Source organism: Carcharodon carcharias, chromosome 3, assembly GCF_017639515.1.
Source record: "Carcharodon carcharias isolate sCarCar2 chromosome 3, sCarCar2.pri, whole genome shotgun sequence".
In the NCBI taxonomy this organism is placed as follows: domain Eukaryota; kingdom Metazoa; phylum Chordata; class Chondrichthyes; order Lamniformes; family Lamnidae; genus Carcharodon; species Carcharodon carcharias.
The window spans coordinates 75,258,567-75,546,924 of NC_054469.1; the positions used below are offsets into that span (position 1 = coordinate 75,258,567).

Consider the following 288,358-nt stretch of genomic DNA (forward strand, 5'->3'; position numbering starts at 1 on the left):
AATCAGAAGATGCAGCCCATTGAGTTCAACAACTTCAGACTATGAAACCTCTCATCCACCTGACCCCTGTTTCAATTCAATATTTATTTATTCATTTGTGTTTTAATTTAATTCTTTTATTTATTTGTTAATTTTTAAAATCCTTTTCCCCAAATCCCCCTCCCCCCACAGAGCCATCTGTCATTTGTTTCTATACTGTGCTTTCACAGAGCACTGACCCATGTTCTGCATTTAACACCTTCTGCTATCTTACCTTAATGCCACCATCAGCACCTTCTTTACTCTTTACCACTACCATTAACACTCTGTCTTGTGTCAATGACATCCTTGTCAATCTCTCCTTAGCTGTCACCTATCCCTGACCTTCTATCTTGCTCCACCTACTCCACACCCTCTTAAACAGTATAAAATTCATCACATCACATTTCTACTTCTCTTTATCCCTGAAGAAGAGTCATGTGGACTTGAAATGTTAAATCAGTTAAAGCTAACCTGCACTGCATGAAACAAGCCTGCACCTCTTAAAGATGAGATGCATTGTGGTTGGTGCAAGTGCTGGCAGTTGTGCAGGAAAGTGAATCTGACCTGTAAAACATTAAATAACAGCACGATGTGGAAGAGAACAAAATCCAAGGTTTTTGGATGCTGCACTGAAAAGCCTTGGTGATGGAGGTGAAAAGGAGATGAGATGTTCAGAATCTGGAGGAAGCCCTCCAGAAATATGCTCAACAGGCAGTGGGAGCAGGGAACAATGGAGATAAATGCCTGGAGCCAAGCCCTGAGAACCTAAATGCTGTACCGCATGATGTTCAATGACAGCTCACGAGTGGCCAAGGTCAGTGAATGCATCTTCAGATGCCATTTCGGGGATACAGGGAAACATAGCTAAAGAAATGGGGAGCCCCACTGGAGAGAGGGGCTGAATGGCTCCCTTTATTGTAAAAATCTATAATTCTATGTAAATCACTTTTGAAGGGTATCTTGCTTCAGATTCACTGTGTCTGATTGGGTCTCCACCAGCTGCTGAAGTTGATTTGGGAAAGATAAATGCAGGGAATCCAATTGATCTATGGAAGAAAGTATATGAGAGGCTATTTCCAACGGAGAATACCAGTGAATTGAAAGATATAGGGGATCCTGCTAAAGACCCACAATATGCTGGACCTAAAGAGGATGCAATGAGGACACAAAAGGATCAGGAGCTTGAGCAATATAGAAGAAATGCTTCCAAATCTAGGAAAGAGATGTAGTTTGACACACGGAGATAATTTTACCTTAAGAATTTGTATGCAGTTTAGAAACATAAGTTGTTGTTGATGTAAAGCTTCTGCCACAAGAAAGAAACTGGATGCCAGATTATCACAAACATCCTTAAGGACAGAGAACAATTTTCAAAAATAACTTGTCATTTCATTAAGCTAATCACAGGCTGACATTTGCAATTATGCTCACATTATTTTACAGGATGCAGACATCTTGGTGAGAATCACAAAAAATGCTGAATACTTTCATTTTAAATGTTTGACTACATTACTTTTTCCATTAAGAAAAATCTACACTGTTTACTCGTAATGCACCTGATGAATTATGCACTATCAATGATTAATACTTTTAATTTTGATGCTTCTAAGCATGTAGTTTATTATATTTCTGAACATTGAATAATGATATCTTTTTATATCATAGCATTTTAGCGTTCCTACGTAACAAGAAATATTTGTCAATCTATTATTTGCTGAGTTATTTTTTACATATGTCTGTAAATGAGAAGGGAATGAATTTATAGCCTGCTCCTTTGTAAAACTTGTTTTGAAATTCCACCCTGTAAGAAAAAAAGGGAAAATTTTGTTACAAATCCAGTAAAAGTGTTTACACATAAAAAATATCTTCTGTAGAATTGAACAGTAACCTTTAGGAGGACTTTCATAGGAAGAAAAATCATGAAAATGTTTTCAAGCTGCATTCCTGATGTTTCCAAAGTTTGATGCTGGGTCACTTTCTGACATGTTTCATATTGAAGTTGAAAGATTTCCTTAGGTGAAGATGAAAGATTTCAAAATAACCTTTTGTGTATACATAATACTATAATTGCTTGTGGTAATTATCTTCATTTAATTGTATATTTTTATTTTGCTTCCATTGAGATCTGTGATCTTAGGGTTCCTGTCAATGCAAGCTGCATAGATGATATGGTTTAATGGAACAGTCTGGTGTATCCTGGAGCTGGGAGTCAATGGTTCCAACTAGATCTGAGGCCTCACTTCACGCATATTTAAGATAACAGAGATGCCAGGAAGTACATTTTAGACCCAAAACATGTTAACCAGTGCACCATCATTTAGTTCTTTTTTCTTTCTAGCAGCTTTGGCAATGCTAACTGATACAATGTGAAAACATTGTGAGTTGAGGTAAGGGAAATTTGCTGTTGTCTGTAGGATTTCATGCTTGATATTTGAATCTGTCTATAAAGTGAGGCACAGATGTAGATCATTGGATTGTGCTTTAGTGTTGTTAATTTGAGTGCAGGAGAAGAAATCCAGCAATATTGTTAAAGTCTTGCTGAAGGCAAGCCATACCTTTTGTGATTTTGGGTACTACAGGTGTCTCTCTCAATTTAATGTAGAGCATCTGTCATATCCTCAATACCATTTTAAATTGTCAATTTTGTGCAATGCTACTATATTCCCTTTGGGGTGACTGAAGGAAATCGGTGACAGAAATTAATTAAGACTGTCATCTTCACTATAACTAGTAATGCTGCTGCAATTAGAGATAAGATTCCACGTGATTAGCCTGAATCACTGCACATATTGCAGTTTGTTGAAAGCTGAGAGGTTTATCCTTGGCATGAAATCAAGAATTCTGTCTTCCCCTCTATACTCTACCTACTCCTTTGTCTGAACTGTGAGGTGTAGCATCAATTGTCAAAGCAAAGCCTTTATTAATTTAACATATTTCTGAACTCACCAATATGCTAAGGATAGGGTATATCTACTGGGTTAATTTTCTGCTGCTAGTGCCCAAGGAAAATGGCATCAAAAATGGATATAAATTGTAGCATCCCCAAGTGATTTTAGTGCTATTCCCAATTTTCTAACGTATTGTGCTGAAGATTGTAAAGCAGGTCAGATTTATATCTGTAGCGTCAGCTTCAGCTGCTTGCCACAAAGAAGTTATTCTTTAGATACAGCAGCTTTCTGCAGAGAACACATTTCATTGTTGCCAAGCTACCTCCTCAGATGCAACTGTTCTTCCTACAACAACAGCATCGGGATTAACACTAACAACTTTATTTATATAGTGTCTTTAAATTATTGTCTGTAATGTAGAAAAATGTTTTATGGTGTGTCACTGAGATATATTCAATAAAACAACCACTGAGCAAAAGAAGAAGCTATTAGAATGGGTGACCAAATGCATTCACCTCAAAGAGGTGAATGTTAAGTGAGCCTCAAAGCAGGGGAGGGTTGTAGGGAGGCATTGGAGTTTTGAGAAGGAACACTTGAATGTGGGATCCAGGTGGCTGCAAACATGGCCATTAAAGATAAGACCAAGGGAGGGGGATGGGATACACAAGAAACCAAAGGCAGATGAACAGAGAGTTTGTGGGGAGGATGTAGTGCCAGAGGAGGTAATAGAAATGGTGAAAGGTGAGACCATGAAAGGGTTTATAAACAAGGATGAGAATTTTAAATTTGAGGTGTTTGGGGAATTGCAGGAATGTTAGTCAGTGAGCACAGGGGTGAAAGGGAAGTGGGGATTTGCTACAAGTTACAATAGAATACGTAGCATATGTAGAACAGAGTTTTGGATGAGGTGGAGGCTGGGAGACTGGAAGAGAGCATTGGAATTGTTGAGTCTGGAGATGAGAAGGCCATGGATGAGGGTTTCAATGGTGGATTGACTGATAAAGTGGCAAAGATGAACTATGGTGTAGAGGTGAAAATGGGTAGCCTTTTTGATGGAGATAATAACCGATTAGAAGCTCAGCTCAGGGTCAAATAACCAAATAATCAAATAACTAGGTTGCATACAGTTTGGCTCAACTTTTGACAGCCTGGAAGGAGAAATGATGCCTGTGACTTTGGTAATCTGTTTTGGTATGGTTGGAGAGATCGAAGCTTGATTGGATGAATGAGCATGGATCCGGGAAGTGACAACACATTCAAGGAGATGAAGGGAAGCTTGAAGATGCAGCATTTGTTTGTGAGAGTAGAGGGATTGATTGAAGGTGATTTTCTTGTGGAGCAGGATGATGACAGTGCCTTTGAAAAATGTGTTGGACAGTCCCTTAGGTGAGGGAACAAATTACAAGACAAATGGGGTAGAGTAAGTGGGAGACCTTGGGGTGCATGTCCCCAGATCCCTGAAGGTGGCAGGACAGGTGGATAAGATGGTAAAGAAAGCATATGGAATGCTTTCCTTTATTAGATTGGGTATAGAATACAAAAGCAAGGATGTCATGATGGAACTGTATAAAATGCTGTGTAGGCCACAGGTGGAATTTTGTATACAGTTCTGGTTGCCACATTACAGGATGGACATAATTGCTTTGGAGAGTACAGAAGAGATTTACAAGAATGTTGCCAGGACTTGAAAATTGCAGCTATGAGGAAAGATTGGATAGGCTGGGATTGCGTTCCTTGGAACTGAGGAGGCTGAGGGGTGACCTGATTGAGGGGTACAAGATTATGAGGGGCCGAGATAGACTAGACAGGGATGCCCTGTTTTCCCTAGCAGAGAGATCAATTACCAGGGGGCACAGATTTAAGGTGATTAGTAGAAGGATTAGAGGGGCCATGAAAAAATACTTCTTCACTCAGATGGTGGTGGGTGTTTGGAATTCACTGCCTGGTTTGATGGTGGAGAAACCCTCAACTTATTTAAAAGGTACCTGGATCTGCATCTAAAGTGCTGTAACCTGCAAGGCTACAGACCAGGTGCTGGAAGGTGGGATTAAAATAGGCAACTTAAAAAATTTTTTTTCTTTTTCAGCCAGCACAGACACAATAGGATGAACGGCCTCTTTCTGTGCTGTAACTTTTCTATGGTTCTATGGTCCTTTTTACAAATAATTGAGGGGTATACTTACAATTTATCAATGGGGTATAACCACATTCTATAAGTACAGCCAACCAGGGAACTTTCAGAAGTGGCAAGATGTCGCCATTGATGATAGTTTCAGTCAAAACCAGGATGTTGATGTTGACATCTGTATTAAAGTCAGGATGGCAAGGGCCTTATTTGTAAGTGAATGGCTGTACTGAACAGACACGTGGAGAGAGGTGGCAATTGTTTGTTTGACAGCAGAATCCACAGAATCAGTGATGCGTGGAGTTAAAGGGATGGGAAGGAGGTTGGCAAGCATAGCCCCCAGTGGGCATGCTGCCGGGGAAGATGTTGCAACAGGTGGACGTGGCTGTTGGGATTGCTGCTCAGTAGGAATTAGCAACGGATACCTTGATAGGCCTTTTAAAGAATGCCAAACAAAACACAGAGAGTAGACATTGGCTTTTCCAGAAGGATTTAACCTCTGATGGTGGCAGGGAAGTATGAAGGCAAAGGATAATGTTAGGTTGGGGTAAGGATTAGCAGAGCAAAGAAGAAAGAGCTGACAGTTGATGTGGCTGGAAGGGGATAGAATGGACAGAAGGAAAAAAAAAGATTTGCATGTAGTATCTTTCACAACCATATGATGTCCTGAAGCACTTCACATTCACTGTTGTAATATAAAAAACACAGCGGTCAATTTGCACACAGTAAGCTCCCACAAACACCAATGTGATAATGTCCAGATACTTTTTTTTGTGATATTGATTGAGGGATGAATATTGGCCCGGCACCAGGGATAACTTGCCTGCTCTTCAAAACAGTGCTGTGGGATCTTTTACATCCACTGAGAGGACAGACAGGATCTCAGTTTAACATCTCATCTGAATGACAGCACCTCTGACAGTACAGCACTCAGTCCCTCAGCACAGCACTGGAATGTCAGCCTAGATTTTTGTGCTTCCAGTTCTGGAGTGGGGCTTGAACCCACAATTTGCTGACCCAGAGGCAAGAGTGCTTCCAACTAGCCCAAATTGATACACACATAAGAGTTTATGAGGAGCTGAATAAAGGAAAAATGGCAGAGATGGAAGGAATAGGTTTGGGACCAGAGCAGCAGTGAAAAGGCACATGCCAATGTATAAACAGCGAATTTAGGTTATGTAGCAATGGCAGAGTTTAGGAAAGACGACATTATTGTAAACAGAGAACTTAATACTGAGGTGCAGAGGGATCTAGGTGTTCTAGTGCATGAGTCACAAAAAGTTAGTATGCAGGTACAGCAAGTAATTCAGAAAGCTAATGGAATGCTATCCTTTAATACGAGAGGAATTTAATATTAAAGTAAGGATGTTATGCTTCAGTCATATAGGGCATTGGTGAGACCACACCACGAATACCGTGTACCACTTTGGTCTCCTTATTTAAGGAAGGATGTAAATGCATTGGAGGTGGTTCAGAGGAGATTTATTATACTGATACCCGGAATGAGCAGGTTGCCTTATGAGGATAGGTTGGACAGACTGGGCTTGTTTCCACTGGAGTTTAGAAGAGTGACGGGTAACTTGATTGAAATATATAAGATTCTGAATGGTCTTGACAAGACGGATATGGAAAAGAAGTTTCCTCCTGTGGGTGAGTCCAGAACTAGGGCACTGTTTTAAAATTAGGGGATGCCCTTTTAGGACAAGATGAGGAATTTTTTTTTCTCTGAGGCTTGTGTAATTTTGAGATTCTCTGCCTCAGAAGGTGGTGGGGGTGGGGTTGTTGAATATCTTAAAAGCGGAGGTAGATAGATCCTTGTTTTGCAAAGAAATCAAAGGCTGTTGGGGGTAGATGGGAATGTGGAATTCGAAACACAAATCGGCTAGGATCTTATTGAATGGTGGAGTAGGCTCGAGGGACTGAATAGACTTCCTCTGCTCCTATTTCATATGTTCGTATGAACAGGGAAGAGATGGCATGGAAGAGTCCAAAGTTGATTCCTAAGGCTGTGGTTTTGAATCATCTGCAAATATAACAGGTTTACACTAAGCTTCAGAATGCAAGTGGTTAATCAAAATTATAAAAAGGAGGTACTCAGCACTTTGCACCATCTTAATGTAACTCCTTAACATGAACATAAATAGATTCAGAGGACGCTGCCTGAACTGCTGTTCGGATTTTGTAAAGATAGAGCTGGGTCAGGTCAGCAGTATCGGTTGGAAATCTTCATCTTAAATTGATGGCATCAGCTCGTTGTTGAAAGCTGCCCCATCTGAAGATCTGTTTAGAATGCGGAACAGCAGTAATTATTTTAACTGGTGGAATATTGCCATTAATGAATGTACGATAACCATTTCATTGGATTACCTGGGAAACTGTGGGGTAGATTTTCAATTTCCTGCCCGGGTATAAAATTGGTGCTGTTAATTGGCTGCCCATTGAAGAAATCGACCAATGGCATTAAAACTTGGGTAGTTTCTATAAGGGGCAGACAACTTACAACACCTGGTGGCAACCTGAAAATCAGCCCAGTTACTATGAACTCTGTACAGAATTGGTTAAAATTAGCTTTTGAGCAGAACTGCTCTGACAGTCTGAAACCTTGTTAACTACAAACATTTTGAAAGATTTCATGGAAGTGCAGTATTTAAATGAGTAGGTTAATTTTGTCACGTGAAAATGACTCCCATCTTCATCAAATCTAGTTTCTAAAAATATGTAAATACTAGTCAATTTTCTGTGGTGTTGCTTATGGTGATCTGGAGGATACATTGCTTTATGACATGCAATGCAGAATATATTATCAGAATTACTGATTTATGCTGATTGAATAAGTGGAATTGCATTTTATTATGAGGTAGTATGGGAGTGCTAATAATATTTCTGGTATAAATTTTGATTGTGCCGACATTTCCCAAGAAACCATAAATCAGTGGCTTTGATTATTATCAGCTCCTTCAACTTTGTAATGACTTTATAACTTGCTCTTGTTTGAAATCTAGGATCCCAAAGAAGACAGCAGAGAAGATGCTTGAGTTTGCTGGCAGGTAGGGAGTAATGAAGAAAGGGGTTGTGATAGGTTATTGGTAGATTTGGAAAGGGAGGTGTTTACGAGCATTAGAGCAGTGAAAGAGATTATATGGCAGGAGCAGGGGATTGGAGTGTGTGATTATTGAGAGGGAGATCCCGAACTGCAGGAGGAGCGAGAAACGATTACTAGGTCTGCCAGTACTGTGGTGTATTCGGCACGTGGAAGTAGGGTGCTGCGATGTAACAATGGTATGATAGCAATGGCGAGTGTCATTGAGGGCTGGCCGCTGGAATATTGGGAAGCAGATACTGGAATGGCCTACTCCTCCTAATTCTTGTGTTCTTGTGGGTGAGAACAGTTGAATAGGGTTGTGGGGTGCAGCTGAGAAAAGTGCTGTCGCCACATTCATGATTGTGACTGGGGAACTAGGTATAAGCTCTTTAAAGAATCTGAAACTGGTTCTTGGGCCATGGTCTGGAAATGATGTCAGAGGATTTTCTTGAAGTTGGGTATGCAGTGAAGAGCTAGATTGGGGTATGGAATGGGAGGGAGAAGGAATAGGCATCCAGGGTAGGGAATAGAACTGAGAGACAGCATGGAACAGAGAATGGGGATCATTGCAACAGTAAAGGCATGGGCAACCAGGTGGCTAGGAGCAGGACTGGTGAGTGGTGTGAGACATCAGGAAGGAGAAGGTAGCAAAAAAAGGTGAAGGGTTGGTGGATTGAGAGGATACTGAATTTAGTAGACAGGAATAGGTAGTGGAAAGGTTGAAAACTGATGGATGCTTAGAGTTAACTTACGGAGGTGGTTCTATCTCAGTGCTCCCATCTCCATGCTACATTCACCTATTACTTAAATTTAACACTGTAGATAATCACTGTCTGCTGTTAAATAATACAGTTTTACCCAGCTCAACCATGGGGAAGCCCATTAAAGAATTTTCTCCCCACACCACAAAACCATGTTCTTTGCCCTGATGGGAATGCCATGATAACAAAAGAGCAGCAAATGCTTAAGTAATTTAAATCCTACTCCTGGTCAGTGCTGAGAGTAAGGTTTTTGCAGTGTGGCGTTGGGCAACCAGATCAAATTGTGTTTTGGGGCCATAGCAACACAGAGCAAGGAGGCAAGAAATGACTACCTCAGGATAGACTAGATATGGGAAAATATCAGCTCAGGTTTAGGACAGTGAAAGACAGAAACCGTCAATGGCAGGAATCACTGAGGAGGCTCATGTCTTACTTTAATAGGCCTTACCTGGGTGCACTATAGACACCATTGCCACAGAATCACCTCCCTTGGGAGGTAAGTGTGTTTTTAAGCGTGAACAAGGCATGACAACAAACCATGACATAAAGAGCATGGTTGCAAAGTGTGACTCTTACAGGAAATATATGATATATGCAAGTCTTAATATATAATAAATATTTAAGAATCGAACATCTGTTTCAGTTAGATAAAAGCAAAATACTGTGGATGCTGGAAATCTGAAACAAAAACAGAAAATGCTGGAAAAACTCAGCAGGTCTAGCAGCATCTGTGGAGAGAGAAACAGAGTTAATGTTTTGAGTCCATATGACCCTTCTTCAGAGCTGAAGAGAAGTGGAAATGTGATGAAATTTATACTGTGTAAGGGGGGGCGGGGCAGGTGGAGCTGGATAGAAGGCCAGCGATAGATGGGGACAAAGGACAGCTTGATAAGGATGTCATGAACTAAAGGACAAAGTGTGTGTTAATGGTAGTGGTTAGTGCTAAAAAAGGTGCTGATTGAAAACAGAATGTAATAATAGCAGAACAAGGGTAGCATTGTATGAAAGAGCAACATGGAAATAACAGATGGCCCTGTAGGGGTTGGGTGGGGGGAGGGGAAAGGGGCAGTGGTGGGGAGAAAAAGGATAGAAATTGAGATAGAAGACGGGATAAAATCACGGATAAATGAATAAAAATAAAAATAAGTGGATAAAAAATAAAAATGAATGTGGAAAAAGTGGATAAAAAAGTAGGGGGGGGGGGGAGGAGAGAGTTCATGGTCCGAAGTTGTTAAGTCCAGAAGGCTGTAAAGTGCCTAATCAGAAGATGAGGTGCTGTTCCTCCAGTTTGCATTGGGCTTCACTGGAACATTGTCGCAGGCCAAGGATGGACATGTAGGCATTGGAGCAGGATGGTGTGTTGAAACGGCAAGTGATCGGAAGGTCTGGGTCATGCTTGTGGACAGACTGGAGGTGTTCCGCAAGGCGGTCATCCAGTCTGCATTTGGTCTCCCCGATATAGAGGAGACCACATTGGGAGCAGCAGATGCAGTTGACCAAATTGAAGGAGGTGCAAGTGAAAGGAGTGTTTGGGCACTTGGACAGTGAGGCTTGAGGAGGGAAAGGTGTTGCATCTTCTGCAATTGCATGGGAAGGGGCCGTGGGAAGGGGATGAGGTGTTGGGGGTAATGGAGGAGTGGACCAGGGTGTCCCGGAGGGGAGAGTCCCTATGGAATGCTGACGGGGGCTTGAGTGGAAGATACGTTTGATGGTGGCATCATGCTGGAGTTGGCAGAAATGGAGGAGGATGATCCTTTGAATGCGGTAGCTGATGGGGTGAAAAGTGAGGACAGACATGGCCCTATCATAGTTCTGGGAGATAGGGGAAGGTGTGAGGACAGAGGTGTGGGAGATGGACTGGACATGGCTCAGGGTTCTATTAATCACAGTGGGGGTAAACCTCAGTTAAGGAAGAAGGAAGACATGTCAGAAGTGCCGTTTTGGAAGGTGACATCATCGGAACAAATGCGACGGAAGCAAAGAAACTGAGAGAATGGGATGGATTCCTTACAGGAAGCAGGGTGTGAGGAGCTGTAGTCGAGGTAGCTGTGGGAGTCAGTAGGCTTGTAATGAATATTAGTGGACAGTCGATCACCAGAAATGGAAACAGAGAGGTCAAGGAAGGGAAGTGTTGGCGATGGTCCATGTGAAGGTGAGAGCGGGGTGGAAATTGGAAGTAAAATTGATAAATTTTTCCAGGTCCAGTCAAAAACATGAAGCGGCACCGATACAGTCACTGATGTACTGGAAAAATAATTGTGGGAAGGGGCCAGAGTAGGACTGGAACAAGGAATGTTCCACATGCCCCATTAAGGGACAGGCATAACTGGGAGCCATGCGGTTACCCATAGCCACACCTTTTATTTGGAGGAAGTGAGACAAGTTTGAGGAGAAATTGTTTAGTGAGAGAACAAGTTCAGCCAGGCAGAGGACAGTGGTGGTGGATGGTGATTGTTCGGGCCTCTTTTCAAGGAAGAAGTGGAGAGCCCTCAGCCCATCCTGGTAGGGGATGGAGGTGTAGAGGGATTGGACGTCTATGGTGAAGAGGAGATGGTTAGGGTCAGGGAACCAGAAATCGTTGATATGACGTTGGGCATCAGAGGAGCCGTGGATGTAGATAGGAAGAGACTGGACAATGGGGAAGAGAACGGAGTCAAGATAGGAAGAAATGAGTTCTGTGGGGCAGGAACAGGTTGACATGATCGGTCTACCGGGACAGTCCTGTTTGTGGATTTTGGGAAGGAGGTAGAAGCGGGTTGTCCGGGGTTGGGGGACTGAGGTTGGAAGCTGTGGAGGGAAGGTCTCCAGGGGAGATGAGGTCAGTGACAGACCTGGAAACAATGGCTTGATGTTCGGTGGTGGGGTTGATAAAAGCAAAATACCATGGATGCTGGAAATCTGAAACAAAAACAGAAAATGTTGGAAAAACTCAGCAGGTTGATAGAAGCAAAATACTGAGGATGCTGGAAATCTGAAACAAAAACAGAAAATGCTGGAAAAACTCAGTGGGTTGAACTTTCCCCAGCACGAAAGAGCGCACTCATCTCCCTGAGGCTAAGTGCTGCCTTAGGGAGATCGCCTCTAGTTTCAAAAATATTAAAAATAGAAAATAAACATTTCCCTTACATGTCCCCTCATGTGACAATGTCACATGAGTTGGGACATGTTCATAATTTCCAAAAAACTTTATTAAAATTTTTAAAACCCTACATGAAACCTCATCCCGTCTGTGGATGAGGTTTCATGTTTTTTCTACTTCCTGCCGGGTCTCCTGGCCTGCCCGCCAACCTTAAGGTTGGACGGCCAGGTCCACTAATTACTTTAATTGCTCTGTCAATGGCCTCAATTGGCCACTGACAGGTCGGTGGGCCCACAGCTGATTTTGCTGCGCCTCCGCCTTCATGAAAATTTAAATGGGGTGCGGCGATGTCAGGAGTTCTGCCCAACATCACCGCGTGTCATTTTACCCGTCAGTGAGCGGGCCCCGTCCCCACTCGCCAACGGTAAAATCCAGCCCAGTAGGTCAATAATAGCAAAGTACTGTGGATGCTGGAAATCTGAAACAAACAGAAAATGCTGGAAAAACTCAGCAGGTCAGTCCAGCTCCACCTGTTCCCACTCCTTTTACACAGTATAAATTTCATCACATTTCCACTTCTCTTCAGCTCTGAAGAAGGGTCATACGCATTTGAAATGCTAACTCTGTTTCTCTCTCCACAGATGCTGCTAAACCTGCTGAGTTTTTTCAGCATTTTATGTTTTTTTTAATCTGTTTCAGTTAACCTGCTTCTCAAGCTTTTCACAAAAGACCAAATTTTAAAACAAGTAGTTATATTAATTCATTGCCTGTTATTACAATTATTTCGCCATGTATCCCCGCGAAATGATTTAACTCTTTCTTCCAATTAATTTGTAGGGATGAATTACTGAAATGGAAAGTTATTTTCTCTAATAATAAAATCAGATTATTTTTGTTATTTAATCAGTGAACAAAAGTTACACACTGCGCTAAGATTGTTTACAATAATAGGGGCAACATGTAACTTATTTTCTAGGGCAGATCCCTTTTAATAACTTTTCACACCTTGCAATTGTTTCTATGTACCCACCAGTGTAGACGCAGGGCATGCAGAAATGCAGAAAGACCTTCCATGACGAGTAGAATGGCTACACTGAGAACAGCAAAGACAGCAAAGATGATTGTGAGCCCAATAGCGCTTAAGCCTTTATTTGCTGTGAAGCCATTGTGTAGAACCATGTGCCACAACACCTCAGAAAGTTCTGTAAAAAAAAAATGGATTGGTTAGTATTTTCTAAATGCACACTGATTTCATGAAGTACTGGCCTAGATGATCTAATTGGTGTAAGCTTGACTGGAAGTTGTTTTAATTGGCAGGCAGCCACCAACCTTTTGATCCTATGGATATTTTTTGAGTCAGCCTTATTATTGTGGGGCAGAATTTAATCGGAAGAGTGCATCTCCCAACGTTGGGACCAGGAGTGGGTGCCACTTAACAAACAAAGAACAAAGAAAAGTACAGCACAGGAACAGGCCCTTTGGCCCTCCAAGCCTGTGCCGATCATATTGCCTATCAAATAAAACATTTTGCACTTCCGGGGTCCGTATCCCTCTATTCCCATCCTATTCATGTATTTGTCAAGCTGCCTCTTAGACACCACTATCGTACCTGCTTCCACCACCTTCTCTGGCAGGGAATTCCAGACACTCGCTACCCTCTGCATAAAAAACTTGCCCCGCAACATCTCCTCTATAGTTTTCTCCTCTCACCTTAAATCAACGTCCCCTAGTAATTGACTCTTCCACCCTGGGAAAAAGCTTCTGACTATCTACTCTGTCCATACCACTCATAATTTTGTAAACTTCTATCAAGTTGCCCCTCAATCTCCGTCGCTCTAGTGAGAACAATCCGAGTTTCTCCAACCTCTCCTCATAGCTAATAACCTCCAGACCAGGCAGCATCCTGGTAAACCTCCTCTGCACCCTCTCCAATGCCTCCATATCCTTCTGGTAATGTGGCGAACAGAATTGCACGCAATATTCCAAGTGTGGCCTAACCAAGGTTCTATACAGCTGCTGCATGACTTCCCAGCTTTTATACTCAATACCCTGCCAATGAAGGCAAGCATGCCACATGCCTTCTTGACTACCTTATCCACCTGCGTTGCCACTTTCAGTGACCAGTGGACCTGTACACCCAGATCCCTTTGCCCGTCAATGCACTTAAGGGTTCTGCTATTTACTGTATAATTCCTGCCTGTATTAGACCTTCCAAAATGCATTATCTCGCATTTGTCTGGATTAAACTCCTTCTGCCATTTCTCCGCCCAAGTCTCCAACCGACCTATATCCCGTTGTATCCTTTGACAATCTTCTTCACTATCTGTAACTCCTCCAACCTTGTCATTGTCAACCCAATGTGTCATGAGCCACAGTGCATGCAATTGAGATACAAATCATAAGTGCGTTTGACAGGCATATGCCTCATGTACAATGATGTGGCATGCCCATTGGCAGAAAGTGTCTTCTCCTGCGATCAGCTGACTCAATTTCAGGTTGGGATGAGCTATCAAAGGTTTACCTCTGCAAGCGTCTAGCCTCTGCAGGCAGGGAGAACTGGTGCCAAGATTGAATACAGATCCTCCACCTGCAGGATCATTTAGATTTTTTTCTTTGGGACTCACAGCCTCCAGGCCCCCTTAACATCTTCCAGCCACCTTGGCATCTTCCACCAATTGTCCCCTATCATTCCCCCTCCCTCCTCCCCCCCAACTTTCATCTGGAAATTCATCTTCTTAGACCCCCAAACTCCCTCCCCTCCTTTCAGTCACAAGTCTGTTTACATACAAAGAGCAGCCCCACACTTCATGTTCTCTTCCAGGCTGTCTGGGAATGGCGGGAGGTGCTCCTCCCCAGGGATGGCAATAGGAGATCCTCCCACTTGACCAAGGGGGACTGGACAGAGATTGCGGAGGATGTGAGCAGTCTGGGGTCCAACTATGGACTTGGATGTAGTGCCACAAAAAGATGAAAGACCTCCTCCAATCATCCAGGGTAAGTGGCAATGTGGCATTGCATCAAAAGAACCCCTCATGACAGAATCAAGCAATGGAACTTTGCAAGTGGAGAGAGAGGGAAATATATAGTCACAATCAGAACCACATGGCGAAAGAGGCCAGATAGTGTGACAGTTGTGCATGATAAGGCAATTAGATTCCAGTTAGAATATGTGGCTAGTATGTGGCATAGGATACATGGGAACAATAGAGTTAAGTATCCCTTGACATGTGACTAAGTCTTCCCTTTGTCATGCAGGATAAGGAGACCTTCAACTAAGGGAGAGGGCCAAGACTGGATGAGGAGTGGCTGACCTCAATGTGCTAATGCCATGGAGATTGTGGGTGAGCAGGATAGATGGTCTTATTAAAAATCTTTATTCATTTATGGGATGTGGGCATGCTGGCTCGGCTAGCGTTTATTGCCCATCTCTAATTGCCCTTGAGAAGGTGGTGGTCAGCTGCCTTCTTGAACCACTGCAGTCCATGTGGTGTAGGTATACCCACAGTGCTGTTAAGGAGGGAATTCCAGGATTTTGACCTAGAAATAGTGAAGGAACAGAATACATTTCCAAGTCATGATGGTGAGTGGCTTGGAGAGGAACTTCCAGGTGGTGGTGCTCCCATGTGTCTGTTACCCTTGTCCTTCCAGGTGGTAGTGGTCGTGAGTTTGGAAGGTGCTATTCAAGAAGCCTTGATGGTGAGTTCCTGCTGTGTATCTTGTAGATGGTACACACTGCTGCCACTGCGCATCAGTGGTGGAGGGAGTGAATTTTTGTGGATGGGGTGACAATCAAGTGGGCTGCTTTGTCCTGGATGGTGTCAAGCTTCTTGAATATTGCACCTATCCAGGCAAGTGGAGAGTATTCCATCACACTCCTGACTTGTGCCTTGCAGCTGGGATGGACAGTCTTTGGGGAGTCAGGAGGTGAGTTACTTGCCGCAGGATCCCTAGCCTCTGACCTGCTCTCGTAGCCACAGTATTTATATGGCTAGTCCAGTTCAATTTTTGGTCAATGGTAATGCCCAGGATGTGTCTCGTGGGGAAATTCAGTGATGGTAATGCCATTGAATGTCAAGGGGTGAAGGTTTGATTGTCTCTTGTTGGAGATGGTCATTGCCTGACATTTGTATGGCAGAAATGTTACTTCCCACTTGTTCGCCCAAGCCTGCATATTGTCCAGGTCTTGCTGCATTTGGACATGGATTGCTTCAGTATCTGAGGAATCACGAATGGTGCTAAACGTTTTGCAATCATCAGCGAACATCCCAACTTCTGACCTTACGATGGAAGGAAGGTCATTGATGAAGCAGCTGAAGATGGTTGGACCTAGGACACTACCCTGAGAAATTAGGACATTACCCTGATGTCCTGGGACTGAGATGATTGAATTCCAACAACTGCAACCATCTTCCTTTGTGCTAGGTATGACTCCAACCAGCGGATAGATTTCCCCCAATTCCCATTAACTCCAGTTTTGCTAGGGCTCCTTGATGCTATACTCGGTCAAATACAGCTTTGATGTCACTCTCACCTCATCTCTGGAGCTCAGCTCTTTTGTCCATTTTTGATTCATGGCTGTAATGAGGTCAGGATCTGAGTGGCCCTGGTGGAACCCAAAGTGAATGTAAGTGAGCAGGTTATTGCTAAGCAAGTGCCGCTTGATAGCACTGTTGATGACCCTTTCATCACTTTACTGATGATTGAGAGTAGACTAATGGGGGGCGATAATTGTCGAGGTTGGATTTGTCTTGCTTTCTGTGTACAGAACATACCTGGGCAATTTTCCACATTGCTGGGTAGATGCCAGTGTTGTAACTGTACTAGAACAGCTTGGCTAGAAGTGCGGCAAGTTCTGGAGCAGTAGTCTTCAGTACTATTGCCGAAATATTTTCAGACGTCATAGCCTTTGTAGTATCCAGCCTTTAGCTGTTTTTTGGTATCGCATGGTGTGAGTTAAACTGACTGAAGACTGACATCTGTGATGCTGGGGACCTCTGGAGGAGGCTGAGCTGGATCATCCATGTGGCACTGCTGGTTGAAGATTGCTGCAAATACTTCAGCCTTACCTTTTGCACTAATATGTTGGGCTCCCTTCTCCTGCAGTAAGTTATTTAATTGTCCACTACCATTCATGACTGGATGTGGCAGGACTGCAGAGCTTAGATCTGATCTGTTGGTTATGGAATTACTTAGCTCTGTCTATCATTTGCAGCTTATGCTGTTTGGCATGCAAGTAGTCCTGTGTTGTAGCTTCACCGGTTGACACCTCATGGCTACTCCTGGCATGCCCCGCTGTACTCCTCATTGAACCAGGGTTGATCCCTTGGCTTGGTGATAGAATGGGGGTTATGGTGACCCATGAGGTTCCAGATTGTGGTTGAGTGCAATTCTGCTGCTGCTGATGGCCCACATCGCCTCATGGTTGCCCAATGTTGAGTTGCTAGATCTGTTCGAAATCTATCCCACTTAGCATTTTGCTAGTGCCAAACAACATGATGGAGAGTATCCTCAATTTGAAGACATGAATTCATCTCCACAAGAACTCTGTGGTGGTCACTCCTACTGATACTATCATGGGCAGATACATCTGCAGCAGGCAGGTTGGTGAGGATGAAGTCAAGTTTGTTTTTCCCTCTTGTTGGTTCCCTCACCACCTGCTGCAGACCCAGTATAGCAGCTATGTCCTTTGGGACTTGGCCAGCTTGGTCTGTCATAGCGCTACTGAGCCACTCTTGGTGTTGCACATTGAAGTCTCCCACCCAGAATACATTCTGTGCCCTTGTCACCCTCAGTGCTTCCTCCAAGTGGTGTTCAACATGGAGGAGTACTGATTCATCAGATGAAGCAGGTGAGGAGGGTTTGGGGGCAGTACATGGTATTCAGCAGGATGTTTCCTTGCTCATGTTTGACCTGATGCTATGAGTCTTCACAGAGCCTGAAGTCAATGTTGAGGACTCCCAGGGCAACTCCCTTCCTGTGCTGCCACCTCTGCTGGGTCTGTCCTGCCAGTGGGACTGGATGTACCCAGGGATGATTAAGGTATGTCTGGGGCATGGGGTGGAATTGTCCCAGATTTGCATTAAGTACGGTAATGGGTGGGAAAAAGGACGTTTTACTTGCCTGCTGCAGGTTTTCCCAATCCTGCCTCATTAATCATGCATTTCCAGGAAACACAACGTTTCAATGGCGAGCAGACTTCGATTTGCCTGCCGCGCCATCACCTGGCCTCTTAATCACGCCAGGCACCACATTTAAAGTGCAGCCATGTGCACACCTCTCAGTGCTTCCAGCCCAGGTCTGCTTCAAAGAAGATCTGTCCCTGAAGGGCAAGAAGACTGAAGCCCACCTCCCCCCCCTCCGCCCCCAGTTTAGTGTCGTGTCACTTGAGTGCCTTTTGGATACCATGGTGTCCTCTACCCCTGCTCTAGCCACAGGAGAGGCATCCACTTTACCATTCTGGCTTGGTAGGCGATGGCAGTGGTGATCAATGCCAGTGATGCACAGAAGAGGTTGACCATCCAATACAGATAGAGGTTTTATCACCCCACCTGTGCTGCCAGGGTAAGGCAACCATCTCATCACTCTAAGCTCATTCACTCAAGCTGATCACACATTCACTGACATCTCACTCGCTGCCAGCTCAAGGAACATTGCCACCCATTCTCACACACATCCTCACATCTCCATCTGTCTCGAACTCCTCTGGAGACTGCCTTCTCAGCCCTCACCATCTTGAGGCCACTTGCACAGATCAACTTGTGGCTCCACACACACCCTGGGATACTCCTTTCCCCAGTACAGCCCTCGCCCTGCAGCCTCCTCCCTTGCCTGAGGCCACTTCTCATCCTTCCCCAAGAAAGCCCTAGCTCTGCAGCCATTGAAAAGCCACCCCTGCCTAATGGCTGGTCTGGTAGGTAGAGACCTGCCTGTGAGCCCCGCTAAAAGTGATGTGATGCTATCTGCGAAGCCTGGCGCCAATGACTGCTAGTGCTGCCCAAAGCAAGGTAAACAAATAAACCTTGAAGTCCTGAGTAAAGTGCAGCTTGCTAGGTGCATGTCATTTATGTACAGTTGGGAAATGTGTCGGCATGGTGCCCAGTGTGGGGGGAATGATTCCAGCGAGCTGGGCTTATAATGATATATAAATGTGTTACAATGAGGTTCCCGACATCGGGAAATGCATCCTGCCATTAATGGGCACAGCGGACAATTGCAAACTGGTTTCACAATATTTTGAAACTGATGTTTGGCCTTCTTGCCATATTGTCCGCTTACGCTGCCAAACACACCTGATACCAGAGGTCACGAAAAATTCCACCCATTATCTTTAAGGTATGATTCCATAAGTATGACTATGTCAGGTTGTTGTTTGACTAGTCTGTGAGACAGCTGTCCCAATTTTGACTCAAGCCCCCAAATGTTTGTAAGGAGGATTTCGCAGGGTTAAGTTTGCTGTTGTCATCTCTGGTGCCTACATCAATGCCGGGTGGTCCATCTGGTTTCATTCCTTTTAGACTTTTTAGTGGTTTGCTCAGCCATTTCTAAGGGCATTTATGAGTCAACCACATTGCTGTGGGTCTGGAGTCATAAATAAGCAAGACTAGGTAAGGATGGCAAGTTTCCTTCCTAAAGGGCATTAGTGAACCAGATGTGTTTTTAACAGCAATCAACAATGGTTTCATGGTCATCATTAGACTTGTTTGAAAATCTATCTGCCATGGTGGGATTCAAATCCAGGTCCCCTGTCCATTAACAATACCACTATGCCACAATCTCACCCTTGTTGCAAATGGCGAGGCTGGACTAGCCAGCCGGCAGAGTGTTAATGCATCCAACCTGGTGTTCAGATATTGGCACATTAGTGACATGTGAGACCATAGTTTCCTGATAAAATGAGCTTCTCCTTTAATTTTTAAAAATTAAATCACGGGATGTGGGCTTCGCTGGCTGGGTCAGCATTCATTACCCATCCCTAGTTGCCCTTGAGAAGGTGGTGGTGAGCTACCTTCTTGGACCGCTGCAGCCCATGTGGTGTAGGTACACCCACTGTGCTGTTAGGAAGGGAGTTCCAGGATTTTGGCCCAGCGACAGTGAAGGAACAGTGATACATTTCCAAGTCAGGATGGTGAGTGATGTGGAGGGGAACTTCCAGATGGTGGTATTCCCATCTATCTTGTTCTTCTAGATGGTAGTGGTTGTGGGTTTGGAAGGTGCTGTTGAAGGAGCCTTGGTGAATTCCTGCAGTGCATCTTGTAGATGGTAAACACACTCCTGACTTGTGCTGCTTCTTGTGTACAGGATATACCTGGGCAATTTTCTACATAGCCAGTGTTGTAGCTGTACTGGGACAGCCTGGCTAGGGGTGGGCAAGTTCCGTAGCAAAAGTCTTCAGTACTATTGCTGGAATATTGTCAGGCCCTATAGCCTTTGCAGTGCCTTCAGCCATTTCCTGATATCATGTGGAATGAATCGATTTGGCTTAAGACTGGCATTTGTGATGCTGGGGACCTCCGGAGGAGGCCGAGATGGACCATCCATGTGGCACTTCTGGCTGAAGATTGTAGCAAATGCTCCAACCTTATCTTTTGCACTGCTGTGCTGGGCTCCCCCATCATTGAGGATGGGGATATTTGTGAAGCCTCCTCCTCCAGTGAGTTGTTTGATTGTCCACCACCATTCATGACTGAATGTGGCAGGACTGTAGAGCTTAGATCTGATCCATTGGTTGTGGTATCACTTAGTCCTGTCTATCACTTGTTGCTTATGCTGTTTGGCACGCAAGTAGTCCCCAGAGCATTACTCTGGGTCCCTGGATTACTAGTCCAGCAACAATACCACTATGCCATTGCCTCCCCAATGTCTTTTAATGTCTTTCGTGTTGTTTTCCAGTCCATGTTGTCGCCATAGCCAAAGAAGGCCAAAGCCCATAGTGGAAACTGAGAACTCCATTTCTGATATAGACCAAGAATGCCCATAGGATACCCCATCATCTGCTTCTCCTCATTCTTCACCAGCGCAGTTACACCCTGCAGCTTTCGGAAGGTTTGTGCATAGAATCAGGGGCACGTGTTGGTGATCGCTGAGGGAGTGTCAGCAGAGGTCCCTGACAGTGGGAAGACTGTTGGGGATCAGGTGCATGCTGAGTCCCAGGCCTCTGGTCTCAGCCACAATAAGCCTGCTGGAGATGCAGAGACATGTAGGAGAAAACCTGACAGATGTACCAGAGACTACATGGAATCTTGCGTGGATGGCCGAGGAACCCATCCAAGCCTTGAGTTCTGCTATGGCCCCAGCAAGTGAGCGCATGGCTTCCTTCATGGAAAGGTTGGTGATCGATATGCAGAGCAAGGTCTATCATACGACCCATATGTGCGAGGACCTGCATCTGTTGTTTTGGTCTTGGGCTCAGTACAGCAGTGATTAGACGAGAGAGGGTTAAGGGTACTGGGACCCTTCAGGTGCCCCTTCTCTTCAGGGATACAAGGAGCTGCCATTGTGCACCGAGAGGGTGGAGGAGTGCCAGCCACAACTCCAGGGTGGAGTGTCCTCTCAATGCGATCCCAGTGTGAGCGGGTGCTCTTATCCCATCTGCCAGTGACCCCAGGTTTAATAGCCCAGGCACATCTCTCCATGGCCCTGGCATCTTGAAGAGGGGTAGTGATACCTCTGTCCCCTTCTTCATATTCCTCTCCATCACTGTCACCTGAGAGGTTAGCAGCTCCTCCATGTCATTTCATGACAGTTCCTCTCCCTTTGCATTACAATGCCATGCAATGCACAACAGACTACAGCAATCCTCTGTTGGATGTATTGCAAAACTTCGCCAGAGCAGTCAAGGCAGTAGAAGTGCATTTTCAGCAATCCTATGATCTGCTCTATAATTGCTCTGGTCAATCCGTTTGCTGCATTTTAACACTCCTCTGTGGGGTTGCAGGGGTGATGCATTGGTATCATGAGCCATGTCCTCGGACGGATAGCCCTTGCCACCCGGGATTCAACCCTGCACTTGGACAGAAGTGTTAAAGAGCTATGACAGAGGGGAGATCTGTAAAATATACGAGTCATGAGAACCCCCGGGAATCAAGCTGAAACCTGCAAACTTTGTTTTCTGCGGTCTCAGCTAACTTGAACATTAAGTAGGTGAAACTCCTTCCAATTGACAAATGCAGCTGTTTTTTCCCAGGGAGCTCTAATGGCCATGTGAGTGCAGTCAATTACACGCTGCACTTGTGCAAACTAGGTGATGACCCCAAAGCCAACTGCTCTAGCGGCCTGGCTATCAGTATCAGTTGTAAACTGTAAATGAATTTGTGGGCTCTCTGAACAGGGCATTTACAGCAAAGGTAAAATTCAGGCCTTGGACTGTTAACTTGCCATGTGTGGTACAGCTGTGTCCGTTGGACACACAGGACAAGATCACTGCAACAATGGACCTCACCCTACAGGCCAGGGCCTGATGCCCTTTGGACAATTCCTGCCTCCCCCCGTCCCCCTCTCCCGCAACACCTGACTTGCTGCACTGCCATTTGAGTACCCAGCCACCACAACCTTCTTGCCAGCCCAATTGATGCACTGTTTGAGAACCTGATCACCATCACCCTCTCCCCTCTCTACTTCCTTGCCACTAATGGATGATCCAGCTTCTCCTCTTCCTCTCCCCTGTGCTGTTGAGTTAGACAAAGACAAAACCTCACTTCAGATCCAAAGATTGAACAACCTCGCCTGTACATGCCACCTTTAAGATGTTGGGAAACAGGAGGCACAAGTTTCCCATGTGCCATTGACTTAATCTTGAAGTAGGATTTAATTTGGTGAAGTTCCCTTTTAATGAGTTTTTTATGACACAAGAACAAAGCTGCATTGACAGCAATGCATAATAATTTAATTAAGCTGGGGGATGCATTTCAGGCAGTCATTGCATTTCTACATTAGGACACTCTGCACCAGCAATGTTACACAAAGGCTTCACTTGCACTGGGAATGATATTTTAGGCCCATGAGTTGATAAAAATCCTTAAACTTGTCAGCTGTATAGCTTCAATTACAAGCAGTCAGACTGCACTAAGGATGGGTCTATATTTGGAATTAATAATTGAGTTGTCTGTTCAGAGGATTTTCAAGGATCTTTGCAGTTTCCATAGCAATTCATATTGAGTGGGAATATCTATTTGATTGCACTGACATTTGATTTATGACTATCTTCAGCTACGTGGGCTGCATTTGGTAACTGGTTCTGAATGCTCTGTATTTAATTACCTGTCTTCCATGTTTAGTTATACCTCTTAAATAATGGAAGTTATGTTAGTCATTTTCCAATCCTCAGGAATATTTATTGAGTTTAGTGAATTTACAAGAATGGAGGTTAAATCTTCCCTTGTTTCAGTCTCCAACTTCTTTGAGGTTTGTGGGTAAAAGATGTCTGGACCAGATACTTAATTTTTAAGCACTGAACCTTCTGGGCACTATTTCTATCATAATTTGCCTGGTATTAAGCTCCCAAAGAGCTGAAGATTTGGCACATGCCTATGGTACATAGTACGAACATGGGTGTGGAAATTTGAGTTCATTAGAACAAATCAGAGGAAGGAAAAGTAATGTTAAATGATGCCCTTTTAATAAAGCTTAAGCCAACCAGGATTGCCTCCCTCTTTGGTCCCACAGAATGGTCTTTTTCTAGCTTTCCTTTACTTTCAAGAATGCTCAACATTTGTTGAGTCATTTAATTTAACTTTTATGGTTCTATTATGTTTCTCTATTGAGAACCTGATCACCATCATCCTCTCTCCTTCCCACTTCCTTGCCACTACTGGGTGACATTGTTCTTTTCTGTATTGTTTTATCAGTAAGAGGTGCTCGGTCACAAAGGGGAGGCTTTGGCCTGAGTGAGACAGAGACAGAGACTGTGAGTATATTTGGGAATTTGGTTCAAAGTGAAAATTTGATGCATGGGAGAAAAAGGTGCTTTAGGTAAAGTTTACTGCAGGAAGTAAAGTGTGCTGAATGGGGAGTTTGGTTGAAGGGCTGGGAGAGGTGATTTTTTTCCTTCAGCTCTTTTTCAGCTTCCAGTATTTGAATTCCACTTTGTGCAGCAGAAGGAGCAGGTAAACCAGTAACTGGTATTATTAGTTTTATCATTCTTGTAAGTACTGTATAGTTTTATTATTATTGTAAAGTTTACTGGCAGTGCCAAAACCTACTGGGAAATGTGGATTGGGAGGATGTGGGAGCTTCTGGATACCGGTGTAATGCAGGGCAAACACATCTGCATTAAGTGTTTGCGGCTGCAGGGACTTCGGCTCCGAGTTATTGAGCTGGAGGCCGAGCTACAGACACTATGGCATATCAGGGAGGGGGAAAGTTACCTGGACACTTTACTCCAGGAGACGGTCACACCCCTTAGGATGGAGTCTTCTGATTTGGTCAATGGTCAGGGACAGGAAGGTGTGACTGGAAGTGAGGAAGGTAAGGGGACCTAGAGGACAGGAGTGCAGGAGCCTCAGCACTTGCAATTGACCAACAGGTTTGAGGTTTTTTCAGCTTGTTTGGATGAGAGTGGGGGCTGCAGGGTGGATGAGCTAACTGGCCATGACTGGTACAGGAAGCTATTCAAGCGGGGGTGGGGAGTTACAAAGAATGTAGTGGTTTTAGGGGACAGTACAGTTACCATTCTCTGCAGCAAAGAGCGTGAGTCCAGACAGCTATGTTGCCTGTCTGGTGCTAAGGATTGGGACATCTGCTTGGGCCTGGAGAGGAACTAGCAGCGGGATGGGGAGGATCCAGTTGTCGTGGTCCATGTTGGTACCAACGACATAGGCAGGACAAAGAAGGAGGTTCTGTATAGTCAGTATGAGGAGCTTGACACCAAATTAAGAAGCAGAACCTCAAAAGGTCATAATCTCTGGATTATTTACTGAGCCACGTGCAAATTGGGATAGGACAAATCAGATTAGGGAGATGAAAGCGTGGCTCAAAACTCAAAGAAGTGGGTTGCGGTTTGTGGAGCACTGGTACCAATGCTGTGGAAAGTGGGATCTGTACCGTTGGGACGATCTACAGCTGCACTGTGCTGGGACCGGTGCTCTTGCGAGGCACATAATTAGGGAAGTAGGGAGGGTTTTAAACTAAATAGTGTGGTCAAGGATACAAATTTGGGAAGATGTGATAAATCAAAGAGTAGAGACAAGGCAAAAGAGAAAGGTATTATTACAGGAAATGAAAAACAGACCGTGACAGGAAGGGATGGAGGATACAAAATCTAACAGTAAATCAACAAATGAGGCCAGAGTTTATCAAAAGAATAAAAGGATAAAACTAAGGGCTCTGTATCTGAATGCACAAAGCATTTGAAACAAAACATGAACTGAGAGTACACATAGAAATAAATAATTATGATTTGATAGCCATTACAGAGACATGGCTGCATGAAGACATGGATTGGGACCTGAATTTTAAAGGGTATAGGACATTTAGGAAGGACAGGAAGTGAGGAAAAGATGGAGGGGTGGCTCTATTAGTTAATGATGGTATTTGCACAATAGAGAGGGATGACCTAAGTTCAGGAAACCAGGATGTGGAAATGTTTTGGGTGGAGATGAGAAGTGGTAAAGGCAAGAAGTCACTTGTGGGAGACAGGCTCCCTAATAATAACCATATGGTAGAATGGAGCATAAAGGAAGAAATAAAGGGAGTTTGTCAGAAAGGAACAGTGATAATCATGGGAGATTTTAATCTGCAAATAGACTAGAAAAATCAGATGTGCAATGATAACTTAGATGAGGAGTTCATAGAATGTTTCTGGGATAGTTTCTAAGAACAGCATGTCCTGGAACAAACAAGAGAGCAGGCTTTACTAGATCTGGTACTGTGCAATGAGATGGAATTAATTAATGATCTCATAGAGAAGGCACCCCTAGGTAGCAGCGACCATAATATGCTTGAATTTTACATTCACTTTGAGGGAGAGAAGTGTGGGTCTGAGACTATGGGCGGAATTTCCCCAAATTTGTGCTAAGTGCAGTAGTGGGTGGGTAAAAGAATGTTTTACCCACCGGCCACGATGGCAGGTTTTCACGCCATATCATCCCAAATCCGCCTCATTAGTTATGCACTCCCGGGAAACATGCTGTTTCTATGCTGAGCAGGATCTCATTTGCCCGTTGGCCAAGACCCTGCCAACGCATCATGCCGGGCGCCATGTTTATTATCCAGCCGCAAGCACAACGCTCATTGCTTCCAGCTCACTGCACGGAAGACATGGCCAGCAAAGGGAAAAAGACCACAGCCTCCATTTCAATGACAGGTCCCTTGAGTGACTGCTGGATGCTGTGGAGGCCCACCGGGATGTCCTGTACCACCGCTCTGGCCGCAGGATGGACAGCAAAGTGACCAATCCAGTTTGGAGCTTGGGAGGTGGTGGCAGTAGTGGTCAGCGCCAACACCCTTCAGAAGAGGACAGCCATCCAGTGCCGCAATAGGATGAATGATCTCTTCTGTTCTGCCAGAGTAAGTCACTCTACTCATTACTGTCAACTCAGACACTCACAAACCCATCACACACCCACAGGGCCCTCACTCACTGCCAGTTCAAGGGACATTGCCTTTCACTCTCTCACATACACTGTCATTGTCCTCATCCTGTCCATGGGACCATTCACCACCCACACATGCCAGGCATACTTATCATCTGGCCTGGCAGGCGTCCTGCTTACACTTTCTCCATATCTATCCATGCAGGACAAACTGGCACACAACAAGAGAGAGATGTCGCAGACGAATGGTGGAATGTGTGAAATCAAGGCCCCCCCAAGACTTTGAAAACAGCCATCCAGCTGGCCGGCCACGATCTGGATCGGTCCTGTGCTAATGGTGAGCTCTACCAAGTGAGGATCCAGCAGTGCCGCATCTATTATTGATGTGTCCTGTTTCATAGGCTGCTGCCATTCACTAATTATCTCTCCTTGCTTTCGCAGGCACATCTGCCAAACGGCCGACAGAGTCCATGATCCAGGGCCTCCAATCAAGCCCCAAAGAAACCTCTGGAGAGGAACCTGGAGGCACCCTCCCTGAAGTCCCGTCACACTGCTCACAATGCAGAGACACACCTCGGTGGGACCTAGCTTTAGAATAGTCACGGGATAACAATCTGCTGAGCATATCACACTGTCTGAACCACAGCAGGTGGAGGCAGGGACTTCCCAGGTCTCTGGCATTCTGACAATGGCTGGAGGCCAGAAATTTGCTGAGTCTGAGTCACATGACGAGTCCCTGGACTTGGTCATGTCACAGTTGCTGGAGCTGCAAAGGCAAGCTTGGGGACACCAGGAATGGATGTCCACTACACTCCTCAGATTGCATTGCACGAAGGAGGAGTCCGTCTGCCTTCAGGCTGAGGTGATAGCACTGGCATGCCAATGCACCGAGGTCAACACTGGTAGGATGGCGGCTGCCATGGAGACCTTGGTCCAGGATGTCGCTCCTGCATTGCTGCATGGGCTCAACTCCATCGCTGACGCCATAGTTGTCCGACAACAGTGTGTACGCGAGAGGGGTGCAGGGCAGCTTGGTCTCATTGCAGCTACCCCTTCCCCTCAAGGAGTCAGCCAGGGGCCCGCCGGGTACCCACAAGAAGAAAGATCAGCAGCTGTGCACTCCGGGCCCATCCATCCAGGTGACTCTGGAAGTGACCGGCCATCTGAATCCCCTCTTCCTGCGACCTCAGTAGCTCCAGCTCCACAGGCTGAGGAGGATGCCACTGCCACACAGCAGGACCCTGAAAGAAGCCCGGGGCCATCCAAGTCTCGGCCCTCCAGAGGACGCCTGCCAAGGTCATCACAGACAGGGTGCCACCTCCACTGTGGATGTCCAGGGAGCACCAAGACGTAGTGGCAGGGTTAGGAAAGTTAAGGAGAATCAGCTGCATAGCCTGTGCATGGGTGTTAATCACTTGTACATACTGTTCATTGTTATCAATAAACTCTTAAGAATGTCTTCCTGCCTTTAGCTCCTTGTTCTGATGAGCAGTATTCTTGTCACTCAGAAGTGAAACCTTTCTGCACAAGATAAAGGCAGGTGTCTCAGTCCAGGGCCTCTTCCCTGTGTTCTGTGCAGCCTTGTCTGGCTGCACACTCCCTGGAAACGTTACTGATGCCTGCACCTCAGCGGTGCTTGTCATTGCAGCCAGAATGCAGTGGGCAGGTGCAACAGAGTTCTGTCATTCTCTCCATGTGCTCTCAGAGCTTTTAAGGAGGGGCTGGCCCCCATCTCTTCAGCACCTGGGACCACTGATACTGTGCTCCAGTTCTTGAAGGGCTCAGGTGCTGAAGGCGGACAAAGCATCAGTTGCTTCTAAAGTTTCTTGGCTGCGTGTCTTTGATATGACCCTGATCACGGAGGGCAAACAAGCTGCCCTTGGGCAGTCAGCGGTCAGACATTCTCAGAGGCCAAGTAAAGATTTATGGTGTGTCCTCACTGCATGTCATCATTGTCATGAAGAGATATTAATGTATATAAGGTTATTGGAATTTAAAAAAAAAAATAGAGGTTTAGTCTGTGGGAGACTTATAAAGACGGCAAATGCACATGGGATACAGGGTAATTTGATAAGGTGAGTTCAAAATTGGCTTAGTTGTAGGAGACAGAGGGTGATGACAGAAGGCTGTTTTAATGACTGGAAGCCAGTATCCAGTGGCGTACTACAGGGATCTGTGCTGGGTCCCCTATTATTCGTCATTTATATAAACGACATAGATGACTATGTGGGGGTTAGGATTAGTAAATTTGCAGATGACACAAAGATTGGCCAGGTGGTTAACAGTGGGGTTGAGTGTCTTGGGCTACAGGAAGAGATAGACGGGATGGTCAAATGGGCAGATAAGTGGCAGATGGAATTTAACCCTGAAAAGTGTAAGGTGATACACTTTGGAAGGAGTAATTTGACAAGGGTGTAGTCAATGAATGGCATGACACTAGGAAGTTCTGAGGAACAAAGGGACCTTGGCGTGTGCATCCATAGATCTCTGAAGGCGGAGGGGCATGTTAGTGGGATGGTGAAAAAGGCATATGGGACACTTGCCTTTATCAATCGAGGCATAGATTACAAAAGCAGGGAGATCATGTTGGAGTTGTATAGAACCTTGGTGAGGCCACAGCTGGAGTACTGTGTGCAGTTCTGGTCGCCACATTATAGGAAAGATGTGATTGCACTGGAAGTGATGCAGAGGAGATTCACCAGGATGTTGCCTGGGATGACACATTTAAGTTATGAAGAGAGGTTGGATAGACTTGGTTGTTTTTGTTGGGGCAGAGAAGACTGAAGGGCAACCTGATCGAGGTGTACAAGATTATGAGGGGCATGGGCAGGGTGGATAGGGAATAGCTGTTCCCTTTGGTTGAAGGGTCAGTCACGAGGTTCAAGATGAGGGGCAGGAGGTTTAGGGGGGATGTGAGGAAAAACCTTTTTACCCAGAGGGTGGTGATGGTCTGGAATGCACAGCCTGGGAAGGTGGTGGAGGCGGGTTTCCTCACATCCTTTAAAAAGTACCTGGATGAGCACTTGGCATGTCATAACATTCAAGGCTCTTTGAATCCCTCTGGGATTTTAAACAACAGTCTTTACCAACTGCTGTGTCATAACAACTGGGGGCTCATCTGGGATAATATTTATAATTCCTTGATTGGTTTGGAATTGGTGAATCTTAAGGTTACGAGTATGAGAAGCACTTTGAATTTAGAAGTTGGTGAGGTATTTTAGAAGTGGTGAGACTGAAAGGTGGCTTTGGCAAATGCTAAGACTTGTCTTGGAGTAGAAGATAAAACTGATTAGATTGGAAAAAGCAACCAAGAGTAAGTTAACAGAGTTGGCAGATAAGTTAAAACTGGGGCTACCTGCGGGGGCTAGGAAAGCAGATATAACTAAAAATATAGCACAGCATCTACACCTGGAAGTGAAACTTGACACTAGTGAGTGATAGCTGGAGGTCATGAGACTTCAGTTTGAACTGAAAAAACTTGAATTAGAAGGAAAGGACAGAGAAAAGATATTTAAAAGGGAGCAAGCAGAAAGGCAGGAGAGAGAAAGAATACAGGAAAGCAAATTAGAAATTGTGAAGAAAGAGAGAGAGAAAAGAGAAAAAGAGAGAGAGAGAATTCCAACTGAAAATGTTGGCAGTTAAAATAGACGCCAGTAGGTGAGGAGGGACTTATCCCCAGAGTCGAACCCAGTGAAGAGATGTTTAAATTTGTACAAGCTGTTCCAAAGTTTGATGGAAAAGATATTGAAGCATTCTTTATTTCATTTGAGAAGCTAGATAAATAGATGAAATAGAACCATAGAACCATAGAACACCACAGCACAGAAAACAGGCCATTTCGGCCCTTCTAGTCTGTGCCGAAATATTATTCTGCTAGTCCCATTGACCTGCACCTAGTCCATAACCCTCCAGACCTCTCCCATCCATGTATCTATCCAATTTATTCTTAAAACTTAAGAGTGAGCCCGTGTTTACCACGTCAGATGGTAGCTCGTTCCACACTGTCACCACTCTCTGAGTGAAGAAGTTCCCCCTAATGTTCCCCCTGAACCTTTCCCCTTTCACCCTAAAGCCATGTCCTCTCGTGTTCATCTCTCCTAATCTAAGTGGAAAGAGCCTATTCGCATTTACTGTGTCTATACCCCTCATAATTTTGTAAACTTCTATCAAATCTCCCCTCATTCTTCTACGTTCCAAGGAATAAAGTCTTAACCTGTTTAATCTTTCCCTGTAACTCAACTCCTTAAGACCTGGCAACATCCTAGTAAACCTTCTCTGCACTCTTTCAATCTTACTGATATTCTTCCTGTAGTTAGGCGATCAGAATTCCAAAGTTGACCTCACCAATGTCTTATACAACCTCACCATAACATCCCAACTCCTATACTCAATATTTTGATTTATGAAGGCCAGTATGCCAAAAGCTTTCTTTACAACCTTGTCTACCTGCGATGCCACTTTCAGGGAATTATGTATCTGAACTCCCAGATCCCTTTGTTCCTCCGCACTCCTCAGTGCCCTACCATTTACTGTGTATGTCCTACCTTGGTTTGTCCTTCCAAAATGCAACACCTCACACTTTTCCCCATTAAATTCCATCTGCCATTTTCTGGCCCATTTTTCCAGTTGGTCCAGATCCCTTTGCAAGCTTTGAAAGCCTCCCTCGCTGTCCACAACGCCTCCAATCTTAGTGTCATCAGCAAACTTGCTGATCCAATTTACGACATTATCATCCAAATCATTGATATAGACAACAAACAACAATAGTCCCAGCACAGATCCCTGAGGCACACCACTAGTCACCGACCTCCAGTCTGAGAAGCAATCATCCACTACCACTCTCTGTCTTCTCCCACACAGCCAATTTCGAATCCAGTTTACAACCTCTCCATGGATACCAAGTGTCTGAACCTTCTGAACTAACCTTCCATGTGGGACCTTGTCAAAGGCCTTACTAAAGGCCATGTAGATAACATCCACAGCCTTTCCTTCATCTACTTTCTTGGTAACATCCTCGAAAAACTCTACAAGGTTCATTAAACACGACCTACCACGCACAAAGCCATGCTGACTATCCTTAATCAGCCCTTGGTTGTCCAAATAATTGTTTATCCGATCTCTCAGAACACCTTCCAATAACTTACCTACTACTGACGTCAGGCTCACTGGCCTGTAATTACCTGGTTTACTTTTGGAGCCTTTTATAAACAACGGAACAACATGAGCTACCCTCCAATCCTCCGGCACCTCACCCGTGGCTAAGGACATTTTAAATATTTCTGCCAGGGCCCCTGCAATTTCTACACTAGTTTCCCTCAAGGTCTGAGGGAAATGGCTACAGGAAATCTGGACGTTATTATTACAGTCTAAGTTAGTCAGTAGAGCACATCGAGGTACATGCTTTACTATCAGAAGAAATGTTGGTGAATTATGATGTGGTAAAAAAGGCTATTTTGAGTGCATATGAGTTGGTTTCTGAAGCATACAGGCAAAAATTTGGGAATATGAGAATACAGCCTGGGCAAACTTATCAAGTTTGAAAGAGCAAAACAAACTAATTTTGACTGATAGATATGGGCGTTAAAAATAGAGAAAATGTATGCAGCTCTTAGGGAAGTAATTCTTTTGGAAGAATTTAAAGATTCAACCCCTTCGGTAGTGAGAACGTATGTGGAGGAACTGAGGGTTGATTCTGAAAGACAAGCAGCAGAGATAGCTGATGATTATGAGTTAGTTCATAGATTTTTGTTGCCACCCTTTCAAATCGGAAAAAGGATAGAAAGTGGGAAGGTGAAAGGAGGGTAAATAGTCAGGGAAGCAAAGAAGTGGCTGGGAAGTTCCCATGAAGTTTTTTCTCAGAATAAAAAGGAAGGTGCTGAAGGTAGAAGTGACATTCTGAAATTGACGTATTTTCATTGTAAAAGTGGGGCATACGATGTCAGAGTGTTGGAAATTACAGGAAAAATCTGTTGGAATTATTGGGGTACAGAAAAGTTCTGGAAGTAAAATTACTGTGGGTTCTGAGGTTTAGACACAGGAGAAACCAATGGTTTGTGTACAGATGAAACATGGAGAATCAGTAATAGGTGAAGAAGTGGGAATGTGTTCACAGTATACTCAAGAGAATTCTGAGGAGCAGGTTGCAGAAATATTTAAAGATTTTGTGTGTGCAGGGAAAATCTTTCCATGCGTACAGGATGGAGTAGGTAAAGATCTTAAAAGTTTTAAGAGACACAGGGGCTAGTCAATCTTTAATGTCATGGGATAGTGATATTTGTTGTTCAAAGAGAATATTGCAGGAGCAGGTAATAATAAGTGGGGTTCATGGAGATGCTAAATCTATTCCATTGTGTAGGTAAATTTAAAGACCAATGGAGGATGGGTGAAGTTATTGTTGGAGTGGTGGAAAACTTGCCCATTGCAGGGGTTCAATATATTATGGGTAATGATATAGCTGGATAGCAAATGTGTGTGATGCCTATGGTAGTTGAGCAGCCTGTAGAAGTTTTTACTCTGAGGTGTCCTGGATTGTTTCCTGACTGTGTGATAACGAGATCAAAGGCTCCACATGGAAGAACAAGAAAAACAAGAAGGGCAGGCATAAAAACAAAAAAACTGCGGATGCTGGAAATCCAAAACAAAAACAGACTTACCTGGAAAAACTCAGCAGGTCTGGCAGCATTGGCGGAGAAGAAAAGAGTTGACGTTTCGAGTCCTCATGACCCTTCGACAAAACTTGAGTTCGAGTCCAAGAAAGAGTTGAAATATAAGCTGGTTTAAGGTGCGTGGGGGGTGGGGGGGGGAGAGAGAGCGAGAGAGAGAAGTGGAGGCGGGGGTGTGGTTGTAGGGACAAACAAGCAGTGATAGAAGCAGATCATCAAAAGATGTCAACAACAATAGAACAAAAGAACACATAGGTGTTAAAGTTGGTGATATTATCTAAACGAATGTGCTAATTAAGAATGGATGGTAGGGCGGGCAGTTCAAAGACCAGAAGAAAGTGTTGAAATCCAATTAGCTGGCACTGTGTTTGATAACATTGTCCAGGAGGAAAGACTACAGGACAATTCAGCTGAAGTGTTTAACTCAAGGAGGTTACTGAAGTTACAGAAAAATGATTAGCAATTAAAACAGTTGTATCAGAAAGCTTACTCAGAAACTGAAGCAAAATATATTCCAGTATGTTATTACCTTAAGGGAGATATTTTAATCAGAAAATGGAGGTCAGATCATGTCTCAGCAAGTGAAAGCTGGAGGGAGGTGCATCAGATTGTTATCCCATTGGGGTATAAAAATGAGATTCTGAAGATTGCTCATGAAATTCCAATGGGGGGACATCAAGGAATTAGGAAAACACAGGAAAAGATACAGAGGTACTTTTTGGCCAGATTTGCATAGGGATATAGTCAAATTTTGTAGCACCTGTCATACATGTCAAGTAACAGGAAAACCACAAGACGTGATTAAGCCGGTGCCTTTAATCCCAATACTAGCATTTGAAGAACCTTTTATCAAGGTCATGATTGATTGTGCAGGACCCTTCCCTCAGACTAAAAGTGGAAATCAGTACTCACTGACAATAATGGACATGTCTACCAGGTTTCCTGAAGCCATACCTTTAAGAAATATAACAACTAAGAGGATTGTCTAGGAATTAATTACATTTTTTACAAGATACTGTTTACCTAAGGAAATACAATGATATCAGGGTTAAAAATTCATTTCACAGCTGTTTAAGGAAATAATGAACAGTTTGGGGATAAAACAGTTTAAATCAACAGCTTATCATCCTGAGTCATAAGGAGCTTTGGAAAGATGGCATCAAACTTTAAAAACTATGATGAGCGTATACTGTCAGGATTATCCCCAGGATTAGGATACAGGAATTCCATTTCGGTTGTTTTCTATTAGAGATGCTCCTAATGCACCGACTGGTTTTAGCCCTTTTGAACTAGTTTATGGTCATGAGGTAAGGGGACCATTGAAATTGATTCATGAGAAATTGGTGGGTCAAAATTCAAAAACTGTTCTCCTGGATTACGTATCAAATTTCAGGGCAAGATTGAACAGAGCATGTGAGTTGGCATTTAAAGGCATCTCAGCAAGTGATGAAAGTGAAGGCAGATAAGAGAGCTAAAACTCAGAGTTTTGTTTCTGGAGAGAAAGCACTAGTTTTGTTACCAGTACTAAGTGATCAATTAAATGCAAGAATTAGTGGGCCTTAAAGGACTGAAAAGAAATTGAGTGAAGTAAATTATGTGATAAATACTCCATAAAGAAGCTGAGGATGTGTCATGGAAAAAAGCTTAAAAGGTACATTGACCGGGAAGAAGAACAAAAAGAGATATTAGTGATGGTGGATGATTAAAAAGAGGTAGATGTGCAGGACTCTGAAATTGATTTTCCTCTACTCAAATTGGATAAAGAGGGGGTGCTTAAAATTTAAATTAAATATTGAGTTACCTTCTAAACAAGTGTTAAGTTGATTTGGAAAAGCTATTACAGTCACACAAACCTACTTGTGGAAATAAGTTGAGGAAGGCAGATTTAGCTATACATGATGTCTCTGTACAAGTTTCATCTTCAATAAGGCAACATCCTTATAGATTAAATCCAGCAAAGTTATCACAAGTACAAAAAGAAATTGATTTCATGCTTGAAAATGATCATTCAGTCTAGTTGCAGTAACTGGAGTTCGCCTATTTTATTGGTACCAAAACCAGATGGAACACAAAGATTACGTGTGGACTATCGAAAGGTGAATGCAGTGACAAAAGCGTATTTATATCCCATACCATGGTTGGAAGATTGCATTCAGAAAGTGGGACAATCGAAACTTATCACAAAGATTGACTTGCTAAAAGGATATTGGCAGTTACCGTTGTTGGAGACAGCAAAGCAGACATCAGCTTTTGTAACGCCAAGTGGCCAAGTCATGCCATTTGGTATGAATAATGAACCTGCAACATTTCAAAGACTGGCAAATAAAGTAATTGCAGGTGTAATTGTGCTGTTCATATTGGTGATCTAATAGTTTTCAGTCAGACATTGGAGGAGCATTTACAGAATCTGGAAGAATTATTTACTTGACTCCAAGAAGCTAATTTGGTGATGAACTTGGCTAAAAGTGAATTTGCAAAAGCGCAAGTTATGTATCTAGGCCATATCATTGGATATGGTAAGATGGCTCCGAGAGATGCGAAAGTCAAGGCTATTGCGGATTTCCCTGTGCCTACAACAAAACAAAATGTTTTGAGATTTTTGGGCATGAGTGGGTTTTACCAGAAATTTGTACCATATTTTAGCTGAGTGGTTGCTCCACTGACTGGACTATTGAAACAGAACAAATGTTTCAATGGATACTGGAGTGTCGGAAGTCATTTGATAATTTGAAAATTGTATTAACTACGACACCAGTTTTGGCAGTACCCAATTATGCCAAGCAATGCAAGTTGGCTGTTGATGCAAGCGATATAGACATTGGGGCCATACTGTTCTAAACGATGACACTGGAATTGAAAAACTGATAGTGTATTTTTCACAGAAGCTGAATGTGCAACAGAGATCGAAAAAGAGACCTTCCATGCATCTGGTAATGTAATAGGGTAATTATAGAAGAAAGTGTGAGATGGGTTATTAAAAATGAAGCCGTCTTTTAAGATTATGGCGGTTCATTTTTCGATAGGAAGGGGGAATGTCATAAAGAGATGTTAATGTATATAATGTTATTGGAAATATTTTTTTTAAATAGAGATTTAGTCTTTGGGTGTGTGTGTGTGTGTCTTAATTGCATTAAAGCCAGCTAGTCTGGGTGCTTTGATGTGTAGTAGTTTTGAGATGTAAACAATAAGGTAAAGAGTACATTTGCATTTTGTTGAATAACCCTTCAAAGACAGGGGGTGAAATCTTGCACCTAGCTAAGAGACACCAAGCAATGTTTATATTACTAATAAAATTGGTACTATGAAAGGGGTTTTATTATTAGAAGAGATGGAGTTCAAAGGGCCTGGTGATACAATGAGAATTTGCATTCAAAGGGAAAGGATGGGTATAACAGAAAGGAGTTTGCGTGTGCAGGGCAGAGGCATGTAATATCTAAGCAGCTGTAAGCCTTCAACTGTCTGAAAAGGAACCAAATTGAAAGGAACTTCATTTTGAATTTGTAAGGTGAAAGATGCTTTGCCTGGTGTCCGTTTAAGCCTATTGGTTATTGTTGCCTTCGTGGAGATTAATTTAGGAATTTGTTAAAAGTTCTGATGGTTGTAATTTGTAGACGTGTATGTGATTAATACCTTGTTGTAAATTAATAAATGTTTCATTTAGTTTGATATAAAAACCTCGGGAGGTGTGGTGGGTTGATTTCTGAATTCAGAGTTACATCTCAAACATACCAGTTGAAAATATAGGTTATGCCAGTTGTTTAAAGTTTCCCTCTGGGATTTTACATGACAGCCTTTACCAACTGCTATGTCATAACAGTCATCATCCTCCCGCAATCAAGCGACTATTAGGGCCTCCACTGCATTTTCATGACAGGAGCATTCTCACAGAGGTTATTTGTGCTGCCGTAAGCCAGACTGGAGTCCAACGTTCACAAATGGGCTGTGAGAATCTATGGGGTCACCTCACTGCGTATTGTCATCATCCTCCACAAATCTAGCAGCTATGAGAGCCTCTGAGCACGTCTGCCTCGTCTACCTAGTGCAAGGGCCTCATCCCTGCCATCGTCACCTCCGAGGACCTCCTCACCCTCACCTTGTCGGCGTCCTCCTCATCGGAGCAGATGTGCAGCTCCTGCTCAGCCAACTTATCTCCCTGTTGGAGCGCCAGATAGTAAAGGCTGCAGTAGACACCACCGATGCGTGACACCTCTTGTATACTGTATTGCAGGGTCCAGGACTGGACCCACATCTTCAGCATCCCGATGGTCTGCTGCACCACATTGCAAGCTGCATCATGAGCCTTATTATACCGTCGCTCTGCTGCAGTCTGAGGCCGCTGCTCGGTGTCATCAGCCACGTCCTCTGCAGGTAGCTCCGGTTCTAACTGGCTTGCTAAGATTGCAAGGGGCAGTGAGTGTGTCCAGCAGTGACTGCTACATGGCCAGCATTGTCGAGGAGATCGTATAACATCTGCAGTGCAACTACACTGCGGTCCAGAAAAGTGCTCGCTGACTCGCGGTCTGTGCTGGTGGAGGGGGGTGGGGGGGGGTTGGGAGGTAGGGGGGCAGGTGGGGTAAGGTCTGGAGTGCTTGGTGGCACATCAGTGTCGCCGCATTGCTTGCGTGGGTAGGCAGGCTAGGAGCCTAAGCCCAATCATATCACTGTGGCTGTGCCTGAACTGTCTCAGTTGCAGAGGAGTGGTCAGTTTATACAGGTATCCCTACTGCCTGGCCATTTCCCTTGCCTACCCTGCCTCCCACCTTGATTCCTTGTGCGTGGGATCCAACGCCAGGGCAGCCATTGCCCCCCACCGCTGATGTCAGTAACAGTCACCTCTGAGGCTGGGCAGTAGCTGCTCCTGGAAACCACCCTCCCCCAAAAACATTCACCTCTGAGGCAGGGCAGCACTTCACCCAGGCCCCCAAGCACCCTTGAAGCCTGCAAAGCAACCAGCGACCCTGGCAAGTTGTGGAAAATGATGCTGTTCACTTACTTGTGTTCCCCCAAAGTGAAGGCCACGTTGCCTGTGTGTTGTTGTGAAACACATTGAAGTGCTTTCCCACCGATCTGGACGGATGATCCAGTGTGGTCCAAGAGCCTGGCTGGATGGCCTTTTAATGATATGCTGATGTATTACAATGAACTCCCTGATGACTGTTGGTGGGAAATTTGGCCTGCCATCGGCGGGCTAAGTGGATGATCACAGTTCCATGCCAGTGGGCATGGAAAAGTCCGCCCCTATTCTCCAGCAGCTTTTTTGGGGTCTTGGGGCAACAATTAATGAAAAATAATGGGCTTCAAAATCCTTTTGGCAGGGAGGGCCAAGATGGCCATTTCTTTAAAGTGGCCATTGGTGAAGTGAAATTATTCCTTGGAAGGGAACCTGGCACATCCTGAGCCAGCTGGTGTTCCCAAGATATTCAGCAGGGTGATGCAGTGGGGTAAAAGCAGTGAGGCAGTGGGGTAGTGGCATCGATATAATAATTGTTTTATTATTGGTTATAGTAATCCAGAGACCAGGGTAATGCTCTAGGGACCGGGGTTCGAATCCCGTCACAGCAAATGGTGGAATTTGGATCCAATAAAAATCTGAATTTACAAGTCTAGTGATAACCACGGGACCCACCTGGTTCATTAATGTCCTTTAGGGAGGGAAATCTCCTTACCTGGTCAGCCTACATGTGACTCCATGTGGTCAATTGTTAACTGCCCTCTGAAATGGCCAAGCAAGCCACTCAGTTGTATCAAAAAGCCAAAAAGGAATGAAACCAGATGGACCATCCGGCTTTGACCTAGGCACTGGAAATGATAATGGCAAACTCACCCATGTTGACCCTGCAAAGCCCTGCTTACTAACGTTTGGGGGCTAGTGCCAAAATTGGGAGACCAGTTGCACAGACTAGTCAAGCAACAGCCTGACATAGCCTTACTCGGGGAATCATGCTTTACAGATAATGTCCCAGACACCACCATCACCATCCATGGGTATGTCCTGTCCTACTGGTAGGACAGACCCAGCAGAGGTAGCAGCTCAGTAGTTTACAGTCAGGAGGCTGTTGCCCTGGGAGTCCTCAACATTGATACCAGACCCCATGAAATCTCATGGCATCAAACATGGGCAAGGAAACTTCTGCTGATTACCAAGTCCCACATACACCACTTGGAGGCACTGAGGATGGCAAGCGCACAGAATGTACTCTGGGTGGGGAACTTCAATGTCCATCATCAAGAGCGGCTCGGTAAGACATCTACTGACCGAACTGGGCGAGTCCTAAAGGACAAAGCTGCTAGACTGGGTCTGCGGCAGTTGGTGAGGGAACTAACGAGGGAAAAACATGATCTCATCCTCAGCAACCTGCCTGCTACAAATGAATCTGTCCATGACAGTATTGGTAGGAGTGACCATTGCACAGTCATTGTGGTGATGAAGTCCCATCTTCACATTGAGATACCCTCCATGGCATTGTGTGGCTCTACCACCATGCTAAGTGGGATGAATTTTGAACAGATCTAGCAACTCAAGATTGGACAACCATGAGGTGATGTGGGCCATCAGTACAATCTGTAACCTCATGGCCCAGCATATCTCCCACTCTACCATTACCACCGAGCCAGGTGATCAACCCTGGTTCAATGAAGAATGCAGGGGGTCATGCCAGGAGCAGCATCAGGCAAACCTAAAAATGAGGTGTCAACCTGGTGGAACTACGACGCAGGACTACTTGTGTGCCAAACAGCATAAGCCACAAGCAATAGACAGAGCTAAGTGATTCCACAACCCGTGGATCAGATCTAAACCATGCAGTCCTGCCACATCCAGTCATGAATTATACAACACACTGGAGGAGGAAGCTCCACAAATATCCCCATCCCCAATGATGGGGGAGCCTAGCCCATAAGTTCAAAAGATAATGCTGAAGCATTTGCAACAATCTTCAGCCAGAGTTGCCAAATGATGACCCATCTCTACCTTCTCTGGAGGTCCCCAGCATCACAGATGTCAGTCTTCAGCCAATTTGATTCACTCCATGTGATAACAAGAAACGGCTCAAGGCACTGGATATTTCAAAGGTTATGGGCCCTGATAATATTCTGGCAATAGTACTGAAGACTTGTGCTCAAGAACTTCCAACAGTACAACCTGTTCCAGTACAGCTACAACATTGGCTTTTACCCTGCGATGTGGAAAATTGCCCAGTTATGTCCTCTACACAAAAAGCAGAACAAATCCAACCTGGCCAATTACCGCCTCATCAGACTACTCTCCATCATCAATAAAGTAGCATCATCAACAGTGCTACCACATTACAGCCTTGGTTCAAACATGGACAAAAGATCTGAACTCCAGAGGGGAGATGAGAGTGGCTGCCCTTGACATTGTGGTTGTGGTTGTTGGAGGTCAATCATCTCAGTTCCAGGACATCACTGCAGAGTTCCTCAGGGTAATGTGCCTGGCCCAACCATCTTCAGCTGCTTCATCAATGACCTTCCTTCCATCTTAAAGTAATAAATTGGGATGTTCGCTGATGATTGCACAATGTACAGCACCATCTATGACTCCTCAGATATTGAAGCAGTCCATGTCCAAATGCAGCAAGGCCTGGACAATATCCAGGCTTGGGCTGACAAGAGGCAAGTAACATTTGCACCACACAAGTGCTGGGCAATGACCATCTCCAACAGGAGAGAATCCAACCAATCCCACTTGACGTTCAATGGCATTACCATCACCAAGTTCCTCACTGTCAACATGCTTGGGGTTACCTTTGACTAGAAACTGAACTGGACTAGTCATATAAATACTGTGGCTACATGAGCAGGTCAGAGGCTAGGAATCCTGCGGTGAGTAACTCACTTCCTGACTCCCCAAAGCCTGCCCACTATCTACAAGACACAAGTCAGGAGTGTGGTGGAATACTCTCCACTTGCCTGGATGAGTGCAGCTCCAACAACACTCAAGAAGCTCGACACCATCCAGGCCAAAGCAGCCCACGTTATTGGCACCCCATCCTCAAACATTCACTCCCTCCACCACTGACGCACAGTGGCAGCAGTGTGTACTATCTTCAAGATGCACAGCAAGAGCTCACCAAAGTTCCTTAGATAGCACCTTCCAAACCCACGACCACTGCCATCTGGAAGGACAAGTGCAGCAGACACATGGGAACCTCACCACCTGGAAATTTTCCTCCAAGCCACTCACCATCTTGACTTGGAAATTTATCGCCGTTCCTTCGCTATCGCTGGGTTATCCTGGAACTCCCTCCCTAACAGCACTGTGGATGTACCTACACCACATGGACTGCAGTGCTTCAAGAAGGCAGCTCACCATTACCTTTACAATGCCCACATCCCATGAATGAATAAAAAAGAACACTGATGTGTCCTCACTTTACTGAAGGCCCATTTCTTCTGTCTCCATGCACTGATCACTCAAACCTCAGTAGGGTAAGTGGTGTGGCTGTATTTGGGCACTTATATCTAGAAGTGGTCTCTGGAGATGTTCTAAGGATCTGAACTTATGTGAATTTGGTTTATTTCTATCATTTTTTGTTTGTGCAAGTCCATGGCACAAAGTAACATTTTATGCAGAAGGCTGCAAGGATGACATGGGAAAAACAAATACTAGACTGTTGCAGGAGTGAATTGCCTTTTGTAGCACTGTGTATTGAACATTTAGCAGGAAGTTTATTTTCTTATTAATGTCTGGTGAGGATTTATGTAAATAAGCATCAATGGTAATTAATGCCCTCTTCCTATTTCCTATATCTCATTCTTAAGAATAAGGCAGATAAATTGTTAACACTGTTGTATTTTGCATTATTTTACATTCAAAACTTGCTCTAAGTTAGAACTGACTTCAGTTATGTTCTCTCCCCACAATTAGGAGCAGTATACAATTATTAATTTTCTGATTTTGTTCTCTTGACTCAAACGAGGTTGATGCTGGCACTGGATCCTACAAAATTAAAATGCTCCACTTCTCAGTCCTGATATCCTTCAGCCCATAAAAATCACTCAGATTCCCAACAATTGGCAGTTGAGATGTTATCAGTGACACTACTAGGTAACGGGAAACTTATGCTATAATACTCACCAGCATGAGCCAAGCTTAAGGCCCATAAGCGAAGGTATGAGGCAGTGTTTGACACACAGCCTAGGCAGTATTCAATGGTATGGATAGCCTGTTGTACAAAGATATCGCCAAAGCTGAACTGTTGAGTTAAATGTAATAAAAATGCATTCATATCTCAATATGATCAATGCAGCAAGCACTTTAAAACATCAGTAAATTAATATGGAATACGTGTAGAATTTTATAACTTTAATATTACATGTGAGTGATCTTTTGGAAGTTAATGATATAGTTGCACATTGGGAAAACTAACTTTTTAAAAATAATGTACTTACACTGTATTGCAAAGTGGCCTTAGATGTAGAAGAGATTAGTTAGAAAATGGGCTTAATGTGGGAAAAGTGTTACCAAATGATTGACTAAAGTCTGAGCTTTTCACAGAAACATCTATATTGTGAGTATCCATTAACGTTTAGTAAATGCTAATAAACTTACTATTGATTCATATGACCATCTTACCTTACCCTTCCATTAATATTTACCTTTTCTTCCTCCCAATGGCTCTTGTCTCTTCTCCCATTAATTTCTGCCTCAGTGTGCTCAGACTGGAGGATAGAAACTTTTGAGTTGTCACACAGGAGTACCTTAATAGGAGAACCATTTAAATTCTCAAAATTTATTAACAATTTGTACATTTACTCATAAGGCTGCATTAAGATAAAATAATGTAATAATATGAGTAAATCAAAATGAATTGATAAAAGAATTTTACTTATTGTATCATTGTAGTTTATTCAGAAATTATTCTGGGCTCCTTCAATTGCACAGTAGCGTTTGTGGGTTTCAATCTCCGCTAAAACTATGATCAATCAGAAATGTATGGCAAGGGGCCAAGGGGAAGGTGGGCTGCCTGGCCAAGCGTGTAGGTTTGAATTACCTCAGCGGTGTTTAGGTGGGAGGGCCACAGGCTGGTTGGCACCTAAATCTTACGTGTGCTCAGTGGAGGTGGGTGGGTCGGAGGGAGGGGGCTGTTGCGATTACTACATTTCTGCTTAATGCAGGGTGTAGTTTAGTGTATGTTGAGAAGTTCCTTCCCTTATAAGTGCTCATTGTGGAAGGGTGGCCAAGGACTGGTGGGAGAGGGGTGAAACTGGGGCAGGTGACACAATGGTCCTGTTTATTGTAGGTTTGTGGTGTGACCCTAGAATTTCTGCTGAGGGGCAGGAATGCATCTTTAGTTCAATTCAGTTTCTTGCTTTTTGGGTTTGAAATTATGGTGAAGTATGGGTTATGATGGGGGATGGTAGGAATAGCAGAAGGCATGGCTGCTAATCTGTTCTTTTTCATGAATAGCAGCAGAACATCTCAGTTGTTCAATATTGAGATCCAAGATTTAGGGTTTAGTTTGGCCCTTGCCTATGTGACATTTTGAAGTTACTTTTCTGTTTAGCGATGTTGCAAGTGTAAGTAAACAATTAATTCTTAATTTTAAGCTTTGCTTGTTAAATAAGTTTCTGAAGAATAAATTAAGTTAAAAGAATTGCAATAAGTAGGCTTTAACTGATAAGTTACAACAAAGACACAGAACAAACAGTGACTATTTAAGTTGATAAGGTTGCAGCAGAGGCAAAAACAGACTTCCTTGATTAGATACGATAGCTGTATAAACCTTTTTAAGCCATGCAGCTATGAGATAGTTGACAAGTTGATGGTGCTATCCATTTGAAATTAGGATAGCCGACTCCTCCAATAACATTTCTGAGTAATTTTGTCAAGTGATATCCAAATATTGAGCCCCTGTAACTGTCTCTAGTTGAATGACTTGATTGACAGCACAGAAAAAGTGAAGGATTGGGAGTTATTTTTTCTTACACTGAAGACCAGTGACTTGGATGAGGTTATATTTTGAAATTTGCAGTTTCCCACATAACCAGAGTGAAAAAAAGGCATAAAAAGAGGCACTAGAATAGATAATTCAGAACTCAACAAGTCTTGGCCAGCTGTTTAAGCTTAAAGCTCCAAAACTTGTGACAGGGTAAATTCATCAGCACCTTGTAAGTCTGGCTCTTTGTATATACAGTATGTAAATATTAATAAATTATTGTATGTGTGTAATTAATTATAATAATTATCATTGACTGCTTAATTCCCATGAATGCCAATAAATGCCTTTAAACCCTCCTATCTTGTGGAATAGCATAAATTTATAAGTAGGAACATCTATTCCCTAACAAAAGGATAAAGGAATGTTTAGGCCCTTGAGACACCTACAATTGTTGTGATTAAGAAAATTTAGAGTTAATTTGTGCTTCTGATTTCATGTCTTCCCAACCTCAATGATATGCAGGAGCTGACAATCAGACAAACAGGATACCTGAGGATCTGCCTATTAGAAGCAATTAAATCTTGTGGCTTTAAAAGGACAGGCTAATTAAACACAGTTACTTACATGTTGTTATGCCAGTGAGCTTATAAAGCAATGCTACTTTTACCTTGCTGTGAGCAAAACCAAGGGCGATTCATCAGTTTAAAATAAACACTCAATGTTTATGTAAAAGACCAGACAGAGGAAGGTCACTTGAACACATTAAGCAATCATCTGCTAATATCACCAAAAGTAACTTCTAGACTCAAAAAATGGTGACAAGTAAGATATGTTCTTACCTTATGCTTTGTTCTTTGGTGGTCACTGTACAGCAGATAGGGCTTAATAAGGAGCATCCACGGAACTGCGAGCAGAGCAATGAGAACCAAAAATGTTTGGACACTCCTCTAGCAAGGGGAAAACATTGTTTTAGGAAACTTCTAGGATGCACAAAAGAGGTTATCATAGAGAAAAATATAAGAAAAACAATAGAAACGTTCATATCACCAGCTTCAATTCTAATTTTGTTAATAACGGCTACAGAACTTCATGTTATCCTTTTTTTAAGTATGTGTTCACAAGGCAGATGCTAAACATTTATCTGTGTGTTTGGAATTCCTGTCGATCTGTTAGAGTTATTAGTGGTGGACACCATTATGTGCAAACTAGTTTTCTTACTAATTCAAAGTGTTCAATCACCCTTTCTTGTAGTGTTATTCAGGAGTATACGCAGCTCTAGATGGCACTATATCAAGGTTCATCATATTTTCTCTGTCTCTCTCATAGCTCTGATTCCTCCTCATGCATCATGTCTAATTCCAATTGCTTCTTGGTTTTTTGACACCACCTCCTGCCTTTATCATCAAGAAGAACAAGGGCAGCAGGCACATCGAAGTTCCTCTCCATCCTGGCTTGGAAATATATTGCTGTTCTTTCGTCATCACTAGGAAAAATTCTGGAACTACTTACTTAATAGCATTATGGGTGCACCTATACCACATAGACTGTAGACAAGTAGGCGGCTCACCACCATCTTTTCAAGGGTATTAGGGATGGGCAATAAATGCTAGCTTTTCCATCAATGCCGACATCCTACCCCATGAACAAATAATACAATTCTTTAATGATTATCTTCAGGGCAAGTAGCGGGAGCCGGGAAATCTCCCGGCTTGAGCCACCCATCTCGGAAGTTGTAATGACAAAAGTAAGTCCCTCTAGCCCTCACCTCTCTGACCACCTTACTCCATCTATGCCACCTTATGCCCCCACCTACCACCTATGGCCCCTCATGCCAAGGTTTGCCCTCCATCCACCCCCATGCCACCTCATGCCCCATGCTACGGTGTTTTAGTACTATAATGGATGTCTGGGTCTCAGCCAAGAATACATAATGAGGCTTGGCTGAGAACCCAGAAATACATGAGCCTGTTGAAACACCTGACCCCATGAGCCCAGGGAAAGCATTGCTTGATAGACAGCTCTGGCTCTCTGATCTATGCTGTCAATTGCGCAATGTTTATTTATACAAGATAAAGAGTTTTCAAGCGCTTGCAGTTTTAGCTATTGATACTATAAAGGGTCTGGATGATTGACACTTTTATTGACCTGTAGTAAAGTGGAGTTATTTTTTAAGCAAGTGGAAAGTTATAAAGGAATGACTGTTTCTTATTAAACTTTTTAAAAACATACTATTGTCACTATAGTGTTCATTAGTTCTATACAGTATGAATAGGCATGGGAGTGTCATCGCACAAGGAGCCATGAGAGTTGGGTGGGGAGGGTACCCTGGCATGGGGGCATGAGGGGCCATAGGGGATAGGTGGGGGGCATCCCTCAGCATGGGGAGCATGAGGGGCCACAAGGGGTGGTAGGCATGCCTTGGCAAGGGAACTTAACTTTCAAAAAGTTCCCTCATGCATTCTATGGCTTGTGACACCTCTGCAGAGCTGTGAATCACGTCTCTTTGAAAAACTGGCCCAACTGCGTGAAAATTGTAGGTGACTAGGATATGTTTATCCCTGCAATAGAGCTGGCCAGGTTGGGAATGCAGAACGTGAACACATGCCTGAATCAGCTCACACTCTTAAAAGGCCATGGTAAAAATCAGAAACTCTGGGAATGGGATCGTGAATCAGGTCCCAGCCGCCATTTTGAAAGGCCCTCAGATCCCTCCAACTCAGCAAAAATCCAGGCCATTATGCTTGATGATGTCCCCCACAAGTGTTTATACTTCTAGATTCACTAAGGTCTCAAAATATTTAACTTTGATCTGAATGCTCAGCTTTTCTGCTTCGAAATAGGCAGGACAAAGAAGAAGGTTCTGCACAGTCAGTATGAGGACCTGGGCACCAAATTAAGGAGCAGAAGTTCAAAGGCCATAATCTCTGGATTATTACCTGAGCCACGTGCAAATTGGCATAGGACAAATCAGATTAGGGAGATGAATGTGTGGTTCAAAGCCTGGTGTGGGAGAAGTGGGTTCCAGTTCATGGGGCACTGGCACCAGTACTGGGGAAAATGGGATCTGTACTGTTGCGATGGTCTACACCTGAACCTTGATGGAACTGGTGTTCTTGCAAGCCACATAACGAGGGAAGTGGAGAGGGTTTTAAACTAAATAGTGGGGGCAAGGGATCAAATTTGGGAAGATGAGGTAAATCAAAGAGCAGAGAGAGAAGACAAAAGAAAAAGATATTATTGCGGGAAATGAAAAATAGACTGTGACAGGAAGGGATGGAGAGTACAAATCTAACAGTAAATTAACAGATGAAAATAGAGGTTATAAAAAGAATAAAAGGATAAAACTAAAAGCTCTGTATCTGAATGCACATATCAATCAAACAAAACAGATGAACTGAGAGCGCACATAGAAATAAATTATTATGATTTAAAAGCCATTATGGAGACAGGGCTGCAGGAGGACATGGATTGGGACCTGAATATTGAAGGGTACAGGATATTTAGGAAGGAAAGGAAGCGAGGAAAAGGTGGAGGGGTGGCTCTGTTAGTTAATGATGGTATTAGCACAATAGAGAGGGATGTCCTAAGTTCAGTAAACCAGGATGTGGAAATAGTTTGGGTAGAGATGACAAATGAGAAGTCACTTGTGGGAGTTGTGTATAGGCCCCCTAACAGTAACCACATAGTCAGGTTGAGCATAAACGAAGAAATAAAGGGAACTTGAAGGAAAGGCCTGGCGATAATCATGGGAGATTTTAATTTACACATAAACTGGAAAAGTCAGATGGGCAAAGATAGCCTAGATGAGAAGTGCATTGAATGTTTTCGGGATAGTTTCTTAGAACAGCATGTTCTGGAGCCAGTGAGAGAGCAGGCTATACTAGACCTGGTATTGTGCAATGTGATGGGAGTATTTAATGATCTCAGAGTGAAGGCATCCCCAGCAGCAACCATAATATGCTTGAATTTTATATTCAGTTCGAGGGAGAGAGGAGTGGGTTTGAAACAAAGGGCGGAATTTTCCAAGTCCACTAATGGCAGGCGCGATAGGTGGCGTGCGCTGAAAATATGGTGCGACCTGCTTCACGACGGCATGAATCATCGTGATCGTTTGCTCAGTCCACCAGCAGCAGGCCGCATTTCCCATCATCGGTTGGTGGAGAGCTAATTGTAATACATTAGCATATAATTAAAACGCCATCCCGCCAGGCTCTTGGAATCCGCTGTCTCATCCGTCCACGTAGGTGAGAAAGCACGCCGAGTTGTTTCACAACAGCGCGCAGGTGATGTGCACTTGGCGGCCTTCACTTTGGGGGAACTGAGGTGAGTGAGCAGCAACATTCTCCACAACTCGCCCATTGTTTACAGGCCTTGGGGGGCAGGGGCAACTGGTGCCTGGCCCCAGAGGTGACTGCTGAAGGGGGTGGGGGTGATGGTGTCTGAGGACAAGAGCTGGCCAGCCTCAGAGGTGACTGCTGAGGTGGGCGGTGGGGGGGGGGGATCAACTGCTGCCCTGGCGCTGCATTCTGTGCACAGGCAATCGAGATGGGGGGCAGGGTAAGCGAGGTGAGTGGCCACGCATTAGAGACATCTGTATAAACTGACCACACCTCTGCAACTAAGACAGATCAGGCACAGCCACAATGATATGATTGGGGTCAGGCTCCAAGCTTGCTCACCCATGCAAGCAACTCGGAGGCACCAAAGGGCCACCAAGCACTCCATACCTTACTGCACCCATCTCCTTGCCAAAGCTGGTCATGTAGCAGTCACTGCTGGGGGCACTCACAGGCCTTTGCGAACTCAGCATCCTGGTTTGGACAAGTGTCCCACATGTAGCAAGTTGACAGGGCAGCTATGCAGCACACTCATCTCTGGCCATCCAAGGAGTGACCAGCACACTCTGGGAAGTATTAAGGGGCAGACACACAGGGCCAGGAAAAGTGCTAAGTACAGCCATGATAACCTTGTCTCTTTCTCTTTCATGCTGCAGGAGGGCCACGTCAGGATTATGGATCCTGGTGAACTAGCTGGATGCCTGATGGCCTACAGAGACCATAGAAGACAGAGGAGAGAGTGACTGACACACCTGGCCATGAAAAGGCAGGAGCCACAGCCTCACGAAGGAGGGGCAGCAAGAGGGCTCCCGCACACGCTGCCCAGGAGCCACAGCGAGCCGTGGCTGGTCAGTGCCTAGCGACACCCAGGGTCTATACATGCTGCCTGCCATTCCTGCAGATGACTGAGAACCAGTGTCGCTGACGACTGCACATGTCTAGAGACCTGGTGGCTCACATCTGCCACTTACTGTAGGAATTGGCGCCATGGGGAAATGGAAGGCATCCACTGCCAGTGGCTGTGAAAGCGACTGCGGCGCTCAATTTCTATGCCTGTGGTTCCTTTCAGGACTCCACAGGTGACCTCCTGTGGGATTTCACAATCAGCTACCCACAAATGCATCAATGAGGTCACGAATGCCATCTTCTCCATGGCACACAACTTTGTGCATTTCGCCTGTGATCGGTACATCCAGGATGCAAGGGCCATTGGATTTACCCTGACCTCGGGATTCCCATAGGCGCAGGGTGCGATTGACTGCACTCATGTGGTGCTTAGGTCTCCATCGCTACAGTCAGTAGACTACATCCACTCACTGAACATGCAGCTAGTATGTGACCACCAGAAACGCATCCTGCAGGTGTGCGCACAGTTTCCAGAGAGTGTGCACGACACCTACATCCTGAGTTGCTCGCAGATCCCTGCAGTCTTCCAAGGTCCACAGAGGTTGCAGGGTTGGCTCCTTGGTGACAAGAGCTACTTGCAGAGGCTGTGGCTGATGACCGCCTTGCGGTGGCCTCAGACTGCAGCAGAGCGACGCTATAATGAGGCTCATGCTGCAGCTCGTAACTTGGTGGAGCAGACGATTGGGATGCTGAAGATGTGATTCCGGTGCCTGGACCGGTCTGGTGGCGCCCTACAATACAGTCCACAGAGGGTGTCATGCATTGTCATTGTCTGCTGCGCCCTTTAGAACCTGGCGTTGCAACAGGGTGAGGAGCTGGCTGAGGAGATGGAGGAGTTGACATCTCTGATGAGGAGGACGCCAATGGGGATGAGGGTGAGGGGGCTCCTCGGTGGTGACAATGATGGGGATGAGGCTCTTGCACTGTCTAAACGAGGCAGGCGCACTCGGGAGGCCCTCATAGCTGCCAGATTTGTGGAGGATGATGATGACACGCAGTGATGTGTCCTGTAGATCCTCACATTGCAGTTGCGAACGTTTGACCCCAGTCTGGCTTATGGCGGTGCCAATACCCTCTGTGAGAATGCTCCTGTCATGGAGATGCAGTGGAGGCCCTAATAGTCACTCAATTACAGGAGGATGATGACAACATGCAGTGAGGACACTCCATAGATCTTCACATAGCCTCTGAGAATGTCTGACTCCTGTCTGGCTGAGGGCAGCTCGCTTGCACTCCATTATCAGGGCCATCTCAGAGAAGCAGCCATGAAACTTTAAGTGCATCTGATGCTGTGCTTTCAGTGCCTCAGCCCTTCAGGAGCTGGTGCACAGCATCACTGGTCACAGATGCTGGTGTGATGGGGACCAGCCCAACCTTAACGGTTCTGAGGTCACACAAAGAGAATAAGAGTGGTGCCTGCCCACTACATTCTGGCAGCAATGACCAGCACTGCTGAGGTGCAGGCATCAGTAATCTTTCGAGGTAATGTGAGGCTGGACCATCACTTTGGTCTGAAAGCCATACAGAGCACAGGGAAGAGACCCTGGACTGAGACACCTGCCTTTTATCTTGTGCAGAAAGGTTTCACATCTGAGTGACAAGAACACTGCTCATCAGAACAAGGAAGACACTCTTAGGAGTTTATTGACAATAATGAACAGTATGTACAAGTGATTAACACCCATGGCCAGGCGGTGCAACTACTTTTACCTAACTTAGTTTAATTGTTTTAACTCGAAAAGAGTTACTTTTACTTAACTTTCCTAAACCTGCCGCTACGTCTTGGTGCTCTCCAACATCCACAGCTGAGGTGGAGGCAGCCTGCTGACTGTGATGCTGTCTGTGATGACTTTGGCAGGTGTCCTCTGGAGGGCCAAGACTTGGATGGCCCCAGACTTCTTTCGGGGTCCTGCTGTGTGGCAGTGGCATCCTCCTCAGCCTGTGAAGCTGGATCTGTGGTGGTCACAGGAAGACAGGATTCGGATGGGCCGGTCACTGTCAGAGACACCTGGGTGGATGGCCCTGAAGCGTGCACCTGCTGATCCTCCTCCCTATGGGTGCCTGAGGGCCCCTGGCTGACTTTGTGAGCGGAAGGGGTAGCTGGAGTGAGATCAAGCTGCCCAGCACTCCTCTCGCGCACACATTGTTGGAGGCCACCTATGGCATCAGCGATGGAGTTAAGCCCACTCAGCAAAGCAGGAGTGACATCCTGGACCAAGATCTCCATGGAGGCTGCCATCCTGCCAGTGTTGACCTCGGTGCGTTGTAATGCCAGCGCTATCACCTCAGCCTGAAGCCGGATGGACTCCTCTATCGTGCCTTGCAATCTGAGGAGCACAACGGACATCCCTTCCTGTTGTTCCTTAACTTGCCTCTGCAGCTCCAGCAACTTTGACATGACCAAGTCCTCGTCATTTGACTTGGACTCAGCAATGTTCTGGCCCCCAGCAGTCCTCTGAGTGCCGGGGACCTGGGAAGTCCCTGCCTCCACTTGCTGTGGATCAGAAAGTGTGATGTGCTCACCAGATTGTGATCCCGAGGCTACTCTAAGCTAAGTCCCACCGAGGTGTGTCTCTGCGCTGGTGGAGGGTGTGGCTGAGCGCTGTGATGGGACTTCAGGGAGGATGCCTTTAGATTCCTCTTCAGAGGTTTCTTCGGAGCTTGATTGGAGGTCCTGAGTCATGGACTCTGCCGGCTGTTTGGCAGATGTGCCTGCACAAGCAAGGGGAGATAATTAGTGCATGGCAGTGGCCTGTGAAACAGGACATATCACTCACGGCATGGTTGTCTGATGGATGTTGCACTGCTGAATCCTTACTTGGTAGAGTAACGCTGACCTCAGCGTTAGCACAGGATCGGTCCCAGTCATCGCCGGCCAGCTGGGTGGCTCTGTTTTCGAATTCTGTCAGAACTTTGATTTCTAGCATCCCTCCACCTGTCTGCAACCTTTCCCTCCTATTGTGAGCCAGTTTTTCCTGTATGGATAGAGATGGGGAGAGTGTATCAGGACTCCTGCCAGGCCAGATGATAAGTATGCCTGGTTTGTGTGGGTGGTGAGTGGTTCCATGGACGGGATGAGGACAATGACAGTGTTGTGAAAGAGTGAATGGTGATGTCCCTTGCACTGGCTGAGAGTGAGGGCCCTGTGGATGTGTGATGGGTTTGTGAGTGTGTGCGTTTGGAGTGATGAAAAGAATGACTTATCCTGGTGGAGATCATTCATCCTTTTGCGGTACTGGGTGGCTGTCCTCTGCAGGGTGTCCGCACTGACCACTGCTGCCCACCACCCCTCAAGCTGGATTGGTGATGTTGCTACCCATCCAGAGCAAGGGTAGAGCAAATTCTGTAGGGCCTCCACAGCATCCAGCAGCCACTCGAGGGACCCATCATTGAAGTGGGGAGCTGCAGTCTTTTTGCCTTTGCTGGCCATGCCTCCTGGACTGTGGTGGTGAGCTGGTAGTAATGAGTGCTTTGGTGTTGGCTGCCTTTAAAGGTGGCGACTGGCGTTATGCAACAGCAGGGTAACTCGAGCGAGCAAATGAGAGCCTGCCCGCCATGGAAACGGTGTGTTTCCTGGGATACATAAATAATGAGGCGGGCTCGGGAAGATACGTCGTGAAAACCCGCCATTTTCGTTGGCGGGTAGGACTCCATTTTACCTGCCCGCTACCACACTTAGTGCAATCCTGGGAAAATTCCGCTCTAAGTTTTTAAACTTAAATAAGGGCAATTATGAGGGCATGAAAACTGAGCTGGCTAAAGTGAATTGGCAAATTTGGTTAAGGGAAGGTCAATAGAAATGCAGTAGCTAACATTTAAGGGATATTTCAGAATGCCCAGAATAGCTATATTCCAACGAGTAAGAAAAAGTCCAAGGGATGGATACACCATCCGTGGTTAACTAGAAAGGTTAAAGATAGTATCAATCTTAAAGAAACAGTATATAATTGTACAAAGACAGGGGGCAGGTCAGAAGATTGGACAGAATATAAGGAACAGCAAAGAATGACTAAAAGACGAATAAGGAGGGAAAAAATAGAATATGAAAGAAAGCTAGCCAGAAATATAAAAACACATAGTAAGAGCTTTTATAAATATTTTAAAAACAAAAAAAATGTTAACATAGTGAGCATTGGTCCTATAGAATGTGAGGCTGGAGAATTGATAATGGAAAACAAGGAGATGGCGGATGAATTGAACAGGTATTTTGCATCAATTTTCACTAAAGAGGATACAAGTAACATCCCAGAACCAATTATCAACCTGTAAATGGAAGTGGGGAAGGAAGTCAGAAAAATTACAGTCACCAGAGAAGTGGCACTGAGTAAATTGTTGAAGCTGCGGGCTGATGAGCCCGGGTCCTGATGGACTTCATCCTAGGATGTTAAAAGAAGTGTCTGGTGAGATAGTTGATGCATTGGTTTTAATTTTCCAAACTCCCTAGATTTGTGGAAGTTCCCATTAGATTGGAAGATAGCAAAAAGAGAGGGGGCAGAAAGCATGACACTAGAGGCCAGTTGCCTTAATATCTGTCATAGGGAAAATGTTAGAAGTTATTATTAAAGAAGTTAGAGCAGGGCACTTGGATAAGCTGAAGGTCATCAGGTAGAGTCAACATGGTTTTGTGAAAGGGAATTTGTGTTTAACCAATTTATTGGAATTCTTTGAGGAAGTAACGTGTGTTGTGGATAAAGGAGAGCCGGTGGATGTACTGTACTTAAAATTCCAGAAGGCATTTGATAAAGTGTCACATCTAAGGTTATTGCGGAAAATTAAAGCTCATGTTAAAGGGGGTAACTTACTGGAATGGATAGAAGATTGGCTGGCTAACAGGAAGCAGAGAGTAGGCATAAATGGGTCTTTTTCAGGTTGGCAAAATGTAACAAGTGGTATGCCACAGGGATCAGTGCTGGGACCTCAACTGTTTACTATTTATGTGAATGACTTGGATGAAGGGATTGAAGGGATGGTTGTCAAATTCGCTGATGACACAAAGATAGGTAGGAAAGTAAGTTGTGAAGAGGACATAAGGAGGCTACAAGCAGATATAGATAGGTTAAGTGAGTGGGCAAAGATCTGGCTGATGGAGTATAACGTGGGAAAATGTGAAATTGTCCATTTTGGCAGGAAGAATAAAAGTGAAGCATATTATCTAAATGGTGAGAGATTGCAGAGCTCTGACGTGCAGAGAGATCTGGGTGTCTTAGTGCATGAATCACAAAAGGCTAGTATGCAAGTACAGCAAGTAATTAGGAAAGCTAATAGAATGTTATCATTTATTGCGAGGGGAATCGAAAACAAAAGTAGAGAGGTTATGCTTCAGTTGTACAGGGCACTAGTGAGACCACATTTGGAGAACTGTGTACAGCATTGATCACCTTATTTAAGGAAGGATGTAAATGCATTGGAAGCAGTTCAGAGAAGGTTTACCAAACTAATACCTGGAATGAGTGGGTTGTCTTATGAGGAAAGGTTGGACAGACCAGGCTTGTATTTGCTGGAGTTTAGAAGAGTAAGAGTGACTTGATTGAAACATATAAGATCCTGAGGGGTCTTGACAGGGTGGATGTGGAAAGGATGTTTCCTCTTGTAGAAAAATCTAGAACTAGGGGTCACTGTTTAAAAATAAGGGGTCGTCCATTTAAAACAGAGATGAGATTAAATTTTTTCCCCTCAGAGGGTTGTGAGTCTTTGGAACTCTCTTCCTGAAAAGGAAGCAGAGTCCTTGAATATTTTTAAGGCAGAAGTGGATAGATTCTTGTTAAGCAAGGGGGTGATAGGCTATTGGGGTAGGAGGGATGCAGATTTCAGGTTACTATCAGATCAACCATTATTAAATCAGATCTTATTAAGTTGCAGAGCAGGCTCAAGGGGCTGAATGGCCTAATCCTGCTCCTTGTTCGTATGTTCTTTGTGTGTAATGCCAGAGGAGGTTGTCTATTGCAATTGTTTAATCAAAATTAAAGTGCCAAAATATTTTGTAGAAAAATCAGGACAGAATGTGTGACTTGTAAATAGGAATTGAACTACATTTGCACCTTATGATTTAATTATCCCATTCCCTCCAATTCTATATTGCCTGAAGATGACATTTGATTCTGACTTTCTTACTGCAAAGGCATGGACGGTCAACTAATATTAATAATAATTACTAGTATTATATGAACATGCAACATTATTTTGGTGTTCAGATTGAAGTTTCTGCAGCCACAATAAATCTTGGAGCTATTTAGTAAGTAGTGTGATCTGATTGTGTGACATTTATTTTAATACTCACATTGAACCCTGATATTGCTTATAACTACTGGTGAAATCAACAAGTCTGTTATTGTTTTAAAACATTCAACAACCCCCTAAATTGTTAATAACAATATTACTAAGAATGATTGAGGTATTAAGATGTATAAAATTACTTAAAAACTCAGTAACAACAATTTTCCAAACAAACCGAAAGTCAAAAGGCCACACTCAGATTTCTAAAGTGCCCACCTGCTTACAGTAGAAAGGTGTCATTGCTGGACCGCTGTAGGTAAACATTAACATGTTGATAAAGTGAACAAGGATGCTGGGTGCAATTTCAGACTCATACACGGTGAAAATGCACCATTTGAAGATTATCAAGAAGACCAAGTAGCCAAACAGAGCAGTCAAGAAAATGACCTCTGGGATAAACTCCAGGAAAATGTTGTTAAGTTCCTTAAAGTAACTGAAAGTAAATGCAGAAATTCTTAAGTGAACAAATTTGAATTAGTCAGAATAATCCATTTTACTACAAAATTTGAAGAGAATGCTTATGAAGTGGTATCTTGCATTACAGTCAATGTATATCTGTAAAAAATCTATACTTTTAAAATTGTCTTTAAGAATTAATAAACAATAAAACACAATTAATTTCCAAACTGAGGGAAGATTTTCAGCATTACCACCTGGACATTATGCATTGCAAAGGCAGACTGCAGAAAAGAAAATATGGTGGAAGATTGCAAATTCTTTACAGAAGCTTCTGGATGTTTCTTCCTTCCATGATTTACAATGAAAGGAAAATTCACACCTGTTCAACTCCTCACCATCAGAATTTCCTTTCTGTGCTTCACTCTGTTGACGTTTAATGCTTGTGTGGTATAGATGAAAACTACTCTTAATGACCTGAATTTTATCCTGATGGCATGGGTTGTGGCAACACTGGAAGTGGATGCTATTAGCATTTGTGCATTAGGTAGCCAGCCAAATAAGCAGTGCGAGGTGAGGGGGGAATCCAAACTCGGGCCCATGGCAGCAATGAACTGTGGCAGGCCATATTTAAAGGGCTATGAGCCCTGCATTCTTTGCTGCATGAAGAGAGGACTACATCCTACTTCTGCTTTTAAGCTGTCCTGTTCCTGCTGCGTTGGGAGTTGTCCTTAAGTCATTTATTGCACAGAAGAAAGCCGAATCCATGTTGGCTCCTCATGGAGCATTCCAGTCGGTCTTACTCCCCAGATTGGTCTCTGTAGACCTGGAAGTTTATTTCCTTCATGTGCCCATCCAATTTCCTTTTGGAATGTTTGATTGTTTCTGCTTCCACCACCCTCATGATCAGAGTGTTCCAGGTCATTACCACTCGCTGTGTAAAAAAAAAAGTTCTTCATTACATTCCCCCTGCATCACTTACCTAAAATTTTAAATGTGTCCCCTAGTCCTTATACCAAGGTTTTTCCTCATCTAAACCTGTCATAATCTTGTACACCTCTATCAAATCTCCCCTCAATCTCTTTTGCTCCAAGGAGAATAATCCCAGCCTTTCTAACCTAACCTTGCAATGAATGCCACCCCCACCTCCCTCAATCCCTGGAACCATTCTGGTAAATCTCCTCTTCACCCTCTCAAGGACCTTCAGATATTTCCTACAATGTGTTGACCAGAACTGAACACAATGCTCTAGTCGGGATCTAACCAGAGCTTTATAAAGGCTCAGCATAACTTCCCTGCTTTTTTACTCAATGGCCCTATGAAGCCCAAGATCCCATATTGTTTGCCAAGCATTCATTATGTCCTGCCACCTTCAAAAATCAATGTACATACATCCCCAGTCCCTCTGCACCTGTTCACTCTAGAATTGTGCCATTAAGTTTATATTTCCTCCCCACATTCCTTTTGCCAAAATGCAAAAGCTCACACTTCTCTGTAATAAATTCCATCTACCCTTGGCTGCCCATTCTGCTAGCCTACCTATGTCCTGTTGCAAGCAATCCATACCATCCTCACTGTTTGCCTTTCCTCCAAGTTTGGTATCATTGGCAAGTTTTGAAATTTTACTCCGTATTCCAAGATCCAAATAATTTATATACAGCAAAAACAGCAGTGGTCCTAGCACTGACCGTTGGGAAATACCACATTCTACCACCGACCTGTCCGATAAACAACCATCTACCACAATTCCCTTCTTCCGGTCCTTAAGCCATTTTTAAAAATCCAATTGTACACTGGTCCTTCAATTCCGTAAACCTCAATTTTGTTGACCAGCCTTTTATGTGGTATCTTGTCAAAGGCTTTCTTAAAATGTCTATAGACAACATCCACTGCATCCCCTTCATCAACCTTCTCTTTTATTTCATCAAAAAATTCATTGAAGATTAGTCAACATAATCTGCCTTTTACAAATCCATGCTGACTCCCTAATTAACTCTAACCTCACCAAGTGCCTGTTGATTTTTTCCCCTGATTAGGGATTCGAAAATTACCCATCACTGATGTTAAACTAACTGGCCTGTAGTTGCTTGAACTCTCCTTGCATCCTTTCTTCAATAAGGGCATCATATTTGCCACTCCCCAATCCTCTGGGACCTCCTAGGGAAGCTTGAAAAATTAAGGCAAGCCCTTCTGGTATCTCCACCATCATTTTCTTAAGCAACCTGGGATGCGAGCCATCTGAACTTTTTCCTGCTGCCTATAGTTCTCCTGATACTGCTGCCTAGAGAAATCCTGCTGCTGCTCCCCTCATTGAAGACTCAAGGCAACCAAGGAATACACCAGAAGGCAACACCCACAATGGCAGAAGGTGGCTTCATTGTTTAGCGATGCCTCCCTCTTCCAGGCTACAACGGCAAGGCGGGTGGTCCACTTCCCAAGTGACTGGAAGAGTAATCCTGTTTGGAGATTTCAGAGGAGGTCAACAGCCATGGGATCACCCCAAGTACTGAGATCCAATGCTACAAGCACATCGAGGACCTCTTTCACTCTGTCAAGGTAAGTACTCCATACCTCTTTTCATTTTGGGGTTTGTAAATGGAAATGCAAAGGGTGCGTTTAGCGGAGAGGAAATTACTCCCCAATTGGAGGCAAGAGAATCAGGCAGCAGCATATCCTGTCTGAGGCATAGCTGCGTCTTGGCGAAAGGCACCTTTCAGGAGCCAGAAAAGCTTTGGCACCTGGGACTGCCTTAATATGTGGTATTATGGCTGATTCCTGGGAACTGTGCATTTACCGGAAGAATCCACTTTTGGTGGTAACAGACCAGTTGAACATAGATCAAGTGGAAGCCCTTGCTGTTGATGAAGGATGGTTGCTAATATGTGGGACGCTTGATGACCACATGCGTGCAGTCAATCACAACCTGCACCCAGGGGGATCTGGTATTGGCCCTGAAGCCAGTAGACCTCTCCTCCTGACTGTCTGACTCAATGCAGTAGCAAACACAGCCACTGGCCCTCTTGAACCTGGCACTAGTTGCCTCCTTGATGTACTGAAGGGCTGCAGACTGAGATCCCACTGTGAAGATGGATGTAACTTTTTAATATTTTTGGGAATATGGTGGTATTCTGTAAAGAAGGCTGTGTGTGTGTTTCCATGATTAAAAAAACTGGGGGAAGGCTCATAGTGACAGCTTGTCATTGGGAACTGAGAGATGAAAGGTAAAGGGACTAGATGCAAGCATTTGTAATGAGATGCTATGGTAAACTTGGAAGTACAAGTAATTAGGCTGGGCTTTAAATTTTGAATTAGGTGGTAGGTAAGGATTTGACTTTTCAGCTGCTAAATCAAAGGGAGTTTAAGAGACTTTTACAACTTACAAAGATTTCATAAGTAAACAAAGGAAGGTTATTAAATTTTATTTGACCCGAAAGTGGAGGCAATAGGGAGATGTGAAAATTTTTTATATTTTGGAAAAGTTGAGTTCAAAGAGGTGCTTAGGACAATGGAGTTTAGGTTGAAAGGGAAAAAAATATTTAAAGAAAGATGTTTAGTTGAGCTGAAGTGGCTGTGTGGGGGAGATATCCTGGGATCAGCTCTGTGCTGAGCAAAGTTGAGGATTTGAAGCAGCCATCCAGTTTCAAGCCAGAGAAGTCTTTGTTTTCAGGAAGCTGCCTGTATCTGAACTTCCTTCGGATTTCCACAGCAGAATAGAAGAGAGTGAGAAGTCGTGTGGTATACTTTATTAAAGTAGTAGCAGTTTTTGCCTTGGGTAATATCGCTGGATTTTTACGGTTAAAAATCAATAAGTGAGCTGTTGCCATGTAGTTTACTTGTGGGTTTCTTGGGAAATGTTTTGTAAAACTGTTTCAACTGTGTAAATTTAATTTTGTATGTTTTTTTTCCTCCTTGTTAATAAATCTTTTAATTTTAAAATCCTAAAAATGTTATTGGGATTCTATGCTTCTGTGATCATTAGTTTTCCCCTTGTTGTCAAAATACAAAACAAAAAAAGGTTATGATCAGTGAGACAAGTTTCCCTCTGGGATTTGGCTTACTCAGTAAATAACATCGGCTACGGACCTAAAACTCACGTATTTCTCCAGTGCAACCCTGATAAAACCCAGAGGCTTAGAAGTTTGAGAACCACAGTGATCTTCAGCTCTACTGGCATTGAGTGTCCATCAACTCCCATGGGTCTCAGCTCTTCCTGCAGCATGGCATAGAGATCAGTGATGCCTCACCAGAGAGCCATGGACTGGGATTTTCCATGTCCACTGGTGTCAGGCGTGTTTGGTGGCGTGAGCGGACAATATGGCGAGAAGGTAAAAAATCAGTTTCATGACGTCATGAAATCAGTTTATGATCGCCTGCTCAGCCTGTCGATGGCGGGCCACGTTACCCACCATTTGACTTCGGGAACCTCATTGTAATGCATCAGCATATCATTATAAGGCCTGCCCAACGGACACATCCCCCTAGCCACCCCGTTGGATCGTCTGCCCACGTCGGCTGGAAAATACAGCGGTGCATAACACCTGCTGACAACTGTGATGTGCAGAAGTCGGGACTTATGGTCAGGGCCTTGCTAATACTGTGGACATCCAAGGAGCAGAAGATGCTGGAGCCCAAGCAGCAACAGGATCCTGGAGGAACGTCTGTTGGGTGGATTTTCATGGACATAGCTGTGCTGCAAAGCAGCACATGGAAATTGGAAAGCCACCTTTGATGCTCGCAACTGATGATGGTCAAGGGGGTCGGAGAGGAAGGTCTAGGATTGATTGGGAGAGGAAGAGGTGTCGGGTGGGTGAGGTTGGGAGTGGGGAATGAAGGTATCGGGGGTTGAGGTTGGGAGGTGGCAGGGGGTACGGGTGAGGAGGTTGTACCAAGGAAGAAGATGGCAACTGGGGAGGTAGGTGTAAGGGGGGTGTGGGGTAGAAGGTGTAAGGGAAGGAGTTCAGAGGGAGGAAGGAGCGTGGAGATGGGCGGGAGTCCTGGGAGAGGAAGAAGTGCGGAGAGGAGAGGGAGTCTGGGGCGGAGGAAGGAGTGAGGAGGGGGAGGGAGTAAGGTTGGAGGAAGGAATCGGAAAGGGGGAAGGAGTAAAGCTGGAGGAATAAGTGAGGGAGTCAGGAAGGGGGAGGGCCTAAGGAGGGGAAGTCCAGGTCGGGGGGGGGGGGGGGGGGGGGGGGTGGGGGCGGGGGGGGGGTGGGGGTGATGGGAGGACTAAATTGGGGTTCTGCTCTGAAGAAGAGCCATACGGACTCGAAATGTTAACTCTGTCTTTCTCTCCACAGATGCTGTCAGATCTGCTGAGTTTTTCCAGCATTTTTTGTTTTTGTTTCAGATTTCAAGCATCCACAGTATTTTGCCTTTAACTGAGTTGAGGGAGTCTGGGGGGGGGGGAAGGAGTTCCAAAAAGGGTGGGTGGGGGGGGGGGGGGTGGGGTAAAGGGGTTACACTCAGTAAGGGAATTGAGGGTTATGGGGAAAAGGCAGGAAAGTGGAACTGAGGATTATCAGATCAGCCATGATCTCATTGAATAGCGGAGCAGACTAGATGGGCTGAATGGCCTACTTCTGCTTCTACATGTTATGGGTTCCGGGAGAGGGGGGAAAGGCATCTGGAGTGGGATGATATCCAGGTGAACGTGCAAGGGAGGGGTCTGGTGTGTCCATGACTGCCTCCTGGGGATTGAACTGAGGTTGGGTGTAATATGAGGGAATGGTGAGAAAGATCGAGGGCAGACTGAGGCTGTAGGGTGAGGGTTCAACGGTAGCAGTAGGAGGGACGGCGAGGGTTGTTGGTGGGGACTCGGAAGTAGACACGGACCCTGGGGGTGGGAAGGAAGAGATGAATGTGGGCGGGGTGGGAATTTCAGGAAGGAAGAGAATGTGCACATTCACCTGGACATCCCCGAAGGGAAATGATTGTGGCTGGCAGGTCATGGAGGGGAGATGGAAGCCGAGCCATGGACAGGATGAGGCCGTGAGCTTGAGACGGTATGAGTCTTGAAGATTTGTGTGTGTGTGTGAGAGTTAGTGGTGTTGTCACTTGAGGTGCGAAATCCCTGTGGATGTGTGATAGGTTTGTGAATGTGTGAGTTGAGAGTGACGAGAAGAGTGAATTACCTAGGCGGAACAGCTGAGGCTATTCATCCTGTAGCAGCATTGGGTGGCTGTCTTGTTTTGCATGGCATTGGTCCTGACCACTGCTGCCACCGCAGGCCATGCCGGTTTAGTGAGGTTGCTGCACTTCCTACGGCCAATGCGGGAGTAAAGGACATCACAGCAAGCCTCCACTGCTTCCAAAAGACGCTCGAAGGATGCTTTATTGAAGCTGGGGGGTGACAGTCTTTCTGTCTATCAGGGCCATGTCTTCTTTGCAGTAGTCATGGGAAGCACTGAGAGGTGTGCGCATGGCTGGACTTTACACATGGCATCCGGCATGCTGAAGTGGCGAGGTGATGGCATGGTGGGCGAATGAGAGCCCGCCAGGCATGGAAATAGCGTGTTTCCCGGGAATACATAATTAATGTGGCGGGTTTGAAACAATAAGGCGTGAAAATCTGCCATTGTGGTCGACGGGTAAAACATGATTTTACTTATCCACTACTGCACTTTGTGCAAATCCAGGATGATTCTGCCCTGTGGTCTTTGCTGACAATACCTCTTGGAATTTGGAAATACTGTTGCCTCAGGGGCCACATTCTCTTATGGGAATCAACTCCTCTGTGCACACATGGCTGTTGGCGTGCCCCTCTGTGCCTTTCTATCCATTCCCACCTCTACGCTAGCCCTCTTGCTGGTTGTGAGGTTGGTGATGTGCTCCTGCCAGTGCTTGGACCTGCCTCCACCTGAGCTGCCTCTTCTCCTCAACAGGGGCCACAAGGACTGAGTGAATGAAGCCCAATGCAAGTGGCTTCTCTTAAAAATCCTGGACCTTCTACCAGGATAGCCCCCACAATCCCTCAAACATGTTGTTGAGTGCCACTAGCCCTATGTGACCCTGGCCACCAAGCCCACAGTCCTGGCACTTTCTCCCCTCTTTTGCCAATATCTGCCAGTTAATTTGTGCACAACTGTTTCTGCCACTGTACACTGGCTCTTCCAATGGCTTTGTTGGAGAGCCAGTTAGAGACCCTGCATCCTTGCCATCCCCCATTTTGGTGCCTCTATGTTTCACCAGGTGGGACTCCAAAGATCCATGGTCCCCATGCACCATTGATAAAATCCAAATCGCCTGTAAAATTTCAGTTAATTGGCCCTTTAATACCTCAATTGGTGTCACACTGCCTCGAGTCAGAAGTTCACCCTCTACGGTTTTCACAGCTGGTAGAATCTGGAAGCGACGTCACAAGGCCAGACTTCTAGCCAAACATAGTCTGTTTCAATTTTACAGCACTTTTTGTTTCCGATCTTGCACTTAGTAAGGTGGTAAACATTCTGACAAGAGACTCAGAATAATTACCATTCCAACTGAAATGCAGTGGATACTTTGCTTTATGGTGTCAGTCTAATGACTTAAAGGTCCTGTTATAAAACTAACTGAAATGCATTGGGTTGTCAAATGGTACTTCTGATATTTGGCTGTTCCTCTTTGCTTCTGGGATGATAAATGGACAGTCCTGGTAAGTGGCCATGTAGACCAGTGAGTCAAGACATAAGAAGTTACCTATATTGTTTATAATATCACACAGTTGCTACACTTCTGATAGTTATCATGTAAGCATTAAAATTATTGTTGGCAATACCAGTAGATGAATACATGAAGTGTTCATATGATATTCATCAATATATTTTAAAAGGCATTGTACCAATTATAAAATCCATTTATATGCTTTCACCAAAATTTTGGGCAGCAGAATGTTACATGAACATTTTGAGTATATGGCTGGTGATATTGTGGACAATTTCTTGTTTATTTCTAGTCCATAATTTTCTTCCACATTAATACAAATAGATAGATAGGTGGATGAATGCAGAGGTTGCTATGAGCACCGTGTGGATAGACATCAGAGATGCAACTGTAATGGTGCTTGTGTCTGCCGAATTCTAGGTTCCTATAATCTGCTGTTAATTCTCAAATGAATCACCATTGTGAAAATTCTAGGTCAATTCATAATTCACAAAGAGCAGTGTGGTTAGAGGATAACCATTCCACTGGTGATAATTGCTAATTATTTTCTGCACTTCTGCAGTTTTGCTAATGAACAATTTGATGAATCATCTGTCCTTTACTGGAATTATGCACTTCTAAAAAAATTACTATTTCTTGGTTTCCCTGACCAAAGCCATCTTCATGCCTCGATCTTAACAAGGCTATCTGATTTTTTTTTTTCTCTTAATCACACTATCAGCTGTGGTTGGTAGATTATTCTTTGATTATTTTTTCTGTGAAGTCACAGGTTCCACAATCACTGACCCTTATTCAAACCTACGTTTTTGCTGATGACTTAACTTTATGTTTCTTACTGATAACATGTTCTCACTACCTCCAGTATACTCCATAAATAGCTGAATCAGTACATCTTGATCCCCTCCATGATCTTCAGTGGGACAATGAAAATGTGCTTTCTTTCAGCTCTTCCAAGACACAGTTTCCTTGTGTTTCTCTAACAAAAACTATCATATTTTGTTTCTGATGGTACTGCTCTTAAATGCTTACTAACGTTCGTGCTTTGCCTGTCTCTTTGGACCCCAGTTGAAACTCTAAGTAACATGGTTCCTACCATCAAATCAAATATTTTTTTCCTTCCCACAACTCATAATTCTCCATGATGTCTTAGGGCTGATTTTATGTTGCAAAAGCAGGGTTTTCATTGTCCCGCGGAAGCTTAACGTCTGGCATGATGACATTGAGTCACAAACCTAATGTGGCCATGCATTAGGGACACTTTGTATAAAATGACCACTCTCCTGCAGCTGAGACAATTCAGGCACAGCCACGATAATACGGTTGGTGTTGGGCCTCTAGCTTCTCTGCCCACTCAAGCAATGCAGAGGCATCAAAGTGTCACCAAGTGCTCCAGAGCTTTTCGCCTCAGGCACAGAATGCAAAGTATTGAATGTTTAGTGGACGGCAGAACAGTTATATAATCCCCTTGCTAAAGCTGGCCTTGGAGCAGTCACTGATGGAGGCACTCACAGCCCCTTGCAATGTCATAAGAACATAAGAAATAGGAGCTGGAGTAGGCCATTCAGCCCCTCAAGCTTGCCCACATTCAATAAGATCAGGGCTGATCTGCCCCAAGGCTCATCCCCTCTTTTGGGCCAGTTCCTCATAATACTCAACTCCCCGATATTTCAAAACTCTACCTACCCCCTCTTCAGATACTTTCAGTGATCTAGCCTCCACAACTCTCTGGGGTAGAGAATTCCAGACATTACTATCCTCTTAGAGAAGAAATTCCTTTGCATCTGTTTTAAATGAGCGTCCCCTTATTCTGTAACCCTTCGTCGAGATACCCCCTCTAGTGGAAACATCTTCTCAACATCTACCCTGTCAAGCCCCCTCAGAATCTTGCACATTTCAATAAGATCACCCCTCATTCTTATAAACCCTAATAAATAAAGGCCTAACCTGTTTAGCCGTACTTGCTAAGTCAGCCCCTTCATCCCAGGAATCAGCCTAGTGAATCTCTTTTGAACTGCCTCCAATGCCAGTATATCCTTTCTTAAATACGGGAACAAAACTGTACACAGTACTTACAAACACCCTGTACAGTTGGAACAAGACTTCCCTATTTTTAATCTCCAACCCCCTAGCAATACAGGCCAAAATTCCATTTGCCTTCTTAATTACTTACTGCACTTGCATGTTAACTTTTTGTGTTTCATGAGCAAGAACACCCAGATCCCTCTGTACTGCACTTTTTTTGCAGTCTCTCTTCATTTAAGTAATTGTCTGCCTTTTGATTCTTCCTACCAAAGTGCATGACCTCACAATTCCAAAGGTAAACTCTATCTGCCAAGATTTTGCCCTCTCACTCAACCTATATCCCCTTGCATATTCCTTATGTCCTCATCACAACATGCCCTCACACCTATTTTTGTATCATCATCCTGGTTTGGACGAGTCTCCCCTATGGTTCAAGTTAACAGTTCAGCCATGCAGCGTGGGCTAGGAGAATACCTGTGCCTGAGCTGAGACCACAGCATGCAGTCCAATGGACAAAGCTGCCGCGAATCGGACGGGGGGAGTGGGGTGCAGGTGGGTGGGGTTTTGGGCAGCCATGCAGTGCACTAATCTCTGGCCATCCAAGTGGTGGCCAGCACTCTCCAGGATGCATTAAGGGGCCTTCAGACTTAACCAAGACAGGTTCTTAGTATACTCAAGCTAACCCACGCATCTCTCTCCTCCATCTTGCAGAAGGAGTACATCAGGATAATGGAGCCTTGATGACCTAGCTGTATATCTCATGGCTTACAGAAAGTGAATTCAATGGAGAAGAGAGCAACTGGGGCACCTGGCTGAGCAGAGGGAGGAGCAGCTAGGGCTCCCGCACACACTGCCGCAGAGCCACACTGAGCCATCACTGGCCAGTGCCTAGTTAGACCCAGGGTCTATAGACACCACCTTTCATTCCTGCAGGTGACCAAGAACCAACATCACTGAAGACTGTGCATGTCTAGGGAACTGGCCCGTCACATCTGCCAGCTACTGCAGGATTTGGCGCCACAGGGACATGGAGGACATCCACTGCCAGTGGCTGTGAAAGTGACAGTGATGCTCAATTTCTGCACCGGTGGCTCCTTTCAGGGCTCCACAGGTGACCTCTGTGGGTTATCACATGCCTTCAACCACAAATGCATCCATGGGGTCATGGATGCCATCTTTGCAAGGGCACACAACTTTGTGTGTTTCGTCCGGGACCAGGACAGCCAGGATGCAAAAGTGACTGGATTTGCCCCGATCTTGGGTTTCCACAGGTGCAGGGTGCCATGGACTGAACTCACATGGTGCTCAGATCTCCGTTGCAACATGCAGTCAACTATGTCAGCTGCAAGGGATTCCATTTGCTGAATGTGCAGCTGGTGCACAACCACCACAAATGCTTCCCGCAGGTCTGAGCATCGTTTCCAGGGAGTGTGTATGACTCCTACATTCTCAGTTGGTCACAGATCCTTGATGTCTTCCAGGGTCCACAGAAGCTGCAGGGATGGCTCCTTGGGGACAAGAGCTACCTGCAGAAGATGTGGCTGATGACACTCATGCATCGGCCTCAGATTGCAGCAGAAGGTATGCCGCAACTCACAACTTGTTGGAGCAGACCATCGTTATGCTGAAAATTAGGTTCTGGTGTCTGGACCGGTCTACTGGAATCCTGCAATATAGCCCACAGAGGAAGTCAGGCATCGTCGTTGCTTGCTTCGCCCTTTACAACCTAGTGGTGCAACAAGGAGAGGAGCTGGCTGAGGAGGAGCTGGAGGTTTCCTCCGATGAGTACACTGACTGGGATGAGGGTGAGGAGATCCTCGAAGGCATTGATGACGGGGAGGAGGCCCTTACACTGGCCAGACGAGGCAGGTGCACTCAGGAGGCCCTCATAGCTGCTAGATTTGTGGAGGATGATGACGACATGCAGTGAGGAGACACCATAGACCCTCACATTACATCTATGAACATTTGACTCCAGTCTGGCTTATGGAAACACTCATACCCTCTGCGATAGTGCTCCTGTATGGAGATGCAGTGGAGGCCCTAATAGTTGTTAGATTGCAGGAAGATGATGACCACATGCAGTGGACACTCCATAGATCTTCACATAGCCACTGAGAATGTCTGGCTGAGGGCAGCTCACTTGCGCTCTGCAATCAGGGTCATGTCATAGAAACGCAGCCATGAAACTTTAAAAACATCTGATCCTTTGTCCACCTTCAGCACCTGACCCCTTCTGGAGCACAGCATCACTGGTCACAGATGCTGAAGAAATGAGGGTCAGCCCCACCTTAAATGTGCTGAGAGCACACCGTGAGAATAATGGAACTCTGTGATACCTGCCCACAATATTCTAGGAACCATAACAAGCACCGTTGAGATGCAGGCATCAGTAATGTGTCCAGAGAGTGTGAGGCCGGACCATCACTTTGGTCTGAAGGTTGCACAAAGCACAGGGAAGAGGCCCTGGACTGAGACACCTGCCCTTTATCTTGTGCAGAAAGTTTCACAATTGAGTGGCACAAAGACTGCTCATCAGAACAAGGAGCCATAGGGAGACTGACATTCTTAAGAGTTTATTGACAATAGTGAACAGTATGTACAAGCGACTAACACTGCTGCCCAGGCTGTGCAATTACATCTTCTTAACTTGGTGTTCCCCTGACATCCACAGTGGAGGTGGAGACAGCCTGCTGACCCTGTCTGTGCTGACCTTGGTGGGCGCCCTCTGGAGGGCCGAGATTTGGAGGGCCCTGGCCTGCTTTCAGGGTCCCACTCGTTGGCAGTGGCTCCCTTCTCGAGCTGCAGAACTGGAGCTGCTAGGGTCACAGGACAGAGGGTATTTGGATGGGTCGGACACTCCCAGAGTCACCTAGATGGATGGCTCCAGAGGGTAAATCTGCTGACCCTCCTCCCTATGGGTGCCCAATGGTTCCTGGTTGACTCCTTGAGGAAGAGGGGTAGCTGGAGTGAGACCAAGCTGCCCTGCAGCCCTCTTACGTACACACTGTTGGAGACCAACTATGGCATCAGCAATGGAGTTGAGACTGCGCAAGAGTACACGAGCAACGTCATAGACCAAGGTCTCCATGGCGGCTGACATCCTACCAGTGTTGACCTCAGTGCATTGGCATGCTGGTGCTATCACCTCAGCCTGAGAGCGGATGGACTCCCCCATCATGCCTTGCAACCTGAGGAGCACGGCGAACACCCTTTCCTGGTGTTCCCGAGCTTGCCTTTGCAGCTCCTGCAACTGTGACATGACTGAGTCCAGAGGCTTGTCATCTGACTCAGACTCAGCAAGTTTCTGATCTCCAGTAGTCCTCTGAGTGCTGGACATCTGGGAAGTCTCTGCCGCCGCCTGCTGTGAATCAGACAGTAGCTCATCAGATTGTGATCCCGAGGCTACTCTAAAGCTAGGTCCCACCAAGGTGTCTGTCTCTGCGCTGGTGGTGGGTGTGCATTTTAAAATAACAGCAAAAGCTATTCTGCAGACACAGTTCCAGCAGAAAGCCATCGAACCAGCTGCAAGTCACCAAGCAGTCAAGGAATAAAGAGCTATATGTTGAAAATGGGAGAAGGACCCCCACCGTTCTGTCCAACCTGTTCCAACTTTGAGTTCACCTGAGAACCAGCCTCCTGGAAATTGAAAGCCTTGCAGCTTACCAAGAATCCTCTGCTTTACAAGACCTGCACTTCAGCTAAAGCATCAGCTCATCTAAGAAACTACAGAACTGCCACAAAAGAGACTGAGAAGATCATAAATTGTAATTGATTGTTTTACCTTCAACTGTATGTAATTTTTGCCTATGTGTGAGTTAAGTGAGTGAGGTGTCATGTTTAAAACCTCAGGAGCAAGTGTATGATAATAAATAACCTTATTTTTTAAAAATCACAAAAATCTTGCTGCTGAGATTATTTAAATTAGGACAGTCACTTTGAGGGTAAGAAAACACAAACCTTTTACATACAAACATATGGACAGTAAAAAGGAACACATAAATTCTGTCCGTAACAAAATTGGGTGCGGCAGTCCGGAATAAAACCCATTGCAAATGAACTAAATCTGAATTTAAAGGAGTTGGAAGTGGAAGGGAAAAGTAACATAGACAAAATTGTGAAACAAGAGGGATTACAGCAGTAAGCTTTTTGAGCATTAACAATAGAAAATAAGATGGCTACTTTCGATGTAAAAGTATTTATGGAAGAGGAGGACTTAACTTGGCCTAAATTAGTCTCCCTTAACATAGAACAGCTAAAAACCATTTCTAAGCAGGTAGAACTTAATATACATAATGAAGCATGGAAGTCCGAGGATGTGGAACAGGTAGAAGGCACAAAACCTGGAAAAGGCTAGGTTATCTTAGCCAAAATTTGCCAGGAAGAGTGAAGGCTGGAGTCAGAGTTTCAGGCAATGGAATTCCAAGAGAGATAGGAGGAGTGTGCTTTCCAGCTATAAAATCTTGAGAAAGAGAATTACAGTCACAAAAAGATAGGGAATTGAGACAGATTGCAGCAGCTAGGGAGAACCTGACTTTACCCAGTGGTAATTTAAATACTCTGAACCCAGAGACACATTTTGATTTTCTAAAGTATTCCTGATTCATCCCCAAGTTGGAAGAGGAGGATGCACTGCCTTTGAGAAACTGGCAGCTCAGTTACAAAGGCCAGCAATGTTTTTGACACTCCTGATACAAGGTCAGCTGTAGGAGAGGCCTGTAAAATTTCTTCCATGCTGCCTGTTGAGAGCTCTGCCAGCTATGATCAGATAAAGGCTACTGTTCTCAGTGCTGGTGAACTGGTACCGGAAGCATACTGTCAACAATTCTAGAACTCCCATAGAAAGCTACACAGACATTCCTGGAATTCAAGAGAATTAAACAGACAACAGCAGTTAATTGGAAAGAGCCAGAGGCTTTGCAGCCAGGAGTGGTTTCCCACAAATGCAAAGAGTCATTGGTAGCCATCAAAGCACCAGCAGGGAAGCCAGGGTTTTTTAGAAACTGCAAGGAATACCACTCTCAAGGAATACCACTACATAAACGTGCAGATTGTGTGCAACCACAATCAACAAATCATGCAAATTTGTGCAAGATACTCGGGAAGCAGCCAGGATTCATACATCCAGGTGCCGGGGATGTTTACGGGCTCAGACACTTTGGATGGATGGCTGCTTGGAGACAAAGCATACTCCCTGAAGAAGTGGCTGATGATTCCAGTTTGAAGATGGAACCCAAACACTGTTACAACGAAAGCCACGTAATGACAAAGTCCATCATTAAGCAGACCGTCGATCTGCTGAAGATGGGTTTCCAATGCCTGGATAGATCAGGTGGGGTGCTCCAAAAACCAGTTCTTTCTCATGGTAGTAGTCCACTTGGCCCTCCAGAGAGGGGAAAACCTTTCAGAGGATGAATTGAGGGAGACAGCCACAGGAAGAGGAGGGTGAGCCACAGCTGGCAGCTGTCCATTCTGGCCCCAGAGAGTGTCTGAATGCCCGTGACACATGGGAAGCTCTGATCATCAGGAGATTTCAGCAGCTGAGTCTCTTCACTCTATCAGCTTCATGAGCAGCGACATCTTCTCGGTGCAGCTCCATGACATGAACACCAGTGCTGTGTATGGGCAATGTTACTCAACCAAACAAAGTCAATTGGAATGTTGCACATAATCAGAGGATCAAATAAGACCATCACTTGAATCCTTATCCATTCATTTACCCACAGTTAATGAACGAATGCAGCCAGAGAAGATTTGGAAAACGGCAATCATTTATGTACCCAAAAACTCATAAAATATACAAATCTTAAAAATAGGAAATGTCACCCTTGTGCACCCAAGTGTGACTAATCTGGGATTTTCTTTATTCTTTTGTGCGTGCTCCCTTCTCGCTGCCAGCTGTATTGGAGATAGTTTGCTGACCTTTATGTTCCCTTGTCTGGGATAACTCTTTTTCTTGGTTGCCTGAGGCCATGAGGCTCCTGACGTGGTGGGAGCTCAGTGGCTGGACATCCATCTGTTGGCAGAGCACTCAAAGTTATCTGTGCCTTGGCAGAGGGAAGAAGAAGAGGCTGTCACCATCAGAAGTGCCCTGAAAGGTGCCTCCCACCATGGCATCAGCTGCTGCTCACCTTCCAACATGAGGTTCATTTGGCTGTCCCTGCTTTCTTGAGAGGGACCAGGAGCTGGATTTGACTCCAGACTCCTCACCCCACTTGCCATTGCACTGGACCCCAGAACTCAGAGACAAGGTGATTGAGTGCAGATCAAAATACACACCCACTATTGTATCAGTGATCTGCTGGGTTTGACCCTTCATGACAGTCTCTCAATAGAGGAAACCATGTGTTCTGTAGACAGTGCATGATTACAGCATCCATGGCCTGGATTGATTGTTTAATGTTTGTGCCAGAAAACGCAACCAGTCTGGATTTCTGTCACATCTTCAGGAACCTCGCACTCCAAGTCCAGCATCTGCTGCCTGACGGATGACTCCAGAGGTTCATCATCAGCTTGGGGGCTCAGCATCTAGGTCAGCTCCAGCACTCTTCTGATTACCAAAGTGTCCGGCAACTGTGATGGTGTGCTTTCTTTCTCACAACTGAAGTGCACTTACCCATTGAGGTGCATTAGGGACATCTTCAACCATTGAGGTGAGTGTGCTGAGATGCGCTTCTTCATTGCAAAACAAAAACAGAATTACCTGGAAAAACTCAGCAGGTCTGGCAGCATCGGCGGAGAAGAAAAGAGTTGACGTTTCGAGTCCACATGACCCTTCGACAGAACTTGAGTTCGAGTCCAAGAAAGAGTTGAAATATAAGCTGGTTTAAGGTGTGTGTGTGGGGGGGCGGAGAGATAGAGAGAGAGAGAGTTGGGGGGGGGGGTGGTGTGGTTGTAGGGACAAACAAGCAGTGATAGAAGCAGATCATCAAAAGATGTCAACGACAATAGTACAATAGAACACATAAGTGTTAAAGTTAAAGGTTGGTGATATTATCTAAACGAATGTGCTAATTAAGAATGGATGGTAGGGCACTCAAGGCATAGCTCTGGTGGGGTTTTTTTTTAATTTTTTTTTTAAATAATGGAAATAGGTGGGAAAAGGAAAATCTTTATAATTTATTGAAAAAAAAAAGGAAGGGGGAAACAGAAAGGGGTGGGGATGGGGGAGGGAGCTCACGACCTAAAGTTGTTGAATTCAATATTCAGTCCGGAAGGCTGTAAAGTCCCTAGTCGGAAGATGAGATGTTGTTCCTCCAGTTTGCGTTGGGCTTCACTGGAACAATGCAGCAAGCCAAGGACAGACATGTGGGCAAGAGAACAGGGTGGAGTGTTAAAATGGCAAGCGACAGGGAGGTTTGGGTCATTCTTGCGGACAGACCGCAGGTGTTCTGCAAAGCGGTCGCCCAGTTTACGTTTGGTCTCTCCAATGTAGAGGAGACCACATTGGGAGCAACGAATGCAGTAGACTAAGTTGGTGGAAATGCAAGTGAAATGCTGCTTCACTTGAAAGGAGTGTTTGAGTCCTTGGACGGTGAGGAGAGAGGAAGTGAAGGGGCAGGTGTTGCATCTTTTGTGTGGGCATGGGGTGGTGCCATAGGAGGGGGGTTGAGGAGTAGGGGGTGATGGAGGAGTGGACCAGGGTGTCCTGGAGGGAGCGATCCCTACGGAATGCCGATAAGGGGGGTGAAGGGAAGATGTGTTTGGTGGTGGCATCATGCTGGAGTTGGTGGAAATGGCGGAGGATGATCCTTTGAATGCGGAAGCTGGTGGGGTGATAAGTGAGGACAAGGGGGACCCTATCATGTTTCTGGGAGGGAGGAGAAGGCGTGAGGGCGGATGCGCGGGAGATGGGCCGGACACGGTTGAGGGCCCTGTCAACAACCGTGGGTGGAAAACCTCGGTTAAGGAAGAAGGAGGACATGTCAGAGGAACTGTTTTTGAATGTAGCATCATCGGAACAGATGCGACGGAGGCGAAGGAACTGAGAGAATGGGATGGAGTCCTTACAGGAAGCGGGGTGTGAGGAGCTGTAGTCGAGATAGTTGTGGGAGTCGGTGGGTTTGTAATGGATATTGGTGGACAGTCTATCACCAGAGATTGAGACAGAGAGGTCAAGGAAGGGAAGGGAAGTGTCAGAGATGGACCTCGTGAAAATGATGGAGGGGTGGAGATTGGAAGCAAAATTAATAAATTTTTCCAAGTCCCGACGAGAGCATGAAGCGGCACCGAAGTAATCATCGATGTACCGGAGAAAGAGTTGTGGAAGGGGGCCGGAGTAGGACTGCAACAAGGAATGTTCCACATACCCCATAAAGAGACTCCATCCCATTCTCTCAGTTCCTTCGCCTCCGTCGCATCTGTTCCGATGATGCTACATTCAAAAACAGTTCCTCTGACATGTCCTCCTTCTTCCTTAACCGAGGTTTTCCACCCACGGTCGTTGACAGGGCCCTCAACCGTGTCCGGCCCATCTCCCGCGCATCCGCCCTCACGCCTTCTCCTCCCTCCCAGAAACATGATAGGGTCCCCCTTGTCCTCACTTATCACCCCACCAGCCTCCGCATTCAAAGGATCATCCTCCGCCATTTCCACCAACTCCAACATGATGCCACCACCAAACACATCTTCCCTTCATCCCCTTATCGGCATTCCGTAGGGATCGCTCCCTCCGGGACACCCTGGTCCACTCCTCCATCACCCCCTACTCCTCAACCCCCTCCTATGGCACCACCCCATGCCCACGCAAAAGATGCAACACCTGCCCCTTCACTTCCTCTCTCCTCACCGTCCAAGGACCCAAACACTCCTTTCAAGTGAAGCAGCATTTCACTTGCATTTCCCCCAACTTAGTCGTTGCTCCCAATGTGGTCTCCTCTACATTGGAGAGACCAAACGTAAACTGGGCGACCGCTTTGCAGAACACCTGCGGTCTGTCCGCAAGAATGACCCAAACCTCCCTGTCGCTTGCCATTTTAACACTCTACCCTGCTCTCTTGCCCACATGTCTGTCCTTGGCTTGCTGCATTGTTCCAGTGAAGCCCAACGCAAACTGGAGGAACAACACCTCATCTTCCGACTAGGGACTTTACAGCCTTCCGGACTGAATATTGAATTCAACAACTTTAGGTCGTGAGCTCCCTCCCACATCCCCACCCCCTTTCTGTTTCCCCCTTCCTTTTTTTTCCAATAAATTATAAAGATTTTCCTTTTCCCACCTATTTCCATTATTTAAAAAAAAACCCCACTAGAGCTATGCCTTGAGTGCCCTACCATCCATTCTTAATTAGCACATTCGTTTAGATAATATAACCAACCTTTAACTTTAACACCTATGTGTTCTATTGTACTATTGTCGTTGACATCTTTTGATGATCTTCTATCACTGCTTGTTTGTCCCTACAACCACACCCTCCCCCCCTCCACCTCTCTCTCTCTCTAACTCTCCGCCCCCCCACACACACACCTTAAACCAGCTTATATTTCAACTCTTTCTTGGACTGGAACTCAAGTTCTGTAGAAGGGTCATGAGGACTCGAAACGTCAACTCTTTTCTTCTCCGCCGATGCTGCCAGACCTGCTGAGTTTTTCCAGGTAATTCTGTTTTTGTTTTGGATTTCCAGCATCCGCAGTTTTTTTGTTTTTATTTCTTCATTGCAAACATTGGAACCATTGAGTGATATGATTCAGTGTTTGAAACTTATACATTCAACTTTCCTCCCCAATGCATATAAGCCTTCAAAGTCCTCGACCATCAATGCTTCATTGTTGACAGCTTGCCAAGCATTATGCACCCTCCCCTCCCCAACTCTCTTAACATCTGTTTGCTGGAATAATAAAAATAGTCCCATTGCAATCTCACCACTCTGGAGCCTTCCTCCTATTTTGCCTCAACTAATGGCCCAGCGCCACTCATTGGCAGACAACTGCAGCACGTCCTCTTTGATGGGAGTCCTTTTTCTCACTGGCATTATGCATCCTCTTCTCCCACAATTAAAAAAGGTAAATTGTAATGATAATGATATTGTGCTACAATCATGCCTTCAACTGCATGGCCATATGTACTCTGTCGGCAGCACACTTTTCTCAATGTTCTTTGCTGACTAATATGTGTTGCATCCCCCCGACTTTCATAATCTCCATGCGGAGTGTCATGTGCGCATCATGTCGCCTTAGCCACTTGGGCAACAAATAAGACAATCCCATAATGAAGCCAGCACCTTCCATGTATGTCCATCTCAAGAATGGTGATACACTCACCCTTTTAGACCTCAGAAAGTCATGGAGGTGTTTGCGGCACTGAAGCCAGGTTTGCTGGATGACCCTGAGGCTGCTCACGTCTGCTGCGACATCTGTCCAGGCTGCTTTGGTCAGGCTGGGACGTCTCATCTTACTGTCAGCAGGCATTAGGACCTCCCGCCTACCACTTAGAGCCTGGAGGAGGGCTTGCAGGGAGTCATCATCAAATCTTGGGACCATCCTTGAGCTTTGGTTCTCCTCAACTCTTGGCTCCATTCTCTTGGCTAAATGCGAAGAGACATGGAGATTTATCAGCCTGATGTTCAATATCACAGAATCCCAGAATTTTAACGGCACAGAAGGGGGTCATTCGGCCCATCGTGTCTGCACCAGCTTTTCAAATTAGCATTATGACCTAGTGCCATTGCCCTGCCTTTTCCCCATTCCCCTGTACATTGTTTCTATTCAAATAATCATTTAATACCCTCTTGAATGCCTCAATTGAACCTGCCTCCACCGCACTTCCAGGCAGTGCATTCCAGACCCGAACCACTCGTTGTGTGAAAAGTTTTTTCTCACATCACATTTGCTTCTTTTGCAAATCACTTTAAATCTGTGCCCTCTAGTTCTTGATCCTTTCGCGAGTGGGAACAGCTTCTCCCTATTTACTCTGTCCAGCCCCCTCATGATTTTGAGCATCTCTATCAAATCTCCTCTTAACCTTCTTCTCTCCAAGGAGAACAGTCCCAACCTCTCCAATCTATCCTCATAGCTGAAGTTTCTCATCCCTGGAACCATTCTAGTAAACCCCATTTGCACTCTCTCCAATGTGTTCACATCCTTCCTATAGTGTGGTGCCCAGAACTGTACACAATACCCCAGCTGAGGCCTAACGAGCGTCTTATATAAATTCAGCATAACCTTCCTGCTCTTGTACTCTGTGCCCCTATTAATAAAGCCCAGGATACTATATGCTTTATTAACTCCACATTGAACATCATCAGCCACCTATCTGCCCAATCCGCCAATTTGTCTATGCCCCCTTGAAGTTCCACCCCGTCCTCCTTGCAGTTCACAACACTCCCAAGCTTTGTTTCATCCACAATCTTTGAAATTGTCTTCTGCATACCAACATCTAGAACATTAATATATATTAGGAAAAGCAAGGGTCCCATTACTGAACCCTGGGGAACTCCAGTACAAACTTTCCTCCAGCCTGAAAAATATCTTCCTAAACACCTGATATTCATCAGGATTATGGGTCAGCTGCATTCCAATGCTATTTCTTCCCTGCAAAGTTTCTGAATGCCTCCCAAATATAAGAAGTCATACACATTTATAAATCACCACTTACCTTCTGCAATGGTTTGAATAAATTCAAATTCTGCACCATAAAGTTCTGATGTGCCCAAACAATATTTCTTGGTGCAGCTGCCATGGTCCATGACAGGGATCCATTTGAATGAATGGCTGTGACCTCCTGTTGGATCACTGCCTGCCCCCTCTGTCCCTGAACATCCCGCCTTCAGTAGACGATTGGGTACACTGCCCACCATTGCTTGAGGCTGTTGGCCAGTTCCTTGTCAGGTGGCTGTTAATTAGCTGCATGAATTATTTGCCATCTTTCAAAGGCAGGGGTGGAATTGGCAATCCACTGACTTCCAGAATGGACTCCCACTTACTGCTGAGGTACATAAAATTCAGTCTTAAATGCAGCTTCCAGGGGTTGAATTTTCATTGAGTTGAGGAGGTTGGACCAGGTGTCTGGACAATTTGTGTTGCCCCTTCACTGATGTTGAAAACGGACTGATGGATGGAGGTGGCCTCAGCAAACCCGGGGGAGTGGTTAAGGGGGTGCAATGCTCTATCATGCAATTTAACCCCCTCCACAATGACAAGGCCTGGAAGCTGTGATCTCTTTGTTTTTTTAAAGTTTGTAAACTCATCAGAGAACATCTCATCTGGAGGTGCCCTCTTGTCTGCCTCCCTAATTGGCAGCTCCCACCTCTGACAGTGGAGCTCTCAATCTTTCAGTGCTGGAGCGCCCACTATTGGCCTTCCAGCATCGGCAGCATGCCCTGACATAAACACCATCTGATCACTAATTGGATATCTTCTTGAAAATTGTGTCGGCTGTCGGGCACTAATGTGGTGTGGGGTCGCGATCCGGAAATGCTGCTGATATCTGGGTCCTGACCCAAAAACAAAAATTCAGCCTTATACGTTGGAATTCTGTTCTCTCACACACTTGCACAGGAAACAAAAAAGGTTAATTGTCTTCCTCTGTTAGCTTTCAACTATTCTTCTCCATTATACAACTATGGTCTCTATTTTATTGTTGGTGCTGTAGTCCGTGCTCTACTTAACTAACTACTCTTATTTCTACCAGCTGTAAATATACTATATGACACACTCTTCTTGCCCCTTACATCTGCCCTATGATGAAAACTATACTAATAACATTGGGATAAAAGTTCCTGTGTGGCGGAGTGGGAGGTTGAAACTCCTGGTATAGGTATGCCCTGCCAATGGTTCTACCTTCATTAAGGGATGAGTGGAGGTTCCACCCCATATCAATTATGATGGAGAAAGAATTCAGAGATAGAATAAAGGTTGTATTAGTAATAATCTGATTGATAATAATTCTGAGGGCTCTGTGCTATTGATGTTTATGTAATACTAAATCCTGTAGGCATGTAGATTACATTGAATTAACATTTGTATGTAAAATAAATGTTTACTTACTTAATAATTGCTCAGTGTGGAAACCATAGCACATGAATTAAAGGAGTTAATTATAACTCAAGCTGCGATTAAGCAAAATCAGCATGTAATACAATGTCCTTCAACAGGAATGGCAGATAAATAAAAGGAACTTTTGAAAAATCTGCTTTATCAACACTAGGTGGAAACCATGCACCACAAGTACACAACAAGTTTTAACTGTGATAACAACAGCATTATTTTCTCTTCAATTAATTTGTGTGCTGATCAAGGTAAAAGAGGTCAATGCTGCGGAGTGAAACATTTTCCCACAATTGTTACCCAAGTCAGTTTTAGGTATTAGGTGTAAAGTAAAGCTCCTTCTATTCTATCTCAGCACTGTGCCTCTAACCCTTAGAATTGCATCCCTATCTATGGGACCAGTGTGAAACATTTTGTGTTTGAATTGTGCCATCCTTGTGATCTGACATAGAATAGCAACCAATGATCATTTTTGATATGCCAATCCATATTTGGACTGCTCTAACTCATTTGCTTAGGAATTTGCTAGGCATCAGGGTGTGGTGATTTTTGCTTAGTCTGTTGTCAACTTAGATCTAGGCCTAAGAGATGAAAAGAAAGTTTGTCACCCTTTGTGCAATTTGGCAATTTCCTCTTTCAAAAATAAGTATTCTGAAAAGAAAATTATTCAGCAGCTTTCTTCTTCAAATAGCACTTCATCATTATCTTTAATTTTTTAAAAATTTGATGTTTATAGACCAAGAGGTGAGAATTGGAGCAGAATTTCTTCGTCAGGTTCTCCTGATTTCCCACTGTAACTTTGATGGAAGAGCAATGGTATTCCTGGTAAAATGGGGTTTAATGATGGCATTCCAGCATTTCCGCTGATTTTTTGCCAAAGTTACAGCAGAGCATTGGGAGAATTCTATTTCACGATCTTAACTATAGTCATGTCACCATTTTTCACTAGTATGTGTAATAACATTTTTAATATTTAGAGAATTCCAATATCAACCAAGAAAGGTTTATACCATGATGTGTAAATTTGAATTTGACAGTATTCATTCAAGTAAGGAATCTCTTTACATCTGAATAAGTTCAGATACTTTTAACAAAGAAGCAAGGACCACAGAAAAGTCAGAATTTAAGTTATTTTTAAATGCAACAGTGTTTGGACAACTGAAGCATGAGATTCTTCAGCAATCACTTCATTTTCTATCTACTTTTTACATGTTGCAGCCAGGGCTGTTTACTTACATGTGGTTCAATAAACTTAGTGTGACTCCAAAAAGCATGTGAATAACCCCCAGGATGACTGACATCTTCATCTTGTAGGAGTTCAGGAATGTTAGCTTATTTACAGCAATGTTCCATATCTGAGAACAAATAATGATGAGGCTTAACATCTGTGTTCAGAGCATCAGTAGATTTTGGGCCATAAAGAATATTTGGATGATGAAAATATTTTAAAGAAATGGATGGGAGTAGCAGTTTTTAAGTGTTGGAGGATACTACCAGAATTGAAAGCAGTTGAGGTAACTAAAGTGGCACTGTTTAGGTGACATCAAATTTTAAAAGATGTTGAAGGAATGTGTTAAGTAATGAAAACAAAAATGCTGGGGACAGTCAGCAGGCTAGGCACCTGTGCAGAGAAGATAGGAGAATTAACATAAGGTGACCAACCATACATTAGGGATAGTTCCTGGATGAAATATTGTGTCCCTGGCAAACAATGCTCCATAGAAAACATAGAAAATAGGAGCAGGAGTAGGCCATTTGGCCCTTTGAGCCTGCACTGCCATTCATTATGATCATGGCTGATCAGCCAACTCAATAGCCTGCTCCTGCTTTCTCCCCATATCCTTTGATTCCTTTTGTCCCAAGAGCCAAATCTAACTCCTTCTTGAAAACATACAATGTTTTGGCCTCAACTACTTTCTACAGGCTCACCAGTCTCTGGGTGAAGAAGTTTCTTCTCATCTCAGTCCTAAATGGTCTACCCCGTATCCTCAGACTGTTACCCCTGGTTCTGGACTCCCCCACCATCGGGAACATACTTCCTGCATCTACCTAGTCTAGCCCTGTTAGAATTTTATAGGTTTCTATGAGATCCCCCCTCATTCTTCTGAACTCCAGTGAATATAATCCTAACCGACTCAATGTCTCCTCATATGTCAGTCCCACCATCCCAGGAATCAGTCTGGTAAACCTTCGCTGCATTCCCTGTACAGCAAGAACATCCTTCCTCAGATAAGGAGACCAAAACTGCACACAATATCCCAAGTGTGGTCTCACCAAGGCCCTGTATAATCGCAGCAAGACATTCCTGCTCCTGTACTCGAATCCTCTCGCTACGAAGGCCAACATACCATTTGCATTCTTTACCGCCTGCTGCACCTGCATGCTTAACTTCAGCAACTGGTGTATGAGGGCACCTAGGTCTTGTTGTACATTCCCCTCTCTCAATTTATAGCCATTCGGATAATAATCTGCCTTCCTGTTTTTTGCTACCAACGTGGATAACTTTATATTTATCTACATTATACTGCATCTGCCATGCATTTGCCCACTCACTCAGCTTATCCAAATCACACTGAAGCATCTCTACATCCTCCTCACAGCTCACCCTCCCACCCAGCTTTGTGTCATCTGCAAATTTGGAGATATTACATTTAGTTCCCTCATCTAAATCATTAATATGTATTGTGAATAGCTGGGGTCCCAGCACCAGTCACTGCCTGACATTCGGAAAAAGACCTGTTTATTCCTACTCTTTGTTTGCTGTCTGCCAACCAGTTTTCTATCCATCTCAATACACTACCCCCAATCCCATGCGCTTTAATTTTACACGCTAATCTCTCATGTGGGACTTTGTCAAAAGCCTTCAAAAATTCCAGGTGCATAAAACTAGTCCCTGAATACTCTAACTTTTAATTTCTTGTGTTGGAATTTGTCCAATGCATAATTGATGTCCAGCACCGAGTACCTCCGTTGAGATATGTGCTAAGTGTCTAAATAATAATAATAAATGTACAACAATGTCAAAATGCACTTTAATAGTGTGACATTACATTTGTGGCAATTATATGGAAGGTTAATCCTAATTTCAAGATTGTGGGTGGGGGAGAAAGGGCATATAGAATAGCATTCTTAGAGTTTAGAAAAAATAAGAGAGGACAATTCAGAGACTAAAGTAATAATGTTAGAATAGAATGATTTAGAAAAATGTTGATGGAGGAATAGAGATTGGAAGCCACTTACTGGGTCAATGCCGAATGGATAGGGTTTTCCTGAAAACACTCCTAGCACGGCAGGATTCAACTGGAGTATGGGTGACTTCTGTAAAGTTTCATTACTGAAAATAATTTATAGACACAAACATCATCAAAATCAACACCTGACATTGTAACTACTAAAAGTGCACTAACAAAGGCTTTGGTTGCATAGTGGTTATGGTACTGGACTAGTAATCCAGAAACTTGGTCCAATGGTTCAGACACAACATTCAAATTCCATCCATGGTAGCTGGGGAATTTAAATACAATTAATTAAATAAATCAGGAATAAAAAGCTAATATTAATGGTGACCATGAATTTACTTCATTGTCATAAAAACCCATCTGGATCATTTTTGTACTTTAGGGCAAGAAATCTGCTGTCCTAACCTGGTCTGGCCTACATGTGACTCCAGGCCCACAGCAATCTGATTCTTAACTGCCCTCTTAAATGGCTTAGCAAGACAGTCAACAATAACAGCTATGGAAATGTCACTGTGGGAGTAACTTCACCACACAGACTGCAACAGTTCAAGAATGTAGCTCATCACCACCTGCTCAAAGGCAATTTGAGATGGACAATAAATACTGGCCTTGTCAACACCCACATTCCATGAATAAAACAAAAACCTCAATTTATTTGCAAAATATTATACTTACACATTTGAATTTTACAAAGGTTTATAAAAATGTTTTTAAAATAGTTTTAGTAACTGATAGAGCCATAGAACCATGGAATTCTAAAGCATAGGAATATATTTCCCCCATGTTAAGCAAATACATGTATGTGTGTATATATAGAGAGAGAGAAAGAAGAAAGAGAGAGAAGGAACACATAGCAATTTGCTGTTTACCTGTATTGCCTGAACTTGAATTTTTATTTTATAATATTTCTATGATGTTAAATTCAGCTGGTTATTCAGCAGTGCTCATATTGTTGAAACCAGACTGGTTGCCACGGAAATCTGAAGTAGTATTTAACTACCTCATGAGATAAGCCAGTATCAAAATTACTGTTTATGCATGTTTCTGTAGTTTTGAAACAATGGAAAGATCTAAGGAAGTTGAAATGGCCAGAAATTAACAGGTTCAATGACTATCAAAAGGTTGAGGGGTGGTCTTATAGCTTAATAGCCCGTTATTTTCTGCATTAATCAAACATTGAGAGATATGTTACTTGTTCACAGTTCTAAGGGTTGGCACAAAAATGAGCCCCTGGTAATTGACAGTTTATCAGACTGAGATTGACCAGAGAGACTTGAGGCAGGACACAGAGAAGATTCTCTCTGTTTCTCTCTTTCTTCCAGACACAAAATAAACTGTGAAGTTAGCAAAAAGTTTGCATTTTAAAGATGAGAATTAGCTCACTTTGAAACAATTTAGATTGAAAGTCAGCCTGTGGCTGATATGTTAAGTAAGTTTGCATCTTTGTTAGGAACATTGGAAATTGACTGATTTCACTGTGAAAAAGGTATTCTATTTGCTTGGGAACCTAACAAAATATACATATAGCACTGTGCCTAAATGTAGGCACCAATGTTACAGGGAGCAAGTTGGATGCTTACAAGCAATCTGAAATCCTACTTCCAGACCTGACTTTTCTGCCCCTTTCTAGAGAAGACAGTATGTGGCATTGTGAACAATAACACACCGGGAAAGAACTCAATGTTTCCTTTTGTGGTAGGAAATTTACCTGTAATGCCCACCCAAAATACCTGGGCGTCACCTGGACAGGACTCACATCTACTGGCCTCATTCCATCAACACCAGCCAGATTGTTGATACCAGGGTGATCCTGATCTGGAAAGTTGCTGGAACATTATTGGGGAGCACAGCCAGAGCACTTCAGCATTGCAACCGGGGTCCTGGTCTACTCTGCCTCAGAATACTTCTCTGCCTCATAGTCCAGCAGCCACCACACAAGGGCTGTGAATGTGCAGCTAAATGTTGCCATGAGGATGCTTAGGTCCACTCCGACTGTGCAGCTGTTGGTGCTGTCCCACAATGTCCTGCCTGCCATTTGGTGCAGTATCATCATGCTTTGCAAGATGGAAAAAGTCCTGAACAACACTGACCTTTCCACTCATGAAACTTAAAAAACCCATCAAGAAAGTCCTTAAAATAGCATCTGGCATTGTGGGAAACAGCAGCTAATATTTCTGTAGCTGGTATCAACCAAAATCAGATGAACAGAATCATGAGACTCATGCAGTATAAAGAACCAACATTTCATCATTGATCCAGCAACAGAGGTCCCTGGCTTCAACCTCCCTTGATGACAGTGAAAAGGGTTCAATTGAATCCACATTGGGCATGGATGATATGGCCACCTGCTCCATAGGTGGAAGATGAGGGACACTCTGAAGTGCAATTGTAGCCATGAGTCCCAGACTATGGAACACAGGAACACAGCGTAACAACCTGCCCACTAAAATTTGTTGCGGGAGGCACCTCATTTCTCCACTTGACATCTCAGGAGGCCATCAAATGGATAGTCAAAGATATTCAAAGCTCTTCCTGTCATACGAAAGTAGCAGTAAAAAAATAAACCATTTGCTGGCTTGAAATTGTCCCTCAGGAGGTGATCTAATTGAAATGCTTAAAGGATTTAATCAGGAGATAGAGATAAACTATTTTCTCTGGTGGTGGAGTCCAGAAAAAGGAGTCATAGGGTGGAATTTTATGCCAGCAGGATTTTGCAGTCCAGCCAAAGTGAATAGAGTTTAGAATGGCTTGCCGCATTTTGCAGCCCCGTCCCCGCTGCTAGGGGGCCTAAAATTCCGGCCATAATCTTGAAATGAGAGCTAGGCCATTCAAGGAAGCACTTTTTCATACAAAGACTAGTGGATCGCTGGAAAACTCCCCCCAAAAGACTAGGTCAATTGAAACTTTCAAAACTGTCATTTGGATAGGGTATAATGGGTTTCGAATCCAAGGCAGTTGGATGGGTTTAAGATGCAGCTATTACTTGATTGAATGGCAGACAGACTCAAGTGGTTATAGCCTATCCCTGTTTATATGTTCCCTTTTTTGATATACATTTTTCAGTATGCTTTCCCTGAACAGAGAAGAATGAATAAAGTGTAATATTTCAGTAGTTGATCAAGGGTTCCATTTGGATCATCTAATTGTTTAACAAAATAGTTTCTCGTAAAGGGCGCATGGCTGTAGGTGCTCTTGCAGGAGTGATTGGTGAGGCTGAACCTTAGAAAATAACTCACTGATGTCTAAAAATTGTGACCTCAGTAGTAGTAAATTTTGAGTGACTTCGTAAGAGAAAATCAGTTTGTTGATTTATGACTAGGTTTTACATTATTGTGCAAGAATCCTTATACAGTTCAAGGGCATTTCCATGTAAAAAAAAAACTCACCTCCAAGGTCCATTAGGCTGGAACATAGCTCTGACATTCCAGGCTGATCCAAAGAGGTTGAAAGTTCTTGAGAAGCAGTCATTGTATATGAGGCCAGTGTAGATTGAGAAGAGTCCCATTAGCAGAATAATGTAGCGTCCATGATACAAAATACTTAGAATCTAAACAAAATAAGAATTATTTCAATCTAACTAATGTAATGCAAATAATGAAAAGATTCAGTGCACTATTTATAAATGTTAACAGATTAGTTATACTTAACTTTTTATGAAACAATGTTATTTTTAAATATTGTACTTTCCTTTTAATTCATATATTTTGGATCACTTTATTCAACATTTAACAAGTGTTCATAAATTAAATATTTGAGAACTGTGAAATTAAAATTAATTACAAATTAAAAATCTAAACATTTTAGATTTTGACTTCCTATGACAGTGTGACAGGGTGAATGTTCCTTATTCCGTTGTGGAGACTCCCTTTTGTTTTTACATTTGTCAGGATGATTACTTGGTGAAAGAAACACTTACCTCATTATTCATCTCTATGTTTCTATGGTATTTTTCATACAAGATCATCCCCAGAGCCATCATTGCCATGATTAGTCCATGTCCACAGTCACCAAACATGATAGCGAAAATGAAAGGGAAGGTGATGATGCTATAAGGGGCTTCATAGGGACAAAAGAGCAACTTCAGTACATGAACATTGTTAATCAGCATTGTTTGAAGATCAATTTTTGAGGTCTGTCTAAAGAGAAAATATTACCTATATAGCATCTTTCTCATGCTCAGGATATCCTAAAGTGCCTTACAGCCATGAATTACTTTTGTAGTGTGGTCACTTGCTCTGTAGGCAACACGACAGCCAATTTTTACAAAGCAATGAGATGAATAACCAATTTATCTGTTTTTGGTGGTGTTGGTTGAGGGATAAATGTTGAACAAGTTAACTTCCCTGCTCTTCTTCAAATTGTGCCACAGGATCTTTAATTCCATCTGAGAGAGCAGATGGGACCTTGGCTTCAAGAAGACACAACCAAAATTATAATAATGATTCAGTGACAGCCTAGATTAATCGTTCAGATTTTGGACTGGGACTGGAAACCATGACCTTCTGACTGAACTGATACAAAATAAGCAGATGACATCTGCCATTTATGCTGTTTGCAGTATTTTTATAAAGCTGACATCATCTATGAAAATTACAACCTAGAAACAATTGTTGTTGGGTGAATGACATTTCTTTGCGCACAATTTAATTCTGACACTAATTTTCTTATTTCAAATGGTTTAATATCGCTGCTAAAACAGCAGGAAAAGGAATGTTGTACCAGTTCATTAAGTATTTGTCAACTAATATTAGCAATGGTAATAAATATGCTACAGAAAATAACCTGGGATGATTTATTCATTGGAGGAAATTGCTGTAAAAAAAATACCACCTTTAACCAAAGCAATGTCCCAAGATGTTTCACAGATAGGTGTAAGGAGAACAGATGCTGAGCTAGTAAGGAAGATGTTCTAAGGGTGACTGTAGGGGCTCAGTGGTTGTTCTCTTACCTCTGAGATAACGGTTTGACTCGAATCCTGAGCAGACACTTCAGAGTACTGAGGGAAAGCTGCATGGTTGAAAGTGATATTATAAATGCAAGTTCTTCCCTTCTTTGTTTAATTGCTGTTTATGGATCTTTCCAAAGAAATCTATTAGTGTTGAATACAGCTGACAATGGTTCACCCAGGTTCTTAGCAGCCAAATCAGTGGTCCTTAAAGGAACCACTAAAGGCTTGCATCAAAAAGTTAAGGCAATCTTTATGTGAAGCTGGAAGAGTTAAGTGCTCTTCCCAAATCTACTGCCCTACTGTGAGCCAGTGTTGGCCTATGTTAGCTCCCCTCCTATTCTCCTTTCCTCTGGTTTAAATTGGTCCTGGGGCAATCTGCGAATTGGCCTCAGGATGTACAATAGACACTGGCAGGGATACGGGATCAAGGCTGGTGAATGAAGTTAAGGAAATCAACACCCTCCTAGGACTCAGGTGGCTTATTTAAATATTTTATTGAGACTGTCTGGTTCAGATTCTTTCGCCAGTTAGGTTTAACTCTGGTCGGCTGGGTTCTCATTCCTTGGGCAAAAGGAGGATCAAGGAATGCTGTAAGGAAGATAGAAGAGCCTTTATGGCACTGTCGGAGGGCTAGGAAGAGCAGGAGGTTTGCCATAGGCCCTCAGTCTAAGTTGGTGATTCTCCCTGTGATTGGACCCCTTACGCAATGATCCATCTCCCCCTCTTGTTATCCAATCTCCTTCCTATACCATGATGTCTTCCGAAACCAAGATTTCCCATGAAGATTAGACAGTGGGGAATGCAGTTATGAGCGGGTTGGGAGGTGACAGGGTTGTTGCGACACTGTTGCAGCATTTCAAAAGTTAAAAGTGATGGGATGTGGGCTTCGCTGGCTAGGCCAGCATTTATTGCCCATCCCTAATTGCCCTTGAGAAGGCGGTGGTGAGCTGCCTTCTTGAACCACTGCAGTTCATGTGTGTGTAGGTACACCCACAGTGCTGTTAGAGAGGGAGTTTCAGGATTTTGACCCAGCGACAGTGAAGGAATGGCGATATATTTCCAAGTCATGGTGGCGAGTGGCTTGGAGGGGAACTTCCAGGCGTTGGTTGCCCCATGTGTCTGTTGCCATTACCTTCTACATGGTATCAGTTATGGGTTTGGAAGGTGCTGTCTAAGGAGCCTTGATGAATTCTTGCAGTGCATTTTGCAGATGGTATATACTGCTACCACTGTGAGTTGGTAGTGGAGGTAGTGAATGTTTGTTGGTGGGGTGCCTCTCAAATGGGCCGCTTTGTTCTGGATGGTGTCAGATTTCTTGAGAGTGTTGTTGGAGCTGCACCTATCCAGGCAATTGGAACCTTTTTATCATATTCCTGTCTTGTGCCTTGTAGTTGGTGGACAGGCTTTGGGGAGTCAGGAGGTGAGTTACTTGTCACAGGATTCCTAGCCTCTGACTTGCTTTTGTAGCCACAGTATTTATATGGCTGGTCCATTTCAGTTTCTGGTCAATGGAAATCCTCAGGATGTTGATAGTGGGGATTCAGTGATGGTAATGCCATTGAATGTCAAGGGATGATGGTTAGATTCTCTCTTGTTGGAGTTGGTCATTGGCTGGCACTTGTGTGGCGCGAATGGTACTTGCCACTTGTCATCTCAAGCCTGAATGTTGCCCAGGCCTTGCTGCATTTGAACATGGACTGCTTCCGTATCGAATGGTGCTGAACATTGTATAATCATCAGTGAACATCCCCAACCTGACCTTAATATGGAAAGAAGGTCATTGATGAAACAGCTGAAGATGGGTCGGCCTAGGACACTACCCTGAGGAACTCCTAGAGTGATGTCCTGGAACTGAGATGATTGACCTCCATCAACCACAACTATCCTCCTTTGTTCTAGTTATGAATCCAACCAGCAGTTGGGAGCTGTGAAGATTACTTTGAAGAATTGCATCAGTGAACTAGACTGGTTGACTTGTCTTGTTTGTCTGTTACTGTGTATTGATGACCACTGAATGACTAACTCTTAAATTATAGATTATTTTAAGTGATCACTATTGGTGACTATTTCTTTTGCTGATGAATTGCCCAGTTTGTGCTGCAGATTGCATCTGATAACATTTCCATTGACCAGTAGTTAGAATTAAAAGGGCGGAGCCCATGTGAGTGTCGATAGAGGCAGCCATTCCATTGTTATCGGCACTGCTTTGCTCCGAGATACAACCAGGCAACTACCTCTTCCAATGGCAGTGACTATTTTTACCTTACAGCACTGTCTCTGATGCACTCTTGCCATCTGCAGCAATCCTGTAGTGTAAAGGGGTGTGACATAGGTGCTGAAATGAGCGGATGATGTACTGATAATGACACTGGCCCTGACACTGGCCTTGACATTACCACTGCTCCAGCTCTCTTTGCCATGACTGGAATAGCTAAATTGTGTGTGCTGGTTTCAAACCCCTAATTTTTCTGCAACTGTTAATCATTTCTTTTTTGATCTGTTTGGAACTGAAATATTTCATCAGCTATTTGGGAAAGTAAAGCTTTTCAAATATGCCTTGATGAGAAAATAAACAAAAAACATTGAAAGAAAAGAGGATTTGAACATTACACTGGAAACCATCTCCTGCTCTAAAGCCTGAGAACAACTTATTCACTGTAGCTATTAGTTTAAATTGGTTTCAGTCAGTTACTTAATTACAAATCTAGCAATTGACTGATTCAGTTCAGTCACATACAATTTGGCTAATGTGTGTTTTTATGACTGGTGGCACCATTCAGAGAAGCTAGTTAAAATTCTTTGATTTATAACTAAAGTGCTTTTGCATAATACTTGCTAACTTGACTCCATAGTACAAAAAAGAAAAATGAACTTACATGTTCCCATTAACCATTTTCCAACAAAAAGCAAATCAGCCCTTATTCAATTTGTGACCAGGTTGTTGTGATTATTAGCAAAATGTCATAATATACAACAACTGTAATTATGTGCTACAATACAATGTACTGCAAACATCTATTCCAAATTCTCTGTCTTGCTGCTGATTACATGGGTTCACTTGAAATCCTTCTTGGCCTTGTTCAAGTTTCCTACAAGAAATGTAACACTCTACATTTTTTTCTATTCTTTTTGTGGGTGTCTGATGTCAAAAGTAAAAAGTTGATACATATAAAGAGCTGGCAGAAGTCTGCAATTCAGCATTCCTTTCTTGACTTTGTATTATTGCATTTATTTTCAAAGAAATTAAATACAAGCAATAAAATAAACAGACTGTGGGGATATTTTCCAAGGTTTGCACAAGATCACATGGACGCAGTGAAGATGGGAAAATCAGACAGCTTGGGGCCTTTGCCTAAATCAGTGGAAGATGAATATGGTGTGTACGCAGACCCACTGATTGTGGTTGCACCCATGTGATCCACATGTCTGGATGCAGACCCAGGAAAGTCTCCCCCTTTTCTGCATAATCTAAGGTACAAGAATGACAGAAGTCCTTCATTCCACTTGACCATTCAGTTTTGAGATCACAAACAACTGTAAGTCATTCCGCCTATGTGAATGGAATATTCATGGCACAGTGTTGCCATTGTTACCCTATTCCTGCTCTATTCCTGAAGCACAGGCAGAAGCCTTAGTTAATTATTTAAACTGAAGCAATGCATTATCACTAGGTCTCCATCACCATTTTCAGGACAAAATGTGGACGTAATGTTCACTGCCAGACCCGTTTAGTGCTATTGTGCAGAAAACAGCATTTGGAAAGGCTTTTTAAAGCAGGCATTCACCTGCAAGTTCTCAGATCATTGAAATATTTTTTGCAGATCAACTGGCTGGATTTTCTCAAAAGTGTGTGCCTTGGAAATTCCCTTATTCCTGCTTCCTTCTGCTTCAAAGCCTTCAAAAGGTTGCCCTCCACCCTGCCAGGGGACTACATAGTACTTGAGAATCAAAATGGAAAGCATCATGGCTGCTCCACTCTGGTTGGAGGAAGAAGAAGAGCAGCAGCAATTTGGGAAACTTCAGGGAGCTGCAGTTACAGCTGAAAAGATACCTCAAAGGAGGAGAGCTGCTTGCATGCACCTTTGCCCTGCCCATATGGACTACAGACCTAGAGTCACTTACCTCCAGCTATCCAAGAAGTAGAACAAAGGAAGGCTGTACTTCTGCAGGGAAATCTCACAGATTTGTGCAGCCACTTAAAGTGAGAACGACAACTCACTATCCCAACTTCTGAATTAAGAATGACTCTTAATTTTTCCCACCTTGAAGTCTCTCCAGATTGCAGCAGGTACCAGAAAACCTTTTCTTTTGAAGGTTGGCTGCCCAAAATCAGCATTTCTGTCTTCTCCAGCAGAGCTAGGAGTCCAGGTTGCCCTTTAGTGAGCCTTCTTCTGGCTTGTCCTTTCCACTAGATCATTGTTCACTTGTGCTTTGTTTTATGCCAGGTGCAGAGCCCTCTAATTCACTAACCATCCCACTTGGGATCCTCTCAGATTCTGTGCTGGGCTTTGAGAGGGATTAGGCAAGTACCAGTGTTTCTACGGGAAAATTGACCCCTCTGCAGGGTCCAGACTTTCAGAGAACCTAGAGAAAGGGAGATGGACAAGGGTCAGCATGGCATAGTATGGTTATACACTAGCAGATGATTGACAGAACTTTGCAGCATCAGATTGTCATGCTGACTGTATCTGTGATATCTTGAGAAAGGAAAAAAGGTACAAATAATAGGCAGGCATGCTGCTGAGTGTGGCTTCTGTTGTGATATGACGACAAGCACCTTTAAAGGGGCGTATCTTAAACTGCCATCAGTCATTACCCACCTTGACAGAATGTAATGTATTAGTCCCATGATGGCTTGTGTTCAGTCTGCAAGCAGCAGTGGTAGAAATTAGATGTATTATACTTAGCCACCTAGTTAATTCTATCTGTATATAGTCTTACCTTTAAATAAAAAAAATTGTTTCACCAATCCTTGTGTATGATCGGTACGTTTACATCAAAGAGGAGAAGAATGTAACAGCTTCCGCATCTCATTGCCAGAGTCATGACAATGTTGCATGCTCTGCTTGTTTCCTCCTCCACGGCTTCCTCCACCGTTCATTGACCACGTGGATGGAGGCTGACTACAGCTCCCTTCCCCTGGCTGTTGCGAGTCAACTTCTTTTGCAAGAAGAGAGGGAATGAATTAATGGATGATGGAAAGGTTGTGCAGATACATGACATTAATTCCTATAGTGTGAATGCTGCAAAGGAGAAGCAGCAAGTTGTGAGCATGATGGGGAGATGGTTGTGCAGAAGAAAGTGGCCCCAGTGTGAAATGTGACAACACTCAGCCGAGGAGTAAACTATATCTCAGCTGCTGCCCAGATTGAGCAAAGTGCTGTTTGTGCGTGTTGAGGCCACACAGCAACAGGTGAATGTGCCATTATAAGGAGAAGGAGAGTTGGTAAAATATCCTATTATGTTTGAAGTGTTAGGGAGGGGAGAGGGGGTTTTGGTTAGGAGGAGTGCTGTGACAAGGTCCCATCCTGAAAACTGAGATAGCAAAACATATTCTTACCCTTGTTGTTCGGTCAGTCTGGTTGTTGAAGTGCTTGTGACACTGAACCCATGTTCCAGGGATGATAGTATGGACATGGCCATTGCGTGCCACTTCCCTCCAGGCCAGCTGCAGTGTCTGCTTGACCACCCTGTTGCCATACGATTGGAGCAGGAGCTGCCTATTTGCCTCCATCTACTCTACAAACACCTCCATCACTGCCTCAGAGAATTGAGGTGTTTTAGCCTGCGATGTGCTGCTTTTGTAAAATGAGACTTGTTTTGAACTGGACTACATGACACTCTGCATTCACTCTTCAAATAGACATCGTAGTTGTGGAAATTCTGACCTCCAATTTGCTGCTCGTCACTGGTGGAAACATGGGCAGCGCCAATAATATATAAATAAAGCTCAACCATTAAAATGGTTCAACCCTCCTGCTGATTCTATCAGACAGATAGATGAATTATGCTGTCAAAATCTGCCTGAAAGCCACCGGCAGTGAACATCCAATGACTTATTTTGTCATTGTAATTTTATAACCATTCTAAATTAGAGATGTTGGGGCTAAACCTGGGCTGCATAGCACCCATTTTGCATGTAAAATTAGATTAGTCTCTTCCTTGGGTCCAAAATAGCAGGCCAGAAGAGTGCCACCAGCCATATTGGGTAAGGGCAAACAGGAGGCATCCTTTGGCCTTGTGTAAAGCAGGCACTGGGCCCTTTGCATTTGAGAATAAGAAACCTAACTCCCCCTTTAGGTCCCCCCTGCAATGCTGGTCAGCACACCTAACTAGGGAAAACCAACACTAAACATCATCTATGTTAAAAAAATCTCTGCAGAATTCCCAGCCTCTGACCTGTTCTTGTAGCCACAGTATTTAAACCGTTGGTCCAATTCCGTTCAACATGATACTAATTGTCCCCAATGTCCCACTGCACACCCTTCCCTGGCCCAACCTGGGGTTGCTTATCTTCCAGTTTATAATTCACTGAAGATACTACACATGAAACATTTACTTTTCAGATGCTGATGTGTTTATATCAAGCATTTACTATATTCAGTTCTTGTATTATGCTACTTAAAACAAGAAAAGACATTAAAAGCTGTTTCTATGTAATGAATGGTATTGCAGTAAACTGATTCTCACTGCGGTGCCAACGTGCTGTAGGGAATTTCAGGCATATAACCCAGGTCCAGGCATCTGTAACACAACATGCCAGTTCACTAGTTCATTATGTCACCAGGGAATCTGCAAAATATCACTCATCTTAAGTTTTCTTTTCGACTGAATTGACGATGGAGCACTGTTGCTGTTAGAAAATTCTTTAAGGTGCTTTGAGGTCTAATGTTGGGTGGAATGTGATAACACCAGGAATTTTAGCAACCTTCAGACACTAAAATGTTCACTACTTCACTGATCTCTTAAAATAAGTGAGGTTTTACAATGGAAACAAAAACACGGAACCTTCTTTCTTCTGTTCATTGAGTATAGCACATCAAAATAATTTTCAAAAATGATAATGAGGGATATTGCCAAAGAAAGCTATTTGGCCAAGCTAAGTACATGCTCTGTCCCAGTCAAAGAGGAGCCCAGAAGTATTTCTTTATTTATTTTTGCAGGATCAGGCAGGGCAGGAATGTTCCTGTGGGCTGCACAAAAATTAACCTGGGCCACTTCGGCAATGGGGTCCTCCCCAAATGAACACCCTCCCGTTCCTATTCTCTAGGCTGGTCTGGCCCCAGTCCTGGCTGTTTGATATTTTTTGTATTTTTTCATGGGATGTGGGCATTGCAGGTAAGGGCAACATTTGTTGCCCATCCCTAATTATCCCTGAGATGGTGATGCTGAGCCATCTTCTTGAACCTTTGCAGGCCATGTAGTGTACAAAGACCTACAATGTTTTGTGAAGGGAGTTCCAGAATTCTGATCCAGCGACATGAAGGAACAGTGATATATTCCGAGTCAGGATGGTGTGTGGCATGGAAAGGAACTTGCAGTTGGTGGTGTTCCCATGCGTTTGCTACCCTTGTCCTTTTAGTTGGTTGAGGTCACGGATTTGGAAGGCACTGTCAAAGGAGCCTTGGTGAGTTGCTGCAGTGCATCTTGTAGATGGTACACACTGCTGACACTGTGCATTGGTGGTAGAGGGATTGAATGTTGAAGGTGGTGGATGGAATGCCAATAAAGTGGGCTGTTTTCTTCTGGCTGTTGTCAAGCTTCTTGAGTGTAGTTGGAGTTGCACTCATCCAAGCAAGTAGAAAGTATTCCATCACACCTCACTTGCGCTTTGTAGATGGTGCCCAGGCTTTGGGGAGTCGCGAGGTGAGTTACCCTCTGCAGAATTCCCAGCCTCTGACCTGCCCTTGCAGCCACAGTATTTATATGGCTGGTCCAGTTCAGTTTCTGATCAATGATAACACCTAGCAAGTTGATAGCGGAGGATTCAGCGATGGTAATGCTATTAAATGTCAAGGAGAGATGGTTGGATTCTCTCTTGTTGGAGATGGTCTTTGTCTGGCACTTGTGTAGCATGAACGTTACTTGCCACTTGTCATCTCAAACCTGAATGTTGCCCAGGTCTTGCTGCATATGGACGTGGACTGTTTTAGTAACTGAGAAGTTGTGAATAATGCTGAACATTGCACAATCATCAGTGAACATTCCCACTTCTGACCTTATGATGGAGGGAAGGTTATTGATGAAGCAGCTAACTCTTGCAGCTATGTCTTGGGACTGAGATGATTGGCCTTCAATAACCACAACCACCTTCCTTTGTTCTAACTAGTTGTGAGTTTTCCCCCTGATTCCCATTGACTTCAATTTTGCAAGGGCACCTTGATGCCACACTTGGTCAAATGCTGCCTTGATGTCAAGGGCAGTCACTCTTACTTCACTTCTTGAGTTCAGCTCATTTGTTCTTGTTTAGATAAGGACTCTGATGAGATCAGGAGCTGAATTGTTTGGGTGGAATCCAAACTGAGCATTAATAAGCAGGTTATTGCTGTGTAAATGTTGCTTGAAAGGTTGTTGATGACACCTTCCATCATATGGCACTGACCTGGAGCTGGAAATTTGCCATGGTGGACCTGCTTTCTGCCTGAAACCCATTGGGCACATGGTAATGAGACCCAGCTCTCAAAATGAACTGGGCTTCCAATTGACACTATCAGATGACAGGTGGGCAGCCTCTGTCAGTTGGGTGCCTGTTGCCAAAATCCGGAGGCCAGATATAAATGCGTGTGTTTAACATGTTACCAATTTCCTTTGTTAAAATAGTGCAAAAAAGAATTTGTTAAAATCAAGTGTATGTACAAGAACAGCAATTTATAGGCTCATGTTGCTTATGTGTTCATTGTGATAGAAGTTTCATGAGCCTCTTTCCTTCCCTAAAATGCAAGTGATCTGTTAATTAGGTTGAGGTTCTGGAGCAGGTCTTCTTTGAAAACAGTGCTAGTGGAGAAAAGCCAACTTTCAGCTAATCACACACATCAGGTAGACAATAGGAGGAACAATCGCATTGCCTGACCAATGTCTTCATTTAAGTGTGATCAGCGAGACGCTGGAGTTTAATGATTGTTGACAGGCAGCTCGCCGATCAAGAGGGTTAGGGAATCTGGCAGGTGCACTGCGGACCTTGGCTAGAAGCCATTGGGCAGAATTTTACATCCCATGGGTGAGTGCGTGCCTGACCCGATCAGGCGTAAAATAGTGCGCAATGGCTTCAGGCGAGTGTCCCAATGTCATCACGCACTCGTGTGATATTTCAGTTGGCGGGTGTGCGCGAGAGTCAGCAGCGCACCTGCTGACAATTAAGAGGTCTATTCAAGCCCTTAAAGTATTAATTGAGAGAGAATCTTCACTGCCCATCCAGCATTACGGTTAGCAGGCGGGCGAATCGGTCAGACAGCCTTTGCATTTTTGAGGAAACCTCCTCCACGTGTGGGATAAGGTGTCTGACATTAATTAAGAAAAAAGTTTTGATTTAATTTTTATTATGTGTATGTTCATGTGAGTGAGTCCAATGTAGGGACATTTTTTTTCAGAAATTCCAAATCTTTATTTTTGATTTTCAAATTCTTCAGCTCCCTGAGGCAGCTCTGTGCTCAGGAAGCTGTCAGTGCACGCTCCCCCATGCCTGCGTAGATTTCAGTGCTTGCCCTTCTCCCACGCCACCCTGGCAGCACTGAGCATTTCAGCGTGCGTTTCACGCTGGCTGGCCATTAATTGACCAATGCCACTTGCCTGCCATACCCTTACAATGACCTGAAAATCTGCCCATTGTTTCAATGAGAGTTGAGGGGTTGGTGGTGGGTGGGGAGTATTGTTGGTGGTTGCCGTGGGGCGGGGAACAGCAGCAATCACGGGGCTCTTGGCCCCATGAAAATCAGGACCACAGGTGCTCCTTTAATATTTGTGGAGTAGCCTGTAGTGGCCCATTTAAGACCAGTTCTTTAGGACACTTAACATTAATTTCCTCTGGACAAAGTGTGCACTCCACCCTGTGGAGCATGAAAACCGGTGGAGGACACAGTTAATCATTTTAATAAGGTTCCTGCATGTCTTGGGAACGCTGGCCAACCAGGGTCTAGTCCTGCTTGAAAATCAAGGTGGGTAGGCTTACTGTGGCTTGTAGTGTTAAAAAAAATGTTTTCCAACTTGAAGGGAGCACTAGGAAGACAATGATTGTTCCTAGTTATATTAGGCAGAACAATAGGATTAAGTTAGTGTAACAAGAGTGTTAAAAAGACAGAGATAAATTGCAAGATACCCAGACTAATCCTGACAAGACCCTCTAGGAAAATATTCATGGAAGACTGATTGCACCAAACCTAGAGACTGAAATTGCTGCACTCCAAATGTATTCCATGGGAAGCTTTCACAGTTCTAATGAAGTTGTCATGTTTTAATGATAAAAGGTGATTTTTTTTAATCTATCATATAATTTGATGCTTATGAACACCCAAATTATTCCTCCAACAGAGCTGTGACTAAAATACTTTTTCTTTGTAGGCACAGTTGCTTGTACCCTTCTGAAATAGCTTAACCACACTTTCTGAGAATAAAGCAGAACACAGCTTGTCGGTGTTGGCAATTGGGAATTGTAGTCTCCCAAATTCTCACTCCCGATCAAATGTGATGAGTTTAGCAATAAATCTGCTGACATCAAACCTACCCAGAGATGCCTGCATGATACCAAACCAGAAGCCTATATTCTTAAACACTCACAATAATGTCATACAGGGCCACAAGTTACTACTTTAAATGAAAAAGCCATCAGTCTGGGAAAAAGCCATCAGGCTGGAAAATTTATAGCAGACCAAAGTATGATACAGTATCACTTGCCAGCAACCTCTGGAGCCATGCTATGTTGTAAATTTTTTACCGTGTGAGCAACAAAGTGATTGATACATCAGTTTATTGTGTCAAGTTTATTGTATGAAGTTTATTTAACGGAGTAAAGACATTTGAAATTAATGCCTGGACAATCACTATCCTTAACAAAAACAGAATTACCTGGAAAAACTCAGCAGGTCTGGCAACATCGGCGGAGAAGAACAAGGTTGACGTTTCGAGTCCTCATGACCCTTAAACAGAACTATTCTTGTTTATGACTGCCTAGGGACAATTAACATAAAACTGCTAGCCTGGTTGCTAATGCAATTCTGCACCCCCCCCCCCAACTTATGTGCTAATTAAATGTGAATGTGAAAGCAAATTCTCCTTTCATTGAATGTAAAACATATAATAACCTGATTCTTTACAAGAATTCAGGTTACTTCACCATGCATATAAATAGAGTATTTGAAGATCACCAGAATAATTAAGAACTGCTTTGAAAGTTAGCTGTTGATAGCACAATTATCAGAAAATTGTCATGCTCATCAGTTTGATCTATGGCGAGTTTTGTGGGAGGGTTTTGTTTACTACAGGCTTGTCCAACCTTTATGCGTGGGAGCCAACGATTCAATTTTTCTCACAATCAGGGTGCCAATGGGCAAATTTCAGAAAGAGAAGGTTTAGCACAGCATTAAACATAAATTTCATGATGTATGAAAAGAAACAACTTGCTGAGCAAGAAACTTCACAACAGTAAATTGATAATTTAAAAAATATATAAATGATAAAAAAAATAAAAACATTCATTAGAGTGTGAAAGGATAAGTGTGTGTGTGTGTGTGTGTGTGTGTCCAGTTCACTCCCAGTCTCAGGGGCAGAATTGTCCCTTCAGCGAGCAGGGGCAGGGCCCGCTTGCTGACATGTAAAATGATGCGGGGTGATGTTGGGTGGGCGTCCCGACGTCACCACGCTTCATTTAGATTGTCAGTTCGACGGGCGTGCAGCCGAATCCCGAACTGTCAAAGGCCTATTAAGGTCATTACTAAAAGCAAAATACTGCGGATGCTGGAAATCTAGAACAAAAACAAAAAATACCTAGAAAAACTCAGCAGGTTTGACAGCATCTGTGAAGAGGGATACAGTTGACGTTTCGAGTCTGGATGATCCTTCATATAGACCCAAGACATATAGAAATGAGATGAAATATAAGTTGGAAGAAGGGGATGGGACTGGAGAGCTCGATAGAGGGCCAGTGATAGGTGGAGGCCAAGAAGAGACTGCCAAAGATGTCATAGACAAAAGGACAAAGGAGTGTTGATAGTGGTGGTATTATCTAAAAGATGTGCTAATGGAGACATTAAGGGTAGCAAACAGGGCAAGCGAGTGGCAGATGGCCCTAGTGCGGGTGGGGTGGGGGAAAGGGATTGAAATGGGCTAAAAGGTGGGGAAAAAACAATAGATCAAAATAAATTTAAAAATAGCAGGGAAAAGAAAAAATATAGTGTGTAAAAAAAGAAAGATAAAAATAATTAAAAAAAACCATAAATTATTGGAAAAAGAAGAATCGGAAATGGGGTGGGGATGGAGGAGAGAGTTCATGATCTGAAATTGTTGAACTCAATATTAAGTCCGGAAGGCTGCAAAGTGCCTAGTTGGAAGATGAAGTGCTGTTCCTCCAGTTTGCGTTGAGCTTCACTGGAACATTGCAGCAGGCCAAGGACGGACATGTGAGCATGAGAGCAGGGTGGAGTGTTGAAATGGCAAGCGACAGGGAGGTCTGGGTCATGCTTGTGGACAGACCGAAGGTGTTCTGCAAAGCGGTTACCCAGTCTGCGTTTGGTCCCTCCAATGTAAAGGAAACCGCATTGGGAGCAACGAATGCAGTAGACTAAATTGAGGGAAGTGCACGTGAAGTGCTGCTTCACTTGAAAGGAGTGTTTGGGCCCTTGGACGGTGAGGGGGGGGGAAGTAAAGGGGCAGGTGTTGCACCTTCTGTGGTTGCATGGGAACATGGGAAGGTGCCGTAGGAGGGGGTTGAGGTGTAGGGGGTGATGGAGGAGTCGAGCAGGGTGTCCCGGAGGGAAAGATTCCTGTGGAAAGCTGCCGGGGGGGGGGTGAAGGGAAGATGTGTTTGGTGGTGGCATCATGCTGGAGTTGGCGGAAATGGTGGAGGATGATCCTTTGAACGTGGACGCTGGTGGGGTGATAAGTGAGGACAAGGGGGACTGTTTCATGGTTCTGGGAGGGAGAGGAAGGTGTGGGGGTGGATGCATGGGAGATGGGCCGGATACGGTTGAGGGCCCTGTCAACCACCATGGGTGGAAAACCTCGGTTAAGGAAGAGGAACTGTTTTGGAAAGTGGCATCATCAGAACAGATGTGACGGAGGCGAAGGAACTGAGAGAATGGGATGGAGTCCTTACAGGAAGCGGGGTGTGAGGAGCTGTAGTCGAGGTAGCTGTGGGAGTCGGTAGGCTTGTAATGAATATTGCTGGACAGTCTATTACCAGAAATTGAGAATGAGACGTCATTATTAAACTAATTAAAGTTGTCAAGAATGCTGCCTGTCTAACCTTAAGGTTGGCGGGCAGGCGAAGAGCCCAGGCAGACTTCAGAAAAAACATGGGTGGGATAAAGTTTCATGATGGATTTAAAATTTGTGTTACATTTTTAATAAAAGTGACCGTGTCACATAAGGTGATATGTCAATAACATTTTTCACATCGTTTATTATCTTTTTAAAAGTAACACTGATCTCCCTGAGGCAGCACTTTGCCTCAGGGAGATCCATGTGTTCTTTTGCGCATGCGTGAAAGAATGCACTCCTGGCTCAGGGAATACTCCCCTGCCCGCACAGGGAGCGCATAGCGCTTCCTGGCACACATCACACTGGGCGGGCCTTAATTGGCCCACTACGTAAAATGGCAGTGTGCCCCCAACTGGGGGTGCCGATCAGGAACCCACCCGCTCGCGGCCTCTCCCGCACAATCCCACTGCTGGAAGGAAAACGCTGCCCCAGGATGCTCATTCATTCACCCTCACCCACTGTGCCCCCTTTCTCTCTCACACACACACCCACCCCTTTCTCCCTCACACTCACTCCTCACACAGATACACACACATACAACACACACACCTCTCTCTCACACACACACTCACTCCTTACACAGATACACACATACATACAAAACACACACATACACATACACATACTCCCCTTTCTCTCTCACACACACACATTCACTCCTCACACAGATACACACACAACACACACACACCCTTCTCACTCACACATACACACATGCACACACGATCACCCCTCACACACACATGCATGCAAAATTACCCTCACACACACAGACACACACAGACACACACACACGCACATGCCTTTCTCCCTCACACACACATACACTCACTCCTCAAACAGACCCACACACATTCACCTCTCTCACACACACTCCTCACACACATGCTCATCCCTCACGCATGCGTACACACACACACACACCTCTCATACACACCCCTCACACATACTCACCCCTCACACACACATGCACATGCACAAAAGAGTGCAATCTCGGCTCAGAGAATCCCCTCCACCCACACAGAGAACACATAGCGCTTCCTGGCGCATGTCACACAGGGTGGGTCTTAATTGGCCCTCTAGGTCCCTAAACTCAATAATGATAGTCTCAAGTGCTCTGTAATATAACTTGTACACTAAGTCGGAAGCTGTCCCAATATTCTTCCCGTGGCTCAGTAGCTGATCAATTATAACAATATAATCCAAGCTTGAAATATCAGCTAACACCTGAAAAAAACAGAATTATGTATTGCCTTGAGTAAAATAAAACGTCTGTTCTGATGGAAGATCTCAACTGAAATGTTAAGCTGCCTTATCTCTTTGGACCAAAATCTATTTCCTGCGTTTCATTTCAGAATTCAAGCATTAAAGTTTTTTCTATTTGTCTTTACAATCTTTTTAAATAGCGGTTCAATTACAACTAGTTGTTGTGGTTGGTTTGATGTACAGGGTGCCTTTTTTTACAGAGAGCACGACTGAGGCAGGTCATTCCACAAGGAAGGACTAAGTGGTATTTGTGTTTGGTCCAAAAGCAATGGTAGTTTCTGTCAACTGATCAAGGAAAGCAACAGGCAATTGTAGTAAGGGCATGCCAGCAAAAGTACCCTACCTCGAGAAGCTCACATGGAAGTTATAGAGCAAAACAGGGATAAAAATAATACTTATGGATGTAATTGTTGTGGTTTTTAAAATTCAACATGGCCACCTCATGATCAGTGATGGGATTGATATTAAAAATATATGACTAAGAATACTCCCTACTCCCACCCTGCTGCTGTAACTTGGCTGGAATGGCTGATGGAACTTCCCTTTGTGTTAATGTACCCTGAAAGGTGAAGTGATAGTTTGTAATAAATGTTGGATATGCTGTGGAGGCATTTATTCATTCATGGGATGTGGGCATTGCTGGCTAGGCCAGCATTAATTAACCATCCCTAATTGCCCTTGAGAAGGTGATGGTGAGCTGCCTTTTTGAACCGCTGCAGTCCACGTGGTATAGGTACATCTACAGTGCTGTTACAGAGGGAGCTCCAGGTTTTTGACCCAGCAACAGTGAAGGAATGGCAATATAGTTCCAAGTCAGGATGTTGAGTAGCTTGGAGGGATACTTCCAGGTGGCAGTGTTCCCATGAATCTGCTGTGCTTGTACTTTTAGTTGGCAGAGGTCGTAGGTTTGGAAGGTGCTGTCAAAGGAGCCTTGGTGAGTTGCTGCAGTGCATCTTGTAGATAGAACACACTTCTGCCACTGTGCATTGATGGTGGAGGGAGTGAATATTGAAGGTGGTGGATGGGGTGCTAATCAAGGATGATGTCGATCTTCTTAAGTGTCGTTGGAGCTGCACTCATCCAGGCAAGTGGAGAGTATTCCATCACACCCCTGACTTGTGCCTTGTAGATGGTGGACAGACTATGTGCAGCCAGGCTGTGAGTTACTCTCCGCAGAATTCCCAGCCTCTGACTGCATTTGTAACTACGATATTTATGTGACTGGTCCAGTTCAGTTTCTGGTCAATCACACAAACATATGAAATAGGAGCCGAAGTAAGCTATTCGGCCCCTCGAGCCTGCTCCACCAATCACTAAGATCATGGCTGATCTGTTTGTGTTTCGAATTCCACATTCCTATCTACCCCAAATTACCTTTGATTCCCTTGCCTAACAAGAATTCTTGCCTTAAAATATTCAATGACTCCACCTCTACCATCTTCTGAGGCAGAGATTTCCAAAGCTGCACAGCTCTCTAAGAGAAAAAAATTCTCCTCATCTCTGTCCTAAAAGGCGACCTCTAATTTTAAAACAGAGCCTCCTAATTCTGAACTCACCAATAAGAGGAAACATACTTTCCATGTCCACCTAGTCGAGACCATTCAGGATCTTCAATCAATCACCCCTCGCTCTTATAAACTTCAGAGTAAACAAGCCCAGTCTGTCTAACTTTTTGCTCGTTCTAGGTATCAATCTAGTAAACTTCCTCTGAATCGCCTCCAATGATTTACACCCTTCCTTAAATAAGGAGACTAAAACTACACACAGTATTCGAGATGTGGCCTCATGAATGCCCTGTATAACTAAAGCATAATATTCTTACTTTTATGTTCAATTCCTCTCGTAATAAAGGATAGCATGCCATTAGCCTTCTGAATTATTTGCTGCACCTGTATACTAACTTTTTTGCCTCATGCACTAGAAAACCTAGATCCCTCAGCACCTCCGAATTCTGAAACTATTCTCCATTTAAGTAGTACTCTGCCTTGTTATTCGTTCTGCCAAAGTGAACAACTTCACGTTTTCCTACATTATACTCCATCTGCCAGCTTTTTGTCCACTCACTCAACCTACCTATATTGACAGATAGAAACATAGAAAATAGGAGCAGGAGTAGGACATTTGGCCCTTCAAGCCTGCTCCACCATTCAATATGATCATGGCTGACCCTCTCTCTCAACACTATACTCTTGGTCTCTCCCCATACCCTTTGTTTTTTTTCATTTTTTTCTAGGTACAACAGGTGCAACCTCCTTATGTCCTCTTCACAACATATTTTCCTACCTATCTTTATGTCATCTGCAAATTTAGCTACCATGTATTCGCTTCCCTCACCTAAGTCATTGATGTAAATTGTAAAAAGTTGAGGCCCCAGTACAGACCCCTGCAAGACTCCGCTTGTCACATCCTGCCAATCAGAAAATGACCCATTTATGAATACTCTCTGTTTTCTGCCAGCCAATCAATCCATGCTAATATGGTACCCCCATACCATGAACATTTAAATTCTGCAATAACCTTTGATGTGGCATCTTATCAAATGCCTTTTGGAAATCCAAGTGCAGTATAGGTACAGGCTACCCTATATGCATGTTACCCATTCAAAGGACTCTAATAAATTGGTTAAACATGATTTCCCTTTCACAAAACTATGCTGACTCTTTCCTATACTTTGAGGTTTTCTAAGTGCCCAGCTATAATTTCCTTAATGACTGATTTGAACACCTTCCCCTCGACAGGCGTCAAGCTCACTGGTCTGTAGGTTTCTGTTTTCTACCTCCCTCCCTTCTTTGAAAGAGTGGTTACATTTGCTACTTTCCAGTCTGATGAAACATTTCTAGAATGTAGGGAATTTTGGAAGATTAATCCTAATGCATCTACTACCTCACTTGCAACCTCTATTAAGACCCTAGAATGAAGTCCATCAGGACCTGGAGACTTGTCAGCCTGCATCTCCATCAGTTTGCTCAGTACCACTTCCATTGTGATTGTAATTTCACCAAGTTCCCCTCTCCCTCCCACTTTCTGACTTACAGCTATTACTGGAATGTTTCTTGTACCTTCTTTAGTGAAGGCAGAAGCAAAATATTTGTGCATTTCATTCACCATTTCCTTATTATCAACTATTAACTCCCCATTGTCACTCTCTGGAGGACCAACACTCACTTTACTTACTCTTTTCCTTTCTAAATACCTGTAGAAACTCTTGCTATCTGTTTTTACATTTCTGTTTCTATCTGTTTCTAGCTAGTTTCCTCTGATACTCTAATTTCTTTCTCCTGGGGCAGAAATTTTTGCTTGGCGGGCGTGCGCCCAACCCACTCGAGCGTGAAATGATGCGTGTTGACGTCGGCCGAATGTATTTGTGTCAATGTGCAGTTGCGTGATAGTTCGGTCGGCGGGCATGCGCCACGGCTTAGCAATGCCGTAAGAAAAGCAAATCAAGCAGTAGGCTTTATTTCTAGAGGAGTATAAATGAAAAGTAGGGAAGTTATGCTAAATCTGTATGAAATCTTACTAAGACCACATTAACAATACTGCATGCAACTATATTATAAAAAGGATATAGAGGTACAGGAGAGGGTACAGAGAAGATTTACAAAGATGATACCAGAAATGCGTGGGTGTACATATCAGGAAAGGATAGACAGGATGGGTCTCTTCTATCTTGTTGTAAATATCAAGTTCATAATTCATATGTTTTAGAGTATAACACTGAGTTTTAGGAATATAACACTTATTTCACTGAATCACAGAATCACAGATTCATAGTGCAGAAGAGGCCCTTCCGCCCATCGAGTCTGCACTGACACGTGAGAAACACCTGACCTACCTACCTAATCCCATTTACCAGCACTTGGCTCATAGCCTTGAGTGTTATGATGTTCCAAGTGCTCATCCAGGTACTTTTTAAAGGATGTGAGGCAACCCGCCTCCACCACCCTCCCAGGCGGTGCATTCCAGACCGTCACTACCCTCTGGGTAAAAAGGTTTTTCCTCACATCCCCCCTAAACCTCCTGCCCCTCACCTTGAATTTATGCCCCCTTGTGACTGAGCCTTCAACTAAGGGGAACAGCTGCTCCCTATCCACCCTGTCCATGCCTCTCATAATCTTGTACACCTCGATCAGGTTACCCCTCAGTTTTCTCTGCTCCAACGAAAACAACCCAAGCCTATCCAACTTCTCTTCATAACTTAAATGATTCATCCCAGGCAACATCCTGGTGAATCTCCTCTGCACCCCCTCCAGTGCAATCACATCCTTTCTATAATGTGGTGACCAGAACTGCACACAGTACTTCAGCTGTGGCCTCACCAAGGTTCTATATAACTCCAACATGACCTCCCTACTTTTGTAATCTATGCCTTGATTGATAAACGCAAGTGTCCCATATGCCTTTTTTACCACCCCACTAACATGCCCCTCTGCCTTCAGAGATCTATGGACACACATGCCAAGGTCCCTTTGTTCCTCAGAACTTCCCAGTGCCATGCCATTCATTGAATACTTCCTTGTCAAATTACTCCGTCCAAAGTGTATCACCTCACACTTTCCAGGTTAAATTCCATCTGCCATTTATCTGCCCATTTGACCATTCCGTCTATATCTTCCTGTAGCCCAAGACAATCAACCTCACTGTTAACCACTTGGCCAATCTTTGTGTCATCTGCAAACTTACTAATCCTAACCCCCACATAGTCATCTATGTCGTTTGTATAAATGACAAATAATAGGGGACCGAGCACAGATCCCTGTGGTACGCCACTGGACACTGGCTTCCAGTCACTAAAGCATCCTTCTGTCATCACCCTCTGCCTCCTACAACTAAGCCAATTTTGAATTCAACTTATCAAATTACACTGTATCCCATGCGCATTTGCCTTCTTTATAAGTCTCCCATGTGGGACCTTGTCAAAGGCTTTGCTGAAATTCATATAAACTACATCACCTGCACTATCCTCATTTACACACCTGCTCACCACCTCAAAAAATTCAATCAAATTTGTTAGGCATGACCTCCCTCTGACAAAGCCATGATGACTATCCCTGATCAAACTTTGCCTCTCCAAGTGGAGGTATATACTCTTCTTCAGAAATTTCTCCAATAGTTTCCCTACCACTGATGTGAGACTCGCTGGTCTGTAGTTCCCTGGCTTATCTCTACAACCCTTCTTAAATAGCGGGACCACATTAGCTGTTCTCCAATCCTCTGGCACCGCCTCCCCCCCCTCCCCCCACCACCAAAGTGGCCAAAGAGGGATTAAAAATTTGGGTCAGAGCCCCTGCGATCTCCTCCCTTGCCTCCCTCAGCAGTCTGGGACACAAATCATCCAGACCTGGAAATTTGTCCACTTTTAAGCCTGCTAACACCTCCAATACCTTGTCACTCCCTATATCAATTTGCTTTAGAACCTTGCAGTCTCTCTCCTCGAGTTCGATACCTTCAGTCCTCTGGCTCCACCCATAGATTGCCCCCTTAGTCCCTTATGGGCCCTACTCTTTCCCTGGTTATCGTCTTCCCGTTGATATACTTATAAAATATCTTGGGATTTTCCCTACTTTTACCAGCCAGAGCTTTCTCATATCCCCTCTTTGCTCTCCTGATTGCTTTCTAAAGCTCCACCCTGCTTTGTCTGTGCTCCACTAATGCCTCTGCTGATTTGCTTCCCTTGTACCTGCTAAAAGCCTCTCTTTTCCTTCTCATCATAACCTGAATATCTCTGGTCATCCATGGTTCTCTGAGCTTGTTACTCCTTCCTAACACCCTAGAGGAACATGTTGAGCCTGTACCCTCCTCATTTCCTTTTTGAGGTTTGGAGGTTAAATTGGTAAATGTATCTTAAAGGGAAACATCTGACTGTGAAACTAAAGTAAATGCAATTCAAACAAGTTTGGACTTAATTACTGTTAAAAACTAACCTCTGTTTATCTTCAAGGTCAGGGTTAGAAGTCTAAACACTGAACAATGAATGGCGCATTTCTGGACCTCTTGGTAGAGCAAGGTGTCAATCACTAACTCCATAAAAAGCTAAAGGCCAGCAATTCTGAGAGAAAGTGTCATATAACTCCATTAGAGGTAGAAATTATTTATATGGGCTACAGAATCAAAGAGTTGTATTGAAAGTAAAATAATTTGTTTACATTCCTGTTGGAGAACATCCCAAAGCATGCCACATTGTCATAGAGACGAACTGTGGGCCGTGGAAGGTTCATTTGTTTAAGTTACCTGTGTGTTTGCTGACAAAAGTAGGTAGTTGCAGCTTTGCTTTGGTGTAGACTGCATCTTACCAGAAAGAGACACCAAACAGCAAACAAAAGTCAGTTAGGCCTGCACTTCAAGCAGAAAAAATACTAACTTCATCATTCACTGCATGGAATGCAAGTAGGGCTTTATCGCAGTTTGGATTTCATGTGGAAAACCAGCTGGAAGATTTTCTCCAGCTTGCAGCTAGTGGAAGAAATCTAAATGGTCCTCACAGAGCCTTGTGGCAAAAAGCAGTCAGCAGAGTTAGCTTAGAAAGTTTTGGGAAGGCAGTTAGGTACCTGCAGACAACCAGAACAAGGAGCTGAGACATCCACAGCCATGAGACCTGTAAAGAAAAGGTGGAAGGGAGCTTAGCCAAAAAACTGATGGAAGGACTCCCATAGAATCTAACCTCGGAGGGTAGCTGGAACCCTGAGGAGAATTAAAGGGAATTCCAGAGGCCTGTGACGTACCTTGTGGGTTGGTCCTGTTAGGAGGATGTGCTTTTTTTTAAAAGATACCATTTCTAATTTTTATTTTTCTGGCTGGAGTTTTTAAAAGAAAAACTGAAACCCTCTGAAGATGATGGAGACTGCCCAGATGGCTACAATATACAACTTGCATTCCATCAAGTGGGATGGAAAAAAAAAAGATACTCAACCCTATCTCCTGTTGGCTTTACACTATCCTAAAACTTTGCAAATATTTCTGAGATAAGACATCAAAATGCAATTACCTGTTCTAAATCAATGACTGTAGCAAAGATGGACTGATAGAATTTCTCTGGAATATACAGCCAACAGGGTACTTTAAGGCAAAAACAGAATTACCTGGAAAAACTCAGCAGGTCTGGCAGCATCGGCGGAGAAGAAAAGAGTTGACGTTTCGAGGTACTTTAAGGGACTGTTTACAAAGCAGGAGAGAAATCAAGACAAAGCTGTAGTGAAACAGGTTTCTGAAGCTGTTTTCCCTCTCTCTCTCAGAAGCATTGTGCCTGGATTTGCAAAGTAACCACCCTGAGAAGAGAAATCCACTATAAAGCGAGATCTTTTGGAAATGAAACATGGGAATGTATTCCATGTTGTGATCAAGGTGCTATAAGTTTTCGCTTGCAGGTACTATGTCCAGGGGCTCTCCCCTTGCTGGCACTGGCATTGGAGACAGCCTGCTCACTCGGCTGTCCTGTTGGCCTTGATAACTTTGGCGGGCGTCCTCTGGCTTGTGGAGCCTGTGCTAGCCCTGCCTGGGAGGGACCGGCCAGTGCCATGGTTGACATCTCCCCATTTGCTGCAGCCTCATTGGGTGCCACGGTCACTGGCAGAGGGGTGGAGGAGTTGCTGCCCTCATCCGGAGTGCCCTGAGAGGAGCCTGTAGAGATGACAGGCAGCTCGTGCTTGTGAGGTTCCTCTGGACCTCCCTGCTCATCATTGATGGACGGGCACCTAGCTGGGATACTGGATGCCCAATCCATCTTCCACACTGACACAGACCATTTGAGGTCATTGCCGGTGTGAGGACTTGCAGGTCTGAGCACATCCCCAGGAACTCCTGATTCAGCTCCAAGAGGAGCCTCTCCATGAGAGTTGCCACTCTCTCCATGGATGAGGCGTTGCACTCGGCCATGAAGGTCAACGGACTGCAAAGGCTCCTCCACAATGGAGACCATGGCACGCATTCCGTCATGTATCTCCGCCAGATCCTCCTGCACACGCTGCTGGATGTCCAGCATCTGCTGCCTCATGGACAACACCAGAGGCACATCATCAGCCATCGACTGAGCATTGGTCTGGTCCCCAGCAGTCCTCCAACTGCCAGCGCCCTGGGCACTCTCTGCCTCTGCCTGAACCTCAAGAGAGTGTGAAGTGCCCTCATCAATGTGCACTGAGACACTAGCCGGTGATTTAATGCCCACTGAGGTGCTGGTATCTGCGCTGGTGCCTGCTTGAGAGAGCGGGTGTGATGTAGGTGTGTTCTGATCGGTGTTGTCCTGAGGGGTCAGGGGTGGGCCTTCAGGCTCTTCATCCTGAAGGGTTGGTGATGAGCCTACAAGCAGCAACAAGGACATATCATTAGTTTAAGTCATCACACAGTTACTGTGCATGCCCGGTGGCCTCATGAGACAGAGATCAGGGTGCCCTCATCTTTCCATTATCAGTGGGGATTCCAGGTTCGAGGCTCACATCAATATAGAGATTACAGTGGAATGGTTGCAATTACCGACATTCTCACCTCAGTGCAGTGCACTCTTACCTCCCTGTGGCACCCCAACCTCTCTGTGGCCACTTGACCTAGGTACATGGTGCCTCTCCAGCTTCAGGGCCTCCTGCTCATAACCAGTGAGGATTAGTAGGTGCGGCGGTCCCCCATCAGTCTGCGACCTCTCAGTATTGTTATGGGATGTTTTCTCCTGAAAGGATAGAGGAGCATTGATTAGTCCACTCTCTACCTGAAGCCTATTGCAGCCTGGCCAACCCCACCTGAGGAAAACCTCGCAGGGCTCAGCCAATTTGTGACTCTGGAGCCACAAGACACTCAGTCCAAGCAGCTGCGGCTCACCCACTTGCCCAGATGTTGCCTCATTGACATTTGCCACTCACACTCTAACATTTTTGAGGTCCACAGGCGGATTAACTTCTGCAAAGTGACTCATACTAACACAGTCATCACCCTTCCCCATCGCAGGAGATCGTTGAAGTGCTTCTGACGCTGCACCCATGTGCGCCTCAGCACATTGTGGCTGCTGACCCTGGATGCCACCTCCTCCCAGGCCTTTTTGGTGAGGTGGGAGGGGCCTCCTCCAGTCCCCGGGGACAAGGGTTTCTCTCCGCATGGCCACCTCCTCCAAGAGGGCAGCGAAACACTCATTGGAGAAATGCGGGGCCGAATGCCTCGCCAACCTGCCCTCCCACCTGCTGTGTCCACCCACAACGCTGTCCATCATGGTTTCTATGTCCTTCAGTGGCAGCCTTCCAAGGGCTGCCAAAGCTGCATTTAAATCAGCCGCTGGATTGCCATTGGACCCGGCGGACATTGAGTACCCGCCCTCGCCCGCTCCTTCGTGTTCATTCCGCAGTTGTGTCTCACGCTGGGTGGGCCTTAATTGGCCTGCCTGCGTAATATAGTGTGCGCTGCCAATTGCAGGCGTCGGTCGGCTTCCCGACCACCCTCGCTCACCGATCCCACATGCCAAGGGCAAAATTCTGCCCCTAGGAAGACAACTGAACAAAATGGCTGCAACGTGGAATCACTGCATCGAGACCAGCCAAAGAACAGCTAACCATCTATTCCTTTGTTTTATATTCTTCATGAACTGTAAAAAATCCTTAAGCCTATCCTCTTATCCTGCCACTTGTACTGGTGGTGTGTGTGGGGCCAGGCAAGTGCGTGTGACATATGAATGCGATTTAGCTAGTATTTCTTTTTAATTCAGGAAATAGTTTCAATAAACTTATCTTGTTTCTTGTTTAACCTTAGAAAACCTTTTTTACTAATTCTTTACAGTCTGAAAGTGTAACTAGCGGGATTCCTCTAGCATCGGCAAAGCACATCCTCTCTAAATTCACAAAAAGTCCTGTTACAGTTGGACCTGGAGACGGAGAATAGGGAAGTAATTTCACCCCTCCTCTTGTGGTCGTACCAGTTCACGGAAGTGAATGAACTTTCAAGATGATTGTAATGTATAAGGGAATTATTAGGAGGAAGTAAAGGTAAAATTGAGTTCATTCCTTAAGTAATTATAAACTATAATGTTAAGTTAATATTGCTTACTTTGTTTAATTATTTTTGATATACAATAAAGTTTGTTTTTGTTGAAAAAGTTTAAATCTTGAGGTATAGTTCTATAGTTAGTTGCTGTGTGTTAAGATTTCTTCTTTAAACATTAACGATCCCAAACAGGATCATAATACTCTTGAAAACAGAAGGCTGAGGGGTGACTTAATAGGTGTCTTTAAAATTATGAAAGGTATTGATAGAGTGGATATAGAGAGAATGTTTCCTCTCGTGGGGAAGAGCAAAAGCAGTGACTATCAATATAAGATAAGCGCCAAGAAATTCAGTAGGGAATTCAGAGGAAACTTCTTTACCCACAGAGTGGTAAGGATGTGGAATTCAGTACCACAGGGAGTGGTTGAAGCAAATAGCACAGATGCATTTAAGGGGAAGCTGGATAAGCATTTGTTGGAGAAGTGAATAGAGGGTTCTGATGGTAGATTTAGATGAGAGAAAATGGGATGAGGCTTGAGTGGAGTGTAGACACTGGCATGGACTAGTTGGGCTCAATGGCCTGTTTCTGTGCTGCATATCCTATGTCATGCAAACTGAGACACTGGGTGCATTGGCTGCTCTGCCAGACAACCTCCTGCCACTGTCAAGGACAAGGAGATCAGCTGTAACTTGCCAGAGGCATGGTGCAGAGCTTGTCCTCAACCACAGCCTCTGCTTCATCTCTCTATTGTGCTGTAGACCCAGAGGCACTGCTACTGCTGTCTTCCCTATTTGTTGTGGCCTTTGTGTGGACAGGTCTACTTCTCACCCTGCCTGTGAGGATGCAGCAACATACTACAGCAAATCAAGCTCAACACAAAAGACCTTCAGAAAATTTCCAGAGTATCTCCAGGCACTTTGCAACAGAAAAGTTGTCAATAATGACCTTACCTGGAATTTGAGCGCTGGTCCTTTAAGGAGCGCTACGTCAGGTCCCATCTTTTTACAGCAACATACTGGATCTATAAAGAATGGTGAATGACTATGTACACAGGACCGGCATGATCCAAATTGGGAAAATGGGTTTCACATCAACTAGATGGTCTGTGTGCTGTTAGGAAAGTGCCAATTCAATACTTTCCAGAATAGGCAGGGGATGCATCCGGGTATGTCTTTCTCCTGATGCAATGCCAAGTAGGAAATGGCTGGTGGCAAAGGGTACATGACAAAAGTGGCATCAGGTTTTTGTTGTACCTCTGGAGGCAGCACCATACAAGGGAATTCCTAGCCTTAGGTGTCTCAACATCCCAGTTAGGAGTGCTCCTGGTGAGACCCAGTCTTGGGCCATAGCTTGAAAACCCCAAAAAAGCTGCATGGCATCAGTGTTTCTGTTCCAAAGTTCTTTTAATAGTTGGTGGCATCAGTTATTGCAAAAATGATCCAGCCAATGCTACTTTTCGCAACCTTACGAACATACACAGATACAAAATAGGAGCAGAATTAGGCCATTCTGCACCTCGAGCCTGCTCCGCCATTCAATAAGATCATGGCTGATCTGTTTGTGTTTTGATTCCACATTCTCATCCATCCCTGATAGCCTTTGATTCCTTGGCTAACAAGAATCTATTTATCTCTGCCTTAAAAATACTCAATGACCCGACCTCCACTGCCTTTGGAGGCAGAGTTCCAAAGTCACGCAACCCCTCTGAGAGCAAAAAATTCTCCTGTCCTTAAAGGGCAACCCTTAATTTTAAAACAGTGCCCCCTAGTTCTGGACTCACCCACCAGAGGAAACAGCCTTTCCACGTTCACCCCGTGAATACCATTGAGAATCTTATATACTTCAATCAAGTCACCCCCCACTCTTCCAAACTCCAGTGGAAACAAGCCCAGTCTGTCTAACCTATTTTCATAAGGCAACCTGCTCATTCCAGCTATCGATCTAGTAGTTCTAAACTGCCTCTAACACATTTATATCTTTCTATAAATAAGAAGACTAAAACTGCATACAATATTCGAAATGTGGTCTCACCAATGTCCTGTATAACTGAAGTATAACATCCTTACTTTTATGTTCAATTCCTCTCGTAATAAAGGATAGCATACTGTTAGCCTTCTGAATTACTTGCTGTACCTGCATACTAACTTTTTGTGCCTCATGCACTAGAACCTAGATCCCTCTGCACCTTGGAATTCTGCAGCCATTCTCCATTTAAGTAATACTCTGCTTTTTTATTCGTCCTGCTAAAGTGAACAATTTCACATTTTGCTCCACATCTTCGTGACACAAACATTGCTTAAAGAACATGGAGCCATAGGCAGGGAGACATTCTTGGGAGTGTATTTACAATAGTGAACATTACGTACAAGTGATTAACACACGTGCCCAGGCTGTGCAACTGCATCTTCTTAACAAGTTTGTTGCACTCATTGTAGCCTCAGTTGGATCTAGGGAGTGAGGAGAGGAGGCTGTGTGCTGCTATTGCTCCTGCTGTCTCCTATGTGCTGTTCCTGTGCCCTTGGCTTCATCTCATCACCATCCTCCTCCATTGCCTGGGGGAGTTGGAGGGCCTTCTTTTGGAGGGGCCAAAAGAGGAGAAGGAGAGAGAGGGAGAGGAAGAACAACTGCTGCTGTTGCTGCTGCTACAGGACAGGAAGGCCAGAAGGCCAGGAGGCCAGGACTGTGATTTATAACATCCTAGGTGGGTGTCTGGACTTTCTATTTTGTTCAGGTGGGGGCTGATAAGGACTACGTTTTGTAGGGGGAGGGCAGAAGACTGCCCAAAGGACTTGGGGAAGAAAAAGGGGGTGTGTGTGCCTGTATTAAAAACATCTTGCTGCTACCCCTCCCCCGCCCAGCCTCTTCCCAGTGTTGGCTGGTGAAGTCATGGCCCTCCCCCTAACGGAAGATCATCGAGGCCCCCACCCAACGTCCATCCTCCATCCAGAGACACCCACCTAGACTTTCCCCTTTCCCTCCTGTGCCTCCCTGTCCTCTACCCCTCTCTGCCTCCTCTCCTCTCCCTTATTTTGAACATCTCAGAGGGGGAGGTTATTTCCTCCTTTCCCCCCCTTTCCCCTCCTCAAGGAGGAACTTTATTTAAAATATATATATATATATATATATATATATAAATAAATAAAAAACAAACAAAAAATAATGGCCAACCTTTCTCGGGGTGGGTGTGACTCAGGCCCAAAGGCCAGCTCACCATCGCCTGTGGCCGGGCTCTCAAGGTCAAATGTGGGGGCGGTGTTGTCTAAGACCTATGCGGGTGTGGCTGCTTCTGCAGCTCCTGCTGCTCCTGTGGCCCTGTCACCATTCCGCCTCCACATGAGGGCCCTGGGGGTAAAGAGCTATGATCACCCTGACATGACAATCGAGGCCTGCGTAAAGGCAATGGCTGGGGTCGTCAGCCCTTCGGCCGTAGTCACGGCCTCGAAGATCATTGGGAAGGCCATATATTTCTTGAGGTCCGAGCGGGCGGTGCACCTCGTCCTGCCAAAAGGACACACTGTGGGCAGGACCTTTCTGGCACAGCCCAGAGGATCATTATTTCGAACGTCCCACCCTTTGTATCCGGTGAGCTCCTCCTCCCCCACCTCTGTAAACTGGGGGAGGTCAGATCGGGGATAGAGCCAATCCCGCTCGGCCTCAAGGACGTGGCCCTCCACCATGTGTACTTCTTCCGGCGTCAAGTATTCGTCTGCTTGGCCTGGGAGGAGTGCCTGGAGGGGGCCTTCTCAACAAATTATGAGGGGACCGCCTGCCGGGTGTTTTGGACCGCAGAGGGCGTGTGGTGCCATGCTTGTAAGGAGGTGGGGCATTTGAATAAGAACTGCCCCGCCTCCAAGGCCGCCGATTCCATTCAAGCGGCCGCGGCTGGCACCGCCCCTCCTCCCCCCGCCACTAGTCCATCTCCCTCCCCGCAAGGGGAAGCGTCGCCGGCAGCCACTGCCATCTCGTCTGCAGGTGAGGTGGGGGGAGAGCCCCCGCGCTGTAAGAAGGCGTGGAGGAAGACCTGCAACCCGGGGGCGGCCACTGAGACAAAGCCCCCATACTCCACAGGATCCCCAAACCCCTGCAGACACTGGCTCGGGGGAAATATTAACATCCGGCCCCGGCGTCGCCTCCCCGTGTGCTCCTGGGCCCGTGGACACAGAGGCGCCATGTGCTGGGCCTGGTGTCGTCCCTGCGCGGATTCCCGGGGCCGGCGGGGGCGAGACTCATGACCCCGAGCCTGTAGAACATCCCAAACCCCAGAGGGTGGGGCGTCCAGGAAGGCTGGACGAGGTGGAGGGGGCCTCGCAGATGGAGGTCTTCCTAGCCCCCAGCCTATCCCGAAAGAGAAGTCACTCCTTGGAGGAGGAAGAGGAGGGGGAGGGCGACTCCCAGGCTTTAGATGTTGGGTGTGTCCCCTCCACCGATGAAGAGGTGGTGGTGTCTCTGCCTAATAAAATCTGGATCTGCCCTCTGGGGAAACCCAAGCACCTACCCCCACACCTATTCCCACCACCCCCCCCCACCCCCGACTTCCTGCAGTCCCCTGAGCAGGGCCCCTCGGGGGTCGCTGAGGGCATCTCCCTTGTGGGGGTGCCCATCTTGGACACACTTAATACCCCCGAGGTATCCTCTGGCCCATCGGGGCCTGCAGCATCCCCAAATTTTAAAATTAACTGGGTCATTGGGTGGCAGTGCCGAAGAAGGCCTTTCCGCTCCCTCCCAAAATTTAGCACTGAGCGTCCTAGTGTTAGGGCAGGAGCTTCTCCTGAGCTCCCTGGATGACCCAGTGCCGGGAGGAGAGTGGGTATCCGAGATGCCGCCGCCCTCTGACAAGAACCATTAGTGGAGACCAGAGAGGACCCCTCTGGCCTTGATCCTGGGGGTGGGATCGAGGTGGAGGTGGAGCCGACTGGCAGCTCCGGACCAGCCCTCGTACTCAATGTGGGGGAGGGGTTGGAAACTGGAGGCGACGACCTGGAGGACGGAGTTTCGGTGGTGAGTACCTGGTGCCCTCCGCTGACTTTCCCCACGGGAACTCCTGGACTTTTTAGCGAGTAATCGTGGTCGCCGAGACAGGGTACAGTTGGCCTTGGACCGGTGGCATTCTTTTCTGCTGGTGTTCTGGTCCACTTGCGAGGCTCTCAAGGCTCCCGAGTTGGACAGGAACGCTCGGCGGAGGGTCCATATGTTTCTCGCTGGGCTCCTGAAGGAGAGCAAGGATTAAAAGTCCTCTCCTTCTTTTACTTAAGGTGATGGTTGCACGTACTTTTGACAATGAAGACAACTATAGCCAGCCTCAACATCCATGGCAGCAGGGACGCATAGCGCAGGTTCCAGAACTTCTCGGTTCTCAGGGACGGGAAGTATGTGTTGTGCTTCCTGCAGGAAACCCATACAAAGCTACGTGGCTCCTGGAGTGGTGAGGGGGGGTCTACATGAGTCACCTAGCCTCCAATTCTGGCGGGGTGGTTATCTTGTTGGCGCCGCATTTTCAGCCAGAGATTTAGGGGGTCAAGGAGCCGGTGCCAGGCCGGTTGCTGCACCTTACTCTGTGCCTGGGGGGGCGCGGCGCTTCCTTGGAGGGGATTTTAATTGCACCCTCGAAGCCCGGGACCGTCACAGTACCCAGCACCGCACGCCAGGTGTGTGTAAGTTACGGGACCTGGTCAGGTCCTTCGTCTTGGTGGACGTCTGGCGAAATCTCCATCCTGATTCCAGTGTTTTCATCTTTGTGTCACCTGGAGTTGGAGCATCCAGACTTGACCGTCTTTACATTTCGAAGGTGTACGTGTCCTGCATTCCGTCGGCTTCTGTGCAGCAAGTGCCGTGCACGGACCACCGTTTGGTGTGGGCGGAGCTTGCTTCGTTCTCCACTCGGACGGGGTCTGCGTACTGGCACTTTAACAACCTGTTGCTGGAGGACGAGCGGTTCCTGGACTCGCTTCGTCGTTTCTGGGCCGGCTGGAGAAGGAAGCGGGGAGGCTTCCTCTCCTTGAGGGACGCCGGCAAGACTCACATCCGCGTTTTCTGTCAGGAGTATGCGAAGGGGTTGACAAAGAGGCGGAAATCCAGGGTCGAGGAGTTGGAGGAGGAGGTGAGTGACCTGGAGGCACGTCTCCGTCAGCCTGATACTGACCTGGCCCTGTGGTCGGTGTACGACGAGATGAAGGGCGCGCTGCAGGACCTGTAACTCGATGGGTCTCGGGGCACGTTTGTAAGGTCACGGTTCCTCAAGGACCTGGACCGTGGCTCCCCCTTCTACACGCTGGGAAAAAGGCACGGGGTCCATCAGCCGCTTCTTACCCTGCTGGCTGACGATGGATCCCTTGTCTCGGATCTGGAGGGCATCAGGGCCATTGCCAGAGACTATTATACTGCCCTATTCTCTCCGGATCTGTCCAGCGAGGACGCTTGCAGAGTTTTGTGGGAGGACCTGCCGCAGGTCAGCCCGGAGGGCACCGGAAAGCTTGAGTCCCCTATAAGTCTGGGGGAGCTGACCGGCACCCTCGATGGTCTCTCAAGGGGCAAATCCCCGGGACTGGACGGGCTGACCGTGGAGTTCTTCAGGGCGTTCTGGGATGTCCTGGGGGGCGACTTCGCGGGGGTCCTGGGGGAGAGTATTGCTACAGGGGAGATGCCCCTTTCGTTGCGCAGGGCCGTGATTGCCCTGCTGCCGAAGAAGGGGGATCTCCGCCTCCTTAAAAACTGGCGCCCAGACTCCCTCCTCAGCATGGACTTAAAAACTTTGCAAGAGCCATGTCTTCTCAGCTTGGCACCATGCTGGACCATATGATCCACCCTGACCAGTCTTATACTGTCCCGGACCGAACTATATTTGATAACATCCATCTGGTCTGGGACATCATCCACCATTCCCAGAGGGCTGGTCTGTCGAGCGCCTTCCTGTCCCTTGATCAGGAGAAGGCATTTGACAGGGTGGATCACAAATATTTACTCGGAAGCATTCGGGTTCGGGACGCACTTTGTCGCCCAGATCCGACTTCTGTACACTGCCACAGAGTGTCTTGTTAAGGTTAACAGGTCCCTTACAGCGCCCCTTTGCTTTGGGAGATGGGTACGTCAGGCTGCCCCCTGTCTGGCCAGTTGTATTCTATTTGCGTGGAGCCTTTCCTGCGCCTCCTGCGGAGGAGGTTGTCGGGATTGGTTCTGCGCGGGCCGGGCATTGGGGTGGTTCTTTCGGCTTACGCCAATGACGTGCTGCTTATGTTTAGTGACCTGGCTGACCTGCGGAGGATGCGCGAGTGCCAGGAGGTCTACTCTTCCACTTCTTCTGCCAGGATCAACTGGGATAAATGTTCTGGGCTCCTGGTCAGCCCGTGGCAGATGGATCCCCTACCCAAAGAGCTCAGGCCTTTCAGCTGGAGCAGGACCAGCATCCTCTACCTGGGGGTCCATCTCTGCCCTGCTGAGGAATCCTGGCTGGCGAATTGGCAGGAACTGGAGACGAAAGTCACCGCTCGCCTGCGGCGCTGGACAGGACTGCTCCGAGTGCTGTCTTACCGGGGTTGAGTGCTGGTCATAAACCAGCTGATCGCCGCCATGTTGTGGTACTGGCTGGTCACTTTGACCCCTTCCCCGGACTTTGTCGCAAAAAATCCAGAGAATGCTTGTCGACTTCTTCTGGGACAAAAGATTGCACTGGGTCGCTGCTGAGGTTCTGAGTCTCCCGCTTAGGGAGGGCGGTCAGGCGCCAGTGTGCCTACGCACACAGGTGGCGACTTTCCGCCTTCAGACCCTGCATCGATACCTTTATGTTGAGACCCCTCCGAGATGGTTTGCCCTGACGACATATTTCTTCTGCCAGGTGCACAGCCTGAATTATGACGTGCAGCTCCTGTTTATAGAGCAGAGGGGCCTCGGTGGCTCCTCACAGGCATTGCCCGTCTTTTACCAGGACCTGATCAAAGTCTGTAACGTGGTCACCTCGTGACGCAGCTCTCCCCCATCATGAGTTGAGGGTATCGTCAGAGAGTCGCTGCACAGGAATCCGCCCCTCCGTCCTTTTCAGTGGCTGGTGAAAAGGAAGGCTGTGGCTGCCGGGGTGACCAGGATTGCGAATGTGCTGGGTGGTGGAGGAGTGGGCTGGATGCTCCCGCGGGAGTTGGCGCGTCGTGCGTCTGTGTGTGTCCGGCTCACGGCCGATGCCATCCAAGACCTAAGGATGGTCATGCTCGGACCGGACGTAATTTTAGGTCTTGAGGTGGCCCAGGTGCACGGTAGTCTTCCGCCTGAATGTTCCCCTGTTCGGATGGAATTCCGTATTGGCCCCAAGCCCTGAGCCCTCCCTTGAGTGCTGGTGCCCCGCAATATAAGCTGCCTTGGGGACATGCCCTCCGTGTCATTTGGCATGGCGCGGAGAAGTTTTCTGTATGGACTGCTGCTACACACTTTTCATTTTCTCGCCCTCGCCCGCCGCCCGGACATGCCCTGGCGTGCCTTGTTGCCGTCCGGCGGCAGAGGTCTCCGTTGGGAGGCCCTCTATGGAGGTGTCCTCCCCCTTTCCATCGGGGACCTAGGTTGGAGGGTGTTGCACGCAGCAGTCCCCTACAACAGTAGAATGTGTAGGTTCACGGACTCCCAGGACACCTGCCCTTTTTGTGGTCTTGTGGGGTCCGTGGACCATGTCTATATAGGGTGTGGTAGACTGCACTCACTTTTCAGTTACTTGAAAAACCTTTTATTAATGTTTTGTTTGCACTTCAGCCCCACGTTCCTGATCTACGGACGCCGGGAAGGAGGAGGACCTCCTTGTGAACCTGCTCCTGGGCCTGGCCAAGTTGGCCATTAACAAGTCCAGGCAGCGGGCGATCGAGCGGGTCATCCCGCCCGATTGTTTGTCCCTCTTCCGCGACTACGTTCGCGGCCAGGTGTCCCTAGAGAGGGAGTACGTGGTGTCTGCTGGCACTCTCGAGGCCTTCCTTGCTCGGTGGGCACCCCGGGGACTGGGGTGTTTTATCGAGCCCTTTAACCACAATTTGGTTTAATGTTTGTAAGTTTCCTTTAAACTTTGTCCTTGGTTTTACAGCTGACCTGACTTAGGGGCTGTGTTTGCTTTATCCCTTAGTTTAATTGGTTGACTCAAAAGAGTTACATCTTCTTAACCTTCCTAACCATGCCACTATATCTTGGTGCTCCCCTGGCATCTACAGTGGAGGTGGAGGCAGCTTGCTGACTGTGATGATCTTGGTGGGTGTCTGGTGGGTAAGACCTGGAGGGCCCCGGCTTGCTTTCAAGATGCTGCTGGGTGGCAGTGGTGCTCTCCTCGGCCTGTGGAGCTGGAGCTGCTGAGTTCACAGGAAGAGGGAGTCGGATGGGCTGGATACTAGAGCCACCTGGGTGGATGGCCCTGAGGCTTACATCTGCTGGTCCATCTCCCTTTGTGTGCCTGATGGCCCCTGGCTGACTCCTTGAGATGGGGTAACTGGAATGAGATTGAGCTGCCCTGCACCCCTCTTGCAAGCACAATGTTGGAGGCCATCAGAGATGGAGTTCAGCCCACACCGCAGTGCAGGACTAATGTCCTGGACCAAGGTGTCTATGGCTGCCACCATCCAACCAGCATTGACCTCAGTGGATTGAAATACTGGTGCTATTACCTCAGACTAAGGTGTATGGACTCCTCCATTGTGCTTTGCAACCTGAGGAGTGCAGTTGACATCCTGACCTTGCCTTTACAGCTTCAGCAACTGTGACATGATCGAGTCCAGAGCTTGTTATCTGACTTGGACTCAGCAGATTTCTGGTCTCCAGCCGTCTATTGCCGGAAACCTGGGAAGTCCCTGCCTCCACCTGCTGTGGATCAGACAGTGCAATGTGCTCACCAGATTGTGACCTTGAGGCAACCCTAGAACTAGGTCCCACTGATGTGTGTGTCTCTGCGCAGGTGGAGGGTGTGGGTGAGCAGTGTGACATGTCTTCAGTTAGGGTGTAATCTGCTTTTCCTTCTGAGGTGTCTTCGGGGCTTGAGTCAAGGACCTGGCTCATGGATTCCATTGGCTGCTTCCCAGATATGCCTGCGAAGGCAAGGAGAGATAATTAGTGCATGGGAGGGGACTGCGGAACAGGGGAATTCACTCACAGCATGGTTGTCTGACGGATGTTGCACTGCTGGATCCCCACTTGATTGAGCACCTCTCTGTCAGCACAGGAACGGTCCAGATCTTCACTGTCCAGGTGGATGATTTTATTTTCAAAGTCTGTGAGGACTTGATGTCGGCCATTCCTTCACCAGTCTGCAACCTTTCCACTTTGTTGTGTGTCAACTTTTTCTGCATGAATACAGATGGAGAGAGTGTCAGCAGGAAGCCTGCCAGGCCAGATGATAAGGATGCCTGGCATGTGTGGGTGGTGAGTCATGCCAAGGACGGGATGACAACATAATTCACAGGGCATATGAAGGTGTGTGTGAGAGAGTGAATGATGATGTCCCTTGAACTGGCAGTGAGTGAGGGATATCTAATGGGTTTGTGAGTGTTTGAGTTGAGAGTGATGAGAAGAATGACTTACCCTGCCGGAATGGGGAAGATCATTCATCCTCTTTCAGCACTGGGTTGCTTTCCTCTTTTGCAGGGCGTTGGTGCTGACCACCACTGCCACTGCCTCCCATGCTGATTTGGTCACCTTACTTGCTGATCTTCACCCAGAGTAAGGGTAGATGACTTCATGGCGGGCGTCCACTCTGTCCAGTAGGCACACGAGGGAGGTGCTGCTAAATTTGAGGGCAGCATGTTTCCTCCCTTCGGCAGCCATGACTTTCCAGCAGCTTTCGATCCTTTAGAGAGTGCAGAGACGCCCTTTAAATATGACGCCCAGATTATTGAAAGCCTGAGGTGACGGGAGGGCAGGTGAATCAGAGGCCACCCTGCCAGCGATCTGGCATGTTTCCTGTGAATGCATTATTAATGAAATGGGATGTGCCTGGAAGGGGACGATATGGTGTGAAAACCTGCCATTGTGGCCAGCAGGTAAATCGACTTTTTCACGGTCACTACCACACTCAATGCAAATCTGGGACGATTCCGCCCGATATCTACCCCATTCACCCTCTGTTGTTCTTTACTTAGAATTGCATAGAATGCACAGCACACAAACCTCCATTTGGCTCAACTAGCTTGTGCAGGTGTTTCTACTCTACACATGTCTCTTCCCATTTTACCTACCCTATCTCAGCCTTTCACTGAAAATTCCTATTCCCCTATCTCTCATCTACTATCTATTTTTCCTTTGAAAGCATTTAAACTTTTTTCCCAACCACTTCCTGTGGTAGCCAGTTCCATATTCTAACCATTCTCTGAGTAAATATGTTTTTCCTTATTTCCATTTTGGATATATTAGTAATTATCCTATAATAATGACCTCTTGTTTTAAATTTCTCACAGGTGGAAATTTCTCCACAACACTCTGTCCAACCTATTTATAATTTTAAAGACCTGTATTTATTTCAGAGAAATCTTAGATGACACTGTTATTGCAAATAAATGGAGCAGTTCAGAGATATTGCATAATCAGATGATACCCAAAAGACACACTACCCAGGGAGCAGGTTGGGGGTAAGTACAGCTTTGAATCAATGATGTTAGAGACCAGCATTATTCAAAAAATGAGGGATTAACGTCTCTTCAGTTAGGAAATAATAGTTGTCACATCAGGTTGACACCAATCTTCAGGGCTGGAGATTAAACTGACGGACTGATGGACAGTGGATTGGACTATAGCAGGTGACAGCTTTATATTGTGTGCAGTAGTTTACTTACAAGAAGATGACAGCTAAAGTGTAACCTTGAATAGAAATTCCAGCACCTGCAGTGTTTAATTGGATTTAAACACTTGGTTATTTCAAACTGGACTGCCATTAACTCATATGCAACAGGTTTGACTTATGATAAAACACAAGTGGATTAAATGGATCAAATAGCTAAACAAAAGCAGAAATATCAAAAACTTTACCTGGATTGACTTCTCTATAGTTTCCTACACCATATGCATCAACAATGTTCTGAAATCCAGCAGTAAATGTGTTTGTCTTGTTGAAGGTTGGAGGAGTTTGTTTTGTCTCTATTCTGTTCAAAATAGGAGGCATGGTGGAACCGTTCTGGACCTAGATTAACAGAAAAAATGCCCCTGGTACTGTCAATAAACCATACTAATGTCTTGAATATAAATGCGATTGAATGTAGCATTCCTCTGTTACAATATGAATTTAGCATGCTTTTTGATTAAATGTTGCTAATACTTAGGTTTGAAAGAACTTGTGTATTGTCTGAAATTGTCTGACTCACAACAATGTGGCTGGGGAAGGATACTCATCAAACAAAAATAACATATGCTAACAGATGACATGCTGGGAGCATGAGGGCAGGGCGAGGTGGCGGTGGGGTGATGACTTGGTGGTAACATGCGGGAAACCTGGAGGTAAGTGCTGTGCATCTATCAGTGGTTTTTAGTGCAACAATTGCATTTGCGTCTCAATTCCTGGTTTCCTGCCATGAGTGGGCATGATGACTCGCATGAGTCAATCTGAACACCATTTCTTACACCAACATACTTCGCATTGCCCTCTGTAAAAGCACATCTTCACATCCCCACTTGTCCATCCACCATTGATACTCACCCTCATCAACTTTCCCTCACAGCCACCCTCAACAAAAGCTGTCCATTCATCCTTTCAACACATTGCTTTACTCTCACTCATGGGTTTCATCTTCCCATCTTTGGAGGAGAAAAGAGCACAGAACAGCAGGAAGGTGAAGGCGGAGAACTGGAATTGGCCCTCCATCCATTTTGATGCTGACAGCAGGAGAGGAGGAGGCACAGGAGATGAATGGATTCTTGGTAGGGCTAGCCATGGAGATGGGATGCTGGGGGCCCCCCAGCTACCTGATGACAGAATTAAATATCAGACAACTACATGGTATACAACGCTCATGCTAATTTAATGTCAGCAGCAAGTGAAATATGATCCTATGCATAATGATCAGTTAAAATATTCTGGCCTTAACAGTTGTAATTCATGCCTTCAATCTCCCACAGGGATATCAAACATCCTGGTACAAGATGATGAGGACTGCTCAGAGGTCACAAATTCTGAGACTGTACCATCACAGGATTTGTGCAGGCCACACATCAGCTCAGATACTCACACTTCGCTGAGATATAGAGTTAGGATTTTACCTGGTGACTCACACATCACCAGTGAGAAGGAGCAGATGGTGGACACAGGGGCAGCAATGGAGTGTCTGTGTCAAAGACAGCAGGATGCTTCATGCTCTGCACAGCTGGATGCAGATGCTGAACCTTGGGGGTGCTGTTGATAAAGAGGAGACTTTTGCAGCAACAGCAGCAAAGAATGTGTGATGTACTGGCAAGCTTTTTGCTGCTCTGTGCATGCCTGCAGAGAGAGTGGAACAGCTGACAGAAACATGGGTGGCTTAATGCTGTAGGCTTTTGAGATGATGTCTTTGTCCATGGAAAGAGTAGCCACCCACATGGAGCATCGTTCACACTCTGAATGCCACCCAAAATAGGATTGATGAAACCCTAAACTTTTAGCGAAGTTCGGGTGAGCCATGAGAGGGAAGATTGTGAAAAGGGACATTCAAATGGGTACTCCGTTGAAAATATTTCCACTTGTCATCTGTTGCACTCCCCACCCTTCCATCAGTGTCCCATAAACTGCCTCTTGTCCCAGTAGATGAGTCTGCCCCCACAGCTGTAAATGGATCAGTCTTTGGTGAGGTTTTCATACCCATGAAAACACAAAGGAAGTCAGAAAAGAGTATCTTAGCAGTAAGAGCAAGGAACTGAGCAGTCTGCCTCTGCAGTCATAAGATTGTACCACATAGAAGTAGCAGGAAAAGGAAAAGATTTGCAGGTGCACAAGGGTTTGCACATGATTGTGTTACACAATGTTAGATTTGTAAGTTCCTATTTAATTTATGAGCCACATAAATGTTATTTGTTTCATATCTGGCCATTTTTGCTTGCTACCTAGCAAGTGGTCTTTTCACTTTGATAAATGGTAAGACAGGACTTAAAGCTGAGCAATGGATATGTGTGAAAGGGATGCTTTGCTGATTGGAAGACTGTTTTATGTTGGGGGAAGAGTTGGGATTAATATGTGGCTGCCAGATGGATGCATGGGTGCAACCTAATTGAATCTCGCCATTATGAGGGCATCCTTGGATCTGTCCTTTGCTCCTTCTGAAGATCCAGTCCTCACTGCTGTGCTATGTTGTGCAGAGTGTAGCACAAAATGATAATTCTTGACACCCTGGATGATGCATATTGAAATCTGCCTCTAGAACTGTTGAGGCACCTGAAGTACACCATTAATGTGTTGATCGCCTGCTCAATGACACATCTCATTGTCATATGGTTTTGATTGTAGTGTTATTAGATCTCATTGCTTGGATTCCTCACAGATGTCATTAGTCTAATTTTAAGAGGGTAGTCTTGTCTCCAAGCAGCCAGCTGGTAAATTTATTCCGAGGTGTAAAGACCTCAAAGAGGACGGACTGCCACAGGACAAAGGCATCATGGCAGCTGTCTGTGAATCTTGTGCACAGCTGCACATTCATCTTTTTGTGGTTCAGCATCAGTTCTACATTGATAGAATGTAAGTCCTTAAGGTTCACAAACACTTTTTGTTGATTAATGAATGCCTTGATTGTCACATGTGTGGCAACCATTCAGTCTGATTGGCATCATTGGGAGTGAAATGTATACAATTGCTTTCCCAAGCAAACATGGCATTGGTCATCTTTATGAGGAATTTGTGGTAGCCAACTGCAAAATCCTAAAAATGTCTCTTTTAGATTCCTAGAAGGAGTCAGAGGCAACGATGTGGTGAGCGGTGGTCACTTTGACAACCTTATTGATAAAGCACGGCCATCAGGTCCACTTGGCAGTAGGTCTTCATACAACAGATTACAAATGTCTGTCATAACAGGATGCAAGACCCTGAGTCTCCTGAAGCACTGCTGTTAAGGCATATCGAAAAAGCTGATCCTCTGCCTGTACACCCTTTGTTGTGAATATTGCCACTAGTAAGCTGCACTTCTGTGCTCATTCCATCTTTCTTTTGGAGCAGTAGAACTGTGAGGAGAAAGCTGCTGCTACCCCTGCTGGTACAGCTGCTGGTCACCTTGCTGTTGCTCCCCCTGCTGCTGGTCCTCCCTGCCGCTGGTCCCCCTGCTGCTGGTCCTCCCTGCTGCTGGTCCCCCTGCTGCTAGTCTCCTTGCTGCTGGTCCCCCTGCTGTTGCTCCCCCTGCTGCTGGTCCCCCTGCTGCTAGTCTCCTTGCTGCTAGTCTCCTGGCTGCTGGTCCCCTGCTGTTGCTCTCCCTGCCGCTGGTACACCTGCTGCTAGATTCCTTGCTGCTGGTCCCCTGCTATTGCTCTGCCTGCCGCTGGTCCCCCTGCTGCTAGTCTCTTGCTGCTGGTCCCCCTGCTGTTGCTCTCCCTGCTGCTGGTCTTCCGTGCTGCTGGGCCCCCTGCTGTTAGTTTCTTTGCTGTTGCTCTCCCTGCTGTTGCTCTCCCTGCTGCTGGTCTCCTTGCTGCTAGTCCTCTTGCTGCTGGCCCCCTGCTGCTAGTCCCCCTGCTGCTTGTCTTCTTGCTGTTGGTCCTCCTGCTGCTGGTTCCTCCCACCCCTGCTGATGCTCTTCTGGCTGGTTCAGGTACTGTTGCTGCTGCTGGTCAACTTGATCCTTAATGGAGGTCCAAACAAAAACAGCTTAAGAGTCACCCTGCTGAATCTCATACATTCCAGATGGCAAGTTATGATTAGATGCATAAACCTTCGAAGTAGTGAAAGTCATCTTCAAAGTAATAGAAGTAAATTCTCCGAACAAGTACTGTCTTTTCACACAATAAAGGAAATAAACAGATGTGAGTTCTCAGTACTTATGGGAATTTTTATCTGACATTTCTTCAGCTCCTCAATCGTCACTTTGCTTTCGCTGATGAAGTCCAAGAAGCCCAGAGAAGCTGTGTACCCACAGTTATAGTTGAAAACCCCTGTTAAAAAGCTTCTAATGATCAATTAACATATTTAAATTTGCAACTGCCTCTCCTCAGGGGATTGCTCGAATGCCGTCTAATGTGCTGCATTTAATTGCAGAAGTTGGCGAGATGGAACCGGCTTCTTGACGTGCTGTTACTTTCAGCACTTTTAACCCTCACTTGCTCCCAATCCCACCCGTTCTTAGTAGTTATAATTGAGCCCATACAGTGGACTGTACATTCTTATTATCCAAATGAGATTTTATCTTTGCAATGCTGGCAATCTAATGCATACTTTCACTGTCAGAATAGTACTGGACTTACATCAGCAGGAAATAAAACCAATTGGTTAAAAAGTGAATGGTGTTGCAATATTACCATTAGATTCAGAAAGTGGGGGCAGGGTAGGATGATGTCTGTGATTTCTTCACCCATCCTCCCAGCATCAGGCAGATGAAATGATGCTGATGGAATGGGGAACAAAGAGGAAACCAAGGAAAGCCTAATTAAATAGAAAAAGCACAATCAGATGAGGGGCATAGTAGCTAATATAGAAAAAATATAGAAAGAGCTCCCAGAAGGAAAATGTTAAACAATACAAAATGTTCACTGATTGCAAGTTATTTATGCATATAGCAACACTGGAATGTCCTCTTAAAAGATCGATAATTCCAAAACAAAAAGGCTGATTTTGCCTTTCTCTTTTAACTGTATTGGCTGTCCATTTTTCATGAGCTGCTGTTCACATATGTGACTAGAATAAACACAGGATAAGCTGACTGAATAATATTGACTCTGCATCTCAGACTGAGAATTTTATATTTTATACAGCTCTATACAGAACTTAGCATAACCTGCTCTTTCTAAAATAAGCACTCTCCTTCATTTTTTTATGATTATTTTTTCTGTTAAGTTCATTTTCCAACTAGTGGGTGAATTGACAATGACTGTAAATGTGGACTAAAGAATGACTATGTAATTAACCCTCAGTGAAATGATCAATAATTACCCAGCTCTCATTCATTGCAGAATGATTGTTGACAATTATCCCCGCCTCACACAGTACAGAGTGACTATAGAGCATATAGACTATAGAGACTCTAGCTCTCATATGCAGCAGGACGAATATTTATCACCATTCTGGAAGTATACATGACAGGATGATCTTAGTCCATGATTCCTCCCACACTCTACAATGCAGAATAACTATACCTCAATATCCTAAACCTCACACATTACAGAAAGACTAGTCATTTATATCAACCTTCATACATCACAGAATAACTGTAGTCCTTTATATCATCCTTCATACATCACAGAATGACTGTAGTCCTATACATCAGCTCTCATATATTACAGAATGACTGTAGGCATTTATATCAACCTTCATACATTACCAAATGACTGTAGTCCTTTATATCAGCCCTCATACATCACAGAATGACTGTAGCCCTTTATATCAGCCCTCATATATCACAAGATGACTGTACTGTTTTATATCAACCTTCATACATTACTGAATGACTGTAGTCCTTTGTATCAGCTTTCATACATCAAAGAATTATTGTGCTGAGCCATCCAGCTTTCTGTTTTCAGAATTGTAGTTGAACAACGTCTGACATAAAAATGAATCAAATTTCTTCCTACCAAAAATTAACACCTCACACGTATCCAAATTTGAAATTCATTTTCCACTTACACAGACATTTTGCAAGTTTATGAATATTTTCTTGTATGTTGTCATTGTCTACTTTAGTATTATCTATATCCTCTAATTTGGTGACTTCCTCAAATTTTAAAATTGCGCTTCTGATTCCTGAGTCCAAATCATTTATGTAAATTGTGAACAACCCCAGTGACAATTCCTTGGAATGCCATTTTCCATCTTTTGGCAGTCTGAGTGACTACATTTAACTCCTATTTTCTGATCTATAGCCAGCTTACTATTCATTCTACTACTTGCCCCCTGACTCCACATGCACTGATCTTAGTCATGAATCTGCTATGGCGTATCTTAGTGAAGGCCCATTGAAAATCCAAATGTATTGTCTTACTCTTGTCTTCTCTTTCTGTTACTTCTTTAAAATAATAAGGTTGGTCAAGCATTTTGCTTTTGAAATCCATGCTAACTATTGTTTATTATATTTTCAATTTTGATTGATTAATGATTTAGATGAGGGAATTAAATGCAAATTTGCAGATGACACAAAGCTGGGTGGGAGGGGGAGCTGTGAGGAGGATGCGGAGATGCTTCAGTGTGATTTGGACAAGCTGAGTGAGTGGACAAATGCATGGCAGATGCAGTATAATGTGGATAGATGATAGGTTATCCACTTTGGTAGCAAAAACAGGAAGGCAGATTATTGTCTGAATGGCTATAAATTGAGAGAGGGGAATGTGCAACGAGACCTGGGTGTCCTTGTACACCAGTTGCTGAAGGTAAGCATGCAGGTGGTAAAGAAGGCAAATGGTATGTTGGCCTTCATACCCAGAGGATTCGAGTCTTGCTGCAATTGTACAGGGCCTTGGTGAGAATACACCTGGAATACTGTGTGCAGTTTTGGTCTCCTTATCTGAGGAAGGATGTACTTGCTATAGAGGGAGTGCAGCGAAGGTTTACCCAACTAATTCCTGGGATGGCAGGACTGACATATGAGGAGAGATTGAGTCTATTATATTCGCTGGAGTTCAGAAGAATGAGGGGGGATCTCATAGAAACCTATAAAATTCTAACAGGATTAGACAGGGTAGATGCAGGAAGGATGTTCCCGATGGTGGGGGAGTCCAGAACCAGGGATCACAGTCTGAGGATATGGGATAGACCATTTAGGACTGAAATGAGGAGAAATTTCTTCACCCAGAGAATGGTGAGCCTGTGGAATTCGCTACCACAGAAAGTAGTTGAGACAAAAACATTGTATGTTTTCAAGAAGGAGTTAGAAATAGCTCTTGGGGCGAAAGGAATCAAATGGTATGGGGAGAAAGCAGGAGCAGGCTATTAAGTTGGATGATCAGCCATGATCATAATCAATGGCAGAGCAGGCTCGAAGAGCTGAATGGTCTACTCCTGCTCCTAGTTTCTATGTTTCTATAATTACATCCTTTATTAAAGATTTCATTGTTTTTTCTACCACTGATGTTAATCTAACCGTTCTATAATTCCCTGGACTTATTCCATCTCTCTTTATAAATGTTAGTTCAATTAGCAGTCCAACAGTCCTCTGTCACAATTCCCTTTTCTATTATAAAAGCAAAATACTGCAGATACTGGAAATCTGAAACAAAAACAGAAAATGCTGGAAAAACTCAGAGCTCTGAAGAAGGGTCAAATGGACCTGAAACATTGAGCAGAAATTTGCCCTTGATGGCGGGCGGGCCTGACCGACTCGGTGGCGGGCGGGCAGCCGATCGCCGCTGCCAAAACGGGCCCGGCCGCCATTTTACTTAAGGCCTGCCCAGCATGCTGCCCGACAGGAAGCGCCATGCGTTTCCTGTGCGGTCGAGGGGGGGATTCCCCAACTGTGAGAGTGCGCTCTTCCGCGCATGCATACGAAAGAGCACACATCTCCCTGAGGCAAAGTGCTGCCTCAGGGAGATCGCTGAAAGGCAGTGAAACGTTAAAAATAGAAAACTAAAAAAATCATTAATATGTCCCCTTCATTTGAAAATGTCACACAAGATGGGACACGTTAATGAAATACACAAAAACTTTCTTAATTCCGATATCAAACCTCATCCCTCCGCTGGATGAGTTTTGTAAAAAAATCACTTACTCGCCTGCCCGTTGGGCCCGAGTCGAAGTTGGCACAGGCCCAATGGGTCAAAATCCTGGTCAGTTGGTGACTTAATGGCCTTAACAAGGCCTTTAATTAATGGCGGGTGCGCGTCACGCTACATAGCATGCCCACCAACCAAAACATCTCGATGCTGCGCGCTGACGTCAGGACGCTCGCATGACATTTTAAGCGCTGACGTGCGGGCTCTGCCACGAGCACATCAGCCAGAAGATTCAGCCCATTAACTCTGTTTCTATCTCCACAGATGCTGCTAGACCTGCTGAGTTTTTCCAGCATTTTCTGTTTTTGCTCCCTTTTCTAATATCATACATAGATACAATCCATTTGGCCAGGTGTTTTATACCCTTTAAGTTTTATTAGTTTATTAATTATCTCTCTCTATCTTAAATACTATTTTATCTTTTTGATCTGCTTTTCTAATGCCTTGTCCTCCTTGCTAGTTTCCCTGGCCAATACTAGAACCATATGATGGAATCATAGAATGGATACAATATGGAAAGAGGCTATTCTATTCATCGTTTCATTCCAGTTCTCTGCAAGTGCAACTCAACTAGTCTACGCCCTGCCCTTTCCTCGTAGCTCTGCAAATCTTTTCACTTCAGGTTTTATCCAACTCTCTTTTGAAAGCCCTCATTGTATATCAGCCTCCACCATATGCTAAGTGCATTCCAGATCTAAAACAATTCTTGGGTGACAAAGGTACTTTTGCCAATCAACTTAAATCATGGTCCTCTGGTTTTCAGTCCAACTGCCAATAGGAATAGTTTCCCTCAATCAGTATCACCAGTGACAATGGTTCTGGGAAAACTATTAGGCCTAAAGGCTGACAAGTCCCCAGGACAAGATGGTCTGCATCCTAGGATCTTAAAAGAAGTGACTACAGACAGAGTAGAGGCATTGGTTATAATCTTCTAAAATTCTTTAGATTCTGGAAGGATCCCAGCAAATTGGAAAATGGCAAATGTAACACTTGTTTTCAAGAAAGGAGGGAGACAGAAAATTGGAAGCAGTAGACCAGTTAACCTCACATCTGTCACGGGGAAATTGCTAGAATCAATATTAAGGAGGTTATAGCAAGATACTTAGAAAATTATAATCTGAGCAGGCAGAGTCAACATGGCTTTGTGAAGGGGAAATCATGTTTATCTAATTTATTAGAATTTTTTGAGGAAGTAGCAAGCAAGGGGGATAAAGGGGAACCTGTAGATGTGGTGTACTTGGATTTCCCAAAAAGTATTTGTTAAGGTGCCACATCACATTACTACACAAGATAAGAGCTCATGGTGTAGGGGATAACATTTTTGCATGGATAAAGGATTAATTAGCTAATAGGAAGTAGAGAGTAGGGATAAATGAATAATTTTTGATTATCACACAGCTGGAACTCATGGAGTGCTACAGTGATCATTACTGTGGCCTCAACTATTTACAATCTATATCAAGGTCTTGGAGGAAGGGACCAAATATATGGTGGATAAATTTGCCGATGACACCAAGATAAGTGAGAAACTTATTTGTCAAGAGGAGGTAGGGAGTCTGCAAAGGGATAGAGATATATTAAATGAGTGTGCAAAAATCTGGCAGATGGAGTATAATGTGGGAAAATGTGAACTTGTCCACTTTGGCAGGAAGAATAGAAAAGCAATATACTATTTAAATGGAGAGAGATTGAAGAATTTGGTGGTACAGAGGTATCTGGGTGTCCTGGTACATGAATCACGTAAAGTTGGTATGCAGGTATAGCAAGTGATTAGGAAGGCAAGTGGAATGTTGTCATTTATTGCAAGGGGAATGGAATAGAATATAAAAGTAAGGAAGTTTTACTACAGTTGCACAGGGCCTCAAATACCACATCTAGAGTTCTGTGTACAGTTGTAGTCTCCTTATTTGAAAAGAAGATATAATTGCCTTAGAAGAAATTCAGAGAAGGTTAATTCCACTCATTCCTGGAATGAAGGGTTTGTCCAATGAAGAAAGATTGAAAAGGTTAGGCTTACACCCATTGGAGTTTAGAAGAATGAGAGGTGATCTTACTAAAACATGTAAGATGCTGATGTAACTTGACAGGGTGGATACTGAGAGAATGTTTTCTCTTATGGGAGAGACTAGAACTAGGGGACACAGCTTACGAATAAGGGGCCTCCATTTTTCATGGGATGTGGGCATTGCTGGCTATGCCAGCATTTGTTGCCTATCCCTAATTGCGCTTAAGAAGGTGGTGATGAACTGCCTATTTGAACTGCTGCAGTCTATGTGGTGTAGGTACACCTACAGTGCTTTTAGGAAGGGAGTTCCAGGACTTTGACCCAGTGACAGTGAAGGAACGATGATATAGTTCCAAGTCAGGATGGTGTGTGGCTTGGAGGGGAGCTTGTAGGTGGTGGTGTTCTGGGAATCTGCTGCCCTTATCCTTCTAGGTCGTAGGGATCGTGTCTTTGGAAGGTACTGTCAAAGGAGCCCTAGTGCGTTGCTTGTAGATGGTTCACACTGCTGCCACTGCATTGATGGTGGAGGAAGTGAATGTTGACAGTAGTGGATAGTTCTGGAGCACAATCTTTCAGTACTATTGCCGGAATGTTGTCAGGGAAGATGGCCTTTGCAGTATCTCATGCCTTCAGCTGTTTCTTGCTATCATGTGGAGTGAATCAAATTGGTTAAAGACTGGCATCTATGGTGCTGGGAACCTTGGGAGGAGGTTAAGATGGATCATCCACTCATTACTTTGGGCTGAAGATTTTTGAAAATGCTTCAGCCTTACCTTATGCTGAGCTCACTTTTAAGTATGCCTGGTGCTGCTCCTGGCATCTTCTCTTGCACTGCTCATTGATTTTAAGACAGGGATGAGGTGACTTTTTTTCTCTCAGAATGTCATTAGTATCTGGAATTCTCTTCCCCAGAAAGCATTGGAGGCTGGGTCATTGAATTTATTCAAGGCAGAGTTAGATTGATCTTTGAAAGACAAGGAAGTCAAGGGTTAAGGGGGGGCAAAGAGGAACGTGAAGTTGAGATCAGAACCAGGTCTGCCATGATCTTATTGAATGGTGAATCAGGCTCTTAGGGCCAAATGGCGTACTGCTGCTCCTAAGTTCTATGTTCCTATGTTCCTATCTACTCCCTCTTTATTTTGAACACCTTTCCTATCAACCTTCCCTTCTGTAAGAAGAATATCCCCTGCTTCTCCAATTTATCCATGTAACTGAAGTCCTTATCCCTGGAACCAATCACATAAATCTTTTCTGCACCCTCTCTAAAACCTTTGTGTCCTTCCCAAAGTATGGTGCCCAGAATTAGATATCATCCTCCAATTGAGGCTGAATGAGAGTTTTATAAAGGCGTATCATAACTGCTTTACTTTTTTACTCAATAGGCCAGATTTCATGCAAGAGGTAGGAAGGTCGATTCAGGAAACTTCTTGACCCAGCAGATCTGTCTCCTCTAAAAGGCCTCCATTCATCACGTTGTCATTCTGGACAAATGAGTTTGAGATGTAGTCAGGCATCGAAGGAAATGGATGGCGAGGCCAGGAGGCTAAAATGCCTGCATTTCCTTACTGGGATATTGGACCAGTTTTAATGGTGAATATTCTGCCCTTAAACCATCACCCTCCCCCCCCACCCTAACCCCATACCCCCTCCATGCATCCTCCATAGCCACCCACTTTGGGCAAACCTCAGGAGCCATGTCTTTGAAATGCAACTGAAAAAAATTAAAACTTCTAACAATATAATAGAGCTCTTACTCAAACACTTCATTCCGAAAGAAACCTCATTTATAAAACCCATTCAAAAAGCTTAAATCCCCTCAAGTGGTCAATCTGTTGTAAAAACAAACAAGCATCTAGTTCAGTGACTAGATCAAACACACACAATCCTACAATAACCTCCTAAAATTGTTACTCAAAATGTGAACTCACTCTCCTAATGAGATAAATTGATTTGGAGCTTTTGAAACTCAGTCATGCATTCATAATAGGCTCAAGTATAATAACAAACCCTGGGAAATATAAATAATGGAGTCTTTTGAAACTGAGAAAACAATAGCCTTTTTTCCGTAAGCTACAACAGATGTCCTATCAATCAAAGCTGTCCAGGAGAAGGCAGGGCTTTTTTTTCTCTATGTGAAAGCTGCTGAGGTTTCCTTTCATTTTAAAAGGAATATGGGCATTTAAATCACTTCAAATAGTTAAGTAAGAGATCACACGCAGTGTTTTCCTCACTTTTGAATACATAAGAGCACTTTTTCCATTAAAAGTACTCTAATGCATCTCAACCCCTTATATAACTTACAATATAGCAACTAACTATTGAATCTGGAAGAACAAATCTATTTTGTATTCCAAAATCTATCAATGAAATAATTCCAGGAGCAGGTGATTTTGTTTTGTTTCTTCACTTGGAACTGGGATTGCCTCATGTTCACTTCTCCTCTGAGAGGCTGTGAACCACACCTAATTATTGAAGGGACCTGACTCCACTAAAATCGTGAGGAGGTTTAAACTGCCCACCCCTGCATTGGAGCTGGCAAAGGCCAGTGCACTGTGTGAAGGCTGGCTACTACCATGCCAAAGAAAATTGTCGTAAATAGGAATGGGGTGGGAATCCTGGAAACGGATCTCATCTGCTGTTTTTAAAGGGTCCCTGAGTCGTCTAGACTAAACAAAAAACAGGTCAATGGCTTTATCTATATAGCCTTGGGTCCCATATGTCTTTTTAACCACTTATTCAACCTGCCCTGCCACCTTCAACATTTTGTGTATATATAACCCCTCACTCCGATCAATGGTTTGTTTCATCTGTGCTTGATTATGTTAGTCTGGTAACTGATCCTTGTATACTTACTTGATTGCTTAAGCTTGTGGGTGGAGCTAGTGAGTTAAGTTCTGACGCCAAAGTGGGAATGTTCCAGAAAGGATCTGGGCTCTAAGCTGTGAACATGAGTGTTGGAAATCCTGTACGTTCTGAGATATTTTAAAGCTCTGTAAACAAACTGTTTGGATTTAAAACTAGAGTCATCTCTGCATTGCGCTGAGATAAATAAGAGGATAAATAAGATATACAGAAAATTGCTGAATATATAACACCCGCAAGTCTCCCTCTTCGTGTACCTCCTTTAAAAAGGTGCCCTTTATTTTATATTGCCGTTCCTTATTCTTCCTCCCAAATTGTATTACATCACGCTTCTTTGTATTAAATTTAATCTGCCACGCGCCTTGCACATTTCACTGACCTGCCTCTGTTCTCGAGTGCTGGATTTTCTATCCAGGGTTGGGAACCAACCCAGATGAATTCTGGTTCCTAACCCCTTGCCCAAGCTGTGTTGCTATTGTGACACTGTTTTAAATTTAAATGGCCTAATTGGCCAGCAGCAAAGGCGGGGGTATCCATGTTGGGGGCTGCCTTGTTGATTTAAGCAGACAGCTCCTGAGAAAGCCAGGAGGTCAAAACCAGCCATGTACAACAATGTTTGATGCAGTGTTCTTAGCCCCTCAGATTTCAACTCAAAGCAACTGCAGAGAAAATTACCAAGCCCTGCAGCAAGCCTGACAACTGCAATAACATGCACAAGACTGTTTGGGATAAAATTTTAAAATTCCAAACTCTAACAGAAACGCCTCCTTAACACCTCCTTAAGGAGCTCACAGGGCCATTAATTGATGGTGAAAGCATACCCCATTCCCTCCCCACCTCTGGCTCTTTGAAAATTCAAAATTGTCCCAGAGGTGTCAGCATTCTGATATAACCTCAGGGACTACGATTTTCAAAGTCTGCTTGCATCAGGTCCTGATCCAGTAACCTTTTGAAAATCCCAGCCTTAGATTCTAATACTATTCTCCTCACAGTTCATGATACTTCCAAGTTTTGTGCCATCTGCAAACTTTAAATTTATGCCCAGCACACACAAGCCTAGGTCGTTAATATACTAAGGCAAAGTAATTGTTCAATATTTCTGCCATTTTGCTGCCATTATCTGTAAGTTTTATCTTGTGCATCCCTTGGTGGCCCCATCCCTATTCTGAATTTTCTTTCATTATTTATACATCTGTAGATCATCATTTCTTTTTATGTTCCTTAGTAATTTAGTTTTGTGGATCCTCTTTGCCTTCCTAATCACAACCCTTTGAGGGAAGAAGTTTCACCTTATCTCAGGTCTAAATGGTTGACTATCTTGAGACTATAAGCTTTATTTCTTGACTCTCCAATGAAGGAGAACATCCTCCCTGACACAAATTCTGTCAAACATTCAAAGAATTGTATACATTTAAATGTGATCACCTATCAAACTCCTCTTCTCAGCCTCTCCTCAAAGGACAGACTTCCCAAACCTAGTGAACCTTTGTTGCAGCTGCCCCTAACCTGGAGACAAGTAACTCCTTCTTTATGTAAGGAAATCAAACTGTATATGGTACTCCAGGTATGGTCTCACCAAAGCCCTGTATAATTTCAGCAAGATTTCCTTACCCTTATACTGTAAACCCTATCCATTACAGGCCCCATTAGTATCTCTCCTCTTAACCTTTCCCATTATCATTCTTATTAGGTAGCATTAAACCTTGGTATTCTTCTTGAACACAGGCTGATGCTTCTCCACATCTACTATCACCAAAAACACTTTCTTCAACTTGTAAAGCAACACTTTTATTGGTCCCACCTCTCTCCCCAGTTCTGCTGAGACTATAATCCATGATTTTATCATCTGAATACTGAAATTCTCCAAAACTCTCAAAGTCACAAAGCTACAGATGTCTACAGCACAGAAAAAGACCCTTCAGCCCATCGAGTCTGCACCAGCCAAGCAAGTACCTAACGATTCTAATCCCATTTTCCAGCACTAAGCTGATTGTGCCATGGCATTGCAAGTGCACATCCAAATGCTTCTTAAATGTTGTGACGGTTTCTGCCTCTACCACTCTTTCAGGCAGTGAGTTCCAGATTCCCACCACCCTCTGGGTGGAAAAATTCTTCCTCACATCCCCTCTAAACATCCTGCCCCTTATATTAAATCTATGCCCCCTGGTTATTGATCCCTCCACCAAGGGGAAAAGTTCCTTCCTGTTTACCCTATCTATGCCCCTCATAATTTTATATACCTCAATCATATCCCCCCTCAATCTCCTCTGCTCCAGGGAAAATAACCCCAGTCTATCCAATCTTTCCTCATAACTAAAACTCTCCAGCCCAGGCAACATCCTGGTAAATCTCTTCTGCACTCTCTCTAGCACAATCACATCCTTCTTATAGTGTGGATTCCAGAACTGCATGCAATACTCTAGCTGTGGCCTAACCAGTCATAGCTAGTTATTCCCTGTTTCAATCTTTCATAAACTGCAGCCATGCCCTTACCTGCTCAAACCTTTAACTTACATCTGCTATGCTCCATTAATTCTCCGTGTCCTTCAAATCAAAATGAAAGTCTTTGTCCTTAACTTCAAAAGCTTCATGGCCAAGCACCAAAGCCTGCTTCAAAGAAACATGTACACTTTGTTCCTGCAGCATTGAATTACCGCTCATCCTCTGCCCACTCCAACATTTGTGACCATTCTTTCAACCACTGTTCACTTGCACTCTAAAGCTCCTTCAGAAATTCCCTATTAACTCCTCCTTTCCTTCTTTTAAAAACCTTTGTCCAATACTGGTCTTTTGACTACCATCCCATATGCCACCTGTTGTACACATATCCTTCTCCACTCTGTGAAGCACTTTGTGCTGTTTATCAAATGTGAGGAATTCTTATTGTTCCTTTGTCACAAAATTCATATTTTTCATAGTATTATTGTGGGATATTGTAAAGTAGGCATGTATATGTGTGTGTGTTTGTGTGTGTGTTTAATTAAATTAGAGATGGATAAACTGCAAGGTTGAAATTATCAAAAATTTTGGTGTAAAAATGTAATAATGAGTGAGCTAGGGTAAAGCCAGCAGATAGGATGTGAATGAAATTTCCATTTTTAGATAAGAGGAAAAGTTACTGGATTTTCAAAGAGACATGATAAGGTATTCACGACTGGCAAGATAAATAAAGCAAGATTATTCTGTTGATTTTTCCAAAAAGTGCTGACCAGAATGATAACATAAAATATTTTTATATTATGGGAAAAGTAAATTCCAAAGACACGGGGGAACAATGGGATTTACAAAGCAAAGAAGGAGAAATATATTTAAAGAAGGATGGGTGGCCGTGTGGATGTGGCCATGTGAGATCTGAAAGGTACACCTTGTGAAACGGACTGGGGAAATGCCTCCAGCCACTTTGCAGAAGCCTGCTGATCCAGGAACCAAAGGTGTGTTAAAAGCCCTTGGAATTGCACTGTCGAGTATGTGCTTGTGGTAACCTTGCTGGATTGTCTCTATAAATTTAAAATCTATTTTGAACTGTTGCCTTAAAGGGGGTGTGTAGTTGGGAATTTGGTTAATTAGGAATTTTGGGAATTGTTATAATATTAAGTAGTTGTGTAACTGTGATCTTGTTTGTGTGTTTTATTCTTTTCTTTTGTTAATATATGTTTTAATTTAATTTTTAAAATCTCTAAAGGGATTAGTGGACTCATTACTTCTGAATTCAGTGCACAAACCTTCTCGTAATAAATACAAATTGTAAAACTGTTGTGATAGTTTGACCAAGATTCCCTTGTGAATTTGTTCAGCCTGGCAAACACACCTGTCATATCATAACAAAACTGGGGGCTCTTTGCGGGATTTTTGAAATTCCTTGATTGGCTTGGAGTTGGTGAATCATAAGGCAATGAATACGAGAAGAACATTGAATTCAGGAGTTGATATTGAGGGATTTTAAAGTGGTGAGATTGCAAATAAGGCTTTAACCATGGCTAAGACTTTTTTGGCAGTAGAAGATATAATGCTGATTGGTTTACAAGAAGTAACTAAGGGGAGAATTTTCTCCCCGTTGGGGGGATTGGGTGGGAGTGGGCGAGCGTGCAGCCGATCGCTGCTTGTGATCAGCTGGGTGCCGCCATTTTGCGTGAGCGGGCCAATTAAGGCCCGCCCAGCATGACGTGCACACGGAAGCTCTGAGTGCTCCCTGTGTGGGCAGGGGTGGGGGGGAAGGGGGGGTGCGGGGAGTAAGCTGAGTCAGTGCCTGCGCTCTTTCATGCATGCCCACGAAAAAGTGCAAAAATCTCCCTGAGGCACAGAGCTGCCTCAGGGAGAAGAGTGTGATTTTTAAAAATTTTAATAAAGAAGAAAAAAAAAATTTTAAGACATGTCCCCTCACGTGACAGTGTCACTGAACTTTAATGAAAAAATTATTTATTTTATAAACCCTTCATGAAACCTCATCCCGCTCATGTATGAGGTTTCATGATAAATGCGAAGGCCGCCTGGCCTCTTTGCCTTCCCGCCAACCTTAAGGTTGGACAGGCAGCTCAATTAATTACTTTAATTAGTTTTTAATTGGCCATAATAGGCCTTTGACAGTTCGGTGGGCGCTCAGCCAACTCTGCTGTGCGCCCGCTGAACTGAGGATCAGAATGATATGCGGTGACATCGGGATGCATACCCAACATCACTGTGTGTCATTTTATGCGCCAGCGAGTGGGGCTTGCCCCCGCTTGGCAACCCGAAGATTCTGCCCTAAGGGCCAGTTAATAGAATTGGTGTATAAGTTGCAGCTAGGTTTAATCACAGGGGCAAAGAATTGAAGTAATAGTGCAGCATTTGAAATTGGAAGGGATACCTAAAACTAGTGAGTCACAGCTGGAGGTAGTGAGACTTCAGTTACAAATGAAGAATCTTGAACTTGAACAAGCACAGGAAATTAAAGAACTTGAATTGGAGGGAAAAGAAAAAGAAAGAGAAAGAGAATTGGAATTAAAAAGGCTAGCAGAAAAGGAAATAGAACGAGCATTTCGAAGGGAATTGGAGAAGTTAGCAATGGAGGAAAGAGAAAAAGAATATCAGCTTAAAAGGTTGGAAGTTAAAAATAGATCTCAGATACTGAGGAAGGTTCTGACGTGGAAATGACCACTTTCAACCCAACACACAGTGGGGAGATGTTTAAGTTTGCAGGTACATCTGAAGTTTGAGGAAAGGGATGTGGAGGTGTTCTTTATTTCATTTGAGAAGGTAGCTAAACAGACGAAATGGCCACAAGAAAACTGGACATTGCTTTCACAGTATAGGTTGGTAGGTAGAGCTCATGAGGTATATGCATCGCTGTCAGGAGTACTGGTGAATTATAAGACAGTAAAAAGGCTATTTTGAGTGCATATGAGTTGTTCTCCAGAGGTAGTGTGCAGGAAAGAATTCATATAGATGTTAAATCTATTTCATTGTGAAAGGTGAAATTTAAAAGGTAAGTTGAAAACAGGTGAGGTGATTGTTGGAGTAGTGGAAAAATTGCCCATTCCAGGTGTTAACTTATCTTAGATAATGATATAGTTGGGTAAATATGTTGGTGATGCCTACTGTAGTCAAGCAGCCTGTGGAGGTGCATTCAACAGAGATGTTGCAGAAAGAACATTCTGGATTGTTTCCAGATTGTGTAGTAATGAGATCACAAAGTCACAGGAAGAGGAGGAATCTAAAAGACAGGGAAAAGATGCCAATATTCAATTAGCTGAATCTGTTTTTGAAAAGGTTGTGCTGGAAGAGAAGGTTGAAGAGAATGAGGTGGAAGTGTTGAGTTCAGTTAAATTGGTAGAGTTACAGCAGAGGGAGTCAGAAATAAATAAGTTATATCAGATAGCTTATTTAGAAACAGAGACAGAATGTATTCCAGAATGTTATTACCTTAAAGGTAATGTGTTAATGAGGAAGTGGAGATCATCTCATGGTTCAGCAGATGAAAAATGGGAGGTAGTTCATCAAATAGTTATACCAACTGGATACAGAAATTAAATAATAAGAGTGGCTCATGAAATTATATTTGTGGGACATTTAGGAATTAGGAAAATACAGGCAAAAATACAAAAACGTTTTTATTGCCCTGGATTGCATAAAGATGTAGTCAAATTCTGTAGATCATGTCACACATGTAAGGTGACAGGAAAACCTCAAGCAGTGATTAAACCTGCAATTTTATTTGTGATTCAAGTATCTGAGGAACTTTTTACTAGGGTCCTGATTGATTGTGTAGGGCCCCTCCCTAAGACTAAAAGTGGAAATCAGTACTTGCTGACAATTATAGATGTGTCTGCAAGATTTACGGAAGTGATACTTTAATGAAATATTACAGCAAAGAGAATTGAAGAGGAGTTGGCTACATTTTTTTTACAATATATGGGTTACCGAAAGAAATACAGTTGGATCAAGGTTAGAATTGCATGTCACAGCTGTTTAAGGGAGGAATGAACAGCCTGGGGATAAAGCAATTTAAGTCATCAGCTTATCACCCAGAAGCACAAGGTGCTTTAGAGAGATGGCATCAACTTTAAAATCAGGACGAGAGCTTATATTAGAAGACTATCCGCAGGACTGGAATTGGGGGATTGCATTCTTGTTATTTGCTTTAAGGGATGGTCCTAATGAATCAACAGGATTTAGTCCATTTGAATTAGTCTATGGTCATGAAATAAGGGGACCACTTAATTGATTCAGAAAAAGTTAGTTGCTCAGGATTCAGAAACTACTCTCCTGGATTATTTGACAAACTTCAGAGAAAGATTGAATGGAGCATGAGAGTTTGCTAAGGAACATTTAAAGATATCACAGCAGGTGATGAAGGCAAAGGCAGCTAAGAGGGTCAAAGCCCATACTTTTGTTGCTGGGGAAAAAGTATTAGTTTTGTTACCAGTGTTAGGTGAACCAGTAAAGGCAAGGTTTAGTGGGCCTTACAGGATTGAAAAGGAATTGAGTAAAGTAAATTATTTAATAAATACTCCAGATAGAAGAAAGAAGCAGAGGATGTGTCTTGTAAGTCAGCTTAAAAAGTACATTCACAGGGAAGATAACCAAAAGGAGGTATTAGTGGTGGTAAATAAGGGGAAAGAGATAGAAATGAAGGATTCTGAAATTGATTTCCCTCTAATCAAACTAGGATACTGGAAACATAGATACTGGACTGAAATGACTTCCGTTGATACAAAGGATTTGTATATATTGGTATGTTAATGCATAGTGGCATAACAATTTTATGTATATAGTTAAGTATAGCAAGTAATGTAAGATGGGTTGAGAAAATGAAGCTGTCTTTTAAAATTATGATAGTTCGTTTTTCCATAAGGATGGAGGTGTCACGAAACTATCATATTTTTCATAATATTATTGTGGGACTTTGTAAAGTAGGCTTGTTTATGTATGTGTGTGTTTGGATCTATGTGTGGCTGATTTAATTAAATTAAAGATGGATATATTGCAAGGTTTAGGTGTAAAGTGGCATTTGAAATGTGAATGAGCGAGCTAGGGTAAAGTCAGCAGATTGGGTGTGAATAAAATTTGCATTTTTAGATAAGGGGAAAAGTTGTTTGATTTTCAAAGAGACATGATAAGGTTTTTATAACTGGAAAGGTAAATAAGGCAATGTTATTCTGTTGATTTTTCTCAAAAGTGCTGACCATAATGACAATATAAAAGATTTCTATATCATGGGAAAAGTAAATTCCAAAGACATGGGGGAACAGTGGGATTTACAAATCAAAGGAGGAGAAATATATTTAAAGAAGGATGGAAGGCTGTGTGGGTGTGGCCATGTGAGATCTGAAAGGTACACTGTGTGAAACAGCTTGGGAAAAGCCTCCAGCCGCTTTGCAGAAGTCTGCTGTTCCAGTAACCAGAGGTGTGTCAAAAACCTTTTGAATTGCACTGTCGAGTATGTGCTTGTGGTAACCTTGCTGCATTGACTTTATAAATTTAAAATCTATTTTAAAGGTGGTGTAGTTGGGGGTGTGGTTAATTAGAAATTTTTTAAATCTCTAAAGGTATTAGTGGACTCATTACTTCTGAATTCAGTGCACAAACCTTCTCATTATAATTACAAATTGCAAAACCATTGTGATAGAATGGGCAAGTTTCCCTTGTGGATTTGGCCAGCCTGGAAAATACCACATGCCGTACCATATCACCTTCCTCAACCCTCATGCACTGCACAATGACTATTGGTCATTATTCAACCATCATATACTTCGGAAGAACTAATAACCAATGGCTCACTCAGTAAACGCTGCAAACTTAAAGTTGATTTTTGGATTGGGCACAGCATAATTATAGCATAAATATTAATCAATGATTGCTATACAAAAATAGTTGTGACTCAAAATACTCAAGGGGTTTTACAGTCACCAGCAGATTTAGATTCCTTACTTTTTGGACATATTTGAGATACTTACTGATTCTTTTGTTAATGTGTAATGGACTTTTTTAAGGTCTGTAACAGGACACCAGATTTCAGCTATTAAACACTTCTGGGTAATGTCAATGTTACAAAGATTTAGCGTGTAATAAATTGCCTTCATCTTCTTGACTTTAACATTCCACTTGTGAATATCCTTAGCAGCAGAGAGCAGCAAATTGTTACGGTGCTTTTCTGTCTGGTCAAGTATCTGTTCAAAGAATGAAAGAGTTAGTCTTAGCATAATTAAAGATCAGTTTTGATGCACATCACTTTATCAGTGTAAATAAAAAAAAGCTCTAATTTACGTAGTGAACTCTAGATTGCAACACGCAAAGACCAATCAAAGATACTTTCTTCGTGCTCAAACAAATCACAATTTAAGAGGCCAGAGCAATTATTGGGTAATGCACTGAAGATTATATAGCAACTGGTCAAAGCCCAATTACAGCATGCTATCTGTGGCTCATCTGTATATGTTGTGATAATTATGAAATTTGTTTATCTTTTATGTTAAAATGAAATTAAATCAAAAGTACAAAAAATAAACAAGACTAGCAGGAGGTGCTCTTAAATATTTGATAGTCTAAAGAAAAACAGCTGCACAATATTTTCATTTTTGCCACCTTTAACATTGAAAAACTGCGAATTAGCAAGATTTGTTGTCAAGGTGATCTTTCTTGTGCATTTATTGGATAGTTACATTGGTAGTTAGAATTCTCTGTCTAATAATTGATCAATCCGCAATCAGTCAAACCGAATGACAAAATAAAATAAGGGAATACACATTTTATTAATTTTGCTAAGACTTTGAGTTATTACAGAAATTATTTATTTAAACAATAAAATGCAATGAACATCAATGGGAAATAAACGATTTGCAATAAAACAATTATAAATACCCTGTCAAGAAGGAAAGCCCAATGGCACATTACAATCCTTCAATTCTTTTGCTAAAACAAACGTTTGTGTAAAGGAGAAACTTTAGCACTGAATTATATACTCTAGATATTTAGCTGGTTAATATCTGAGCTGATAGTGTCAGATAATACTGAGTATTTTTGGTTAAAGCTTAATTGCAGAAGAGTTATACAATGTGAAACTATAGGAATAAATTAGAACATGCTGAAACTTACAACAAGCCATTTGACATTTTGAGACCATTATTAGACCTGAATGAAGGGCTGCAAGCAAAACACCTTTCTTTTATAAATCATAATCAATCTGCTATACATTCAGAACTTCCCTTTTCATGACAAGCACAGGAGAGTAAAGCTGGAATTTTCTGGTCCCTGTTGGTGTCGGGCGTCTTGGCAGGCGTGAGAGGACAATATGGCGAGAAGACCAAAAATCAGTTTTACGCCATTGTGAAACCAGTTTGCAATTGTCTGCTCCGCCCGTCAATGGCAGGCCATGTTTCCTGCCGCCGGACGTTGGGAATGCCATTTTAATATATTTGCATCTAATTATAAGCCCTGCTCACCAAAATCATCCCCCTGCACTGGAGCATCCGGCTACATGCTGACATGTTTCACAACTGTATATAAGTGAGGTGCACCTAGCGAGCTGCACTTCGCTTGAGATTTCGAGGTTTGTTTGCCCACCTTCCTTTGGGCAGCACTCGCAGTGATCAGTGCCAGGCTTCAAAGGCAGCACCACATCACTTTTAGGGGGGCTCATGGGCAGATCTCTAACTACCAGACCAGCAGTATGGCGTGGGTAGCTTTTCAACATTTGTAGGGCTAAGGCTTGTTTGGGGAAGGAGGAGAAGTAGCCTCAGGCCAGGGAAGAGACTTCAGGGTGGGGGCTGTACTGGGATAGGGGGGCACATGTTGATCTGTGCAAGTGGCTTCAAAATGGTACGGTCTGAGATGGCAGTCTCCAGAGGAGATGAGGCCAGATGGTGATGTGAGGTTTTGCGTGAGAGAGTGAGTGGCGGTGTCCCTTGAGCTGGCAGTGAGTGAGATGCCAGTGAACGTGCCATGGGCTTGTGAGTGTGTGAGCTAAGAGTGATGAGATGGTTGATTTAACCTGGCGGCATGCTTGAGATTATTCATCCTTTTTCTGCATTGGATGCCTCTTATGTGCAGCATTGGCACTGGCCAACTCTGCCACCGCCTCCCAAGCCGGAGTGGTGAGACTGCTGGGCCTCCTGCAGCCAGAGCTGGGGTAGACGACATTGTGGCAGGCCCACATGTCATCCAGAAGGCATTCCAGGGGCTTATCACCAAACTGGGGGGGCTGCACTCTTCCTGGCTTTTGGGGCCATGTCTTCACTGGTGCCCCCCTGGGCTGCAAGTATTGAGAAGCATGTGTGCAACTGCAGTTTAAATATGGTGCCCTGCTTGAGGAAGCGGTGAAGTAACGGTATGGCGGGCAAATCAGAGGCCACCTGCCAGCAAGATAGCGTGTTTCCTTTGGCTGCAGAATTAATGAGGCGGAATGGGATGATAGGGCGTGAAAAGCCGCCATTGCGGCCGGTGGGTTAAATGTCCTTTTTCTGCCCACTACCACACTTGGGGCGGAATCATCCCAGATTTGCACTACGTTTTCCCATCTATAGCTATATTTGCTTTTCTGCTTTTAATTTATTGTCCAGCATACTAAGACATGCTTTTTATAATGGCCGGGATGTTCCGGCCCCGTCATGGGTAGGACCTGCTGTGGGCGAGGTGGCGCCCCAGCTAGAAGTCCATTGACTTGCGGCGGGACCGGAAGATCCCAGCGGTGGGTGGGTGCGGGAAATCCTGCCCCATATCTATAATAGATGTTTGTTCAAAATAACATTTTTATGTTGTTTCTCTGAGGAAGGATAATTTTTTTTAACTGTGTGGGTAATATGACAGAAACTGGCACTAATCCAGTTATTAATTCAACTGCCCAAATCTCTTCCCAGATCCTTGCATGTTGTATCCCGAATGGATATTAATGTTTGACTAAGTGTCAGCTATCTCTGTCACCTATTCCTCCTAGAATCTATAGGTTTCTAAAACCTCTACAAGGGCCAGAATTTAAGCTGAAACTGATGGACTCTGTGTGTTAGCCAAAATGGCATCAGAATCTGATTCCAAAAGACCTGCCCCCAAACTCAGCACCTCCCAATTTTTCTGGGGGTGGCGGGGTGTGAACGGAGGTGAGAGGCATTTCACATATCCGAGACTTATGGAGGCAGCGGCACATTTAAAATTGCTGCTGCCTTCAATCAGAAACGATTTCATTACCAGGATCACCAACTGGGTCAGTTGAATTAACTTCTGATTGTTCTAGCTATTTTAGAACCATCACTCATACATAGGTGAAACATTTTCTTCCTGTGCTGTAAATTTGTATGGGTCTATGGTAATGGAATGAAAAAGTGATCTCTTGGTTCGCAGCAGCCAATCACAGATTTAGCTCATTAGTGACATCAACCAAGTGACAATCTTTTGATCCAGCTGAGAGAAATATCAAAAATTGTATGTTTTTAATTTAAAATAATTGAGGCTACTTTGTTCTGAAAGTAAACTCCTGCCTATGACACTATGCTCCCTTAAATATCCTTGTTGCCAAATTTATTAGCCTCCATTAATATGTTTAATTAATTGTATACCCAGCTCCCATGTAGAAGCCATTAAATGCTCATGTGCTAAAACCCTTAGCTTTGATATTTTGTTTAGTTTAAGAGCTGATCCCCAACTCGTGGTATTTAGCACAAAATGGTCTAAATCTGTTGGAATTCTTTGAAGAGGTCAGGTACCCTTTTGGAGGGGGCCAGGTATCCCTTTGGGGTTGGTAAGAGTAGACAAGCACGTGTGTAAAAAAATGAATAAAGTCTATGGTGCTGACAAGCAATTTAAATGTGCTGTTCTTTAAATTTTGAAAAAAAACAGCCTGCAGTTGAAAACAATTGATGCTTCCTGAAGGTTACCAGTATAGGATTAGTGCTGCTTGATTGCTTCCAAAACCTATCATTATCATAAAGCTCTGAAGAAGAGTCATACCGACTCGAAACGTTAACTCTTTTTTTCTCCACAGATGCTATTAGACCTGCTGGGTTTTTCCAGCATTTTGTGTTTTTGTTTTGGATTCCCAGCATCTGTGGTATTTTGCTTTTACCTATCATTATCATGGTGGGGATCTGTAAGTTTAGTTTGATTGACAATTCCAAGAGATTATAAAAGGATTAGCTGTCTGTGATATGGGACTATGATTACAAATGTTTGCTTTTATGAGGCATTAAGTACTTGAAGGGATTTGAATTATTGAATTGGATTTTATCAATGACATTAATATAATAACTTCTGTATTAGACTCGAATAACCACATCCATTAGAATCCACCCAGCATGCCATGGGCATTCCTCCAGGGTTACGTTGCTGTCAGGCTGAAGCTTCCCCTGCTCCTTGAATGTCTGCGATGTAAGCAATGCCCTGCTTTATTTTATGTAATCTGAGAATAGCTCCTGAAGTCTATCCATGGTGGAAGTTGGGTGAGTTGGCATGGAGGGCATAAGGATAAAGGGTGGCGGGTGGGGAGAGCATGAGTTGACATTAAGTTGGCATAGGGAATATAAAGAGCCCTGGGGATGGGTGGACACAGAGGGTATGAGGGACCACGGCATGAATTGGCATGGATTTTGCGGGGTGGGGGGCGGGGGCGGTGAGGTCTAGAGGGCTGTGTTTTGTTTTAGTTTGTTTTAGTTTTTATTACAACTTGACAGCCCCTGTGGCTGCTGGTGCACTGTTTCTGAGGGTGGCAGGCGCTGACTCCAGTTATCACCCACCCATGAAAATTAGGCTGCTTGGGGATGTTTCTCCTGAGTTGGGCTTGAGAGTTGGGTATTTTCCTGACACTATGCACTCGACTAGGGACCAAAAATTTGTGTGTCACTTTTTGACTTACTTTATATTCTCCCCAATACTTTTTAACTTTCTCTTGCATTAGGGGCCCTAGTGTTTCACCCAAGTTTCATTACAATATATTAAAATTTCTCAGTGAGTCACCACTTATCACACAATAATTATTATGCCTGTAGATGGCACTGTTATAGGTGTTTTCAATATTAAATATCATGCAACATCACACCCCACAACAATACCATGCAATTTGAAACTATCAAGGTACCTGTACGCATTTCTACTCTATTGTCACTAAATGGCTTTGCATCGATGTTCTTGAGTTTAAGGTAAATTATAAAAATTGTGAGCTGTAATGTCATTTTATATGCAAATTTACTGTGGTAACTTCCAATTTTTTCTAAGGCAATATATTGATCTGAATGCAGTATTTATGTAACATCTGGCACTGATCAGGACACCTCCACATCCCCATATGCACTGAGTATAATTTTGGCCCCAAGTGAACATTAGTCCCATTTTTACCAACCCCACATGTCTATGGGCGGAATTGTCCCAGATTTTCACTAGGTGTGGTAGCGGGTGGAAAAAGTGTTTTACCCGCTGGCTGCGTGGAGGCTTCTCACGCCGTATTGTCCCAATCCCGCTGCATAAATTATGCATGCCCAGGAAACATGTGGTTTCGATGGCGGGCAGGCTCTCATTCGCCCGCCATGCCATCATTTTGCCGCTTCATCATGCCAGACGCCATATTTAAAGTGCAGTCATGTGCACATCTCTCAGTATTTCCAGCCCAGGACTGCTGCACGGACGACATGGCCACAAAAGGCAAGAAAACTGCGGCCACCCACCACCCTCAGTTTAATGACACATCCCTCGAGCACCTTTTGGATGCAGTGGAGGCCCACCGTGATGTCTTCTACCCCCGTTGTAGCTGTAGGAAGGGTAGTAACTTCATTAATCCAGCTTGGGGGGCATTGGCAAAGGTGGTCAGTGCCAATGCTCTGCAAAACAGGACAGCCACCCAGTGCCACAACAAAATGGTCTCATCCATTCATCCCCCCCTCCCTCTCTCTCCCCCCTCTTTCTCTCTCCCCCCGTCACTCCCCCTCCCTCTCTCTCCCCCCTCCCTCTCTCTCCCCCCCTCCCTCTCTCCCCCCCTCCCTCTCTCTCTCCCCCCCTCCCTCTCTCTCTCCCCCCCTCTCTCTCTCTCCCCCCTCTTCCTCTCTCTCTCCCCATTCCCTCTCTCCCCCCGCCCCTTGTTCTCTCTCCCCCCACTCCCTCTCTCTCCCCCCTCTCCCTCTCTCCCCCCCTCTCGTCAGGCTAAGTCACTCTTCTTACTACCCTCATCTCACACACTTACACACCCATCACACATCCACAGCGATCTCACACCTCAAGGGACAACAGCACGAACTCTCACACACCCTCTCTCATCTCCATCCAGCTCATATCCTCTGGAGCTCACATCCTCATCCTGTCCATGTCTTCACTCACCTCACAAACATTTCATGCAGTGTCATGAGTCCTGCTCCCACTCTCTCCATCTGTTTTCATGCAGGAGAACCTGGCTCAGAACATCAGGGGGAGGCCCCAGACTGCTCATCCACTTTGAGGAGCGTATCATTGTGTTGACTGGTGAGGATGTGGACCGTGCCTGTGGCGATGGTGAAGTCGGTGGCGAACACACTTGTGAGGATCCTGCACCACATCATCCCTCTCTCAATGCATCTGTGAGTGCTCTCTCTCCTGCTTTTGATTCTGCTGCCATGCACTAATTATCTCTATTATGGTTCACAAGGAGCTTTGCCAAGCGACTGACACCCTCAGCCAGCCAGTCCCTCAGCTCCATCCACAACCTCATCTCCAGCCAAGAGGACACCTCTTCCATTGAAGAGCTGGAAATAAGCAGCCTGAAGGATCTGTCAGAGCACTTACCCACACCTGCCACCAGCGCAGAGACATGCGCCTCAGTGGAACCTAGATCTAGAGCAGACATGGGTTCACAATCTGGTGGTCAGCACATGGACACGTGTCCACAGCAGGAGGAGGCAGGTTCAGCCAAACTCCACAGCACTCAGAGGACTGCTGGGGAAGAGGCATCTGTGAGGTCCGGGTTAGATGACGAACCTCTGGATTCAGCCTCCCTACTCATCGTGGAGAGTCAACAGAAGGCGGGAGAACATCACCCAGAGCTGTTGGAAGCCCTCAACAAAGTGTCACATGAGTCAGAGGGTTGTGTCTGTCTGCTCTCTGATGAAGTGGTGCCCACATGTGCGTGTGTGGAGGTCTCCATGGGGAGAATGGTGGACACCATGGAGACCCTGGTGCAGAGGAATGCGGAGATATGCATAGACCTGCACTCCATTGCTATAGCCATGGGTAAGTTCCTGCAGTGATGATGAGAGAGGGAAATGGGGCACCTTGATGTCCGCCCAGGTGCTCCTTCCCCTCAATGAGTCAGGCCGGGGCCCTCGGGCACCCAAAGGGAGGAGGAGTGGCAGCTGGAAGCCCCTGAGCCATCTGTTCAGGAATCTCAGAGGCTGTCCTCTTCTTCTGAGTGTCCTTCACCTGTGACCCCCTCAGCGATGTCTTTTGTCACTGCAGAGGGAGCAGCTGGCCTGCAGGAGGACAGCCAAAGCAAATCAGGGCCCACAAGGCATCGGATCTCCAAATGCTCTGCAAAACATCTCCAAAGGCATCAGAGGCAACAGCGCAAACCATTGCACAGCTGTCTCCACCCCTGCTGCAAATGTCAGGGCAGCAATTAGAATTCTAAGGCATTCAAAAGAAATTCTGATCACAGTTGATTGCATGGGTGAAAACCTTTTGTCAATTTACAATCAGGAAATATATTCACTTTCACTGAACAACATGTAATGGTGTCTTTCGGCTTCATTGACAGGCTTCCTGAATCCTCTCACTGCAATCCCCCTGACCAACCAGCAGTTCAACTGCACACAGCTGGCCCATGAGTGATCCTGGAGGGAGAAGTGTGTGTGTGTTTGGCAAGGCCTTTTGGAGCCTCGTGCAAGCACTCTCCCACGCACACGGATCCTTCCTTAAACACACTCATCTCAGTGTCCTGAGCATTTTCAACACTTCCTCCTGGGATTCGTTTTCAGTTGGCCATCTCCACCCACCCACTGATCACACTCCTATGCAGCACCTGAACTCGCCCACCACGACTCTTGTTTCACTTTTGATTTACCCAGCATGTTATCGCTCCTGCTTTTCTTTCATTCCCCCAGTCACCCATTTCCTTTCCTCCACTACTGTCCAACCCTCTGGCATCAACTTCCACTTCCCCTCCGTGACCTACCACCCACAATCTTTCTCTTTCAGGGATTTCCGGGTGAACATGCAGGTTCCCTTCCTTCCCGAAAATCTCACCCCATCCACATTAACCTCCCGATCTCTTCCTTCCTACTCCCAGGGTCCACGTCTGCCTCCGAGTCCCCACCAACCACCCTTGCTGTCCCTTCTACTGAGACCATTGAAATGTCACCCTCCTGGGCTACCATCCCATTCTGTCCTTGGTCATTCTGACCATTCCGTCATACCATGCCCACTGCCCACCCTCAGTTCGCTCCCCAGGAAGTAGTCATGGACCCAACAGAGCCCTCCATTGCACATTCACCTGAACATCCCACCATGCACACTCTTTCCCCCCTTGGAACTCCTTCCCCCTTTAGAACTCCTTCCCCCCACCAGACTCCCTCCCCCACGCAGTCCTTTCCCTCCCCAGTGTCCTTCCTTCGCCCTTACTTCTTCTTCCGCCCTTACTCCATCCCACTTCTGACTCCTTCCTCCACCCTTACTTCTTCCTCCACCCTTACTCCTTCCCCTCTTTGCACTCCTTCCTTCCCCCAGACTCCTTCCCCACCCACCCCCCCCACCCACCCACCACCTGGGCTCCTTCCCCTCTACAATCCTTCCTCCTCTCCACCCCCGGACTCCTATATCCCCCTGGATCCCTTCCCCTCTCCACACTCCTTTCTCCCCCTGCACTCCTTGCTACCCCTCCTTTCCCTCTCCGCACTCCTTCCCCACTCCAAACTCCTTCCCTTACACCTTCCGCTCCCTCTTTGAACCTACCTCCCCAGTTGCCGTCTTCTCCCCGTTACCCCCTCCTCCCCGTGTAGTCCCTCCCGACACCTTCTTTCCACCCTCAGCCTCATCACCCCGACACCTTCATTCACCCCTCCCAATCTCATCCCCCTCTCACCTTTGGTACCTCTTTCCCAACCTCACACTGCCTGTCCTGACACCGCTTCCTCTATTAGTTGATCTTAGACCTTTCTCTCCCATCCAACCGGTAGATCTTCCTCTCTCAAACACAACTGGACCTTCTTCTCTCAAACACAGCTGGACCTTCCTTTTCACCCCCTTGACCATCATCCGTTGTGAGCAAACCTTCAACTGTGACTTTCCACCTTCCATGAGCTGTTTCGTGGTGGAGCCACATCCATCAGAATCCACCCAGCATGCCGTGGACATCCCTTCAGGGTCTTGCTGCTGTCAGGCTGCAGCATCCCCTGCTCCTCGGATGTCCACGATGTAAGCAATACCCTGCTGGTAAGTCCTGACTCCTGCACGCCACACTTTCCAAGACGTGTTCTGCATCAGTGTGTTTTCCCGCTGACGTGGGCGGCGATTGCAAACTGGTTTCAAGACATCGTGAAACTGATTTTTGACTTTTCACCATGTTGTCCGCTCATGCCATCGAACACACCAGCACGGAAAATTCTGCCCTCTATTTCTGTCCCTCACCCTTCCCTACTAATTTGTTTCCCAGCTTCGCCCTCTTCCAATAAGTCTGATTCCTGTCTTTCATCTGCTGAGAGACTTTGATAGCCTAGTGCCCATATCTCCACTCAGCCACCCAGAAGGAAAAAACAGTTCAGACCAGTACTTTTATTTTCCAGTTTTTACTGGTGTTCCATTTTAAGGTACACAAGACCAGTTCGGACCAGAATTCTTATTTCCCCATTTTTACTGTTTTTTCCTTCTGGGCACTGTGTCTTTTTTATTCATTCATGGAATGTGGGCTTCACTGGCTTGGCCAGCATTTATTGCTCAACCATAATTGTCCTTGTGAAGGTTCAAAATCTATCCCATTTAGTACAATGGTAGTGCCACAACATGATAGAGGGTATCTGCAATGTGAAGTTGGGACTTCGTCTCCACAACCACTGTGCGGTGGTCACTTCTAGCGATACTGTCATGGACAGATGCATCTGTGGTTGGTGAGGATGAAGTCAAGTATGTTTTTCTCTCTTGTTAGTTCCCTCACCACTTGCCGCAGACCCAGTCTAGCAGTTATGTCATTTAGGACTCGCCCAGCTTGTTCAGTAGTGGTGCTATCAAGCCACTTTTGGTGATGGACATTGAAGTCCCCCTCCCAGAGTACATTCTGTGCCCTTACCACCCTCAGTGCTTCCTCCAAATGATGTTTGACATAGAGGAGCGCTGATTCATCAGCTCAGGGAGGGTGGTACGTGGCAATCAACAGGAAGTTTCCTTGCCCATGTTTGACTTGACGCCATTAGACTTCTTGGGTTCCAGTGTCAATGTTGAGGATTCCCACGGCAGCTTTCTCTCGACTGTATATCACTGTGCCGCCACCTCTGCTGGGCCTGTCCTGCCGGTGGGATGGTGATGGTGATGTCCGGGACATTATCTTTAACGTATGATTCTGTGCGGATGACTATGTCAGGCTGTTGCTTGACTAGTCTGTGAGATAACTCTCCCAATTTTGGCACTAGCACCCAGATGTTAGTAAGGAGGACTTTGCAGGGTTGACTGGGCTGAGATTGCCGTTGTCATTTCTGGTGCCTGGGTCGATGCCAGGTGGTCTGTCCAGTTTCATTCCTTTTTTGTGACTTTGTAGTGGTTTGTTATAACTGAATGGCTTGCAAGGCCACTTCAGAGGGCATTTTAGGAGTCAATTGCATAGCTGTGGATCTAGAGTCACATGTAGACCAGACCAGTTAAGGACACAGATTTCCTTCCCTAAAGGACATTAGTTTCCCCATTTCCCCTCCATCATCTGTTCATTATCTCACACCTTTCTCCTTTTATCTCTCTATGCCTAGCATCTCTCACTTATTCCTACCTCCCTCTCTCCTCCTTTCTCCTTCCAACATCCTCTTTCTCTCCCTTCCTTTTCCTCTCTGCACCTTTCAACTCTTCCCTCTTTCTCTTCATCCTCTCCTCTTCCCTTTTCCCTTCCCCTGTGTTGGCACAGCTAATTGCCTTTCCTAATCTTCCCTAAGAGAAAGAATGTCTTGTACTTGTATCATGCCTTTCCCCACCACAAGAACATTTCAAAGCACTTTCCATCTAACGATGAGCTTTTGAACTGTTGTAATGTGGGGAAAAACAGCAGCCAATATACACAGCATAAACTGCCACAAACAGCAATGTGATAATGATCAGATAATCTGTTTTTGTGATATTGATTGAGGGAGAAATATGGGCCACAACATCTGGGATAACTGCTCTTCTTCAAAGAATTGCCACAGAATCTTTTACACCCACCTCTTTCAGGAGTCCCTGAGTGCCAGCTTAACTTTTACACTTCAAAACAAAAACAGAATTACCTGGAAAAACTCAGCAGGTCTGGCAGCATCGGCGGAGAAGAAAAGAGTTGACGTTTCGAGTCCTCATGACCCTTCGACAGAACTTGCGTTCGAGTCCAAGAAAGAGTTGAAATATAAGCTGGTTTAAGGTGTGTGTGTGGGGGGCGGAGAGATAGAGAGACAAAGAGGTGGAGGGGGGGGGTGGGGGTGTGTGGTTGTAGGGACAAACAAGCAGTGATAGAAGCAGATTTACACTTAACACCTAGAACGGGATTTGAACCCAGAATCTCTTAACTTTGAGGTAAGAGTGCTACCAATTGAGCCAACACTGAATATCAGGAGACTGTGCTTACACAACACTATGGGAGATTGACTAGTTATTAAATGAATAGTTTGGAGGAATACCAAAGAAGGAGAGTGGCAGGAGGTGGTGCTGGACAAACATTTCATCTCACAGTTAGGTCATTTTAGAAAGCAATTTATTCATATTAGAGTTGACTATTTTTAAAAAACACTGTACTGTCGTATTAGTTATTTTTCACATGTGTCTTGCCAGCAGATGCCAAAAACAATAAAAATCATTAATTAAAATGACAATTTATGTATGAAAATAAATTAGTTTTGGTACTTGAAGTACTAGACAGCTTATTGGAAAAAAATATTGTTTTCAGAATTGTTGCAGGTCAGTTACTGAATGAAAGAGTTAGAAAGGTGGAAGAAAATTATTGAATTTATTTTATCAGGATGATGTTGGTGATTTGGTTTGGCTTCATTAATTATAACAACAATCTTAGAATATAACAGGAGATTTTTCAGATGACCACGTCTAAAACTCAAAGAATCTCTTTCTGACTACTGTATTATGTTCAAGTAGTCTCTTAAAATTAGAAGTTTTTTTTACTTGTATACAAATATTAATATCTTTTTGTCGAACATAACACTGCTAAATTTTCTGGTTTTCCTCTTTTTCACAATGTCCATGGTTGATGGCACAGTATCATAAATAGTCACTGGTTATTTTAGTGGAATAAATTCTACAATCCAAGTCTCACCAAAAACAGAAAAAATATTTAAACACATGCGCTAGTGTTCAGTGGAACCAAGCACCAGCTGTAACCGTAGCAACTTGCACCCAATAACTCTTTTTGAGCTTTCAATGGTGTCAGTACCATAAACAAGATACACTTCTTGTAGTCAATGTAACAGTCAAGGACCCCTCCTATCTGTAACGATGGTAACTATGATGCTACTTTACTGCAGTCTGTAAAAAATGTTATACAATATCTTCCAAAATTTAACTATTTTTTTTCACTTTCTTTTTTATCTTTTGGACCAACTGACATGAAACTAAAATATATGGCAATTGGATATAAAAGCTAGGAATTTATGAATAACAAGCAGCCCTGTATACCTTCCCGTGACTTCACTACTCACTTTTTTACATGCAATGATGGTCAACAACAAATTGTGACTTTTGTTTCACTGCCGTTTCATTTAAAAAAAAAATTAGGAATGGTGCAATAGCAAGATTAAATTTTTGAAAAAAAACTCCTCACTTGCTGTTCAAGGTCTCTCTGTTGGGATTTTTGTGCGGACCTCAGTTTAGGCAGCCAGTGGGGCCTATTAGAACCCTGTTTCAATTTTGGTGTCCTATTGAACTGAAAACAGATTATCCAAACCAGCCATAAGGGGCTGTATGAAAAGCATTCAAGGTAAGTTTTTAAATGATTTTTGTGTGGTGAGTAGAGCATAAATATTCCTTCTGGCCTTACAAAAACTGTCCCATCCATAGCCCTTCCTTCCTTGATCCCCACTGCTATCACTTGACCCCATCTGCCAACTGCATTTCTGCCATCTTGGCTCTATGGAGGTGGCCTGATTTCCTGGCACACAGCCCCACTCCTCCATTTGGCAAGCTGCCTTCAGCACTGGCAGCTCACTTTTTTTTTTGCAAAAATATACTTTATTCATAAATCTTCAAAAACATTTCGAAACATTTCAAATCACCATTACAAAAATACAAACAGGTTCAAAACTTTTGCAACATGAAACACAAGGTGTATCAGAAAAATCAATGAATATTTCAATCATTGGCAGACATACATTTTAATCTGTACAGCCTGAGGGGCTCTTTACAGTTCCCAGCCCCCCTGTGCACTGTGGCAGAAAGGTCTTAGGTAGCGACCCTTCCCCATTGCGCCTTTGCGGCGGCTGCCCCAAGCTTAACTGTGTCCCTCAGCACGTAGTCCTGGACCTTGGAAAGTGCCAGTCTGCAACACTTGGTCGGAGACAACTCTTTGCGCTGGAAAACCAACAAGTTTCGGGCAGACCAAAGAGCGTCTTTCACCGAGTTGATGATCCTCCAGCTGCAGTTGATGTTTGTCTCGGTGTGTGTCCCTGGGAACAACCTGTAGAGCACAGAGTCCTCTGTCACAGAACTGCTCGGGATGAACCTCGACAGCAACCACTGCATCTCTTTCCAGACCTTCTTTGCAAAGACACAATCTATAAGGAGGTGAACAACGGTCTGTTCCCCACGACAGCCACCTCGAGGGCAACGTGCAGAGGGGGTGAGACTCCTGGCGTGTAGGAAGGATCTTACAGGGAGGGCCTTTCTCACCACCAGCCAAGCTACATCTTGGTGTTTGTTGGAAAGTTCTGGTGATGAGGCATTCTGCCAAATGACTTTGTCAGTCTGCTCAGGGAACCATCCCACAGGATCCACCCTCTCCTTTTCCCTCAGGGCCTTTAAGACGTTACGTGCCGACCACTGCCTGACAGACTTGTGGTCGAAGGTGTTTCTCTGCATAAATTTTCCCACGAGGGACAGGTGGTACGGCACAGTCCAACTACTTGGAGCGTTCTGCGGCAGCGTGGCCAGACCCATCCTTCGCAACACCGGGGACAGGTAGAACCTCAGCATGTAGTGACACTTGGTGTTTGCGTACCGAGGGTCTACGCACCGCTTGATGCAGCCGCACACAAAGGTGGACATCAGTATGAGGCCGATGTTGGGCACGTTTTTTCCCCCTTTATCTAGAGGCTTGTACATCGTGTCCCTGCGGACACGATCCATTTTCGACCTCCAGATAAAGCGGAAGATGGCTCGGGTGATCGCCACCACACAGGAGTGTGGAATGGGCCAGACCTGCGCCACGTACAGCAACAGCGAGAGTGCCTCACACCTGATGACCAGGTTCTTACCCGCAATGGAGAGGGAGTGTCGCTCCCACAAGCCCAGTTTCCTTTTCACCATAGACACTCGCTCCTTCCAGTTTCTAACGCGTGCCCTGGTCCCTCTGAACCATATCCCCAGCACCTTCAGGCCATCAGCCCTGACAGTGAAGGGGACAAAGGATCGGTCAGCCCAGTTCCCAAAGAACATGGCCTCGCCCTTCCCACGATTTACCTTGGCTCCCGAGGCCAGTTCGAAACGGTCGCAGATGTGGATAAGTCTGTGCACCAACAGCGGATCCGAGCAGAAGACGGCGACATCGTCCATGTACAGGGAGACTTTGATCTGAGTGCCTCCACTACCTGGGATTGTCACTCCTCTTATGCCCGGATCCTTCCTGATGGACTCAGCAAAGGGTTCTATGCAACACACGAAAAGAACAGGCGAGAGAGGGCAGCCCTGCCTGACTCCAGATTTAATAGGAAAGCTATCTGATTCCCACCCATTGATTGAGACTGCACTACTGATGTTAGTGTAGAGGAGTTGGATCCAATTGCGAATTCCCTCCCCAAACTCCATTTTGGAGAGCACATCCACCATATAGGTGTGCGATATTCTGTCAAAGGCCTTCTCCTGATCCAGGCTGATGAGGCAGGTATCCACACCCCTGTCCTGTACATAGGCAATCGTATCCCTGAGCAGCACGAGGCTGTCAGAGATCTTCCTGCCCGGCACAGTGCAGGTCTGGTCAGGGTGGATCACCAATTCCAGAGCGGATTTGACCCGATTGGCGATGACCTTGGACAGAATTTTATAGTCCACATTCAACAGTGAAATGGGTTGCCAATTTCTAATTTCCTCCCTTTCCCCCTTGTGCTTGTAGATGAGGGTGATAATGCCTTTCCTCATGGATTCTGACATACTGCCAGCCAGGAGCATACTCTCGTACACTTCTAGCAGGTCTGGGCCGATCCAGTCCCACAGAACCAAATACAACTCCGCCGGCAAGCCGTCGCTTCCGGGAGTTTTACTCTTCTCGAAGGACTCAAGGGCCTCAGTCAGTTCGTCAGGAGTTAGCGCTTTGTCCATACTCTCCCGTGTACTGTCATCTAAGACCTCCGTGATAGAGGACAGGAAGGACTGGGAGGCCGTGCTGTCTGTGGGCTTCACGTCATATAATCCGGCATAGAAGGATTTGCTAATCCTCAAAATGTCAGATTGCAATGACTTTACTGAGCCGTCTTCTTCCTTCAGGCTGCTGATCACAGAGCTCTCTCTGTGTACCTTTTGGAAGAAGAAACGTGAGCACGTCTCATCCTGCTCCACGGAGCGGACTCTGGAACGGAAGATGATCTTGGAGGCCTCTGAGGCAAAGAGCGTGCCTTGCTGGCTCTTCACCTCTTGGAGTTCCTCCTTGATATCGACCCCCATCGACCGCAGCCAGAGCAGATTCTGCATGTTTTTCTGGAGTCGGGACATTTCCCTCTGTTCCTTTCTAGCTTTCTGGGTTCCTTTGAGGACGAAAAACCTCTTGATGTTTCCCTTGATCGCTTCCCACCGGTGTGTCAGTGACTCAAAGAGGGGTTTCATGTTTCTCCAACCTTTGTAATCCCTCTTGAGCTCCTCAATGTTCTCTGGGGTCAGCAGTTGCACGTTTAGCTTCCATACCCCCCTGCCAACCCTCTGGTCCTTCTCTAAGTGACAGTCAGCCAGTAGGAGGCAGTGGTCAGAGAAGAACACCAGCTTGACGTCGGTGGATCTGACTGTGAATGCATGGGACACAAACAGGAAGTCTATCCTGGAACAGACGGGACCCGTCTGGCTGCGACCAGGTGTATCTACGCTGCGCTCCATCTGCAGGGTTGCTGAAGACGTCGTGCAGCTTGGCATCCTTTACTGTTTCCATCAGGGATCTGGACGTAGCGTCCAATCTGCTGTCCGCCCTGCCGAATCGTCCAGCCGCATTGATGATGCAGTTGAAGTCACCGCCCAGAATGACCGGTCTCGAGGTCGCCAGCAGCAGTGGGAGCTGCTGAAAAACCCCCAGCCGCTCAGCCCCTTGTGACGGGGCGTAGACGTTAATTAACCAGAGTGGAGCATTCTTATACATTACGTCTGCTACCTGGGAGACGGTGAAACTGCCTCCCCGCAGCAGAATCCCCAGGCCGGAGGAATGAGAGTCGTTTCCTCCCGACCAGATCGATGGCCCATGGGACTACCATCGTGACCATTGCCTGTAGGAGCTGAGGTGCGGTATCGCACACTCCTGCAGAAACAACAGGTCAGCTTTGACCTTGGCAAGGTAGTCCAAGGTTGCAACACATCGCGTAGTAGATTTAATGCTACGCACATTTATGGATACAATCTTTACACCCATTTTAAAGCAGTTAGTCGCTTACCAAACCTGTTGTCTCTGAGAGTTCCTTCATGCCCGTGGTGTGCTCAAATTGCTTCACTTGGGATGGGCTGAGGAAAGCGTCCTGAACCTCCCCATTGGCGGTGTTCTGCTCGGGTGGCATCTGGGGGTCCGTGCAGAGAGCGGGGTTTGAAATGTCCTCTGTTGGAGAAGCTTCTCCAATCCTCTCCCCCTCTGGGGCGTTGCTGCTCCCGGCTTCCCGGAGCTGGGGTGCGCTGAGCGCCTCACTGCTCCCAGATTCCTGGGGTTGTGGTGCACTGGCCTCTTCAGGTTGTGGGCAAAGTTGGGGTGCGCTGGTCTCCTCATTTTCTCCAATGTTCTGGAGCTCGGGTGTCTCATCCTCCAACTCCCTAGCATTTTGCCGCTTCTTCTGTTGGTGCCGCCCTGGCACTTCTTCGTCCGAAGAGCTGCTGCTCCTGTTATCTGTGTCGGATAGGAGACGCCTCTTGACTCTTGTCTGGGAAGAGGCTTGGTTTCTTTTTTGCCCCTTCTTCCTTTTTGCTCTCTTCACCAGCTGCCACTCCCCCTGCTGCTTTCCCACTGCTGCCTCCTCCTCCTCCGTTGATTTGCTCTCTGAGGAGTGGGAGGTTCAGGGGGGAGTGCTGTTGATTGGCTGTCTGTTGCCCCAATCTTTTCCTCCACCTTGTCTCTCTCTGTGTCCTCCTTTGTCCCGTTGTTCTCCCTGGGGGTCTTGGTGGTTGGAGTGACACGAGGCATTTCTTCTGCTTCCCCCTCGTTGGCTTTAGCTGCCTGTGCATAAGTACGGCAATGTTTGGGGCAGGTCTTGTAGAGGTGACTTGCCTCGCCACACAGGTTGCAGCACTTAGCCTGTTTACAATCTTTTGTCTGGTGCCCTTCCTTTTTGCAGTTCTTGCAGAGGTCAGCACTGCAGTTGGCCGCCACATGACCAGACTTGCCGCATGAGCGACAAAGTTTGGGTTGCCCAGCGTAGACAGGGTACCCACGGCTTCCCCCGATAGCGAATCTGGAAGGGGGGTGGAAAACGGCTCCCTTACCGTCGGTCTTGAGCGTTACCTTAACCTGGCGTTTACATGTCCAGATCCCCAAATTATCTTTAACTTCAGTGCAGCTCCCAACCTTATCGAAGTACCTGGTAAGAAAGGTGAGCATATCAGTGACAGGGACGTAGGGGTTGTACAGATGTACCGTCGCAACCCGTTCACGATGCAACGGTAGAACAAAGAGCGGCTCCGCCGTCAGGATCTTCATTTCTGGCAGGTCTTTCTTTTCCTCAAACACCTTCAGGAGTTTGACACAAGCTGCCAAGTGCTTGAAGGTCACATCAAAGAAACCAGCGCTGGGGGAAATCCTGTAGGCAGTAGATCTCCGCAGCCTCGAAACCACACAGCTTGAATAGGATCCTCTTGGTGAAGAAGGTCCTATCCATTCCTGTTCCTTGCTCGCTGCCCTTCACCATGACTCGGATGGTGTTAGGCACCCCATGGTAAGGGGTTTGACTGGTTATAGTCATTGCTCTTTCCCTGGCAGAAACGCAATGAAGGTCTCTCCCCTGCCAGGTAAGTTTAGCACTGGCAGCTCACTAGCAGATCAACAAAATCAGGGTGATTGCCTTGCCTTAGTAAAACTGTAGAAAAATATGCTAGACCTGAGGCAGTTCACAGTAAGGATAAGCTTTCCATGAGATACATCTCCACCATTCTTTTTTTCTTTCTCTCTCTTGCTGTCTTGCTTGCCATGGTCTATTTCCTTAACTTTCTCTGCCAGGAATTGTAAATTTCTGTAATTCTGTGAACATTACATTATACCATTTGAAATTTGAATATTTAAAAACATGAACCTTTAATTAATTCTGAAGTTTTAAATGGTAGGGTTTAATATGGCTTGATACATATAAATTATATTTTGTTGCCCTGGTATTTCCATTATCCTGCTAGATGTCAAGACAAGAACTGTTCTCCTGCATGGGAAGTTTACTGATGATGGTTTCTGACTATTAGTTTAACTGATGTTTTCATTGTGACATTCCTTAAACAGTAGGTTTTGTTCACACTAGCACAGGACTGAAATTAAATATATGGATTTTCTTTTTAATACAATAGATCACAGAACAATCACCTGTCTCGCAAATTGCATTAACTAAAGAAAAGCTTCAGGCAGAATTTTACATTGTGTGCAGGCATGCACCCGACATGCCGAAACATAAAATGACGCGCGATGACGATGGGCATGTCCCGATGGCATTGCAAACTAGCATGATATTTCGTTCGGCTGGTGTGTGCCGGAGTCGGATAATTGAAAGGCCTATTAAGGCCATTAACAAGGTAACTGAGTTGAACTTTAAGCTGCCCATCCAACCTTATAGGTTGGCGGGCAGGCGAAAAGGCCAAGTGGCCTTTACATTTTTAGGAAACCTGGTCACGAGCAGGACAAAGTTTCCTAAAGTTAATACTAATTAAATAAAAACTTTATTTTGAAAAGAAAAATATGAGAGGCATGTTTCATTACATTTTTAATGTCTTCATTTATTTTTTAAAAAAGCGCTTCAGTCTCCCTAAGGCAGCTCTGTGCCTCAGGGAGACTGAAGCGCTCTTTCGCGTGCATACGTGAACTGCACGCTGGACCCAACTCTGCCTCCTCCCCCGCACAGATAATGCTTTACTGTTCGTGATCCACACAGGGCGGGCCTTAATTGACTTGCCCGCATGAAATCGCGGTGCGGAGCCGATCACTGGCGGTGGTCAGCTTGCGACCAACCCCGCTCACTCCTGCCAAGCCTGCCCAATGACTGGAAAGTCCTGGCCCAGGTTTCACATAATATACAAATTAGTCAAAACTCTTACTGTCATTGTTTGGAAATTTCCTTGAAGTTACTCTTGCTCTAAATTGTATGTTTATGGGACGTGTGGTGGAAACAGTCTTTCACTTACACTTCTGGTGAAGTTAGAGCACTGGAATGGAAGCAGTTCTGAGGAAATTCCCAGCCATGGTGTCTATCCCAAATTTTGAGTCTGCCTTAGATATTCTCTGGAGCACAGCAGAGCTGGGCACTCCTTTAAGTGGTCTTGGCAATTTATGCTTTTATGCGTATCTCAATATATAATTATACATTAGGGAAGTGTGATTTTCTTGAAGAGCCATTACTGTGTATGTTCACTTACTCTGTGTAAAATAAAGCTGCTTAATAGCTGGAGTACAACAATAGAATACATTGGCATATAATCTGGGTGTCATGCCATTCATGTATGCCTTCATGAGTGCTTCTCCAGTCTTTCTGTAGGTGGAGTGCAAAACTCTTGGGCAAACAAGGCTTGATGTGAATTGTTATGCAGCTTTATTTTACACAGAGCAAGTGAACAAACACAGTAATGGCTCTTCAAGAAAATCACACTTCCCTAATTCAGTCACGTTTCCTAAATAAAAACACAGAGAAAAATAAACCACATGCTCGGTCCTTTTTGAGGGTGGAATTGCATATTTTTGGCATTACCTTTCTTTCTAGACAATTTCTCCTATCAAAATCACACCTTAAGGTCCTGGCCTGTGCCTTACTGTGTCTTGTTTAAAAATTGACTGACTTCCCTTTTCTATTTAGGTTGCCAGTCAGTGGCAAATCTGTGTCTCCAGTTCCTTCCTCCTTCTGAGATTTGCCAATAGGCCTATCAACCAAACTTTCCCAAGAATATTTTCTCATTCCACCTCATATTGAGCTCACATGGATAAAGTCATTCACATCATACTTTTTTGGCTATTGGAAACAATTTTTTTTTACGGTCCCCAGTTATTGTGAATGACAGTAAAGATAGTTGACTCATTGACACATCTCAGTGGTTGTAGAATGTTCTGTATTCACACTTGTGTGAATTGTCTTTGTTTTAAAACACACTACGTAAACGTAATGCATTCCCAAATGCAGCCTCTAAAGAAGAAAAAACAATAACCTAGAATTTGTCAGTGACACATAAATAGCCAAATAGCCACATGAAATAAGAAATAGATTTGATCTGTAAATTTAGGAAGTTGGGAACTATCAGGTTTAGTAAGCTTTAAAGGCAGATATGATTCATGGTACATTGTACGTATTACTATTCAATAAATGGCAGTCCAAGTCTTGAAGCAACTTTGGATAGCATTGTCTGCCTCAAAATTTTGATGTAACATCAAAGCTGCAGTAAATATTTTATGGTGGTGAATTTAAAAATACAGTCTGAGCCAATTGATGGTAGTTTCGATTAACAGGGGTTATGTCGACTAATACTCTAATTAACATTTAGATCAACCTTTAACAATAGTAGAAAACTAGAGTGATTGCTATGAGACATAGACTAACTGATCTTTATTTATTCATTCAGGGGATGGTTACATCCATAGAAAGGTGCTCATTATCACCCTTGAGAAGATGCTGAATTGCTAGGCCATTTAACAGAGCAGTAAAGAGTGAACCACATTGATGTGGCAGTGAGTTATGGGCTAGACCAGATAAAGGTGACTGAAAGGACACTAGCAAATCAGTTGGGTTTTTTCAACAATCTGAAGTCTTCATGGTTACCATTACTGATACCAAGCCCTGTACTTTCCTAAAGACAGAGAGACTCTCTGTCATTACAAAAATGGCTCCGGAGGCCCAAATCATTTTTGCAGAGGGGAAATGTGGGCGGTTTCTAATGTGCGCATCCGTGTTTCACAGAGGCAGCTACACATGTTAAAGTGCAGCTGCCTAAGGCTCATCTGTGTTTCACTGGTGGGGTGTGCAAAACATGACTTGTGCACTTTCGACCTGGTAGAAGAAGTTCCAAAGCTGCTGGAGCCCTTTGGAGATGTACCCCATGGAGAGGGATGGTACCTTATTAGATATGGTCCTGGGACACCTTTGAAGCAGGTCAGGTGCCTTTTGGAAGAGATAAGGTGTTATTTGGGAGAGGTAAGGTGCTCTTTGAGATTGTTAAAATTAAAAATGAATGTGCATAAAAGTGCTTAAACTCTTTGGAACAGTCAGAAGGAGCTGTGAAAAGGACCTTTCAAACAGAAATGTCGAGCTATCTAGGCATTTAAAACTCCTTCCCTTTAAAGATTTGTAAAAAAACTGTCTGTGGTGTTTAAAGAAATCAGTGCTTGCTATTTTACTTTTTAGGTTGACATAAGCCCAAGGGGTTTCATTACAGGATTAATACTGCACAACCTTTCATTATGACAGTGGAGTGCCTATCATTTCATGGTTTGATTAGCAGCTCCAAGTGGTTGTAAACTCTTTGAAGTGGGATTATGGACTCCAGTGCTTGTTTTTGTAAGTTATAAAAGTAAGTTAAATGCAATGAATGGGTTTTTATTAATGAGAATTGTTTTTAAAATGGTGAATTTTTCAATGGACACTTAAGAACTTTATTTTATCACATCTCAGTGTGCGTCCTGAGGTCTGCCTATGGTGGATACTGGATGAGTTTGCATGGTAGGATTAAAGGCAAAGGGTGGTAGGTAGGGGATATAGGTTGGCACTAAGTTAGCATTGAGGGTATAAAAGTCCATGAGGGTGGGTGGATGGCATGGGTTGGCATGGATGGGGCATAGGGAGTGTGTGGGGGAGGTGAGGGGATTTGAGGATGGAGGCCTGGTTCATGTATTGCTGTTTTTTTTTAAACTTTGACAGTGCTGGTGCACCCGGTAGCCTCTGACTTCTTTCCAGGGCCACTGCTAGGACTTCCATTTTCATCTGCTGGTAGCCCCACTCTGTTTTTTCACCAAAATTGGTGAAAGGGTGGGAAGGAAGGGAGGTACATATTTTGGGGGATGCCCTATGTGCATTGAGTAGAACCCCCTTAAGATCATACCCCTCACTTTGTGATTGTCCCCTGGCCTTTGCCCAAAAAGCCCAGGACATACTTGGATCCGGTTGCCATTGATCTTCTTTGTGGTCCCAGTGCTGCTGGGACTACAAGAGCTGCTGACTAATCTGACTGGCTAGCAGCTCTCGAGAACAGGACTTCTGTCCAGTCTCGTGTAGTGAAGCCACCTGCAGCATGTTATTGCCGTGTGGCAGCCTTATTTAAAATTGCGACCGACCTTTCCAACAAATATTGGGATCAATTATAGAACAAATCTTTGGCATTCATACACGTAACTTTTGCATAACTCCAAATTTGAAATGCCCATGATGTACAAATATTCTTTGCAGTTAGCATTCAGAAGGCCTTCTACCTTGAAATTCATGACTATTAAGAGACAAGAATCCAACAGCTTGTTCAACCAGAAAAGTGCAACAATAGGACAAACAGTTTGCAAAAAAAAAATCACAGCAACTTTAGCTAAAGAAGTTGCATCTGTTCAAGTTTTCCCCGAACACTGTGGCTTAAATACAGTTTTCACAAGCAGAATATGTTTCTTACACAAAAACAGAATTACCTGGAAAAACTCAGCAGGTCTGGCAGCATCGGCGGAGAAGAAAAGAATTGACGTTTCAAGTCCTCATGACCCTTCAACAGAACGAGGTGAATCCAAGGAGAGGGGTGAAATATAAACTGGTTTAAGGTGGGGCGGGGTGGGGGCGATGGTGGGGGGTTGGGTGGGGGGAGAGAAGTGGAGGGGGGGGTGTGGTTGTAGGGACAAGCAAGCAGTGATAGGAGCAGATAATCAAAAGATGTCACAGACAAAAGAACAAAAGAACACAGAGGTGTTGAAGTTGGTGATATTATCTAAACGAATGTGCTGATCAAGAATGGATGGTAGGGCACTCAAGGTATAGCTCTAGTGGGAGTGGGGGGGGGCATAAAAGATTTAAAAATAATGGAAATAGGTGGGAAAAGAATAATCTATATAAATTATTGGAAAAAACAAAAGGAAGGGGGAAGAAACAGAAAGGGGGTGGGGATGGAGGAGGGAGTTCAAGACCTAAAGTTGTTGAATTCAATATTCCGTCCGGAAGGCTATAAAGTACTTAGTCAGAAGATGAGGTGCTGTTCCTCCAGTTTGCGTTGGGCTTCACTGGAACAATGCAGCAAGCCAAGGACAGACATGTGGGCAAGAGAGCAGGGTGGAGTGTTAAAATGGCAAGCGACAAGGAGGTTTGGGTCATTCTTGCGGACAGACCGCAGGTGTTCTGCCAAGCGGTTGCCCAGTTTACGTTTGGTCTCTCCAATGTAGAGGAGACCACATTGGGAGCAACGAATACAGTAGACTAAGTTGGTGGAAATGCAAGTGAAATGCTGCTTCACTTGAAAGGAGTGTTTGGGCCCTTGAAAGGTGAGGAGAGATGAAGTGAAGGGGCAGGTGTTATATCTTTTGTGTGGGCATGGGGTGGTGCCATAGGTGGGGGTTGAGGAGTAGGGGGTGATGGAGGAGTGGACCAGGGTGTGCTGGAGGGAACGATCCCTACGGAATGCCGACAGGGTGGTTGAAGGGAAGATGTGTTTTGTAGTGGCATCATGCTGGAGTTGGTGGAAATGGCGGAGGATGATCCTTTGAATGCGGAGGCTGGTGGGGTGATAAGTGAGGACAAGGGGGACCCTATCATGTTTCTGGGAGGGAGGAGAAGGCGTGAGGGCGGATACACGGGAGATGGGCCGGACACGGTTGAGGGCCCTGTCAACGACCGTGGGTGGAAAACCTCGGTTAAAGAAGAAGGAGGATATGTCAGAGGAACTGTTTTTGAGGGTAGCATCATCAGAACAGATGCGACGGAGGCGAAGGAACTGTGAGAATGGGATGGAGTCCTTACAGGAAGCAGGGTGTGAGGAGCTGTAGTCGAGGTAGCTGTGGGAGTCGGTAGGCTTGTAATGGATATTGGTGGACAGTCTATCACCAGAGATTGAGATAGAGAGGTCAAGGAAGGGAAGGGAAGTGTCAGAGATGGACCACATGAAAATGATGGAGGGGTGGAGATTGGAAGCAAAATTAATAAATTTTTCCAAGTCCCGACAAGAGCATGAAGCAGCAACGAAGTAATTATCGATGTACCGGAGAAAGAGTTGTGGAAGGGGGCCGGAGTAGAACCTGTAAGGACTCCATCCCATTCTCTCAGTTCCTTCGCCACCGTTGCATCAGTTCTGATGATGCTACCTTCAAAAACTGTTCCTCTGACATGTCCTCCTTTTTCCTTAACTGAGGTTTTTCACCCATGGTCGTTGACAGGGTCCTCAACCGTGTCCGGCCCATCTCCCACGCATCCGCCCTCACGCCTTCTCCTCCCTCCCAGAAACATGAAAGGGTCCCCCTTGTCCTCACTTATCACCCCACCAGCCTCCGCATTCAAAGGATCATCCTCCGCCATTTCCGCCAACTCCAGCATGATGCCACCAACAAACACATCTTCCCTTCACCCCCCTGGCGGCATTCCGTAGGGATTGTTCCCTCCGGGACACCCTGGTCCTCTCCTCCATCACCCCCTACTCCTCAACCCCCACCTATGGCACCTCCCCATGCCCACGCAAAAGATGTAACACCTGCCCCTTCACTTCCTCTATCCTCACCGTCCAAGGGCCCAAACACTGCTTTCAAGTGAAGCAGCATTTCACTTGCATTTCTCCCTACTTAGTCTACTGTATTCATTGCTCCCAATGCGGTCTCCTCTACATTGGAGAGACCAAACGTAAACTGGGTGACCACTTTGCAGAACACCTGCGGTCTGTCCGCAAGAATGACCCAAACCTCCCTGTCGCTTGCCATTTTAACACTCCACCCTGCTGTCTTGCCCACATGTCTGTCCTTGGCTTGCTGCATTGTTCCAGTGAAGCCCAATGCAAACTGGAGGAACAGCACCTCATCTTCCGACTAGGCACTTTACAGCCTTCCGGACTGAATATTGAATTCAACAACTTTAGGTCTTGAACTCCCTCCTCCATTCCCACCCCCTTTCTGTTTCTTCCCCCTTCCTTTTGTTTTTTCCAATAATTTATATAGATTATTCTTTTCCCACCTATTTCCATTATTTTTAAATCTTTTATGCCCCCCCACCCCCACTAGAGCTATACATTGAGTGCCCTACCATCCATTCTTAATTAGCACATTTGTTTAGATAATATCACCAACTTCAACACCTCTTTTGTTCTTTTGTCTGTGACATCTTTTGATTATCTGCTCCTATCACTGCTTGCTTGTCCCTACAAACACAAACCCCTCCACCCAACGCCCCCCCCACCCCCCGCCCCACCTTAAACCAGCTTATATTTCACCCCTTCCTTGGATTCACTCAGTTCTGTTGAAGGCTCATGAGGACTCAAAACATCAACTCTTTTCTTCTCTGCCGATGCTGCCAGACCTGCTGAGTTTTTCCAGGTAATTCTGTTTTTGTTTTGGATTTCCAGCATCTGCAGTTTTTGGTTTTTATCTCTATGTTTCCTACAATCTAACAATTCCACCTTAAAACATAGGCATATTCCAAACTCTAAAAATTAACTCCTAATTGTGGCATATAGAACATTATGCTGAAATATAGGCATGCTGACTTGTACAGGGAAGATGCAAGAATACCAAATCTAAAGGAAACAACAATTTATACTGCATGAGAAGAGGGTGCTGAATGGTTAGCAAGTGGACTCCGCTTGATAGAGGCATTACCATGGAGAATGCACCAGGGAACAGTTAACTGCCAAGATTTTGTTTAAATTCAAGCCAGACAAGTCGACTCTGATTTTTCAAGGCATTGCCATAGGGAATGAATTTTGGCTACCTCCCAGACATTTACTTAGATGAAAAAGACACAATGTATGGACAAGCTGTTTTTGTTTGCAAAGGCAAGAGCCCTTTGTGTATATATGTAGCTTCTAGCACATGTAAGTGAGCCACTATGTGAGCCTTACAGGTAATCTTAAGATGGCTGTTAGTGTAATTGTTAGCTCAAACAGGATTGTTTAATAAGTGTTGTCCAATCGTGGAATCACATCTAATGTTGGACGCTATGAGCGGAATCTTCTGGGCCTGCCATGAATGGGAAGCTTGGTGGGCAAAGGAACTTAATTTAGCGAGAGGCCAAAAATCCCGACTGCAGGCTGAACTTTTGCAATTAAGTTCTTGGAACTTTAAAGGTGGGTGGAGCCTCCTGATGGACAATGATGAGAAGTCTTTTTGCATTTTTCAAAATTTATTCCTTCATGGGATATGGGCATTGCTGGCAGGGCCACCATTTTGTTGCCCAACCCTAGTTGCCCTTTAACTGAGTAACTTGCTAGGTCATTCAGAGGGCAGTTAAGAGTGAACCACATTGCCGTGGATCTAGAGTCACATGTAGGCCAGACTTTCTTCCCTAAAGGACATTAATGAATAAGGTGGGTTTTTAGCAACAATTGACGATAGTTTCACAGCACCATTACTGAGACTGGTTTTCAGTTTCAGATTGCCATCGTGGGATTTGAACCCTTGTTCCTGGAGCATTAACCTAGACCTCAGGAATGTTGGCCTAGTAACATTACCACTAGGATACTGCCTTCTGTAAGATACACTCATGTCATGCGTGCTAATTAAAATGCTAGCTCACCAGAATTAAATGACCCCTCCAAGTTAAGTTCTCTGCCAGCGAGAAATTCATGCATTCACATTTATGGCTGCATACAAGTGGCATACACCTGGTGAGGTTGACTTCTTTCTAAACTTTGGCGTGAGTAGCTGCTGCTTTGGTCTTTTTGGCGACTGCTTAGAAATGTCAGCCTCTTGATTGAGATCAGGTGCCAGTAATCCAAGCTGCGCGAAGGCTGGGCATGGGACACAGAGAATGTGGGAAGGTGTCTGAGGAAGGAGGCCAGACTGTCCAGGGCTTGATAGGAGGGTAAGTATGTCTTGGTCCAGTTGTAGGGTGGTGGATGGGCATTCTGGGCAGTGAGTGTCAAACAGAGATGGGTCCAAAAGGGCAGAGTTGGTGATCGGAAGATTTTGGTCCTAGGGGTTTGAATGAGGTACTGGGAGGCAAAAGGTACTATCAGAGTCAGAGGGGGAAGTTGGATCAGGTAGGGTGGAAGTGTTAGGGTCATGGCTGAGTAGTGGATGATCTCATGGATGGGGTTGTGAAAAGTCAGGGTACAGCTGAACTTGAGAATGGGATGGTTCAGGGCCAGGGTCAGGAGGGGAATGGGCACATCAATGGTTATGGGCTTGGGGAAGAGTAGGAATGATCACAGATAATAATAGGGTCCAGAGTGATGGGGGAGGTTGAAGGCTTACAGAGGCAGAGGAATGACAAGACAGTGATTGTATAGGATGTTTGGGGGAGCTTGGTGGGTAACAGGGGAGGGTAGAAGTTGCTTGATATGTGGCAAACCTCACAAGCACCATGATGAAGCACTGAAGGTAACTGCGCAGTTCATAAAACCTCTCAAGCATTCATTATGGGAGGGGTCTCTTTCTGGGTAGGAGGAGTGAATGGTTTGATCTTTGGGCTGAGTAAAGGAGCACTCTATTAATTAGTCCACTCCATGGAGAACCTGGCTCAGCTAAGTTTTCCTCTTGAGGTTCCAACTCCCAATGAATCATCACTGCTTCACAATGGATCACATTCCAGCGTAAAGCCATCAAGATTCTGCATTGTTTGCTGATTGTCATCTGTCGCCATCAGTGTCAGGGAGGGAGGTGGATTCCCCCAAAGGGCACGAGCACTGGACGGCAGCAAAGTTCCAACTTCAAACCTCCATCCTCCCGGCTAAATGGTCATGGCCAACAAGGGCTCATGTGGTAATTCTTTCTATGATGCCAAGGCAATGGTCTCTATAGAGGCAAGCTGAATAATATTCAAGGGAGTGTTCTCAGTGGCTGCCATCAACCTGGTCAAAGAGCATTTTCTCCATGCACAATCGCGTATGAATGGGAGGAACACTCATTTGTGGTCCTCCAGGATGTCCTTCAACAGGAAGGAGTGAGCTGGGGATGTCATGTCTATATCGGTGCCAGGCATATTGGTTAAAAGGCTCAGAGATGAAGGCTAATCTACAAAGAATATGTTGAGTAGAGGATCACTGCAATTTGTTCACAGATTCACTTGTGGTAAGATGGTGCAGGCTCCAAGGAATCCTGCCTTTCTACTGGCTCAGGTCCAGCTGAGGAGGAGCCAGCGCAGGTTAGCTTAGGGTGAGGAGGAGCAACAGCCTGAGCAGCAAGAGCCTCAAAAAAGTCAGGATGTTGGTGACCAGGGACCAGTGCGGCAGCAATCATTGGTCTGAACTGGGGTATATTACAGATGGTGCACCCATCTGCAGATGAGCAAAAAGCAATGCTGGAAGTGCCTTAGGATGTCCTGGAATGTGGTTAGTCACATATGCCAGCTTCTCCATGAAAACCTGCATCTGCAAGGACTTGGGAGCAATCCCATGCTGGTGGCATTAAATGTCACCACTGCCTTAAACTTCTTTGCCAGTAGCTCCTTCCAGGGTCCCAGTGGGGACCTGTGCAGCATTTCCCAATCAGCAATGGACAAATGCATCCAGGAGGTGACAGATGGGCTGCTCAGGAGAGCACACCAGATTGCCAAATTCCGTTTGGAACTCAAGAGCCAGACAGCCAGACAGTTGGGTTTTGCAGCAGTTACAGGATTCCCGCAAGTGCATGGGGATATTAACTGCACACTTTACGTTGTGAGCTCCCTGGCATCAGCCAGTCATATTCATCAACAAGAAAAGTTTCCACTCTTTGAATATGCAGCTATTTTATGATCACGCCAGACAAATCCTGCATGTGAGTGCATGGTTCCCAGGGAGCTCCAAGGGTGAAATACTCCCAGGTGCCACACATTTCTGAAGGACCTTGATGATTGGTAGCAATCTCTTTATGCAAGATTTATTCTGACCCTTGGTGAGGAGACGAGCAGGCCAAACAATCCTCCATGTGAGGTCTCACAAAGGCTGCAGTCAACTGCACACACACCTCTTTAATCCTACAGTCAATCCCTCTTGCAGCCAAGACCAACTTACCCATTGCCTCCTTACTTGTAGCCTTCCACTGCATATTTGCTCAATATTACAGCTGAACAAGGTCACTCAGGAATGATTGGACGTGCACATCTTGCCAATTTCCTAACATCTAAGGAAGCCTCTAGTTTTCTATCCTCCTGACCACACTGGAGAAATTTATTCTTTCACCCTCAAACTGTATCTACAGTGTTGCTTGCCACTCGCACAGCCTGTTTAACTTCCCTTGAGGATTCTGCATTCACCTCACATATCATATCAGGGCAACAGCAGAAGGAGATGCAATGACTTCACCGAACACTCTGCGCAGACATCATTCTTGAAGCTCTGAACCCGGTGAGCTGCAAGATTGCATGATGTGTGCCCAGGTTGCACACTTACAAATGATGGCCAGTGCATAAGCATCCTCATGTCAAATATTCAGTAATCATGATGTTAATAATGTGATAGTGATGGGAGGACTCTGATGGGGACCAAGTTCCATGCCCTGAAATGCTCACAGCCATTGAAGCAACTAGCAGATAGATGAGAATCCAGGAAACTTCCAAACAGTGCGTGTATACATATATTTACAAGTTGCAAAACCATATACAGTGGCTGTACACATGCCATCTGTGTGCCTTCAAACTTCTTTATCTTTCTTTTTCTACTGCTATGTCTAGATGCAGTCCTGACAACCACAGCTGAGTTAGAGGCAGCCTGCTGACAGCTATGGCCTGTTGACTGAGATTACTTTGGTAGGCATCCTTTGGTGACCCAAGGCCTAGAGAGCCCCAGCCTAATAATGGTCTCCTGCACAGGTGCAGGCGCATCCTCATCGGCCTGATCACCATCTCATTGGAGGTGATGAGGTCACTGGCAGAAGAGCTGAGCAGCAGGACACCTTGACGTGTCATGGGATGAAGGTCCTGGGCACTTTTCTAGTGCTCCTTCCCCCCTGTCAGTGTGTGATGGCACCTCTCTGACTCCTTGAGGAGATGGGGCACTTGGAGGGAGGTCGAGGTGCCCCCTCTTACCTAGTCATTGCTACACTGCACCCATGGCTAGAGCACGGAATGCAGGCCCAAATGCATGTTTGGCAGCTACTGTGTTCTGCTGTTCCTGGGTATCCAAGGAGGCAGCCAAGCACTTGCATACGGGAGTCACAACAGCAGACAGAACATAGTTTCGCTCCAGTCTATGCATGACCTCTGGCATCTCTGCCTGTTATTCCCCCATCTGTCTCTGCATCTCATCAGGTCACTTTTAGTCAAGTCCAGAGGCTCATCATCTGCATGGGTCTCAGCAGGGGCCTGGTCTCCAGCAGTCCTCTGAGTGTCAGAGTGTTGGCTGTCACTTTCTCTGTCAGGTCTGGAACTGTGTTTGTGAGGTGCTCACCAGATTATGACTCCATCCCTAATTGCCCTTGAGAAGGTGATGGTGAGCTGCCTTCTTGAGCCGCTGCAGTCCATGTGGTGTAGATACACCCACAGTGCTTTTAGGGAGGGTGTTCCAGCATTTTGACCCAGCGATACTGAAGAAATTGGAATATATTTCCAAGTCAGGATAGCGAATGGCTTGCATGGGAATTTCCAGGTGGTGGTGTTTCCATGTCTCTGCTGCCCTTGTCCTTCTAGATGGTAGTGGTCGTGGGTCTGGAAGGTGCTGCCTAAGGAGCTCTGGTGAGTTCCTGCAGTGCATCTTGTAGATGGTACACACTACTGCTACTATATGTTAGTGGTGGAGGGAGTGAATGTTTGTGGATGAGGTACCAATCAAGCAGGCTGCTTTGTCCTGGATGGTGTCAAGCTTCTTGAGTGTTGTTGGAGCTGCACTCATCCAGGCAAGAGGAGAATTCCATCAGGCTCCTGACTTATGACTTGTAGGTGGTGGATAGGCTTTGGGGAGTCAGGAGGTAAATTACTTGCCATAGGATTCCTAGCCTCTGACCTGCTCTTGGAGCCACAATATTTATATAGACTCACAGACTCAGACGTTTACAGCACAGAAGGAGGCCATTTGGCACATCATGTCCGCGCCATTCAACAAAGATCTGATAACATTAGTCCCATTTTCCAGCGCTTTGCCCCATAACCCTGAAAGCTATAGCAATGCAAATTAATATCTAAATACTTCTTAAATGTTACGAGAGTTTCTGACTCACCCACCCTTTCAGGCAGTGAGTTCCAGACTCCCACCACCTTCTGGGTGAAAAAATTCCTTCTCAACTCCCCTCTTAGATGTTTTCCTCTTACCTTAAGTCAATGTCCCCTGGTATTGACCCCTTTACTAACGGAAAAAGTGCCTTCCTATCCACTCTATCTATGCTCCTCGTAATCTTGTACACCTCTATCAAGTTGTCTCTCAACCTTCACTGTTCCAAGGAAAACAACTCCAGCCTATCCAATCTTTCCTCATAGCCCAGACTCTCTAGCCCATGTAGCATTCTGGTAAATCTCTTGTGCATCCTCTCCAGCGCAATCACATCCTCCCTATAATGTGGTGACTAGAACTGCATGTAGTACTCTAGTTGTGCCACTTTTATACAGTTTCAGCATAACCTCCCTGCTCTTGTATTCTATGCTTTGGCTAATAAAGGCAAGTATCCCATATGCCTTTTTAATTAATCACCTTATCTACATGCTCTGCTACCCTCAGGGATCTGTGGATATGCACACCAAGGTCCCTCTGATCTTCAGTACTTTCTAGGGTCCTACCCTTCATAGTGTAATCCCTTGCCTTGTTCACCCTGCCCAAGTGCATTATCTCACTTTTCTGGGCTGAATTCCATTTGCCACTGCTCTGCCTACCTGACCAATCCATTGATATCCTCCTGCAGTTCATGTGTACCCTTCTCACTATTTACTGCCCTATCAATTTTCATGTCATCTGCAAACTTCTTGATCAAATCCCCTACATTTAAGTCCAAATCATTTATGTACACAACAAACAGCAAGGGCCCCAGCAGTGAGCCCAGCAGAACCCCACTGGAATCAGACTTCCAGTCACAGAAACATCCCTCTACCATCACCCTCTGCTTCCTGCCTCTCAGCCAATTTTGGATCCAACTTTGCCTTGGATCCTATGGGCTCATACTTTCTTGACCAGTCTGCCAAGAGGGACCTTATCAAAAGCCTTGCTAAAGTCCATGTAGACCACATCAAATGCATTACCCTCATCAACACTCCTGGTTACCTCTTCAAAAAATTCAATCAAATTTGTCATACATGACCTTCCCTTAACAAATCTATGATATCATACTCCCGTGTGCCCATCTACTCCCTCAGCTCGTCTGTCTTATTCCTCAGTCTCCTTGCATTAAAATATATTCCATTTAGCTTTTCTAAACTCACTTCTTTCTTATCTAGCCAATGTTTCGTCTGCCCTCTAGACTCACTTACTAGCATTTTAACTTCTAATTCCATCACAGCATCTCGCCCTTCTGAACTACTTTTCAAGATCCCACTCCCCTGCCAATTTAGTTTAAATCCATCCCAACTGCATTAGCAAACCTGCCTGTGAGGATGTTGGTCCTGTTGCTGTTCAGATGTAACACATCCAACTTTTACAGGTCCCACCTCCCCCAGAAACGGCCCCAATACCCAGGAATCTAAAGCCCTCCCTCCTGTACCATCTCTCCAACCATGCATTCATCTGCTCTATCCTTCTGTTCCTATACTCACTATTGCGTGGCACTGAGAATAATCTGGAGATTACTATCTTTAAAGTCCTGCTTTTCAATTTCCTACCTAACTGCTTAAAGTCTGCTTGAAGGACGTCATTTCTCTTTTTTCCTATGTCATTGGTCCCAACGTGGACCATGACTTCTGGCTGTTCACCCTCCCCCTTTAGAATGCCCTGCAGCCGTTCCGTGACATCCTTGCAGCCGAGAGGCAACATACCATCCTGGAGCCAGGCCTACGGCCACAGAGGTTCCTGTCTACTCCCCTCACTAATGAACCCCCTACCACTATTGCCTTTCCACACTTCTTCCTCCCCCACCTAGCAGCTGGACCACCCACAGTGCTATGGCCTTGGCTTTGGTTGGCCTCCACAGAGAAACTGTTATTCAGACCCTTTTCCAAGGCCGAAAAATGGTGTGCAAGCGAGATAAGACCATAAGACCATAAGACATAGGAGCAGAAATTAGGCCATTCGGCCCATCAAGACTGCTCCGCCATTCAGTCATGGCTGATAAGTTTCTCAACACCATTCTCCCACCTTCTCCCTGTAACCTTCAAGAAACTATCTATCTCGGTCTTAAATACACTCAATGACCTGGCCTCCACAGCCTTCTGTGGCAATGAATTCCATAGATTCACCACTCTCTGGCTAAAGAAGTTTCTCCTCATCTCTGTTCTAAAAGGTCTTACCTTTTACTCTGAGGCTGTGCCCTCGGGTCCTAGTCTCTCCTACTAATGGAAACATCTTCCCCACGTCCACACTATCCAGGCCTTTCAGTATTCTGTAAGTTTCAATCAGATCCCCCCTCATCCTCCTAAACTCCATCAAGTATAAACCCAGAGTCCTCAAACGTTCCTCATATGTTAAGCCTTTCATTCCTGGGATCATTCTCGTGAACCTCCTCTGGACCCTCTCCAGGCCAGCACATCCTTCCTGAGATTCGGGGCCCAAAATTGCTCACAATATTCTAAATGTGGTCTGACCAGAGCCTTACAAAGCCTCAGCAGCACATCCCTGCTTTTATATTCTAGTCCTCTCGAAATAAATGCCAACATTGCATTTGCCTTCCTAACTACCGTGTCAACCTGCAAGTTAACCTTAAGAGAATCCTGGACTAGGACTCCCAAATCCCTTTGCACTCCAGATTTCTGAATTCTCTCCCCATTTAGAAAATAGTCTATTCTTCCTACCAAAGTGCATGACCTCACACTTCCCTACGTTGTATTCCATCTGCCACTTCTTTGCCCATTCTCCTAACCTGTCCAAATCCTTCTGCAGCCTCCCTGCCTCCTTAATACTACCTGTCCTTCCAACTATCTTTGTATCATCTGCAAATTTAGCCAGGATGCCCTCAGTTCCTTCATCTAGATCATTAATGTATAAAGTGAAAAGTTGTGGTCCCAATACTGACACCTGCAGAACTCCACTAGTCACCGGCCGCCATCCTGAGAAGGACCCCCTTATCCCCACTCTCTGCCTCCTGCCAAACAGCCAATCTTCTATCCATGCTAGTACCTTGCCTCTAACACCATGGGCTCTTATCTTACTGAGCAGCCTTCTGTGCGGCGCCTTGTCAAAGGCCTTCTGGAAGTCCAATCAGATAACATCCATTGGCTCTCCTTTGTCTAACCTACTCATTAACTCCTCTAAGAATTCTAACAGATTTGTCAGGCATGACCTCCCCTTGATGACTTTGCCCTATTTTACCATGCACTTCCAAGTATTCTGAAATCTCATCCTTAATAATGGACTCTAAAATCTTACCAACGACTGAGGTCAGGCTAATCGGCCTGTAATTTCCCGTCTTTTGCCTCACTCCCTTCTTAAACAGGAGGGTTACATTAGTGATTTTCCAGTCCTCTAGAACCCCTTGACTCGAGTGATTCCTGAAAGATCACCAGTAACACCTCCAGTATCTCTTCAGCTATTTCCTTCAGAACTCTAGGGTGTAATCCATCTGGTCCAGGTGGTTTATCCACCTTCAGACCTTTCAGTTTTCCTAGCACCTTCTCCTTGGTAATGGCCACCATACCCACCTCTGCTCCCCAACTCTCTTGAACTTTGGGGATGTTACTCATGTCTTCCACTGTGAAGACTGACGTGAAGTACCCATTCAGTTCCTCCGCCATTTCTTTGTTCCCACTACTACTTCTCCAGTGTAATTTTCCAGTGGCCCAATGTCCACTTTTGCCTCTCTCTTACCCTTTATATATCTAAAAAAACTCTTGCAATCTTCTTTTATATTACTGGCTAGTTTCCCCTCATATTTAATCTTCTCCCTCCTTATTTCTTCTTTAGTTGTCCTCTGTTGGTCTTTGTAGGCTTCCCAATCCCCTGGTTTCCCACTGCTCTTCGCTGCATTATATGCTTTATCTTTGGCTTTTATGCTGCCCCTGACTTCCCTTGTCAGCCATGGTTGCCTTGTCCTCCCTTTAGTATGCTTCTTCTTCCTAGGGATGAATTTTTGCTGTGTCTCCCAAATTACACCCAGAAACTCCTGCCATTGCTGTTCCACTGTCTTTCCTGCTAAGCTCATCTCCCAGTCAATTCTGGCCAGCTCCTCCCTCATGCCTCTGTAGTTACCTTTATTCAACTGTAATGCCGTTACATCTGATTCCAGCTTTTTCCTCTCAAATTGCAGGGTAAATTCTATCATATTATGGTCACTTCCTCCTAAGGGTTCCTTCACCTAAGCTCCCTTATCAAATCTGCCTCATTACACATCACTAAATCTAGAGTTGCCTGTTCCCTAGTGGGCTCCACCACAAGCTGCTCCAAAAAGCCATCTCGTAGACATTCCACAAAGTCCTTCTCTTGGGATCCACTACCAACCTGATTTTCCCAGTCTACCTGCATTTTGAAATCCCCGATGATCACTGTAAACTTGCCTTTCTTACACGCCTTTTCTATTTCCTGGTATATCTTGTGCCGCACATCCTGACTACTGTTCGGAGGCCTGTACATAACTCCCATTATGGTGTTTTTATCTTTGCGGTTCCTCAACTCTAGCCACACAGATTCTACATCATCTGACCCTATGTCATTTCTTGCAATCGAGTTAATTTCATTTCTTACTAACAAAGCAACCCCACCCCCTCTGCTAACCTGCCTATCTTTTCGATAGGATGTATATCCTTGGATATTTAGCTCCCAGTCCTGATCCCCTTGCAGCTGTGTCTCCGTGATGCCCACCACATCATACCTGCCAATTTCAACCTGCGCCTCAAGCTCATTTACCTTATTTCGTACAATGAGTGCATTCAGATACAACGCCTTCAGTCCTGTATTTCCCATCCCCTTTCTCATTGTCGTCCGTTTATCTGATGTTAGATTCCTAGCCCTTCCCAAATACTCTGTCCTATTTTGTGTTCTGCAGACTTTAATAGCCTCTCCTGGGCTCTCCTTTCTTTTCAGTTTTTTCATAATTTTCCATGAAGTTGAATCCATCACCACTCCCCCCCCCGATCCCCCCCACACGCTAACCTGCTGCTTTGTTTTCCATTAGTCATACTTCTTGGAGTCTTACCCTTCCCTCCACCGCTCCACTTTCTAGTTTAAAGGTGCGCTCAGGGGATTCCCTCACTATCTGCCTGGTCCCCATCTTCTGTCTGGCAGTCGCCCACTTCCTTAAGCTGCGGGGTGACCACGTCCTGAAACGGGCTATCCATGAACTTCTCAGCCTCGTGAATGCACCGTAGTCCCCCCTCAGCTGCTGCTCAAAATCCAAAACATGGAGCTCAAGTTGCTCCAGTCAGAGGTACCTCCTGCATACATGGTCATCCAGACCACCAGGAGCATCTAGATTCCCCACATAGCACGGGATGTATAAATCATGGGACTGAGCTCCCCAGCCATATCTTAACTAAATAGGATATGGACCGTTGCTTTTATTTTACCCTGACTCCTACCTGAGTCTTGCTGTTTTAACCTCTCTCTCCCAAAGTCTCTCTGCTTTAACTTTCTCTCTTGAAGTCTTGCTATTTTAACCTCTCTGTCCCAAAATCTCGCTATTTTAAGCTCTCTCCCGAAATCTCCCCGTTTTAACTTCTCTCTCCCGAAGTTAAACTGAAGTCCCCGCCGCTGTCTGTGGCCTTTCCAAACTGAAGTCCCAGCCGCTGTCTGTGGCCTTTCCAAACTGAAGTCCCCGCCGCTGTCTGTGGCCTTTCCAAACTGAAGTACCCGCCGCTGTCTGTGGCCTTTCCAAACTGAAGTCCCCGCCGCTGTCTGTGGCCTTTCCAAACTGAAGTCCCTGCCGCTGTCTGTGGCCTTTCCAAACTGAAGTCCCCGCCGCTGTCTGTGGCCTTTCCAAACTGAAGTCCCCACCGCTGTCTGTGGCCTTTCCAAACTGAAGTCCCCGCCGCTGTCTGTGGCCTTTCCAAACTGAAGTCCCCGCCGCTGTCTGTGGCCTTTCCAAACTGAAGTCCCCGCCGCTGTCTGTGGCCTTTCCAAACTGAAGTCCCCGCCGCTGTCTGTGGCCTTTCCAAACTGAAGTCCCCGCCGCTGTCTGTGGCCTTTTCAAACTGAAGTCCCCGCCACTGTCTGTGGCCTTTTCAAACTGAAGTTTCTCTCGCTTTGTGAATCCTTTTCAAACTGAAGTCCCTGCCGCTGTCTGTGGCCTTTTCAAACTGAAGTCCCTGCCACTCTCTGTGACCTTTTCAAACTGAAGTCCCTGCCACTCTCTGTGGCCTTTTCAAACTGAAGTCCCTGCTGCTGTCTGTGGCCTTTTCAAACTGAAGTCCCCACTGCTATCCACACCCTTTTCAAACTGAAGGCCCTGCTACTCTCTGCGTCCTTTTGAAACAGAAGTCTCTCCAGCTATTAGTGTTAATATAGTAATATTGTTAAAACCATTTGGTAGTTAAACAGGTGATGGGCATTAATCATCCCAACTGAATAGAATAAAAAGGTACAGCTGGAACACTTTGTGTGGAAGCTACTAGGAAATTAGTAGCATTGAGGAGTTGTCATCTTGGAAATAAACCAGCTTTAACCAAGAGACCAGTCTGGATTAATTCTTTCACCGCCACCTCTTATTGTGAGGAACCATTCCCTGTGCATTTTTTGGGTTTAAATGTCTACGGTCACCATCCCAGACATGCTTTTTGTCCTGACTCTCAAATTGCCTAGGCAGAGGATGAACGTTAAGCTTTGCTGATTGATCGCTGTACATGAAGCTTTTTGTCTCAATCCTTGGAGGGAAAAGAAGTGCACTGTTGCTGACAATTTAAGTTACGGAATGGTGGAAGGATGGTGCAAAATCGCAAGCTTTGACTATCCACCACTTTTTTCTGATTCTGAACCTTATCAGCAATGGAAGGCTGAAGTTGAAATGTGGACCCAGGTTATTGCTATACACTGGAAGAAGCAAGGTATGGCTTTGGTGTTATCATTACCAGCCAAAAGTAAGATAAGGTGTAAAGTATTTTCAGAGTGGGAAGTGGATGATTTGGATCATGAAGAGGGATTAAACCATCTGTTACAATTTTTGGATAAGTTCTACAAAAAAGATGAGTTTTTGGAAGTGTATGAAGCTTGGATGATCTTTGATAGGTTTAGGAAATCAGATGATCAGTCCATGGAAGAATATATCCTGGGTTTTGATAAATCGTACAGGAGACTACAGTGATTTTAAACTTGAAATTCCAGAATGGTATTGGCATTTAAATTGCTGGACTGTGCTTGCATTTCTCATGTTGATAGTCTTTTAGTACTAACAGGGGTTCAGTTCTGGGGGAAAGAATCTCTTTTAGATCAAATGGTTGCCGCCCTAAAAAAAATTTCTGGGGAAACAGCCATTCCCTGCCACATTTTTAGCAAATGTGAACAACTATGTTGTAAAACAAAGGATAGAGGATTCAATGGTGACTGAACTTCACGGTTGACCAAATGTTAGATGAAGATTCCTATACAAAGACGTGGTTAATGACAAGAGATCTGAAAATAGTAGTAACCCTAGCCAATTTGAGAGTCGGGACAAAAAGCGTGTCTGGGATGGTGACCGTAGACATTTAAACCCAAAAAATGCACGGGGAATGGTTGATCAGTGTTTTCAGTGTGATTCCCAGTACCATTACACAATGAACTGCCCACAGCAAAGGAATCATGTTATTGAAGTGACCCATGAGATGGAAACTGAAAATGATGCTGGTGACTGCCATGATGGAATTGTATTGATCACTGAGAGTTTGAATCCGGTGATGAGTATCTTGATGGCAAATTCCTTCAACTGTGCAGTTCTGGGCAATGGTTGCACTTCTGACATGTGCGGCATGGACTGGCTTGACAGCTATCTAGAGTCTCTCGATGAGGTAGACTGGCGGAAGGTCAAGGAGTATGAAAGCTCTACCTGCTTCAGGTTCAGGGATGACAATACATTAACATCCTCCAAACGGGTGGTCCTCCCTTGTAAGATAGCAGCGATGAATCTGTTTATCAATACTGATGTGGTTTCTCGTGAGATGCTGCTGTTGCTGAGTCAATTTACGATGAAGAAGGCTTAGATGATGCTAGATATGAAGAATGATAGAGCAGTCGTGTTTGGGGAAAAATGTGGATCTACATTTTACTCGGTCAGGCCATTACTGCTTGCCACTAAGGAAGCCAGAGATTTCTCATCAAAGTTCATGAAGTTTTGTAAACTGCTGAGAATGAGAATTTGAAGAACAAAAAGAAGATCATTTGGAAATTACATAGACAGTTTGCACATTCAGCACCACAGAAAATGAAGGCTCTGCTTCGAGATGCGGAAGTGGACGATAAAAGATATAATGATTTTATTGAACAAGTCACTGCTCAGTGTGAAATTTGCCTTAAATATTGCAAGACACCACCGCGACCTGTTGTGAGCTTGCCACTAGCCAGGCAGTTTAATGATGTAATGGCAATGGACTTGAAAGTTTGGGACAAGGATAGGGGTATTTTTTTTTACTACACTTCATAGATATGGCAACCAGATTTAGTCTATCCACTGTGACGCATAGTAAAGACAAAAGGACTATTGTCGATAAGGTCATGGAGAAATGGGTAGGAACAGGATTAGGAACACCAACGGAGTTTCTCACAGATAATGGGGAATTCGCCAGTGAGGAATTTTGAAATATGTGTGAAAATTTAAACATCATAGTTATGCACACTGCAGCTGAGAGCCCATTTAGTAATGGTCTTTGTGAAAGAAACCATGCGGTAATAGATGACATGTTACATAAAATATTGGCTGATCAACCAGCCTGTAAACTGCAAGCGGCGCTAGCATGGATGGTGCACGCAAAGAACTCTCTGCAAATGGTTGGGGGGTACAGTCCCTAACAGATGATGTACGGAAGAAATCCGAAGTTACCTTTGGTATTGTCAGATGCTCCCTCTGCTCTAGAAGGGATGAGCATTAACTCCACTTTTGCTGCTCATCTGAACGCTTTGCATGTGGGCAGAAAAGCTTTCATTAAAGCTGAGGTTTCGGAGAAAATTCGGTGGGCCCTATTGTACCTCGTAAGACCATCAGGAATACAGTTTAGACAAGGAGACATGGTATATTATTAAAGGGAAGGCCAGAAAGAGTGGAAAGGACCTGGCAAGGTTATAGGGAGTGATGGGAAAGTAGTAATTGTGCAACACGGCAAACAAACTGTAAGGGTACATTCTTCATGGTTAATTGGCACTGACTATACCTTTACAGGTTCTGAACAGGCCATAGAATATGAGGAGGCACCATGCACTTCACATACAAATACATTGGGTAGTTATGAGGAGCAGACGATGGCAGATACAGGGTTGACTGACTATGAACAAAGTAACACTGAGGTACAGGCGATGCTATTCGTCTAAAAGGGCAATTACCCAAAGTAGGAACAAAGGTAACATACATGACAGAAGGGGCCAGTGTGTAGAGGGATGGCACCATCATAGGCAGAGCAGGAAAGGCCAATGGTAAATACAAACATTGGCTAAATGTGCAGGATGCAGGACAGGAGACAAGACCTATCGATTAGCAAACTGAGGTAAAGATGTGGAAACCCAGAAAGTGCAGTATGAGTTCTGACAGTGGACCAGAAAGCAGTCGTGACCCTAGAAAAAAATCATGGACTTGCGAACAGAATTCTGTTTACATGGGAGGATGATCATATAGTAGCAGTCAGGAATGTGAGTAGAGGCTGTAGTTTAACAAGGAGGACTAGAGAGCAAGATAGCAATCTCAATAGAAGTATAAGTCCTTATGACAGAGGTTCTAGTAGATGCTAATAAATTGGGAAATAAGCTGATAAAGGGAGCCAAACAGAGAGAATTAGAATAAAAACAAAAAAACTGTGGATGCTGGAAATCCAAAACAAAAACAGAATTACCTGGAAAAACTCAGCAGGTCTGGCAGCATCGGTGGAGAAGAACAGATATTTCACTCCTCTCCTATTTTTACTCAGTTCTGTTAAAGGGTCATGAGGACTCAAAACGACAACTCTGTTCTTCTCCGCCGATGCTGCCAGACCTGCTGAGTTTTTCCCGAGAGAGAATTATGAAGTTGGAAGGAATTTGGGGTATATTCTGAATTACCTGACAGAGGACAGCTAGCTTTATCTCACAGATAGATCTGTACAGAAAAGGCACTCCCAGACGGCACATATAAGGCCAAAGCAACATTAATAGCCCAAGGCTTGAAGAGAGACTAGGAGATCAGGATGTCAGAGTGGACTTGCCTACACTGAGGAAAATGTGTTCGAAGATTTTTTTTTAGCTATTTTGGCATCCTATACCTGGGAGTGCACATTGATTGATATAAAGGCTGCATTTTTATAGGGGGAGTAGTTTCAAAGGGGAGTTTTTTTTTGAAACCACACAAAGAAGCTGGGGATGTAGAAGGAAAGCTATGGAAATTGAACAAGTGTGTTTATGGGTTGAATGATGCATCAAGAATATGGTATTTTTCTGTGAGGTCTGTCTTGTTGAAAATAGGTTGCATTCAGTTAAAGACAGACCCCGTGATGTTCTACTGGTGCCATAAGGAGAAACTAGCTTGGATCTTTATCATGCATGTTGATGATTTCCTGTGGGGAGGATCTGTAGAATTTGAACAATGGGTAATCGAAGATAAAGAAGCAAGTCCAGGTCAGAAGTCAGGCTTCTGGGGCCTTTAAATATATAGGTTTAAGCAGAGTAAGTTAGGAGTGACATTGAATCAACAATCTTTTCTAGAAAATGTTAATTATATCCCAATAACTCGTGGTAGATCCTTGCAAAAAGAGGATCCTGCTACCAAGTAAGAAATGGAACAGTTGAGAAGTTTGATTGGGTAGTTGAATTGGTTATGCACTCAGACTACGTCTAATGCTAGTTAGGATGTGTTAGAGCGGAGTACCATGATGAAACATGCTACAGTTGAGCAAGTTCTGAGAGCAAATAAAACACTTAAAATTAAATTCCGAGAGATGTGTGCTCAAGTTTCCAGCTTTGGGTGATCCAGAAGATATGAAGTTGGTCATTTTTAGTGATGCTTCACATGCCAATCTTCCATATGGGTACTCTAGCACAGCAGAGTTCATCATATTCTTGGTGGAAAAGAACGATAAATGTTGCCCACTGGCTTGGGAGGCCAAGAAATTAAAAAGGGTAGTGAAAAGCACCTTAGCTACAGAAATGTTAGTCTCAGTAGAAGCATTAGATATCGGGGTTTACTTATTCAATATATTGACAGAAATACTATATAAGGGGTATTGTGGGATAGGTTTGCCCATAGAATGTTATGTTGATAACTGGCCTCTTTGGGACAACGTCATTCCACGAAAAGTGTCATGGAGAAAAGACTATGAATAGACCTAGCCAGCATAAAGGAGATGTTAGAGAGAAAAGAGATCTCTAAGATAAAAGGGTTGACACAAGTCACCAACTATCAGACTGTTCCACAAAATGAAGTGCCTGCTTTAAGAGATTATTAAATGTATTGGAAGAGGGGTATCTTACAATGATGCAATGAAAAATTGTTTGTGGATTGTGTGTGTGATTGTGTGTGTGCGTGAATGCTGGAATTATCGACGTGGAATCATGTGACATTATGTCCTTCTGCTTGTTTTAAAAAAAGTGTTCAAGTTTTTTTAATTTGAGGGGAATCTGTTAATATGGCAATCATCTTGTTAAAACCAATTGATAGTTAAACAGATGGGCAATAATTATCCCAACTGAATAGAATAAAAAGGTACAGCTGGAACACTTTGTGTGGAAACTACTAGGAAGTTAGTAGCGCTGAGGGGTTGTCTTGGAAATAAACCAGCTTTAACCAAGAGACCAGTCTGGATTAATTCTTCCACTACAACCACTTATTGTGAATAACACTGTGCCCTTTTCAAATTGAAGTCTCTCCTGCTCGCTGCATCCTTTTTAAACTGAAGTCCCTGCTGTTCTCTGCGGCCTTTTTAAATTGAAGTCTCTCCTACTCTCCATGTCCTTTTCAAGCTGGCTAGTCCAGTTCAGTTTCTGGTCAATGGTAAGCCCCAGAATGTTGATAGTGGGAGATTCAGCGATGGTAATGCAATTCACAGAATCACACAGTGCAGAAGAGGCCCTTCGGCCCATCGAGTCTGCACCGACATGTGAGAAGCACCTGACCGACCTACCTACCTACCTAAACCCATTTACCAGCACTTGGCCCATAGTCTTGAATGTTATAATGTGCCAAGTGCTCATCCAGGTACTTCTAAAGGATGTGAGGCATCCTGCTTCCACCACCCTCCCAGGCAGCGCATTCCAGACCGTCACCACCCTCTAGATAAAAAGGTTTTTCCTCACATTTCTTTCCCCCCCCCCAAACCTCCTGCCCCTCACCTTGAACTTGTGTCCCCTTGTGACTGAGCCTTCAACAAAGGGGAACAGCTGCTCCCTATCCATCCTGTCCATGCCCCTCATAATCTTGTACACCTTGATCAGGTCATCCCTCAGTTTTCTCTGCTCCAATGAAAACAATCCAAGTCTATCCAATCTCTCTTCATAACTTAAATGTTTCTTCCCAGGCAACATCCTGGTGAATCTCCTCTGCACCCCCTCCAGTGCAAACACATCCTTCCTATAATGTGGCGACCAGAACTGCACACACTACTCCAGCTGTGGCCTCACCAAGGTTCTGTACAATTCCAACATAACCTCTCTACTTGGGTAATCTATGCCTCGATTGATAAAGGCAAGTGTCCCATATGCCTTTTTCACCACCCCACTAACATGCCCCTCAGCCTTCAGAGATCTATGGACACACATGCCAAGGTCCCTTTGTTCCTCAGAACTTCCTAGTGTCATGTTGTTCATTGAATACTTCCTTGTCAAATTACTCCTTCCAAGGTGTATCACCTCACACTTTCCAGTGTTAAATTTTATCTGCCCATTTGACCATCCCGTCTATATCTTCCTGTAGCCCAAGACTCTCAGCCTCACTATTAACCACCCGGCCAGTCTTTGTCATCCGCAAACTTACTAATCCTACCCCCCACATAATCATCTATGTTGTTTACTTAAATGACGAATAATAGGGGACCCAGAACAGATCCCTGTGCTATGCCTCTAGACACTGGCTTCCAGTCACTAAAGCAGCCTTCTGTCATCACCCTTTGTCTCCTACAACTAAGCCGATTTTGAATCCACCTTATCAAATTACCCTGTATGCGATGTGCATTTGCCTGCTTTATAAGTCTCCCATGTGGGACCATGTCAAAGGCTTTGCTGAAACCTATATAAACTACATCAACTACACTACCCCCATCTACACACCTGGTCACCTCCTCAAAAAATTCAATCAAATTTGTTAGGCATGACCTCCCTCTGACAAAGCCATGCTGACTATCCCTGATCAAACTTTGCCTTAAATGTCAAGGGGCGAGGGTTAGATTCTCTTTTCACAGAACAGAATCACAGAATGGTTACGCACAGAAGGAGGCCATTCAGCCCATTGTGTCTGCACTGGCTCTCCGAATGAGCAATTTACCTAGTTTCACTCTCCCGCCTTTGCCCCGTAACCTTGCATATTCTTGAATTTCAGATAATGATCCAATTCCCTCCTGAAAGCTTTGATTGGACCTTCCTCCACCACAATCTCAAGCTGTGAACTCCAGATCAGAACCACTCACTGCCTGAAAAAGTTTCTCCTCATGTCTCCATTGCTTCTTTTGCCAATCCCTTAAATCTGTGTCTCTCTGGTTCTCGATCCTTTCGCCAATGGGAACAGTTTCTCCCTATCCACTCTGTCAAGTCACCCTCATGAAGCAAATCTCCTCTCAGCCTTCTCTTCTCCAAGGAGAACAGTCTTGGCTTCTCCAATATATCCACAGAACTGAAGTGAGACAAATAATGCCACCCCTGTTTTGCACTGTAAAATCCCTGTGTTGTAAATGTGCAGCTTGTTGACAATCCCTTTGCTACTGCCAAAGGCCACCATCAGCTCCTTGATGACTACTGCCTGGTGTCCATGCTGGGGCTAAGGGACTGGACAGTTGAAGCCTGAGACGCACCTCCACTTCAGCATGGAAGCCGCCCTCGGCTGGAGGAACAAGGAGGTGGTTGGGGGAGAACGATCTCTTTCTGGAGATGGTCATTGCCAGGCAATTGTGTAGCGTGAATGTTATTTGTCAGGCCAAGGCTGGACATTGTCCAAGTCTTGCTGCATTTGGACATGGACTGCTTCAGTATCTGAGGAGACATGAATGGCACTGAACATTGTGCAATCATCAGCAGGAATCCCCACTTCTGACCTTATGATGGAAGGAAGTTCATTGATGAAGCAGCTGAAGATGGTTTGGCCTAGGACATGACCCTGAGGAACTATATAACTCTTGTTTTTCATGCTGATGTACAGTTCACATACTCCTGTTCTTCATATTGATGTGCTATAATACTGTTCACACTCCTCGTACTGCTAAACAACAGTTTCGTACGGTGCACTTTTTTTCTTAATCTACTGCATTTGGGACCCTCTTGTTTCTGATATATTTTTAAAAAATTGTCTCCCAGATGTGCCATGACATTTTTTTTGTACCAACAGACCATCACACACTCTTTTCTATTGTTGTAGCAATTTGTCAGTAAAGTTGATTATTCACACGATGTATAACACTAATATCTCAGATGAACATAACAATTGGCTGTTGCAGGAACTCACTGATTTGCCATGGTTACTAGAGATTTGATATGAAGGCAAAAATAAAGTCTTGCCTTCATAGCACCTTTTGACCCCAGAACATCCCAACGCATTTACACCAAATGAAGTACTTTTGAAATGTAATTATTATTATAACTCTCCAATTCCTCATGGAAATTAATTGTAATGCTCTGCTTTCTCATATCAATTCACCACAAAGTTCCCAATTGCTGCAGAATTTTATTGCTTTCTTTCATTTCCCCACATAGTCTGTACAATACTCTTAATATTTACATTCCCTCGCCACCTTGTACTCATTTTAACAGTTTTTGTGTTTTTTTGATGTGACTCATCATGGAAATTCAAAATGACAATCGTTTCTTGGCCAGACTACTTGAGAGGGTCTTGTTTCTCTCACTACACCAACAGAAATTGTGTCACCCTTTTTATTCAACTACAGAATGCAACGGATAGAAGCTGGCAATTTAATTGATTAATGCATGATCATTTATATCTCTGTATCTAGCCATGAGTATCTATTCTGTGCACTCAATGCTTTTCATTATGGAAAAGGAGTTGATCTGAGAGAGTGAAAAGCTGTACATGTGGCCAAGGAACTGTTATTCCACTATCTGATATCAGTTAGGGACAACAGCTATTTGTGGACTTTATGTCTCCCATGTCTAAGATTCCCATTTTTTTTTGCTGAACATTCCTTTTGGTGATGTTCCAAGTGTGCCACTCTTTTTCAAAGAAACAGATTTTTGTATAGAACAAGTGGGTTTTATTTTCTTGGCTAATATAGAATATTGCTTAAATCAGAAAGCAAAATTAATAGAAAAGTATCACGAATGCAATACTCAATAAACTTGAACATAAAAGCACATTTACTGACACACCTTTGTCTCACTAAGTACAATGCAGCTTTCTACTGCATCAGAGAGAGAATTTTGGAGAGTTTCATCTGCAAATCAATCTCTATGTCCAGGAGGCTTTTATACTAGTTTTTAAAAGCAAAGAAAAACCCACCACATTTAGCTACATTGAGGCTAAACAAACAAACATTTTAGGATTGAACTCTTCTCGAATTGAGAGCCACAACTAATCAAGAGGCATGACTTTCAAACTGTCTCTCAAAACAGAGGGTGGTATTTAATGGAGATGGTGGAAATCTTGTCCACCTGCTGGAAAGCAGTGACAACCCCGTGTCGCAAGTGCCATTCAGGCATTTAACTGGACAGTGGCGGGTTTTCCCTGGGATCAAAGACCCGAAGGCAGAAGTCCTGCCCACCAAGAACTACTGCCCAATCAGAGGCTGGAAGTGCTATTGAACAGAGTGCTGCTGGTGAGGTGGTGGCTGCTGCTTCTACAACACCCATCCACGGCCTAGGTTCATTGCTAGACCCTGGGCCACGGGTGAGATAAGCGAGGTGGGGGGGGGGGGGGGGGTCACAAGGTGGGTGTTGCGGAAAAGGGTAGGTTGGAGTTAGCAGCAAGGCTGGGGGCGCCTCTCCTCCCTTCCCTAAGTCAAGTCCCTCAATCAGGCAGTGGGGCTTTTAAATGAGGGACTGCCCCGGGAGTCCACAAGCGATCCTGTATAGGTTTTTTTTTATGTTTTTGGCTATCAGGTTCGCTTAGTCCGGTGAACCTAGCTGTGTCCTTGTTATTAACACTGTAGTTGGTGCTTGAAACAATATAGACAGCAAGACTGATTAACTGAACAAACAGTGATAGTTTATTGGAACTAAGAACAGAGCACTAACACCATGGGAAAAATTTTCCCCCCACTGGGGGGGGGCAGGGAAGCGTGGGAGCTGGCGCAGATGAATGTGCCTCCGATTGGCACCCCTGATCGGGGGCACGCTGCCATTTTACGTGGGTGGGCCAATTAATGCACACCCAGTGTGACTTCTGCCAGGAAGTGCTATGTGCTCCCTGTACGGGTGGGGTGAGAAGAGGTTGGGGGGGGGTGTTTGGGGGAGAGGGGGTGGTGTTGGGGGGATGGGTGGGATTCCCTGAGCTGGGAGTGCACTCTTTCATGCATGAGTGCAAAAGAGTGCACAGATCTCCCTGAGGCTAAGCGCTGCCTCAGGGAGATCAGCTCGGAATTAAAATTTTTAATAGAAATGATAAAAAAATTTCCCTAAAATGTCCCTTCATGGGACACTGTCACATGAGTTGGGACATGTCCATAGCTTTTATTGAAAGATTTGAATACCCTCTTGAAACCTCATCCTGCCCGTGGATGAGGTTTCATGCTTTTTCCAGGCCCCCCTGGGCTGCCGGCCTGCGTGCCAACATTAAGGTTGGATGGGCAGTTCCATTAATGACCTTAATTAGTTTTTCAATGGCCACAATAGGCCGTTGACAGGTCAGTGGGCGTGCAGCTGACTCGGCTGTGCGCCCGCTGACCTGAAAATGGAAATGACGCGGGGTGACGGTGGGAGTTCCACCCGATGTCATCCCCCGTCATTTTACACGTCACCGACTGGAAGATCCTGTCCTACATGTGCCTCTTCAACCACCTCCAGCTCTAACTTTCCTGTTACCCAAGAAGCCTGCACTGTGTAGTGATTGATCAATACAACTAACTACATTCTCTTAAAGGTACGTAGCGCTCCACTTTGCAACATCCCTCCCATTTACTTGAAAGTACAATTGACAAGAATCACGACATCCCAATTATGTACGAGAATAACTATTTACAAGTCAAGTCTCCTGGACATGTCGGGCGTCGTAGCTCAATGGCCTCAGCTGGTTTTTCCAAGACCCCCTTCTCATGGGATAACTGTCTACCAGGCTCGACAGTGGAAGAGGGCAAGTTTGTCTCTTCGACCCTCTCAGATCCAAAAGGCCCCACCAGTGCTTTGAAATCGTGTGACACTTCTTCCACGTGATGTGCAGATTCAAAAACAAATGATGACGGCATTTCTTCTTGTGGGACTGTCTCTCTTCTCCAGAGATGATCCACGTGTCATCTCATTATTCGGCCGTTTACCAACACATTATAGGAGAGAGGTCCTGTCACGGTACTCACTTCATCTAATAGCCAATTGGGCCCATCTCTGACATTCTTCACCAGAACTGTGTCTCGCACCGTGAAATTTCTTTCGTGATTATGGCCATCATGTCTAGCCTTCTGAAACCTCTTGGCTTCACTGCACCCTCCCCCCTAAATTAGGCCTGATAAGAGTTAGACGGGTGTGGAGATGACCCTTCATTAGTAATTCTGCAGAAGCAAAACTGGTGGTCATGTTTGGTGTTGTTCGGTATGCAAATAGGAACCGTGACAATCTGGGGCTGCTGGAATACCCGTCCAGCTTTTCCATCCTGGAGTTAAAAGTTTGGACCGCCTGCTCAGCCAAACCATTAGAGGCAGATGGTAAGGTGAGGTTTTGATATGAGCTTTTCTGTTGAGGGTTGTAAACCTGTGGAATTCCCTGCTGGTAAATGCAGTCCGATTATCTGAAACCCGTGCAATGCAAAACTCTGTCACAAACAGTTTATTGTAGCAGCAGGCGTGGGTGACCAGACTTTGTAGACATCCATCCACTTGGAGTGGGCGTTTATTAGTAAAAGGAACATTGTGCCCAAGAAGGGCCCCATGTAGTCGACGTGGAGGTGCACCCGTGGCCGCCTCGGCTATTCCCAGGGGTGCAATGGAGCTCAGAGGGGTAGCTTTTGTACCTGCTAACATTGAAGAAAACTTCTGACAAGTGTTTGATGTCCCTGTCCATCTCTGGCCACCACAAGTAGCTGCACACAAGCATCTTCATCCTACTAATGCTGGGGTGAGCGCTATGTAATTCGGCCAGTAATGGCCTTTACCCTGTTGGTCACGATAACCCTTACTCCCCAGAGCAATATGCCGTCCTGGCAGGTGAGCTCATATCTGATTGAAATAGGGTTTCATGTCTTCAGACTTTGGCTCGCCTGACCATCCAGTCAAGACCTGCTCCCGGATGTGAAATAAAAGTGGATCTCGGCTTGTCCACTCACGGACAGGGGAGGAATCCAAAAAAATTTAGTGCTAAGGCAAGTTCCTGGGGAATTTATACCTTCACATTGTTATCTGGCCGGGAGAGGCAGCTCAGCGCATCAGCATATGCGATCTGGATTCCCGATCAGTGAATAAAAGTGCATTCGTAAGCAGCCAATATCAGTGCCCACCTCTGGATGTGAGCAGATGTGATGTGGGGTATCACCTTATTCTCTCCAATTAATCCCAGCAGAGGCTTGTGCTCGGATATAATATGAAAATGGCGACCGTGGAGGTATTGATGGAAGTTCCGAAAACCAAACACAACAGACAAGGCCTCCTTCTCAATTTGAGAATATTGTCGCTCTGCAGCACTGAGCATGCGAGATGTATAACCAATGGGTCATTCGGAGCCATCCACTATCTGATGTGAAAATACAGCCCTTACTCCATTAGGGGATGCGTCGCAAGTTAAAATCAATTCTTTCTTTGGGTCAAAGGGGACCAGTAGGACCGATAATCTTAACAATTACTTTACCTTCAGAAATGCATCCTGGAGTGGAGCTTGCCAAATCCATTTATGGTTTTCCTTAAGCAATGTGAATAATGGAGCCAGCATGGTTGATAGATTTGGGAGAAATCTTCCATTGTAGTTTATCATGCCTAAGAAGGCCTTTAGTTCTGTAGTGTTTCTCAGTGCAGGTGCCTCGCGAATAGCCTTGACCTTTTCTTCCACGGGATGCAGGCTCTGCGTTTCGACCTTATGGCCCAAGTGAACTACCTCTTTGGCTTGGAAAAGACGTTTTTCTCACTTCAAGCACACCCCCGCTTGTGAGAAGCGTTTCAGCACCTCCTCCAAATTAGCTAAGTGTTCTTCGTCAGTTTGCCCAGTGATTAAGGCATCATCCAGATAAATAACAACGTGGGTCAGTCCATGAAGCAGATTTTCCATGGTTCTCTGGAAAATAGCACACGCTGATCAGACCCAAAGGGTAGTTGAAGATATTGATACAACCCTTGAATGATGGTCATGAATTCCCTCGAGCTTTCTTCCAACTCTACCTGCTGGTAGGCATGGCTCACGTTGAGTTTTGAATATATGATGCCGCTTGCCAATTTCAAATATCGGGTGTCTATCGAGTTTGGCCACTGTTTACAGTAAACTTATAATCACTGCATAAGCGAGCACTTTGGTCTGGCTTCAGCACGGAAAATTACACTGGTTGTAAGCATGTGGATCAGCCTCCTACCTGATTAAATGCCCTCCGCTTCCTGGACTGACACTTTGCAGTTTATAGTCATAGACGATAATGCTAGGAACATAGCTACAGTGGGCTCTCTGGTGAGTTTAGATGTGGGGGTTTTTAATCAGGCAGAAGGTTGGTCAGTGGGAACCCATCCACCCTCCTGCCTTCTGGCCGATTAAGTCTGTAGTGGGAAGGTCTATGGATGGCCTATGCCTTCTGCTGCCAATTGAGGTCCTTAAGTGGCCAATTAATGTCACTTAAGGCCTCATGTTGCCACTGCTGGTATTAACCCAGTGGTGGGGGGACTCGCCATGCGGGGACCACTACAAGCAAACTGGTGCGGGGTAGCTTGTGGGCTCCAAGGTGGGTTGGGGGGGGGGGGGTGGTTGGTGCAGGGGTCCCTCGTGCAAAGGCACTCAATGTCTGATCGAGGGAGCTAGCATCGGGAATGGGTGACACACTATGAGCCACTCCCTATCCTTGCTGTCAACCCCAATCTTTCCATTGCTCCTGTGATCCTCAGCCTGCAACTCTCCCACCCACCATCACTCATCTGTGACCCGGGATCCTAGGCCTTGGGTGGATTTTGTATTAGCAGCAACCACCGCCTCTCCAGTGGTGTTGCCGTTCCCGAGAAGGGCCACCGCTATCCAGTTAAGTGCCTGAATGGCATTTACTATGGTGGATCTTTTCTAAAAGAGGCATTGCAGGCTCTCCAGCTCTCCAGCTGGCAGCCAAGACCTCCGTCACCTCCTCAAACACCAGCAGCACAAATACGCTATATGTTAGGTGGCTCTCCTTTTCCCAGAGAGAAATGTGCCTCTGGCACATGTTGCCAACTTGGGCATTGTGTGTTGACTCTCTCAAGGCTTCAAGAGGCATAGGGACTAGTTCTTGGGTTGGGTCATGCAAAAGTGTATTGACAATTAACGTAATTAGTCAATGTGAACTCCTGGACTGGTTTTGATTACTTGAGTGGGTCTGAGAGGGATTTCAGATTTTTCTTTTTGGGCCTGTTTTCAATCTTTTTTTTGCATCTCACAGCAGATTGCATACCAGTGGAGGGGTTAGGAAAGGTTGCGTCATGATACCCCAGGCAACATGGGTGTGGGGAGGGCCTGAGGGGCAAACTGGTCTTTTCTTGCTCATTCTCACCTGTTCATATATGCTTACTGCATACCGATATAGGAACTAGGAGCAGGATAATGCCACTTGGCCCCTCGAGCCTAAACTGCCATTCAATAAGACTATGGCTGATTTGATTGTAAACTCAAATCCACATCCCCGCCTATCCCTGATAACCTTTCACCCCTTTGCTTATCAATAACCTATCTACCTCTGCCTTAAAAATATTCAAAGACTCTGCTTCCACCGCCTTTTGAGGAAGTGAGTACCAAAGACTCATGAACTGCTGAGAGAAAATTTCTCCACATCTCTGTCTTAAATGTGTGACCCCTTGTTTTGAAACCGTGACCCCTAGTTCTAGATTCTCCCCCAAGAGGAAATACCCATTCAACATTCACCCTGTAAAGACCCCTCAGGATCTTACATGTTTCAATCAAGTCATCTCTTACTTTTCTAATAGCAATTGTTTTTTGGACAAAAAGCTCTATCCTTTTTTGTGTATAATGAAAATGCTACAATTCTTACTTTGCAACAAAGAGTTCATTGAGCATATCAACTATGTCAGCCAAATAGTTTTGTAAAATATTAGAAATGAGGCATTTGCTATTCTTTTTGCAAGAGTAAATTGGGTTTCTACTGTATGTTCACCAAGGTTATGGTGGCAGAGTGAAAGAAGCCTGGGAGAAATTCCTCACCATGATTTAGACACGACAAATTGTGGAAAATTTGAAAAAAAACTTTTGCATAAGTTTTAAATTAGCTTTTCTTCATTGAGACTAGTACTAAGGTATTATAAACTCTGTTCTATTATAATATAAACTGACTGCAATATTTCCTTGTAAATGACTTGTTTGCTTGATTCACAAAACTCCTATTTTTCTGGTAACTGATTTTAATTATTCATTGACCTTTGCATACAAATTCTTAATTTTTGCCATCAGTTGCAACAACTTATTCTACCCCACAGAGTGAACAGAGTGTTGATTAGTGTCTGCTAGTGTGAAAATGCAATAAAGCTACCTCATGAACAACACAATATAACAATAAAATACTGATGATATATTAATGATTACAAAGAAGCCAACACATCTTGGAGTTCAGATGATTGTTACAAAGCACATAGAGTTTATCTTGCTTATGTTTCGTAATCTGAATTTCTCACAGACATTCTTGTGTTGCAATTATTGCCAAGAACCTCCAACTTGTGAAATTACTACAAAACTGCCAGGTAATTCCTTTTTTATACTGTGATGACCGTTGACCAGAAAGCAGTTAAGGAAAGTTTGTAATTTTTTAAAAGATCAGTGGAATCAGTAATTGTTGTTAAGAATGTTTGAAAAGGACTTTTGAGAGTTTGCACCGATTGTAAAAGGATCAATTGTAATTTCTTTGTATAATAAGAAATACTGGTCCATGTGACCTAGCTACAAAAAGCAGAATCTTGTTGGTGATTTCTTCATTTGGGGTGTCATTCAATAAACTTGGTTATTTGGTTACAGTTCCTCCATGGAGATTGTAACAAAATCATCACAAAAATCACATGACAACATTATTATGGAGCAGTGGTGTCTTCACAGCTTTGATACTTTGAACGTGGTTTTCAATTTACTGAGACTGTAATGTAAAGTATTTGAAGAATGTTAGGTGATACTGGATGAATCAGCTCTTGTGATTTAATCTGAGTTCAGCTGACATTCAGAATACACATTGCCCTGGCCATTGTAATTAAAGATTTCATCTGACCTGTTAGAGTAAATGACACATGGGGCAGGAATTTTTTGAATAGCGGGGTTTCCTGCCCTGTCACCCAAAGAGACAGCAGGGAACACGTCCCCACTTTTCATGGCAGTGCTACAGCCAATTAATGATCCAAGATGTGAGTTGGTTAGAGATGGGACTTCTACTGCTTACTTTCTTTTTATTTGCTCGTGGGATGTGGTCATCGCTGGCCGGGCCAGCATTTGTTGCCCATCCCTAATTGCCCTTGAAAAGGTGGTGCTGAGCTGCCTTCTTGAACCATTGTAGGAATACCCACAATGTTGTTAGTGAGGGAGTCCCAGGATTTTGACTCAGCGACAATGAAGGAATGGCAACATACTTCCAAGTCAGTTTGGTGAGTAACTTAGAGGGGAATGTGTAGGTGGTGGTGTTCCCATGCATCTGCTGCCCTTGTCCCTCTAGGTGGTTTGGAAGATGCTATCAAAGGAGCCTTGGTGAGTCGCTGCAGTGCATCCTTTAGGTGGAACACACTGCTGCCACTGTGCGTCAGTGGTGGAGGGAATAAATATAGAAGTTGGTAAATGGGATGCCATTCAAGTGTGCTGCTTTGTCCTGGATGATGTTGAGCTTCTTGAGTGTGGTTGAAGCTGTACTCATCCAGGCAAGTGGAGAATGTTCCATCACACTTGATCTCTATAGTACCAGCAGCACCACCAGCACCAGTGGTCAGGACTGGGACTCCAAGCAGTCCTCAGATTCTAAATTCTAAACCCCCGAGGTCAGGACCAGGCAAGTGCAGAGAGTCTTACAGCGGGGAGGGGAGGTTAGGCACTGTTTAGTGGGGGTAGTGGGTGGATGGGGGGAGATGCAGACTGTTGGGACAAAGTGGGTGGAGGGCTTGATGGAGTGGCATTGGGGTGGGTCCACCCATGGCGGGGGTGAGGGGGGGGCAGACCTTGGCGGGCTGTCCAATGTGGAAAGGGGTCCTTGAGGGAGGTGGAGCACCCCCACTTTTACACCCGAGGCCAGACTCTCTTTTCCCTCCCCCCTCCCCGACCCCCAGTCCCTGAATTCCTCCTGTCAGCCTCCAGATTGAGGCAGGACTGAAAACATCCCTTAAGTGGAAATTATTAGGGTGAGGGTGGATGGGCTGCCAGATGCCTTGCCCACTACAGGTAAAAGAGCCGACACATCAGGTGCAGGTAGTACGCGGCAGGAAGTCCATTTAGGGAATTTTACAGCCTTGCCGTTGTAGGACCATAATATTTTGTCCATGGATTACTTCACACCATTTTTCATTCCATATTCACTGTTACAACAAATATCTTTTTGTATCACTGGTCCCAGTGTTACTCCAGGGCAAATGTTCCACTCTTGCTACATAAGTAGTGAGACTTGAGACCATCCTGATTAGTGCTTGACACATTGAGCTAGGAACATAGAACTTTGGAGAAGGAGTAGGCCATTCAACCCTTCAAGCCTTCCCTTCACTGCCATTCAATAATATCATGGCTGATCAGAAAATTGGTACCAACTCCAGTTTTCTGCCTGACCCTTGCAACCTTTGACTTCCTTGCCTATCACAAATCTGTCTAACTCTGCCTTGAATAAATTCAATGACCCAGCCTCCACTGTGGAAGAGAATTCCACATACTAATGGCCCTCAGAGAAAAAAAATCTCATCATGATCTTAAAAATGTTAGGAACTAGAATTAATTTTAAGTAAGGTATATTTGTATTGGTGGGAGTTAGGAATAAGCTATAGCTTTGAGTTTAAGTTTTAGCCTAAAGTTTAAGTTGAACTTATATGTTTTATTTGTGGGTTAAAAAGGTGAAACCTGGGTTTTTGTTTCATTTTAGAATATCGCCTGCAAGTCTGTGGATTTGTTTGTATGCCTGCATTTTAATGAGGTTTTACAACGCTTGAAGTGGTTTAAGGAGGTTAAAGCTGAGTAGGGAAAACTATGCTGTTGCCTAGCAACAGAGGGCTCAGAGAAACAGAAAGTAGTTTGAGTTCAGTTGGTGATTATGCTCCAAAGTGAAGGGAGCAGTTTAAGTCTCTCTCTAGCTGGACTATCCAGCAGATTGCTGAGGAAAGTAAGTCTAAGAATCTTAGATGAGTTACTCCAAATCTAATGTAACAGTGAATGTCGAGTGAGTTCTGGATCTCAAGGGAGATGCCCAGTTGTTAGCAGGCTACTGGGAGAGGGAATAGCAGGGAGCAGGTCCTAAATGAAAAGGAGAAAGGTCCGAAGAAGATCTTTAAGTTAAGTCAAAGGGCAGGGACAGGAATCTGAACAAGACCCAGTTCAGTGAAGTTAAATTAAGGAGCAGAGAAAAAGGCTCCAAATTAAAGAGAAAGCAGCGGAGAGCAGAATCAAGGCAAAGTGGGTTTGCAAGGAGCCAGGAGATCTGAGGAGACAGCCAAAGTTGGTGACTCCTTACTATGGGCCTGTGAAGCATTGGCATGGCTGAGCACCTGAAAGAGTGAGTGGAAAGTGAAGCGTGAATGCTCGTGGCCATCCAGAGGAGAGAAACATCAGAAGGCGAGGTTGAAACCCTGGAGGTAGATCCTTGTTGAAGACATCGAAGTGAAAGTGTAGCTTGGGAGAAAATTCCAAGGCAAGTACTTCGAGAGTGGAGTTTGGAAGCCCTCGTGTGAAAGACGGAGTTCAATGAGACTGGATGGCTCACAGTGTGACAAGTGTCTGGGGGGAGTTGTTGAGAAATCCATAGCATCTGCTCTGATGGCATCTGACACTTGGTTTCAGAGTGTGGTGTGTCTGGCCGCAGGTTACCTATTGGTATACATGGACTGTATACTTATTGTGAACATTAGAGTATAAGATAGATTTTGTAACTTGTGGTATCCCAATGAAACTGTATTGGCAGAGTTTTGCCCTCATCAGCAGGGATGGGCAGAGGTGATCAGGAAGCCGACCGCAGCCAGCGATTGGGCCATGACCGTGATTTCACAATGGCAGGCCAATTAAGGCCCACCCAGCCTGAAACTTGCGCTGCAATGTTGCCTGTGTTGGGGGGGTAGAGTGGGGGGAAGAGGGCGAGTGCACAAATTCAAGCATGCGCGTGGGTGTGCACAGAAAAAGCTCCCTGAGGTACAGTGCTGCCTCAGGGAGATGAAGAGTTTTGAAAATGGAAAAATAAAAAATTGTAAAATGTTATAAAACATGTCCCCTCATGTGACTCTGTCACATAAGCAGGGACATGTTATTCATAAAATGTTAAATTTTTAACTTTATTTTTAATTACTGTTGGAAACCTCATCCTGGCCTTGGATGAGGTTTCCTAAAAAGTGCAAAGGCCTCTTGGCCTTTTCGCTTGCCCGCCAACCGTAAGGTTGGATGGGCAGCGAAAAATTACATTTAATTGGGACTTCAGTGGGTGCACTGCCGACTCCCGCGTGCACCTGCTGGCTGAAATATTGTGCAAGTGCGTGATGATGTCGGGACGCTTGCCTGATGTCATCACGCATCATTTTATGCTCACTCGAGGATCGGGCACGCACCCACCTGACAAGGTAAAAGTTCTGGCCTATGTGTCTTAAAGGTATGGTTGTGGGTGAAGGAGTAGTGTCATATAGTTCATCTTCTTCTTGTTTAATAAACGTTTTATTCTTTTGTTAAAAGTACCTTAGCAGACTCCATGTTTCTAAACAAAAAATAAAAGTTACAATCTATCAAGCCAGGTTCTACCCAGGGATCTGACTTGTCCAGTAATAACATCAGGTGGGATTATAAAAAAAAAATCTTTTATTTTTAAACTGTGTCCTCTTGTTCTAGTCTCCCCTACAAGAGGAAATATCCTCCTGGTATCCAATCTATCAAGTCCCCTCAGGGTTTCATGTTTCTTCACCAAGGTCCTGTAGAGCTGTGGTAAAACTTCCCTACTTATACACTACATTCCCTTTGCCATAAATGCCAACATTCCATTTGCTTTCCTGATCACTTGTTTTACCTGCATACTAACTTTTTGTGATTCATGTACAAGGACATCCGGATCCCTCTGTACCACCGAGTTCTGCAATCTTTCTCCATTTAAATACTATATTGGTTTTCTATTCTTCTGACCAACGTGGACAGCTTCATATTTTCCGACATTATACTCCATCTACCAATTTTTTGCCCACTCACTTAACCTGTCTATATCACTTTGCGGACTCTCCATCTCTTCTGGACAACTTATTTTCCTACCTAGCATAACCCCCTTACTTTGGCATTCAATTTCCCTCGCAATAAGTTATAAGATTCAATTAGCTTTCCTAATTACTTGCTGCACCTGTGGTAGAATTTTCTCCTCATTGGGGGAGGGGGGGACTGTTGGGCAGGGGTGGGTGTGCCCAGTGTCATATGAGCTGGGACATGTCAACTAATTTTATTAAAAATTTTTATTAAACTTTAAAAACCTTCATGAAACCCCATCCCGCCCATGGATGAGGTTTCATGGTAAATGCAAAGGCCGCCTGGGCTCTTCACCTGCCTGCCAACCTTAAAGTTGGACAGGCAGCTCAGTTAATTATTTTAATTGATATTTAAATGGCCTTACTAGGCCTTTGACAGTTCAGCGGGCACGCAGCCAACTCCAGAGCACGCCTGCAGAACTGAGAATCTGAATGACGCACGGTGACGTCTGGATGCATGGCCGACATTACCACGCGCCATTTTATGCGTGGGCAAACAGGGCCCGCCCCTGCTCCCCAACCCGAAGATTCATGCACTAGGACCCCCAGATCCCTCTGCACCTCAGAGTTCTGCAATCTCTCATCATTTAGATAATATGCTTCTCTTTTACTTTTCCTGCCAAAATGGGAAATTTCACACTTTCCCACAGTATACTCCATTTGCCAGATTTTTGCCCATTCACTTAACCTAGCTATATTCCTTTGCAGCCTTGATAAAAGCAAAAGGTCTGTTGCCAGACCTTCCACAGATGCTGCCAGACCTGCTGAGTTTTTCCAGCATTTTTTGTTTTTATCCTTTTTGTAGCCTGCTTGTCTTCTTCACATCTAACTATTCTATCTGCTTTTTTGGCATTAGCAAATTTAGCAATCACACCTTTGGTCTGTTCATCCAAGTTATTTATATAAATTGTAAAATTTGAGGCCCCAGCACTGATCCCTGTGGCACACCATTCATTATATCTTGCCAACCAGGAAAAGATGCATTTATGCCTACCCTACATTTCCTGTCACCTAGCTAATCTTCTATCCATGGCAATATGTTATCCCCTACACCATGAGGTTTTATGTTTCACAATAACATTTAATGTGGCACCTTATCAGATGCCTTCTGGAAATCTAAATACAGTACATCCACCGGTTCCCCTTTGTCCACAGCACATGTTACTTCTTCAAAGAACTCCAATAAATTGTTTAAACATTTCCCTTTCACAAAACCATGTTGACTCTGCCTGATAACTGAGTTTTCCACATGCCCTGCTATAACGTCTTTAATAGCTTCTAACATTTTCCCTTTGACAGATATTAAGCTAACTGGCCTGTAGTTTCCTCCTTTCTGTCTCCCTTTTTGAATAAAGGAGTTACATTCATTATTTTTCAACCTAATGGAACCTTCCATGAATCTAGGGAATTTTAGAAAATTAAAATCAATACATTTACTATTTCACTATCAATTCCCTTTTAGACCTTTCTTTTATTCATTCATAGGATGTGGCTTCGCTGGCTGGGCCAGCATTTATTTTGCCCATCCCTAGTTGCCCTTGAGAAGGTGGTGGTGAGCTGCTTCCTTGAACCGCTGCAGTCCATGTGGTGGAGGTACACCTACAGTGCTGTTAGGAAAGGATTTTGACCCAGCCACAGTGAAGGAATGGAAATATATTTCCAAGTAAGGATGGTGAGTGACTTGGACGGGAACTCACAGGTGGTGGTGCTCCCATCTATCTGCTGCCCTTGTCCTTCTAGATGGTAGTGGTCATGGGTTTAGAAGGTGCTGTTGAAGGAGCCTTGGTGAATTCCTGCAGTGTATCTTGTAGATGGTACACACCCTGCTACTCTGCGTCAGTGGTGGAAGGAGTGAATGTTTGTAGATGTGGTGCCAATCAAGCGGGTTGCTTTGTCCTGGATGGTATCAAGCTTCTTGAGTGTTGTGGAAGCAGCACTCATCCAGGCAAGTGGGGAGTATTCCGTCACAATCCTGACTTGTGCCTTGTAAATGGTGGACAGCCTTTGGGGAGTCAGGAGGTGAGTTACTCATCACATGATTCCTAGCTTCTGACCTGCTCTTGTAGCACAGTATTTATATGGATAGTCCAGTTCAGTTTCTGGTCAATGGTAACCCCCTTGGTATTGATAGTGGGGGATTCAGTGATGGTAATGCCATTGAACATCAAGGGGTGATGGTTGGATTCTCTCTTGTTGGTGATGATCATTACCTGATACTTGTGTGGTGCGAATTTTACTTGCCACTTATCAGCCCAAGCCTGGATATTGTCCACGTCTTGCTGCATTTGGACATGGACTGCGTCTGTATCTGAGGAGTTGCAAATGGTGCTGAATATTGTGCAGTCATCAGTGAACATCCCCACTTCTGTCCTTATGATGGAAGGAAGGTCATTGATGAAGCAGCTGAGGACACTATCCTGAGGAACTCCTGCAATGATGTCCTGGAGCTGAGATGACCGACCTCCAACAACTACAACCATCTTCCTTTGATGCTAGGTATGACTTCAACCAGTGGAGAGTTTTCCTCCTGATTCCCATTGACTCCAGTTTTGCTAAGGCACCTTAATGCCACACTCGGTCAAATGCGGCCTTGATGTCAAGGGCAGTCACTCTCACATCGCCTCGGGAGTTCAGCTCTTTTGTCCATGTTTGAACCAAGGCTGTAATGAGGTCAGGAGCTGAGTAGCCCTGGCGGAACCCAAACTGTGTGTCAGTGAACAGGTTATTGCTGATCAAGTGCCACTTGATAACATTGTTGATGATCCCTTTCATTACTTTACTGATGGTCGAGAGTAGACTGATGGGGCGGTAATTGGCTGGGTTGGATTTGTCCTGCTTTTTGTGTAAAGGACATACCTGGGCAATTTTCCACATAGCTGGGTAGATGCCAGTGTTGTAGCTGTACTGGAACATCTTGGCTAGGGCGTGGCAAGTTCTGGAGTACAAGTCTTCAGTACTATTGCAGGAATATTGCTAGGGCCCATAACCTTCGCAGTATCTATTGCCTTTAGCCGTTTCTTGATATCACGTGGAGTGAATCGAATTGGCTGAAGACTGGCACCTGTGATCTGGGGACCTGTGGACGAGGCTGAGATGGATCATCCACTTGGCAACTCTGGCTGAAGATTGTAGCAAATGTTTCAGCCTTATCTTTTGCACTGATGTGCTGGGCTCCTCCATCATTGAGGATGAGGATATTTATGGACCCTCCTCCAGTGAGTTGTTTAATTGTCCACCACCATTCACACTGGATGTGGCAGGATAGTAGAGCTTAGATCTGATCCATTGGTTGTGGGATCGCTTAGCCCTGTCTATCACTTGCTGCTTATGCTGTTTGGCATGCAAGTTGTCCTATGTTATAGCTTCACCAGATTGACACCACATTTTTAGGTATGTCTGGTGCTGCTCCTGGCATGCCCTCCTGCATTATTCATTGAACCTGGGCTGATCCGCTGGCTTGATAGTAATGGTAGAGTGGAGGATATGCTGGGCCATGAGGTTATAGATTGTGTTCAAGTGTAGTTCTGCTGCTGCTGATTGCCCACAGCCTCATGGATGCCCAGTCTTGAATTTCTAGATCTGTTTGAAATCTATTCCATTTAGCACGGCGGTAGTACCGCACAACACTATGGAGGGTATGCTCAATGTGAAGGCAGGACTTCATCTCCACAACGATTGTGCGGTGGTCACTCTTACCAATACTGTCATGGACAGATGCATCTGCAGCAGGCAGGTTGATGAGGATGAGGTCAACTATGTTTTTCCCTCTTGTTGGTTCCCTCACCACCTGCCGCAGACCCAGTCTAGCAGTTATGTCCTTTAGGATTCGTCCAGCTTGTTCAGTAGTGGTGCTTCTGAGCCACTCCTGGTGATAGACATTGAAGACCCCCACCCAGAATACATCCTTGCTTCCTCCAAGTGGTCAACATGGAGGAGCACTGATTCATCAGCTGAGGGAGGGTGGTACATGGTAATCAGCAGGCGGTTTCCTTGCCCATGTTTGACCTGATGCCATGAGAGTCATGGGGTCAGGAGTCGATGTTGAGGACTCCCAAGGCAACTCCCTCCCGACTGTATACCACTGTGCTGCCACCTTTGCTGGGCCCGTCCTGCCGGTGGGACAGGACATACCCAGGGATGGCGATGGTGGTGTCTGGGACATTGTCTATTAAGTATGATTCCGTGAGGATGACTATTTCAGGCTATTTCTTGACTAGTCTGTGTGACAGCTCTCCCAATTTTAGCACTAGCCCCCAGATGTTAGTAAGGAAGACTTTGCAGGGTCGACAGGGCTGAGATTATTAATGTTGTTTCCAGTGCCTTGGTCAATGCCGGGTGGTCTGTCCGGTTTCATTCCATTTTTGTTACTTTGTAACAGTTTGTTACAACTGAATGTCTTGCTAGACCATTTCAGAGGTCATTTAAGATTCATCCACATTACTGTGGATCTGGAGTCACGTGTAGGCCAGACCAGGTAATGATGATAGATTTCCTTCTCTAAAGAACATTAGTGAACCAGTTGGGATTTTACAACAATCGACAATGGTTTCATGGTCATCATTAGAGTTTTAGCTCCAGATCTTTATTGAATTCAAATTCCACCAAGGGGAGGAATTTGAATCCATCTGCCATAGTGGGATTTGCACCCGGGTTCCCAGAGCATTACCCTGGGTCTCTGGATTACTGGTGCAACGACAATGCCACTATGCCATCGCCTCCCCCGACCCTAGGATGAAGTCCATTAGGACCCAGGGACTTGTCAGCCCGCAGCTCCAATAATTTACAGCTTTTTCTGGGATGTTACATATATCATCTATAGTGAAGGCCGATGCAAAATACCAATTCAAAATTCATCTGCCATCTCCTTATTTTCCATTATTCATTCCCCAGGCTCACATTCAATAAAACCAATGTTCACTTTGTTAATTCTTTTTTATATATCTATAGGAACTCTTACTATCTGTCCTTATATTTATAGCTAGCTTTATCTTGTACCCTAATTTTTCTTTCCTTATCAACATTTTGGTCATTCTTTTATGTTTTGTATGTTCTGTCCAATCTTCTGACCTGCCACCCATCTTTGTGCAATTGTATGCTTTTTCTTTAAGTTTGATTCTATCTTTTATTTTTGTTAACCATGGATAGTGGGTCTTCCCTTTGGAATTTTTCTTCTTCATTGGAATCTATCTATTCTGTGTATTCTGAAACATCCCCTTAAATGTTTGCCACTGTACCTCTATTGAACTATCCCCTAACTTCATTTGCCAGTTCAATTTAGCTAGCTGTGCTTTCATGCTTTCATAATTGCCCTTACTTAAGTTTAAGATACTTGTCTTGGACCCACTCTTCTCTCCCTCAAATTGAATGTAAAATTCAGTCATATTGTGATTGCTGCTACCTAGGAACACCTTCACTATGAGGTTACTAATTAATCCTATCTCATTGTACAATACCAGGTCTGGTATAGCCTAATCTCTGGTTGGTGCCAGAGCATGCTGTTCTAAGAAACTATCCCGAAAACATTCTATGAATCCCTCATTTAGGCTACCTTTGCCAATCTGATTTCCCCAGTCCATATGCAGATTAAAATCCCCCAATATTATCACCATATCTTTCTGACAAGCTCTCATTATTTCTTCCTTTTTACCCTGGCCTACTGTATGGTTACTATTAGGGGGCCTGCACCCCAATCCCAAAAGTGACTTTTTGCCTTTATCATTTCTGATCTCTACCCAAACCGTTTCTACATCCTGGTTTCTTGAATTTAGGGCACCCCTCTCTAATGTGCTAATTCCATCATTAATTAACAGAGCCACCCCTCCATCTTTTCTTAGCCTCCTGTCCTTCATAAATGTCACGTACCCTTCAATGTTCAGGTCCTGATCTACATCATCCTGTAGCCATGTCTCTGTAGTGGCTATCAGATCATACTTATTTATTAATATCATTAAATTTCTGTCGACATTGAGTGGTCATGAGGATGGAATTGTTCATGCTCTTCATGGGCCACCTTCTTTCAATGCTAATAGGTAGTGACCTCATTTGCTGCATTCCAGCTGGATCCAACTCAGATTCCAGGCCTATCCAAGGGCCTGTTCTGGCATTGCTCCGTGAAGCATGCAAATAGTCCCTAGACAGGAAAATTACATGATCCTCTTTGATGACAGGTGCAGCATACCTGAGATTTCTTTTACCTGCTGCATTACAGTGGCTGTCCATTGTGGAGAATCTACCCTTACACTTTTAGATGAAATTCTTCAGAACATACCATGTGTATATCCTCAAGTCGCAAGTTTACACCAGCACTCATCTCCATTCTTTCATGCAAGGTTTCTGGGCAAGGATACACTGTGGCATGGAACCTGGAAAATAAAAACAATAGGAAGGCTTTAAACTTAGCCCAGAGTCAACTATATTGGGCTAGTTACCCTTAATGCATCTGTTAACCAAGTTCACTGGATATTTACCCATCGCATATCTTCCTCACTTTGCTTTTAAACTGTTCTCCTTGGAAGAAAACTATGAACACATCTTTACTGATGAACTCACCCTGAGGAAAAGAAAAAAAGAACTGGGAAAGTTTTTTATATCAATGGTATAAATCTGACAGGAAACAAAATATTTATTAACCTGATTGATTGGGAAAGACATAGTGTAGTTGCAACCTAACTTCCCAGGTGGGAAATTGACAGGATTAGTTTCAACGTGGGTTTTACTGTCTGTCCAATATTACTCTGCATTGAGTTTAATGAAGAGCAAATCAGATGGGGTGCTAAACCAGGGTTACATACAATCTCATCAGTTTCTGGATAGATGGGCTATGTTAAATTTGCTCCCACAGTCTCAGATTAGTATATACTGTATATGATATATTCATAATACAAAAGACTTAGAAAGCCTAAGTACCCATATTTCAATTCCTTTGCACAATAATCAGGAGAACAAGGAAATTGCCTAAGGACCTTTGTTGGATCGTGTGTAATTGTTTCAGAGTTCAGAATTAGCATTCAACCACCTTTTTTAAAATAGTTCTGCTAACATGTCTCAGAATGTGTAAACCTGGGGTCTCGGACCAGTGCCGGTGCTTCGCACAAATTTTCTGAGGAATTTGACAGATTTATCCATCACCAACTCCATGGGTATGACAGTTCTTGATACCAGCAAAAGATCTCATATACTCTGTTAATGTGCCTTCTGTGCTCAGAGAATTTATATTTAAATGATGGTGGTCTTTTTTCATTGTTTCCATTAAGAGTGGTTACTAAATACACAGTACAGAAGGAGGCCATTCAGCCCATCGTACCTGTGCCAGTGTGAGCCTCAATTGAAGTTATCTATACTAATTCTTTTTCTCCCCACTCTTTCTCCATATGCCTTTATATTCTTTGTCAAATACTTATCCAATTCTGTTTTGAATAACGTGATAGTTTCTTCCCCATGGCCATTAGTGTAAGACACTCCAAAATCTAATAACCGTCTCGGTAGAATTTCAATTGACTCCACCTGACAAAAACTTTAAGAAGGGGTGTTCCGACACTACAACCCAAGAAGTGCACTTATTGCTCTTCATTTTTCTCTTGGGACCTCTGGTGTCCACCTGACTCAGCCAAGAGCCTCATTAATGTATACAAACTGGGGCTCTTATCTGTAATAGCATCCCAAAGCTATCTTAACATCCTACTGAGAGGAGTATTCCCTCTGGACTCACAGTAAAACCTGGCTGAGGTGTAGCGAAGGCCCTTTAAGAAATATGCTTCTCTGGGCTCCACACAGAACGCTTGAATAAGGTGCTGTCCTTGTATCCTCCCCACCCATGATACCCTCCCAAATCCTCTCCGTGTGTGACTTACATGACATCTGCCTAAAAGGGTGCTAAATCAAGAAATCACTCCAAATTAGTCAATATTTCAAGTGCAAAATGTTTTTCTTACAGCCATACGATCCTCAGTTGGGCCATTGATTTCTACATGACGTAAGACAATGTTTCCATGACACACCCTCCATAGCAATCTTTCAAAAGCAGGAAACCTTTCTCGTTTGATCACTCCAGCCACAAAACTGCATAAAAGGTATGGAGAAAACTTATGAGATTAGATCACATTTATGCATTACATTCCATTGGTAATTCAATGCCATACATCTCCTCTGATAGCTTTGTGGATAAATGCACTGTGTGGTACAGTGTTAAACAATACAGTACAGAGCAGAAGTAATTTCCAGACCTTGACAAGTTCACTGATCTCAGCCAGGGCAGACATTTAAAGGCTACAAGTAGCTTCAATGTGTTTGGGCTACATAGGATCATAAAAATTGGCATTATTGATGCTATTTAATGATTCCTCCTGGAAATGTGAAGATGCAGATGTTTTGACTTTAATATTCTTTGCAGTTTAATAATCTGGGAACATCCACTTTCTAGACTCATAATTGACAAATGCAAGAAAAAGTCAAGAAGTAAAATGCAGTTTGGACGAGCAGGCTCATCTCTTATCAGATGATATGAAAAGTGGTCATTTTTCAGAGCTGTCAGAAGTTTGCCAACAAGAGTCAATTTGGATCCTCTCCAGAGACGTTTTACTTGTGCTCCATGCTTTTGACAACTTCAATGGGCAAGATTTACATTTCTTATAAAGCAAAACTTGACAATTTTCACAAATTATGCGGAATAGCAGGCATTGGGTGAACAATGACCTCTTTTATGATTTGAGGTCTACACTGGAATTAGTACAAACTACCATCATATATTTCAGATCTATTATGACACAGCAGTTGGTAAAGCTGAGTTATTTAACAATCCTAGAGAGAAACTTTAAACAACTGTCATAAACTATATTTTTAAGTGATATGTTTGAGATGTAGCTCTAAATTCAGGAGTCAGACCACCAGTTCTCAAAAGGTTTTTATATCAAACTACATAAGACATTTATTAATTTGCACAAAGTAAACATATACACATGGCTACAAATTACTACTATCATAACTTTTAACAAATTTCCAGGCTAAGCTCCATTAAGGCAACAGCAACTTATAGACTTTAAGCAGATGCCAGGCAAAGCATTTTCACCTTACAAATTCAAATTGAGGTTCCTTTCACTTTTGTTCCTTTGCAGACACAGTGGTAGGCTTACATTGCCTCTGCCTTGCGCACATAAAACTGGAGTCGGTTATACCCAGCACATCTCATTGAATGTAAATTCTCATTGTATCATCAGCCCCTTTGAACTCCATCTCTTCTAACAATAAAACCCCTTTCATAGTCCAAATTTTATTAGTAATATAAATATTGCTTGGTCTCTGCTAGCTAGGTGCCAGATTTCACTCCCCTTCTTGAATGCTCTTTTCAATAAAATGCAAATGCACTCTACCTCTCTAACATCTCAAAACTAGGATACATCAAAGCACCCAGAATAGCTGGTTTTAATCCAATTAAGACACACCCACAGATTAACCCTCTATTTAAAAAATATATAATTTCCAATAACGTTATATACATTAATATCTTCATGACAGATGTCTCCACATATCATCCTGACAGAACAAATGACTCAGGGCAGAATAGTTCCAGATTTGTACTGAGTGCAGTAGTGGGTGTGAAGAAAGGCATTTTACATGCTGGCAGCAATGGCGGGTTTTTGCACCATATCATTCTCTTCCCGTCTCATAAGTTATGCAGTCACAGGAAACATGCTGGATCACTGGCTGCCAGCCTCCGAATGGCCCACCATGCTGTTACTTCGCCACTTCCTAAATATACTGGACGCCATGTTTAAAATGCAGCCATGTGCACGCTTCTCCTAAGTGCTTACAGCTCAGGATTGCTCCAGTGAAGACATGGAGTTGAAAGCCAAAAACAGTGCAGCCCCCCGATTCAGAGACGTACCCTGGGATGCATTCTGGACACTGTGGAGGTCCGCCGCGATGTCCTCTACCTCCACTCTGGTCGCAAGAGGCCCATCAGTCTCACCACTTTGGCTTGGGAGGTGGTCATCAGTGCCAACACTGCATGCAAGAGCTCGGCCATTGAGTGCAGAAAACGGATGAATGATCTCATCTGTGCCGCCAGGGTAAATCAACCATCTCATCACTGTAAACTCACATTCACAAGGCCATCACAGATTCACTGGCATCTCACTCATTGCCAGCTCAAGGGACATCGTCACTCACCCTCTCACACACACACTCACATCTCCATCTGGCCTCATCTACTCTGGAGATTTCCTCTTCATGCTGTCAATGGCTCCACTCAGCACATGGTTGGCATCCTTTTCATTTGGCCTGGCATGCGCCTTGCTCACACTCTCTCCATTTGGCTTTATGCAGGACAAGATCAATAGGAGAGGTCCTAGATCGGGGGCGGTGTGCCGGACATCAGGGTCCTCACTCCGTTTGAGAATAGCACATTGGGGCTGATCAGAGAGGATATGGACTGCTCCTGTGACAACAGTGAGTTCAGCGGCAAAGACCCACGTGAGAATCCTGCACCACATCACCCCTCTCTCAAAACTATTCTGAGCCCACTGATGCGCAGTGTTCGTATCACTCAGATGTGAAACCTTGGTTCTTGCACAAGATAAAGGCAAGTGTCTCAGTCTAGGGCCTCTTCCACACTATGCAGTGTGTAACCTTCAGAACAAAGTGATGGTCTGGCTTCACACTCATTGCACACATTTGTGATGCCTGCACCTCAATGGTGTTTGTCTTTGCTACCAGAATGTCATGGGCAGGTGTCATAGAGTTTTGACATTTCTCGGTGTGCTCTCAATACCTTGAGGTGGGGCTGTCCCCCTATCTCTTCAGCATCTGTGTCCAGTGACACTGTGCTCCTCAAGGGTTCAGGTGCTGAAAGCTAACATAGGAGCAGGTGCACTTAAATTTTCACAGTTGCATCTTTATTATATAACACTGTAAGTGAGCTGCCCTCAGCCAGACAGGAGTCTGACATTCACAGAGGCTACGTGAAGATTTATGGAGTGTCTTCATTGCAAGTCGTCACCATCCTCCTGGAATCGAGTGATTATTAGGACCTCCACTGTGTCTCCATAACATGAGCTTGAACATTGAGGGTATGTGCATTGCCATCAGCCACACAGGAGTCAAACGTTCACAGATGCAAGGTGAGGATGTCAGGGCTATTGCCACTGCATCTCGTCGTCATCCTCCATGAATTTTGCGGCTATGAGGGCCTCCCGAGCGCTTGCCTCATCTGGCCAGTGTGATGGCCTCATTGCTAGCACCCTTGCCTTTGATGAACTTTTACCATCATCTCCTTCGATGTCCTCTTTGTTGGAGGAGACGTGCAGCTCTTCCATCTCCTCTTCAGCCAGGTTGTATAATGCCCAGAAAACTATGATGATTAGTGACACCCTGTGTTGCAGTGCTCCACCAGGCCTGTCGAGGCATCGGAATCTCATTTTAAACATGTCTATTGTTTGCTCCACCAAAATCCGGGTCACAGCATAAGCCTTGTTTACCGTCGCTCTGCTACAGTCTGAGGCCGGCCGCACGGGCGTCATCAGCTATGTCCTCTGTGGCTAGCACTTGCCCCGAGGAACTAATCCTGCAGCCTCTCTGGACCCTGGAAGATGTCAGGTATCTGAGATCTGCTAAGGGTGCTAAGGTGGAGGAATCGTGCACAGACCTATAAGATGTGTTGGTGGTGGTTGCACGCCAGCTGAACATTCAGTGAGTAGAAGCCCTTGTGGTTTACGTAGTGACTGCTTTTTGCCATGGACATCTAAGCACAACATGAGTACAGTCGATGGCACCCTGCACCTGTGGGAAACCTGAGATCTGCACAAATCCCAGTGTTCTTGCTTCCTGGCTTTCCTGATCCTGGGCGAAATGCACAAAGTTCTGAGCCTTCGTGAAGATGTGATCTTCTGAATACACTTGTGTGTGGAGGCTTGCGAGATCCTGCACAGGTCACCTGTGGAGCCCTGGAGGGAGTCACTGGTGTAAAAATTGAGTGCCATGGTCACTTCCACAGCCACTGGCAGTGGATGCCTTCCATGTCCCCATGGCATCTATCCTGCAGGAGGTGGCATATGTGACTGACCAGTTCCCAGACATGCACAGTCTTCAGTGACGCTGGTTCTTAGTCATCTGCAGGAATGGCAAGTGCTGTCTATAGACCCTGGGTCTAGTGAAGCACCTATGAGCAACGGCTCTCTTTGGGTCATCGTGTGCGGGAGGCCCTGCAAACCCTTCATCTTGAGGATGGTGCTCCTCCCTTTGCCGAGGCAGGTGCCTTGCCGGTCTCTTCTTCCTCGTCTTCTCTTGTCTTTGTAAACCACGAGGTATACCGTGAAGTCATCAGGCTCCATGATCCTCATGTTCTCCTCCTGCAAAATCAAAGAGAGAGACGCCTTGGATAGCATATGTGTCCTAAGGACCTCTCTCTTTTAAGTCTGAAGGCTCCTTCACACATTCAGGAGAGTGCTGGCCATCACTTGGATGGTTAGTGGGTAGTGCGCTTCATGGCTGTCCGAAACCTTGCCCACCTTTGTCTCACTCTGCTTGGCCAATTGGCGGCAGCTTTGTCCATTGGACTGCATGCAGTGCTCTCAGGTCAATGCAGGCATTCTCCTAGACCAGACTGCTAGCTTGAACAATAATAGATACTGGTCTAAACCTTAATGAAGACATAGCTAGGGCCTGTGAGCACCTTCACTAGTGATTGATCCATGGCCATCTTTCACAAGTGGACTATTCTACACTTGTGCAATTGTTCTGCTGCCCCCTAAAACACACATTAATTTGTGATCTTTGCCTGAGGGGGTGAAAGGTTCTTGAGACTTTGGTAGCACATTCATGCTTTTGCATTGCTTGAGTGGGCAGAAATGCTTCAGAAGCCCGACTCCAAGCATGTCAATGCAGCTGCTGCTGAATGGTCTAAGCCATGGAAGAATGCTCACTTTTGACAAGCTTTTCTAAGTGTGTGGCTGCTTCCCTCACCCCTGCCCGCCATGTGTTTGTGTACTTCCTTCAGTCTGTGCTGCCTTGTACTCACCCCTCCACTGGCCTCACCCGTACTGGAGCCCTTGACCCGGCTCAGTGTGAAAGCCAGCTGGAAAAAAGTGACTTTCATGAGCACACCCCCCTCAATAAGTGGCACCTCTTCCTTGATGACCAATGGGCGATACTTGTGAGCACTGTGCAAGGTTGGCGCATTCACCTCTGAGTTCTGCTTGAAGTTACCTCGGCAGGTGCATGCCTTTAGAGGCAGTCGTGAATCACGCCATTCTGAAGTCATGCTGACATGCGCGGTAAATTTGACATGGGGGTGCTGATTTTGATGAGCATGGCTTACAATGAAATGCCAAAGTATTGAAATTAGGCTCTGAACATGTGGTGGCAGGAAACGTCGCCCGCCATTGACAGATGGAATGGATGATCGCAAACTGGTGAAGGAGGTGTATAAGCAATTTTTGGCCTTCTTGCCATTTTGTCCACTCATGCCAACCATGATGCCTGTCGCCTATGGGACTGGATGATTTCACCCTCAGTTTCAAACTGATTAATCAGATTATTAAATAGTAATTTGAACAGCGGTGACAGCAAAAAATATAGTAGATTTAGCTGCATCCTAATACTTCCTTACACTTTCAGTTTCAAAAGAAAACAATTTAGCAGTTCTCTTCAACAACTTTGATGAAAAGCTTTTCATGCAATTGAATTATCATGGAGTGCCCTCCCGGCTCTTGGTCTGTACAGTGTAACAGTAAGATAAGAAAACACTAAAGAACTGAACTGCTGTACTGATTAGTGTTTTTGTTCCCTTTGAAGTCAAACTAGTAAAAAAAGACAAATAAAAAAGGACCTTCACAATTAATCTAAATGGTCAATCGAAATGAATCTCAAAGACAATGTAGGAAGCAGACCACTGACAAAGCTGGTGATTAAGCTTTGAAATATTAGCCCAGAATTTGTTGGGTATTTGAAGAACATTCACCACCTTTACCCCTCTGAATCTGACTACAACTTCAGGATTTAGGGTAAATGTAGATTAACACCAGAGGCTGTGCTGTTGATCCCCTTAAGTCTCCACCACCCCTACACAGCTGACAATCAACAAAATCACCTGATCTGTTGAGAACTTTCTCTTTTCCACTCTCATATTACTGTTTGAAACCTCATTGAAAAGTGAAACCTTTGTTTGGTAGTACAGAACTTGAGGTTTGCTTAGAAAAGAGACATATCTAAGCTTTTCATCTTGTACTCATCAGGACACTCACAACAATACAAATATAAGGGGAAAACAACAATTTATACTATGTGAAGAGAATGCTGATTGGTTGGCAAGTGGCATTGCCATGGAGAATGCACCACTGATGGTGACTGATTGTTAACTGTCAAGCATTGTTTGAAATTTAAACCAGGCAGCTTAACCCTGATTGGTCAAGGCATTGCCCTGAGGAATGAGTCATCAAATGGCTTCACTTATTTTGTTTAGCTGAAAGAGGTGCAATGTTTGCACATGTTCTTTCTGCCTGCAAAGAACAGAACCCTGTGTATTAATATGTTTGGCTTCCAGTGCACACAAATGAGCCACATTGCGAACCCGACTGACAATCTTAAGTTGGTTATCAGTGTAATTCTTAGCACATTGAAGATTAGTTAGCAAATTTTGTCCAATTGCGGAATCACATCTAATGTCGGACACTGTGTTTTGAAGTCTGCAAGCATGGGTGGTTGGATATGGTCTGTACTCTGCCTGTTGCAAACAGTGGTTGGGAGATGCTGTTTGATACGATCCACCGGTCTTTGTGTGATAGACAGAATGTCTTTTTGGCTTGACGGCAGCAACCCGGTGGTGGTGAATACTACTGCACAGTAGCAGCGCGAAACAGCTAGATTCATCTGTTGCTCAAATTTTTGAGATACCTTGCCCTTCCAGGTAATCTGCAGCAGACCGGGTACTTTTCAGGGCCGAAAGTAATGGCCTTAGGCCCGTTCATGAGTTTGCGTGATATACAACATGAAAGATCTGATCGGATAGCCATTATCCTGCAGGATGCCTTTGAAGTGCCCTATTTCATTATCAAGCTTGCATGGTGAGCAACTGGCTCAGGCCATCTTTACAAGGTTGCCAATAAGACCAATCTTATAGCTTGTGGAACCATAATTATTGACCAGTGAAGATAGGCTTGCATTAGTCGGTGGCGGAGAATTCCCTGGCAGGTTTCTCAACTAGTACGTCAAGGAAGGAGAGTTCATTTGATTGCTCCATTTCATAGGTGAATTTGAGAGCAGGATGAAGCCCATTAAGACATGTAAGAAAATTATTACATGCAACTGCAGATTTGCATATAGCAAACGTGTCATCCACATATCGAAAATGAGCGAGGGGTAGGAGGTTAGGTGTCATTCCATCGAAGACACATTTCTCATGGAGCCCAACAAAGAAGTTTGTAAGACAAAAAATAAAAAATAGCTGGAAAAACTCAACAGGTCTGGCAGCATCAGCAGAGAAGAGTACAGTTGATGTTTCGAGTCCTCATGACCCTTCAACAGAACTAAGTAAAAATAGGAGAGGGGTGAAATATAAGCTGGTTTAAGGTGGGGGGAGGGGTGGTTGTAGGGACAAGCAAGCAGTGATAGGAGTAGATAACCAAAATATGTCACAGACAAAAGAACAAAGAGGTGTTGAAGGTGGTGATATTATCTAAAAGAATGTACTAATTAAGAATGGATAGCAGGACAAGCAAGGTATAGATAGCTCTAGTGGGGTGGGGTGAAATAAGACTAAATGGGCATAAAAGGTATAGATAAATGATCGGTGGAATACATTAAAAATAATGGAAATAGGTGGGAAAAGAAAAATCTATATAAATTTGTATAAGTTTGTAAGAGCTGGGCCTAGAGGGCATTCCATGGCAACACCATCTATTTAGGCATTCATGGTGTCATTAAAACTGAACTCAACTGCATGGGTTGTCGAGTTCATAAGTTCAATGAATACTGATTCACGCAATGACGGTGGGTCTAGGTAGCATGATATAGTGCTGCAGTACAAATATCTATGGCTTCCTTAAGTGGAACATTGGTGAATAGTCTATCAATGTCGAATGAGCACATGGACACAGCGTTGCTGTCGATATGCTAGTCCCATATGGTCTTCGCAAATGTGAAGATGTCCTTTATTTTGTATGTGGAAAACCTGGTCAAAACTTATTCTAACAATTCACATAACCATTTGGCCAATTGATGTTGCGCAGAACCAGTCATAGATAAGATGGGGCATAGAGGGATATCACTTTTGTAAGTCTTGGGCAACCCATACATAGGTGGACTCAGCCAACCATCAGGATGCACCCTGTGATATATATCATGCAGTAGCTCATCGCTCTACACAAGTCCAGCAAACAATTTTTTTAGCTTACTTTCGAGCAAAACTGTCCAGTCATGTTGAGTGGCAGATCCAATGGATACGAATAAAAAATAAGTGACAGCCATTTGATGACTCATTCCTCACGGCAATGCCTTGACCAATCAGGGTCAAGCTGCCTGGTTTAAATTTCAAAAGTTGCTTAGCAGTTAACTGTCAATCACCATCTGTGGTGCATTCTCCATGGCAACGCCACTTGCCAACCAATCAGCACCCTCTTCACATACAGTATAAATTGTGTTTTTACCCTTATATTGCTATTCCTGTGAATGTCCTGATGAGTGCAAGATGAAAGCTTAGACATGTTTCTTTTTTCAGCAAAACTCAAATTAAACCTTGTGCAATGCAGTGTAGCTGGATTTTTAGAGGTAAACTGTGTAATAACTACTGCTGAATAACTGATGTAGCCCTGAAAAAATGTTTAGAGTGTTGTTAATTGTCTCCAATATGATTAATTACTAGATTTTTCTTCAAACTGTATTTTTAAAGTTTTTGATGATATTTCAGCTTCTACCTACACTGTATGTCCTGAACTTTATTTTGCTCTGTTTAACATTTGGATGGTTGTCTGTGAAAATTCTTTAATGTGATTAGCTGCTTGCACAACTTGTTGATATAACTGCAGCTTGATGATGAGATTTCCTATTAAACTATGCTACAATCAGTTGCACATTGAGAGAGTTAGAGTTGGAATTCACATCAGAGATCACAAAATCTCTCAGTGCAGTTTTCTTTAAGGTCAGTGTCCTTGTTTTACTGCTGACCACAAAATCTGAGCAATGTCCTGGATAGGAGCATGAACTGACTGTGTTGTTTACTCTCTCAATTACTGGAGGCTTCAATTGGAACAAACTCTAGTGTCCTTCTTGAAGTCAGCTCCACAAGCATTCAAGCAAAACTCCTGCAAAATCAACCATGATGGACTGGACACTGTGTCCGGATGGATGAAAAGTATCTCCCCTGTACGGTCCTGTATTTTCAATTCTCAAATGGCCAGCATTCCAGGAGAGGACAAAGAAAATGCTTTAAAGACACTCTGAAGTTCTCCTTGAAGTGCAGCAGCATTTACATTAATGACTGGGAGCAGCTTGGTACCAGTCGTTCAAAATGGCAACAAATTGTCCATCAAGCTGCATCATGCTCTGAGTCCAAAATCCTTCACAATGAGGCACATTGGCAGGGGAGAAGGAAAGAAAAGGAAGCAAATCTTGCACTCTGGATTCTGCTACCTTCTGGGACATCCTGCCCCATGTGCTCAAAGATCTGTGGGTCAAGAATTGGCCTGTTCAGTCACATAAGGACCCATGTCAGAAACTCATGACCCTGAACATCATCCTCAAATCGAGGCACATCTGATGACGATGACTGACTACCAGCTGTGACAACTTGATCTGGTTGATGCAGAGTGCTTGTCACCAACATCTCCCTGGCATCATCTCATAAACTACTGGGTGAGAAAACTTCTAGCCCAAATAGCCAGCAGACAGGCTCAAATACTTCTACATGAAGACGTTGGAGTTGAGAAGAAACCCAAAGTCATACAGTACAACTGTATTTCAGACCTTCTTCCATACAATGACAGCTCTCCCAAAAGAGATCACAGAAGCCACTTTCAAGTCATAACAATATTAGCAATCTACAAATTACTAATAAAAAAGCATATCTGTAATGTAGAGATTCCTGCTATCTGAAATAGGATGAAGGGGTTCTGTCATAGTTACTAGCCACAGGTAAAGAAGGAATTACCCACAGGTAAAGAAGGAATTATAAACTTGTGGATTTCATGTGCTGTGTACCCTCATCTTTTGAGCTGTTTCTGCATATTCTGTTTTGGACCATCTTTTTGTACCTGCTGTGCTTATATAACCTACTTTGCAATGGCAAGTGAAATACAGATGCTAGATTTACCGCAGTTTCAGACGTCCTCCTCCACTAGTACTGCTGTGCCTCCTTGAAAATCCTGTTACAGAGACAGACTCTTCAGAGGGTAGCTCAGAGCCTGACAGCTGGGATTCTGCCTGGAGAAGACAAAACCCAATACACATTAAAAGCTACAGGCTGCAAAGTGCTTTTATTTTTCAATTATTGCAGGCTGAAAGCTTGTTTTCCATGAAGGGAAAATCGTTTTTCAATTATGTAAATACAGAGCAGCCTAGATAGAACAATTCTAATTTACAAAACCATTATAAAAGAGTCTAATTTATTTCTCCTTATGAGAACAAATTGATAAAATGTAAACAAGTTTAGAGTAACAAAGACCAAAAACCTAGTTTCTCATCCTAGCTGAAGTGTTAGTGATGTGCTCAGTGGTGACCTCTGCTGATGACCCTGCCAGTATTTGAAAGATCAACTGCAGGTCACATTGTTTAAATACTGGTAGTGGGTATTGGTGCCAGAAGGGGCTCATTTCGGGTGCCCCATCATGGCGGTTAGGCTGAAAACTGTGACATAGTGTGTGCTTTTGCTCCCCCTACACCCCCAGATACATTACAAACTATTGATAAGGGGGGTAAGCAACATTAACATTAAAAAATCTTTGGTAAGGGTTAAGGTTCAGGCTACCTTCCCAGATCCAGACCTCTGTGACAACTCTATTTGCTGGAACACTTCCTCTCACTGGATGTATCAGTCACTAACCTTGCTGACTGAAAGACCAAGGACAAAGCACTTTCGATGTTGGGAGTTGTTGCTCTGACCCCTTTTTCTTGATCTAGCAGTGAGCAGTCAGGGGCTCAATAGTGCTTGGATCCTAAACTATTTTTTGTCCATCTGAGGTACTTCCACCAGAGTTGCAGCAGGAATGCAACAAATGAGCCAAAGATTTTCAGCACACAATGTTTAAATATAAGCAGATTGGTAATGCCTACATTTGGTATTAATTACTACATCAACCCACCGACAAACTGCATTTATGGAGATGTGACCAGTGTTACAGTTTGGGCTTTCTTCCAGCAAAGAGAGGCTAAATTGTCATCTATCTCTTTTTATATGTCATAGAGTTAGTTTGCCATTATCCTTGAATCATGATATATTACACTAGGCAGCATATGCAGTCTTCTCAAAAAGCAGGAAATATAATGCTGGTGGAAATTCAAGCTGAAAGGGATAGATTTATTCACATGTAAAATAATATATAGGAAACAGCAAGATGAAGCAAGAAACCAATAGGATAGTACTTAAGAATAAAGATAGAATCAGGCCACTGAAGATTAAAACATCCTCTTTAGAATGTAATTCTTACACAATCTGATAACCTGCAAAATATTTGGCCTGAAAGTCTTTTGTAGACTTTCTTATACAATATCAAATATAAGTGATGTGGGTCTTATGTTGAACTCATTGAGTTTAATTTCATAGCAAACTGAACATCCTGAATTCTGTGCAGATGTTGTAAGTTTGCAATCTTGGTGAATAAATAGCTGTCAATCAAACACAACGAGTTTATTGACCATAGAATGGCTTGATGGGCAGATGCTTGCACATTTTGATATATATTAATGATTTAACCATTTATAATTTGACTAGAATAAAGCCTTTGTACTGAAACTCTAATTTATAGATTCTAATTCATGAACCACCAGCCACTGGCCAACATTTGTCTCCAAGATGAAATTTTGTAGCATATATCAGTTTCTAGTTTGCCTCTAGTTGTATCATAATTGGATAACCTAACATATAAATAATTTCTGTATTTCATGCAGGATGAAAAAACTGCGTTCATCAACAGTCTTTCTATCTGGAAAAAGGAATTGTGTGTTGTTGCCCCTTACAAAACCAGTCTGTTGTATGGTTCATACCAACAACCCTTCAAAAGTCCCAACAAATCTTTGCAGTTAAATTGATCTATCTGACATGTGGGGACCTTTTTGACAAATGTGTTTCCCTGCGACCACCACTTATTCTGCTTTCCACTTCCTGCAGTCTTGTTCACTATGGAATAATTTGAAGAGACTGTACTGCCAGAGGGTTGCTGCTCCTAACTGCTATGTTTGCATGTGTTAGCTAAGGGCACCATGAGAATTGGTTGCAATATCTGAAATGATCAACTAACTGTTGTCATACAAGGCTAGATTTTTCGCTGGCATTGTCCATTATTGCAGTTGCAATTGGTTGGCAGGTAGTTGAAATTGAGTGGTAATAGGTTGAATTAAATTTGAGGCTCTTCACCTGCTGTCTTTCACCTGCCCTTATTTTTATTCCTTAGGATGTGTGCGCCTTGGTAAGGTCAGCATTTATAGCCCATCCCTTATTGCTATTGAGAAGGTGGTGGTGAGTTGCCTTCTTGAACCACTGCAGTCTTTGGTGGTGTAGTTATAGCCAGAGTACTGTTAGGAAGGAAGTTTCAGGATATTGACCCAGCGACAGTGAAGGAATGACGATATAGTTCCAAGTCAGGATAGTGTGTGACTTGGAGGGAAATTTGTAGGTGGCGGTGTGCCCACGTATCTGCTTCCGAACTTGATGGTAATGGTAGAGTGAAGGCTATGTTGGGCTGCTGTGAGATTACAGATTGTGGTTGAATGCAATTCTGATACTGCTGATGGCTCACAGCGCCTCATGGATGCCCAAGTTTTAAGTTGGTTGACTGACCAATTAATGGAAGTGACTGGAGGGATCCTGCAATCACATATTAGGAGCGGGAGATCCACAGAGCACCTGACATGGGTGCTACAGCTGGTGCCATTTTTGAAAGGCAGCCACACTAGCACTTAGTATAAAAGTACAGTTAAACTGAGTGCTCCTGTGGGTGTGAGAGGAGATAGTTGGTGAAGTGTAAAATTGTTTAAAGTAAAGCATTGCAACCTATCACATGAAAGTTGTCCAGGACAGAAGTGATTGTGACTGAAAGGTCATTCCAGAGGAGATGTTGCAGAGTGGTCATTAGATGGCCCCCATGATTTAGCAACACTGACAGAGCACCTACCCCCACCATCCCAAAGCGGTCAAAGAGTGCAGGGGCTACTGTTCCCATCAAATGACTGGAAGATGCCGTTCCAACTGACCAAGGTGGCAGGGAGGTCAGCTGTTGAGAGGTCCAGCAGCGAGATTAAGTGCAGAGCTTGAAAAGGATGAATGACCTTCTCCGACTGGCAAGAGTGAGTCCAAGTGAATGCTGTGCAAACTGGCTGAAAGGTGGATGGTGATCTAGAAGTCTGGAGGTGGAATTTTCCGTGTGTGCTGGTGTTGGCTGTGTTCGGTGGCATGTGCGGACAATATGGTGAGAAGGCCAAAAATCGGTTTCACAACATCGTGAAACCAGTTTGCAATCATCCAGTCTGCCCCTCAATGACGGGCTGTGTTTCAAGCCATCAGACATGGGTAACCTTATTGTAATACATCTGCATATCATTTCAGGCCAGCCCACCAGAACCATTCGCCCACATTGGTGGGAAAACATGTTGGTGTAGAATACGACTTGACAATTGTGATGTGCGGAAGTCAGGACTTACTGCCAGGGCCTTGCTCACATCATGGACATCCAAGGAGCAGAAGATGCTGGAGCCCGACAGCAATGGTACCCTGGAGGAACGTCTATGGCATACTGGGTGGATTCTCATGGACATGGATCTGCCACAAAGCAGCTCATGGAAGCTTGAAAGTCTCTGAGGGTCTACTGACAATGGATGATGGCTGAGGGAGTGGAGAGGAAGGTCCAGCTGTGTTTGGGAGATGAACATGTACCGGGACTGGGAGAGGTAGGCCTATCAGCTGGGAGAGGAAGAGGTATTGGGGGGCGGTGATGAGGTAGGGAGGGGGGAACAAAGATATTGTGTGGGGTGAGGTTGGGGGGAATGAAGGTGTTGGGGTGGTGGGAGGTTGGGAGGGGAGGGGGACTACAGGAGGAGGATGGGGTAATGGGGGAGAAGATGGCAACTGGGGAGGTAGGTGTAAGGGGGGGTGGAAGGTGTAAGGGAAAGGGTTCAGGAGGGATGGAATGTGGGGAAAGAGTCCAAGGGTATGAAGGAGTCTGAGGGGAGGAAGAAGGGCGGGGAGGAGGAGGAGTAAGGATGGAGGAAGGAGTAGGGCTGGATGAAGAAGTAAAGGTGGAGGAATAACTCTGGAGAGGAGGGGTAAGGGTGGCAGAAGAAGTAAGGGTGTCTGAAGCAGTCATGAAGGGGGGAGGACTAAGGGTGGGAGGAATCCGGGGGGGGTGGAGTCCGGGGGGGGTGTTGGGTGGGGGGAAGGTGGCTTGGGAGTTTGGGGCAGGAAAGGAGGCCCAAGGGGGAAGGAGTCCGGAGGGGGGTACCCAGGTGAATGTGCAAGAGAGGACTCTGATGAGCCTATAACTGCCTGTCTCCTGGGGAATGAACTGAGGGTGGGTGTGGTAGGAGGGAATAGTGAGAATGACCAAGGGCAGAGTGAGGCAGTAGGGTGGGATGGTACGGGTGCAATAGTATCAGTAGAAGGAACGGTGAGGGTGTTTCGTGGGGGTTCGGAGGCAGACATGGACTCTGGGGGTGAGAAGGAAAAGGTTGGGGAGGTTAATGTGGGTGGGGGTGGGATTTTCAGGAAGGAAGGGAATGTGCACGTTCACCTGGACATCCCCGATAGAAAAGGGTTGTGGCTGGTAGGCGATGGTGAGGAGATGGAAAGTGATGCCAGTGGAGTGATGGGGGAAAGGAAATGGGTGACTGGGGGAGGGGAAAGGATGGGGGACATGAAGACAACTGTTAAATGCACCATGCTTGCCAAATCAAAAATGAAATGAGAGTCATGGTGGGCAAGATCAGGTGCTGCATGGGAGTGTGATCAGTGGGTGGACGGAGCTGCAGATCAGCTCAGATGGACAACAGAAAGCCAACCTCAGGCAGGCAGCATTGAAAATGCTCAGGACATTGAGCTGTGCGTGTTTCAGGAAGGATCCGTGTGCATGGGAGAGTGCTTTCACGAGGCTCCAAAATATCCTGCCACATGCGCACACACACACTTCTCCCTCCAGAATCACTCGTGGGCTGGCTGTGTGCAGCTGAACTTTACACAGGGGATCCAGTGGGAGGACTCATGATGCCTGTCAATGAAGCTGAAAGACACCATTACACATTATTCAGTGAGAGTGAATATATTTCCAGATTGACTGTAAAGTGACAAAATGTGTTCACCCGTACAACCAACTGTGATCATAATTTCTTAACTTTTGAACACCTTAGACTTCTAATTGCTGCCCTGACATCCGCAGCAGGGATGGAGACAGCCTGTGCAATGGTTGGCATTGTTGCCTCTGATGCCTTCGTTGTGGGTCCTCTGGAGCTTAGGCTGTCCTCATGTGGGCCAATTGCTCCCTCTGTGGTGACAGAGGACAAGATTGAGGGGTCACAGGCAAAGGGGACTCCGAGAAAGCAGACAGCCCCTGAGATTCCTGAATGGATGACCCTGGGGTGTCCAGCTGCTGCTGCTCCTCCCTTCGGGCGCCTGAGGGCCCTGGTATGACTCTTTGAGGGGTAGGTACATCTTGGGGGACATCAAGATGCCCCATTTCCCCTATGCATCACCACTGCAGGAACTCAACCATGGCTAGCATGATGAAGTGCAGGTCTGCACACACCTCCTTGTTCTGCTGGACCATCCACTGAGACCTCCATGTGCACACATGTGGGCACCACTTCAACAAAGAGCAGGCAGATGCACTCCTCCAACTTGCATGCTTGGAAGTTAAAGCTTCTAACAGTTCTGTGTGATGTTCCCACGCCTTCTGCTGACTCTCCAGGATGAGTCGGAAGGCCAAATCCAGAGGCTCGACATCTGACTCATCCTCACAGATGCCTGTTGCACAGCGGTCCTCTGAGTGCCAGAGAGCTTGGCTGAACCTACCTCCGCCTGCTATGGACACATGTCCATGTGCTGGCTACCAGATTATGAACTTGAGCTGCTCTAGATTTAGGTCCTACCGAGGTGTCTGTATCTGCACTGGTCGAGGGTGTGGGTAAGCGCTGTGACGGGTTTTCCAAACTGCTTATTTGCAGCTCTTCCATGGAGAAAGTGTCCTCTTGGCTGCACTTGAGAACGTGGTTAGAGCTGAGAGACTAGCTGTCTGAGGGTGTTGGTCCCTTGGCAGAGCTCCCTGTGAACAAAAGTAGAGATAATTAGTGCATGGCAGCAGAGTCAAAAGCAGGAGAGAGAGCACTCACAATTGCGTTGAGGGAGAGATAATGTGGTGCAGGATTCTCACGTGGGTGTTCGCTGCTGACCTCACCATCGCTGCAGGCACAGTCCACATCCTCACCAGTTATTGCGAACTCAAAGTGAGTGAGGAGCCTAATGTGGGCTACTCCACCCCTGGTCTGGGACCTCTTGCTGCTGTTATGAGCTAGCTTCTCCTGCATGAAAACAGATGGAGAGAGTGTGAGCAGGACACATGACCCTGCGTGGAATGTTTGTGTGGTGAGCGGAGACAGGGACAGGATGAGGATGCTAGGTCCAGAGGATATGAGCCTGATGGAAATGTGAGGTGGTGTGAAGGAGCTAGTGGTATTGTCCCTTGAGGTGTGAGATCCCTGTGGATGTACGATAGGTTTGTGAGTGTGTGAGTTGTTTTCAGGGAATGTATGACTGATGAGGCGGGATTGGGACACTACAGGGTTCGAAAACCGGCCATTGCAGCCGGCGGGAAAAACATTATTTTTCCCGCCTGTTATCATGCTTAGTGCAAATCTGGGACGATTCTGCCCTGGGTCTCTGCTATTGTGCAATCCCTCCAGGATTGGCCTGGAATATTAATGAATTATAGATTAATCTCCAGCACACTGCACTGCGCAGCCTGGGAGAGCAATCACAGGAGCATTACATTTTTAAAAAATTATCTTTGAATATTTTTGTTAATTATTAAAATATCGACAGTGTTGAAAAAGGTTATTTGACTGATAGCCAATGATGATCCAACAGGGTAATGAGTTTGTTTGCTTTCCAGTTGGTTTGGCAAGGCAGTGCACCACGAGTATGGCCAAGTTGGGCAATCATTGGCAGGGGCATACAAATTAGGTGGTTGGAGGCAGGAGGTCATTAGATGACACCTCCAGGATATGTCCAAACGGAGTTGGGCAACCCTAGTCTCAAGAAACATTATTAACTTTCTTGTAACATTAGGCTTAAATTTATTCAAAATTTGCACCAGTAACAGACAGACATGATTGGAAATGATTCATGTTCAACTTCCTCAGCTGCAAGAAGCATTGAAAATTATTTCAAACATAAATTGTGGTCATTGTTGTACTGAAGCAACAATATTTTACTCGATTAGCTACAAACACTTCAGAAAAGCTTTTAAGCACTTTTTTTGAACAAACTATCAGTTGAACTTTGTGATATCAGAGGGCAATACATCCATTAGCATCATTCAGTGATGGTCACTGATCTCAATATACAGGGAAGAAACAAACTGCTTTTTCATTAAGCATGACAGCCCTTTGGCAATTATAATGGTTATCTTTGTTAATTATATTATTTATTATTTATTTAATTATATTCAATAATTGCATGAGGGGTCTGAAATTATCATGATGGCTTTGTTAGTCAATACACACACAGTACTATATAAATAAATGTCAGTAAAGCTGTATATCTATGAATCTGCGTGCCTGTGTTTGTGCATGTGTGTGGGAGTGAAGTGGAAAATAAAGGATAGAGTTGTGGCTTGGACATCTCCTAGTTTGCATAAACTCTAAATCCCACTGCTATATTTTAAGAATTCACAAATATTAAATGCATAAATGTTAAAATATCAACATATTAAGATATTTTCCTCAACTTGAGGGCACTTTAGTATTTCTGCTGATGACAATAGAAGCATTTGTTATTCCATGATGGTGCAATAACATAAATGTATTCAATACATATGTGGCAATAATTGACATACCTCTTCAAAGAAATCTTCTGTTATCTGAAGAAGGAACTTTAGCTCTATCAGCTCCAGGCAATTATTTTTCAAAGCTTCTTGGTTCGTGTTGATCTCTTTCAACTCTTTTTCTAGCTTTTCAAAAGCAGTCTAAATGAGAAAACGTGGAAATTTTACTGCTTCAATTCCCTACAGTTCTGCAAAGAGCACTTATGAAGGGCAGATAAACCTAATTAAAATTGATTTACTGAGAAGACAATAGATTGAAATGTTAACGCATCATTTTATAAAGGAGCCTAAAATATCTATTTTTGACTGAAATGGCAAATGAAATATGAAACTTGTTACTCCTTGCTCTTTTAAATCAGAGACAAATTACTATAATAACATCAGCAGAAATTATTTGTGATCCTTTTCTAAAAGCAAATCTTTTAGCCATTTTCCCCTAACTTACTACTTGATGACTAAAATTATAATCTTGTTATTTTTGGTTTAGGAATAATTTTAAGGATAAAAGTTTTATACTAGTAATTCTGTACCATCATGACAAATAATGCAATCCTTATTCTTTGATCACAAACAAAATGAAAATGCATTCTACATGCTTCATTTGATCTGTAACACCCATCATTCAGATTCTGAGGTAAATATTTGAGAAAAAGAGTCAGGAAAAGCAATTTATCTATGTGAATAGCTCCTTTAGTTCTCCAAGAAGAAAAGCAGTAAAGAGCCCAATTTTGCTAAATGAGAAAGGACCACAATCCATCTAATTGGTATTCCACCATCCTGGCAGTCACATGATGAAATGATAAGTGATGAAAGTGGCAGTCATTTATTCCAGCATTATTTAATATCATTTTAGAGTTTCAGTTTTATGATTAGTCCACAAATATCGTGATTCTTGATATATTGCTAGAACGTTGTACTAGCCCAGGATGATAACATTAGTATTGCCACAATTTACTGATTCTGCAGGAAATCACTCTCATCTTCCTCTGTGATGTCCTAACCTAAAAGGAACTGCCCTGCAATTATATAACAGGGCTGACAGTGGGATGGGGCTGCAATCTACAAAAAGAAAGTTGTAATTTAGTAATTGATGGATGTTGGATATGATTAAACTATTGACTCCTAATCAAAGGACCGATTAACCTTCATGGGATATGGGCATTGCTGGCCAGCATCTATTGCCTGTCCCTAATTGCCCTTGAGAACTGAATGGCTTGCTAGGGCATTTAAGAGTCAATCGCGTTGCTGTGATTTCCTTCCCTAAAGAACATTAGTGAACCAGATGGGTTTTTACAACAATGGCTTTATGGTCATCATTAGACTTTTAATTCCAGATGTTTTTATTGAATTCAAATTCACCATTGAACCCGGGTCCCCAGAGCATTACCATGGGTGTCTGGCGTACTAGTTGAGTGACAATAGCACTACACCACTACCTCCCCTACCTTTATTGCTTTTAACTGACTATCCTTATTGAATAAGATTTACCAATTCCTGACTAGGAGCATTGGACAGAATAAAGAGAGGAAGAGATGACAGAGCAGTCACATTGCCCCAAGCCTCATGGTAAGCCATGGAAAAGCAAGGAGAAATGAAGGGCAAGAGTTGGAAAAAGTGAACAACGGAGTTGGGAGGAAAAGTGATTGGAGAAGTATAATTAAAGCTGGATCTCTGATTCTCCCTGTATTATGGAGTAAACATACATAATCTCATAATTATATCAGAAGGAAGCGATAAATATTAAATAATTCAAAATGAAACTTAGAATCCTATTTACTTTTGGTAAGTACAATTATCTTTCCATCACAGAAGGTCCACTTAGAGCACACAAAATCACATTATATTTTAATTTGTAGAACAATCCTGTATTCCATTCTTTAACAGCATACTTATGTACACTTTTTATAATTATTCTAAGACTAATTATTTTTACAATGAATTTAATATACATTAAAAGGAAATCAATATTGAATCACAGAGGAAGAAGACAGTGATTTCCCCTAGAATCAATAAATTGGGACAGGCAGTAGCTGCAGAAATCAATATTTACCTCCAATTCAATTACATCCCTTGGGCAAGGGGCCTTATCATTTTCTGCACTTTCAATGATTGGAATGTTAGCTTTTGTAATTTCTTTTTCTAAAAAGCCTGCAAGAAAGAAAAAAATGCGTTATGAGACATAGCACTCAACTTTAAGCACTTGTCAACTTTTTAATAATGATAATGAATTCAGTTTTCAAAATAATTTTCATGAAAAAAATTTAAATTATCCAACTGGGATATAAAACCTACGTAGAATTCTTTCCATCTCTTCGCATCGCCTGACCTCATTCACAAATTTCCTCTGGAAAGCAATGATTCCTGGATTCAGCTACATGAGTGTGAGAAGAATCAGATGTGAGATATTGTTACTAATGCAAAAGGGATACAGATCACTATAGTTTTTCTGATATTTAAATGGTTGATTTTCTATTGATACTTGTAATTGCTTACTCAAAATTTGCTAACTGAACAAGGAGGATATATGCCAAGCTGTCTGGTTTGTGAAGGGGAAATAACCAAGTCAGCTATGCAACATTTTCATCATGTAAGCATCAGTTGTAGGCAATGCGGAGATAAAGGCGCTTGAATATATTTTGTAGCACTGGGTCACATCTTTGTAAACAAAATAAAAATAGATTTGTTATCAAATATATTTTTAAATGTAGAAGGTACTCACATCTCTGAACTGTACAAGTCCTAGCTCTCCCAGTTCATTAACACAACAGTACGCTGTCTCTGTCTGAAAGAAAAGTTGAACCAAGCACATTTCTTCACTCCTGAAGATTGAGCCCATTCTCAATTGTGATTAATCTCTTGGAAGACGAAGTGAGGAGCTTTACTTTGTTGTATTTGATCTTGGAATTCTTTCCTGGAGAAAAATTACCTGCATATATCACTTCAAATATTAATGCTTAGCCTTTTGCTTTCTTTATTGATTGAAGAAGATAAAAGGCACTTGAGTATTTTTAGCTAGTCAGCAAATAATCGCAACAACTTGGTTAATTTAAATAGAAATCAAACTCCATACTGCTAAAAAACAGGGTCAAGCCAAAAAAAACAGTTTGTATTCCCTAGAACACCTACGTCTGCTGTTCATTTAACAGGAAAACATATTTGTCAAATAAGGCTTCATAATGTGACTAAGCTTACAATATATCAGTATTTATATACATTTTGTGATCAAATCAAACGTACCTTGCAAACAAAAGTCCAACAAAGGAGAGAAGCACCAACAAATGTGTTCTGGTAATGTACAGAAAAGTACTATCAATAATGTGAATTTTGTATCCTACTTTATTGGAACCAAAAGTCAATAAGTGCCATGCCCAGCGGTTGTATTAGTAAAACTTTTTCCAGGGCTCTTCTGTCACAAATCAATATAATTAATGTGACAGAATTACCAATATGATCTCTCAACCCATTTAAGTTCATTCTCATCTGGTGTCAAATCATGGAAGACACATGTGCAATAAAGCAGTACTGTGGGTGAAATTTTCCAGAATTACACTAAGTGCAATGGTGGGTAAAATGGAGTCCTATCCACCGATGAAAATGATAGGTTTTTACGCCGTATCTTCCTGAGCCTGCCTCATTATATATTCACTACCGCAAAAGACGTCGTTTCTTTGGCGGGCGGGTTCTCATTTGACTGCTTGCCATCACCCCACTGTTGCATCATGCTAGCCGCCATCTTTAAAAGGCCAGCAAAGCGCTCATCGTCACCAGTTCACCACTGCTGCCTGGGAGACATGGCTAGCAAATGCAAAAAGACTGCAGACCCCCCACTTCAATGACGGGTCCCTCGAGTGACTGCTGGATGTCGTGGAGGCCACTGAGATGTCCTCTACCCCTGCTCTGGCCGCAGGATGGGTAGCAATGTCACCAACACAGCTTGGGAGGTGGTGGTCATTGCAAATGCCCTGCAGAGGAGGACAGCCACCCAGTGCTGCAAAAGGATGAATGATGATCTCCGTTCTGCCAGAGTAAGTCACTCTTTTCATCACTCCCCAATCACACACACTCAAACACATCACATATCCACAGGGTCCTCACTCTCAGCCAGTGCAAGGGACATCACCATTCACTGTTTCACAACACTGTCATTGTTCTCACCCATCCATGGGACCACTCACCACCCACCCAGGCCTGGCATATTTATCATCTGGCCTGGCAGGCATTCTGATACACTCTCCCCATCTCTATCCATGCAGGAAAAACTGTACACAACAGGAGGGAAAGGCCGCAGGCAAGTGGAGGGATGCCGGAATTCAAAGTTCTGACAGAATTCAAAAATAGAGCCATCCAGCTGGCCCACAATGATCGGGACCGGTCCTGTGCTCACAGTGAGGTTGGCGCTGATCTACCAAGTGAGGATCCAGCACTGCAACATCCATCAGACAACCATGCCATGAGTGATGTGTCCTGTTTCACAGGCCACTGCCATGCACTAATTATCTCCCCTTGCTTTTGCAGGCATATCTGAGAAGCAGCCGATGGAGCCCATGACCCAGAGCCTCCAATCAAGCTCTCAAGAAACCTCTGAAGAAGAATCTGGAGGCACCCTCCCTGAAGTCCCGTCACAGCGCTTACCCACACCCTCCACCAGTGCAGAGACACACACTTCGATGGGACCTAGCTTTGGAGTAGCCTCGGGATCACAATCCGGTGAGCACGTCGCACCTTCTGATCCACAGCAGGCGGAGGCAGGGACTTCCCAGGTTCCCAGTACTCCGAGGACTGCTGGAGGCCAGAACGTTGCTGAGTCTGAGTTAGATGATAAGCCTCTGGACTTGGTCATGTCACAGTTGCTGGAGCTGCAAAGGCAAGCTAAGAAACATCAGGAAGGGATGTCCACTACACTCCTCAGGTTGCAAGGCATGATGAAGGAGGTCGTCTGTCTTCAGGCTGAGGTGATTGCACTGGCATTGCAATGCACCGATGTCAACGCAAGCAGGATGGTGGCCACCATGGAGACCTTGGTCCAGGATGTCACTCCTGCACTGCTGCCTGGGCTCAACTCCATTGTTGATGCCATAGTTGGCCTCCTACAGTGTGTATATAAGAGGGGTAATAGGCAGCTTGATCTCACTCCAGCTACCCCATAAGGAGGAGGATCAGCAGGTGCACGCTCCGGGGCCATCCACCCAGGTGACTCTGGGAGTGACCAGCCCATCTGATTCCCCACTTCCTGTGACCTCCGCAGATCCAGCTTCACAGGCTGAGGAGGGTGCCACTGCCACACAGCAGGACCCCAAAAGCAGGCTTAGGCCCTCCAGAGGACGCCCACCAAAGTCATCACGGACAGAGCGCCACAGTCAGCAGGCTGCCTCCTCCTCCGCTGTGGATGTCCAGGGAGCACCAAGATGTAGCAGCAGGGTTAGGACAGTTAAGGAGAATTAGTTGCATGGCCGGGCACTGGTGTTAATCACTTGGACGTACTGTCCACTATTGTCAATAAACTCCCAAAAATGTCTCCTCCCTAAGGCTCCTTGTTCTGATGAGCAGTGTTCTTGTCATTCAGATGTGAAACCTTTCTGCACAAGATAAAAGGCAGGTGTCTCAGTCCAGGGTCCCTTCCCGGTGCTCTGTGTGGCCTTCAGACCACAGTGATAGTCCAGACTCACACTCCCTAAAAACATTACTGATGCCTGCACCTTGGCAGTGCTGGTCATTGCTGCCAGAATGTAGTGGGCAGGCGCCACGGAGTTCTCTCATTCTTTCTGTCTACTCTCAGTACCTTTTTACGGTGGGGCTGGCCCCCATCACACCAGCATCTGCGACCAGTGATGCTGTGCACCAGCTCCTGAAGGGCTGAGGTGCTGAACGGACAGAGCATCAGAAGCGTCTAAAGTTTCATGGCTGCAACTCTGAGATGACCCTGATTATAGAGCACAAATGAGCTGCCCTTGGCCAGACAGGAGTCGGACATTCTCAGAGACTGTGTGAAGATCTGTGGAGTGTCCTCGCTGCATGTTGTCATCATTCTCCTGCAGTTGAGTGACTATTAGGGCCTCCACTGCATCTCCATGACAGGAGCATTCTCACAGAGGGTATTGGTGTTGTGATAAGCAAGACTGGAGTCAAATGTTCACAACTGCGATGTGAGGATCTACAGGGACATCCTCCACAAATCTGGCAGCTATGAGGGCCTCTTTGCTTGCGTGCTGTTGTGAAACATGTCAGTGTGCTTTCCCAATGACATGAATGGATGATGCGGCAGGGTTCCAAGAACATGGCGGGATGGCCTTTTAATTATATATTAATGTATTACAATTAGCTCCCTGCTGACAGATGGCGGGAAACATGGACCGCGGTTGGCGGGCTGAGCAGAAGGTCGTGACCTGCCTTCACGCTACTGTGAAGTGAGTCCCGCCATATCTTACCCGCACGCCACCTATCACGCCTGCCGCCAGCGGGCTTGGAAAATTCCACCCTATTGGTTTGTTCATATTCATTCTAGCTTTTAATGGCTCAGTCAATAGTAATACAGAGGTAAACATAGCCTACTTGTAGTCAATTCATTAAATCAACAAATCTCATTTGAATGTAACTTTCACAAATTCTCAAACTAATCAAACAACTTGCTTTACAATTTTGGATATTTGTAAGCAATTTGCTACATGTAGGTCCCATTTGTAATCATTAAGAAATGAATTCTGTGTTCCTATTCCAGTATGTAGCTCAAACCCCATTTCTCACTTTTCCCTCCAATCTGTCATCAAGGTTACCTGGTTATAAGTGTTATTTGCTGGTGCTATGTACAATGCTGCTGTTTCTTCTTCAAGAAGAGCAACAAAATGTATTTATATCATTACAAATGTCCTAAGATGTTTAACAGGGGAGTCCAGACAACAGACAGGAATTGGGAGAAGAATCAAGGGAACCTACTAAAGGCATGGCCGAAAAGGATTTTTTTTGAGGAGGCTTTTGATGATGCAAATGCATGTAGCATAATAGAAGGGTTTAAGAAGGAAATCTAGACTGCAGAATTCTGAGGGACTGAAATTGTCGTTACTGTTGGTGGAGTAAAGGGAGGAGGTATGCCTCAGCTAGGAAGAGGAGTGTATGCCAGGGAATCTTAGGTATAGGAGCAGGAGTAGGCTGTTTGGACCCTCAAGCTTGCTCTGCCATCTGATGAGATCATAGCTGACCTGATTTGTAGCCTCAAATCCACTTTCCTGTTCACTCCTACACCTTTTGACTCAATTGTCAATCAAGAAGCTCAGCCTTAAAAAAATTTTCAATGATCCTGCTTTCATTGCTCTCTGGGGAAGAGAATTTCACAGGTCAATGACCCTTAGAGAGAAATTCTCCCCACCTCCATCTTAATGGGAGAGTCCCCTATTTTTAAACTGTTTCCCCTAATTCTAGTCCTGACCAAAAGGGGGAGTATCTTTTCTCTTTCTTCTTTTAATATGATGTGGGTGTGGCTGACAAGGCCAGTATTTGTTGCCCGTCCTTAATCGTCTTGAACTGAGTTGCTTGCTAGGCCATTTCAGAGGGCACTTAAGAGCCAACGACATTGCAGTGGGCCTGGAGTCACATGTAGGCCAGACCAGGTAAGGATGGCAGATTTCCTTCCCTACAGGACAACAGTGACCCAGATGGATTTTTACAACAATCAATGATAGTTTCATGGTCACCATTACTGAGACTAGCCTGCAATTCCAGATTTATTAATTGAATTTAATTTCACCAGCTGTTGTGGTGGGATTTGGGCATAGGCATTACTAATGTATTACCACTAAGCCATTGTCCCCCCCCCGATTCTCTCAGCATCCACCCTGTCAGTTCCCTTCAGGATCTTATCTGATTCAATAAGATCATCTCTCCTTCTTCTAAATTCTAATGGATGCAGGCCTAACCTGTCTTTCCTTTCCTCATAAGATAACCCTTCATCCTAGGAATCAGTCACATGAATCTTCTCTGAACAGCTTCCAAAGCTATTGTTGTAGGCTAAAGGGTTAACATCAGGAGTACTTGATACTGATGTAACTATTGATGTAATTATGATACAATGTCACATAACTGAGGGACTGAGATCTGCTGGGGAGCAGAAATACAAGCTCATGTAGCGTACTGAGATGCATATAGATCTGTAAATAACCAAAATGGTTTTTACGAATAACAGTCTATAGTAGCATTCTTAAGGTAACAGGCAAACTCTAAAGAAACCCCATCAAGATTCTGAACTCAAGATGAAACAATTATGTCCTTTCTCATGTAATGAGACCAAACTGCACACAGTACTTCAGATATGGTCTCACCAATCCCTACACAATCGTATCAAAATTTCCCTGCTTTTATATTCCATTCCCTTTGCAACAATGACAACATTCCATTTGCCTTCCTAATCACTTGCTGTATCTGCATATGAACTTCATGTGGTTCATGTACCAGGACACTCAGATCCCTCTGTACTGCAGTTTAGTAAGCTCCCTCCATTTAAACAGCATGCTGCTTTTCTATTCTTTCTGCCAAAGTGGACAAGTTCACATTTTCCCACATTAGACTCCACCTGCCAATTTTTGCCCACTCCATTAACCTATCTAAGCCCTTTTGTAGACTCTTAATGTCCCCCTCACAATTTACTTTCCTACCTATCTTTGTGTCATTGACAAATTTAGTAATGATACATTTGGTCCCTTCATCCAAGTGATTGATGTAAATTGTAAATAATTGAGGTCCCAGTATTAATCTCTGTGGCACTCCACTGGTTACAGCTTGCCAAATGGAAAATGACCCATTTTTCCTGACTCTTTGCTTCCTGTTGGCAAACCAATCCACTATCTATGATAATATGTTTCTCCCTACACCATGAACTCTTATTTTGTGAGTAACCTTTGATGTGGCAGCTTATCAAAAGCTTTTTGGAAATCCAAGCACACCACATCTACAGGTTTCCCTTTCTCCACATTATTGTTGCTTCCTCAAAGAACACGTAAATTAGTCAAACATACTTTCGGTTTCAGATAACCATGTTGACCCTGCCTAATTGCATTAAGATTTTTCTAAGTGCCCAACTTAGATTCTTAATAATAGATTCTAGCATTTTCCCTATGGCAGATATTAGGCTAACTGGCCGGTAGTTACCTGCTTTCTGTCTCCTTCCTTTCTTGAATAGAGGAGTTACATTTGCTATTTTCCAATCTGATGGGACTTTCCCAGGATCAAAGGAATTTTGAAAAATTAAAACCAAGTGCATATATCATCACAGCAGCCATTTCTTTTAGGACCCTTGGATGAAGTCCATCAGGTCCTGGTGACTTGTCAGTCTTTAGTTCTAATATTTTCTCCATATTCTTTTCCTGGTGATTGTAATTGTTTGAATTTGCTCCTGCATTATAGCCTCTTGATTTACAAATACTTCTGGGATGTTATTTTTGTCTTCTACAGTGAAGACAGACACAAAATGCTTGTTGAACGCTTCCACCATTTCCTAATTTCCCATTAAAAAATCCCAAGACTCACCCTCTAGAGGACCCACGCTTACTTTGGTGACTCTTCCTTTTTAAACACTTCTAGAAATGTTTACTACTGCATTTAGGCTTCTAGCTAGCTTTTTCTCATCCTCCAATTTCTCCCCCCTTATTACTTTTTTAGTCATTCTTTGTTGGTTTATAAATTCTGTCCAATCTTCTGACCTTCCATTAATGTTTGCAGAATTGTATGCTTTTTCTTTCAATTTGAAACTACGGGCAGAAATTTTTGCCCGGTGGGCAGGTGCCCGCCTGACCCACTCGAGTGTGAAATGATATATGTTGACGTCGGCCAAACGTGCTGACGTTAACACGCGATAGTTCGGTTGGCAGGCGCGTGCTGGAGCCGGCATCACACCCACCGACAATTAAAAGGCCTGTAAAGCCCGCTAAGTAATCAATTAATTTAAATTTTTTGCTGCCCGTCCAACCTAATGGTTGGTGGGAAGGCAAAAAGGCCAAGCAGTCTTTGTGTTTTTTTGAAACCTCATCCACGGGCAGGATGAGGTTTCCAAAAGCAAATAAAAATAAAATAAAAGTTTTAAAATTGAATTAATAACATGTCCCTGCTCATGTGACAGAGTCACTTGAGGGGACATGTTTTATTACATTTTTATTTTTGTTATTTCCTTTTTTTAACAATGCTTCATCTCCCTGAGGTAGCCCTGTGCCTCAGAGAGATTATAAAGTGCTCACTCGCCCACATGTGTGAAGTTCACGCTTGGCATGCTTGCCCTCCTCCCTCATGTGATCCCTTCTCCCCATTATTTAGTTTAAAGCCCTCTCTACCGCCCTACTTATACGACTCACCAGAACACTGGTCCCAGTGCAGTTCAGGTGAAGTCCGTTGCAATACTACAGCTTTCATTTTCCCCAGTACTGGTGCCAGTGCACCATGAAACAAAACCCATTTCTCCCATGCCATCTTTGAGCCATTCATTCAGCTTCCTAATATTATTTATCCTATGCCAATTTGCTCATGGCTGCGGTAATAGTCCAGTGATTATTACCATAGGCTTTCTGCTTTTTAACTTGGCCCCTAGCTACTCATGCTCCCACTTCTTTCCTAATTCTATCTATGTCATTAGTACCTATGTGGACCACAATCACTTCCCACTCCCTCTCCAGCCCAAACCAGATTTCTTGAACTCTTACACCAAGCAGGCAACACAAGCATCTGGACTCTCACTCTTGGCTACAGAAAACAACGTCTATCACCCTAATTATACAGTCCCATGCTGCCACTACATTCCCAATTACTCCCTCTGCTTGAATTGCTTCCTATACCATGATGCCATGGTCAGTTCACTCATTCACCCTACAGTCCCCGGTCTCATCCATACAAGCTGCAGGAACCTCAAACCCGTTGTACAATTGCAAGGGCTGAGGATCCTCCACTTCTACCGTCTGGGTCCCCATACCTGCCTCACTTGCAGTCACCCCTCCTGTGATTTTGACTATGTTCAAGAAAGGAGACAAGTCCAATTGTGTTAACTAGTGGGTGACAGCGGCATAGTGGTAACATCATTGGTCTAGTAATGCAGAGGCCCAGGCTTATGCTCAGGGTATATGGGCTCACATCCTACCACAGCAGCTGCTGACATTTAAATCCAATTAATATGTCTGGAATTAAAAGCTAGTCTAAAGGTTGGACAGGCAGTGTTGCTAACAAGTTTAATTGGTTTTTTAATAGCCTTAACAGACCGTTGACAGTTTGGCAGGCACGCAGCCGTCTCTGGCGTGCGCCCGCCGAACGAAACAGCTAAGTGACGAGCAATGATGTTGGGATGCACGACCGATGTCATCGTGCGTCATTTTGTGCGTCGGTGTGTCAGGCCCGCCCACGCACCCCAATGGCAATATTCTAGCCTTTGAGTCCAATATGACTCTTCTTGGGAACTGAAGGATAATATTCAGGCTTGGGCAGATAAGTGGCAAGTGATATTCGCACCCATCAAGTGCCAAGCAATGACCATCTCCAACAGGAGAGAATCTAGTCATCTCCCGTTGACATTCAATGATATTACCATCGCTGAATCCCCACTATCAAAATACTGGGGCTTACCATTGATCAGAAATTGAACTGGATCAGCCATATAAATATGGTGGCTACAAGAGCAGGTCAGAAGCTAGGAATTCTGCAGCAAGTAACTCACCTTCTGACTCTCCAAAGCTTGTCAAACAAGGCTCAAATCAGGAGTGTGATGGAATGCTCTCCACTTGCATTGGAGTGCAGCTCCAATGACACTCAAGAAGCTCGACATCATCTAGGACAAAGCAGCCAGCTTCATTGGTACCCCATCGACTACCTTAAACATTTGCTCCCTCCAATGCCAATGCACATTTGCATCAGTGTATACCATCTACAAGATGCACTGCAGCATCTCACCAAGGCTTCTTCGACAGCACCTTCTAAACCTACGACCTCTACCACTTAAAAGGACAAAGGCAGTAGCTACATGGGAATAACACCACCTGCAAGTTCCCCTCCAGCTCACACACCATCCTGACTTGGAACTGTATCACTGTTCCTTCACTGTTGATGGACCAAACTCCTGGAACTCCATTCCTAACAGCACTGTGGATGTACCTACACCACATGGACTGCAGCAGTTCAAGAAGTCAGCTCACCATCACCTTCTCAAGGGCAATTAGTGATGGGCAATAAATGCTGGCCTAGCCAGCTACACCCACATCTGTGTTTGCAAAGATCATCCTCAATTGGCTCCTCCCATTAGCCAAAGAACTCATTCTAGGATCGCAGTGCGGCTTTCACCCCTTGAGAGGCACCACATACATGATTGTTACTGTGCAGCAAATGCAAGAAAAAAGCAAGGAACAGTGCCAACCACTAAACATGGATCTTTTGGTCTCACAAAAGCCTTTGAATCTGTCAACTGTGAAGGCTTATGGAGCCTCCTCTCAAATTTAGCTACCTTCAAAAGTTTGTCACCATATTCTGCCTACTCCATGATGACATGCAAGCTGTGCTCCTCATCAACAGAAATATCACAGATCCTATCTCAGTGAAGACTGGGGGTCAAACATGAGTGTGTCATTGCAGTAACCCTCTTCTCCATTTTTCTCGCTGTAATATAGCACTTCACCTCCAGCAAATTACCCACAGCTGCGGAGATAATCTACAGAATAGGCAGGAAATGGTTCGGCCTATGCTGCCTTTAATCCCAAACCAAAATCACTCCAACTTCAGCCATTCAGTTTCAGTATGCTGGTGCACAGAAGGCCAAAGCTGGAAGAACAAAGAGTATGACTTGAAGTGATGGGGCTGGAGGAGATTGGGGTGAAAGAGCCAATGTAGAGAAACTTAGGGAGTAATTTTAATCCCCAAAACAAGGTGGCTGAAAGATGGAAATGAAGATTTGCATTTATATAGTACTTGTCATACCCACCAGATGTCTCATTGTGCTTGTAAGAATACGCTTGATAAGCTTGATTTTATTTCAGGGAAACCTTGCCAGCCTGCTGAGCAGAGTATTAGAAACTCAAATGATGATGCAGGTGTTGGGTAGGATTTCACTAATGGTGAAGGTGAGGTATGGAGGGAGGGGAACAATATTACATTGGTGGAAATAAGAAGTTTCAGTGCTGGACTGGATGTATGGTTTCAAACAGTTATTTGTATCAAAGACAACAGAGAGGTTGAAGAGAATAAGGAAGGATAAGTTAAAATGATCACAGTCACACAGGACAATCTTGCTGCATTTGAACTGTGCAGTCGGCAGGATGGAACTATGGATGGATGTTTGGTGGTGGCATTGTATTTGTTTCTTATTTATTCATGTGAATATGAGCATCACTGGCAAGACCAGCATATATGACCTATACCTTCGTGCCCTTGAGATGGTGGTGATGAATTGCATTCATGAAACACCAAAATCCGTTTCATGTAGATTTTGAAGGTGCTGTTGAAGAAGCCTCGTTGAGTTACTGCAGTGCATCTTGCACATGGTACACACTGCAGCCACACTCTGTCAAAGTTGGAAGGAGTGAATGCTTAAGCCGGAGGATGGGGCATCAATAAAGTTAGTTTCTTTGTCCTGGATGGTGTTGAGCTTCTTCAGTGCTGTTGGAATTGCACTCATCCAGGTGTTATGAGTAAATAATTTTATGACTCATATGATTTCAGAGTATAGCTTTTAGTTTTGGGAATTGATTTTTTAAATGTAACATAGTTATGGAAAACATACCTTAGTGTGAGAAGATGGTAAACACCCCTAAGACAATTACAATTCAAAGGATGGTCCATGTTTACTTAAAGGGGTTAGAGTTAGGAGAAAACAACAGGTTGTCCTCTCTTAGCTTCTTAATGGAGCCAGTGAGTCTGCTAAGGTTGCAGTTGTTCCCATTAGCAAATGAATTATTCATGTAGGTCCCAGATCAAAGAGATGTTTTGTAAATAAAGTTCATTAATTTAAATCTTTATCTGGGACATCGTTGGCATGCCATGTTGCTATGAAGATTGTTTGCAAGGCAGTTTTTTTCTGGTATTGTGGTTTTTTGGCAGCAGCTTTGAGATAGGCAGAGGAAAACAATCTGCCAGGAGCTGTAAAGGAGTTGTGGACCAGCAGAGGGTTATCAGAAACCCAGATTGTTTCTGATTTGGAATCACTAAGCAAGAATGCAGTGAGGCACATGGATGAGCTGGAGAATCAACAATCGTGAAGTGAGGTGGAGCAGAGATGGAGGGTTCACCTAGCTGGATGCTAATGGAAGGACCCCAAGAAATCTCATATTTCAGAGAATAGTAGGAACACCGAGGAGAGTCAAAGTGAATTCCTGATAGCTGTGGCACACCTTGGTTTGGTCCCAGGAGAAGTGAAAGAACCCTCAAGATGCTGTAAAGTATAGGGGAACTCTTGGGTGAAAGTAAAAGTAGAACGGGAAGTGGTCTGTTGAGATTTTTGGATTTAGAGTATGTGTTTATGAAATATAATAAAATAGCAGCTGTTTTGTTTAACTATTTTACTGTTAAAGATTTTTTTTTAAATGTGAAATCTTGTGGCATAATTCTGTTAGTTAATAACTGAGAGTTCACATTTTTTTTAAAGTTACTGGTTTCAATGAGATCATAACACAGGCATGTGGAAAGTAGTCCATCACTTTCCTGACTTATGTCTTGTGATGGTGGACAGGGTTTGGGGAGTCAGGAGGTGAGGTGCGGTGATTTGCCATACTTTGACCTGCTCTTTTAGTCACCGTACTTAGGCGTTCCAGTTGACTGTTCCAGTTAAGTCTCTGGTCAACAATGACCTCCATCCAGGTTGTTGATGGTGGAGGATCCAGGGATGCTAATATTATGATCCCAGTTGATGTTAATGCTGAACAAGTCAGATCCCAGAGTGCAACTTGGCTTGATAGATTCAAAATTTTTATAGAAACCATGAATGAAAGTTACTGAACAAAGTCACAGGAGTCCGCTGATGAACTTTTAACACAAAGATTAAAATATTTATTAAACAAGAAAAATGAACTATACTACACCAGACAAAATGGTTTGAAAGATCTCAGTACAAACACAAGAAGAAACTTCAAACTCACACTACTCCTCTACTTCAGCAATATCTTTAAAGGCACAAACCCATGAAGAGTTACCACTAGCTTGACACAAAGGCTTCTCGCTTGGGACTGACACAGTGGCAAACGGTTTTTTCCAGTGAATTCCTGAGCATTTATTTGATGCTTTTCACCCAACTCGTATCTCTCCCCAAGGCACCCAAAACTGCACTGCAAACTCACTGTTTCTTCAACTGAAGAGCAAACAAATGAGTTCCCTAAACTCAGGATTGAATCATCCCAGGTTTGCACTAGGTGTGGTAGAGGGAGGGAAAAAGAACATTTTATCCACTGGCCAGCTGCTCATGCCGTATTGTCCCAATCCTGCCTTGTTAATCATGCATTCCTGGGAAACATGCCATTTCAATGGTGGTGGACTCTCATTCGCCTGCCACCCTGTCCCCTTGCCTCTTCCTCATGCCGGGCGTCATACTTAAGTTGCAGCTGCACGCACATCTCTTGATGCTTCCAGCCCAGGACTGCTGCATAGAAGACATGGCCCCGAAAGGCAAGAAGACCGCAGCTGCCTGGTTTAGTGACATGTCCCTCAAGCATGTTTTGGATGCCGTGGAGGCACGCCGTGATGTCCTTTTACCCCCGATCTGGCTGCAGGAGGGGCAGCAACATTAGCAATCCAGCTTGGGAGGTGATGGCAGCAGTGGTCAGTGCCAATGACCTGCAAAAGAGGACAGCCACCCAGTGCAGAAAGAGGATGAATGATCTCCTGCATTCCTCAAGGGTAAATCACTCTTCTCATCACTCTCAACTCTCACACTCAAAAACCCGTCACACATCCACAGGGATCTCACTCACTGCCAGTTCAAGGGACATCACCATTCACTCTTTCACACACACCTTCATTATCCTCATCCCATCCGGTCATCACCCATACATGCCAGGCATACTTATCATCTGGCCTGGCAGTTGTCCTGCTTATACTATCTACATCTGTATTCATGCAGGCAAGCTGGCACACAACAAGAGGGAGAGGTTGCAGACCAATGGAGCAATGCCATAAATCAATATCCTAACAGACTTTGAAAATTGAGTCATCCAGCTGGCCGGCAAAGATCTGGACTGTTCCTGTGCTGATGGTGAGGTTGGTGGTGCTCTACCAAGTGAGGATCCAGCAGTGTAACATCCATCAGACAACCATCCTGTTAGTGATGTGCCCTGTTTCATAGGCCACTGCCATGCACTAATTATCCCACCTTGCGCTCACAGGTACATCTGGAACACAGACGAGGGAGTCCATGACCCAGGGCCTCCAATCAAGCCTCAAAGACACCTTGGAAGAAGAATCTGAAGACACCCTCACTGAAGTCCCATCACAGTGCTCACCCACACCCTCCACCAATGCAGAGACGCACATACTCAGTGGGACCTAGCTTTAGAGTAACCTCGAGATTACAATCTTGAGCACATCGCATTGTCTCATCCACAGCAGGTGATGGCAAGCACTTCCCAGGTTTCTGGCATTCAGATCACGCCTCATTTGCTGGAGCTGCAAAGGCAAACTCAAGAACATCAGAAAGGGGTGTCCGCTGTACTTCTCAGATTGCAAGGCACGATGGAGGAGTCTGTCTATCTTCAGGCTGAGGTGATAGTGCTGACATGCCAATGCACTGAGGTCAACGCTTGTAGGATGGCAGCCGCCATGGAGACCTTGGTCCAGGACACCGCCCTCCACTGTTGCATGGACTCAACTCCACCACTGACTCCATAGTTTGCCTCAAGGATTGTCAAAGTGAGAGGGGTGTGGGGCAGCTCGATCTCACTCCAGCTTCTCCTTCTCCACAAGGAGTCAGCCAGGGCACCAATAGGGAGGAGGATGAGCAGGTGCACACCCTGAGGCTATCCACCCAGGTGACTCTGGGAGTGTCCGCGTATCCGAATCCCTTCTTCCTCTAACCCCAGTAGCTCCAGCTCCGCAGGCCGAGGAGGGGGCCACTGCCACACAGCAGGAGCCTGAAAGCAGGCTAAAGCCCTCCAGAGGACCCCCGTCAAGATCATCACAGGGCATAGCAGTCAGCAGGCTGCCTCCATCTCAGCTGTGGATGTCGGTGGAGCACCAAGATATAGCGGCAGGGTTAGGAAGGTTAAGAAGATGTAACTCTTTTAGAGTTAAAACAATTAAACTAACTTAACAAAATGAGGGATAAATCAAGCACAGCCCCTAATTCAGGTCAGCTATAAAACTAAGGACAAAATTTAAAGGAAACTTACAAACTTTAAACCAAAATGTGATTAAAGGGGTCAATAAAACACCCCAGTCCCCGTGGTGCCCACCGAGCATGGAAGGCCTCGAGAGTGCCGGCAGACACCGCGTGCTCCCTCTCCAGGGACACCTGGCCGCGAACGTAGCCGCGGAAGAGGGAAAAACAGTCGGGCGGGACTCCCCCCGTCGATCGCCCGCTGCCTGGACCTGTTAATGGCCAACTTGGCCAGGCCCAGGAGCAGGTTCACGAGGAGGTCCTCCTCCTTCCCGACCCCCTTCCTCATCGGGTGGTTAAGAAGATGTAACTCTTTTCGAGTTAAAACAATTAAACTAAATTAACAAAATTAGGGATAAATCAGGCACAGCCCCTAATTTAGGTCAGCTGTAAAACCAAAAACAAAGTTTAAAGGAAACTTACAACTTTAAACCAAAATGTGATTAAAGAGTCAATAAAACACCCCAGTCCCCGCGGTGCCCACTGAGCATGGAAGGCCTCGAGAGTGCCGGCAGACACCGCGTGCTCCCTCTCCAGGGACACCCGGCCGCGAACATAGCCGCGGAAGAGGGACAAACAATCGGGTGGGACTCCCCCGTCGATCGCCCGCTGCCTGGACCTGTTAATGGCCAACTTGGCCAGGCCCAGGAGCAGGTTCACGAGGAGGTCCTCCCCCTTCCCGACCCCCTTCCGCACCGGGTGGTTAAGAAGATGTAGTTGCATTGTCTGGTCATGGGTGTTAATCACTTGTACATAATGTTTACTATTGTAAATAAACTCCCAAGAATGTCTCCTTGCCTATGGCTCCTTGTTATGATGAGCAGTGTTCGTGTCTCAGATGTGAAACCTTGATTCCTGCACAGGATAAAGGCAGGTGTCTCAGTCCAGGATCTCTTCCTTGTTCAGGGTGTAACCTTCAGACCAAAGTGATGCTCCAGCTTCACACTCACTGCACGCATTCATGATGCCCTCGATCATTCTTGCCATTGCTGCCAGAATGTTGTGGGCAGGCGTCAAGTGTTCCTCAAAGGTGCCCTCATTGTAATACATCAGCACATCATTATTAGGTCTGCCCGCCAGAATTGTCCTCCCCCCCCCTGCTGAATCATCCGCCCATCTCAGTGGGAAAGCACGCGGTCTTGATAAGTGTGACATGCAGAAGCCAGGGCTTCGCTTTCATCACGGACATCTGAGGAGCAGAAGATGCTGGAGCCTGACATCAACGGCACACTGGAAGAATGTCCATGGCATGCTGGGTGGATTCTCATCTGTCATGGACATGACTCTGCTGCAAAGCAGCTTAAGGAAGTTGGAAAGAAACTGTTGATGCTCACAACGGGTGATAGTTGAGGGGGTGGGAGAGGAAGAGCTGTTGGCGGGGGGGGCGGTGGGTGAGGTTTGGAGAGTGGGGATGAAGATGTCAGGATGGGGTGAGGTTGGGAAGGGGGGGAATGAAGGTGTCAGGATGGGTGATGTTGGGGGGGGAATTGAAGGTGTCAGGATGGGGTAGGTGTGGAGCGGGAGGGGGTAACGAGAGAGAGGTCTGCAGCTTGGGGGATGGAAGGTGCAAGGGAAGGAGTGCATAGAGGGGAGGGTGTCCATGGGGAGAAAGGGGTGCAGAGAGGGGAGGGAGTAAGGGTTGAGGAAGAAGTAAGAGTGGAGGAAGGAGTCAGGAAGGGGGTAGGAGTAAGACTGGAGGAAGAAGTGAGGCTGGAGGGAGAAGTGAGGCTGGAGGAAGCAGTAAGGCTGAGGAAGAAGTTGGGAGAGGGGAGGGACTAAGTGAGAAGGGGTGGAGTCCGGGGTGGAGTTGTGGGAGGGCCCAGGTGTAAGGGGTTCCAGAGGGGGAAAGGGTTCTGGTGGTAAAGGGGTATGGAGGGGGGAAAGGGTGCGGAGGGGGGGTGGAATGTGCAGGTGAACGTGCATGGTTGGGGTCGGGTGCGTGCATGCCTACATTCTGGGAGTGAGCTGAGGGTGAGTGTGATATTTGAGAGGGTTGAGAATGACCGAGGGCAGAGTGAGGCGGTAGGATGTGAAGGTGAGGGTTTGACATTAGCAACAGAAGGGACGGCGAGGGTGGTGGGAACACAGAGGCAGACATGGACCCTGGGGGCGTGAAGGAGGAAGTCAGGGAGGTGAATGTTGATGGGGATGGGATTTTCAGGAATGAAGGGAATGTACACATTCACCTTGACATCCCCGAAGGAAAAGGTTGTGGCTGGTAGGTAATGGAGGGGAGGTGGAAAGTGATGCCGGCTGAGGTGGGGGGTGTCAACTGTGATGGAGGAGAGGAAATGGGTGACTGGGGTAAGGTAAGGGATGGGGTAGCGAAAGTAAAACTGAATTAGCACCATGCTGCCTAAATCGAAAGTGAAACGAGAGTCGTTGTGGGTGAGATCATGTGTTACATGGAAGTGTGATCCCTGAAAGAAAAGGGTTGTGGCTGGTAGGTGATGGTAGGAAGGTGGAAAGTGATGCCAGTGGAGTGATGGGGGAAAGGAAATTGGTGACTGGGGAAGGGGAAAGGACGGGGGATGTGAAAACAAATGTTAGATGCACCATGCTTGCCAAATCGAAAATGAAACAAGAGTCATGTTGGGCGAGATCAGGTGCTGCATGGGAGTGTGATCAGTGGGTGGGCGGTGATGCAGGTCAGCTCAGATGGACAACTGAAAGAGAACCCCAGGCAGGCAGCATTGAAAATGCTCAGGACATTGAGATGAAACGTGAAGGATCCACGTCCGTGTGAGAGTGCTTGCACGAGGCTCCGAAAGTTACTGCTACACACTCTTTTCCCTCCATAGTCACTCATGGGCCAGCTGCTCCTTCTGTGATGACGGGTCTTCCGGGCTGCTTATTTCCACCTCTTCACTCGAGGAGGAGTGCTCTTGGCTGCACTTGAAGATGTGTTTGGAGCTGAAGGACTGGCTGTCTGAGGGTGTCAGTCACTTGGCAGAGCTCCCTGTGAACCAAAGTAGAGATAATTAGTGCCTGGCAGCAGAGTCAAAAGCAGGAGAGAGAGCACTCACAGTTGTGTTGAAAGAGGGATGAAGTGGTGCAGGATCCTCAGGTTGGGGTGTTCACCGTCGACCGTCGCCACAGGCACGCTCCACACCCTCATCAGTCAGCACGATGGTACACTCCTGAAAATGAGTGAGAGGCCTAATGTGGGCCACTGCACCCCTGGTCTAAGACCTCTTCCTGCTGATGTGAGCATGTTTCTCCTGAATGAACACAGACAGTGAGCAGGACACATGACACTGCATGGAATGTTTGTGTGGTGAGTGGCATCATGGACAGGATGAGGATGCAAGGTCCAGGGAATATGAGCCTGAGGAAGATGTGAGGGCGTGTGTGAGAGTTAGTGGTGCTGTCCCTTGAGGTATGAGATCCCTGTGGATGTGAGATGGGTTTGTGAGTGTGTGAGTTGAGAGTGATGAGAAGAGTGAGTTAACCTGGCGGAACAGATGAGACCATTCACCCTGTAGTGGCATTGGGTGGTTGTCCTCTTTTGCAGGGCATTGGTGCTGACCACTGCCTCCCAAGCCTGGTTGGTTACACCGCTGCACATCCTGCGGTCAGAGCGGGGGTAGAGGACTTCATGGCGGGCCTCCATGGCACATAAAAGACATTCCAGTGACATGTCGCTAAACCTGGAGGCTGTAGTCTTTTTGCCTCTCGTGGACATCTTCCCTGCAGCAGTCTCGGCTTAGATGCAATGAGATGTGTGTCCCCGGCTGGACTTTAAACATGGCGTCCAGCATGATGAAGTGGTGAGATGATGGCAGGCGGGCGAATCGGATCCCCCCCGCCTTGGAAATGGCTGTTTCCTGGGAATGTATAAATAATGTGGCAGGGTTGGGATGATACATGAAAACCGGCCATTGTGGTCTGTATTGCAGGGTTCCACCAGACCGGTCCAGGCATCGGAACCTGACTTTTTGCATCTCGATGGTTTGCTCCACCAAGGTGCAAGTTGCAGCATGAGCTTCGTTATACCGTTGCTCTGCTGCAGTCTGAGGCCACCGCGTGGTTGTCATCAGCCAAATCTTCTGCGGGTAGCCCTTGTCAATGAGGACCCAGCCCTGAAGCTTCTGTGGACCCTGGAAGACATCATGGATCTGAGACCTATTGAGAATGTAGGAGCCGTGGACACTCTCTGGGAACCGTGCAGAATGTGTTTGTGATGGTTGCACACCAGCTGAACATTCAGTGAGTGGAAGCCCTTATAGTTGACTTAGTTGACCGTTTGTTGCCACAGAGATCTGAATGCCATGTGAGTGCAGTTGATGGCATCCTGCACCTGTGGGAAATCTGAGCTCTGGGCAACTCCCAGCGCTTTATTGCCTGGCTTTCCTGGTCTCGGGTGAAATGCACAAAGTTATGAGCATTTGCAAAGATGGTGTCCATGACCTCGTGGATGCATTTGTGAGTGAAGGCTTGTGATATCCCACAGAATTTACCTGTGGAGCCCTGAAAGGAGCCACTGGCATAAAAATTGAGCACCGTGGTCACTTTCACAGCCACTGGCAGTGGATGCCCTCCATATCCCCATGGCGCCAAATCCTGCAATAGGTGGCAAATGTGACTGACCAGTCCCCGAGATATGCACAGTCTTCGGCAACACTGGTTCTCGGTCATCTGCAGGAATGAAAGGCAGCGTCTATAGACCTGGGTCTAGCTAGGCACCAACCAATGATGGCTCATTGTGGCTCTTCAGCGGCATATGCGGGTGCCCCAGCCACCCCTTCTGCTGCCCCTCCTGCTTAGCCAGACGCCTTCATCGCTTCCTTCTCTTTCTTCTCTGCTCTCTGTAAGCCATGAGGCAAACTGCAAGGTCACCAAGCTCCATGCTTCTGATGTATTCCCCCAGCAGGGTGAAAGAGGGAGACGCATGGGTGCACTAAGAACCTCTCTTGTTTAAATCTGATGGCCCCTTAACGCATCCCAAAGAGTGCTGGCAACTACTTGGATGGCCAGGGTTTAGTGTGCTGCATGACTGCCCGAGACCCCACCCAACTCCGCCCCACTCCACCCGACCAATTGGCAGCAGCTTCACCCACTGGACCACATGCTGTACTCTCAGCTTAAGCACAGGCATTCTCCTAACCCACACTGCAAGTCTACACTGTTAGCTTGAATCATGGAGGAGGCTAGTCCAAACCGGAATGATGACATTGCAAGGGTCTGTGAGCACCTCAGCCATTCATTGCTCCATGACTACCTTTAACAAGGAGATTGTACAACATGCACAGGTGTCCAGTTGTTCTGCAGTCCACTAAAACACCCATTAGTTTGCAGTCACTTGGGGTGAAAAACTCTGGAACATTTGGTGACACCTTCAGGCCTCTGAGTTGCTTGAGTGGGCAGATAAGCTAGAGGCCCGACTTCAAGCGAGTCAACGTGGCTGTGTCTGAACTGTCTCAGCTGTGGAGGAATGGTCACCTTGTACAAGGTTTCCCTGATGTGTGGCTGCTTCCCTCCCCCCTGCACCTCCACACATGCTCGTCACACTACCATCAACTGCAGTGCAGCCCTTGCCCTCCACCCAAGTTGCCTAAATGGCAGTGCAGCCCTTGTCCCCCTCCCACCCCAACTCATCTCAACCACAGTTCAGCCCTTGCCACTGCACTGTCAGCCAGCAGGGAAAATGGGACTTGCTGTGCCCTTGCCTGAATGAGTGGCACTTCAACCTTTTAGTCCAACAGATGACACTCATGAGCACTGTGCAACTTTATTATACACTCCCCTTGAAGCGCAGCTCACCAGATGCACACCTTATGTATGCTGTGGTGAAACACATTGGGGAGAATTTTCCAAATGTTAGGCGGGCCGGTCAGGAGCGGGCGCGGGCGGACACGGAGCCAATGATCACCCGCGATTGGCTCCACACCGCTGTTTTACATGGGTGCTCAGCGCTACCTGTGCGGGCAGGGGGGAGGATGGAGAGTCGGCAGCTGCGCTCTTTTGCGCATGTGCACGAAAGAGCGCAGAAATCTCCCTGAGGCTCGGAGCTGCCTCAGTAAGATTAAGTTCACATTGAAATTTTTTAATAAAGAAGGATAAAGATTATTTGCACGTGTCCCCCCATGTGACAGTGTCATATGAGTTGGGACATGTCTGTCAATTTATCAGAACTTATTTATTGATTTTATTAAACCTTCAAGAAACTTCATCCCGCTGGGGGATGAGGTTTCCTGAAAAACACGAAGGCCACTTGGGCTTTTCGCCTGCCCGCCAACCTTAAGGTTGGATGGGCAGCGTTGTTAATTATCTTAATTACTACACTAATGGCCTTACCAGACCTTTGACAGTTCAGAATTCGCGCAGCCACCTCCGGCGCACGCCCGCTGAACGAAAGATCTAAATAATGTACGGTGACGTTGGGACACACGCCCGATGTCATCGCTTGCCATTTTATGCGTTGGCATGTCGGGCCCGTCCCCACACGCTGACATCAAAATTCTGGCCCTTGGTGTGCAGTCACGCCGACGTGCTGAGATGATATACTGTGGGGGGATGATTCCGGCAAGCTGGACTTATAATGATATGCAAGTGTATTACACTGAAGTTCACGAAGGCCAACGGCGGGAAACGCAGCCTGCCATTGTCGGATGGACCGGGCAACTGCAAACTGGTTTCACGACATCATGAAACCGATTTTTGTCCTTCCCACCATATTGTCTACTGCGGCCCAACATGATGCCCAACATCAGCGGACACGGAAAATTCTGCCCTCAGTTTTCAAGAAGCACTTCTGCTAAACTGATCACTTTACTGAGTTCTGTAACTGACAACAATAACCATCTTCCTTTGTGCTAGGTATGACTCCAAACAGTGGAGAGGTTTCCTCTGATTCTCATTAACTTCAATTTTACTAGGGCTCCTTGATGCCACACTCAGTCAACTGCTGCCTTGGTGTCAAGGGCAGTCACTCTTACCTCACCTCAGTAATTCAGCTTTTTGGCCCGTGTTTGGACCAAGGCTGTAAAAAGCTGTAAACTGTAGCTGAGTGGCCCTGGCGGAATGCCATCTAGGAGCAAGTTATTTCTGAGTATGTGCTGTTGATAGCATTGTTGATAACATTGCTTTGCTGATGATCGAGAGTGGACCTGTTGGGCTATTGGTTTGATTTGATATGACCTCCTTTTTTGTAGCCAATTGGGTAAATGACTGTTGTGGCTCTACTGGAACAGGGTGGTCAGAGATATGACTAGTCCTGGAACACAAGATTTAAGCACTATAAACGAGATGATGTTGGGATCCATAGCTTTTTGCTCTATACAACGGGCTCAGCCATTTCTTGATATCAGTTGGAGTGAATCAATTACCTGAAGTCTGGCTTCTATGGTGATGGGACCTTAGGAGGAGGCCAAGTTGGATCATCCATTTGGCACTTCTGACTGAAGCTTCATCCCTGTCTGTTGCACTACACATGCTGTGCTCCTCCATCATTGAATATGTGAATATTCATGGCACCTCCTCCTCCTGCTGGTTGTTTAATTATCCACCACCATTCTTGACTGAATGTGGGAGGACTACAGAACTTTTATCTGATCCATTGGTTGTGGGATCTTTCAGCCATTTCTATAGCATGCTACTTCTACCATTGAGGACCTTAGAGATGCAAGGCAAGTTAAAGAAGTAGTCAGAGTGACAGTGGGGCTAAGGACACACTTTCTAAGAAGAGTAATGAGGACAGTTTTGAAGGGGGAAAGAGAAAAACAGAAGAAAGAAACAATTGACAAAATCAGATCGAGGGTTGGACAACCTGGACACACCATTTCTGCTCAAGTCTGTTTCTTTGGAGTCTGAGCATAAGGTGTTGTACCAGGAAGCTGAAGTGGGAAGCCAAAGTGTTTATTGGGAAAAAGATGGAAGCAAGACTAGGTAAAAGGGAGTTAAGGAAAGTGAAACAGAAAGGAAAACTGAGACCAACCTGTTTGATTGCAGGAAGGAACTCCACACACTAGCAGCATGATTCCATCCTCTCAGACTGCTTACTTACATTCACCTTGAAGGCGTGCAACCTAAATGTCCTTATTAACTCTGAGTTGTAATTAACATTCCACATACCATCAGGATTACCTATTTCTATTTGTGTGTGCCTACATTTTTCTCAGCCTCACAAGTTTGCACCTTCTGGTTTGACTTCTCCAACATTCTTTTAGCTGGTGTCCTGATCTCCACTTTAAATTCTGGTGTCTGTGTTGTATCCTGTTCTTCACTGCTCACCAGTCATCCCTGTTCTTGCCAATCTCCAGTGCATTCATTTCAAAATGCTTATCCTTGTTTACCAGTCTTCAGTGCAGTTCCAGGTTCCTCTGAAATTCCTGCTCACAGCACATTCATTTTCTTGGAGCAGCAAAAAGGTGACAATAACACTGATGGTAGGAGAATGCCAGCATGAAATTGGAGTGTGATGGTGAGTAGTTAAAAAGAACACCAGAAGGAAGAGGGAGAAATGTGGCATTTGGCTGGTCTGAGGAGGAGGTCAAGATGGATCATCCATTTGGCACTTCTGACTGAAGCTTCATCCCTGTCTATTGCTTTGCACTTGCTGGGCTCCCCCATCATTGAATATGTGAATATTCATGGCACCGTCTCCTCCTGTTAGTTGTTTAAGTGTCCACCACCATTCTTGACTGAATGTGGGAGGACTACAGAACTTTTACCTGATCCATTGGTTGTGGGATCTTTCAGCCCTTTCTATAGCATGCTATTTCTACCATTGAGGACCTTAGAGATGCAAGGCATGTTAAAGAAGTAGTCAGAGTGACAGTGGGGCCAAGGACATGCTTTCTAAGAAGAGTAATGATGACAGTTTTGAAAGGGGAAAGAAAAAAGCAGAAGAAATAAACAATTGATAAAATCAGATCTAGAGGTGGGCATTGGTCATTACTCTAATCATTCTGTTCCAGTAGAGCTGTCATTTACCCAATTGGCTACAAAAGGAGGACATATCAAATCAAACCAATAACAATAGGCCCACTCTCAATCATCAGCAAAGCAATGGAAGGTGTTATCAACAGTGCTATCAAATGGCACTTATTCAGCTATGATGGACAGACAAGCAGCAGAAGGATATGGACCATCTGAAGCAAATGTTGGTGACAGCAGAATTGGCAGTAAGGGTGACATTGGCGGTCTTTTTTTATATATCTCAAGGCCTCCAGTAAAGACTGACCTACAAAGATTAAAAGTTTGCATAATCCACAAAGTTGCTTAATACATATTATAAGCAATATTCCTTTTTAATATCTGTGAACTTTTAATTGCCAGAATTAGCTCCAGGCATAAAAATCCTGTGTGTTCTCCATTCTCTCAGTAATTTGGCTCTTTCCCTCATACCTAAGTGCCTATGACTAGTGAGGGCCTTTCTTGAGAATGAATAAACAGTAGCCAGCAGTGTTGCGATCTTTGTTCCTGTTCTGGATTGAGTTCAAAAAACAGTTTGGCCCATACCACCAAACAATTACTGACACATGACTGTTGTTTAGACAAACTTGTTTCAATGATTTTGCTAATGAATACACACTGTTGCAGAGTGTTCATAAATCATTGTGACCCATTCGATTCAACTTTTCAAATGCAAGATTAATTTAATAAGCAAGTTGCAGAAGCCTGTAACATACATATTGAAAAACACACTAGCTCTGAGATGTCAATAAGTTCAAGCAATAATTTATGATACAGGCACGCTTGAGCTGACTGTGACAAGGACTGGCCTCACCAGTGATTATGAGGCCACCACTGCTCCCTAGTTTCAATAGGATCCCACCTTGAAAATAAGCTTTTGGAGCTCTGGAAGCATACTTGTCTGGGGTGGAATCTTTGGTGAGACAGCCACTCTTAAAGGGCTTCTGCACATTGTTCAAGAGGAGTGCTGCTTTCTGAATTCAGCAAAGATATTTTGCTTCAGCAATAAAGTGAAGGGACAGCATATGGAGAATTGTCCCTTTCCAGGGAGGGGTTTCTGAGGTTTCAATGTGGGAATGCAAAGAAAGCAGAGATGCCGGCTGTATGGAGAGAGTGAATGAAATCTCCCAGGTCTATAAGTAAGAAAAACATTTACTAGAATCAGGTGTAGTGCAATAATAATACACATTTTTTGTAATGTCTTGACTCATTTTGTTAATGTGACATTATGTTGGAGAATGCACGGAAGGTAACAATGCAATACTTAGTGAACTGACATTTGTCGGTCTTCTTCATTTGTGCCATGTATTATGCTACAAAATTGATGATGAATATGGGATGTGCTAAATCATCATGTCTAGAAGTGACCTGACAGCTGTAAACTTTGATTGGTAGATAAACTTTTGCATATGTCCAGGAAATCGCCTGTTCCATCGTGGACCAATCGAAGTCATACTCAAGCTGCGCGGTTGCTGAAGTGAGACATTTGCCCAGCTTCTTGGAGACTGTGATAGAACCTGGTCAAAATCAGAGCAGAGAGAGGTCCCTGAAACATACCAGAACCCATCAGTAGATGGAGTCGAAGAAGGGGAGGTAAAAAAAAGAAAAGAGCTTGTTGCTAATGAGAAATCTCCAAGACTGTGGTGTAGAATTGCTGTAAAGTTTGCACATCTCCTTACAGCAATGAAAGTACAAGTATCGGAGTCTACGATTGCCTCCTCAGTGCAATTGGCTGCCAGAGGATCCTGATGTCCATCTGATTAAAATCTCTGTTCTGGTTAAGAGGACATTTTTATCCTTTGAATGGACTGGTTTTGGACAGCCACTTTAAAGTATTTACCATGTTGCTGTTGAAATTGCAAATGGGACAAAATGGTCATGTGCACAGGATGCATTGGAAGGCTAGGAACATATAAGAGGGCAAAAGAGCCATTCAATAGAGTATATTGAAAGATTGGGCAAACTTTTCAGAGTTAATAAGATGAAATTGAAGGAGTCATAACACAAAATAAAGATGTTGTTGAGTGCAAGGGAGCAATTCTGCTAACAGAAATTTGCCCAGAACTGTATGGTTCACTAAAAAAATTTGCTTTCAGTAAGGCAAATGATGCATCCTTCAAAATAATCTTCACCAGGTTGGAGGAACATTTCAACCTTCAGTCCCTAGAGATAGTAGAAAGCTACAAATTTTGAACCAGAAATCAGAAAATCAGTGAACAGTTGGTGAGTACATTGTGGCACTGAAGAATTTATCGCTACATTGCAACATTGGCACACTTTTAGATTGTGCATCAAGAGACAGATTTGAGTGTGGATTTGTGAATGAAGGAATCCAATCAAAGGTACACAAAATATTACATTTGAGCCAGTGTGTAAGGTTGTTCTTTCCATGCAGATGGCATCTTTGAATGCTCAGGAATTTCATCCTATGCAAGTGATTAGTACAGCTTCTGTCTACTATCAGAAGGTATCTGCCAAGTCCAAAGAGGAGAGAGCTAGCCAGAAGAGTGCTGGTAATAGTGGTTTAGTGATTTGTCATTGCTATAATGGCAAGCACATGGCACTGGTTTGTCAGTACAGAAATGCCAATTGCTTTTAATTGCCAAAAGAAAGGCCATATTACAACTGCTTGTCGAGCAAAGTTCAAAACAGGAAAAAGACCTCCTACAGTATCTCACGATTAACACATACATGGATATATACTGCTACATGAAGCTGCCCTTATGTGAAGATTTCTCCAAAAATCTTCCAAGCTACAGTGGATAAAATTTTGCAAGGAGCGCTGCATTGCTTGTGCAACCAGGATAACATGTTGATTGCAATCACAACAGAGGAAGAGAATCTTCAAATGTTGGATGAAGTGTTAAAAGGGCTCAATGATCACAACGTGAAGTTGAAAAGGAACAAATGTGCTTTTGTGCAATCTGATGTAGTATACCTTGGCCTGAAAATCAGTGAAAAGGGGTTTCAGCGAGTGAAAGAGAAGATAGAGGCTTTAGTCAATGCCCCAAAGCCAAAAGATATGTCTCAGCTTAGATCCTTTCTAGTGTGACAGAACAGAACCTAACATTGTATATTTTTTAATAAAATATTTCCTCATGGCTATTTCTCAATTTTAAACTGGACCTTTTGGCTGACAAAGGCCATTAAGATGGCTGACCCAATGCCTCTGAGTTATGCCGTCATAGTTCCCTTTATTTAGATTCAGGATCCTAGTTTCAGATTCAACTTCTTCACTCTCCATCCTAATGAACAATTCTATCATTTTATGGTTGCTCTTACCCAAGTAACCCCGCACAACAAGATTGTTAATTAATCCTTTCTCATTGCACAATACCCAGTGTTGAGTAGCCTGCTGTCTAGTTGTTTCCTCAACGTATTGGTCTACAAAAAAATCATGCACACACTCCAGGAAATCCTCCTACATATATTTATTGCTAGTTTGGTTTGTCCAATCTATATGTAGATTAAAGTCACCCATGATTACAGTTGTACCCTTATTGCATGCATCTTAATTTCCTGCTTAAGGCCTTCCCTTACATTTCCATAACTGTTTGGGGGCCTATAGACACCACCCACCAATGTTTTCTGCCCCTTGGTAATTCTTATCTCCACCCAAACAGAATCCACATCATGATTTTCCGAGCCAATATCCTTCCTCACTATTGCATTGATTTCCTCCTTTCCTAACAATGCTACTTTCCTTATTTGTCTGTCCTTCCTAAATATTGAATATCCCTAGATGTTCAGTTCTCATCCTTGGTCACCCTGCAGCCATGGCTGTGTAATTGCAACTATATCATAACCGTTTATATCTATTTGCGCTGTTAATTCATCCACCTTATTGTGAATGCTCCACACATTAAGATACAATGCCTTTAGACTTTGTCTTTTTAACCTTGTTAGTCATCTTAGCTTTATTTTGCACTATGACCCCATTTGTTTCTCGCCCTTGTTTTTTCTGCCTTCCACTTTTGCTTTTTACTTTTCTGTCTTTTGTTTCTATCCTTGTTTCCCCCTCCTCTGTCTTCCTGCTCAGGTTCCCATCCTCCTGCCATTTTAGTTTAAACCTTCCCTGACTGCACTAGCAAACAATACCCCCCAGAGGACATTGATCCCGGTTCTGCTCAGGTGCAACCCATCCTGTTTGTACTGGTCCCACCTTCCTCAGAACCAGTCCCAATGTCCCAGGAATCTGAACCCCTCCCCCCTACACCATTTCTTCAGCCATGTATTCATCTGATATAACCTGTTATTTCTACTCTCGCTAGCACACGGCACTGGTAGTAATCCTGAGATTACTACCTGTGAGATAATTTTTCATGGATGCAGAAGTGGGCTGTACTTCTCTCGCAGTACAGCTACAACATTGAATATCGCAGGTCAAAAAGGAATGCTATCACTGATGCACTGTAGTGTTTCTTGCATGTCAACTCAGAAGTAGGCTATGATGGTGCAATCTTCATAATAGGAGAGGTGATGATGATTTTCCAATCACTGCAACTGAATTTGCAGCTTATATTCAGGAAAACTCAGTGTTGAAAAGAGTCTACGAAGAGACTGAATAGATGAACAGAATTTGACCAGTGTATGTACAAGGAACTGAAACTGTTCCACAACCGTTCTAATGTGATGTCACGTGAGCAGAGCAGCATCAAGTGGGGTCGCACTGGGGCGGTCCCTAGTTCTTTGAGAGATAGGATTGGGGCAGAACTCTATACTGAACACACAGGAATAGTCAGTATGAAAACCACAGCAAGAGATTTTGTTTATTCACTTAGTCTAAACAGTGACCTAAAATCATTTGTAAGCAAATCATTTGTACTATCTGCCAAAAATATAGAAAAAAGCCACCAAAAACCCCTTTGTAGTCATGATCATGGTTGAGTCAACCATTTAAAACAGTTCATGTAGACTTTTGTGTAAAGAGGCATGGCCATTATTTATCGATTGCCACTCAAAGTGGATTGAAGTAAAGCACGTGGGTCAAGAACCAATAGTCAATGAACAATAAATGAGTTATGGTCTATTTTTGCTTGCCATAAATTACTAGAGGAACTTGTCTCATGTAACAGCTCTCAATTTTGTTCTGAGTTTCAAAATTTCATGAAGCAAAACGGTATCAAACATACCCTCATTCCTTATCATCCAGCATCAAATGGAGCAGCTGAACGATCCATTAGGCTGGTTAAAGATGTACTCGATAAACAAATGTTGCATGGGTGTTCAACAGCAGCTGGCTAATTTCTGGCTGAAGTATAGAACAACCCCATTCTCTACTACAGGGCATATACCTGCTGAACGTTTGATGAAGAGACTGTTAAGGACATGTTTGAGTCTGGTCTTAGCAAACGTGACTGTTAAAGTTGAGCATAAATAGTTCACTCACAAATATCAGCTTGACCAAGCAAATGGGAACGTAGTTTCAGACAAAAATGAGCAAGTTCATATTCTGATCCTCCCTCACGAATCACACAAATGAGATGTGGGAAGTGTAGTCAAAGTGTCTAGAACCAAAAGATATTTCATTTAAGTTTCAGAAAAGTGAGAAATGCCCATGTAGATCAGATGATTTCGATAAGGGATGAACCATAATATGAGCACAAACTACTTGATCACAAGCTCATGCTGGAGTTTGAACCGGTTCAAACCTCAGTGTTTGAAGTGCCAATTTCTGAGAAAGATACAAGATCTTCTTTGAGTACTGAACCAGAACGAAACAGTCCAATGCCTGACTCTACACTAAAACCTGTAAGGAGCTTAGAAATCCTCCCAATCAGTTACTAAGCTTGATTTATAGATGTAGTTCAAGGAAAAAAGAGCCAGTTGGAATGATGCTTAGTGTGCATATCCATAAAGATTTTAAAAATTACATGTAAGATATATGTTTTCAAAGAAAGAAATCTGTTTCCTGCACAACTCATAGCCTTTTGAATACGTATCAAAGAAAAGCATACCAATGACACTTTTCTTTTAGAAAGGGGAAGCAATATATTGGATTCATATATTATGTTAATGTGATATAGCGCTTGAGCATGCACAATACATAATGAGGCAATAAACTTACTCTTGTGAACTGACGATACCTTATGTGGGTCTTCTTCATTTGTGCCGCGCAATAAGCTGCACTTTTAATATTGGAGCATAGCTGAGTATCAAAATTGCAGATTATAGAACCCTTCAAGAGATGCCATAAAAAGCATCAAAATGAACTTGCCCTTTTCCTACTTGCAGGATACAATTTTTACATTGCATACACTGTCACATGAATATTGAAACAAGGTGACATTCACCTACATACATGTTGTATGTAAGCAGACGTGGCTTTTGGTAGCTGGTCAAGTATCTTCTCTTCGGCAGCCCCTCGGGATCGAGGGTGACTTGCTTCCATCCCAGCTTGATGAGTTCTGAGATGGCTGCTAATTCCAATGTGCAACCTCAGACTCTGCCACGTGTGGGGCAGGTGGTGATTGGAGCATCAGATAGATGGGTTGTTTGTGGATTTGTGCGCTCCCTCCAGAGCTTTGAATTGACCTCGGCACATTCCCAATGAAGTGTCTCCATGTGTTCATTGCCTTCCCAAATGAGTGTAACGAGATATTCAAGCACATGGACTGTACAAAGTTTATAAAAGGAGATCGTGGCATACTGGTAATGTTATTGGACTAGTAATCCAGAGGCCCAAGCTAATGTTTTGGGGAACATGGGTTCAAATCCCACCATGGCAGCTGGTGGAATTTAAATTCATTTAATAAAATCTGGAATCTATAGCTAGCTCAGTGATGTTGATCATGAAGCTATTATCACCACTTGGAGGAAGCACTGAGGATGCAGATGCACCTGTCCATGACAGTATCAGTAGGAGTGACCTCTGCATTGTCCTCGTGGAGACAAAGTCCCACCTTTACATTGAGGATCTTTACAAATATATTCATTCATAGGATGTGGACGTGTGGGCATCACTGGATTGGCCAGCATTTGTTACCCATCCCTAATTGCCCTTGAGAAGGTGGTGAGCTGCTTTCTTGAACTGCTGCAGTCCATGTGGTGTGGGTACAACCACGGTGCTGTAAGGGAGGGAGTTCCAGGATTTTGACACAGCAACAGTGAACGAATGACGATATAGTTCCAAGTCAGGATGGTGAGTGGCTTGGAGCAGCACTTGCAGGTGGTGGTGTTCCTATGCATCTGCTACCCCTGTCCTGGTAGTGGTCGTGGGTTTGGAAGTTGCTGTCTAAGGAGTCTTGGTGAGTTCCTGCAGTGCATCTTGTAGATGTTACACACTGCTGCCACTGTGTGTCAGTGGTGGAGGGAGTGAATGTTTGTGGATGGGGTGCCAATCAAGCGGGCTGCTTTGTCCTGGATGGTGTTTAGCTTCTTGGGTATTGTTGGAGCTGCACTCATCCAGGCAAATGGAGAGTATGCCATCACATTCCTGACTTGTGGCTTGTGGATGGTGGACAGGCTTTGGGGGGTCAGGAGGTGAGTTACTCACTGCCGGATTCCTAACCTCTGATCTGTTCTTGTAGCCACAGTATTTATATGACTAGCCCAGTTAAGTTTCTGGTTAATGGCAACCCCAGAATTTTGATAGTGGAGGATTCAGTGATGGACTGTTTACAATGGATATTCATGTTTGACACTCCAGATTCACCAGGATATTGTCAACTCCTTAACTCCTGATCTCTAGTTAACTGGGTAGCAGAGTTCAGTTGTGAAACTCCTATTGCTAATATCTCATAACCATGTGAACCCAATTACTTTATCTCCCAGGCATGAGGGGAATCTTCACTTTGGGGCTTCTCAGACTCAAGGGTGCTGCCCAACTAGATCTCCCACAGCTGTATGCCTGCTCCAATTCCACTTACCGATTCTCTAGCCACCTTCAGAAGCTTTGAGTTGCCCTATTCATGGCCTTGGCTCTTCCCACATTGCTACTCACAAGTCCTGGACTTCTGCTGATTGCTGCTGTCTCCCTCACCTCATAGCATCTGGCCATGCTCCTCAGCCTGCCAAAGACACTGTTCCCTGCGTGGAGGTGCCCACAGTGGCTGACCAGTTCTCCTGCTTGGTTCTCTCTGCCACCATCGCCACTTACCGGCAGATGCCTTGCTACATGATCTTTCTCCATTTTTGTTTGGCTCAAGCCAGTCTCTCCAATGAGCCAATGAGAATTTTTGACCTCTTCATGGTGCTTTGAGAACATCCCGACTCGTGGCAGTCTCCTGCCATGACCGAGTTCTGAATAGAACAGTTGCTTCAGGATCTGTTGTCAGGCATATGAATGACATGTCCCGCCCAGCGGAGCTGGTTTTGAGTGATTAGGGCATGTTGACATGTTGGCTTGGGAGAGGATGCTGTAGGATAAAGGGGTAACATCAGAAGCACATGGTGCTGATGTAATGATGATGTAACAACACGATTGAGTAACAGAAATCTGGAGGAAGGAGAAGCTCCAACTTCGTGCAAAGTTCGCAATATGTACATAGTAGCTGTAAATAAAGAGTAACATTTTAGCAAACTATTGTCTCAAACAGTTAACTTTAAGAGAATAGACAAGCCCCAAAGAATCTGTCCAGACCCTGAACACACAATAAAACAAGGTGGTAGTGGGCAGTGAATAAAATACCCAGGAAAACTTTAAGAAGCAGCTACAGGCAAATCAAGAGACCCTTGAAAGAAGAACAAATGGAACAGATTCAAGATGCACCAAAAAATTGGAGCATTGAGAGATACAAATCTAGAGTCAGGTCAGCAGTGAGCACAGACTCAAAGCAAAAAACAGGACCAATAAAGCAACAACAATTCCAGGACTCCATAGGATCACGGAATCCACACTACTTCTCCCAGAACCATTTTGGGCACTGAAGGCTTGCAGCAGGTTCGGAACTGGGACAACTGGAGCAAGAAGTTCACGAGATATAGAACTGCTTTTGGCTACCACAAAAATGATCAAAAAGACCAGGTCATTGCACTACTTGATGCAGTTGAATCGATTGCTGATGATGTGATAGCAATGCAGGGAATTAATGAGAGTTCAACTTCTTATAATGAAGTTCTGCAAGCATTTGATTCATATTTCAGTGTCTGCAGAAACTTATCTATACAAAAGTGCAAAATTTAACAAGAGAAAGAAAAGACCAGATGAAAGCATGGATTCGTTCATCAACAATCCATACAGGCTGGCAGGGAATTGTGATTATGGAATCTTAAGGAATGAATTGATTCATGACGGAATCGTAGTAGGGGTCCTAGATGAAGCATCATTAGCTCTCTTATGCGCAAGATGATGTAACACTAGTCAAGGCAATGTAAATTATGAGGCAAACTGAGGTTACAAACAAAATTGGGCATTTGTTCGTGGAGAAGGCAAGATACCATGGAGAAGATTAAGTGGGACTATTCAGGTTGTAGGCCATAAGATAGAAAGTGTGCCAAAGCCTAGGCTTGCCAAAATGGGGAAAAGTGCACCAGCTGCCATTTCAAAAGGTCTTAGGTGTGGTGAGAACAAACCACACAAGTTAAAAGAATGTCCAGCAAGGGGGGAGCAGAGTGCCACAACTGTGGAAAAATAGGCCACTTCAATCTGTCTGTTGCTCAAAAATGCTGGCAACCTGTAATAAGAGGGAGAAAATATTAAAGCAGAGCTCTGTAAAACAAGTGGAAGAACCACAGGAAAAGAAAAAACCTTCCTGGGGAGGCCAAAAAAAGGTGTTCAGGAATGATAAAAACAAAAAAACTGCGGATGCTGGAATTTTTCCAGGTAATTCTGTTCAGGAATGATCATGATTCCAAAGTCAAATAGGTCTATAAGAATCTGCATGGTTTTAACTCAACTAAACAAATCAGTAGAACATGAGATCAACCTGATGGCCTCAGTGAATGATAGTCTGGCCAAACTAGCCAAGAGTACTCTATTCACCAAACTGGATGCAAACAATGGATTTTGGCAGTTGCCTCAGGACAAAGAAACGAGGGGCAGCATTTTGCCCTCATCGAGCGGGCTTGGGCTGTGACTGCAATTTCACTGCTCAGCGTGAAACGTGGGCAGCAGCGCTGCCTGTGTCAGGGTTAGGAGGAGGATGAGTGTGCAACTTCGCGCATGTACGTGGATGTGCATGGAAAGCTCCCTGAGGCACAGAGCTATCTGAGGGAGATGAAGATTTATGAAAATAAAAAAGAGAGATTTAAAAAATGTTAACAAAATGATACAGTCACATGTGCAGGGACATGGTAGAAATTAGTTTGAAAATTGACAAATTTTTTTTAATGACGGATCAAAACCTCATCCCGCCCGTGGATGAGATTTCACAAAAAATCCAAAGGCCGCTTTGCCCTTTCACCTGAAAAATTTAATTCCATAAGATCTCTAATGGCCTTAATAGGCCTGTTAATTGTTGGCAGATGCGCTGCCGACTCCTGCATGTGCCCGCCGTCTGAAATATCGCAAGAGTGCGCGATGATGTTGGGACGCTCGCCTGTCATTGTCGCGTGTCATTTTATGCTCATTCGGATTGGGTGCACGCCTGCCCGATGAGCGTAATATTCTGGCCAAGGTATCTGACCACATTTATACTGTCATTTGGTCATTATTGTTTCAATAGATTACCATTTGGGATTGCATCTGCTCCTGAAATTTTCTAGAGAACATTGTCTCAAACCCTAGAAGGCATGGAAGGTGTAATATGGATATGGATTACATGGCTCCACGAGAGAAGAGCATGATCACAGAGACAGAGCAGTCAGGCCTAACACTGAATGAAAAATGTGAGTTCGCCAAACCTATGATCAAATTTCCAGGCCACATAGTTCAAGCCACTGAAATCACAGTCAATCCATAAAAACAAAAGTAATCAGAGAATTTCCACAACATAAGAACAGAACTGAGCTTCAGAGATTCCTTGGGATGGTCAACCAAGTGGACAAATTCCAATCAAATCTGGCAGAGGTAAATGAGCCTTGAAGACATTGTTGAGACAGAGTCAACAGTGGTGCTGGAATATGGACCAGCAAAATGCTTTTGAAAAGATTAAATGATTTTTTAACTCCTTTGAAATTTTGGCACATTACGACCCAGAACTACTGACCTTAGCAGTGGCAGATTCATCATCAACAGGTCTGGGGGCAGTATTATTTCAAATGCAGAAAGAAAGCAAACTTAGACTAGTTTACTATGCTTCAAGGTCATCATCGGAAACATAACAAAGATATGCCACAATTATAAAAGAAGTGTTGGCAGCAACATGGGTGTGGCAAAAAATCCTCAGACTCTGTTTGGGATTGTGGTTCAAAATTAAACAGCCTGTAAGCCACTAATCATTCTTCTAAACATGAAAGAATTTGCGAAGATGCACCCCGAATCCAACGGTTCAGATTAAGATTAATGAGATATTACTTCACAACAGCGAATGTTCAAGGGAAGTATCGAACAACACTAGACACACTGCGGATATCATCAGAATGAACCAAACAATGGAATGGACTGAAACAAAAACAGAAAATGCTGGAGAAACTCAGTCGGTCTAACAGCATCTATGGAGAGAAAAACAGAGTTAACGTTTCGGGTCTGCATGTACTGCCTTGAAATGTTAACTCTGTTTTTCTCTTCACAGATACTGTTAGACCGTTTGAGTCTTGCCAGCATTTTCTGTTTTTGTTTCAGGTTTCCAGCATCCGCAGTATTTTGCTTTTATAATGGAATGGACAGATTTTATTTAAAGAGAAAAACATTCCTTATTGTCATTGATTACTACACAAAGTGGATTGAAGAAAACAGATTGCATAGCATCATGGCGGAAGCAGTCATTCAATTACTTAAAAGAATTTATGCAATGCATGGCATTCTGGACATTGTAGTCTCAGAAAATGGGCCCTAATTTGTTAATGAGTCATTCCAAAATTTTTCATGATTTATTCACATAACCAGTTCACGTTGTTATCCTCAAACAAATGGAGAAGCTGAGAGAGGTACACGAGTCATCAAAGATTTGCTAAAGGAGAATGAAGACTTTAAACTAGCTCTCATCACTATAAAATGGTTTCTCACAATCTGAGTTATTGTTGGGAAGGAGTCTGCGGAAACAGCTTCCATCCCTGACACAGAAACTGAAACTATATATCACAATGAATGGCTACTGGAGGGTAAAAGAGGGTGAGGAAGAATAGAGAAACAAGCTGGCTCATAAACATAAGGCAGAGAAAGAGAGCAGCAGAGACTTCATAAAACAGTGAGAGAGCGGCGGAGACTTCATAAAGCAGAAAGAGCGGTGGAGAATTCATAAAGCAGAGAGAGCGGTGGAGAATTCATAAAACAATGAGAGAGCTGCAGACACTTCATGATACAGTGAGAGTGGCGGAGACTTCATAAAACAGTGAGAGAGCAGCGGAGACTTCATAACACAGTGAGAGAGTGGCAGAGACTTCATAAAACAGTGAGAGAGCTGCAGACACTTCATGATACAGTGAGAGTGGCGGAGACTTCATAAAACAGTGAGAGCAGTGGAGACTTCATAAAATAGTGAGACCGGTGAAGACTTCTTAAAACAGTCGGAGCAGCGGAGAATTCATAAAACAATGAGAGCGACGGAGAATTCATAAAGTAGTGAGAGCGGCGGAGAATTAAAAAACAGTGCGAGAGCGGCAGAAACTTCATAAAACAGCGAGAGAGCTGCAGACACTTCATAAAACAGTGAGAACAGCGGAGACTTCATAAAACAGTGAAAACGGCTGTGACTTCATAAAACAGTGAGAGCAGCGGAGACTTGGTAAAGCAGTAAGAGAGCATCAGAGACTTCATAAAACAGTGAGAGTGCGGCTGAGACTTCATAAAACAGTGAGAGAGCTGCAGAAACTTCATGAAACAGTGAGAGAGTTGCGGAGACGTCATAAAACAGTGAGAGTGGCAGAGACTTCATAAAACAGTGAGAGCAGTGGAGACTTGGTAAAGCAGTGAGAGAGTTGCGGAGACATCATAAAACAGTGAGAGAGCGGCGGAGACTTCATAAAACAGCATGAGAGTGGCAGAGACTTAATAAGACGGTGAGATAGTGGTGAAGCCTTCACAAAACAGCGAAAGAGTGGAGGAGACTTCATAAAACAGCGATGGAGCGGTGGAGACTTCATAAAACAGTGAGAATGGCAGGGATTTCATAAAACAGTGACAGTGGCGGAAACTTCATAAAACAGCGTGAGAGGGGCAGAGGTTTAATAAGACGGTGAGATAGCGGTGAAGCCTTCACAAAACAGCGTAAGAGTGGAGGAGACTTCATAAAACAGTGAGAGTGGTGGAGACTTCATAAAACAGTGAGAGCAGCGGAGACTTGGTAAAGCAGTAAGAGAGCATCAGAGACTTCATAAAACAGTGAGAGTGGCAGAGACTTAAAAAGACAGTGAGAAGCGGTAGAGACTTTGTAAAACAGTGAGAGAGCAGAAGAAACTTAATGTGGCAGTGAGAGAATGGCGGAGAATTTATCAAACAGTGAGAGTGATGGAGAATTATAAAACAGTGCGAGATTGGCGGAGACTTCATAAAACAGTGAGAGCAGCGGAGACTTGGTAAAGCAGTGAGAGAGCTGCAGAAACTTCATAAAACATTGAGAGAGCAGCAGAGACTTCATAAAACAGTGAGAGAGTGGCAGAGACTTAATAGGTCAGTGAGAGCCCGGCTGAGACTTCATAAAACAATGAGAGAGCTGCAGAAACTTCATGAAACAGTGAGAGTGGCGGAGATTTCATAAAACAGTGAGAGTGGCGGAGATTTCATAAAACAGTGAGAGTGGCGGAGACTGCATAAAACAGCGAGAGAGCGGCAGAGACTTAAAAAGACAACGAGCAAGTGGCAGAGACTTTGTAAAACAGTGAGAGAGCGGCAGAGACTTAATAGAGCAGTGAGAGAGCATCAAAAACTTCATAAAACAGTGAGAGAGTGGCAGAGACTTAATAGGGCAGTGAGAGCGCGGCTGAGACTTCATAAAATAATGAGGGAGCTGCAGAAACTTCATGAAACAGTGAGTGTGGCGGAGACTTCATAAAACAGTGAGAGAGCTGCAAAAACTTCATGAAACAGTGAGAGTGGCAGAGACTTGGTAAAGCAGTGAGAGAGCTGTAGAGACCTAATAAGACGGTGAGATAGCAGTGGAGACTTCATAAAACAGCGATGGAGGGCTGGAGACTTCATAAAACAGTGAGAGAGGGTCAGAGACTTAATAAGACGGTGAAGCCTTTGCAAAACAGCGAGAGAGTGGCAGAGACTAAAAAAGACAGCGAGTAGCGGCAGAGACTTTGTAAAACAGTGAGAGAGCAGCAGAAACTTAATGTGGCAGTGAGAGAACGGCGGAGACTTCGTGAAACAGTGAGAGCGGCTGAGACTTCATAAAACAGTGAGAGCAGCAGAGACTTGGTAAAGCAGTAAGAGAGCATCAGAGACTTCATAAAACAGCAAGAGAGCGGCAGAGACTTAATAACACAGCGAGAAAGCGGCAGAGACTTTGTAAAACAGTGAGAGAGCAGCAGAGACTTAATAGAGCAGTGAGAGAGCATCAGAAACTTCATAAAACAGTGAGAGAGTGGCAGAGACTTCATAAAACTGTGAGGGAGTGGCAGAGACTTCATAAAACAGAGGGAGCTGCAGACACTTCATGAAACAGTGGGAGTGGTGGAGACTTCATAAAACAGTGAGAGAGCTGCAGAAACTTCATGAAACAGTGAGAGAGCTGCAGACACTTCATAAAAAAGTGAGAGAGCGGCAGAGACTTCATAAAACAGTGAGAATGGCGGAGACTTCACAAAACTGCAAGAGTGTGGCAGAGCCTTAAAAAAACAACGAGAAACCGGCAGAGACTTTGTAAAACAGTGAGAGCAGCAGAAACTCAATAGGGCAGTGAGAGTACGGCTGAGACTTCATAAAACAGTGAGAGAGCTGCAGAAACTTCATGAAACAGTGAGAGTGGTGGACACTTCATAAAACAGTGAAAGCAGCGGAGACTTCATAAAACAGCGTGAGAGGGGCAGAGACTTAATAAGATGGTGAGATAGCGGTGGAGATTTCATAAAACAGCGATGGAGCACTGGAGACTTCATAAAACAGTGAGAATGGCAGAGACTTCATAAAACAGTGAGAGTGGCGGAGACTTCATAAAACAGCGTGAGAGGGGCAGAGACTTAATAAGACGGTGAGATAGTGGTGAAGCCTTCACAAAACAGCGCAAGAGTGGAGGAGACTTCATAAAACAGCAAGAGAGTGGCAGAGACTTAAAAAGACAGCGAGAAGCGGCAGAGACTTTGTAAAACAGTGAAAGAGCAGCAGAAACTTAATATGGCAGTGAGAAAGCGGCTGAGAATTCATAAAACAGTGACAGCAGCGGAGACTTGGTAAAGCAGTAAGAGAGCATCAGAGACTTCATAAAACAGCGAGTGAGTGGCAGAGACTTAATAGAGCAGTGAGAGAGCGGCGGAGACTTCATAAAGCAGTGAGAGTGGCGGAGACTTCATAAAATGGTGAGAGAATGGTAGAGACTTAAAAAGACAGCGAGAAAGCGGCAGAGACTTTGTAAAACAGTGAGAAAGCGGCAGAGACTTAATAGGGCAGTGAGAGAGCATCAGAAACTTCATAAAACAGTGAGAGAGTGGCAGAGACTTAATAGGGCAGTGAGAGCGCAGCTGAGACTTCATAAAACAATGAGAGAGCTGCAGAAACTTCATGAAACAGTGAGAGTGGCGGAGACTTCATAAAACAGTGAGAGAGCTGCAAAAACTTCATGAAACAGTGAGAGTGGCAGAGACTTGGTAAAGCAGTGAGAGAGCTGTAGAGACCTAATAAGACAGTGAGATAGCAGTGGAGACTTCATAAAACAGCGATGGAGGGCTGGAGACTTCATAAAACAGTGAGAGAGGGGCAGAGACTTAATAAGACGGTGAAGCCTTTGCAAAACAGCGAGAGAGTGGCAGAGACTAAAAAAGACAGCGAGTAGCGGCAGAGACTTTGTAAAACAGTGAGAGAGCAGCAGAAACTTAATGTGGCAGTGAGAGAACGGCGGAGACTTCTTGAAACAGTGAGAGCGGCTGAGACTTCATAAAACAGTGAGAGCAGCGGAGACTTGGTAAAGCAGTAAGAGAGCATCAGAGACTTCATAAAACAGCAAGAGAGTGGCAGAGACTTAATAACATAGCGAGAAAGCGGCAGAGACTTTGTAAAACAGTGAGAGAGCAGCAGAGACTTAATAGAGCAGTGAGAGAGTGGCGGAGACTTCATAAAACAGTGAGAGTGGCAGAGACTGCATAAAACAGCGAGAGAGCAGCAGAGACTTAAAAAGACAGCGAGCAAGCGGCAGAGACTTTGTAAAACAGTGAGAGAGCGGCAGAAACTTAATGTGGCAGTGAGAGAACGGCGGAGACTTCCTTGAAACAGTGAGAGAGTGGTAGAGACTTCATAAAACAGAGGGAGCTGCAGACACTTCATGAAACAGTGGGAGTGGCGGAGACTTCATAAAACAGTGAGAGAGCTGCAGAAACTTCATGAAACAGTGAGAGAGCTGCAGACACTTCATAAAAAAGTGAGAGAGCGGCAGAGACTTCATAAAACAGTGAGAATGATGGAGACTTCACAAAACTGCGAGAGTGTGGCAGAGACTTAAAAAGACAACGAGAAACTGGCAGAGACTTTGTAAAACAGTGAGAGAGCAGCAGAAACTCAATAGGGCAATGAGAGTACGGCTGATACTTCATAAAACAGTGAGAGAGCTGCAGAAACTTCATGAAACAGTGAGAGTGGTGGACACTTCATAAAACAGTGAAAGCAGCGGAGACTTCATAAAACAGCGTGAGAGGGGCAGAGACTTAATAAGACGGTGAGATAGTGGTGAAGCCTTCACAAAACAGCGCAAGAGTGGAGGAGACTTCATAAAACAGCAAGAGAGTGGCAGAGACTTAAAAAGACAGCGAGAAGCGGCAGAGACTTTGTAAAACATTGAGAGAGCAGCAGAAACTTAATATGGCAGTGAGAGAGCGGCTGAGAATTCATAAAACACTGAGAGCAGCGGAGACTTGGTAAAGCAGTAAGAGAGCATCAGAGACTTCATAAAACAACGAGAGAGTGGCAGAGACTTAACAACACAGTGAGAAAGCGGCAGAGACTTTGTAAAACAGTGAGAGAGCAGCAGAAACTTAATATGGCAGTGAGAGAGCGGCTGAGAATTCATAAAACACTGAGAGCAGCGGAGACTTGGTAAAGCAGTAAGAGAGCATCAGAGACTTCATAAAACAACGAGAGAGTGGCAGAGACTTAACAACACAGTGAGAAAGCGGCAGAGACTTTGTAAAACAGTGAGAGAGCGGCAGAGACTTAATAGAGCAGTGAGAGAGCGGCAGAGACTTCATAAAGCAGTGAGAGTGGCGGAGACTTCATAAAATGGTGAGAGAATGGTAGAGATTTAAAAAGACAGCGAGAAAGCGGCAGAGACTTTGTAAAACAGTGAGAGAGCGGCAGAGGCTAAATAGGGCAGTGAGGAAGCATCAGAAACTTCATAAAACAGTGAGAGAGTGGCAGAGACTTTGTAAAACAGTGAGGGAGCTGCAGACACTTTATGAAACAATGGCAGTGGCGGAGACTTCATAAAACAGTGAGAACTGCGGAGACTTGGTAAAGAAGTGAGAGTGCTGCAGACACTTCATAAAAAAGTAAGAGAGCGGCAGAGACTTCACAAAACAGCAAGAGAGTGGCAGAGACTTAAAAAGACAATGAGAAACCGGCAGAGACTTTGTTAAACAGTGAGAGAGCAGCAGAAACTTAATAGGGCAGTGAGAGCGCGACTGAGACTTCATAAAACAGTGAGAGAGCTGCAGAAACTTCATGAAACAATGAGAGTGGTGGAGACTTCATAAAACAGTGAGAGCAGCGGAGACTTCATAAAACAGTGAGAGAGCTGCAGAAACTTCATGAAACAGTGAGAGTGGTGGAGACTTCATAAAACAGTGAGAGTGGCGGAGACTTCATAGAACAGTGAGAGCAGCGGAGACTTCATAAAACAGTGAGAGCGATGGAGACTTCATCAAACAGCGTGAGAGGGGCAGAGACTTCATAAAACAGTGAGAGCGATGGAGACTTCATAAAACAGTGAGAGCAATGGAGACTTCATAAAACAGTGTGAGAGCTGCAGAGACTTAATAAGACGGTGAGATAGCAGTGGGGACTTCATAAAACAGCATTGGAGCGGTGGAGACTTCATCAAACAGTGAGATTGGCGGAGACTTCACAAAACAGCGCAAGAGTGGAGGAGATTTCATAAAAAAGCAAGAGCATCAGAGACTTCATAAAACAGTGAGAGCGATGGAGACTTCATAAAACAATGAGAGCTGCAGACACTTCATAAAAAAGTGAGAGAGCTGCAGAGACTTCATAAAACAGCGAGAGCGTGGCAGAGACTTAAAAAGACAGCAAGAAAGCGGCAGAGACTTTGTAAAAAAGTGAGAGTGCAACAGAAACTTAATAGGGCAGTGAGAGAGCAGCTGAGATTTCATAAAACCGTGAGAGCAGTGGAGACTTGGTAAAGCAGAAAGAGAGCATCAGAGACTTCATAAAACAGTGAGAGCATGGCAGAGACTTAAAAAGACAGCAAGAAAGTAGCAGAGACTTTGTAAAACAGTGAGAAAGCGGCAGAGTCTTAATAGGGCTGTGAGAGAGTGGCGGAGGTGTCATAAAACAGTGAGAGAGGCGGCAGAGACTGCATAAAACAATGAGAACGGTGGAGACTTCATAACACAGTGAGAGCGGCGGAGAATTCATAAAACAGTGCAAGAGTGGAAGAGATTTAATAAGACAGTAAGAAAGCAGCAGAGACTTCATAAGACAGCGGCGGAGACTTGGTAAAGCAGTGAGAGAGCGGTAGTGACTTGGTAAAGCAGTAAGAGAGCAGCAGGGACTTCATAAAACAGTGACACAGTGGCGGAGACTTCACAAAACAGTGAGAGTGGCAGAGGCTTCATAAAACAGCGTGAGAGTGGCAGAGACTTAATAAGACGGTGAGATAGCAGTGGGGACTTCATAAAACAGCGTTGGAGCGGTGGAGACTTCATAAAACAGTGAGAGTGGCGGAGACTTCATCAAACAGTGTGAGAGGGGCAGAGACTTAATAAGAGGGTGAGATAGCGGTGGAGACTTCATAAGACAGCGAGAGCGGTGGAGAATTCATAAAACAGTGAGAGCGGCGGAGACTTCATAAAACAATGAGAGCGGTGGAGACTTCATAAGACAGCGAGAGCAGTGGAGACTTCATAAAATAGTGAGAGTGGCGGAGACTTCATAAAACAATGAGAGCGGTGGAGACTTCATAAGACAGTGAGAGCGGTGGAGACTTCATAAAATAGTGAGAGCGGCGGAGACTTCATAAAACAGCACAAGAGTGGAAGAGATTTAATAAGGCTGTAAGAAAGTGGCAGAGACTTCATAAGACACCATGAGAACGGTGGAGACTTCATAAAGCAGTGGGAGTGCCGGGAGCTTCATTAAACAGTGTGAGAGCGGCAGAGACTTAATAAGACAGTGCGAGAGTGGTGGACACTTCATAAGACAGTGAGAGAGTGGCTGAGACTTCATAAAACAGTGAGAGCACTGGAGACTTGGTAAAGCGGTGAGAGAGCATCAGAGACTTCATAAAACAGCAAGAGAGTGGCAGAGACTTAATAACACAGCGAGAAAGTGGCAGAGACTTTGTAAAGCAACAAGAGAGTGGCAGAGACTTAATAGAGCAGTGAGAGAGTGGCGGAGACTTCACAAAACAGTGAGAGTGGTGAAGACTTCATAAGACAGTGAGAGCAGTGGAGACTTCATAAAACAGTGAGAGCAGCGGAGACTTCATAAAACAGTGAGAGCGGGAGAGACTTAATAAGACAGCGACAAAGCGGCAGAGACTTCATAAAACAGTGAGAGCAACGGTGACTTTGTAAAACAATGAGAGAGCAGCAGAGACTTAATAGGGCAGTGGGAGGGCGGTGGAGACTTCATAAAACAGTGAGAGCAGTAGAGACTGCACAAAATAATGAGAGCGGTGGAGACTTCATAAAACAATGACAGCGACGGAGAATTTATAAAACAGTGAGGGTGATGGAGAATTATAAAACAGTGAGAGTGATGGAGACTTCATGAAACAGTGAGAGAGCTGCAGAGACTTCATAAAACAGTGAGAGAGCGGCGGAGACTTCATAAACCATTGAGAGCATCAGAGACTTCATAAAACAGCGAGAGAGTGGCAGAGACTTAATAACACAGCGAGAAAGCGGCAGAGACTTTGTAAAACAGTGAGAGAGCTGCAGACACTTCATAAAACAGTGAGAGTGGTGGAGACTTCATAAAACAGTGAGAGCAGCGGAGACTTTGTAAAGCAGTGACAGAGTTGCAGACACTTCATAAAAAAGTGAGAGATCAGCAGAGACTTCATAAAACAGCGAGACAGTGGCAGAGACTTAAAAAGACAGCGAGAAAGTGGCAGAGACTTAAAAGGGCAGTGAGAGAGCAGCGGAGATTTCATAAAACAGCAAGATAGTGGCATAGACTTAATAACACAGCGAGAAAGTGGCAGAGACTTTGTAAAACAGTGAGAGAGCGGTGGAGACTTCATAAAACAATGAGAGCGGTGAAGATTTCATAAGACAGTGAGAGCAGTGGAGACTTCATAAAACAGTGAGAGCGCCGGAGACTTCATAAAACAGTGCAAGAGTGGAAGAGATTTAATAAGACAGTAAGAAAGCGGCAGAGACTTCATAAGACAGCGTGAGAGCGGCGGAGACTTGGTAAAGCAGTGAGAGAGCGGTGGTGACTTGGTAAAGCAGTGAGAGAGCAGTGGGGACTTCATAAAACAGTGACAGAGTGGCGGAGACTTCATAAAACAGTGAGAGCGGTGGAGACTTCATAACACAGTGAGAGCGGCAGAGACTTCATAAAACAGTGAGAGTGGTGGAGACTTCATAAAACAGTGAGAGCGGCAGAGACTTCATAAAACAGTGAAAACGATGGAGACTTCATAAAAATTGAGAGCAGCAGAGACTTCATAAAACTCTTAGAGTGGCCGAGACTTCCTAAAACAGTGAGAGCGGCCGAGACTCCATAATCAGCGCAAGTGTTGCGGAGACTTTATAAAACTGTGAGAGACCGGCACAGACTTCATAAAACAGTGAGAGCTGCGGAGAATTCATGAAACAGTGAGAGAGCAACAGAGACTTCATAAAACAGTGTGAGTGCGGCGCAGACTTCATAAAACAGTGAGAGCGGCGTAGACTTCCTAAAACAGTGAGAGAACAGCTGAGAGTTAACTGAATTTTGGATTTAATAAAATCACAGAGTGATGTCACAGGGAAATAGCTCAGTGATTGGTTGGTGGGCATTTTGCTAACTTATCTTCAAAACTCGTAATGTTCTAGTAACTGTAAGGTTTTATTAGGATGAGTAAACTGTAATAATGGTTATAAAGCTTATTGGGAGTAGTGAGGTTTATTAATTATAAATTAATTGAGAAAATAATTTATTTTTATTCATTCACTGTATGTGGGCATTGCTGGCTGGGCCAGCATTTATTGCCAACCCTAGTTACCCTTAAGAAGGCGGTGGTGAGCTCCCTTCTTAAACTGCTGCAGTCCATGTGGTGTAGGTACACCCACAGTGCTGTTAGGGAGGGAGTTTCAGGATTTTGACCCAGCAACAGTGAAGCAATGGTGATATATTTCCAAGTCAGGATGATGAGCGACTTGGAGGGGAAGTTCCAGGCGGAGGTGTTCCCATCTATCTGCTGCTATTGTCCTTATGAAATAATGATAAATTAATTAACACATAATAAAGATGGCAAAGATGTTGCTATGTTGTGACTGCAGAAAGTGGGATCTCCTGGTCACCAGTGTGGACAGAAGCAAGGTCTTAGTTTTATTCCAATGTAGTCCAATGCAGAAACGTGGTCTAGATGTCCACCTTGCACTTTTGCACTAAGTGTCTGTAGCTTAAGGAGTTTCCGCTCAGATTCATTGAGCTGGAGGCCAGGCTGTGATACATCAGGGAGGGGAAAAGTTTACCTGGACCCTTTGTTCCAGGATGCAATCATACCCAGTAGGATAGGTCCTTCTGATTTGTTCAGGGGCAGGTGGGTGTGACTGTGAGTGAGGCAGATGTGGGACCCAGAAGGTAGAAGTGGAGGAGCTTCAGCCTTTACAATTGTCCAACAGGTTCGATGTTCTTGCAACCTACATGGATGAAAGTGAGAGCTGCAAGGTGGATGAGCAAAGTGACCAATGCAGCAAGGTACAGGAAGCCATTCAAGCTGGAGCAGTTAATAGGGATGTAGTAGTAGGGAACAGCGTAGTCAGGGGGATTGACATCGTTCACTACAGCCAAGAGCGAGAGTCCAGATGGCTCTGTTGCCTGCACGGTGCCAGGGTTCGGGACGTCTGCTTGGGGCTGGAGAGGAACTTGCAGTGGGAGGGGGTGGATCCAGTGGTTGTGGTTCATGTAGGTATCAATGACATAGATATGATTAGTAAGGATTTGGGACTATGAGCAGCTGGAGTATAAATTAAAAAGCGGAACCTCAAAAGTAATAATATCTGGATTATTACCAGAGCCATGACAAAACTGGTGTTGGATAAATACATGATGAAACAGACGCTGTGTTGAACCACCCTTCTTGCCACCAGATTTGGAGGACATTGTGAAGACACCACTGGTGGGACTTCTCCATACCTGCAAAGGTGGATATCTAGACCACGTTTCTGCACTGGACTACATCGGAATAAAACTAAGACCCTGCTTCTGTCCAGAATCTGGTGCTATTATTTGCTTTTCTTCCTTCCTGATCTGCAAGCGGTGGAAAAGCACTCCTCTTGACATCATAGAGATGTTTTCTGCTCTGGACTACACTGGCTATTCTCTAAGACCTAAGTTCTGTCTCCACCTTGCTGATCATCTGTGCCATTTAAAGTATCTTGGGTCAGTTTATTGCCTGCTGCAATTGGTCAAGTATCTTGTTATACTGTTAGACACACCTTCACAGGATGGTGACCACTGAACTTTGAATTAAAATGATATGGAAGCTATAGAACTGTTGAGTTGAAACTAACCCCTACTGCACTGGCCACTTTAATTAGGTCTTGCTTGTCTGGTTTAACTAACTGATTGAGATATTCCTTAATGTTGCAGTTATCAGGGTTCTTAATTGGATCATATCTATGTATTAATTGACAAGTTGAGATTAGAAGTAACCTGCTCAAATAAAGAATTAAGACATATTTATGGTCGCAGATTCACGTGGTTCAAAAGCAATTATGTGCAGGAAGAAAGTGCTATGTGATAAGATAACTAACCTCGAGAAGGATGTATGTTTGCCTGTTAGTTAGGAATTCACCTTGTTAATTGATTTATATATAAGGAAGCTGTTCATTTATTAGTTTTGTTGACTAAGTGATAGAGATTGATTGCTATGATTAGTCAACAACTCCATTATTTGATAGTCTCTACGGATGCTGAAAAAAAATCTTTGCATCAGGATGGGAGAAAGTGAACTAGATGGACTTCTTTTGTCAAGCGATTCCTACGTTCCTATGATATGGAATTGTTTTCAGCTCTTTTGGTACAATAACATAATTGGCAGATGTATCAGGAATCAGGTAGATCTGAAAACTTTAGGGTTTATAAAAAGAGAAACTCCAATAACCCCATGAGAATGTACCAGGAGCACAGAAAATAGAAGAGGCCCAAATTAGCAAGGATTGATGGCTCATTAGGTCAGTAACCTATGGACGGAATAGTATGAGATTTGCACTAAGTGAGGTAGCAGGCATGAAAAAAATCATTTTACCTGCCGGCCCCAATGGTGGTTTTTTGTGCCGTATCGTCCCATTCCTGGTGTGTCCTGCCTCATTAAGTATACGTTCATGGGAAACACCCTGGATCACTGGTGGGTGGACTCAGATTTGCCTGCCACGCCGTAACCTCAGTGCTTCCTCGCTCTGGGCGCTATATTTAAAGCGCACCAGAGGGCATGCTTACTTTATGCCTACAGACCAGGACTGCTGCAGGCGACAGATGGAACCGAAAGCAAAGAAGACGGCAGCCCCCAAATTTAGTGATGCCTCTCTGGGGTGCCTGGTGGACACAGTGGTAGACTGCTATGGTGTCCTCTAACTCCACTGCTCTGGCTGCAGGAGGCACAGCAGAATCAGCAATCTGGCCTGAGAGGCGATGACAGCAGCGCTCAGCATCACCGGAGCACGGGGAGGTCAGCTATCCAGTGCAGGAAGAGGATGAGTGCTGTCATCTGTTCCACCAAGGTAAGTCAACCACCTCATCACTCTCAACTCACACACTCACAAACCCATCACACACCCACAGGGATCTCACACCTCAAAGGACAACACCACTAACTCTCACACACACCCTCACATCTCCATGAGGCTCAAGGGGAGGTGATGGCAGAGTGGTATTGTCGCTGGATTAGTAATCTAGAGTACAGAGTAATGCTTTGGGGGCCAGGGTTCGAATGCCGCCATGGCAGATGGTGGAATTTGAATTCAACAAAAATCTGGAATTAAAAGACTAATGATGACCATAAAGCCATTGTTGATTGTTGTAAAAACCCATCTGGTTCACTAATGCCAATTAGGGAAGGATATCTGTCACCCTTACCTGGTCTGGCCTACATGTGACTCCAGACCCACAGCAATGTGGTTGACTCTTAACTGCCCTCTGGCCTGAAGCCACTCAGATGTAACAAACTGCTACAAAGTCACAAGAAAGGAATGAAGCCAGATGGACCACCCGGCACCTAGGCACCAGAAATGACAATGGCAAACTCAGCCCTGTCAACCCTGCAAAGTCCTCCTTACTAACATCTGGCTAGTGCCAAAATTGGGAGAGCTTTCTCACAGACTAGTCAAGCAACAGCCTGACATAGTCATCCTTATGGAATCATACCTTACAGATAATGTCCCAGACACCGCCATCACCATCCCACCAGCAGGACAGACCCAGCAGAGGTGGCGGCACAGTGGTATACAGTCAGGAGGGAGTTGCCAGGGAGTCCTCAACATCATCTCCAGCATAAGCAGCAAGTGATAGACAGAGCTAAGCGATCCCGCAACCAACAGATCACATTTAAGCTCTGCAGTCCTGCCACGTCCAGTCGTGAATGGTGCTGGATAATTAAACAACTCACTGGAGGAGGAGACTCCACAAATATCCCCATCCTCAATGATGGAGGAGTCCAGTACAGCAGTGCAAAAGATAAGGCTGAAGCATTTGCAACAATCTTCAGCCAGAAGTGCTAAGTGGATGATCCATCTCATCCTCCTCCGGAGATCCCCAGCATCACACATACCAGTCTTCAGCCAATTCGATCCACTCCACGTGATATCAAGAAATGGCTGAAGGCACTGGATACTGCAAAGGCTACGGGTCCTGACAATATTTCAGCAATAGTACTGAAGATTTGTGCTCCAGAACTTGCCGCACCCCTAGCCAAACTGTTCCAGTACAGCTACAACACTGGCATCCACCTGGCTATGTGGAAAATTGCCCAGGTGTGTCCTGTCCACAAAAAGCAGGGCAAATCCAACCAGGCCAATTACTGCCCCATCAGTCTACTTTTGGTCATCAGTAAAGTAATGGAATGGGTCATCAACAGTGCTGTGAAGCGGTACTTACTTAGCAATAACCTGCACACTGACGCCCAGTTTGGGTTCTGCCAGGGCCACTCAGCTCCTGAATTCATTACAGCCTTGTTTCAAACATGTGAGCTGCTTCCTGGTGGAGCCACATCCATGAAAATCCACCCAGCGTGCGGTGCATGTGTTCCTCCAGCGTCCGGTAGCTAAAGGGCGCCAGCATCATCTGCTTTTCGGATGTCTGTGATCTGAGCAAGGCCCTAACAGTAAATTAAGTCCCAACTGCTTCATGTTGCACTTGTCCAGACATGTTTTGGGCCTGTCTGTTTTCCCACCAGGGGAATGGTAAATTAGGCTTGGGTGGATGATTCCGATCAGGCCTTACCAAGATGAAAATTGAGTTCCCGCAGCCTCCAGCGGCATTTGCTTTCTGCCATGGCGGACACCATCGGATGATCCCGCTGTGCTTTCACGCCTGTGTGAAACTGATTTCTGCCCCTCACGCTGAATTGCTCCCTCCTCCCCCACCCGCAATGACACCTGACGCCAATGGGACCGGACGAATCCACCCGATGATATGTTTCTGCCCATCTGATAAAGTTTGTACAGAGTTTTGGTGCTGGATTGTCTCATTGAGCTTTCTTGACCCTGAATTAAGGGCTAAGTTTTCAAAAAGGCTAGAATGCTCAAATTTGAATAGCCTAACAGTACATTGGATTGCATTCACACAAAAAGAATGAGGACTAGTTACAAGGATTGTTCGCAGGTTTGCTTCCAATTTCTTACATTTGGATACCTTATCCAATCCTTCAGAGCAGGGCTGTTTACGGCCACCTGCAGGAGATATGTACTGTCATCAGAGACTGTCATCAGATCATCACAGTTTAAGCAGATAATAGATCTTGGCATATTTAGGAAAGGGAAAGACTGAAGGATTGCTAACCTTGTGCAGCAAGAATCCTTTGTGTTTGACTCATTGTTACCCATGCTTTCACTCTCACCCAATGATATGGAAGCAAACTTTGCATGGGGTAAAATAGATTGGCAAATTACCCTTGTTTCGAGGTATCTCATCCTGAAACCTTTGTACTACTTCTTTCATGTGTTCTACAGGCTGCTGTCAAGCTAATGTAAAGCCATCTATCATCAACCAGGGAGATTATGATACACAGAAGATTGCATGATACACTTCATCTGTCAAAAAGACCATCACTGATCCAAGCACACTTGGCACTTAGTCAGTGGGAAGCATTTTATGGGGTCGTGGACAGCTCTCCCCGACATCTGCACCACCACCCCTCCCCCACCCCCCCCACCCCACCGAAGCAAAGTCGGCTGGAAGCTGACATTTTAAAATATTTTTTCATGGGATGCGGGCGTCACTGGCTGGGCCGGCATTTGTTGCCCATCCCTAGTTTCCCTTGAGAAGGTGGTGGTGAGCTGCCTCCTTGATCTGCAGTCCATGTAGTGTAGGTACACCCACAGTGCTGTTAGGGAGGAAGTTCCAGGATTTTCACCCAGTGACAGTGAAGGAATGGTGATACATTTCCAAGTCAGAATGGTGAGCGACTTGGCGGGGAACTTCCAGATGTTGGTGTTCCCACCTGTCTGCTGTCCTTGTCCTTCTAGATGGTAGTAGTTGAAGGTATGGAAGGTGTTGTCTAAGGAATCTTTGTAGAAGCCCGCCTTGCAGCCATAGTACATGTGGGCAGGCTAAAGTGGCTCACAGTGGGACTTCGGCCACCCACACCCCCCAGCCCACTGGTGACAACTGGGGAGGAAGTGCCACTCTCAGGAGCTGCTGGTGAATTAAATTGGCTGGCAGCTCCAGCAGTCCTGACAGCACCAAGAGCCCAATAGTGGGCACTGCTGGTACTGCAATCAAAATGACCTAGGCTGATGTTGGGCATCCGGGGCACCGATCGGGTCCGCCCCCGCTCCCGCACAACCCCCCCATCAGGGGGAGAATTCTACCCCTGGGGCATTGAGCAGAGAGTGTTTTTCCAGCTTCAGTAGGGGCCAGGGGTTTGGGGGAGCTGGGATTTGGAGAGCAGGTAAGTAGGAAGAAAAGGGCACCCCCAAAGATAGTACCTCCCCTTCTTTCCCATCCTTTAAAAACTTTTTTAAAGAACCAGGCTCTTCACTCTTGCCTGCCTGCACCTGCCAACTGTATAGCATGGGCAGCATATTATTGGGGTTCAGTTGGCTTGTTAACATGCTCATCTGACCCTTAGGCCAGAATTTTCCCATTGGCATGCGGGGATTGGCCCTGCATGCCCATGCTTAAAATGATGTACGGTGACATCGGGCGAACGTCCCGACGTTACTGTGCGTGATTACGATCTTTCGTTGGGCGGGTGCGTGATGATATCTGATTTGTGCCACCATTAATTTCATGCCACTTAGGGCCCTTGAGGCGCCAGTCGATGGCGATTTTTCGGCACCCGTGCGATTGTCAGGTCGGTTCACAGGCACAATGGGCAGGCGGGTAGGACACATTTGTATAAAGCTCATCCACGGGCGGGATAAGAGGGCTAAGTGGGGTCGTGAGTGTGCTCTGTCAAATATTGAGTTTTTAAATTTACTGATACTTGCCTGTGTGATCTGCAATACTTCAAAGCACATACCAGCTGCTTGGTCTGGACTCACAACCTTCAGGTCAACACTCTGCAGTGAGGAATCTTTTTTGGGCCTGCAGGTTTCAGGAAGTCTTCCCATAGCCTGGGAATGGGAGCTGAACTCTCCACTGGAGGCGCCTCCTCTGAGGAGGAAGGGAGGACTAGAAGGGGGAGGAGGCCAGGAGTGCAGGGGAGTCTCCAGGGGAGCCACATTTGGGAGGACAGGCTCAGGCACAAGGGGTGCAAGGCCAAGAGGTGGTCCAAGGTGGAAGTGGCCACAGAAGACGCCACTATCCTGCTGCCAGGGTATACAGGCAGTGAAGCAGCTATCTCAATATGTCTGAGGTGCAGTGCCGAAGGAGGCTCCGTCTCTCAAGGGAGACAGTCAACTGTATCTGTCAGATAATTGGGCCTGAGATCTCCGCGAACAGTGCGGGTGGACACCCCATGCCAGTTTCTCTAAAGGCCACAACTGCCCTCAACTTCTATGCCTCTGGCTCCTTCCAGGGGTTGGTGGGTGATTTTTGTGGTGTCTCCCAATCACTGTCTACACTTTGTCAAGCAGGTTACAGATGCTCTGTTCAAGTGTGCATTGACCTTCATCCACTACTGTTGGGACCAGGCAAGCCAGACACAGCAAGCCAGAGACTTCGTAGTGATTGCTGGCTTCCCCCTCATCCAGGGTGTAATAGACATACATGTGGCCATCAAGGCGCCAGCAGGTGAGCCCGGTGCCTTTGTCAACAGGAAGGCCTTCCACTCCATGTATATGCAGATAGTGTGTGATCACAGGGTACTGATTCTTCAAGTGCATACAAGGTACCCAGGCAGCTCCCACAATGCTACATCCTCAGATACTCCCAGGTGCCGAGGCTCTTCAATTGCTCCAGCCTGGCTGGATGGATGGCTGCTGGGTGACAAGGGCTATCCCCTCAGAAGGTGGCTCATGACGCATCTCTGCCATCCAAGAAGAGAAGCTGAGCAGCGGTACAATAGGAGCCATGCCTCCACAAGGGCTGTGGTGGAGAGAGACATTGGTCTTGTCAAGATGCACTTCTAATTCTTGGACCGCTCAGGGGGCGCACTCCAGTAACCCCCAGATCATGTGTCACTGATAGTGGTTGCATGCTGTGCTCTCCACAATGTTGCGCTGGAAAGCGGGGGACACTGTGGACGATGAAGATGTGGATGCAGTGGCTGTGGCTGCACATGATAAGTTCAGCAGTGAGTCCGAGGATGAGCACGCACAGGGGAATGCTGAGGGTGTAGGCGCTGACCCGGGCATACTGCAGGGCGGCAGGGATACCCAGGAGGCTTTAATCCAACGAACATTCAGCTAGCACACCACATATGGACCTCCAGGACAAGCCTGGGCTGCAGGCTCCATACTCGATACCTAAGTGCAAAATCTGCCTAGATTGGAACATTAATGAAGGGCCTTGTTAATATAACTGAATGTCCCACAAATCACTCATAACGTTTTTGGAAACCATCCACCTGCAGAAGAAAAGAGACACCCTCAGCCATGGTTTCATATCTGAATTTAGTATTACAACCAAAGGAACTTAGGAAAACAAAATGACAAAGGTGTTAAAAATCATACCAACTCATAAAGACCTCATCTCGGGCCAACACAAAAGCACCAGTGATAAACCCGTGGTGTGCCTAAGGTGCCTTATGTTTATGTTTTCGGGTGCTACGTCTTGGTGCTGCCCCCTCGCTGGGAGTGGCATCTGAGACAGCCTGTTCACTCTGCTGTCCTGTTGGCCTCGATGACTTTGGTAGTTGTCATCTGGCCCATCGAGCCTGTGCTGGCCCCGCCTGGGATGGAGCTGCCAGTTCCACAGCTGGCATCTCCCCAATCGTTGCAGCCTCACCAGATGCAACAGTCAATGGGAGAGGGGCAGAGCTGCCCTCATCCGGAGTGTGCTGAGAGGAGCCTGTAGAGTTGATAGGCAGCTGCTGCGCTGATGTGAGGTCGCTTTGGACCTCCATCTCACTGTGGATGGGTGGGCACCGAGCTGGGAAACTTGGTGCCCAGACCATCTCCCACATTGGCACTGACCAGCAGAGGTCAATGCCGATGTGAGGGCTTGCTGGTCTGAGGACATCCCCAGGAAGCACTGATGGGTCTTCTGGAGGAGCCTCTCCATGAGAGTCGCCACTCTCTCCATAGAGGACACATGGTGCTTGGCCATGAGGCTCATTGCTTCAGTGATAGTCTGTGTAGACTCCTGCACCACGGACGCCAAGCCAGGCATAGCCTCATGTATCTCCACCAGATGCTCCCGCACACCAGGCTGCATTTCCTGCATTTGCTGCGTCGTGGATGACTCCAAAGGCACATCATCAGGCACTGACTGAGCATATGCCTGGTCCCCTGCCGTCCTCTGACTGCTGGTGCCATGGTCAGTCTCTGTCTCTGTCAGATCCTCCAGCGACTGTGATGTACCCTGGGACACTAGCCGATGTTTTAATTCCCACCGAGGTGCTAGTATCTGTGCTGGTGCCTGCCTGGCAGAGATGGTGTGATGCTGGTGAGTCCGAGACTTCAGGGCCATTTGGTGTGAAAGGGGGCCTCTGCTACTCCTCCTCCCAGCCCTGCTCCATTGATGCTGAAAGGAAGAACAAGGACATTGATCAGTTAACGTGGAGACAATGTCAATGTGCACCCCTGTCCCCCGGATCATTGTGCGCTCATCCTTCCATAAGATGGTCAAGCCATGTTGCAAACTTCAATCACTGAATATTCAGCACAGCCATGGCTGCCGGGAGAACAATGGTGACCTTACTGCTGGGCAAACATACTTGCCGGTAGCACCCCAGCCTCACTGACACTGGTGGACCTGGGTGCATGGCGCCTCTCCAAAACTAAGGTCTCCTGTTCGAAGTGGCTGAGAATCGCCAACTGAGCCGGCCTACTGCCAGTCCTCACCCACTTGGCTGCATTTTGTGTATTCTTCTCCTGAAACGGAGAGGAGAGCATTGATTAGTGCTAATTGTACCTGGACTCTCTTCGCGGATGGTCCATCCCAACCAGAGTGGGACATTGCAGGGCTCCAGTGTCTCCTCACCTTGCTGCTGCCGAAAGCTCACACAATGATGCGAGGCCTATGCACCCCCCCCCTCCCCCACCCCCAACCCCAACCCCCTTGGCCAAATGCTACCTACATCACATTTGGCACCACACAGTCTAACCTTCCATAGCAAAGCGGCACAAGCATGTGGAATGCAGAGGACAGTAGATCGATCAGTGCCACGCCATCTTGAAGCTCCCCTCCCAGCATGTCATCATCCTGTCTTTGACATGCCCTGGAATTCCAGCACTGCGCCTTGATGCAGCTCCTCTAGGTTGCCCCCAAAACAGTAATGTGGGTCTCAGTGTACCACATGCTGCGGGTGCAGAACCCATCTCTTCACCACCCTCTCAGGCTGACCTCAGCATGGGCAACATCTGCTGGCCCACCCAGCAAAGGACACAGGCCGTCAATGATTCAATGCAGTTACTACACTCAGACTTGTTGGAGGTGTGGAGGGCACCAGTGGGGAAAGCCTACTTGTTAGGTTATGTGACCAATGCCAACATTGTCATCACCCTTCCTGAGCGCAACAAATCATTGAAGCGCTTGTGACATTGGATCCAGGTGTGCCGCAACACGTCGCGGGAGCTTACCACCTCCTCCTAGGCACGTTTGGTAGGGGGGTCCTCCTCCTCCTGTCCTGGGGTACGAGGTCCTCCTGCCGTGTTGCCATCTCCTTGAGAAGGGCAGCAAGGCCATCATCGGAAAAATGAGGGGCAGAGTGCCCCCCTGCCCTATCCTCCCGCCTGGCCTGCTCACCAGCAGCGCTCTGGGGAGACCTTCCACTGGCCATGATTCACAGCCTTGGATAGGCTGCAGCCGCTTTTTAAAATAGGTGGCCAGGTTGCCATTGGACCCGACGGTCAGTGCAGCCCCGCTGCTGCCCGCCCACTCCCGCTGTCTTCAGGAGCCGCGATTCACATTGGGTGGGCCTTAATTAGCCTGCCCGTGTAAAATGGCGGCACAGACCTGATTGTGGGCAGCGATTGGGTCCGCCTGACAGGCAGAGAATTCTGCCCTTAATTATTTGTTTACATATGGTGGGTGGGCTGCCGTTTTCAGTCATTCCCCCCTGCTGAAAACACATGTGCTGCGTGTAACATCCAGCTCAG

General features: G+C 44.8%; 1 protein-coding gene across 1 annotated transcript; it reads right to left on the minus strand.

Moving 5' to 3' along the window:
- Nucleotides 1-1,740: 1,740 nt before the first annotated feature.
- On the minus strand, nucleotides 1,741-232,528 carry LOC121276012 (V-type proton ATPase 116 kDa subunit a1-like). The gene is made up of 19 exons (XM_041183957.1): nucleotides 232,412-232,528; nucleotides 231,985-232,063; nucleotides 231,743-231,840; nucleotides 229,705-229,833; nucleotides 221,763-221,872; nucleotides 211,399-211,525; nucleotides 209,935-210,017; nucleotides 209,736-209,829; nucleotides 144,569-144,781; nucleotides 123,443-123,593; nucleotides 85,756-85,895; nucleotides 85,226-85,386; nucleotides 81,841-81,934; nucleotides 79,837-79,955; nucleotides 55,780-55,996; nucleotides 44,887-44,994; nucleotides 42,244-42,361; nucleotides 12,987-13,158; nucleotides 1,741-1,822 (listed from the first exon to the last, which is right to left on the minus strand). Exons 1-19 carry the CDS (start codon nucleotides 232,526-232,528, stop codon nucleotides 1,741-1,743), a joined length of 2,412 nt encoding a protein of 803 aa, XP_041039891.1.
- Nucleotides 232,529-288,358: the final 55,830 nt, after the last annotated feature.

Coding starts and splice junctions, on each gene's coding strand:
- LOC121276012 (XM_041183957.1), bottom strand. CDS start 232,528: ATGGGCTCAATCTTCAGGAGTGAAGAAATGTGCTTGGTTCAACTTTTC. Junction 81,935..85,225: donor CAGCCTAATGGACCTTGGAG/GTGAGTTTTTTT, acceptor AATTATTTTCAG/TAATGAAACTTTACAGAAGT. Junction 42,362..44,886: donor ACCAAAGAACAAAGCATAAG/GTAAGAACATAT, acceptor TTAACTCAACAG/TTCAGCTTTGGCGATATCTT.